This window comes from Aptenodytes patagonicus, chromosome 1 (assembly GCF_965638725.1).
Source record: "Aptenodytes patagonicus chromosome 1, bAptPat1.pri.cur, whole genome shotgun sequence".
Lineage (NCBI taxonomy): Eukaryota > Metazoa > Chordata > Aves > Sphenisciformes > Spheniscidae > Aptenodytes > Aptenodytes patagonicus.
In genome coordinates this window covers 208,676,775-208,965,132 of record NC_134949.1, presented here as the reverse complement: position 1 = coordinate 208,965,132, position 288,358 = coordinate 208,676,775, and the positions used below count along the sequence as shown (strand labels likewise).

The 288,358-nt window shown below is 44.2% G+C and overlaps 1 protein-coding gene across 1 annotated transcript; it reads left to right on the top strand.

The window, feature by feature from the left end:
- The first annotated feature begins 54,057 nt into the window (after positions 1–54,057).
- Positions 54,058–60,401, top strand: C1H11orf87 (chromosome 1 C11orf87 homolog). The gene is made up of 2 exons (XM_076328170.1): positions 54,058–54,125; positions 54,510–60,401. Exon 2 carries the CDS (start codon positions 54,658–54,660, stop codon positions 55,132–55,134), a length of 477 nt encoding a protein of 158 aa, XP_076184285.1. The 5' UTR covers positions 54,058–54,125; positions 54,510–54,657; the 3' UTR covers positions 55,135–60,401.
- The last annotated feature ends 227,957 nt before the right edge of the window (positions 60,402–288,358 follow it).

Genomic DNA, 288,358 nt, shown 5'->3' with positions numbered 1-288,358 from the left:
TGGTTTGGTTGGTTGGTTGCTGGTTTGTTTTGGTGGGTTTTTTTTGGTTTTTTGTTTTTTGTTTTTTTGTAGTAGGGATTATAGACTTGTTGATTGCAGCGTCCTGAAAGTATTTGGGAAATGATTTCTTCTTCTTTTTCTTTTTCCTCTCCTTCGTTAGAGAGGGTTGGCTCACCTGGTAAGAAATTCAAGAGAAGCTCATCTAAGGCCTGAGTAAATAGAAATTCCTTATATTCAGGTGTGTTCAAGTGTCTTTTTAGGCCTGAGAATGTTCCTCATTCACATATGTATTTATTGTAGTCTGTACAGATCATGCACATGTCACATGTTACAGATTTACAAATCATGTGTTGGACGTACGCTTGTAACACTTAATATATTTTTCTCCAGAAGATGCCCAGGTGTTTTCAAAGATATGGAGACAGCAGTGACACATAGCCAATTCTTGAATTAGGAACTGGGGTTGTACAAAAACACACAGCACAGTTAACAAAGCTCCGAAGGGAAAACTTTATTAGGCAGAATTCACATACTCCTTTTGGAGTCTGAGCAGTGCAACTATCACAGAGTGATGCAGCATCTTTAAGAAAGAGAAAAGTTTTGTTAGAACCTCATTTTTATCTCTCTTTTTGGAAAGAGGCACAGCTCATCTCACAATGTTAAAACTGCTGTACTTTTTAAAGAAACCGGGTTTTAATTGCAGGTCTCAACCTGAATACACCCAGTGCTACTTAGTTTATCACATGCAGCAAGAATACAGCCTGTGGAAGTAGAGCAGCAGGACTTGCATTGATTTCAAAGCTTCTCTGCAGTAGAGTTAAAAACTTTCTAGGACACTTTGGGCAGTCGCTTATCAAAATTCATGTTTAACATTTCTTCTCTCAGCAGCACAAGTAGAAGTCAAGGGGCAAAGAGGCTGTAATAGATCACTTTGTGCTAGGTTTTTGCCTGCTTGGTCTTTTATATGCTTTTTTTTGTGCAGAACATTTTATAAAGGAATAAGAAATTAGATAAATGTCACATGGCACTTCAGATCTGCATGTGGAGATTTGTATTCAAACTGTAGAAGCAATAGGTCAGAGACTGCTGTTTACAGCAGTGCTTGATTAGAGGGAAAGACTTTTTTTCAGAAATCATCCAACAAAATGGAGCTCTGTGGTACTGTCATCCTTTGAAGTGAGGACTCAGCCCTAATCCTTTCAGACCGAATGGACAGCAATTTACAAAATGCAGCCTTGTTAGTGTGATGCTTGCAAAGTTTTCTTCCTTTCATCTGTTCAGTAAGCTCCAGATTTTCATTTTTCTGTAACTGGCATTTGATTCTGGGGCTTCAGCTTACATCAGACACAGCCTTTCAAACAGTGCGTCTTTAGTCCCCTATTGATGACTTGTAGCTATTGGACATCACTTGAAAATGTGACAGGAACCAGTCCCTCTTCTCAGCTAGATGAGATAAATGAGGCAGTGTTAATTAGCTATAGGCCATACTCTGCAGCACTCTGTGAACGCTGCCTTTCTTCATATGCACAGAAGTGGCAGAATACAGCCCTGCCTTGAGGGCAGTTTTTGAAGCCTGGTATGGAGATTTAACCACACAGTTGCAGTTCAAGCCAGTGACAATTGTGTCCCTAAGCTTTCAAACCCTGCTCATTGCTCTGAAAAAAAAGTCTAGAAACATCTGACTCTGCAGTGAATAACAACAGAATGTTTGGCACTTCTGAAGCGGTTAACATCTGCTCATATGTTAGCTAATTAACAGAGCAATATTAATCTTTGGAGAAGCCTTATCTTTTGTCAGATGTAAAAAATAAAAGGAGATGGAACTGCTGACACAAGTATTTCCCAGGCTGCACATTGATCTTGTAATTTTAAATTAAAAATTTGTCCAGGAACAAAGAGCTGCATTTTGAAGCCTCCCATTGACTTCATTCTATGTTGGCTAAGGGCTCAAGTGTGACTTGTCCACATTAGTCACACCCTGTCTGGTTTTATATAAGATTCAGTTTCTCTTGACCCCTTCTAAATGACATTGTGGAGGTAGGATTACAACCTGTTCCATATCACACAAATACATATATATGTTGGCTTTGCATATGTATATTTGACAAGTTGTCCCCCCAAGTTGTTTAGAATTATTTAGAAATGATGGGACTTCATCAGCTATTAGTCATTGTAAGGTAAATGTCATGAACTCCTTTAGCAGTAGTATCTATACAACTCTTCCAATACTAAACATTTTTCTCTAACAACACTTCTGTCAGAAAGGGACAGTGTATTATCATCATCTTACTGACATGGAACTGAGATACATGAGGTGAATTTCAGCTCCAGATTCAAACACGCACATTCAGATGTTGGCATGTCTGCAAGGTATCTAAGCTCCTGTTATAGTTGATGGAGATCTAGTCCATAGAGCCTGGAGAGGGGTTGTCTTCACCCTAAGGTAGATACCTAGTGGCTCCTCATTGAATCACAGAATGGTTGAGGTTGAAGAGACCTCTGCAGATCATCTGGTACAACCCCCCTGCTCAAGCAGGGCCACGTAGAGCCAGTTGCCCAGGACCATGTCAGATGGCTTTTGAATATCTTCAAGGATGGAGACTCCACAACCTCCCTAGGCAACCTGTGCCAGCACTTGGTCATCCTCACAATAAAAATGTGTTTCCTTACTTGTGAATAAGGACCTGCGTGAATCTGGGGCTGACTCAGAGAAAGTGTGACAGGTCACACAGGACACTTCAACTGGCACCTTCAGCTGCTCAGCACAGCATGACACAGCAACGATGGTCTGCGAGTAGAGCACCATCATTGTTCTGGGCCAGCTCTGGAGGTTTGTTTTAGGAATTAGCTTGATCAAGGACCAGGAAATCAAGGACCTCTGCACCACGTGCTGTCGGGCAGGGCAGATAAAGCCACAGAATGGTTTTAGCAGGGCCAGGAATTGAACTCACTTCTCCAAAAGGCCACTTTTCTTACTGCTTTAGTCAGTGCACCATTCCTCCTCTTTATTCAACTAGAAATGAAATGCAAAAAGTATAACAAAAATATCACTGTACATGTTCATTCTGTAATCCAAAGGTTATGTCATTTGGTGGGAGATGGAGAATAAAACATTCATAAGGCACAGAGGCCTAACTTGTGCAATTGGTATCAGATTGTTCAGTAAAACACATGCACATAGAGCAGACTGCAAATATCACTGTATTGACATAACATGCCCACTGGGCCCAGCAATTGAAATGGCAACCAAGCTATGGAGAGCACACCAGCCCAGAATTTAGAGAGAGAAATTAAAAGAGAGTCAACCATGAGCAGCTAGTACTCAATAAAGACGAATGTTAGAGAGGCTATTTAGATAAGAGAAAAGGGAAAAGTGTCTCCTTTCCTGAAAGAGAGATGTCTTTATTACATTAGATCTGGAAGGGCACTTTATGATCATTAAGAAGTCTCTTGTTTTCATATAAGAGAGGAAAAACAGAAATAAGCAATAGATCTCTGAATCTTCCTGCAAAAATAAGCAGAGGTGTTATAGAGATTAAGGTAGTTTTAAACAAAATAGATCCCACCACCCCAGAATTCTGAAATCAGGCTGGACCTAGAAACAAATGAGAAAAATACAGACGTATATCTTCCTCAGTGGTTTTCATTTTTGCGTCTAGGCACAAACAGAATTTGATGTGTTAAAATAGAGAGGGAAAACATACGGTCAAGTTATTTCTGTCTCAGCTGGACTCAAGCGATGCTGAAAAGCCAATTGGCAAACCTTTTCTCCATTTTGTATCCTCTTGTTGAGACAGTGCAGAAAAGCACCTTGACATTTATCTAAATAAAAAAATGAACGTTTAACTTTTTCCTGCTGTTGCATAATACACTCGCTGTGCTTGAACGCACGTGTTGCTACCTAAATCCAGCTAAGAAGCTGGAACTTCTGTGCTAGGTTCCAGTTATAAGCTGTCCTAGTTTCAGCTGGGATAGAGTTAATTTCCTTCCTAGTAGCTGGTACAGTGCCGTGTTTTGGATTTAGGGTGAGAACAATGTTGATAACACACCGATGTTTTAGTTGTTGCTAGGTAGCGCTTACGCTAGTCAAGGACTTTGCAGCTTCCCATGCTCTACCAACTGAGAAGGCTGGAGGTGCACAAGGAGCTGGGAGGGGGCACAGCCAGGACAGCTGACCCAAACTAGCCAAGGGGATATTCCATACCATGTGACGTCATGCTCAGTACATAAACTGGGGGAAAGCTGGCCGGGGGGGCCGCTGCTCGGGGACTGGCTGGGCATCGGTCGGCGGGTGGTGAGCAATTGCATTGTGCATCACTTGCTTTGTATATTCTTATTCTTATTATTACTATTATTATTAGTAGTAGTAGTAGTATTTTATTTTATTTCAATTAGTAAACTGTTTTTATCTCAACCCACGAGTTTTCTCACTTTTACTCTTCCGTTTCTCTCCCCCATCCCACCAGGGGCAGGGGGAGTGAGCGAGCGGCTGTGTGGTGCTTAGTTGCCGACTGAGGTTAAACCACGACATAAGCACATAACTTACTGTAAACATGCTTCTGTGCAGTGTGTTGAAGGTTTTGCAAACAGATTTTTTTCTTTTTTTGCTGTGCTGGGGCAATATGAGTGAGTGAGCTCAGCAGAAAAATGCTCAGTTATTTTTACGCTTACTCTGTGATATTTCTCTGGAGCAGCAATTTATAGGTGTAGTGAGCTGGGACCCCTTCACTGGTACTTTGGCTGTTTATTGACTGATGATGTTTAGCTAATTTTGTTCTCTGCAATATGGGACGCTATAACTGCAGTGATCCAGGTGATTCATACACATTCCGTGGTTTTTTTTCTGGGTTATGGTGCTTTACGGTGTCTTGGTCTCTGAACAGCACAGGCAGTAGTGAAAATGCTATGTAAGAGCTTCTACTAATATGGAGCCATCTCCATTTTTTTTGTACAACTGGGCTGCTGAAGTTAATACTAAGGTAAGAGACTACAGATGCTTTAGGCCATCACACGGTCCCTTTGGTTTAATTTATTGGGAAGCTGAGTGAACCTCTGGCCTGTAACAGTAATATTTGTCTAGCAAGAGGCAAATACTTGACATCGTACTGCCTGTGCTGGTCAGTGCCTGACACACCTATTCCAGCTCTCTCCTTTTGTGCTGCAGAACCAGGCAATTCTCCCTCAGCTCATCCCAGAGTTGCAGTCTCATGCGTATTAATCCGTGATTACCTCAGTAGGTCAAACTTACATTCAAATACGCAATTCTTTTCCATCAAGCGCAACAATAGTAGTAATGTGACCAAATAACATATTTAAAACCTTGTATTTGTTGTTTAGGATCAGTGCACTTCCAGAAAAGAGTATCTTCAGGACAATAAAGCACGCTGAATGCATATCTAATCCCTCCTTAATGCCTCCTATTCCTTATATTGTGGAAAGTCCATTTTGCTCACTCCTGGATGTCTGTCTGACTCCCCAAGACAGCTGCTAGCTTTTGAACTTCTGTCTTCTTTTGATGTCCAGTTCCTGTCTGGGCCAGAACGAAGGATGGAGATCTATGGGGAAGGACAGAAAAGTCTGGTCTGGCCAAGTCTCACAGCCATTCAAAGTAGCTTTGCTATTTTAAAACAAAGATATTAAACTATATTTATATAGTATATTAACAGAATATATTAATATATTAACAGAACATATTAATTACAAGATAAAATGTTATTTCTGTGACACCAAAGAGCAGGGCCACAGGAATCTCTCCCTCTCGAAACCCGACATGCTCCCTCCCCTCTTTCTCCCTGGCCAGGCGTTCAGTCCCTGAGCATGAGCTGTCCCTGCCACCACCTGCACTTCTCCTGCCCCAGCAGGGCTGGGGAGATGCTGCTGGAACGGGTAACGTGCCTGCTGCCTCAGTGGGGCGGTGGGGAGGTGCCACATACAGCAAAGGAAATGGGGCGCCTTCGGTGCTGAAATGAGTCTGCCCAAGGAAACCTTTAGTTGACCCTTGTGGAGTGCAATGGAGAACATCTCTGAGTGACTGACACTTACAGAGTATGTCAAGGTGCCTGAATGTTTCCAGTTTTGCCTGAAATGAAGGCTTCTACCATATGTTCCATAATGCTACGCTGGCTCTTGATTAAGTTTGTTTGCCATTAGGTTTCCAATTGTTTTTTTTTTTCCCCTTTTTGTTTTGTCATTTGCAGCATGTACTTGTTTTTTTATGACCCTATTGCACATGTGCTCGAGTGTTCTGGCTTGTGCAGAGACTTTTTCTGCAATTGCTTATTCTGTGATTCTTCTTTACAGAGCTGCAAGCTCACATTAACATCAATGAGTATCCTGACATATTTGCATTTTGTGATTTAAACACAAATGAACAGATCCTTTTACTGATGTGCTCAGAGACAGTGGTGAGGGGTGCTGTATAGCAACCTGGATGATCCAGATTTGTTAAGACATTCTTCCTAAATTATTGAATCCATCTTGCTCTATGCTAATTAGATCTCTCTGGTGCTAAAACCAGACCTGGCAGAAAATGGGAACTTAATTAACTTTCATGAAACATTTAGACAATAATAGACCTATGAACAATTAGTAATCTGGATTTACAATGCACCAGTCTTACAATCTCATTTATTTTTAAGCAGATGTAAAATTAGTGAATAAATGAGCAATAAATGCAATATATTTGGATTTAAATAATTTAATGCAATGTGTTCTGGATTTTTGCAGTTAAAAAGTAGTTTGAGTTATCTTTATTATAAAGATTATGGCATAATATGAAAATAAACACATGTGCCCTAATGATTCAAAATGGATTAAGTTATTGAGAAGCTTGTATGGGGTTTTATTTGATCCAATTTCATTGAATATTTTCCTTAATGATCTTGAAGAGGAAGGAAGCCGCATGATAGTGAAAGTAGCAGTGTTACTGAGACCAGAGAATACATGCAGAAAATAAATGCTACAAAGGGATCTAGACCTGCTAGAAACTTGAGCAGAGAATAACAAATTAAAATAAAATTTAAGAGATGCTAAGTAGTAAATATAAGGGCCAGTGATCTGCAAGAGCAGAAGCTGTGTATAAATTGAAGAGAATTCAGAAAAGAAGGAAAAAAATTGCTTGATTGCTGTAGAGACGGGCACCAAGAAAAGATTAAAAGAGCAATTCACCTGCCCTGCTTTGTGATGGGAAGAGCCGTGGTCGAGGCTGTTATATTCTTATGTGGTGGTTCATGCAAAATCTGTGTCAGAGTTCAGAAAGGAGCTTTACCGGGATAATGCAAGAGCTTGTGCATCTTGCCTGCTGAGACATTTCTGCAAACTGGTTCTGCTCAAATGCTCCAGAGGAATTGCACTTCAGTACAAGCCTTGCATACAAGGTGTCTTGGGAGGGAGAGCAGGCATTTATTTGTCTGTGAAGGTCTGAAAGGTGTGAGCTGAAAGGATCAAATGCAACACCAGGAAGACCAAATTCCAGCCTGTCAGAATCAGCTCAGTTGTCTCCAGAGCAATGTAAGGAGCAAATGAAGAAGAGATCCAAACTAAAACCTCAAATCCAAATGCTCCACAACTGTTTGGATTCATGTCCAGACTTTGTGCCCACTTTCACTGTACTGAAAAAAACTACATGTTGGAAGTGAGCACCTCCTAAGTGGTGGTGAAGATCTCTTCTTGATTTCCCCCCCCACCTTATAGTCCCAGGTTCTCTAACTGAGTAGTGTTGGGTTTTACCCTTTTTTCTGCACTGTCTTCACAAGTCCAGTTCTTTTCCACCCCTCCAGTCGGCCAAGGTCAGCTCAGCAGGAAGACAAACCTGCTCTCCAGAGGAATTTGGTTGAGCACACTACTGATGTTGCATTGTAGTATATTAGATCTGCGCCTGACCTGGACCACAAATGAGCATTATCAGCAGACATAAACAGGAGAAAGCTCTTTTTGTACCCTGTATCAGCAGAGTGTCATTGCATGCTTTTTGACTTTGGTTCCAAAATCAGTGAAGTAGGACATTTCTCTCATTACGGCAGTCAAGATATGGTGGTACATTGGTATTGTTTGTTTGCATCTCCCTTTACCCATCACTGAAGACATGGTACCACAGCTACCCAGTCTCCACGTGCTGCAGTTCAGGTCCAGAAGGTACCAGGTGACTGCAGCTGGGGACAGCCTCAGAGCTGTTCCAACTTCCCACTAGTGCAGCGGGGATGTCTGTTAGCTGTGCACAGAAATGTAAGGTAGTAGAAGTAAATAGAAGTAAAAAAAGAATTACAACATGATTCACAGTAGCAGTTACCTATCTCATCTCTGGGTGGTCAAGGAGAAAAAAGGAGGAGAGAGGAGGAACAGGTGTCAGATTTTCAGTTCCTGACCCATTACCCATGTGTGGCAGGTACTGTGTGACCCTGTGTGAACCATTTTGGTGCCTGCTATGGGCTTGAAGTTCAAAACCAGAGACAAGTGCTTCAGCCTGCCTTGTAGGCAGGGCTGCCTTTGATAGCTGCTGGCAGCCTGTGGTTTGAGCATGGGCAGCGAGCATCCCCGCTGTCCCAAGGCAGAGCCGGGGCCTGGCCGTGCTGGCTGATGCACAGATGCAATTGCTCGTCACTCATTTGAACGCAGATGTCAGTGTCTATTTTAGGCTCTGTAATGGTTGGATCAAATGCAAACCTTTATTTCTGTGCCTCTGACAAATCAAGGCCATATTCTCGCTTGTCCCTAGGCTGGGGGTTGTCCTCTGCTGCTTCCCAGAGTGAGGCCCTGTACTCATTAGGAACAGTATATATAATAGTAATAAAAAGCCTAATATGAGAACTTGCAGCATGCCCTACATAAAAGACTTTTTTACAGTATTTTATTTCATCTCGGGAGAACTGTGTCTCCCAGAAAGTAGCTCAGAGATTGACTGTGCATTAAAGCCTCATGCCCTGCTGTCATTGCACGTAAATCTAATTAAATTAAAGGTTCAGATTAACCAACACAAAGGTCTCCTCTGTAGGACTCAGTCTCACGCTTTCTGTTGTATCTTGTTCCATCAATTTATTCAGTGTCACATCTCATTACTCTGCATCACTCACTACACTCTGAACAATGAGACGCAAATAGTTCCTGCAGTGCCCTGGCACTACCACAGCAAACAGCACTTGAGGGCATCAGCAGCTCACTCCCAGGACTGTAATGGCACCTCTGCAAAAAATTCAGATCAGAATTGTTTGCTGGGACTACGTGAGAGAATTTGCTAATACACTTCTCTAGGAAGACATTTACTGCAGGACAGAACTGGTAGTGTGAGAGCATTGTCAGATGCTTTTTTCTCTATAATAAGCTGACTGAGCTAAAACTTTACTACCCTGGAAAATGCTCTGGGCGTTCGTTTTGTGTTTTACCTTGTCTGAAAATTGCCATTTTGGGGAATGGACATTGAATAGGTATACTTTTTAACTTAAAATAATTACTGGTTATTTTTAAGTAACTCTCGGGGACCCTCCAATTTCTGCTATTTTTGAATTGGACTGAGGTGAGCTGAACATTCTTGCTCTTCCATCGGTTTACATGATTGCACCATCATATTTTCTGTATTTTTTTTGTTCCATTTTTTACTCACTAGTGTATTGTGGTGTCAGTTGCATGCCAGCCTGAACCTTCCATTCTTTAAGCGGACTTCCAGTTCTTTCAGTGGACAGTTTGTCAGTAACTCTTGTGTGCAAGGTTTATGCATGCAAACTCGATAACCTGAACGTTTCAGTTCTTCTGATTGCCTGCACTTTAAGAGTTCTTCTAATGATGTCTGTTGAGATGTATCTGATAAGAAAGTCCTACAATGTCACTTGTGTACATTGAGAGAGGGAGGCTAGGATTTATATTCTTAGGTGTATAGATATACATCTGAATTGCTATCCACAAACAGGGAAGAATGATCACATGTGCAAAAGCAAGCTGTGAAGAAAGTTGGTAAGCTTCATTCTTGCAATAAATAAATAAATAAATAAATAAATAAATAAATCTGCCCTAACTGCATCTTAATTTAAATATGAGTCAAAAATATTATATTGTTGTTGAAACTACAACAAAATAGCACACACCAAACTATGATATATGAACAGAATGCCATAGGGCATATGAAGCAAAACTTTGTTCAGCCTCACTCAGATGTCTGTTGCAGCATTGTGTCCTTTTTCAGGTACCATTCTACAAGTTCAAGGCAGACCAGCTGGAAAGAAGTCAAGGGAGAAGTACAAAAATGCCTGAAACCTAAAACCATGGACTCGGAGGGAAGGCTGAAAGAACTGGGTTGGATGGAAGGAACTAGAGAAGTTACTGAAGTGAGACACAATAATCTTCAAATATGTAAAACAGAACTGCACAGAAGGCAGTCAAATGTTCTCCATATCCATTACAAAGATGAAGTAATTGGCTTAAATTCCAACAAGGGAGATTCAACTTAAACATTAGGCTATATTTGCTACCAGTGTGGCTAGCTGAGCTCTGGAGCAGACTGCTGGGGAGCCTGGGGTTTCTTCGTCACTGGAGGCTTTTAAGAACAGACAAGCACCCAGGCCGGCACAGATAGAGCTGATCCTGCCTTGTGCATTGTGATGAGCTAGATGACCTCTAAACCTCTTCCAGCCTGGTTTTCTTTGGTCTCTGGGAAAATTCTGAAAATGTTTGCTGCTGTCTAATGAGGACAGCAGTGAAAACCCATTCCTCGGTGGTGATTTGTTTGGGATGCTTCTACTGCAAAAGCTAGCAACTTTTACTTGTACTTTCAGGTTTTTACTTGTACTTTTATGGGTGAAGAAGAAAGGGAGCGAAGGTAGAGGATGGACTATAGTTTATCTAGTTGTGTAGTCTCTTAGTTACCCTGTCTAGCTAAACACAGTAAAAATGTCAATACAGGTTCCAACTCTGTCATTTCTCTCAATCAGAAATTAAACTTGCTTCTGCCAGCTGGGTCCCTTCCTTTTGATTGATACAGCAGTGCTGAGGTGTTCATCATTTTTCTTTGCTGGTCAGCCCAGAGAAGCAGCTCATTAAAATTCTTTGGGGTGGTTATTTTGTGAGAAGTTCTATAGAATTGCAAATCATTGCTGCTGGCTAATGAAATACCTTTCAGCAAGTAACAATATCTTTTGGCTACCCAATATCTCTTTTGTTGCTTCATCTTATTTCCAGTGATACTTGAAAAAATTGAGGTTTTTACAGTTCTTTTTGCTTCTGATGACTTCTTAGTACTGTCTTCTGTTGTTTGCCAGGTGCTGGAGCTGACTAAATTATTTATTGGGAATATATAATCTGATGAATGTGCCAGCTTCTATTTGAAAATAGTTTTGAATCAGCAGGGGTTTCTGCAAATGTGGCTGGTATTCATAAGTGATTGCTAGACAGCTTGGAGGAACCTGCTGATGGCTAGTAAACCTCAACAATTCATTATACAGATGGTGTAACTGAGCTGTTAAGCTACTGTTTCTGTTCCCTGACTAGAGAATTGAAAGTTTTCAAACAGGTAAATGGTCAATAACAAATGAAGAGTAATAGTCTTGTGTGCAGGAGAACCGTTCTCCATAAAGTGAAACACAAACAGCTTTCATCCTATAAGCAAAATCCCATTTGTGTGCATGTTTGCAGGCATATGGGTACATGCATGCCTATAAAAGCTGTTTTGCATTCAGGTGCCGGCTGCTCTAGTTTTGAGCCAGAGGCAGTGGAGCAGGGCCGATCTCCCCCCTTCAGATTGCCTCCTATTCCCTCTTGGCCTCTGAGGGGCTGATGAAGCTGAGATGCAGATGGCAGAATGTGCTGGTTTTGGCTGGGATAGAGTTAATTTTCTTCATAGTAGTTAACACAGGGCTATGTTTTGGATTTGTGCTGAAAACAGTGGTGATAACAGGGATGTTTTAGTTACTGCTGAGCAGTGCTTACACAGAGTCAAGGCCTTTTCTGCATCTCACCCCACCCCACCAGCGAGTAGGCTGGGGGTGCACAAGAAGTTGGGAGGGGACACAGCTGGGACAGCTGACCCCAACTGACCAATGGGATATTCCACACCATATGACGTCATGCCCAGCATATAAAGCTGGGGGAAGAAGAAGGAAGCGGGGGATGTTCAGGGTGATGGCGTTTGTCTTCCCAAGTAACCGTTACGCGTGATGGAGCCCTGCTTTCCTGGAGATGGCTGAACACCTGCCTGCCCATGGGATGTAGTGAATGAATTCCTTGTTTTGCTTTGCTTGCGTGCGCGGCTTTTGCGTTACCTGTTAAACTGTCTTTATCTCAACCCATGAGTTTTCTTACTTTTACCCTTCTGATTCTCTCCCCCATCCCACCACGGGGGAGTGAGCAAGCAGCTGTGAGGTGCTTAGTTGCCGGCTAGGGTTAAACCATGACACAGGCTTTACAGCACATTAGCCCTTCTCCTACCATGGGCAAATGTATCAGCAGTACCAGGACTGCTTCAGAGCCTACAAAAAATGTTCATGATGGTTTAAGGGGTGGTTCCCAGCCATTTAGAGTAATTTTCCCCAGTGTGCTCAAAACGTCTGCATGGGTCAGCAGATATGACGTGGGGCCTAGGGTAGGGCCACAGCCTTCAGGAGCAACAGCTGGTCACCACTGGGACACCCTTCAGTACCTACAGTGGTGGGAAATGCTGGTGACCAGACTACTGAAGCCTGCTTTTGGTGGCTGGGGGACTGTAAGGGATGCATCCTACAGTGTATCTTGGCAATGCACAAGCTTAGAGCTTGCTTGAGTGATCCTTGACAGCTCCTGCAAGAAAGCAGCCAGCAAAACTTAGATCAGCACTTGCTAGTCAAAATCCATTTGCCCATGACTAAGCACCAGTGATATCTCAGCTAAAGTTTTCGAAAACTTCTCATCCCATTGCTAACCCTGTACACTGGATGCTGCTCCACTCAGCATCTATTACATCCTCCTGGCACTTCTGCTTTCTCAGCATCTTCTAGTTTCCTAGTGCTTAGACTTTGTCTTTGATTGATATTACCAAACACTGTGGATCTTATACTGATTTCAGACACAGTCTGCGTTTCTGCACTAGTATTTGTAATATTTCTATTACAAGCAATCATCGTCCTTTCTGTCTAGGAGATGCAGGAATCTTTGTCTTTATCACAGTGCAAAAACTTCAATTTTCTTACTTATTGATTTCCCACAATTCATATCCTCTTGTTGTTATGGAAAAAAATGAGGCTTTCAGTACCTTTGCATATTTTGAGATACTGCAAGTTTTTCTAGACTTTCATGAAGGAGGACGGCATTCCCTCATCTTTTCCTAGTTTCTCTGGGTCAGCTTCCTTGCTGAAAGAAATATAATTTCTGTTTCTGAATTATTGAATGAAACTATAGCCCTTACCTTTTGCCTATTATTATATTTGTTTGCATCTTGTTTTTAATTATTGAGTTATTTAGTATGCTACATTCGGAAATAGCCCATATTTCTCAGTAACATTTTGTACTGACTATACCGTTGCACTGTTTGAACAAGCAATCAGAGCGAAAAATAACCTGCTATCAGTGAACTGAAGGTCACTTAGGATGTTCTGCCACAGAAAATCAAATCCTCCCTTGGCAAGCTTTACAAAATTATGAGAATATTGGGAGATGTTTTGGTCTTTTTTTGTCCTAGGATTGGTGAAATGAAGAGTTGGCCATGTGCTAGCTTCCCCTGCCCATCAAAAAGTGCAAGCATCAGTGAGGCTGGCCCTAATTTTTAATCTTGGCTGTGTAAAAAATTCTTGATTTTTATTTTTGCAAACCTGCATATTTTCCAGCGTGACCAGAGATGTACCAGGCATGGAACAACAGCTCTCAGGCACCCCAGGTAACTTTTATGCCGTTGTGCTCCATCTGGGCTATCCCAGAGCAGTGGCTGGAGCTATCCCTATGAGGGGAACTAAGGGTTTGAATCTCTCAGACCAAAGAGGACATGGTCTCTGGTTTTCGGTGCCCTAATCACTGAGCTGTTTTCCCATAGGGAATGTCATGATTGCCTTGGTCTAGTTGGAGGCTGTAGGTTGTGATACCTGATCTCCCATACATACCTCAGTCAGGACGCAAGGATGGAGTCTCATCTCTGGAGAGAAGGGAAGAGAAATACCAGACCTGGTCCTCTACAGTATTCCCCTTTGGTGGATTTAGCCATCCCACATGTCAGGTGCTGGCTCATAGGAGTCCCTTGGAGTCTCCTCTACCTCCTCCGTTGGTGCTTGGGAGCTCAGGGCTGTGTTTGTCACCCCTGACTGCAGATGCCTCGTATTTAGGTGTGGCGAAGAGGAATGTGGCAGTGCCAAAGTCCTTCTGTAGATATAGCCCTTAGCACTTACGTGAGTTTAGTTAATTATTTAGTTCTTTTTCTTCCTATGCAGCTTAATTAAAATGTATTGTAGCTTTTATATTTGTGTCCATGTTAATCTGTGCATGTTCAGCTTCTATTTTGCATCCATTTCCCACAAACCCAGTAGGAAGTGTAGGCAGCTTTCTCCCAGCCACACTGAATTTCAAGTGTTTCCATATAATTTGTCACTGCTCATCAGAATGAATCAGATTTTTTAAAATTGTTGATTTATGGCTGGTTTCTGCAAGTGGCCTAGGTGAACTTGAATGGAAGGAAGCTCTTAAATCTTGTATTTGACTCTTGGAAATAAAATTGTAATTATCAAATCAGGAAAGAAATGGCAAATTGCTTAAATTACTCTTACTGATGACACACTCTCAGCATGAAATAACCTGCTCTGAGGGAACCTTCAGCCTTGCTGGAACACAGCTTCCCCGGTGAACTCAGCCACCAGCACCAAAAACGCATAATTAACAAATCAAAGTAACTGAACGTTAGCTGACCGTGGTTGCACATTTAGGTGCTGTCATATCATCTGACTTAGTTATGAAACAAATGGCCTTGAAATCAGATGTCCCAATCAAGGATCAACACTCACCACTGGCAAACCTTGATTTCCATCCATAGGCTTGCAGTTTCAGTACCCTGTTAGATTAAAAGCATTTTTTTTTAGGAAATGGAGGGGAAGAAGTTCATGTTATGACAAGATTTTAAGTGAGAAGGGAAAGGTGAGGTGACATCTGCAGGGGGAATGCTGTGTTTATTAACTCTGCCACTCTGATTGTAATCTATAAATACAAAATTGGGGCTGCAGTGACTAGACTGCTTTTTTTTCACTTTTTGATAGAAGATGTTGGTGAAAAAAGCAAGCAAACAGCTCAAATCATAGGAGCAGGCAGCTGAATACAAATGTTCTGGTTTCTGTTGGCGAATTGATAGGCTCTACTCAATACCTTCAGCTTGTCACTATTACCTGTGCTTTACAGACACGAGGCACAGTGCTGCCATTCCAGGATGATTTCTGCCTTTGGTAAGGAATTTGATTTATTTTACTTCTGCCAATTAGGATTTTGACTTTCATGTGCTGGGCAATTGTGTCTTCAAGTATTTCCTAGAAATGATTCTCTGCTTTGGGTTGTAACATAATTCTTAACACTTGGGGAAATTGTATCACTCTAAGATACTAGGCTTACATTTCCCCCTATAACATGCTAAACAATAGCCAAGAAAACAGAATCACTGTTTTTCCTTCATGCTTTTCGTTTCCTAGCTATCCAGGCTTTGCCAAGCTCAGTGCACATAGTTGTATTTAATTTAAATACAATGCAAATGCAGATGCACATAAAAGATCAGCAGAATTAATTAGGTTCGGAGTGCTGGGAGAGCCATTGGGAAGGTTCTCACTAGGCTGATACTCCCCGTCAGCATTTCCTACCCACTCTGCTGGGTCTGTAAGCTCTGGATGACATCTGACTCAAGCACTCCTTTAATTTATAGCACCGACAATTAAATGGCAGTTCTCCAGCCTCTGCCTGAGGGGATAGAGCTATAATGGGCTTTAGAGGTAAAGCTACTATATTGCAGGATGACTTTTGTATAAAACACTAATGTTAACATGTTGATGCCCTTCAGCAAATATAGTTATTCAATAAGTTAAAGCTTTTTATGATATTCTCCTTGACATTTAATAGCATACTTTAATAAGTTTATGCACCTATGCAGATTTTTTCTGCCAGCATCTAGCAATCTGAAGTAGCTCTAATTTGCAGATGTTATTTGCTGTGTTTGTGATGAACTAATAAAATTAATTGATCAAAGGCTCCAAACACATTGGAGGTTTGAATACTTCTGATTTCTGTAATCACTTATTTTAATGGCTGATAAACCAGAGCTGAAACAACATTTGGTTTTAGTGCAGAGAATAGTGATTATACAACTGTTTTGTTGGTGCTTTGAGCAGTGGTCGCTGTTGTTCTTTATGCATCTGTAGCTTAGCTAATTCACTGGGACCAATTCACCCATTACTCTGAAAGTCCTTTAAAATTTAGTAGACTGAAACAGTTTGGGGAGTACAGAACTGTTATGTGATTCTGTAGCTGATAGTGGAAGAAGAAGAATGTAAGACAGAGGGATATTCCTATGATAATATGGCAAGATCTGCCAAGGTGCTTAACAGAAAGGGAGCCTTGGTGCAAAATTTTATATATTTATTTGGGAGGAGGGTTGGAAGTGTGAAAGGAAAGCTGCAGCTGGGACCTTATTCTTTATTGCTTTATTCAGATAAGAACGTAGGCAAATAGTGGCGTTTGGTAAAAAGCTATCATCCCCCTTTTGTGTGGCAGACTGCAAGCTGTTGATGCTGCTGCCGCCCCACGGTTCTGTGCAGGAGAGGACAGCTTTAGGCTCTCCATGTGAGCCCCAGTGACAGTGTTTGCATCAGGCAAGCACTGCATATTACTTCACTGCTTTCTTTTAAGCTGTTTCTGCCTAGCAGTCAGATTGCAAGTTGCTTTTCTGAGTATAGTGGGTTGCTGGATTGCACTGCAGTGATGGAGTCTATGCTAATTTCTTTTGAAAGGTCCTTTGGTCTGCTGTCTCAGTGGATGTAGGGGTTGGAGATCTATGCAGCAGCAAAGATGCAAGGGTTATGGATGTGTTTGTTAGAAACCACAGAAGCACCTGAGAATGGCCACATAGGAATTAGGGTTTCTCCCCCCCAAAAAAGGTGGGGGGGATCAATAGCCCAACTGAAGTGCATCTACACCAATGCACGCAGCATGGGCAACAAACAGGAGGAGCTGGAAGCCATTGTGCAGCAGGAAAACTGTGATATAATTGCCATCAGGGAAACATGGTGGGATGACTCGTACAACAGGATTGCTGCAATGGATGGCTATAAACTCTTCAGAAGGGGTAGGCAAGGAAGGAGAGGTGGTGGGGTAGCCCTGATGTTAGGGAATGTTTTGATTGTCTAGAGCTTAATGATGGTGATGACAGGGTTGAGTGTTTATGGGTAAGAATCAGGGGGAAGGCCAACAAGGCAGCTATCATGGTGGGAGTCTGTTATAGACCACCCAACCAGGATGAAGAGGCAGATGAAATATTCTATAAGCAGCTGGGAGAAATCTCATGATCGCTAGCCCTTGTTCTTGTGGGGGACTTCAACTTATCAGATGTCTGCTGGAAATACAATACATCAGGGAGGAAACAGCCCAGGAGGTTCCTGGAGTGTGTGGAAGACAACTTCCTGACACAGCTGGTGAGTGAGCCAACTAAGGAAGGCGCCCTGCTGGACCTGTTGTTTGTAAACAGAGAAGGACTTGCGGGTGATGTGATGGTTGGAGGATACCTTGGGCATAGCGATCACAAAGTGATAGTTTTCAATTCTTGGAGACGTAAGGAGGGGAGAACTGCTACCTTGGACTTCCAGAGGGCAGACTTTGGCCTGTTTAGGGGCCTGGTTGACAGAGTCCCTTGGGAGGCAGTCCTGAAGGGCAAAGGAGTCCAGGAAGACTGGACATTCTTCAAGAAGGAAATCATAAAGGTGCAGGAGCAGGCCGTTCGCACGTGCCAAAAGACAAGTCAGCGGGGAAGAAGACTGGACTGGCCGAACAGAGAGCTTTGGCTGGAACTCAGGAAAAAAAGGAGAGTTTATGACCTTTGGAAGAAGGGGCAGGCCACTCAGGAGGACTCCAAGGATGTCGTGAGGTTATGCAGGGAGAAAATTAGAAGGGCCAAAACCCAACTAGACCTTAACCTGGCTACTGCCGTAAGAGACAATAAAAAATGTTTCTATAAATACATTAGCAACAAAAGGAGGGCTAAGGAGAATCTCCATCATCCTTTATTGGCTGTGTGAGGAAACAGAGTGACAAAGGATGAGGAAAAGGCTGAAGTAATTAATGCTTTCTTTGCCTCGGTCTTTAATAGTAAGGCCAGTTGTTCTCGGGGTACCCAGCCCCCCAAGCTGGAAGACAGGGACGGGGAGCAGAATGAAGCCCCCATCATCCAAGGGGAAATGGTTAGCGACCTGCTACACCACTTAGACACACACAAGTCTATGTGCCTGGATGGGATCCACCCAGGGGTACTGAGGGAGATGGTGGAAGTGCTCACCAAGCCACTTTCCATCATTTATCAGCAGTCGTGGCTAACCGGGGAGGTCCCAGTTGACTGGAGGTTAGTAAATGTGACGCCCATCTGCAAGAAGGGCCAGAAGGAGGATCCAGGGAACTACAGGCCTGTCAGCCTGACCTCAGTGCCGGGGCAGGTTATGGAGCAGATCATCTTGGGTGCCATCACATGGCACGTACAGGACAACCAGGTGATCAGGCCCAGTCAGCATGGATCTATGAAAGGCAGCTCCTGCTTGACTAACCTGATCTCCTTCTATGACAAGGTGACCTGCTTAGTGGATGAGGGAAAGGCTGTGGATGTTGTTCATCTGGACTTTAGTAAAGCCTTTGACACCGTTTCCCACCGCATTCTCCTGGAGAAACTGGCTGCTCATGGCTTGGATGGGCATACTCTTTGCTGGGTCAAAAACTGGCTGGACGGCCGGGCCCAGAGAGTTGTGGTGAATGGAGTTCAATCCAGTTGGCAGCCAGTCACAAGTGGTGTTCCCCAGGGCTCAGTACTGGGGCCGGTCTTGTTCAATATCTTTATCAATGATCTGGATGAGGGGATCGAGTGCACCCTCAGTAAATTTTGCGGACAACACCAAGTTGGGTGGGAGTGTTGATCCGCTTGAGGGTAGGAAGGCTCTGCAGAGGGACCTGGACAGGCTGGATTGATGGGCCGAGGCCAATTGTATGAGATTCAACAAGGCCAAGTACCGGGTCCTGCACTTCGGCCACAACAACCCCATGCAGCGCTACAGGCTTGGGGAAGAGTGGCTGGAAAGCTGCCCAACAGAAAAGGACCTGGAGGTGTTGGTGGACAGCCAGTTGAATATGAGCTGGCAGTGTGCCCAGGTGGCCAAAAAGGCCAACAGCATCCTGGCTTGTGTCAGAAATAGTGTGGCCAGCAGGAGTAGGGAAGTGATTGTGCCCCTGTACTCAGCACTGGTGAGGCCGGACCTCGAATACTGTGTTCAGTTTTGGGCCCCTCACTACAAGAAGGACATTGAGGTGCTGGAGTGTGTCCAGAGAAGGGCAATGAAGCTGGTGAAGGGTCTAGACAACAAGTCCGATGAGGAGCGGCTGAGGGAACTGGGGTTGTTCAGCCTGGAGAAAAGGAGGCTGAGGGGAGACCTCATCGCTCTCTACAACTCCCTGAAAGGAGGTTGTAGTGAGGTGGGTGTTGGTCTCTTTTCCCAAATAACAAGCGATAGGACAAGAGGAAATGGCCTCAAGTTGCGCCAGGGGAGGTTTAGATTGGACATGAGGAAAAATTTCTTCACTGAAAGGGTTGTCAAACATTGGAACAGGCTGCCCAGGGAAGCAGTTGAGTCACCATCCCTTGAGATGTTTCAAAGACATGTGGATGTGGTGCTTAGGGACATGGTTTAGCGGTGGACTTGGCAGTGTTAGGTTAACAGTTGGACTTGATGATCTTAAAGGTCTTTTACAACCTAAATGATGCTATGATTCTATGCAAGATACCAGCTCTAAAATGGGTATTTGTCACTTATCTCATGTAGCTCAGAAACACTGATCACCACATAACTATTGTGTGTCAACAGGTGGGGTAAGCTATCTCCAGGATGTTCTGTCTCCCAGCACTGGTGTGTTCTGTAATAGGGAATATTGATGAGATTGAATCATACTTTATAATGGCTGAAGGCAAGTATCAGAAGGAAGAGAGTTAAGGATTTTTCCTTTGTGATTTTCATGTCTTTTGATTTGGCAATAACTGACAGAAGGCTGTTGACAGGGTCAGAGGGGCTACTTTTAAGACACTGGATTCCTGCAGTCTGGATATATTTGCAGCTGGAATTGGCTAGTGTGTGGTCTGACTGACATTTCTTTGGCCTCTTTCTGTTTAATTCCCACACACTTTACTTTGATCACACTACCCTTTTCCTGTTCAAATTATAATGCGTTGAACACCTCTTGTGCCAGCCCTGAGCCACACCTGCATAAAACCACTGCTGTGGGAAGGGGCCAACACCTTTAATAAAAAGCTTTCCTGTTCTGGGGGTCTGAAGAGAAGTCTGCTTCATCCTGAGGTCCAGCTTTCCCTGCTAGATTTAAGCAGCAGTAACTCCTGTTTGAGCTATGCAACTGGAATCAGGGCCAAATGATCTTTCCCAGCATTTATTAATTTGTATTCTATTTTTAACTATTGATTTTTGCAAGCAAATCCCACATGTTGCCTTTTGTCCAGTCAGCACTGCCCCACAATCAGGTCTTTCATTAAAATTCATTGTTGTAGTGCCAAAAAATGAAATATGGTTCCTTATCTGAAGTCAAACATTTTGGCGATATAACCATCCTGGCCAAATTAATTCTTCCTGTTGGGGACAGCAGGAATGGGTGCCAACATTTTAAGTTTATTTCAATTTGCTTTAATTTGGTGTATAATTCTTTTTCTACAACTAATCAATTCCCATACTATAATTGCAATTATCAAATAATGAAAAGACTGTTTAGAAATTTTGAAAAGCAAGATCTTGTTAAAATTTTTTTACAGAAAAATCTCTAAACTATTTCAATTTATTTTCATTTTACCCCAGACGATTTTTGCTTTCCACCATCCTAAGTCAAAGGGCAAAATGCACAAAGGCAATTGGCAGGGTTAAATATCTTCAGGGTGATTCATAACATCCAGGGAAAGGCAAACGCTTGTCTGATTCAAAACATTCCCCAATGTCTTTTTGTTCTGGAGTAAATTCAGGCTTGTAGACTGTGACTGTAGCTGGCATAGCATAAGGAGGGAAAACTTGCTAACTCTATCAGCAGTGGATAGAGGAGGAGGTGCACAAGCCAGAGGGAAATGCCCGAGACCAGTTTCAGACAATGTGAGGACTTGCAAACATAAGTCATCTCCATGGGGACATAAAATCTGTTGGATCATATGAGAACAATGCGGTACTCTCATTCCTTGGACAATTGCTTTTGTGTCCAGACAGATTTGAGCACAGACCTCAGGCTTTAATGGCCTGACCAAGAAAAACATTGACAATAAAAACCTAAAGAGGTGGTGCTCAGCATTTTATGTGGTGCAGTAACATCCCACCCAGCTGAACAGGGAAACTGACACCTCTTGGGGCTGCTGTGGCAGAGGGGCTCAGACCAAAGACTTTGCATTCTTCGCATTTGCTTTGTGATCAAGGCTTGTCATATGTATATTTACATGACAGCAGAGCTTCTGGGCTGTCATGTCATAGAATCATAGAATAGTTTGGGTTGGAAGGGACCTCCAAAGGTCATCTAGTCTAACCCCCCTGCCATGGGCAGGGACATCTCCGACTAGATCAGGTTGCTCAGAGCCCCGTCCAACCTGACCTGGAATGTTTCCAGGGATGGGGCATCCACCACCTCTCTGGGCAACCTGTGCCAGTGTTTCACCACCCTCAGCGTAAAAAATTTCTTCCTTCTATCTAGTCTAAATCTACCCCCCTTTAGTTTGTCACCCTAAGAACTTCCTGGAGGTGAGTAAGACCAACCAGGGAATGGGAGTGGTGCAGAAGATATGGCAAGGGATAAGACAGCAGAGGATCAGCTGGGAATTTTCACATGCAGAAGAGCTGCAAAGAAGAGCTGATAACTTATTTGCAGCCTCAGACTGGCTATTGTGTGGCTCAGAGCTTCTACATATCCCTGGTGTGAAGTTGGGTTTGGGTAAGTCAGTGTATCAACTGATCCTCTTGTAAAATGAACCCAACTGATTGAATAGAAGGATGTTAAAAGCATTTGGTCTGTTGCTGTCGGAATATAAGGGAGGCCCAGTAAAGAAAATATCAGGTGATATGAAGTGCGATAATGCTGGTGTTTTCTGTGTGATAATAGTAACAACCCGGATCACAATCCTGCCAGCACCATCTCTATTTGACGCGGAATATTTAAGGCATAGACAGAGAAAAATCTTGTCCATACAGTTTGTTTCACAACCAGCAACTCAACTGTGTGAACACTGTGCTTCCAAATGTATCCCAACAAAACAGCAATTAACATCAGCACAGACTGACTAATACATGCCAAAAATTGCCAGAAGGATAACCTGCATCCAAATGGGTAGATAATAAACCTGTCACCATGGTAATCCTAAGCTCAAACAAGAGTTTTCTTATTCACAGTCATGAAGACTAGAAAGTCTTAAAAGACGTGTCATCCACATGGCAGAACGGAAAGAGAAAAGAGCAGTTAAATGAAGTTCTGTCTGTGGAGCAGAGAACCCAGTTATCCATAACAATCTCATTGCCTGCAAGATGCAAAAGCAGGATTTGTGATGGTGTGAAATAATAACGAACAAGCTGGGAGTGAAGGCAGAGTCTGGAGAAGACAAATCCTGTCATTAGACTGTGACTACAAAGTAGAACTGGGGAAAAAAATGAACAGGAGAGAAAAAAATTCATCTGTGAAGCCAGCAGCAAATAATAGCCACAAATAGCGGCAAATGCTGAAAATGAACTTCAAAGAAATTACTGAAGTAAATTAAATGACAGCCAACATTCATATCAATGGACTGAGAGCTTTTCCAGACAGGGAATGGGAGGAAAAATCTTAGAAATGAAGAAAGCTGAACTTCTCATTTGAATGCTTTCAAGTACAAGGCTGGGGTGTTTCTTCAGAGCTTTGTATCTGGATTTGACTGGATATGGCCCCTTCCCTGGGCACCAGCCAACCCTGCTGCTTGGTGAAGTGGTGGTGCATTTGGGCTGGGGAACTGTGTGTTTCACATCTCTATCAATTCTCTTCACACTGGGTTTAAACTGCAAATGTGAAAATGCAAGAGATGCTCATAAACAGTATGGCCTTGTGGCAGCGTGGTGCCCCAATGGCTACCTTCAAGCTCTGGTAACAGTGGAGACTCCAGCCATTTTGGCTGGCTAGCATGCCCTTGGGCCCCAGAAACCTCTGCTAGTAATCAGAAACCTCTGCTAGTAATCGTACATGTCAAAGCACCGTCACACGTTGCCAGTTCCTTCTGGTTTCAGCACAGATTGAAACAACATTAAAATAATTATTAAAATAAATGCTTCTTACTTTGGGTAGATGTCTACTATATCAAGGGAATTTGGTTTGTTGATTTAAACTGTTTTGTCCCCCATCAGAAAGTGTGCTTTAAACCTCCCTAGCCCAGGCTGTGGCTCGGCTTGCAGCATCCGCTGGGAAGTGTGGTGGGGGATCTCCCTCCAGCTGCATAGTGGGGAGCAGGACCCTGTTGGCTGTCAGCAGGGCTCCAGCTCTGGGACATGACATGGTCCCTTGCCTGGTCATACAGAAGGAACATCCTGGGAGGCTGCAGTCTCTATATCTGTGCTCTGCTCACACCTTATGACCACCTCTTTTGCTTTGGGACACGTGACTTTTCCCCGTGCCCAAACTTTTTTCTTCAGGTTTCCACCTGAAGGAAAAACTGGGCTCAAAACAGCAGCCCGCCTACTGAGGAATTAATCTAATCAAAACCAAGACACCAGTGCTGCACAGACCTATGCTGTCTACCTATTAATTTCCTGGTGTTTACAGTGTTTGGTTTGACCTATGCTATAAATCTTAAATGGCCTGGGGGGTGCCTACCAGCAGTGCCTCTTTCCGTGTGCCGCCTGTAGCAGAAGCACTCCCCAGAAGGTCCTGATACTATTAATCTCTCCTCAAGAGAAATTAAAAAGTCCTAAAGCCTTTCCTTGTCTCTAATCCTTTTGTTGTCTTTGTGTCATTCAATTCACTTTCTGTGTGATTTTTGAGCTAGAGCTGACCAGAGTTGAAAGTAGTATATAATGAAAAGATGCTCCGTTGGGTTTTTTTAATGCCATTAGGTTATGGAGGCTGTAGAGCATACATGTTATTTTCACTGATGGTCAAAACTGCAAAACCAAATAAAAAAAGTCTGCCTGAAGTAATTATAACATTTTTTTCCTGGTGTTGTAGCCGGGCTATTAACAACCCATGAATCTCTCCTGTCCTGTATCTCAGCTGATTTGAAATATGATAGAAAACAAGCTTCCAGTACTGCTAATAGTGCATAACATTTTAACAGCTGCTGTGTTTCATCATAAATCTATGTATTTGGGGGAACAAGATAAGAGTCAGTGTGTGCAGTGAAATCACATAAGCACTTTTTTTTAAAAATATTGTGAGGGTTAGAGAGGTGAAATGTGCTGAGGATTAAGAAAAAAGCTATTGTGGCTTAAAAAAGTTACTTTGCAAAGCAGTATTTCAGTTTTGCTTTCAAGAATTTGCTGTGCAGACTATGGAAAGGAAAGTCTGGCTCCTGCCAGCGAGCTGCGACCTGCTCATCCAAACCAAGCAACCATCTATCAATGTCAGAGCCAAGGAGGAATCGTGCAAACCCAGTGACAGAGGTCAGGAAAGTGAACGTGCTAGAGACAGTCTGGCTGTAGTGAGAGGGAGCATTGGTCCCCAGCACTGGGCACCGGTCCCTGGCTTGGCCAGACTCGAAAGGGTTTTGCTTTCCTTCTCTAGCCTTGCTGACTACAGTGGGACTATGCCAGCCTTTGCCTTGCTCATCTCCCATTCTGCTGAGCATGGACAGTGATATTTACCTGCTATGGATGTTTTATGGAAACAAAACACTGATCCTTGTCCTTCCCAAGTCAATCAGTAGACCTTCCATTGGTTTTGAAAGGAGTTGTGCTGAGTCCCGAGCAGCCAGTGTGTACGGTGCATGCTGAAGAGGAAAACCAGGATTCTTCAAGTTCATTTGCTTTTGTTGTATTACCCCAAGGCACTAGAGCGGAGAATCAGTCCCTTTCCAAACTGTGCTGGAGGTAGGAATGTAATTACTGTTGCCTTCAGTACAGAAAAGCTTCTAAAAGCTTTTCCATTTCTGGGAACAATGGTCTGTGTATCTCTCTAGGCTGATGATTAATGCATCTCCTTCTATGTCCCTGTCACTTGATTCAGTCATCTCTCTTTCCTGGAATGTGTTTGCATTTAGCCGTATGCATAAAAGTACATAAAGACTGGGCAGACCTCACCTGGCACAGACTGTAGGGGGCACCTCCAGGCTGTGTAAACACCTGAAAAGATCTTGCTCAAAACTGCTCACTTTTGGGATAAAGCTAAGATTTTTTTTCTTAGAGACCTTGACTGAGGGAGGGACATATATTATCCTTGTCTGAGGAAATCTCAGAGCCAAGTGGGGCTTGAGCTTTGCTGCACCTGAAAAAGTAGGGTTTTTAATGCATAAGAAAACAGATTTTCTTGATGACTGATTTTCTCAGAAAAATTCAAGGCAAAACCCGTAAAATCCTCAGTATTTTGTGTATTTAATCAGTGGCAAGAAGTTTCTCACATTACTCACGTACAAATCTCATTTTGATCAACTTTATGTTGTCTTTTCACTATCTTGCTGCCGATGTCTGCTCCATGTGGATTTGCTTGGGCTCTAGCAGCCTTCTTGTGTTGTCCTTCAGAGATTTTATTTCACAGAATGATCTTGGAATTAAATGCTGGTAACGATGCTTCTGAGGTCCTAATGGTACTGTGGGACATATGGAGATGTAGACAGAAGGTCAGTACTGATTTTTCCTATGTCGTGTATCTATTGAATATGTCCTAGGAGCAGATGTTAGCTACAGGTTTGCGTGAGGAGGTCATTTGTCGAGCTGTCGAGCCTTGTGAGCCTCTCCCAGGATTAACAACTTTATCACCATGACATTAGGTATGCCAAAAATGTTTATTAACACAATCACCTTCTGCCTGAGCAGTTATGTTTTATGAATAGAGAGAATAAAATTTATATTTTTGGTCTTAAAGCAGCTTTTGTTTTATATTAATGAAAGCTGCAACCAACCCTCTCCCCTCCCACGTGGGAGATGTGTCGTCTGCCTGACAAGCTGTGGTGATGTTTGAGAACAAAATGGCTGCAGCCTCTGTGCTTGGGTCAGAAACCTTGGGAACAGACAAGTAAGTATGCAGGTATCAAAAGCTTCACAGCATTCCTGGGCATCATCCACCATACAGGTCTTTGACATGTAAAACAGTGTAATTCTGTCCACAAGAGACAGAGGAAATTATGCTGCTACTAATTTTCTCTACACGAAGCCAGGTAATTGGCTGGGTGAAAAGAAAGTTGTGCACAATATAGTGAAGGCAATTTGCTGCGTAATTTGTAGCACAATGATTTGACTCTTAAAAATAAAACTGCTATTTGTTTTACTGGGCTTCTTGTACGTATGAGAGAAACTAGAGGGATTTGTGATCTGTTATATGTAGAAAATGGCCTCTTGGGAAGAGGCCCACAAAGTGAAATCTGTCTCAGAATTAAATGAAATATCTCACATGGAAAATCTGACCCTCTCACAGAAAGTGTTTCTTTCTGCCCCACTGTACTCTGTGATCTGCAGTGTCTTCAAAGGCAGTGCTTCCAGGGATGGAAACCTGCCCAGCAAAGTGTTAAATAAACAAGCTTTGAATTTTCAAAGATGACAACCTACTTTCAGCTGCTTGGCCTAGCACAGAGGAGGGAAAACAGAGAGTGCAAAATCCAGCATTCTAGAACCGCTTCTTACCTACTTTTTCTCTCTCTTTATCTGTGTGCAAATAAAACACTTGTCCTGCAAACAGCAGAAGTCTGCAGATACCAACCAGAGTGTTTCTGCTCAAGGCAGTAGACCTTATCACGAGCCATCTGTTCATTAGGTGGAATTTTCTCTCTCAACTGAATTAAGTATTGCACATAAGCACAGGCACAGAACGGTGTCACCTGGTGCTTGTGCTGGCGTGGGTGGTGTCCTGCTGGTTCTGGTGGTCACTGGGAGCACAAACAGTGATTTCTCTCCAGGCTGTTTCAGCATCCCAAGCTGAGAGGCTCACACAGATGTCCCATATGGGTCCTAAACTCATATGGCTCCTAGACTCCTAAACAGCACCTAAACTCATTTTCTCAGAAATATTTTTCCTTTTGCTTTGCCCACAGTCAACTGTTTTTCCAGGTCACAGGTAGCACCTGGAAGTTGTTGTTTTTGTGCAGGCTGCCTTGACCATAACATTTTTCTTACGAACTTCACTATGTTATCACTCTCTCTCTCATAATTTCTGCTAGTTTTTTCTTTTACCAGACATTAGCAATTGTTGTTTTATCACATGCTTCTGTTCCTCCAAGTCTTCCTTGAGAAAGGATCTGTTACAGGAATTTTCTCCCCTCAAAGAGTTGTACCTTTGTACCTTTAGGATCAAGCAGTGAAGTTTTCATGGCACAGAAGTTTGCCTAGGATATTCCCAAGAGGTTTGAGACCTGCTTTACTTGTTACCACGAGGTTGCATATGTGCTCATCAAACTCTCCCTCTTCATTTTCAAAGGAAAACATTTCATTTTTACTCCGAGTATGATTTTCCAGTGTATTGGTCTGTTCCACAGAGGATCTCCTTCCTACAGCAAGTTTGCTCCACATGCTGTGGAAGAAGCTTGTGGAAACATCTTTTGCTCTACTGTTTTCTTGATTTCATTGTAACCTTTTACTTCCATTTTGAGAGTGATGGTGTCCTTCACATTTTCAAAGTATTGATCCAGATCACAACCTTGGTACCAATCATAATGTTTTTGCTCAGTCCTTGGAGAGCTGCTGTGATTTTTGTGGTAATATGAGAATAAATCTTGACAGGCAGGTCACTGACCAATTTTTTCGGAGGTTTATACTTCTAACTATCTTATTAACTACACTTACAGTGAAAGTTTGGTCTGATGACTCCTTTTTCTGTGATGTGATTAAAACCAGTTGTTTTGCACTAATCTGTATTTTATGTTGCTCAGTTCTACATTTTACTCTCATTTCTTGTGAGAACTGACCTGACCTGAGAATAGCTTATGGACGGCCGTAAATTGCAATTCTTAGGAAATTTGCTATTTGACACAAAACTGCCTCCTCACTCTTCTGCAAATCACTTATTTGCCTCAGGTCTTGCAACAAATCAACTCTATTAACGTCCTCCACTTATCTGGTCTCTGCCTGCCTCTTGTTCCAAGTCATTGTATATCACTTGCTCCAATATCTGTATGTTTACAATGCCCACAGGAACGGAAAACCAGACAAGACATCATAAACTAAATAGTTTCCTAATTAACAGGTTTAATCTAAAACACCCCAGCATCTCAGCTTGAGGGGAGAAAGGGGAAGGAGAAATGTGTTATCCTTGAAAATGCTCTTCCTCTGTTTATCCGGAAGGCACAATTATTTGAAACTATGCAAAAATACAAGGGCATAATTGTATCAGAGTAGCTGGAAGGTTGCTCTAACTTCTACCTCTAGCCCTCTACAATAGTTTGAAGTGTGTCTTGCTGTACTTATATCCCTTTCAGTCACAGCTCCTTCCATTTTCCACTGCGCTTTGTTGCTTTCTTTTCAGCCATTTAAGAACAAGTACTATTGCCCTTTTTGCTGCTGCTGCTGCTGCTGAAGCACAGCAAGACTTTGAAACAGTCTCCATGACAATCAGAGATATGCAGCCTGGATCTTAATGGGGGCGATACATGATTGTGATTGCATCCTGCGGAGCAACGGTATGTATATGCTGGTGCCGGCGGATATGGGTTAAAACCTGCTGGTCCCTCCCTCCTTTTACAACTGTGCGTGGTGGTGCGGGGAACCCTCTTTGCTCTATGCATCCACCATACTCCCTTTTCTGGAGATGTTCCCCAGGGTCTGATTTTATCTGGTGTGAGGTTTAGGAAGGGATGAGAAATATTAATGGATGAATGATTATAATACCATAGAAAATGGAGCTGAAAGTGCAGTACATAGAGATCAAAATGAAACACAGCATCTGCCTCTGAGATTTTGAATTATATAAAAAATGGAATTTATTCCTGCTTTTTAATTTACTTCTTGTTACCTATGGAGTTGAATTCTGGAAACATTGGTTCCTGCTTATTATGGCAGTATGTTGTGTTTTGTACAGTGTTTTCATGTAAAATGAAGTTCTAAAATACAAGATGTGCTAGTTTTATGGACATCAATCATTCATACAGAACAACATATTCAAATGTTATGATTTACAAAGTACTGGATGACAGTAGACCATTTTTTTCTTGGCCGTAAGATGTACAAATAACGACAAATGCTACCGAATGAAAATGGACATGAATTCTCTCTGATTAGCAGGATGTGACTTTTTTTCAGATTGTCCATGCTAATGTCTTTGCCCATTGTATAAATGTGATAAAATAGCTTTAGGCTGATACTGGTTTAGTTATCATAAAAATTTCCTCTTCAAGACAAACTTCAGTCACATTAGTTTGAGATTCTTTTATTACCAGGTTCTTTGTATCACATTTGAGCCAACAAACATAATCAAAAGTATCCTGAATACTGAAATACCGGACAGTTTTTAATGGACCACATGCAAACAGCCATCTAAAGTTAGTGAAGGTGAGAACTGTATAGCATGACATATGGTGAATAAAATTGATAATATTGGAACAGTAATGAGAGCTATGTGATGCTCATGTATCTATTAATATCTGTATCCACATACACCCCCATGTATTCTAAATATATGTACAGTAGCTCTAACTTTCAGCAAGTAAAACGAGAATTCATAATGCCGTAGAATGGAAAGAACATGAAAATGAAAACAAAGGCAAAGCCATAATAAAACTGAAGCAATCAGGGTGAACAAAAGAAAAAAAAGATACTTATTAAAATTCATTCTATAAAAGGAGGATTGTGAATGTAGGGAGCTATTTCCAGTGAGAAAGTGTTTGAGGGAAGCTTTTTGGGTTTTCTGCAGCAGATGAAATATCTGACCCTTCCTGTGAGCTGTGACCATAAAGGCTGTCTCTCAAGAGAAAGTGAGTAAGATAGGATAATGTTTGAGCATTTTAGGATGAACAAAAAGCATTTTCTTCATCTTTCTTAACATGCCCTACCAATGTTAGTCCTAACCTTTTAGAAAATTCTCCATGTCTACTTTGACCTTGGCTCCATCTAGATGCTTTGGTCACCTTTTCTAGAGTGCCAGCCCTTATGTTTACTGACTTCTGCCAAAGACTCCATAGGCTTCCTTTTTATGTATAATTTCCCTTTTTCCCCAGCACATTCTCTGACAGGTTTTAATATCATTCTGATGTTTCATCCATTTCTTTTCCTTTTTTAGGAAATAAGGACTCCCATTCCTTATTTCATAAGAACTTTACCTGCAAATTCTGCATCTTCTTTCATGCTGGAAATAGGTTTGGAGAGAATCTTGATGAGGTCTATGTAAGAAATATCCAGAAAAATCTCTTGAGAGCTTGAAATAATTCCGATGCAGAAATTGCTGTAAGTACTGTGTTGCTAGGATGGGAATAGGTCCTGTGGAAATAGGTCCTGGTGGGAGTGAGATTTGACCTCCGCGTTATAGGATAGTATCTCAAACAAAGAATATGCACACCTGGCTCCAAGCCAAGAGAGCTGGTTGGGAACAAGGCCAGGGCAATCAGAGGAAGAGCAAGGACACTAAGAACTGAGCCCAAGGTACAACCAAAAGAGTGAGGGAAATAGGAAGACTCAGCAACCAGAGACCGGCATGGATCTCTAGCCAAGTCCACGCTGTGTAGCTATTATGCCTATTATACCTATTGTGATACTGCTACAGAGATAAAAGTCCTCTGGGTCCCTCTTGCAAACCTTTTTTTGATGGCTTTTTGTTCCTATTCCTACCTCTATTTCCATTCTTTTCTTGCTTGCTGACTGCACCTTTTCAATGTTTGCGTCACGTTCTTGGTCACTGCTCACCCTATGCATTTCTTATTTAATCACTCCTTGGGCACCAGCTCCTCTAATGTTCTTATTTGTGCTGTGGTTCTTTGAACTCCCCTGTGATCTGTGAAAATCTCACTAGAAATGAAGCAATATCCCCCACGCATTACACCTCAGTCTTGCAGAGAGCGATTCTTGCTGCTCTGTGTTGCTGCATGTCTGCACATACACATACAAATTACACCGACCTTTTCTACCACCATGTTTCTTAGAAGCTTGAAAGTAACTTGCTGGGTTTTATCCTCTTAGTCCTTATCAAATTTCTGTCATCCAGGAACCTCACTCTTATAGCAACCATCTTCCACGCTAATTTTCCTTTCTTTCTCTTGTGCTGATGTCCTTCACTGTGTTTTTCCAAGGCGATTCTTGTTTTGTTATTTTTGGCCCGTGTTACTTTAATACCTCTGTCCTATATACTATATGTATACTATATGTTACTTTAATACCTCTGTCCTATATCTCTGGCCTCCCTGTTTTTCTTGTCTCTTGTCAATTTAGTATCACCTGTGAATTTCATTAATATGTTGTTTACTCCTCTTTCTAACTCATTACTGCAAGTATCAAATAAGGCAAGACCCAAGACTGGACAAATATTTACCTGTCCTCCCTATAAACTGGTATTCTGCCATGTGTTTGTTAGCCTTGTTTTGGTCCTTCATTCCAGACTTCACACCAAATGAGATATTTTTTTGCACAAGCAGGTTCAGTTGAGCTTTTTAAGGATGTTTTTGTGAAACGTAGGAAGCAACCTTCTATTCTTATGCTCTCCAGTTTTATGTCAGTGTAGCTGCCTGGCTCTGAGGGAGAGGATGATCAGACCAATTGTTCAAAAAAAAAAAAAAAAAAAAGGCTTAAATCCAAGAACATTACATTTATTCTGTTCCATTCATCCATTAATTCAGTAATTCCATAAAAAAGCATTAGCTTTGTCAGGCAAGATCTATCCTGCCTCTGATTGTTCATCATTGCATTATTCTCTGCAAATGAAGTGACTATTTCTTAAGACTTTTTCTATTATTTTTGCCAGGGTTAGAAGCTCAATGTAAAGCATTGTAATTAGCAAGATCTTTCTTCTTCCTTTTATGAATGCTGAGACAGTGCCACATTTGCTTTTCTGTTCAGTGTTGGGAGAAGAAGGGCAGATAAGGGAGTGGTTGTCTCCTTCCCCTCTTTAGCACCTCCATGTGTGGTGTGTGATTCCAACAACATGATGGTGCAGGAGATGCGGTGCAACGTGGCCATCACTGCTGCTTCTAAATCTCAAGACTTTGCAAAATAATTTATGATGAATGTTATAGCAGCTTTCAGAGAATCCAGGAAGAATGAGTTGTATCATATGTTTGACTTCTTAGTGTCTTCGATTTCAGTTTGTCACGACCAATTGATTTTTGTCAGGTGAAGGTCCCCAAAAGATGTGCCAGAGCATGAATGTCTTATGCCTATGTGCCTACAGCAGAAGATGCAGAGGTAAATGATCAGGGTATGTTTAGTTTAAACACTGCTAGAATTGCCCCATAATTTCTTCCTGACATATTCTGCAGTGGTATCCAAGTTTGAAAGGTAAATTAAGCAATGCTTCTGATATTACTTTGAATCTTATTACCACATGAGCAATACAACTGATTTTTCAGTTCCTCTGCTACACTGTACATTTGGCCACTACCAGACATCAGCAAATACAACCTCATTTTCAGTGTAAGATCTTAGCCCAGCCATTTAGGAAGTAAAGTAAGGTTGCCTTGAGGTAAGGAGGTGAAGGTGTCTAAGAGGCACAGTTGACTCCCTGGACTGGTTTGGACTGGTATGTGCTTCAATGCATTTAGAAGAATACTTTTCTCCTCTCCTAAGAGAAATATTAAAAGGCTTGGAAAGCAAGTTCATCCAGAGCTACATGTCCTAGAATCCTAATCTGGGATGTTACGGACTCATTGAGTACTCATCTGAAAAAACAAGGTTTACTTTGGAAAACTAGGTTTATCTCCAAAAATAACTTCCAGCGTAAGTAGCTTAGCCATCTGTTTTGTTGTTATTCTTACTTGGTGGTGCTGAGGAGAGCTTTGCCCTGGTGTCCACAGCTGTGCAAGCTGCAGCTGGGAAAGGACAAGGGCTTAGGTTTTACTGAGGTTCTGTATCTGTGAATATGTCATGTTTTGTTTTGGGTTTGTGGGTTCTAGACATGACAGACATGTTCTCTGAATCATGGCTTCTCATTTACCACACCATCCAACCAGGAAAACCTGCTGCTGTTACTAAATTATTTTTCCTTTCTAGTGTCCCACAAAATGAGAACTGTAACAGCAAAAAATGCAGTTAGCCACTACTGAGCTCCCTAATAATCTCAGGGTGAGAAGCCACATTTAACAGTGGCTTTATCTAGGATGGAGAAGTCATGGCTTTACTTCGTGTTATAAAGTTTGTTCATTCAGAAGTGGATTTACATCTTGCCTAGTTGTACCCTGGGGTGGGAAGGACAGGGTATACAACTAAGGAAAGTACCCACTGCAACAATGTTATCTAAATATATCACTGACTCTGAACCAAGGCAGACTAGAACCTTGGCTTTCAAAAACATTAAAAAATACCCTTTTTTGAGTCCATGGTCTTTCAAATTACATATGCTTATTTCCATGTACACCTATGAATATATCTATACATATTTATCTGAATTGAACTGCTTATTAATTAGAATCAATACAATGTGTTGTCCACCTCTGGTTCATTGTGTTTGTTTCCTTGTTCTGCAGTCAAACCCTAAATACAAGTGAGTTCATTTTTCCTGGTAAGTGTATGATCAAAGGAAGATCAAAGCAGAATCTGAGTTCAGGCTGTGTAATTTTTGGCTGATCAGACCCAGATATTTTCCTCTGTGTTGAAACCACGCTCAAAGGAAGTTAACTAACTGGCTATAACGTTTCCTTTGCATTATCAATTGGCAGTTCAGAGGTCTCCTCCCAAATCCAGAAATAAACTCTCTTTGCTACCATAGGGTATATTAAACAAAGGCATCCTTGCAAAATAATCTCACAGCCAGAAATAGAGAGTCATACACAGACCCTACCTCAGTCTGATGGTCTGCTTGGGAGTTTTTTCTGGCCCATTTGTGTCAGCGAACTTCCAGCTAAGTGGATTGTACTGCAGGATAGGGGGCAAAGTGCAACAAGAGCAGGAGTTGCTGCTGCTTCTGTGTTTTTGCATGTATTGCTTTCTCTAAAGAGGTAGTTGGATCCTAACAAAAGCTAAGAACAGGGATCAGATCTATTGTCAGTCTCCTGCAGTCGGCGGTATGAGGTGATTCAGATGTAAGCGTTATGAACTATGCAGTAGGCAGATCATATGGCCCACACATTTGGTATTATTCTAATCTCTGAAAGCTAGATTGTTTTAAGACGTGACATTTAACATCCCCCCCTGCTAATGTTGTTAGTATTAACTGTTATAGCCCTGGATCTACTTCTTGTGCAAATAAAAACCTGATTCCTCCTTTAATCTTGCTAAGTTGCTTAGAGCCCAACAGATGTGAGTAATCCTAGCATCATAAAACAATATGTATTTTATAATCAGGAAGAAATGTATTTCGGTCTGCAAATATATTGACGTTTAAGCTTCCAAAGAGGTTATAAACAACAATGCAAAACAGTACATATCTTAAGATGAGTGTATAACAGCAACTTATAAAATGAACATGTGGAAGTAACTTCCAAATTATCTTCAGAAGTGGAAACAAAAGTGGTAAAAATATTTCAGGCTCCACAAATATGAACACTGACTCAACCAATTAAGAAAACAGCTAGAGGATTGTGAGTAAATGAAGAGCCTCCAGAAGCTGCTTTAAGTGCAGATAACTGAGATCACATGTGTACATGTGTAGGGGGAGACCCCAAAAATTCTTTAGGGAAAATCAACAGGCAGCATGGTCTCCTGACAGGATTATATTTCCCAGTAAATCCCATCAAACCTCTGAAAACTAATAGAGGCCAGTGACTAGAACAAGGACAAAATGTTTCAGGTAAAATGACTATCAGAAAGTGGACCGGAGCATTACCAGGAGAGTTAATGTTGCTGCCAGAACAAGGAAGGTGAAAATCCTGTAGCCTGGTATATAGTAAATGGTCCACAGCTTAAAATTCCTGGAAACACTAGTCTGAGCCGAGCAGGCTGTTGTTCAACCATTTGTCCCTCCGCTGTAGCTAGAGGCGGTGCCCAGGCTCTGCTCTGAGCAGCCGGGTCTCACACTGAGATGCCTGAAAACAAGTTTGTCTCCAGCAAGGTCAGACTTGGAGAGACCAAAAAAGTGTCCCTTCTCCCTCGCTGTGCCCATGGGGTATGGTCTGACTTGTGTTCCCATCATGAAGAAGATCCTGTTTACAGTATATTCTGTGGGCATCCAAAATATGATCGTGTATGTTTCCCAAGCAGTCTCCTTCAGACTGCACCTAGGAGGAGCAGGTACAGAGAAGAAGGGTTCCTGTATTATCTGGAGCATTCCTAAGATTTCCTGGGAGAAAAATAAGGCCCCAGCTACAACAGGAAAAAACCCATAATCTAAGTACGTGTGTTAATTGACACACAGTGAACACATTTTGTAATTTCATTATAGATAATCACCTGTAGAATTTTTGACATTTGCAGACAGAAAAGGCAACTAAAGCGCCTGTCCTGTTCCTGTTGCCTCTGCATCAGAGTCAAGCATAGACTTTGGTGCTTCAGAGAGAGTGTTCATTTGTATCTTCCAGTACCCAAAGGTAAAAGGTTTTTACTAAGAAAGTTGTATGAGAACAGTATATTAAAACCAAAGCAAAACAGAGGATTCATGCTGTCTGCCATGTTGTCGCAGAATGAGTAATCTAGGTCGTTTAAACAATCACCATCAAAGGTATTAGCAAAAGTGGCTGTCGTGGTTTAACCCCATCTGGCAACTAAGCCCCACACAGCCGCTCACTCTCTCCCCCCTGGTGGGATGGGAGAGAGAATTAGAAGGGTAAAAGTGAGAAAATTCATGGGATGAGATAAAGACAGTTTAATAGGTAATGCAAAAGCTGCACACACAAGCAAAGCAAAACAAGGAATTCATTCACTACTTCCCATTGGCAGGCAGGTGTTCAGCCATCTCCAGGAAAGCAGGGCTCCGTCACGCTTAACGGTTACTTGGGAAGACAAATGCCATAACTTCGAACGTCCCCCTGCTTCCTTCTTCTTCCCCCAGCTTTATATGCTGAGCATGACGTCATACGGTGTGGAATATCCCTGTGGTCAGTTGGGGTCAGCTGTCCCAGCTGTGTCCCCTCCCAACTTCTTGTGCACCCCCAGCCTACTCGCTGGTGGGGTGGGGTGAGATGCAGAAAAGGCCTTGACTCTGTGTAAGCACTGCTCAGCAGTAACTAAAACATCCCTGTTATCACCACTGTTTTCAGCACAAATCCAAAACATAGCCCTGTGTTAACTACTATGAAGAAAATTAACTCTATCCCAGGCAAAACCAGCACGTTCTCCACCCCTTATTCCATACCATTTACGTCATGCTCAGGTCTCACACCATCCAATACCTCCTCATTACCCACCACCCCCTTCCCATCCTTTGATGCAATACACACATATCATTCCCTTAGTCTGCAGACCACCCCTGTGCAATGTCTGTAATAAGCCCATGTTGAGGCTTAGTTGCTGGCTGGGGTTAAACCACTACAGTGGTTTTAATACGATGTTGTAAAAGTGTGACTTAACAAAGTTCGATGGCAAGGTTCACTCTATTAACTACTGCATGGAAGAAACATACAAAGGAAAATTGAGTTACACTCGAGTTAGAATGATTCACAGAGAGACCGGGGATGCAAAAGGGTAAGGAGGACCCTCCTGTTGAGGTTCAGAATGGACCCCCTTGCTTTCTAAGCTCCTCCTCAGAGTGGAGTCTAGGTGCGGCTAGGTCCAAACCTAGTCTCAGACTTGGTCAACGGTTTATGTCTAAGGAATTATATATGCAATGTTTCATTAGCATCAATTCAGCATGCAATCGAAGTTACCAAGACAAAATCAAAGTTACCATACTACAAGGTTATGTGCAATATCGGTTGCTTACCAAGATCTGTCGTTGGTAAAAGGTCTCTCTGCCTCAAGAAGCAACCTTGAGTGGTGTCTCAGCTCAAGGGGAGATCACTGCTATGCAGCCACACTACTTAGCAGGGAGAGCTCAAAGAAGGCTCACCTAGGTCATATTTATGGGATAAAGTGGTTGGCTTGTATTGAAATTACATGCGATGGAAAAGGTATGCATGAGACTCCTTGTACCCACAATTTTCTTCGGTCCTTGATAAATGAGTCTTGGAAAAGCCACCCGCTATTCCTGTGTCAATTGCATGATCAGTGTTCCAAGCTCATAAGCATTGATGCTCACCGTGTCACTCCACTCCTTTGTGGGTTTTCAGAGAACAGACTGAAACTAGGGGAGTTCATGCCTGGCTATGGCTCAGGCCTTTACCCCTTCCAGAACCTGCACCAAACCACCGCCAGTCTGGTCAGGGATTGAGCGCACCCGTCACACACGTGTGCTTCAAGAAGCCTGCAGTGGTTAAAATATATGAAGACTGAAGGATATGCAGCCAGAGCCAACCAAAACTCCAAAAGGGCACTTTAGTACAGGACTTAAATTTCCCAATGGAAACAGAAGAGACAGAGTACTTTGCTTATAAAATACAGGCACTAATTTAATGTGATTGGGTCCTGCCACTTAATAAATTACCATTCGTCTGCTGAGGCTTCATAAGTGTGTGTGTGCATGCTCTTAACCCTCCCTGTCTGTAAGATAAAAAAATGTGCTAACTTAAACCACCTTCACAGAACCGAAGTTGGTGCATGTTGGTTTTCAGCTCAGCAAGGAGCATGTGCACGCTCAGTAACAAGTGGTACCTTGTCAAAGTGCTATGAGCTGTTCACAGATCTCAGATTATACAGCGATAGGTATACTAGAAGCCGAAGACGCAGAAAACTTTCACTGGGCTAAAAACAGTGCAGCTCTATTGATCTGATGCCAGCTGAAGATTGAGCCTACTGCACTTAGAGAACAGAGATACCTACTTTGGCTTCTCAAAAAAAAAAAAAGTTCAAAATAAGTGATAACTATAGCCCCTTTTTCTGGTTTTCATTCTAAGACTCGGGAAAGCTGGTGAGGGACAAATAGCGAACACTGGGACAGACACAGATTAGTTAGAGACTCTCAGAACAGGCAGATAAAAGAAATTCAAACTTAGCCATCTTGATTAATCTCTCACAGGTGGAGAAAGTGAGAATGGAACAGGGTGAATGTGTGGGCATCCTTACAAGGACTTCTGGGTAGCTTTCAATGCCCACTGAGAGAGTAATCTGTAAGGTTAACAAATGAACACTGATGATGAAATGCTCAGTTGGTTTGCTAACAGAAACCAGAGATGGTAAATGGGACAGGGGGTTGGAGAGAGACAGTGGGATAAGAGTGACAGGTGGGAATATGTTGAGCCTGTTCTGTTTCTGCTATATATAGGAGATAGCAGTTATCTTTCTTACAGAAGGAAATGTAGAACAAGATGTGCGGATTTGGAGATGATGTGGAACTGACAACCTGAGAAATACCATCCGTAAAGGAAGTAAGTTGAAGATGCTGAGAAATCTGCCTTATGTTTAGGATATGAGGGATGAGCAGGCAGTGCAAAGCAAAGATGGAGAAACCAGAATATGGTGGTGCGAACTGTGTTCATTTGCTCATTTGAAATCTTGTTCTTGTTGCAGGGAAGCGGCTCGGAAATCAAAGGGGTCACTCGGTATGTACACTGAGGGAAGAAAGCCCAAGCCCAAATAAATCACCAGGACACATTTGCAAAGAGCTAAAAAGAGGAGAAATAAATAACTTCATTTTTAGACAATAAAGGAAGTTGTTAGAGTTGAAGGACAGGTGAGTGAAGATCCTCGGAGTCCTCAGTCACTTATGCAGAAATATGCCAAATGGCTTTTCCATAGTAGCGATGGTAATTAAAAGTACAAGAGCAGCACTGCACTGGAGGCTCAGCAGCCCCCCAGGCAGCTGACATCAATACCTGACAAGAAGCTAAGAATGCATTTCAGCTGGCCATGATGGGAATCTGAAATTACCTAGCTAATGCTTTCAATGCTTTTTCCCGGATATCAGCATTTTAGGACATTTTTCACCTACACCAGAACATATATAAAATACCATTGCATTGTTCAGCTGAAAAACCAGTTAATATTCCCTTGAGTTCATATATGCCATTTGCATGAATTGTGTGACCCAGTGAAATTTAATCTGACTCCACTGTCTTGAAATCACAGACCTTATTCCTCTACAGCTGAACAAATCTGAAGTGTATCCAAGGCTTCAGACACAAAATTTTCAGAGTGGAGAGATTATCACTGGAGCATGTATGAGATCCAGTGATGGGCACATGACACATCCAGCCTACACAGCTCTCCCATTCACACTGCAAGGATTTGGGCTCAGACACAGGACCTGGAAACTCCCGGAGAGACTCGGCAGTGGCACTGAAAAGGAGGATGGGAGCAGTCAGGCCAGCTGCCTGCTGAAGACATTAGGAAGAAGGTGAATGAGGCTTGCAGCAAGAAGAACAAAATGTCTTAGCTGTGATAAGGTAAAAGGAGAGCACCAGACTGGATAGAAGGAAGGGACAGTGAATCTTGTGTAAGGCTTTTTTCATAAACTATTGACTATGCTCATTTGGATGCTGCTCAGCCATCCTCACAAATGAACGTGCTCCATTGACACTGATACTTCTCTGCCTCCTACTCAGGTTTTCTCAGACAAGGAGAGTCATGGCAAAGTGAGGCTGAAAAAAAAGGAAATCTGCCATTTTCTGAGCTGAGAGGAGCAGTGCCAAGATCAATACAGCATGAAACAATCATCAGACATGGCCTAACAGCAGTGTCTGTAGCCTTCATTGCAAGCCTTCTCTGTGTTTCTGGATCCTCTCTGGCAGCAGAGGACTGACTTCCTTGTTGTTACAAGAAATACTCATCAAAGTGATCTTAATGCAGAAAAGCAAAAATGGCAAAGGGGTTCTAAGGAGCAATCAGCGTGAACTCTTACCTTGGGTACAAATAAGGGAATTGCTGCTCTTAACACTGTGGATTGGGAGTCCTCATGTGTTCTTGTAGTCGTCACTGATCCTCAGGCAAAAATTCTGGCAAACATTGTGTTTAGGACAACATCACGAATGGCTTTCTCTTTTATCCACAAAAGTTTTGTGGTTTTACATTTCATGTTTTACCTCAGTTCTGTCTGGATTTATCCCATTTGCTGTCCTCAGAAAGCTCTCCCAAGATCCTGCTGCCCAGTAATGTCGCTAACAAATCAGAGACATGCAGTACTTTCTGCTCAATTAAGAATAGAAAAACAACCCTCATCCATGCATTATCTAGCCTGATGCTACAACTGGTGGTGAGCAGTTCACACGGATGTTCAGGAAAGACTACAACAGGCAGATACAGAATAATATCTCCATAAAATACATTTCCTCCTGATCTTTGTTATTCAGTGACACACGGTCACTGCCCAATAGCATTTGGATTTATTCAATTTTTTTTTAAAAGAGGAAAGCTGCAGCAATCTGTGTGTGTTCTCTTCTACGCAAATGTGAGCTTTTTTTGGACTCTTTCTGTCACAAAATGAAATCTTTCAGCAGGAAGAAATCTTGCAACACCGAGTGCTGTGCTTGCTGCCCATCCTGTTCTTCCTTCCCTCTAACTCTCCTTGGGATTCTATGCGTTTATTCCCTGTCACAGCTAACTGTTCTCCATCTCTGAAATATTAAATAATGGCATGGAGATGTACTTTTGTGGGGTCTGCTCTGCCAACCAACCCACTCTTGTGAAATGAGGAGGATGCCACTCCAGCAACCTGACTATCCAGAGACGAGCGGGGCAATGAGAGCTAATATGGCAGGGTAGCTACTCCGGTTGCAAAATATTCACAGCTTTTAAGTTTGGGCTGGCCTACCAATCTAATCTATGCTGTAAATGTTGTCTTTATACTCCGTATTTACATCACAGATGCTGCAGTCCAGGGGCTGCTCTTCTTCTACCACTGACCTTTTCTGTGGCGTTAACTAAATTGCTTTACCCCTCTGGTTCTTTAATTGAATTGTGTTCTTGTAGAGTATGATCCTTCTTTAATGTTTCGGTATCATGACGTTGACTTGATGGGAACTTTTAACATCATAACATAATTAATAATAATGAAACGTAACTAGCTTAGAAGAATCAAGCAGTTTTCTTACGGCTCTGACTTAAAACTTTTTCCATTCCATGATGGTCTGAGAGTTTGCCATGTTTTTGAGGAAAATAGAAATGGATTTGTAATGTCATGCACTGGAAAAGCTTTCAGAATAATGTATACTTACACAAACACTTTTAATAACACTTCACTCTTCATGCTCCTGTAGTCTGCCAGTTCTACACAAATCTAGTCCTGTCTAATTTTTTCCTACAAAGCAAGCTATTAATAGAAGATGTTTTTGCTGCTCCTCTGCACTAATCATTTGTTTGCACACAAAGATTACTTACAGACTGTTCTTTTTTTTAGCTGATTTAATTTGTTTAAAAAATCTAGTTGACTATATAAAAGAAAGATGCTGTTGTACCTTTGCAGATGCCTTTGACCTGTTTTGCAGAGAGATATTGTGCTGTGGTCTCCAAGGGTCTGTAATCCGTACATTTGCTTTTCTTTCTTATTCTAACTTTGGTTGCTTATATTACCTTTCCAAAGCTACTGTTTCATTTGACTTTCAGCAAGGGAGATTTCACCTTTCCAAAGTATCTTATCCATATTTTTATGAGGTTTCTGTTCTAATGCAATCCATTATTTTCAAAGGCTTTCAACAACTAGAAGAATATCACTGTGCTCAGAGTAGACATCTGAACCGGTCAGGAAAATGATCGTTGGTGTTATATTTGACCATTGACCATATTCAGAGACTTTGGCAGGGTAGATTTATAGTATAAGAAAATCTCTAAGTTCACCCATGCCTCAGGAATTCAGCTTTCACTAAAGCACTGAACCTCTTCTCCTTGTTCACATGCTCATGTTCTCCTGCCTTTCATATAAATGCATTGTTACTCATATCTACAAAGAAGAGAATAAAACAAGACAAGCTGTAGCCCGTAGTCACCGTGACGAGATTATTTTGAACTGCCTTTAAAGTTTCTCATGTGACTGGCAAATAGTTAGGTCTTCTTAAAAACCTGGGTCCAATACAAAGTGATGGCAACTGTGAAACATAATGATTTCCCAAATAAGCTCTTAAAACAGAGGAGCTGCGGTCTCTCAGATATGCAGAGTTCATCTGTCTTCAATTTTAAAAACCCAAAGAATGTACAAATTGTGCAAGCGTGTAGTCCCTTCTTAATTATACCTTGTTTTTATATAGCAGCTCTATCTCAAAGTTCTCTCCAAACATTAAGACTCCTAGCACTTCTTTTATGTAGGTATTATTATCCCTGTCATTATCACTATCACATTTTCCATTTTATAGGTGATAAATGAGCAAAATCACACTGTGAGTCAGTAGCTGAATTGGGAATAGAATATTGTAGTCCTGACTTTGTTCCTTGCTTTAATTACTCAATAATTTGATTGTTATTTGTGGGTTGAAGTGATGCAGATTGTGTTCAGTGTAAAATCTCAGCAAATAAGCAGAATTCTTTTCATCTGCAAGATTTTTGTTTGTATAGCTTTCATACTAATATTTTTCAGCTGTTGGTATGGCTTTAAATAGCTAATAAGAGATGCTGTCATCTTCCAATTAAATATATATCAATAAAATCTGTTTAATATGATACAATCTGCATAATAGACTGGAACAGCTCAAATGAAGCCTAGTCTATCAAGTAATGAAGTATTTAGGTATTTAGGTTGTGTCCTATTCTAGTCATAGTAAAAATCATTACAGAAATCTATGGAGAAATGTACTTTTGTAAAGTAGCTGGTTTTTAAACAACAGCTGTAATTAATTAGTCTTTTTTTAATGTGAAAATACCGTATGTGATGACTAAATTAAGTTAAAGCCACTTGTCAAATTATTTTTTTTTAAAAATGAGAACAAATTTTGGCTGATGTGTTCAGTTGAAACACAATGACACCTTCATGAACTAGATGGTTAACCTCATTTTCTCCTTTTCCAGGACTGTTTTAATCTGAAAAGGCAATCTAATCACTTCATTGGCTCAAACATAGGTAGCTTAGCTTCAAAACATCCCACTACCAGCATCCCATTCCTTTGTTTCTCAGTCATCAAATGTCATAAGAAATCATAGAAAAAAAAATATCATGAGCAGTTACTCAGAAGACCACTAAGTACAGTCCTGTGAGAAACTGAAGATGCCCTGAGAACTGAAAGCATGGTCCTCCCATAAAGAACAGTAAGACACTCTGTAAGACATCATGATTGTATAGGACTCCAGTCAAGGCCACTACTAGCAAAGGACATCTAACATCACAAATTGGGTTGATACTAGGGAGCAACTAATGGCCTTGTATGACCAATCTCTTTCCTTTTGCTCCTCTCTAATGCACATTGTTCCTACCATCTGCTAGGAACAGTCCTTGGCCTCAACACTGTGATAGCACATTGTTTGTGAAGGTGCTCACAAACACAAGCCAAAACTGTGCCACAAACCAAAACTGTGCCACAAGGCACGCTAGCAGTGAAGCTGTATGGACACCCAAGCATATATCCTTGTCCCTGTCTACTGCTCTGGTGAGTAGATTCACATTCAGAGAGGATTCCATCTGACCTTTTCAAAGAGCACCGTGCTTCTCCCACTTCTGGATTCTGATGAACTTGCAAACTAAATTCTTATCTCCAATCTCTCTTCCCTCAACCATTGATCTCCTAAACAGGGCATTCAAGCAGGAGCAGAGTGTCCCATTTTTTTTGTCCAGTCCTCTTGGACTTTTCCTGTATTTTTCATCCAAGAACTATTTAACATGTAATATATAAATGGCCTTTTGAACGTGGATCAGAACCCAGGTTTTACATTCAGGGTGGGTCCCTAAACAGCCAGGCTAAAGAATGATATTTCTTGCCAAATTTCCTACACCGTGTGCTTGGCTTCTTTAGTCTTTTTGTGTTTCCCTAATCATTGTATGAAAGGTGCTAGCAGTTAATGTTGGCTTCTGCAGTTCTGATCACAGGGTTAAGTATCTGAAAGTTAGGAAGCTCAATCCTTTACAGAGCCAAGCTCTTTGCTTTGACAGCCATGTTGCCTGTTCTTAGGGCTGCAGAAATATTTGGTATCTATCCCAAGTATTACCATAAACATCCTTCCAGTATTTCTGATGAACAGTGGCCCTCATCCTCCTGCCAAATTGCTGTTGCACAGTGAGACATCCTGCTTTTAATCATATTCTTCATCCCTGTTGTGTAATTCCGTTGCCTACTCCTCTTCCACAGTGGCCCATTCCCAGCCTCTTGCTAGCTAAAGACTGTGGCCCCAGCTAGGCTCTCAAGGTCCACACACCTTCCCATTTGTTGGACCCTGAACTTGTGGATAGAATGAAACCCTATTAACATTTAAGTTAATATTTTGTTTAATAATTTTTAATAATTTCCTTGTCAATCATTAATATCTCATGTTTATGTACCAACACTATACAAACATGCATACAAGACTTGAGAGTAGTCACTCTGAAATACTGCTTTCTGTGAAGCCAAATAGTGCTATTCCAATCATGTTTAGAAATAGTGGATTCCCCTTTTCCTTCTCTTCTGCTTCTCTTTCTCTTTTTCCTCCTTCTTTTAAATAACAAGTTTCTGGATACCTTTGTCTTTCCTTTAGCTACACTGTAAAAATCCTATCCTCTGCCAGTGGTCTGCTTGCCTACAGGTGCAAAACTCAGTTCTTGGTGAATCATTGTAGAAATCCATACTTCCTTAAAAGTCTGTGTTTCCAAGGAAATAGATTCCCTGAATAAACACACAAAGCCCCCTTTCCTACCTTGTACTTGCCTCAATTATGAAATAAAAAATGCTCGATGGTTTCAACAAACAAGATCACTTTAAGGTGACTTCTCAGTGCTATGTTTTGTGGATACAGCAGTCACATACACAATCTTTATACATCTGACAACTATGGAGAAAAAATCCTAGTTGTGCTATTTGTCTCATTAGTTTTCTGTACTAACAAGGTTACAATTCACAACATTTGTTCTGTGCCATGTTGGCACTTTACAGGCTGATCTTTAATTCATTCTTCTTTAATGACCTACCCATTTGCTCATAAACCAGGCCTCCCTTCCCTTCCCTTCCCTTCCCTTCCCTTCCCTTCCCTTCCCTTCCCTTCCCTTCCCTTCCCTTCCCTTCCCTTCCCTTCCCTTCCCTTCCCTTCCCTTCCCTTCCCTTCCCTTCCCTTCCCTTCCCTTCCCTTCCCTTCCCTTCCCTTCCCTTCCCTTCCCTTCCCTTCCCTTCCCTTCCCTTCCCTTCCCTTCCCTTCCCTTCCCTTCCCTCTCTCTTTCCTGTCTTTTGTTTCTTTTCTTTCCTTTCCCTCTCTATTCTTCTCTTCATAGAAAAGACTAAATGCAATACAGCTTTTTATTCTATCTATCTCAGCTGTGTTTCTACATTTCCCCTCATTAGGAAGACATCCTATTCTAGTACCTGGCCCTGAGAGTTTATGACGTACTTTAACACACACTTCGTGGTAAATGTCCAACTCTTTCTCAAACTTGCAGAGTAAATATGACAGGCTGGAAAGGACTTCATAGGATTGAAAGTGGCAGGTGATATATATATCTCTATATATGAGAAATACTATAGCATTTCTCATTATTTCATACTATCACAGTTTACAGAATTTTTAAATGTGCGTTCTCATAAGGATTATTACATCTCTCTCTAACTAGAGCAGCTGAAACTGCATTTAGTATTAGGTCCTTATAGGCCTGTGAGTGAAATGACAAATGATGTTTTTATGTTGTATAATTTTCAGTTATGTAATTCCAATTTCTTGTAATCTCTCTTCTTACTGTTATGTGTTGCTCCCCAAATAATAGCTATCTACAATTGTCACCTCTACACTGTATCTCCTATGTTCCACCTGCTCTTCTTTATTCTATAAAATGCATTCTCATGTTCATTTTTTGCTTATTCTTTTGTTTTCTGTTCTACAGACTCAGTCCTCCCTCTGCTTTCCAAGCTTGTCTTTTTTGCATTGATGCTACTCTAGCATGACCCACAAAGGTGGTGAGAGGTGGGTTAGCTAAACTCTACTCCTGGGCCTCTCAAGGCACGCAAAAATATTTCTATCATAGCAATGATTTAGAGACCTAATTTTTACTTCTGAGCCATGAAGGTCAGAAGAAGTAGGAAGCAGTGCTGGCAGGAAAGAATGGCTATACGTAGGATTCCTCCCAGTTCTATATGCTACAGGCACGTCTTACCTAAGTACACAGAGAAAAGTTATGGTATCAATACTTTCTTTGAGTATGTGCAAAATAGCTAAAAAGCCTCCTGCTATCATGCAAGAACATTGCCACATGCAAACATGTTCTTGTAGGGCTTTAAAAAAACTGGTCACTCTTACTGAATGTTTATTGCATTGATATTTTCTCCTTATTTCCAGCTGCTGCTGCAGTTGTTTTTATTTTATTTTGGAGAGAGCTTTATGTTCTCTCAGAGCATCTCCTGATAAAAATCAGATAATTCGGTTGCTTTCCCAAAATGTTTTCAGTCTAATTTCAGACATGACATGGCGAAGAGCATAACAAAACTTAGCAGAAGGAAGCAGACAGAGAAAAACAAAGAGTTCAGTAATAAGAAATTACATGGTTCTCCAGTAGAGTCTAATACACTCTGTGGTGAAGCAAGCTTAAAATGAAAACACAGTAAACAACTTCTTTCTTGCTGATATCACTGGGAAAATAAGCACTTCTAAGATGAATGATGTTATTTTTGTACAAACGGATTATTCACAAGCACATCCTACATAATACCAGGTAAATGCCAGGAATAACGAAGTGAAAACCTTGAGCTCATCTGTCTGTCAGAGCCTTTTCCCTTTTAAAATCTGATCATATCATCACTCATAAGATGGAGACCTCTTGCCATGGAAGGGACCATTCCTTCTGCAGCTGGGGTAGCTCCATTTGCCACATGGATTTTTGGGAAAGAGGGGAAGAAATGCCTACAAGGGGCTGTTGCTGAAAGGTGCTTGATGCAATCCAACAAGCAATTAGTGACATATTTAGTTTTACCTTTCCTATGGGCAGGTGCTTGTATCCTGGGTTGGATTTGACTACAGGGCATGGCACCTTGCAGAATAAGACCTTCACATTTCTGATCCTAGTTTAGAAAATATGACCGTAAAGAAATTTTGCACTTAAGAAGTTTGGGGGTGATACTGTAATTAAAAATTAATATTCCTTCCCCCTTCCTTCAAATTACAGCCTCAGAAGAAAAAAGCTGCAGTGGTATAAATCTAGTAAAAATTAGTTTTATAATTAAATAAAATTTCTAAAATGAATTCAAATTTCTGTAAGAGGAGTGGAACAGAAGATGGTCACTTGACATCCTGGCTACAAGCAGGGTGACAGACAAGTTGAAAGAACAGGGCTGTCCACAAAGGCTTTCAGCTATGCAACAACATGAGAAAAAAGTATTTCCAGCAGTTGGTATCAGGATTTCCTTTACTATTGCGATAGTTCATGTACCAGGTGTCTCTTGGGTGCCCAGGGCCCAGGAGATAAGAGCAGAACAGAATAATAACGAGTGCTACTAACTTCCTTCTTCACACAGTAGTTGATAAAAAAAAGGATTATAAAAGGCCCTGGGCAAAATTTGAGCTATGTACTTTGCTGATGAACAGCACAGTGAGCCTGGAGTTGACTGAGCATGGATTTTTTTCTGGTAGAGCTAGAGGTAGATGGCTTTGTCATCCATTACACTTCCCCAGCTTTCTTAGATTTCCTCCCTGGAACAAAGCCAGGACGTTATGGGGAGCAGGAGGGTTGTTATGTGCGTGGAATGAACAAGAAAATCTGTCTCAGGCTGAGCCACACGCTGCCTGGAGATGAAGGACCCAAATTCAAGTCCCTTCTCCACCAGACTCCTGTCTGCAGACAACAGCCACCGGACTGTTATCCTGTCTGTCCCTTTCACATTGCTGCTGTTCCAGTTTGTCTAAATAGCCAGATGGATCATACAAGCATCTGTCAGGACCGCTCTCGTCCTGGCCCATGGGATAACCTATGGAAGGTGTGGTTGTTTCTTTTCCCCCCTTGGAAGCTTCCCCCTTATCACCCACTGGTGGGATGGGGAAGTGCCCTGGAACATGCAATGCGGATGCAGCCTTGGGGCTGCACAAACCCGCCATCCTCCGGGGCTGGATCTGACCCTGACACAAGCAGTATTTGACTGAACGAGCTCTTTATCCCATATTAAAAGCTGGAGTGAATGATATGTTGAATTACCTCTGAAATGCATTCAAACTGTGTTAGGGGAAGCAGGTGAGGGGCTGTTAACATGAAATCAGATTTAAATTGTGGAACTTTATGCTTAAACCTCTCTTCAGTCTAACTGAGCAATACAAGTTTCTTTTTTCTCCCTCAGTGATATCCACTGGTACAGTCAGTTTATGTTTTGCCAACCACTAGCCATGTTCTCCATTTAAAAAATATAATTAAAGTCTGCTCCTCTGAATTCTCTGAAAACTCTGTAAACTACTAAGAAGAGCAAAAAGATTAAATCTGAAAGGTCATTACCCTGATTCTGCCTTTCTAAAATGTATTGTCTAATGAAAAAATAAATAACATTTTTAATGTACAGTTACAGATAAAATCCTGCCCTTCTTTCCTCCCTTTGTATTAATTTTACCCAGATCTGCTACTCATTAGTAGATGTACATATGTTGCAGCTTTAGAATTCTGTTGTCATAATTAAACTGAAGATCTGTGTACTCGGTCAGGCATGCCCAATGTCGTCTATTTATTTCTTCATAGTCTGGACCCATATTCTACTCTTAGTGCCATTTAACACCCTGTTGAATTCAGCAAAAGCTTAGTAACCTTCCTCAGTTGGCATCACATGCACCCTTTTTTTTTTCTCACCATCCCATGTGGTAGGTTTCTCCTTTACCAGAACAAGAAAAGAATATTTTTCTAAAATAAGAATAGAAATTGAATATGTAAAATTGTCCTTAAGCTTCATAAGGAATCATCTGAGAATGAAGTAATTGTGAGCCCACATCACCCAGACTACCCTATTCTAGAAGGTGTGGGGGAAGGAAGGAAGGAAGGAAGGAAGGAAGGAAGGAAGGAAGGAAGGAAGGAAGGAAGGAAGGAAAGAAGGAAAGAAGGAAAGAAAGAAAGAAAGAAAGAAAGAAAGAAAGAAAGAAAGAAAGAAAGAAAGAAAGAAAGAAAGAAAGAAAGAAAGAAAGAAAGAAAGGAAGGAAGGAAGGAAGGAAGGAAGGAAGGAAGGAAGGAAGGAAGGAAGGAAGGAAGGAAGGAAGGAAGGAAGGAAGGAAGGAAGGAAGGAAGGAAGGAAGGAAGGAAGGAAGGAAGGAAGGAAGGAAGGAAGGAAGGAAGGAAGGAAGGAAGGAAGGAAGGAAGGAAGAAAGAAAGAGAGTATCTGCTTCTGAGCTGTCTAGCCTGGGAAGCAGCATTGTCAGCCATAGTCAAGCTATTTCCAATCAAATATGTCTCAAGGACACTTGTAGTATTTTTGCAAGACAAACGTTTACGCGTGCAGGATCTTAGTTGACCTACCAGCGCACATGAAACATAAATCTATTTTATTTTGTTTTTAAAATTCATTCTATTTACACTGCTAGGGTTTCAGACCATGTTTAAATCGCTGGGCTTCACCTATAGTAGTGGGAGTATATAAAGTCCTAAAAGACTTCTATACAGATGGCCTTAATCCCATGGGGAGACAGCAAATTAATATGAGGGTCATTGGCATTCATCGAGTACTTGGTCTGTCTGGCAAATGATGACATCAATCTTGGTGCAAAAGGGATCATGCATTATTCTATATGCAATCAACTGCTAAATTTAAACAGTGGTGGGACAATGAATTTTTTTCAGGAAGGGTCATTAATAGCCAAGGGCCTGAACCATCAAACCTTTACTTACATGAACAGCCTTTGCTCGTACAGGTTATCTCATTAGGCAACTGCCTTGGTGAACAAGGGCCTTGTAATACAGAGTTTGAGGAATTAGCATCTGAAGGAACAACTTCTCTAATTAACAGATTAAAAAAAACCCCATGTACAAAAGTCCATTTGGGGGATTTGCAAATATATATGCTGTCAGCTTCTTAACAATGTGAATCCAGAGAAAATTGGGAGTTATCAAGGTTGTAATGCGTACAAACATTGTTGTAAAATACTAAAACCATCCCCTTAATATGATATCCTCTATCACACAGCAGCCAATCCTAGTTGAACAAGGAACCTAACCTCCATAAATATCATACTGCATATATACTATGGGGAAATTCACTATAACTAATGATCAATTTATTCTTGAAAGAGGGCACTCTTGAAGATATCATATCCTTTATTTTCATGCTAAATACAGGAAGGACCACATTATCTCTTGAAGATATATTTTTTTCTTTTATTTTTATATTCAAGTCTAATTATATCAGTTAATCAGAGCAAAGGAATAATGCACAGCTACTGGTCCATAACAATGTAGATTTTTTCCCCCGATTTCTGAAACTCCCTGTATTCTGATCACGGGTATTTGAATCCATATACTTTGATTGGCTGGCAGCCAGTATGAACCAGAATGCCAAGGTATATATAATTACAGTACAGTTACTTCCCCCCTTCTCCACAATGCTTCTCTCCTGACTGTCTCTCTCATTAAAAATTGTAAAATTTGTTGCCAGCAAGAGCAAAAACCACCTATGCTTTTCATTTCTTTTAGCTGAAGCAGAAATGTTCCAAAATTATACATGAACACAGACAGAAGAGGGGCTGAGACAGTAGGGAAAGAATTAAACATTTGTTAAGGTCTCAATCCTATCTGCCCTCCTTCACTCCCTGGACCCATCTTTCACTCCCTACGGTTTAGGAAAAACCTTGTGCTTGGAATAATTACCATAGTGATACACAAGACACTTTTTCACTATTTGCTAATCCTAAAAGCGAGGCATAATGTGAGTAGCATTTTGAAAGTAATAAGTAAAACATATATGAATCATTCTGGGCATTTCAGCCCGCTGGTCTGGGTGAAAGTGGATGCGTAGGGACAGGGGCAGGAGAGACAGGAAGAGGCAGCTTGGGACACGAGGAAGGCAAATGGTCAGTTTTAAATTTATTTAAAGCGATTTAACTTTCAATAGTTTTGTGTTGCCTCTTTTGACAAGTAAAACCTGAAGACATAGTCAAATATTCTAGTGCAATAACTAAGCAGTCTTATCTATTAACTTTTGTAATAACCACGTCATGAATTAGTAAATTCTTTGGCTTTGAACTTTATTCAAGCCACAATTTGGCTATTTCTGCCACAAATAGGGCTAACATCCTAAGATAGCTTTATACCTTTATTACAGCCGCCAATGCTGTTTTCTGTAAAAAAGGCCATTCTTATGTTGTTTTTTTCCCTGGGGAAAAAAAAAATTCTAATCATCTAGTAACTTCTGAATGGTAGTCTCAGATCAGCTTCTACAACTTCACAAACTCACCCATGCTTTTGGGATTATCCTTGTCCCATCTTCAGTTTAGGCTAAAGGATTCAGAGGAGCTCGGTCAGGGAGTGCAGTGCTACTGGTTTATACCACACCCTTGGTTGCTTCTGAGTGGGATTAGAGGTGTTCACCAGTGGCACAGGACATGATGAGTGGCTCCCATGCCCCACACCCTGTTTTGCAGCCCTCCACCCAGCTGCTGCTTTGCACTGAATAGTCGGAGGAAAGAGGGAATGGCCTAAGGTTGCTTTGCTGTTTTAGCCTGTGGTGGTTGTTTTCTGTCCTAAGGCAGCGAGCCGAGAGGATAGAGCATACATTAATGCAGACCTCAGATGTGCATGTGGGAGAAAGGTATGGAGGAAGAAAGGGGTGCAGGCGCAATGTCAGCAAGGATATGGAGATGTGGCTGAGATGTTGTGCAAGAGGGGATGTGCATGTGTGCAAGGAATGCCGGGCTGAGAATGCATGGGGGAGGTGTGTTTCGGGCAATGACACTGGCTATGCACCTGAGGGAGCTGAATGAAAGGAGCAGCGGGCAAATGAGTAGGCAAGGGCTTGTCTTTCAGTTCTGGACTGAACTTCTTTCCTCTCCGTGCACCCTCTACAGCATCCCTCTAAAGCATCAGACCGTATCATTCTGGGGAGGGGAAGGAGTAATGGGAACCTCCATACCTCTGATTTTAGAGGAAGCCTTAAGTTGCAGTCCCTTTGCAAATGATTGGGACTATCCCAACTGGGTTGAATGTAGTTCATCCCCAGTGGTTGTAAGTCTTTCTCCGGAACAATCATAGAGTTAATAGTGACTGGCCAAATTTCACAAGCTGCAGTCCATTTATCAGAGACAAAAGCAGTGCAGAAGAAATCTGTCTTGAAACAATAAAGTGTTTAAATGCACAGCTTACCAGCTCCTACCCACCTCTGAGACAGGTTCTTGGCTATCAGGGTCAACAGATCTAACAGATCTTTGTTCTTGAATGAAGATTTTCCCAACTCATGTCAGAGCTCATCTTGTACAGATTTTCCTCCAGGCTTTTCAGGTGGCTTCAGGCCACCAGAGAAGACTGATACTTCCTATTTTTCCTTAATGTCCTGCTACTTGCATTAGGCTTTACGGTAACTCTGCTCCCAGCACCCATGGTTAGTCTAGAGCACACAGCTTGGGACTGAAGGAATCTCCTGGGCCGTCAGGTCTTGTCCCATGTTACCATACACAACCACATCACTGCTCCTTTTGGAAATGTGAGGAGCTCCATCCTAAAGGTAATTATTATTTTTGCCCCATTATCTCTACTGGAAGTATTTCTCAAATCGTAAGTTCTCTTATGTTTAGAAATCATCTGATTTTTAGCTTAAATGTATTAATGGGCAGTTCATATCCATTTGTTCTTGACGAAAACACCCGCGATGATACACTTAGCCTCGGTAAGGCAAGTTTTTACGAATATTCCCTGCGCCTGTGGTATCTGTTAAAATTTGGTGCAAGGGTCCTTGGCATTTCTTAGCTCCCACAGATTCACATCGGCCTCACGGGAAACGGACGGGTGTGCTGGCTGTGAGGAGAGACGGGCGCTCCGGTGGCCGTGGGGGATTTTGGCGCCGTATGGGAACCCGGCATTCAAGGTGTGGTACCGATGCGAATGTGGACTGGGGACGGGTGTACACAGCAGCCAGGAGGTGAAGGCGCTGGGGGTAGCTGTGGGTGACTAGATGTGGGTCCTCTGGCCATGGCGCGTCTGTGCGGACGGGGGTGCGGGGGAAGGGGCTGGCTGTGGCGGGTGGGGATGGCCGGTATGTTGGGATATTTCGGGGGAAGGGGGTATGCGCCGGTCTCGGCGTCTGGGGATGTGAAGAGCATGGGGGGGTGATGTGGGGAGGGATGGGGGGTGTTGGACGGCTGTGGGGACAGGGGCGATGCGCGGGGCCGGCCGCGCCGGCGGCAGCGCGGGGGGCGCCGAGGCTGCGGGCGGCGGCGGGGCCCCGCGGGGCGCCGGCGCCCGCGAGGCCCGGGCGGGGGCCGCCCCCGCCGCCCCCTCCGCCGCGGCGGGGCCGTGCGGGGCGGCGGCGAGCGGGCCCGTTCGCGCTGCCTGACGTCACCGGCCGGGGCGGCTATAGGCTGCGGGCGGCGCTCCCCGAAGCGGCGGCGGCTCCGCTCTGCGCGCTCACTCCGCGCTGCCGCAGCCCCCAGCGCCCGCGGCGCCCGGGCGCTCCCTCGCTGCCTCCGCCGGCGCAGGTAAGGGGCTCCGGGGCGGGCACCGGCACCGCGGGGCAGGTCCCCGCCCGGCTTCGGCAGCCTGCCCCCGCCGGGGTGCGGGGCTCTGGCAGCCGGGCCGCCGCTCCCTCCCTCCCTTCCCGCGGCAACTAGTTGGGGTGAGCGGCCGGGCGGTGCTGCCCGGGACGCCGAGTAATTTGCGAAGTCGGTGTGGCGGCGCGATGCCCCCTCCCTGTCCCGCCACTCCCCTGCCGCCCCCCGGTAGGGAGCCGGGGCGGCTCGGGGCGCTGCCGTGGCGGGGCGCAAGGAGGAGGCTGCCGCAGCCGCCGGCGCGGTGTTTTGGGGAGAGGGGAGCTGCGCAGGGTGGGTGCCTCGGAGCGCTGATGTGTCCGGCTCCCTTTGCAGGCTGCTCTGCCACTTTAGAGCGAGCGTGAGGCTGAGCCGGCAGCATCCCGGGCATTTCCAGCGAGCGCCTGCCAGCAGCCCGGCACCGATTGAAATTTAGGCGTCTTCAGAGAGAGGAGGAAGATCCTCATCTTCCGAAGCCTCCTCAATGAGTGCCAAGCTCTCCAAGGAGTTGAGGCTGTCCCTGCCACCTTGTCTTCTGAACAGGACATCTGCCACCTTAAACGCCAGCAGCACCTGCATCACGCAAGTGGGTCAACTCTTCCAGTCCTTCTCATCCACTCTGGTTTTAATTGTCCTGGTCACCCTCATCTTCTGCCTGATCCTCCTCTCCCTCACCACCTTCCACATCCACAAGAGGAAGATGAAGAAGCGGAAAATGCAAAAGGCTCAGGAGGAGTATGAACGGGACCACTGCACCCACAGCAGCAGTAGCGGCAGCCAGCACCCTGGGACGGGGGCACAGGGAGAGGCACCCCAAGGAAGAGACAGCCAGCTGGGAAGACACCCCCAGGACTCCGAGATCCAGCATCCCTCTCCCTCGGCAGCCCCGAGCTCTCAGCAAGCACGGGCTTGTTTGGACACAGCTGGTGCGGGGCTCTTGCAGACGGTGATTTTATCATGATGTTTTGGGGGAGACCTCGCAAAGGCGCTGGTTGGTGTTTGTAAATACCTGAGTGATTATTCTAGTCCCTGAAGAAGAAGAAAATATTGCTAATTCAAATGAACGAACAAGCCCACAATCCAAGCGCATGACAGATCACATTGTGTTTCTCATTGACTGTGAGAGGAAGGGATGCGTCTTTTTACTGGAGAAGGAGCTGCACACAGCTACCAAATACCAAGTCGTCCACCTGGAGGAGGGGGTCAGGGGTGGGAGATCCCTTTTCCTTGGACATCATTACTGCGAGGACCGGGACGATCCCACTCTTTTGGGATTCCCGCTGCACCCTGTGTCACCATTGCATGGCGTGGGCTGGGGCGTGAGTGAGTGGCATGGGGGGAGAGGCAGGTCTGGTGGGTGCCTTGGGACCCCCTGTCCCCTCAGAGCAGGGCGACAGCCCACCCTGGTCTCTCCTTTTGTGCTAGGACATATGCCCCTGTACCACCCCTCTCGCTCCTTTCCAGGACTGGATATTGTTTTGTGTAGAAATGGCCACCCCTAGCTGGGCTTAACTGCAAGTGCCCTCCGGCCCCATGGCCCCGTGCCCCCCAGCTGCAGTGCTGAGCATCCGACCATCCGGGGGGATGGAGCGAGCTGTCTGCGCAGAGTGATGCCCGAGCTTTCCTCTCCCCTAGCTCCCCTTGTCTTCACATGCCCCCCCATCCCCATCCCTGTGCCATGAAACCTGAAACCCACACCCAGTACCGTTTTGTGTGGCGGGGTGAGGTGATGTGCAGTAACTTGCCTGTCGTCTCCCAGGAAAGGGTATCCTTGTACCTCCTGTTAGTCCTGAAACAAATCCAGTTCTGCACCAGGCACCCCACACTGAACGCCTGCGTTCACAGCTTTGCCTCCCAGCAAGGAATCCTGCAGCAGTACAGAGCTGGCTTCTACTTTTTTAGGCTGATATATATTTTTAGCCCTCCTAATCTAGTAGACAGTTAGGGACAGACAACACTTAATTTTCTCCCCTTTCCCCTTTTGGGGAACAAACCACGCAGTTGTGCAAAATGTCCGCTCCTAAACCCTGGCAAATATTTATTTCAGAAGTGGCTGGTGTAGTTTCTCCTTAGCAAGCACCAGGAGTTTGTCTGTGGATGGCAGGTGTGAGTGGCTGCTAGTACTGTGTGTGTTGAAGGAAGCAGCATCGGGTACAGAAAATGCGGCTTTGCTTAGCGATTACATCAGTGACCATTACTTGAAGGTGCCTTAACTGAATGCTATATCCAAACTTTGAAACATCTTGTGTGGTATCGTAGCAGAGGCAGCCCTCTACTGTGCATATTAACATCTAAAAAATACAGCAAAGAAAAAGTGATCCTGAGGGATTTCTTCTTTTTTTTTTTCTTTCTATCCTGGCATTCAAAGTGATCTGAGGAGATAGTCATAGTCCACAGTTTTTAATATTCCGTATCCACTTATTCCCTCTCTGTTGTACTCTGCCTCCCAGTGTGGCTGTTAGGCTAGAAGAATGCCGGGCACACGCACCGGTGGAGGTCTGGGGCCCTGAGCCGGGAGTGAATGCCGTTAACCAATTTAAAACGGGGAAAGAGAGTGGCAGAAGTGCTCCATAATCCTCTAATAGCCCCAAAATGCAGAGGTTTCAGGGCAGTGTTTCTGTTACCCATTTTTACCCCTTTCCAATCCTGCCTGGTCTGACGGGAAATTGCTGTTGAGTTTGGATCCGTGCCTCCAACGTTTTAGGCAAGTACTGTGTCATCCAGCTCAAGGAGCTGCTCCACCAGCTGAGGTTAGTGTGGCAAGTGTACCTGTGACCGAATGGTGTTTTGCACATTGCAGTTTGCTGGGAGCGATGGCTGACTCTCACTGCCAGCCGGTATGATCAGATGCTAATGGCTACTTCGTTGTTGCTGGGCAAGGAAATTGGCTTTGTTTTGTTTCTCCTAATAAAGGATGCATGAACTTTTGTGTTTAACTTCCTTCTGCAACTGCAGCACTGTATTGCACCACAGGGAATAGATTTAGGACAATGAAGAGTGTTCAGTGAACAGTAATGGAGCTTCCTGATCCTTGATCTCCACTAAATAGAGAGATATTACTTTCCCCTTTATTTTGTGCCGTTAAAAAAGAAAACAACCCAGTGTATAATTTCAAGTTTTATAAAAGCAATAAGATGTTCCAAATCATGCCAGTGCATTTCTGGTTGACGGTTCCACTTCTTTAGTGTCTGAAGTCAGATACTCTTCCTTCTGCCTTATGCACTCAAGGCATGCAATAATTCCCCAGAAATGTACTGCTTGTCACATCTCGTTGCAGTTATAAAATTGCCCTGTTTTTGAAGAAAAAAAGAAGGATGGAGAGATACATATATATATCTTTATATATATTATGGATATATAGGTATATATATTATTTATATAATCTCATGACACTAAAAATAGTTGCAAAAATGTAACTAGAATTAAAATATGTTATCATGTAAAACTCTATCCTCTGTTAATTAGCTTTGATTTAATACTTTAATATCTCTGTATTTATGTAAATCTATGTAAATTATGTGGTCTATAAGTAAAATTTCATACTGACTTTAATTTTCTCAGAACTGTGAGCTTCTTGTGGTGTCATTTAAGGTTTTGCATTTCTAAAGTTAAATTATATGAGGTACGAGAAGTTACAAATTCTTATTATCACACAGAAATACTGCAATAAGGTTCATGCGTACTCCCAATACACAATCCTACCTTGAAGTACTGCAAGCTTATGAGGTTTAATTGAACAGTCTCAGGAGCTCTAGCTGATGCAAGCAGGACACGTAGGTTTTAATTTTCCTGAAACAATAAGCAATCTAGGGAATAGATGTGGATTTTTAAAACAGAGTTTATGCTTGGAGGTTCTGTCAAATCAATTGCTTCAAAACCCTACAGCTACAGCTAAACTTCTGCACTTAGCATTCAGTATTAATAAGGCTGATGCTTCTTTCCCCTCCCCCCTCCTACTTAAACTAGGAAAGTGTAGGAAATTGTTCATATTTCTAAAGCATACATTTTCAGCTAACTGTGAAACTGCCCAAAGGGTTTTGAATATACTTATTTTATGCAAGTGTAATATCTATGTATCTGTATCCATATATTTAAATATTTTTGTGTAACCTTTTCTACAATATTTGATAGAGATGCCGGGTAAATGCTTGTACCATTGTTGTACGTAAGGAAGGATTTATACCCTCTCGATGCAGACATTCTTTTTCCTGTGAATTTGCACTGGTTTCGGCGAGTTACGATGGAGACCGGGCAGCTGAGTGCTGACTGCTGGAAGAACAGACAGTCTTTCCTCTGTTAAGGGGCACATCCTCCAGCTGGATTTTCCTGGTTCTGAATAAGAAACTGGGGCCAGCTGCCCACTAGCATCCTGCAAGTGTCAGAATAAGAAGGGCTGTGGCGCTCAACAGTTCCCGTCTGGTCCAGCCATCGTCCCGTGGAAGAAGCATGACAGCAGTGACTTGTTTTGTAGATCCTAGTGAGAACTGAGAGCCCACTGGGCAATGCGGTGGCAGTGCTGGGGCTGGATCGGAGAGTCGGTGATGCCTCGTCCTGCACTCCCGTCCTCAGAGCCTGCTGCTGCCCTGGGGCTTCATCCAGTTCCCACTGGCATCAACAGGAGTGGCTTCTACTGGTTGCCAAGGGACTTGGATCCTGTCTGTAGTCCACATGGAGGGTGACAGCTTTCCACATCACCACCACTGGCCCTGCTCTGCACCCATCCTGGCAGCCTCTGTGGGGATGGAAACCACAAGGGCTGGGATGCTTCAGCCTAGCGGGACTGGGGAACTCACAATGCTGGTGTCAGCTCCGCTTCTATGGACTGAGGCGTTTAAGTTTCTACATGGATCCTATGTGGATCATGGACAGGGAATGTCATTTCATGAAAATGTGTCATTCCAGCGTTTTTTTCTGTGGGGGGTTGTCTACTGCAAATGTAGTCTCAGACAAAATTTGCAGGCTCTCTATCCAGACATGTTTTAGCTTTTGATACATCTCTCCCAGACACATATCTGTATATATAGATATATATCTCGAAAGAAATGCTGGACAAAAAGCAAACAGAGACTCCACATTAGAGGCAAAACTGTCCTATGACTAAAAACTGGGGTTTTTTTGCTTTTATTTTCAATTAATTTTAAAGGCTACTATCTTTAATGTAAATAGCAAGTTACTATGTGGTTAATGTTTTCCATAGCATTTCTGAGTAGTTGCTATCTTGTTTCTGGAAAGCTATGTCCAGTGTTCGAAGCAACTGTGCTTTTCCTCTTCTATTGTTATGAATATGAGTGCAACTTTTATGTAGGGAGGAAAAAGAATTTGACTCTTTAGACAGGATTGAATTATTTTAAATCTAGTTATAGGACTCAGTTGCTTTTTTTATTTCTAGTGGTCATTCTCTCTGCACGTTTGTGTTTTTTCTATGGGTACTTGAAACCCTACATTTTAATAAGTATGCAAGATAAGAAACATGAAAAATGAAGTGGGAAACATTCTTTTTCCTCTTTTGTGTAAACAGCAAAATTTATAATGACTTAGATACCATTTGATTACATTTCTCATCTACATAGAAGTTGGCATGACTCATATACAAACCTTTAATAATGCTTTCATTTATGTTAAAAATTAGAACTACTTTTATCCAGGACTGACTGACTGACTTTCCCTGAAGCCAAGTTTTCCATCTGATCGCTAAATAAATTTCTAGTAGAACAGAGCCTCCTTCTGTTTTTAGTCTTTTACATGTAGGTCTCTGGTCTGAATCCAGCCAAACTCAATAGTGTAGAAAGTGTGTTACGAACTTGCAAAAACTGGATGGTGTATGAGCCTTGAGGAGAGAGGTGACTGTCTGACAAGCAAACGAGTGAAATGCCTGGCAATGGTAATAGTTAGCTTTCCCGTTTGGAGTTGTGGCGGTGAAGCCTCCCCATCCACTGGATGGACGTGGGTGAAGGGTGACCCATTCCAGCCACAGCAGAGACAAATACCCATCTCCTGCCTGATACCGTTGCTCTAAAACATCATTTTCTATATGACACTAGATCTCATTTCTGTGAATTATATGTAATATATTTCTTATTCAAATCAAAGAAGTTTTCATTGCTTCATTGGTACTATATGTTCTCTGTGGATAACTAGAAGAATTCATTTTCCAACCCTTTTAACCCAATACCTCCACAAGCATCAATTTTGTATGAGTTAGGAAATAAATAAATATTTGGATCAGAACACTGTCAGTAAAAATTGTCTTTATTTATATAATGCCATGTTCCAGCTGGCTTTTGTTTGTTGTTTTCTTCCTTGAAATGGAGCAATATAATATGTTCATTATTTTACTTTTCTAAAGAGGACAAAGAATTTGAAGCAAGCACTGCAAAATACACATTTTTGTATTACAAACAGGAAAAGGTTTCACATTGTACAGCAGAACAAAATCCTGTAGGTTTTGCTGGTTTCACAGTAATTCTTTGTTCTCTGTTTTTCAGACACCCCCCTCCCCAATCAAGCACATTTTTAACCTAAAATCTGAAAGAACTCACATATTACAGGTAGATTAAGTAGATTGCCTTTCTTTTATAGGTTTAGCCTTGCAAAAAGCACTAACACATAGTCATTGACAAAGTACAGGTTAAAACTTTCCAAACATCTAGTAATCTAAAAATAATAAAGTATCCTAGGGAATTATGAGTACTGTAAATAAGAGGTAAGTATAGAAGGTTAGAAGGAGAAAATATTATCTCTATAATAAAATAAAAGCAATGTGTTCTGGAAGATGAATTCATGATTGTAAACGAGTGCCTTTACATTTTATTCCTGTCTCTGTCACTCACACGTTGTGAGGCCCTCAGCTTCCAAGCCATTTATGTAGTAACCAATATATAACTTATCTGTTAAATAAAGACATGGAACCTGCAAATGTACAGCCCTGAAATAAATAAATCAAGCCTCATATACATTAAGAAAATACTGATACCATAATACGAATTAAGAGAGTCTTTATGCTAATCACCTGGCTTGGATTATCCAAGTGCTTACATTTGGCAGCGAGGTCCAAGTGGTACACTGCACAGCTGGGAGACGGGTGGCTGGGCAAGATGCTTGAACAGTCACACCGAGAGGCTCAATCTAATTTTTAAGTTGAAGCGGAATACTTGTTATGAAGGAAAGCCAAGACGACTAATGTTTATTTTACCTTTCATCACTCATAACACTTTTTTTCAGTGCAGAAAACAGCCTTGTGTGGTTTTGAGCAGAGTGCTGACTAAGGTAATAAGAATATAGGAAAAGGCAATTCTTGGGTGTAATCCCATCACTGATGAAGTTCATGGCAAAACCTCCCCAAATTCAGTGGGACCTGGACTATGCCCAAGATGATACCACATCTCACTCCCTGCTGGCTGTCCATTCCTTGCCAGTGTCATCAGACTCTTGATTGCTGCAGTTAGTATTTCTAGGGCACATGGATTTCTCTTGTCTTTTGACTCACAGTCCATACTCAGCTCCTCTGGGGGACAATGGAGGATCACCTGGGGGTTACCTACATGTGACATGCTCATGCTTGCTTTTCTTTAGCTTTCTTTGTGTCCTGTTATTCTCCCTGGATCTGACTCCCCACTAGAGAGCCTGTCTGGTTAGTCTTTCCATAGGATGGGCTATGTTGACCAGGCTTGTTTCTTCCTTCCGATGGGTAAGCTCAGCCTATCTCTGACATTAGAAAATTTCTCTCTTTAAATGATCAGTTGATTTGATTTCTGCAAAGATACTGTAGGACTTTGCCCTCATCTTGATCCAGCATTGCCACGCATTTACCCATAGTCCAACCATATTGATATAGTATCAAAATCTCTGTGACAAGGCAGAAGCTTTTGAGAAAGCGCTGGACTTTAAACAGTCTGAGAAATCCCGGCACGCTTCCCAACATGGTCCATTGGCTCTGGAACAACATCACATTTCCTGATTAAGCTGCCAGCCCTAGACTACAGGCTTAAACTGCTGAGAAATCATCATTCTTTCCTATCAAGAACACCACTGTAAGGAAAAATATCAGTTAGTACAGAGGGGAGACTAAATAAATGAGAGGATGTGGTGATAATACGAGTATTAATATATATGTAAAACCTGTGAGACAGACAAAGTCAACTGAATGTCTAGTAATGGCTGACTACCCAGTCCACATTTTCTTCTTTTAAATCAGATTATCACAATCCATTCTTTTACTTGTGGTCCTGAATGCTATTAGACATATGCTTTTACTTCAGTGCTCAGCCAGAAAAAATCAGTAAGTGAGGCTCTGCTTCTCTATGAACTCCAGCTGAACTGTTTAAAGTCTATTTGTTTTCATTATAGAAGTACAGTTTCTATTAAACCATCCTTTTGGCAGACCTCAGCAATAGCAGGGGGGAGCCTTCACTTCCAGCACATGTGTTAGGGCTTGTTCAATCTGGCAATGGTGATGTGTAAAGGAGGACAACTGTCCAGATGATCATATGGGGTCACTGAAAACAAGAAACATGTAAACCCTGAGACAGTCATGGCTTTTTACCTATCTACAGTGAAGTAAGTTCAGAATATCTCTACTCACCACTTGAGTTATTCTGGATTTATATACCTCTAGAACTGAGCTGACTATATGGGCCATTACTTATCTGACAGAGCTTCTCTAAGTTCCTCCTGGGGTAAAGGGATGATGATGAACCTAGCAGAGGAGTGGAAAAGGTAGCTGAAATGTGACAGATGGGTTTTAGTATTACTGTTGGTATAGCGCTGCAGCCATACTGCAGAGATAAGGACAGATTCCTTAGGCCGGTATGCTTGCAAGTGGGAAAACATGACAGTACCACACAACTCCTTTGTTATCAGATCTGGGTGTAATGTCTTTTATGAATGAAAAGTTCAGCTATTACAGCTTCCAGAGAAACTCTCGAGATCACTATGCTCCAATTAGGCCTTCTTTGGTCCTTTCAGAAGATTTCTTCTAATGTTCTGGAAAGCAGAATCTCAAATTATGTCAAAATAAAGCAAGCAATGTGACCCCATAATCCATGTGAGAAAGTTGTGCTTCTGAAAGACATCAGGTTGACAAATCTCTATTTGTTCATAGCCTGGGCACTTCACCACCAGAGAGCTGTGCTGCTTCTCCGCTGATGTACACCAGTTGTTGCAGTGAGGGGCCAGGAGGAGGAATTCAGATTCCCTGAGCGTGCAGTCCTCATTCAGCTCCTTCAGACTGACGGAGGTGGTGAACTTGCAATGGCAATAGCTGTCAACAGGAAAATGGAGAGAAAACACTCGCCTCCCATCATGTAAGGCATGGAAAAAAACAACTTTTGGAAACACAAAGATCTTGCTGGGTTAGCACTGGTGATTTGGTAAGGAAAATTTCCAGGATTTACCTCACAGCACCTTGGCGTGAGTAACTTCTCAGCTTGAGGAGGTTTCTATTTGCCTTCCTGTCTCCTGTCCACTGCCAGGACCCTTCCAGACCACTTTACCTGAATTCAGTGTTAGGTCTTCACTAACTTATTTTGCTCTGAAGCAAGTTATGGTACATTTGCACAGATGGATAGTGAATGAGTTAGTGAGTCACAAGGGAGCAATAAACACTGGGAGGGCAATGGATTAGCATCCAGCAGCAAGGGGAAGGATGCAGGGGCACTAAACCCTTCAGCACGGTTTTGGGAGGAAGGGCTTATGAGTCCCATTTAGTCTATCTGGTGCTTAATATCCATGTCATGGATGTCTGGGATTAAAATACAGACAGCCTGCTGTCGCTGTGGAGCTTCACCTGGCTCTTGGGTACTGTCACACTCCACTGCCACAATGCCCAAAGCCTGCTTCCCACCCCATGGTGTCCAGCTGTCTTAGCCTGCTTTTCTCCCTCTACCCTTTGAATGAGTTCCTTCATGTTTCCCCAGATATCCCCCTGCTCCCTTGTGTGTCCAGCCGCATACAATGTCTGCAGCTCCCACTCCTGACCCGGTTTGCTTGCGCTTGGTATGAATTGATCAGTGCAGACAAGGTCCCAGTTATCCCTGCCTTCCTCCCTGTGCAGCCACCAGCATGGTCTTCAACCCCAACCCAGCCACCCACAGATCTCGTAAGGAGTCAACACCATTCAGCTCTCTGATCTTCTGTCAAACGTAGTTGGAATTAGCCAATGGATGCAAAAACTTTTGGGGGAGGACAACTGACAGGCAGTTGGGCAGCGAATGTGCCTGCACAATAATGCAGGCGTTACTGAAATAAGTTATTTTTCACATCTCATGAATTGTAAGTAAATTTCAAGACTTTTCTAGTGCTTGACTCATAGTTTTGAAATGTTTGGATTTGGCAATGCTACTCAACAATATCTTTGAAGCCCATCTGTGCTGTTTATATGCTCTTTCTTCAACCCCCAGGCATTGTCTGTTTCCTTTGGTTTTCCAGACTGTAATCTTTTGAAGCAAGAAATTAGGCGTTTGTTTGATAATTGTGATGGTTGTGTGAAGCTTGTTCAGAAGGTGAATCATAGATTTGTAAGACTAAAAGGGGATTTGGAGGCATATAGCTACAAAATGATCTATAGTCTGTCACAAACAGGATTTTAATCCAGTAATTCATGTCTCCTGCCTGGCAGGTCCAGTGGCACAGAAGCATTCATTTTTTAGAAAGAGAGTCGTAGCTGATTTCCAGCTTGTAAGTGCTGGTGAATCCAGTTCATACTTTCAGAAGTTGTTTCAGTGATTACAAAAGTAGCCTAAAAATAAAGGGTTTGTCCTTTCAAGGCAATACTTTTTAATATACAGAATGAAATTAGCATGTGCATTAGTTATTAGGACACTGTTAAAAACAGACTTTGGGCAAGGAAGATACAGTTCCTATTACATGTAATAACTCAAACATTGCCTCAGTTATAAATTCACAGCACTGGGAGTGTAAACAAAACTGTGTCCTGGGGGAAAAATATGGGAAAGTGTTATATATGCAACCATGTTCCTACCTGGAAGGTGTCAGCTGAAATAAATGAGATGTTTGTGGTTGCTGTGGAATTTAGCCTCACAAAATAAACTATTTTTATAGATTTACCCTTCCCTCCCTTCATTGTTTCCCCCTTATTCCAATGTCTCTTTAGCAAAAAAATCTTGTGCTGAACCTCCAAAAATGTCTCTATGCCTCACTAACAGCAAAGCAGGCTGAGGTTTTTTTGACCTGACACTGCATTGAATGGATCAAGGGCTGGACCAAAACCCTACTGAAGTTAATGGGAAGCTTACATCCATTCCAATGGGATTTGGATTATATCACAAATATTCCTGATGCATATCTCATAGTTTTTAGGGTCTAGTGTACAACAGGCATGCCATATTTGGAAGTTCAACTGGCTTTTTACAGTTAAATATCTGAAAACTGTTTTTCCTGTAGATTACACAAATTTATTTTCCAAAGAAGACTTAAGAACATAGAATTGTCTCATTAGATTTTTTTAAAATTAGAATTAAGCCTGCCATTTTATGACACTTTTTAGGCTAAAGTTACAGGCATCTGTAACTGAGAGGAGAAACAAATAAAATGTAGTAATATAACCTTCTAAAGTTACAGACAATTTCATTTTGTCTAAGAGTATCCAGGTTTCTTCTCATCCTTCCTCCTATGAACGGTGCAGTGGTTGTAGTGTTAGCAATTGCAATTTTTACCCATGGATTTAAGGGGTTTTGCAAAATAAAACCATTAGGCTCTAGGGCTTTGTTGCAAATCAATGTCCCCTCCCTCCTCACCTCTGAAGACAGTCACCTTGGTCTTGGTGACCAGGGAGAGGCCCAACAGCAGCCAGTTTGAAGGCCTGGGTAAAAAGCACAATGCAGAAACTCAGGGTTCTCCAGATTGACTGGATGTGGACTAGCAATTTTGGACTTGAATTGGCCCTTCTGAGAGCCAAGACACTCATGTTGGTCCTGGTGCAGCTGGAAAAAATTCAACAGTCTTGTTCTTTCAAGGATGACCACAGCTGAAAGTTCCTTAGTGGGCTGCATACAAAGACAGAGGCCACATATGGTCCACAGCCTTTTGCATTTATATAAATACAAATATATATATATAAAAAATATGTGTATGATATATATATGTGTATGTATGTGTATCATCTGCATACATATATATATATATAAAAATTCTCACACACAGATTTTGGTCTGATGACTCCTCTTCAAGCCCAAGATTCAACTTTCAAGTTAATGAGGTTACAAGAAAAGTTTGGGGTTATTTGTTCTTTTCTAGCTGCTTTCATCTGTGTCCTCAAAAAAAAGAATCATCAGTTATTGAAACTTCTGGTTATTTATAAGAGTATAAGCAAGTGGCATCAAAACAATTCTCTTCCAGCTTAAGCTGAGAAGTAATCTTTATTTTGGTTTCTCCTAAGAGAAAGAGAATAGCATTCATCAATTAATATTTCCTACGGTATCCAGATAGAAACAAGGCAATGTACTGAAGGAAGCTGGCATTTTTCTTTTAATTGATAAATAATTCAGAAAACAGTCACAGGGTAGTGCAGGAAACATGCATTCTAGTGAGAACCTAAAAAACTCAATCTGTTCTGCTTACCCAGGAAAAAGCTGAAAGGTGATTTGAGCACAGTCTATGTGGGAAAGATATTTTTCATGGGGATTAATTGGTTAGAATAGAATAAAATATCCTGATGTGACACAAAGTGCAGAAGCTGATGCTGTATAATATGGAGAATATTTTTGATAGTAGAGATAATGAATTGGGCTATGGTAGATTCTTATCATTTGAACTGTTTAAATCCACATGTTATTCTGAAATGTCATTACTTCTAAAGAAGTGACAAGGTTGATGCAAAGATTTTTGGTTAATGATATTCCTCAGATGGATTTCTATAGGAGATCGGACAAGATGTTTATATCACTTTCCTTCAGCCTTCAATCTATTGATCCACAAAATAGATTTTTCATCATAAAATAGACTTTTTGTGTAAAGGACTATTTTTTTTTTGCAGAAAATTGCACAAAACCTGACAATTAAAAAAAAGAATTTCTACATTTTTATGTCATGTATATTTTTGTTGCAAGGCTAGCCTTTCCCGGAGGCAAGGGTTTCTCTTTGCTTTCTCATAGCACATCTTCACTACTGCATGACACATTCAACTGATAAAGGACATTCAATATGCTTGACAAGCGCTGTTAGGTGCATAATGGTACAGGCTGCCTCAAACAATACTCCAGTCTCCTCTCCTACACACTTCATTTCAAGAGATGACCTGAAAAGTTAAAAAATGTGTAAAGAAGGCAATTTGGGGAAAGATAATATCACTGGATTGACTCAGGGTTTTCAACTATAATTAAGGTTGGTCATAAGCTGAAAATATTGTGGGATTCACAAACACCTGTTCTATAGATCAAAGACCAAACTTTACATTTTACCAGTGGGAACATGATAGTAACCCTCTAAAAAGTTAGATTCCTCTAGCAGCACTCTCTGTGTGCTCTGAAATCTCCCAGGGCAGTGGGATGTATATGTGTACAGCTAGGCTTGAAGTTTGTATGCAAAGTTGTTACCATGGTTGCTTGGGCCCAAGGAACCTGTGTTCTTCCTTTGCATGAGGTTTGTTGTACAGAGGGATAAGTTATTAGCCAACATCATACTGGAAGAAAATGGCCACCTGTCCTGTAAAAGTGGACTTGTTAGTACATATAAATTCGTGGGAACTAAATTCAGTAGTCTGAAGAAAGGCATTAAGTACTCTCGAGATTTTTGTTGCATCAGCTAACCTCGTGGACGGATGCAGAAATTGCTTGCTAACTCCTGAGTGATGCAGGTCAGGTTCAAAGAGCTAAAGTACTGTACATGCTGGAGGAAAGGAAGAAGTTACTAAAAGACTCAAAAGTCTTTCTGCAGTGAGGGTGTGGTGATACCCACATCCAGAGGGTAGCGGTCAACGGCTCCATGTCCAGATGGAGATTGGTGATGAGTGGTGTCCTGCAGGGGTCCATATTGGGACCGGTGCTGTTTAATATCTTCATCAATGACATAGACAGTGAGATCGAGTGCACCCTCAGCAAGTTTGCAGATGACAGTAAGCTGAGTGGTGTGGTCGACATGCCAGAGGGACGGGATGCCATCCAGAGGGACCTGGACAAGCTCAAGAAGTGGGCCCGTATGAACCTCATGAGGTTTAACAAGGCCAAGTGCAAGGTCCTGCACCTGGGTTGAGGCAGCCCCCGGTATCAATACAGGCTGGGGGATGAAGGGGTTGAGAGCAGCCCTGCCGAGAAGGACTTGGGGGTACTGGTGGATGAAAAGCTGCACATGAGCCAGCAATGTGCGCTCGCAGCCCAGAAGGCCAGTCGTATCCTGGGCTGCATCCAAAGAAGCGTGGCCAGCAGGTCAAGGGAGGTGATTCTGCCCCTCTGCTCTGCTCTGGTGAGACCCCATCTGGAGTACTGTGTCCAGCTCTGGAGCCCTCAGCATAAGAAAGACACGGACCTGTTGGAGCGGGTCTAGAGGCGGGCCACGAAAATGATCAGGGGGATGGAACACCTCTGCTGTGAAGAAAGGCTGAGAGAGTTGGGGTTGTTCAGCCTGAAGAGAAGGCAGCTTCGGGGAGACCTTATTGGGGGCCTTAAAGGGGGCTTATAAAAAAGATGGCGGCAAACTTTTTAGCAGGGCCTGTTGCGACAGGACAGGGGGGAATGGCTTTAAACTACAGGGGGGTAGATTTAGACTAGATATAAGGAAGAAATTTTTTACGCTGAGGGTGGTGAAACACTGGCACAGGTTGCCCAGAGAGGTGGTGGATGCCCCATCACTGGCAACATTCCAGGTCAGGTTGGACGGGGCTCTGAGCAACCTGATCTAGTTGAAGATGTCCCTGCCCATGGCAGGGGGGTTGGACTAGATGACCTTTAAAGGTCCCTTCCAACCCAAACTATTCTCTGATTCTATGATTCTGTAAGTGGAAAGGAAGCTATGGAACAAAGAACGAAAGAAAAAATGCGTGGGAAACAACTTTCAGGCTTTGGTTTTCCTGATGATCTCTCTGAGCCACTCACTGGTAATCTCTCATGGCTGTGGGCAGAAGGAGCAGCAAACTGGGTACTTGGGAAACAGCACATCGGCTTGATTCTTAATGCACTTGCAGGGTTAAGTAGCAACGAGGTGTGGGAATTTAGATATGCCTTTGGGACCATTGCCTGCTTTAGCCACATAAATCCTTTGTTGGATATAGCCCAATTAATACAGTAGGGGGTAAGACCCAAAAGTTGCAGTGCCCAGGTCTTTTATTGGATCTAGCTTTAAACATCTCCCCAGTGTTTGATCTACTGAAAACCCCCTCCAACCCCACCCAATTCTATATTATAGTGGATATACTTATTAAAAGAGTGGCTTATATCCTTGCATAACCTCATATCCTAGCTCAGATTCACTTGCAAAACAGATGCATTCACTCCCCACGGTTTTGTCTTGCTCTGCCTCCTTTCTAGATTCAAATCTATAACAAGTTTATAATGATGCGGTTAGCTATCTGTATAATTTAAACTATAAGCTCCTTGGGGTAGTGACTTTGTTGACATGTACCAGGCACACAAATGGTGCTGTGTAAACACAGAGGATATGCCACTAATTAATAACAGCTCAGTTCAGTTCCAAAGGTGACTTACACTAGTGGGGGTGTATTTTAATGCTAACTGTTTGCTCTGAGGACTGTCTTCTATGTAATGCAAAGTGAGAAGATCATTCTAAGTGTATGGAATTGTTTGTGACATTAATTCAGTCCCAGATGTGTTAAATTGTTCCAGTATGCTAGGCTGAGAAGCTGAAGCCATTGAAAATGAATATGGTGGGTTGTTAATGTGCTTGACTATAAGGAAATTAGAACACTTGTTGAAATGTTGTCAGCCGAGTTTAATTTTCAGTGGATTTATTGAGCATGAAACTCATGGATGAGGTTATATTGTCCTGGATTTTGCTTTTCCAGCAGCATTGTATTTCCACTACAGTATTACCACTAGAGGTGATATTTTTTGCTCACTGAAAACAGCAAAACATTTGTAAATGTCATTGTCCATGGGACAGTGATGTGCTCTTTTAAAGGTTCTTTTCTATAATGAGAGTGACCTCAATTTCTGTCACTGCTCATAAATGACACAGCTCACAAGCTGTCCGTTCTGCCGCAGAGTTGCCAGCAGTGGCAAAACTATCTGTACTCGGGTGTGTTGCCCTCCAAGGCACAGAGTAATGGTGACACTGGTCTGTAAATCACTTAATTAATGTAAAAAACACTGCACATTTTAGTGTGATCTGGAGGCAGATGATACATTCACTGCTCAGGAGACTGGAGTCTCCAGTCAGTTCACTTGGCTGCTGCAGCTTGTACCTGCTCTGTGGAAACCAGCTGCCAGCATATCTGGTGTCGTACAGGGACGCATATTTGTATGGGTGAAGAAGAAGTTCAGATCTTCTGCTTAAGGCCAGTTTGGGCTTACACTTTTCTCATTTATCTCTGAGACTCTCCTATCAACAAGTCATCTGCACCCACCCACAATTGACCGGATCTTGAATCAGCTGCAGAGGGCTAGCACCACTGAGCCCTTGAGCTCTGGCACTGTTGTGTTCAGCCTCATGTTTTTGCATTGGTCATCTGGCAGAATGGTGAGATGCATGACAGTGGGTGCTGTAAAAGCTGTCAGGCTGGATGAGATTTCCCAAGCTATCTAGCTGTAAATACTAAGAAGGGTTTAAAGTCAGGTAAAACTCTGGAGGGCAGACTTTGGCCTGTTTAGGGGCCTGGTTGACAGAGTCCCTTGGGAGGCAGTCCTGAAGGGCAAAGGAGTCCAGGAAGACTGGACATTCTTCAAGAAGGAAATCATAAAGGTGCAGGAGCAGGCCGTTTGCACGTGCCAAAAGACAAGTCAGCGGGGAAGAAGACTGGACTGGCTGAACAGAGGGCTTTGGCTGGAACTCAGGAAAAAAAGGAGAGTTTATGACCTTTGGAAGAAGGGGCAGGCCACTCAGGAGGATTCCAAGGATGTCGTGAGGTTATGCAGGGAGAAAATTAGAAGGGCCAAAACCCAACTAGACCTTAGAATCATAGAATCATAGAATCATTGAGGTTGGAAAAGACCTCTAAGATCATCGAGTCCAACCGTCAACCCAACACCACCATGTCCACTAAACCATGTCCCTAAGCGCCTCATCTACGCGTCTTTTAAATACCTCCAGGGATGGGGACTCAGCCACTCCCCTGGGCAGCCTGTTCCAATGTTTCACCACTCTTTCAGTAAAGAAATTTTTCCTTACATCCAATCTAAACCTCCCCTGCCGCAACTTGAGGCCATTTCCTCTCGTCCTATCGCTTGTTACTTCGGAGAAAAGACCAACACCCACCTCGCTACAACCTCCTTTCAGGTAGTTGTAGAGAGCGATGAGGTCTCCCCTCAGCCTCCTTTTCTCCAGGCTAAACAACCCCAGTTCCCTCAGCCGCTCCTCAGCAGACTTGTTCTCCAGACCCCTCACCAGCCTCGTTGCCCTTCTCTGGACACGCTCCAGCACCTCAACGTCCTTCTTGTAGTGAGGGGCCCAAAACTGAACACAGTATTCGAGGTGCGGCCTCACCAGTGCCGAGTACAGGGGCACGATCACTTCCCTACTCCTGCTGGCCACACTGTTTCTGATACAGGCCAGGATGCCATTGGCCTTCTTGGCCGCCTGGGCACACTGCCGGCTCATGTTCAGCCGGCTGTCGACCAACACCCCCAGGTCCTTTTCCGACAGGCAGCTTTCCAGCCACTCTTCCCCAAGCCTGTAACGCTGCATGGGGTTGTTGTGGCCGAAGTGCAGGACCCGGCACTTGTCCTTGTTGAACCTCATACAGTTGGCTTCGGCCCATCGATCCAGCCTGTCCAGGTCCCTCTGCAGAGCCTTCCTACCCTCGAGCAGATCAACACTCCCACCCAACTTGGGGTCGTCTGCAAACTTCCTGAGGGTGCACTCAATCCCCTCATCCAGATCATCAATAAAGATATTGAACAAGACCGTCCCCAGTACTGAGCCCTGGGGAACACCGCTCGTGACCGGCCGCCAACTGGATTGAACTCCATTCACCACAACTCTCTGGGCCCGGCCGTCCAGCCAGTTTTTGACCCAGCGCAGAGTACACCTGTCTAAGCCGTGAGCCGCCAGCTTCTCGAGGAGAATGCTGTGGGAGACGGTGTCAAAGGCCTTGCTGAAGTCCAGGTAGACCACATCCACAGCCTTTCCCTCATCCACTAGGCGGGTCACCTGGTCATACAAGGAGATCAGGTTGGTCAAGCAGGACCTGCCTTTCATGAATCCGTGCTGGCTAGGCCGGATCCCCTGGTTGTCCCGCTCATGCCTTGTGAGCACCCTCAAGATGAACCGCTCCATAATCTTCCCCGGCACCGAGGTCAGGCTGACAGGCCTGTAGTTCCCCGGATCCTCCTTCCGGCCCTTCTTGTAGATGGGCGTCACATTGGCAAGCCTCCAGTCGTCCGGGACCTCCCCCGTTAACCAGGACTGCTGATAAATGATGGAGAGCGGCTTGGCAAGCTCCTCTGCCAGCTCCCTCAGCACTCTCGGGTGGATCCCATCCGGCCCCATAGACTTGTGAGTGTCCAGGTGGCATAGCAGGTCATTGACTGCTTCCTCCTGGATTACCGGGGGTTCATCCTGCTCGCCGTCCCCGTCTTCCAGCTTGGGGGGCCGAGTACCCTGAGGATAACTGCTCTGCCTGTTAAAGACTGAGGCAAAGAAGGCATTGAGTACCTCAGCCTTTTCCTCATCCTCAGTGACAATGTTCCCCCTTGCATCCAATAAAGGATGGAGATTCTCCTTGGCTCTCTTCTTGTCATTAATATATTTGTAAAAACTTTTTTTGTTGTCTTTAACGACAGCGGCCAGATTGCGTTCTAGCCTTAACCTGGCTACTGCCGTAAGAGACAATAAAAAATGTTTCTATAAATACATTATCAACAAAAGGAGGGCTAAGGAGAATCTCCATCATCCTTTATTGGCTGCGTGAGGAAACAGAGTGACAAAGGATGAGGAAAAGGCTGAGGTAATTAATGCCTTCTTTGCCTCGGTCTTTAATAGTAAGGCCAGTTGTTCTCGGGGTACCCAGCCCCCCAAGCTGGAAGACAGGGACGGGGAGCAGAATGAAGCCCCCACCATCCAAGGGGAAATGGTTAGCGACCTGCTACACCACTTAGACACACACAAGTCTATGTGCCTGGATGGGATCCACCCAAGGGTACTGAGGGAGATGGTGGAAGTGCTCACCAAGCCACTTTCCATCATTTATCAGCAGTCGTGGCTAACCGGGGAGGTCCCAGTTGACTGGAGGTTAGTAAATGTGACGCCCATCTGCAAGAAGGGCCAGAAGGAGGATCCAGGGAACTACAGGCCTGTCAGCCTGACCTCAGTGCCGGGGCAGGTTATGGAGCAGATCATCTTGGGTGCCATCACATGGCACGTACAGGACAACCAGGTGATCAGGCCCAGTCAGCATGGATCTATGAAAGGCAGCTCCTGCTTGACTAACCTGATCTCCTTCTATGACAAGGTGACCTGCTTAGTGGATGAGGGAAAGGCTGTGGATGTTGTTCATCTGGACTTTAGTAAAGCCTTTGACACCGTTTCCCACCGCATTCTCCTGGAGAAACTGGCTGCTCATGGCTTGGATGGGCATACTCTTTGCTGGGTCAAAAACTGGCTGGACGGCCGGGCCCAGAGAGTTGTGGTGAATGGAGTTAAATCCAGTTGGCAGCCAGTCACAAGTGGTGTTCCCCAGGGCTCAGTACTGGGGCCAGTTCTGTTTAATATCTTTATCAATGACCTGGACAATACCATCAAGTGCACGCTCCTTAAGTTTGCAGACAACACTGAGTTGGGTGGGAGTTGATCCGCTTGAGGGTAGGAAGGCTCTGCAGAGGGACGTGGACAGGCTGGATTGATGGGCCAAGGCCAATTGTATGAGATTCAACAAGGCCAAGTACCGGGTCCTGCACTTCGGCCACAACAACCCCATGCAGCGCTACAGGCTTGGGGAAGAGTGGCTGGAAAGCTGCCTGTCGGAAAAGGACCTGGGGGTGTTGGTCGACAGCCAGCTGAACATGAGCCGGCAGTGTGCCCAGGTGGCCAAGAAGGCCAATGGCATCCTGGCCTGTATCAGAAATAGTGTGGCCAGCAGGAGTAGGGAAGTGATCGTGCTGGTGGGTGGGTGTCGGTCTCTTCTCCTGAGTAACTAGCGACAGGACGAGAGGAAATGGCCTCAAGTTGCGCCAGGGGAGGTTTAGATTGGACATGAGGAAAAATTTCTTTACTTGAAAGAGTGGTTAAACATTAGAACAGGCTGCCCAGGGAAGTGGTTGAGCCACCATCCCTGGAAGTATTTAAAAGACATGTAGATGAGGCGCTTAGGGACATGGTTTAGTGGGCATGGTGGTGTTGGGTTGACGGTTGGACTCGATGATCTTGGAGGTCTTTTCCAACCTTAATGATTCTATGATTCTATGATGAGAGGAAATGGCCTCAAGTTGCTCCAGGGGAGGTTTAGATTGGATATTAGGAAAAATTTCTTCACCGAAAGGGTTGTCAAGCATTGGAACAGGGTGCTCAGAGAAGTGGTTGAGTCATCATCCCTCGAGATGTTTAAAAGACGCGTAGATGTGGTGCTTAGGGACATGGCTTAGTGGTGGACTTGGCAGTGCTATGTTAATGGTTGGACTCGATGATCTTCAAGGTCTTTTACAACCTAAATGATTCTATGATTCTATGATTCTAAAATCAAGTATTTAATCCAATTAGGAATCCTCAGGCAGTTAAGAGGCTGATGACTCTCTGTGTCTGGGACCTGCAGGCACAGGCTTCTCCTCAGATGTTGGAGAGATGTTGGAAGAGATCCATCAACCCTGGATGCTGGAAGAGAATCCTCAGATGTTGGAGAGCTGAGTTAAAATCCTTCCTCAGTCTATTGTAATTTTAACCCTCCAGACGGAAAAATAACTATCATGCTTAAGAGTATGCTGCGATGGGTCTTGCTCAGCTTTTTTTGACTGATTATTCCTTATTTTGCATGGATTGATTTAATATTTTCTGACCTGGAATGGAAATTCAAACAGAGTATTTTATTGATTGCATAAGAGTCCTGCTCTCTTTTTAAGTGCTACTTCTGAGAGATAATGGATTATGTTAGATAGGTAGAATGCAAGGGGACTTTATCTACCTGTATGGAAGTGAAGCATTGGGTAGAGTGTCCCTTATGAAATGTCCGTTGGAAACATTAGGTGGAGATGACAAGTATTAGTACAGCTCCTGTAAGGCAGATATGAAGTAAAAATGAGGGAAGCTATCAGGTTTGGGAGAGGTTGCTGGAGGTATTCTGATACAGTGGTTCTCAAGTCATCCAGGGGATCTGAAACTGGCCTGATGGGCTCTGTGTTTGTGATACATTACTGCTGTACTAACCCATGTTAGGGCTTCTAATGCTTGTCTGCACTCTATAAGGACCACCGAGTTTCTCCTTTGATGAATATTGGCTTTTTTTTGGTCTTCTTGTCTCTCTCTAATGCATTTGACATTGATCATAGCTATAAACAGGATTTAAGACCAAGGGGAACTGATGTCCTGTGGAATACTTTAGGTATGCTGTGTCCTGCACTCATGAATAAACTGATTACCGGATTGGGGTTAGAGAGGAATTTTTCTCTAGGTGAGACCATCAGATTGTCAGATTTGTCCTTGCCCTATTCAACATAGCTGTTAAAGCCTGGCTGGCAGTTTTATTTAACCACTTTTAAGTCTTTTTTTTCCCATTATTCTAGATCACTGGTGATATACTTGCTCTCCTGTATAACTGTGGCTTAAGGTTGATTTAAGGTCATAGGGAGTACTCTGTGGCCTGTGGCATGGAGAGGAATTTGGCACACCCTTTTAACCTGAATAATTGCTGTATGGTTATCTGGGATTGCAGAGGATGGGACTCAATGAGCCAGACCCATATTCTTCTTTTTTACCTTGATCCAGAAATATGAATTCAGGTTCTTTAATTTACAAAAGGATATGGACCTGATTGTCTCCTTTGCCAGCTGAATGCCTGTGAGGTGAAACATATGTGTAAGGAGTGCAAGTGAGCAGGTACAGAAGGATGCCTCAACCTACTGGGCTTGTGAAATAAATGTCTTGCCAGATAAATCCATCTCAACTCCGATGGTTCAGTGCATGCCCTATGGGAGATGCTAAGGGAAACCTATACCACCTAATCCCACACCACTGCACTAAGAGGGAAATGTTTCGTTGAATCCAGTCAAAAAGGCATGATTTGGTGACCCTGGTACTCCCTTTCCATCTTTTCCATCTGCCCAGTCTAACAAAGACAGACCAGGCAGTCTCAATGAGAGGAGGGTACAGTACCTACCTCAGGAGACTGAGAAAGATGGTGGAACTACTGGAGTGCTTTGAAAAGAGATAGAAGAGGATCATGTCTCTCTTCTCCTGCTTCCCTCCCAAACAAAGCTCATGGATTGTTGGGGTTGGAGCTTCAGCTTTTTCCATGGCCAATCTAATACCCATGTAATACTTCAGCCCTTGAAGAAAGACACATCACTGGCCTAAGATTGGCTTTGTCCCTCCAGAGCAGTAGGCAGGACACTGTTGATCCTAGATGGGCAGAATAGCTCCTTGAGGGAGGCATAAAGTCCGTATGGTTGTTTTAGTATATGTCAATACTGTAAAAACCTTGGGTACCTCTGGAGAGAAAGCTGGTGCATCTCTCTCTCTTATTGTTTCCTTTGTTCCTTGCTACTTCACTTTGTCATTCACAGCAACTTCTGATTGGCGCAAAGATAAGAAAAAGAGTATAATTCCAGTTTTAGAGGAGACCCTGCTCTTTTCACAGGTGAAACTTCAACTTCATTCCTTGAGTTGCATCTGCATTGCATGCTGGACTCCTAGGACAAACTTCAGCCATGTGGCCACTCTCCCACCATTAAATCATGTCCCTGAAAGGAGAGGGAGAGAGGTGAAGGCAGTCACAGTGGACACAGGGGAGGGAAGAGATGGAGGCAGGATGAGTAAATGGCCAAAAAGCTTGTTCTCACAAACACATTCTCACTCACAGAAGCTGATGCAATAGTAATAGTTTCTTATGTAATGCTAAATACTACTATTTTACTCTAATTTTGATGACAATTTTTCTGTTTCACTGAACACTGAGCAGAAGGCTTCTTACAAATGAGCTCTTGAGTGCATCATGTAAAATTTGAGCATGCCAGAATAATCTGCTCATTTCAAAGGATCCGATGTACCGAGGCTTTTTCTTCCTAACTGCCCATGCGGTGCTTCAGATCACTTATTAGAGCAGTTAGACATATAGAATATTAATAAGAAATATCATGCTTTTCTATTAAATTAAACCGACAGCTTAAAATTCAAATACTTTGTATAATCTTCTTTTTTGAATTGTGGGCTGCTAATGGAGGAAACACATATTCAAGGTGATTTTTAGATCATTTTTACAGGAAAACTAATGCTAAAGGACAAGAACTTGAATCACTGCATTTCAGTACAATGTTAATGCAGATACTCTCCTGGATGGTCATAAAATGAGCATATTTACGATGACAAGCTGTAAGATTATGGCACTGTAACTGCCAAATTTAAAATCTGAATGGTAAACAAAGGAACTTGTTTTAGGCATTTTTAAAAAACTGTTTTAAAAAGACAACTGTAATGAGGGCAAGTGTTCCTAGATCTGCTCTGTACGCATGGATTTTCCATATGTGATAGAGGAGTATAACCACAGAATAACAGAAAGTAGGCCTGGAAGAAATAACATCAGGTCATCAAACCTGCGCCCCCCTCTCCTGCTATACCAGAATGAGGGACCTGTCTATCATTGGTGAGCAGTTCACTAATCACTGATCACATATCATCACACATCAACACACTTGGTCATTCTAACATCTTGTATAAATCCTTCAATAATTAACATGAGTAAACTGCAGGGCTTTATAAAAGTTTGAAGTGTATTTTTATGCGCCTTTTTCAAGGACAATGCAACAGTCCCTATTTGCAACTCAGCTTTGACAGAAATGTCCCTGGGGAACTGAAACCAATTTGAGAGGTAAAGTGTTACAGGTTCTTGTCAGAGCTGGTCAACACAGCTGTAAGACTTTCCTATTGTAGTTCTGAGGTCAGTGCAGCTTCCTGCCAGCCTGGGGGGGGGGTTAAAACTTATTTCTCATTTCAGTTCCTGAATATCTGAAGTCTGGACCACCTGAAAAGAGGTGTAGATTTTGCATAGCTTTGGAGGGGAAGGAAAACTGGTGGCATCATCTCATACTTGTAGATAATAAGGGATGGGGACTCACATGTGGGAGGAAGACCTGAGGTCTCCACAGCCATTTACACTAAGACTGTGCAGATTTCAGGGGACTGCAAATTAGATTTGTATTCCTTTAAAGGGTAATGCCAGAGGTGTAAAGACTCTTAATGTAAATGGAATTTCCCTGATCAGGTATGATGCCTCAGTCTGTACACGACACACACAGAGTGCATGTGTGGTTTCTTAATATGTCCCATGGCAGGCTCTAAAAGCATTAACTGAGTCTGAAGACTTAGTATAGCCACTCTTCAGCAGTCACTCATTTCTTGACTTTTTCTCTGCAAATCAGTGGATTTTGATCACTTCCTGATCATGCTGCATATGTTCCATTGGGACTACATGAGATCCTGCACAATGAAAGCCCCTAATCCTCTACAGTACCTTTACCTGAAGCTTGCCTTGCCTTCCCTCCAAGTCACCTTCAGGCCATGGAGAGCTTTCAATCCTGAGTTCCCTCTAACTCTTGCTCTGTTACTACCAAGAACTTTTCCAACCAGTCCTCTCTGCCTACATCCTCTAGGGGAAGAGCCTTGGGAAAGGGTTATTCTTCTGAAGAACCCTGGGCCTCAGGTCATGGATTCTAGCCTTGTCACATCTGGTTATTGTATAAAAACACAGTCTTTGTAGCAGAAAGTTCATAATCTAAGCAGACAGAAGAGTTAAAAGGTGGGGAGAGAGAGAGGAGATGGAACTGGGAAGTCATCTGTCCAAGGTCACACAAATGATCAGCGCTAGAAGTGCGAATAAAAGAATAACATCCTGGGCTCTCTGTCCCAGTGTGTAGGTGATGCTAACTACCTGCCAAGGTTTTTGCAGATGACTAAACATCCAGTACATTTTAAAATGGATTTTTCCCCCAGAAAATAGTTTCCCAGTCTCCTCAGGGTCTTATACTTCTCCCAACCCAGACTTTTCCTTTTTATCACCAAGTTGCAAGATCTAGTCTACCTAACACAAGAACATAAAAACAATAGCACGATGCCTAAAAAGAGTACCGACAGACATTGGTGCCTCCTCCCTAAGGAAGTGCTGCAGTGAGATGTCTGTTTGGATTGCTTTTGACCTAAGTTTTGTCTGTAGTCAATGGAAGGGCAATTCAGCCTCAAATTGGAGACAGCTTAGGTAAATGCCACAATTTAGGTGAGATGAGTTTGGGCCCTGCCGTAAGAAGGGTGCTTTGGATCTCTGCACAGTTAAGTGACAGGTAACCACTTCCAAAAAGTAGTAGTTGCTTATCAGAACACAGTGTAAATGACTGATAGATATGAAACATATTCATTGTCATTCTTTACAAGTAAAAGAGAAAAAATTGAAGACTGATGACACCTTTTTTTTTTTCTCAAGATTTTGTCCTTCCCTGGTGGTGTAAGACAAAAGGAAACAGCCATCCAGTTCAGATCCACTTGGCCATAAAAAAATTTGTGAACTGGTCGGAGCAGTTCATTGCATCTACTGCAGGGATCCTACATGGTTTCCCCTTTGTTTTCTTAAAATATTCAGCATTGTCAATTGATTTAAATGATGATAAAACTGTTCCTGAAACCTTCAACATATTGGCTGTAAACCAGACCCAGTGTTGTCTTTTTGTTTCATAAAATGGCTGTGTTTCAATGATAAACATAGCCAAAGGGGAACATTTTGGTTAAAGTATTTAAAAAAAAAAAGTGTATTGTTTCCAGTTAGTTGTAATCTGCTTTAATAGGACAAAGTGACTTTTTAAGCAAGGTTTTCTTCTAGTTGTCATCTTTCTTTGGGACTTATGCGGGTGGGCTGAAGGAGCCCCTCAATTCTTGGCTGACCAGTTAGAGTTAGAGTCAAAATACTGTCAAGTGTTTTGAGTATGTTCAAATCAACAGAGAGAGAAGGATTTGGGGTGTGCTCTGGATTTGTCCTGACTGAGTTTGACTGTTGGCCAGTGTGGTCTGAAGCTGGAGAATGCTGAGTAATCCCAGGCACAGGAACTTGTGGGGTCTAGGGAAGAAGGGGTGAGGACGTGGAAACCTTAGGGACATTTCTGTCAAAGGAGAACATCTTGTACAAGAGAAAGAAAGGTGGCAAGTGATAGGAAGTTTGGGATTATTTGAGAAGGGAGGACAGAGTGTGGCATAGTAGTGCTGCTGGACCAAAGCAGAGAGAGTGAGAAAATGGCACCATCCCACCTACGGGGGTAAGAGGGAGAGCAGAGCAGGCAAAAGGAGGTTTTTACCATTCCATCCAAGACAGAGGGCCACTAGCCCCCAAACCTCTCTCCCACTTCAGCATGCTAGCCGTGTCCCCCCTACTGGTGCTGTCACTCAAGCTCGAGCCTGTGCTCCTGCTGATTGTGCACAAGGGCACACTCCAGTGCGGACTGTGGGTGAGCTCTGGGCCGCTCTGGCAGGGGAGAGCCCAAGCCCTCCTTGCACAGTAAGGCCTTTGCTCAACCAGCCTGCATCGAACAGGCACAGCACAGCCAAGACTCCTTTCATTCATTTCTCCCCCAGCTACCTCAAGCGCAGCTCTTCCAAAGCGCAGTGCAGAGGTGTTGAACCTGAGGGTGCAGTTTCATGGTCCATTTGATGTGACTGAGGCATCTGCTCGGTTGTTTTTTTCAGGGTTTTCAGCTAGATCAGTTCCCTGATCTGACCCACTGTGCATCCACACAACACTTTGTGCTGGCACAAAGGAGGGAACATGGCTGGGGTCAGAGAGCAGGGGGTAGAAATATCCCTTTAGATAACAGCCCAGACTTAGGTCAGCTCAAATCAGTTATGAAGCCAGAGCTGGATCTTCAGGGATTCACGGTCAGCTCCAACACAATATGGGTGTTGACTTCCAAGTGTGAAAATATGTCCTCAACCACTCCATATTTCAGTTTTGTCACACACATCACGAGGTTACTAAAGCTTCCCTATATAAGGGAAATGTCAGGCATAGTTGACCAATGTTTGTGAAATGCCAGATGCTACAGAAATCTGGAGTAAGATGGATCATGTCAGCTTAGCATTGAATGAGACACCTAGCAAAGCATCAAATTCCTGTGTATTGTATCACTTAAGCTTTTCAAGCATCCCACTCATTGTGTGGCAGGTTATACTTTACAATGATACGAATGCCAGAAATATGCAGGCTTTCAAACTCCTTTGCAGTGACTTGACCACCCAAGTTTACAATCTGTTTTTTTTTTATTCCTGGAGTGCTGAGCACAATGGGTCTGTAATTGAACAGCATACCTTCTATGTAGAAGCTAGTGCAGTAACAGTCATAAATAATAGTAAAAATAAACTCAGGTTGCTAATGGCCTGAAGACAATGACACACTACAGTGCAGTAATATGTGAAGTAGGGAAATTAGAGCCCTTCCTTGTCCCTATCTTCCATTTTCCTCATGGGGAAAAAATGATACGGATTTTCACATCTTACATCTGAAACACTGGGCTCATATTTTTGTGGCAGCGGTTTAATTAAATTCCTCTTAGAGACGAGATCACACTGGTGGATATAGAAATCTCACCAGGTGAGGAGCTGCAGTTGTTGACTATGCTGTGAGAGAGGTATTGTGATGATGATTATATACTAAAAGTACGAGAGTGATTAGATTATGTGAAATACCATTTCTTTTTATATGAAATGCTAAAAATGAAAGGAAACCTCCGTTTGTTCCTGTTTAATTGTTTCTTCCTGTGTGTTGAACTTGGACTTTGGCTGACTCGGAGTGTGAAGGTAGAGTGATTATTGGCATGTAAAAGCCAATATGACAAACTGATGCTACCATAGAACAATAATAAAGTACATCTTGGTCTTCAAGTACAGATCCCTCCTATTGCAGGCAAACATGCCATTTTCTCTCTTTTGTGAACATATCAAGCTCAGTTGGTTTGTTGGTGAAAGCAAGGGGGAGAAACAGAAAAAACTGTAGCGTAGCTGAATGTTCCATTGTTCGTTAAACCATCATTCATAATTTAATGGTAATGATTAGAATGATTGGTAACAGAAGTTTGGGAAACGTCAAAACAGAAATGACAGATAAAAGAAAATCTAAACAAAAAGCAAAATCACAGGCTTATATTTTTTGCAATACCACAGAACGGCTGAGATTTTTATTCAACTTCTTTCTTGCAGGTAGAATTTCTTAGATCTAAGCACATGAAAAATTGAAAGAGCAATTTTATATTGTATTTACAAAGGAATAGATTTATTGAATACTTAGACCTGCTAAAGAAAATCACTTATCTGATCTAACCAATATACTGTATGATCCTTTTTCCATGGCTAAGACCTCCGGTGGAAAAATAGTTGAAATATAAATCCAGCAGCTCGGATTCAGGGAAGAAAATTAAGGAGTTGTTCTTGGCCTTCTGTTAGTCCCAACTGTTGCCTAGTAACTGTCTAAAAATTAACTGTGCATCACCTGGCTTCTAAGGACTGTGGCATCATGAGGAAACCTGGCATCTGCTATGTCTTACATTGAAAAGCAGAACTTCATGGCTTGGTTATTACTATTTTTTGTAATAACCAGGGAAGTTATTCAGCTACACAGCTGAGATGCTTATGGATGCTTATGATAAAGTCATTTAAAATATTGTATAAACTACAAAACAAACTTGTTTTAAAGCATGGAAATTTCAGATAATCAATTTCTGCTGTTACTATGTGGCATTCTTTCTTTGGGTCGTGTAGATATTGTCTTTAATTTCCTTCCTAATATCTGCACCTTCTGAGCTTCACCCAAACTTTGCATGAGACTAGAACCTGAAAACAAAATGCATTGACAGAAGCTGTAGTATGGATACTCCTGAAATGGAAACCTGGCAAGCATACCTAGATCACCAGATGAACCTTGACCAGATTCATAGAAGAAACTGGGTTCAAACAACTTCCCAGGCTGCCTGATGCTCCATTTTGAACAGATTTTAGGGACAGTTTGTCCCTGCTATTCTAATGGCAGTGCTGAGAAGACTGTGAAAATTTAAATGGATATAGGTGGGAATATATAGCATTGGTGTTTAACTGGCTGAAACCTGTGTTCTGCAAATCATAGAATCACAGAATCATTTAGGTTGGAAAAGACCCTTAAGATCAGCGAGTCCAACTGTAAACAATTCTACTGAATTGAGCAATTAACCTGGGACTGCAAGCTGCTCCCCTCTTTTATGCTACTGACCACTGAACACTGAATCTGAAGGCACTGCTGCAAAACTTAGAATCATAGAATCATAGAACCATTAAGGTTGGAAAAGACCTCTAAGATCATCGAGTCCAACCGTCAACCCAACACCACCATGCCCACTAAACCATGTCCCTAAGTGCCTCATCTACATGTCTTTTAAATACTTCCAGGGATGGTGACTCCACCACTTCCCTGGGCAGCCTGTTCTAATGTTTAACCACTCTTTCAAGTAAAGAAATTTTTCCTCACGTCCAATCTAAACCTCCCCTGGTGCAACTTGAGGCCATTTCCTCTCGTCCTATCGCTAGTTACTTGGGAGAAGAGACCAACACCCACCTCACTACAGCCTCATTTCAGGTAGTTGTAGAGAGCGATGAGGTCTCCCCTCAGCCTCCTTTTCTGCAGGCTAAACAGCCCTAGTTCCCTCAGCCGCTCCTCATAAGACTTGTTCTCCAGACCCCTCACCAGCCTCGTTGCCCTTCTCTGGACACGCTCCAGCACCTCGATGTCCTTCTTGTAGTGAGGGGCCCAAAACTGAACACAGTATTCGAGGTGTGGCCTCACCAGTGCCGAGTACAGGGGCACGATCACTTCCCTACTCCTGCTGGCCACACTATTTCTGATACAGGCCAGGATGCCATTGGCCTTCTTGGCCACCTGGGCACACTGCTGGCTCATGTTCAGCCGGCTGTCGACCAGCACCCCCAGGTCCTTCTCTGCTGGGCAGCTTTCCAGCCACTCTTCCCCAAGCCTGTAACGCTGCATGGGGTTGTTGTGGCCGAAGTGCAGGACCCGGTACTTGGCCTTGTTGAATCTCATACGGTTGGCTTCGGCCCATCAATCCAGCCTGTCCAGATCCCTCTGCAGAGCCTTCCTACCCTCGAGCAGATCAACACTCCCACCCAACTTGGTGTCGTCTGCAAACTTCCTGAGGGTGCACTCAATCCCCTCATCCAGATCATTGATAAAGATATTGAACAAGACCGTCCCCAAAACTGAGCCCTGGGGAACACCGCTCGTGACCGGCCGCCAACTGGATGTAACTCCATTCACCACAACTCTCTGGGCCCGGCCGTCCAGCCAGTTTTTGACCCAGCGCAGAGTACACCTGTCTAAGCCGTGAGCTGCCAGCTTCTCTAGAAGAATGCTGTGGGGGACAGTGTCAAAGGCCTTACTCAAGTCCAGGTAGACCACATCCACAGCCTTTCCCTCATCCACTAGGCGGGTCACCTGGTCGTAGAAGGAGATCAGGTTGGTCAAGCAGGACCTGCCTCTCATGAATCCGTGCTGGCTGGGCCTGATCCCCTGGTTGTCCCGCTCATGCCTTGTGAGCGCCCTCAAGATGAACTGCTCCATAATCTTCCCCGGCACCGAGGTCAGGCTGACAGGCCTGTAGTTCCCTGGATCCTCCTTCCGGCCCTTCTTGTAGATGGGCATCACATTGGCAAGCACTTATTTCAGAGCATTGGAAAATCTCGTCTGAGGTGAGGTTTTTTTCAAATTGTTGACTTAGAGATGCTGTGTCGAGTTATTGTGTAATATTCATCCTAACATTAATTTTCTATGCTTACAGTGTTCTCCTTTGCAGAAGCTCAGAGAGTCCTGCACACACCAGTTAATTAAGCTTCACAATACCCATGTGGATGCATTGTTTTATTGTCTTAATTGTACAAAAGGGAGAAGAGAATCACAGAGAGATTAAGCGACCTAGCCAAGGTCACTTTCTTAATTAACATCAAAAGTTTATTTTAAAAAAGAAGGTAAGCACATCACAAAGGTAAGTAAGTGAAGCAAAGCGAAGGTAGGCTTACCATTGCTTCGGTTTATCGACTATCACAGAACTACTTGCAAACTCTTAAAATTAGGGATTTGGTTTATGTAAGCTCCTGAAGGGGGAGCAGAATCAGAGTGCTGACTTCCTTCACTACAAATTTTACTCAGCTCCCCTGATACTAGAAAGATCCTGACTCTTCTCCTTGTACTGTCTGACTGGAGGCAGCAGCCTACATGAAGACCAGATAAACCTATGTGCACTATGTTAGAGTGTCATTGGACACAGTGGCAGGGGAGGGAGTCCCAGTAACCCACCGAGAAACATGAGCATCTCCCCAGCATCCCTGGACTGTCACAGGAGACCCTCAGCCCCAGGGGCTGGGGGACACTCAAGGGGAGAGGCTCTCCAGAGCACATTTCAGACTGAGGGCCTCACTGCCTACAGGGTAGGTATGAGACAATGTGGGATGCTGGGGAAGAACATTTTGGGATAGTACAAAACTTTCAATGGGATATTCTGGGGAGGAAGTCAAGGTGGGGAATGGGAGGGATCAAGGTGGTCTGGGGAGGAATGAACATGCAAAAATAAAGGGAAGGGGGATAAAAGGGGCCACTTGTGTGTGAACAATGTCTGGTCAGCACACTTGTCTGGCCATGCCCTGCACCTGGTCAGCACAGTCTGATCTGCCTTCTCATCAAACTCCATTTCTAACTATTTTGTTGATTGAGGGACTGTGTATTCTGTGTGCATGTGTGTGTATGGGGGTCTCAGTGCCAGCCATCAGAGTCAGACCATGGGTCAGAATGTCTATGTGTCTGTAATGCCATCAATGGGAGTGAGTGAGGATACGTTTGTCAGTGTGGGATCACTAGTGAATATCAAGTTGGACGAGCTGGTGAAGAGGTGACATGATCTGGGAGCCAGCGGTATGTGTGTCCAGGAATGATACAGCATGAGGAGTTGGCCACTGGAGGGACCAGGGGGTCTAGGCCAATCACCCAAGAGGCCATGGGGTATGGGTAAATTGAGACACCTGTTTGTGTGTGTGTGTGTTTCTGTGCAGGAGGCAATGGAGAGTGTGAGGATCTGGGGCCAGCTACGGAATAGTCTGTGTCTAAGCCCAGTTACAGGAAGGATCCATACTCTGTGTGTGTGCAAGGACGTCTGTACCAGTAGCTGGAGTGGGGATGCAGCCTCACTCATATGTCCAGGAGCGGGGGGGCTCATATGTCCAGGTGCCAGCAACTGGGGAGACTGGGATCCAGGGGCAGGTACTAGGCAGACTGAGTGCCTGAGCCCAGCTGATGGAGGGATGCACATCATATGTATTTATATGTTTTTCCTACTAACAAACCTCATCCTGACCGGCCAGAGAGGGCAACAGCATAAGGCCATGGTTGCTGAGTGTGTCTGTGTTGTTCTGTGTGGCTGGCAGTATATATACACATACGTGCTGTATACCTGCGTTTGTGTGTGCCTATGGGAATACATGCTCAGCCTTGCGACTGGCTGGACTTGGGGGAATGGAGCTGCAGCAGCCTCACCTCCATTGAGCTACTGATTCGGCAACCCCTGAAAATAAATATGTATATGTGTATACATATCTATATACTTATATGTGTATATATGTGTGCCTGTGTGTGTATGTATGAGCCACAGTCTTGCTTGTGAGTATTCCTGTCACTCAGTTGCATTTTTCAGATGGAAAGAGGGGAGAAAACTGCAAATTAGGGGCATATGGGAAAGCCAATCAGCCATCTCTGTTGACGCCAAAAACCTCTATACACAGCTGAGCTATCTTTTATCCAAAAAGGTGCCATCAAAGGACATAGATAGTAATCTGCTCCAGGAAGGTCAAACACTGGCATGTGTGGTCCTTCAGAAAGCTAAAAAACCCTCATTCTCCACCACTAGGAGCCAATCTTTTATATGGCTTATAAAGCTTTCCAAGCACTATTTTCTAGCATTGCAAGTGACACTCATCTAAAATGCTTGGAGAGGAAAAACTTTTGTCAGCAAGCTTTTTCTGACATCAGACCTTTAAAAGCAAGCAAACTGAACATTTTTACATTTTCAGTCTTGCTTTTCATGTGCAGGGCAGGGAGTATGTTGGAAACAAAATGAAGAGAACTTTTTTTTTTCTCAGAAGAAGAATGGAAATCCAAATTGTGCACATTCTTGCATCTTTCAAATTGCTAGCTGTGAGGTCAAAACCCAATAATCATTATTGTCTTGAAGTTTGGAATCCCGTGTGTATCAGTACAAGCTCTTTTTTTACATATTCTTTGTACAAAACCACCGATGACAATCTGTGTGATAAATAAACTGCATCCCACGCATTTTGATTACAGCTTTCCATTTCTCTTTTGGAATGACTGCCCCAGTACTTTCACATGAGTGAACTAAAGGGCTGGAAAAGACAAACAGCTAAGGGGAAAATAACAAAGCAACAGAAATGGTGACTGTAAATTGAGCAGTGAGTGGAGAAGGGTCATTCCCCATCACTGTGTTGGCTGCTGTGGAGACTGATTTGAAACAGTTCCAGAAGCAAAACGACCAGGCCATTTCATACTGGTTCTGTGCTATGGGCAAAGTTCTTGTTTACTAAGTAAAGTCCTAAATTTACACCTCCTTTTGGACTTCTGTGTGTTGCCACAGTCTATATAGTACATACAGTAAGGCCTTTGTAACACAAGATCTTCTGAAAATCAGAATGAGACTTGTTAGGAAACCGATTCAGATGAACTGGTTTCTGTTAGAAAGAAATCCCCCTAGAGGAGGGTATCCCAAGGTCGAACACCAAATCCTAGACTAAGCTGTTAGAAAATAGTTGATTAGTAATAAATTGAGTAGAGCAGAGGTACAACATAGGTCTGTGGGGCCACACAGTGCTGTCCTGGAGCACCTCATGCTGAGCATGCTGCAAAAGCTGCATGGTGGCTGCTTGGTCGTGCCATGCCAGGACACTGTCTCTGATTTTGAGCTGTGACTAGGCTGGGCTGCCCTTCAGGCCTGGCTCAGGTCCTTGGGAATATGCCCATGGCACAGCACAGGCATCGGTAGGAATATCCAGCATAGCTATAACCAGCCATGCCAAATTCTATCCTGGTCATCAGCCGGTGGAACTGTAATAAGCCAGGGGACCTGCAAAGTCAGAGCTTGCATTAGCATTATGGCAATGGGATGTCTTTGAACTTTAGGCTTATTTTTAAAATTTTGATGGTTCCCTCCTGCTCTGTCAACACTGGAATGAATTACTGATTTTACAAGTCCCAGTTTTCATTTTGCGGTATTAATATTACCCATCACTAACTCCTGGCAGATTCTTTTAGCACGCTGTTGAAATTTATCTGATATTAAATGAGTAGCAAAGTGACAAATCAAGACCTAACAAAGTTCCTGCACTGCCTTTCTTGCTTCTAGCTAGCATTTGTGGCCACCTGGCATGGAAAAGAATCCTCTGCTCCAATGCAGCAGAGTTTGAGACTGTTAATGACAAGTTTAAAAACATCTGATAAAAGTCTTTTTTGTCTGTTTGGTTTTTGAAACAGGAAAGATGCCATTTTCCCACATAGGCTTTTTGAAATACAAGTAAAAAATTTGGGCTCACTCAAGGCAAAGTTGTTGCGATACCATGTTTGCGTGGGATCATTTTCTTAGTCATTTACCTAAAAGCAGTATGCCACAGCTCGGGAGACACGAGGCAGGTGTACATTGGAAGTACCCGCTGTTCCACCTGCCAAGTTTATTTTAAATGTACATAGCATAAACAAGCTTGCAGTCCAGCTGGAGTGCCACAGTCAGCGTGGCAAAGCAGATGACTTTAATTTCTTAAAGAAGCAATGGATGGAAAATGACCCCAGCAGACTAAGGGAAATTGATCAGAACTTGGCCAAAAAAAGATAATGATTTTTGTTTAATACACTAAACTGTTAGCAATAAAAATGATCGCATTGGTTTGGTAGAAGCCCGTCTTGGGAAATGATCAAGGACATTTCTGCTCAGCGTAGGCTGGAAGCCACACTCTCAGGCTAAAGATCATTTCAGTTTCCTTGAACTTTTCCTCCAGTTCTCCTGCCAGGGAATGACCCATATTGGTGCATGTTTCCTCCCCAAAACCCATTTCTAGTATTTCAGTCATCTCTGAATGAATGCCCCTCTGAATGAAAAGCCCCTCTCTAGGGCCTTTTCTACAGTGAGAATTAATCCCACTTTCAAAACTAGATTTATGGACAGTAGACATCTAGACACCTAGGGGACACCTGGATTTAGGGCAACATCCTGTGTTCATGGCAGTATCTGAGAAAGCAGACGGGAGTGTGAGGTGATTTTGATAACAATGTGAGGAGAAAAAACATCTCCGTTTTCTCATTTGACATTTCTCAGTGCATCCTGTCTACTATCTGTCATTTAGGTTATACACTTTCTGTCACAGAGATTGTCTTTATTGTGGGTATAATACTGAGTCAAATACATCGCTGATGTTATAATTTCAACTATATATATTTAAATGTTCTGTGAGTGCCGTTCATGTGGGGGAATGTCAAGGCTCATTGTGGCTTTGATATATGCAAGTGAGTCAATTGTTGTTTGAAAAAATGAGCCTGTCAGCAATGAGCTATTCTTTGTCACAGCTCTGTCCTCTAGACCTTATGTTCATTTATGAAATAGAAGGCCTTGTGCTCAAGCCAGCCTATTAATGTGGGAGTCAATAGGGCTAAGACCAACAAGGAAATGGCCAGAATAGTGCCATAAACTGTGTGAAAATACAACTCTTCAGTAGGCCCTGTTGTTTTGGGTTGTGTGTAGTGTTACCCTCTTAAAAGAAGATAGCGTGGCCATGGAGATTCACAAAAATGAGACGTTTATTTCATGAACCTTTCCCCAGGGGCCTTGCCCTCAGCTTATATAAAAGAGAACAGCTACAGTGAGGGCTGAGCTACAGCAGGTTGCACTCAGACTGTAGCAATGGTTTACTGTCAAGATGGAAGCAGTATCTTTGGAGACTCTGAGGGTGCTGGCCCTGGGTTCTAGATCTATGTAAAATGGTAATAGGAAGATGAAGTGGAGAATGTGCTTATTAAATTCTCAGATGACAAAGATATGTCAGAAAGTGAAAGCGCACCGAGATTGGGAATGGAATTCGGGATTATATGGATAAATTGGAGAAAAGTTCTTAAAATAGATGGAGGTTCTGTATTCAGAAAGGACTAATCTGCTGCATAAAAACTGAATGGGGGAAACACAGGTTAAGTACCATTTCCACAGAAAGGGACTTAGGGTTTGCTATGGTTTATAAAATAACCACGAGTCAATGTTTTTAGGCTATGACAAAAAAACCCCAAGCATCAGATCGGGACATAAGAAGGGATGACTGGAAATAATCCTTCTATTCAGAATGGATGCAGTGTTTAGTTTGGGGCTCTGTATTTTGAGAAAGATGTGGAGAAATTGCAAAAGACTTCTGAATGATGTGGCCTAAGAGACACAGATGAAGGAATTGTGATTCTTTATTCCAGAGAAGAAAAGGCAAGGAGATGATATTACAGCAGTCTTCAGGTATGGAAAATGCAGCTGTAGAGGAGAAGACAAAGTGTTGTCTTTTATGTTCTCTCTATAGACAGAATAAGGAAGAGTGGGCTTTAATTTCAGTGAGGGGAATTCAAATTAAAGAAAGACTCTCTAGGGCCTTTTCTACAGTGAGAATTAATCCCATTTTCGGCAGCGGGTGGCCTGCTGATAATGTTGTCTGGTACAATCCCAGAGCAGAGACATGGAAAAGCCTAATTTCCGCCAGTGGCACTTACTCCTATTAGTAACTGTTGATGTCAGGGCTACATCCCAATACAGATAACTCATTTTGGCAACCTTGGACTTTTTTCTTTTCAATTTTAAGCCATTTCACTCTGTGAAAATGACCTATGAAACACTTGGCTAGGCTGACAATGACCACGGTAGCCTGATGTGATTCTAAATTACCATGAACACTAAAGCAGGGATTTCTCAGAGGACAGCCAACTCAACCTTAATTATAGTGAAGGTAACGGTGTCATTTTCATGCCAGTAGAACATACACTACATTCTCCACTGAAGTGATGGATCCAAGGCAGTGAATAGCTGGTCATGCCTGGTAGTTATGGTAGCCTCAGGCTACACTTGCTGTGCAGGGATGATGCAATCCAAAATGCTATGCTGTATGTGCAGCTGACGCTACACTAAGCTGTAACAAATAAGCCATCTTAAATGCCAATTCTCCATGGAAAGTAGATACATTTTTGTGAAATCATGTTGATCTAATTTTTATCTGCTAAGTTAGGGCAAATTCTGACTTCATTAGTTAACTATAGCTGATCTGTTCCTTTTTTAATGTACAAGTTAACTCAGCAAAGATAAATAACAGTTGCTAATCTCAGGAAGAGGGTATGTAACAACACAAGGGACTGTGGATAACTGGGGAGTTTGCAGTCAGCAGCTCTAGGATGGCTGGTACCAGCAATCTGGGCAAGTCAACCCCTCCTCTAAGTCCGGTCTTAAATATTCTGCAATTCCTTTTAGTTTTTTTTTTGCTTTCCCTGCTAGCAACTGTCATGTGATACTGCTGGGAAAATATGTCAGGGTAATCCATCCCTGAGGCAACTGCATTTTAGGGACAGCCTGAACATGGAGAAACAGCAAAAAGATTCCAAGTCTTTTATTTTATTTTTTTATACAACCAGGAGAACAATATCAATACATCCATTTTCTTCCCCTTACCTCACCTCTCCATTAATTTTAGGTCTGTTTCAAAGTCTGAACTTAAAATTAAGTTCAGCTTTAACTGATTTAATTGATAAAGATGAATAATGTGCATGATTAATGCTAAACATTTGCTCAGGTACTACTCTGAACATTGGCCTGAAATCCCAAGGCTTTGACCCACCAAAAATTTTAGCTTGTGCGTTGCTGTTAGAGGGCCTGTTAAATGCAGGACCACTATGATCAGTGTATCACAGCTACCTGTATATAGTGACTTCCAGAGACTTCACTAGGATTAGCCACATACTTGAATCACAGCTGAAGCATGTCACCGGATTCACAGCATCGTGGATGGTTTTTTCCTCTCTTCCCTAAAATCGACCTTGGAATCCTTATCTCTCAAAAACATTGCGCCAGAGTATCCATGCTGAGACATGGTAGGGATTGACACAGAGCCTCCCCTGAGAGGGAGGAGACAGGAATGGAGGAAGCCCCCCAGATTGTGCTTCTCACCCCCCAGCTTGACAAGTTTTTGCAAAGGTGCATTTTGTCTGCCTCAAAACACTGTCTGCAAAGGGAGCTAAACAAATTACAGTAATTCAACAGAAATTAAAATCTCTTTGCTATCACTGAGGTCACTTTATACATCTGGTAGTATAGCAAAGCTTGTGGAGTGGTGAAGTTAATTCAGTGAGAATCAGGCCCATGTATCAAAAAAGTAATTGCTCTGTGTGTTCATTCTTCCTTTGCTCTCACACTCTATTTTTTCTCTTATTAATATAAATGATCAGGATGATGGCTGCAGTATGTTTACACTGCCGTCCAGAAGTGTGGCTGTAGATCGTGGTTGCATATCAGAGATACCTTTACTCTCTTAAGCTGGATAACTCCACTCACATAGTTACAATAGACCTGTCCTCAGCCTCTAAATACGTATCAAGGGTCCTGGCTGCCCCTGCACTCTTGTTTTCATGTACGTGGCAAATGCTGCTGGCATGAAAAGATGAAGTAATTGATAATAAACTTGGAAATGGTAGGGAATAAATATGGCAATACTGTAGCTGTCATTAAACTGTTCCAGGCATGAAAAGTCCCATAAAATACCACTGACCCTACAAAGCTATGAAATTCTATTTTAAAACAGCAGCTGTTCTCTGTTATTCTTTCATTACCAAATGAGACTGTGAAATGCTCAGTATTGTCTTGGGATCAGTTAACTTCTTTTACAGATCTGAAAAGGGTGCCTGGGAGTAGCAATTAGCATAGGCATCAAATGGATGCTGTATCTTCCTAAAGAAGCTTTCTGGCACTCAGTGTCTCCATCTTGAAGTGCACTGTGTCTCTTAAAGAAAAGGTATAGAGTAGGAGGAGAATAAATGTGATAGAAAACATAACCAAGCCTCATGAAGGAGATATGCACAGGACCTCATGGGTCAGAAAGCCTTATCCCTCCCCAAACAGCATTTAATGACCTTTTCCAATGCTGGGCTCCCCACCAGACTGACCTAGCAGCACCAGTGACTTCACAGGTGCCTACATGCAAATTGCTCAATTGATATTCAGACATTCAAGTTCCTTATCTAACCTCTTTAGGAATTAAAAGAGATTCTGGCTTAATGTCTTTAGATGAACAGCTGCTGTCTTTAGAATCTCTCCTTAAAATGAATAAATGTCTCAAATGCTCCTTTCTTATTTCTGTGTCTAGAGTTCACTGTTTAATTCTAGATATAATTGCATATTTTTCTGAGGTTTTATTGGTTCCTTGCACTTTACTGAGCTCTGGATAACCACAGCTCGTTGAATTTAAATAGTCCCGTTAATTTTGCAAAGTAGCTGAGTGCAAGTGGAGGTCATCCCTGGAGCGTTGTTCTTAGCCTGCAGTAGGCCCAGGTATGTCAGGAGAGTGGTGCAGTGGCTCGAAGAAAATTCTTTCCCCTTTCTGGACAGTGCTGTTCATTGGCTTCTGGTTTCAGTTGGCAAAGCTCCTGGGATGCAGAGTGGTAGTGCCCGGCCCAGAGGGAGCTCAGCTTATTTCAGTCTCTGGCTGTTGGGTCATTTTGAAATGACCCAATGCTCACATTACATACAGCGCATTGCATACAGGATATTCTTACCTATGCATTTTTCTGGTTTCCAGAAGACTTCAATGGAGGCAGGAAACAAACAAAAAAATGAAGTCCGCAAAATGGAAACCTAAACGGTGGGGGTTGCATGTGCTTTTACACAAATGCCTGCAAAATGCTTCTGTTATTTCCCTTTAGTGGATATGTCTTTCTATGTCCTTACAGCTATTTGTTAGGGATGAAACGGTTCGTGGTTTGGTTGCAAGCAATATGGCCTCAGCAGCAGCTGCTTTGTGAACAACATCCAGCTGCTAATCAGGGACAGCAACACACATCTGTGAGGGAGCAACTCGTGTGGTGTGTCTCTAAACGTCTTGTGGCTGGGCAAAGCATGAGTCAGGTCACTGAGCTGGATGTACAAGAAAGTATGTTTCCTTCTGGACAATCTAGAATTGCTTGATTCATGCCAGGGCGCTGCAGAAACTTGGCTTTGAGTGGATGGTTCTCCTTCATCAGCTACTATTGCTCCTCTTTTTTAAGTCAAATTCTTGAAAATCCATGTCTGTTGTAATCCATAGTTAGCATTCATTTGCTTGGAACTGGAGGATGACCTGTATTACCTCCTGAAGTAATTTCCAACCCAGTCATCTGCGATCTATGCCATGAGACTGCCAAGACTACCTGCTTAAAACACCAAGGGTTTTGCCTGTAGCAAATACAAAGCCCAGTTCTGCTCCTATCCTGTAATCAGCCAAAAATCAGCAGTTGCTTTGCCACAAATAGGCTGTGCTTTGATTGTTTAATAAGCACTGTGAACATATCTTTTTCAACTTCATTAATCTACATCTGAAATTTATATTTTTACTGGTTGCTTCAAAACTTGAAACTACATTGGAATAAATCTGTTGTCTTGCACCTTGATGATTTTTATTACATGGACCTTTTATAGAGTGAAATAACTTTTTGTTTTCTTAAGGTTTTTACAAAGATAAGCAAATGTTTCCTTTAATAAACAGCAAGGTTCACATCACTTAGCTATTCTGCATGTGCTGTTTATTTTGTGTGTGTAGACATAACTGTGTATTCATTTTTTTTGGGATGTGTTAAGTCAGTCAAATGAGATGAAAAAATGTTTGGGTTTTCTTAATGGCAATAGACATATAAAAAGTTTATGTTAAAATGGAATCAGTATTCCTACAGTCTGTAAATCAACATTTAAGAAAATTTGTTCTGTAAATATTCCTCCTTCTGCTCACAGTTTGGAAATAACAAGTATTTTTGCCTTCCAGGTTGTTGTAGAAATTTTAACTAAAGGCTAAATAGTACTGTGGATTGTGTAGTTTAACTATTTATATAACACTGCAAGCACAACTCTGATCCCACTGGTGTCCATGGAATAAGAACCACTGACTTTGGTAGTAAATAATTTTAATCTTATGCAAGTACAACTAAAAAGGGGTGATCTTGTAAAGTGCTGACTACCTTAAAATCCTATTGAAAAAAGTCCCATACAAATTTATTTGAATTAATACTTCATAGAGTTTGGCTCTGATTTATTATCTAAAGATAGCTATCTTGAGATTGCTAGTATTTGTCACAATCGTTTTTAAATTTGGAACTATGGTAATACTCAGTGTTTTAGGCAGCCATGTAAACACCATCTGTGCAAAATATTTGTAATTATTTACAAACAAAAAAAAAAATCAGGGAAGTTTTTTCATAGCACCAAGCTGGCACACTAATCTAGCAGAATGTGTCCCCCAGTCCTGTCCATATGCTGGTTGCTCTTAGGTCAGTGACGTCCACTGCAGTTCCCAGCTGTTTTGTTTGCGCGTGTAATTATTTTGGTTTCATGAACAAATAAAGAAGGCTGAAGGACTGTGCCAATCTGTATGAAGGGAAATGCCTGGTCATCCCTAAATCAATGCTCTTCCTTGGTCCATGGAGAGGTCTAGGCAGCACACAGTTGAAGGATATGTTTACCCTTGAAGTGGCAAAGGGTCTCCATCTGAAGTGCTATCTGATTGCCTTTGGGTGACAGGGTGCAGAACTAAGCCAAATGCTGTGCGTGTAAAATCCCTGGAAGACCATGGGGCTATGTGTCACCAAAAGAGAAGTATTTATGTGCACCGCATATGCTGCCTAGAGCTTGTTCTCAAAAGTCAGTGGCAGGACAACCTCCCACCCACAGGCATCTTTAAATACATGTCACTGGATGACTGTGACAGCATACTCATAAAATCTTATCTGGCATAGTCCGGGCATCCCATTTGAAAGGCTGACTTGCGATTTGCAGTATTTTATAGGTGCTTAAAGAAAGTGACCTTCTCTTAGGGTTGTTAATAATACTGGTGAAAAGCATCCACATGCCAAGGCACAAATCTCAACCTGTGGTACAGGTAAATCATGAAGCTGCATCTGTCCAGGAACCCATTGCATTGAGCATTTCCAGATGCAGAAGGGCCAGCAACCTGGCTGCTGACCTGCTTCTGCATCCAGACTGGCCCTGGATCCAGTGGGATGTACCAGGTGCCAGCAGGACCACAGGCACCAGGAGGGCTGAGGGAGGGCTGCAGCAGTCCGCGTTGCTGATCCAGTGTGTAGCCCTTCACGCTGTGAGTTTTTTCTCTCCACTCTTGGTGTTGCCAGAGGTAAGGAGACATTTGAAGTCCTACCAGCCTGTGCCGGGCCCCTCGTTCCAAGCTGCCACTCAAGGAAGGGCAGCTGGAGCCTTTGGCTGCAAAATCATTACTGAATTATACAACTGTCTACGGTAATTTCCCAGAGCTGTGGGCCCAATCCAAAGCTAGCGGCAGTCAGTGATCAGAGCCCCGGAGTGAATCATGCACCATCTGTGCTTGTGGGCTGACTGTTTGTGTATGTAAAGTGTTGGGTAAATATGTAGCCACAGCACAGAAAGGCAAATCCCCCTCACTCATGTGTAGAGGGGCAAGTGTTTGTACCCTCTTCATGGGTCCGAACAGGTAGGGCAGGTTATGATGGGGTGTGTGTTGCTACCCTGAAAGCTCATAGGTGCTGCTGATTGTGCCGGGTGTGAAGGGATGTGTTTGTGGTGCTGGCAGCAGGTATTGCTGTTTCTCATTGAAAGCTTGTAACAAATGGGAGGGGGATTACACAGAGCCAAAGCTACGCTTGGGTCTACTCTCAGAGTAGGCTGGATGAAGCAGCCAGATAAGGAGGAAACTCTTGTTTCCTTCAGTACAGAATATGGAGCAAGAGTAGAGGAAGGCATGTCTGGTCTCTGTCCCCCACCTCTGATCTGCTTAGACCACTTTCCGAGCATGAGGATGGCTGTAAGGTGGTCCCATGGTGTTGGATCTTTGTTTTGACACAGGAGGCACTATGATGAGACAGAGTCCAGGGAAAAAAACAAGGGGGAAGGGGCCTGCAGCCATCTTTATGGCGAGTAGGCTGTGGCAGTCATGGCATGAGCCAGAGAAGTGCCAAGAAGCGGTGTGTACTGTCTGGGCCTGTACTGGATAGATGCAAAGGCATGGGGTGTGGTTTGCGTGGCCCCACTGTGCTTTTGCTGGGGCACAGCATAGAAATGACTTCTGTGCTCCAAAGAGGAACCCAAAGCCTCTATGGGGTGGAGGTGAGCAGGTACACCTGCAAATCCAGGTGGCCCTGCTAGACAGCATCGGCAAAGCTTCCCTAAGTACTTCACTGCTTTTAGCAGTATGTAATGGGCTCATCTCCACTGAACAGTAATAAAGGTTTCCTTTTATTTTCACTAAACCTCAGGTAGGTCACCAAATACCTGAACAATTTTGTGTGCTACTTCACAATAAGCATACAAGCAGCCAAACAGGGATACCAAAATAAGAGAGCTTTTTCAACACATAAAGGAGTTAAATGTATTATTTTTATTTCCATCTGGAGTCTTCTTTTATTTGTTGTACATGACATCATGAGGGAATGGATAGCTTTCAGGATGAATGATAGGATACGGGGTCTTCTATACCTAAGTCACAGGGCTAACTATGACTCTTAATACCCAGGTAAATAGGGATTACAAATGACTAACATATATCAATAACTTTGTGATCTGGTTAAAGTGAACTGATGGGATGGGTTCAGTCCATTTCCTAAAAGATGTATATATCTGTCCTGGTTTCGGCAGGGATAGAGTTAATTTCCTTCCTAGTAGCTGGTACAGTGCTGTGTTTTGGATTTAGGGTGAGAACAAGGTTGATAACACACCGATGTTTTAGTTGTTGCTAGGTAGTGTTTACACTAGTCAAGGACTTTTCAGTTTCCCATGCTCTACCAACTGAGAAGGCTGGAGGTGCACAAGAAGCTGGGAGGGGACACAGCCAGGACAGCTGACCAAAACTGGCCAAAGGGATATTCCATACCATGGGACATCATGCTCAGTATATAAAGCTGGGGGAAGCAGGAGGAAGGGGGGGACGTTTGGAGTGATGGCGTTTGTCTTCCCAAGTAACCGTTACGCGTGATGGAGCCCTGCTTTCCTGGAGATGGCTGAACACCTGCCTGCCAATGGGAAGTAGTGAATGAATTCCTTGTTTTGCTTTGCTTGCGTGCGCGGCTTTTGCGTTACCTGTTAAACTGTCTTTATCTCAACCCATGAGTTTCCTCACTTTTACCCTTCCAATTCTCTCCCCCATCCCACTTGGGGGGAGTGAGCCAGCGGCTGCGTGGTGCTCAGTTGCCGACTGAGGTTAAACCACGACAATATCACTGCCCCAAAACCTAAGTATGACTTGCATACAGACAGTCAGAGATGATATCTAGAAATGACACATTTGAGGTAACTATCATAGGTTGATCAAACTGACTATAAAAGGAGATGTACTGATTTTCTTAAAATGAGCTGTTTGAACTACTTGGCATTGGGTGTGGGGTGAGAAAATAGATATGAGTTTACATGCAATCAGAAAGGGCTTAGGCAAATTCTAAGTAGCTTATTGAAGCTTATTAAATATATAAAGTCCTCTCTGGCTGAGAAAATAACCCTCTGGAAAGACCACTGGACACACTGGGAAATTATTCTGGGAAAATACCTTTATATATGTTTATTGGTAATTACATCCAAGACAGGCTACTAGGCTAAACGTGTTGGTCTCACTCAGTACAACTAGTCTTACCTTCTTATGCTGTTAGATCTCCTGGAAACAGTGGCTCTAGGTTACGGTTAAGGCCAACTAGTGGTAGGCATCCAAGAGAGATAGCAAGTCCTGGTGTTGGCTCTGGTGCCCAGTGTGGTTCCTCAGGTGCCTGCAGGTTTTGATGCAGGAGTGGGTAAAGGGAGCTACCAAATGCAGACGAAAGGGGGAAGGAGGGAAGGAGCTGGTTTGGTTTTTTTTAAGGTGAGGACAAATCATGCAAATGGTGCTTCCCTGCAAGCAACTTGCCTGTCTGAGGAGGGAGTGGGACAAGTTATCTTCCCCTTCAAGTACTGCCATGGGATGCTGGGCACTTGGGACAAAATGTAATGTCAGCTGTGTAGCTCCTTTTGCTCTGCTGTCCCTGGCTGGATGCAGGGGTAGATCAAGTCCCTGTGCTACCAGAGACAGTGTATTCACCAGGGCAGCCATAACCCCTGCTACGGGAGACCTCTGGGCAGTCTGCTCCCAGCCCCTTTGGGCCCCTACCTTATCAAACCCTCCCACAGGTAGTCCAGGACCGTTTCTCCATCCTGCCTCTTCCCACTCCGGGCCAGACCCTGGACCTCCCCTATGCACTCCCAGCAGAGCCCCGTCCCACTGCCCCCCCGCCCAGACACCCCTGGGAAATCCCAGCAGCAGGGCTCTCCCAGGTGTGGGCCCCCTCTGGGGTCTTGTCAAGCGGCTCCGGCAGCCCCCTCCTGTGCACTGTGGCTACCCACAGGCCTGTGGATATACCCTGCGGCAGGCTTTGGGTGCTGAGAGCCACACCGCACTTCTCCCTGTTCACCCCAGAGGCAGAGAAGCAGGAGATGCTGTAGCCAGGGGTGGTGTATATATCTCCGGTGGTTTGGGGTAGTGGATCTGCTGGACCACGAAGGCTGCAGGATTTCCATGACCAAGAAGCCATCTCAAATCCTCCCCTACTTCAAGCCTGAGCATTTTCACAGCAGTACCCACGGCTGTGCTCCCAATCGGATCCCAGGTGCACACTAATCCAAACCCGGTCAGGGGTTAGGGATTAGGAGGGCAGGGACCAGAGCTGCGGTCTGCTGTGTCCCGTCATGAACAGAAGGACATGCTGCCTGGGAACAGCCTGTTTAAACTGAGGTGAAGCATGTTCCCGTCATCCTCTTGGGAGTTTCTCAGCTTCTAACTGAATGCACAATTCTTAACTTGTGAAGAAGGGAGAACTCCAGCCACTGGGCTTCTGTCACTAAACTATTAAAAATAAATATACTGTAGAGGAAACAAAGGAAAGAGCTGCTTGCTTATTCTTGCATCTGGATTCTTTCTCTTTTGCTAGGTTGATTTCTGTCTGGCTATAGGTGGTAATTGTGGAGCATAGGATAATGGAAACAATAATACAGAATAATAGAAATACAGTGTGAAAGACCAATTATGTCCTTATATAAAACTGCCTGTACTTCATTCAAGTTCAATTTCAAATCATTGGAACAGAGAGATTACAGATGTTCCTCTGGGAAATTATTCTTCAGTCGGAAAAATTTCATCATTAGGAATCTTTCCCCAATTTTCTTTCTAAAGTCTTGTTCGCTTAATATCCTCCCATTTCTTCAGATGCCTTCTCTAATCAATTTCTCATGCTTCTCTTTGTTCAAACCCTTTAGATACTTGCAAACACTGATAACGGTGGGGGCAGATTTGACAACTTGCAGCCCTTAAGCACTGCTTCACTGTTTCATTTACATTTAGTTTTGTTTGTGTATTTTTTTCCTCATTTATCTTAAAACTGTGACAAACCGACAAATTCAATAATGATAGATACCCCCCCTGCTTTGTCTTTAAATAACAAATTGCATGTTTAAAATGGAAATCTCTTGTGTCAAGTGTCATGGGAGAAACCAGTAGCTGTGCTTTGGAATATATGCATTGCTCAGCCATTCATAACAGCAGGTTTTGCATTAGAAACTTTAATCACTAGATTTAATCACGCCATAAACTCCCGGAGGTGTTCATAAATACAGTACTATTTTCAGAACTGTATCATCTATATCTTTTCATAATTTCATGAGTCAGCGTATACCTGCTACCGATAACAGATGTTTAAAGGTTACTCCTTTCTCATAGATTCAGTTCTCACCTGTCTTCTTTTCCTGGACTAAGTGAAAATAATTACAGGAATTAGGGCTGTAGAAATTCTGCTTAATGTGGAGATTGTAAAAAGAGTAAAAAAAGGTTAGACAGCGATTCCCAGTACCATTACGAGGACTGGGTTTGTAAATCAGCATTTGCACTTTTGATAATGTTTTACTTTGTTCTTAATTTTAATCCACAAATTGAAACTTACATTCCTGGTGTTTTTCAATGACTGCAACTTTCTACAACCTCGAAACTCCCCAGTCTAGGTGAAAAGGTCATTATTAGATGGGAAGAAACCACTGGCAACAGAAAGAGGGCTCTATCCTTCACTCCTCGCGTGACTTTCATCTCAGTGGACCTCCCTAGAAGTCTTAACGCATAATGCAAGATCTAGCAAGCAGACAATAATATTGCTCAGGCAGCAAACAAGCAAAGAAAAGACCAACCAAACAAAAATGGAGTGTTTTCTACATGGTACCTAATTCAGCTGTGGAACTCGTGGCTGCAATGAGTTCTGAAAGGGGTGGAGCAAACTCAAGGGGAAAGTCCATTAGGGCTATAAAACACAGCCCAACGGTAGTGTTCTCTGTTGAAAGCAGAGTACTAAGAGACTTGGAGAGAAAGGGAGATGTCTACTTTTTATTAATATTATTTGTTTCTGAATTCAGCTGCTTGGATTGTTCAAGCTGATTGCATGTGGGTGAATCAAAAAGAAGTGTGGGCTAAACTGAGTGCAGAATGAAGCAGTGGGCAGTGACACACCACCTCCAAAGTGAACAGCTTTAAGGTAGCAAGGTTACTGAGGCTGGGCCAGGTAGATTTGTACAACTGATTCACTTAAGACTGGAGACCTAAGGTCAAAGATACAAAATCAAAGATACAAAGTCAAAGATCTCATCCCTTCCCCCTTCTCCATTCCCCCTTCCTCTTTTCATGTTTCCTTATCTCATAATTAATTATTTGAACTAGATCCTTGCAAAGAACTATACTATTTGTGCTTCCCTCAAATCACACCAACGCTGGCTGCAACTATGTACAATCAACTGAGAGCACTGTATAATTTACCGTTTGAAAGCAGATTTTCTTGTAGTGGCTGTGGTACTGAGACTATCTTGCATTAGAGGCAGGAATCTGTCCTGCTCTTTTTTTTTCTTCTTTTTTTTTTTCACTATATAGACCAATCTCAAATTTACTGGAATTAAGTCCCAAGGTGCTGAATATCAACCTTTGATCACAGAAGCTGGCACAAGTTAAGTTTCTTGTCAAGTTTTTGTTTTCTTTCTTGGCTAGAGCAACTGCTTGGGAGATCGTTAATGAAACCTCCTTCTTCTGCATTGTTATTTCCGTATTCACCTGCTCACTCCAGCTAAAGGGATACACTAGTGTGGTCTGTACCATCCCTTCAGCTCCTGCTCCTCAGGGTTACAAACTCTGGGATGTTAGAGAGCTGTGTGGAGAACAGCACGATGCAGCAGCTCCTCCTCACTGCCTTTTCTTCTCCAGCTGTACTTGGCGTTTACACACTTTGGGAGCAGGCATGTTGCTGATGCCAGGAACAGGCACAGGAGACTCGCCAGGGTAGATGCTGTTCAGCGAATCCTACAACAACCAAGAGGCACCTACTTGCAATGGCAGAAGAGTGACACAGAGCTGCCTGTCAGAATCCAAATTCTGGCAGACCCACATTGCTGACAAGTCAGTCCTCTAGAGTAGCTTGAAGGGGTCTTCAGTCTCTGTATCCTTTCCCTACAAGCAGACCATGATAAAGATCTTGCTGCAGGACAGAGAAGCCAGGTCACTCACAAGCAGCAGTAGCATAATTTATTATTTATCGAGTGCAGGCATCACACCAACATGCAGCAGTGGAAATGAGACTAGAAAAATTCAGGCATTATTAAAGCTCCTATTCTTTCTATGATTGAGTAAAGCTGAAGCCTGTCTTTGACCCCCTTTTTTTTCTCCAAAATGTTTCTTTAGTCTAAGGTTTTTCAAGAGATCAGAAAAGGTTTTATTTTTTCCAGAGAAACATGAAATTAGACAAACAATTTTTGAGCATTTTTTTCACCTTCAGTAATTCTCATTGCAGAAATGCTGTGATCTGTGAAGCTCAGTACAGAAAGGCCAGAAGGAGAATTCATCCCTAGGGTGTTAATTGTCTCTGATCCCATCCAGCCATTTGTCCTATTGCTGGGACTGCCTACTGGCTTGCCAGTTAGTGCCTTTTCACATTGCAGGATCTTTCATGTAAACGTCTGTTTAGGGAAATTTGATAAAGGCTATCAACTCTTCCCATGGTTACTGAATACTGATGCATGAGGGACAAATTCTCCAAGGTGTGTAGGGACCCAGAGATGCAGACAGGCACCCCGTCCATTTTCAAGAGCATGTAGGTCTTTTTAAGTATCACTGTAAACCTGTAGCACATGAAATCGGTATATCGGAATCAAACAAATTACACTAAGAACTTCTCTCTGAGTTTTAGCTGTTAAACACCTTGAAAAATTTGGCTCCAAGTAGTTTCTTGGGGGGATTAAATCCAAATATGTAGATGTAGAAGATTCATTGCTTTCAAAATAAATCTCCTACAAACCTCAGAACTCTTCTTCACTCTGCTGTCTTGCCCGCCTCCAAAGTAATCTGTACAGAACTAATGACACTGTACTTCTTTCTATAGCAACAGCTGCTTCTAGAGAAAAATATAAGAAACAGAATAAATTCAATTACGTTCCATGGATGACCATTCATGTCATGTCAGGGAACTGAGTCTGCAAACAGGGTTGAATGAGGTTTCCTATCTTTATGGCAGAATACAGAAAGCATGAAGAACCTCCCTGCCAATTACAAATAAATATGGGAATATTGAAAGGAACACAAGATGAAATCTGATCTAGGCAATTACTTCCACATATCTTTATTGGTGTGCTATGACAATTCATGAACACCTATCTAAAAAGGCATTTCACAGCTGCTTCCAAATATGACCCAAGCTGTTACAGTGGTTTTATTCACAGTGTCTCCTTTTTCAGCAGTAAAAACTGAAAAAAACTCTCAGACAACATGAAGATTCTTTAGAAAAATCTGTGCTGGGATAGCTTCTCAGACTGCTTTCTCACTGAAGCAAGAAGTGCTTTTTGAAAGAGCTAGAAGGGGAAAGCACAGCCTTAGGATCAGCTTCTTGGGGGCTGGAGCCACAGTTGAAAATGAGGTGCTTTGAGCCAGAATTAGGGATTCTGTTTTAAAGATGCTCCTTTCCCTTATATTTCTATCAGTGTTTCTGATAGCCAGTGCTTCCTAGAGCAGTGGAACCTTTTCTCCTCTTTCCTGGCTTAATAACAAAACAGAGATTTCCACAATTCCTAAAGGTGTTTTTACTCCCATCCTTATCAACCGCAAAGTCAACAAAGCCCAAAGTAACAGGCGGCTTAGCTCTACAGCAAAAGGCTAAGCTCATTTTTTAACCTATAGAGACTTATGGTTTGTTTTGATGTTAGAATTTGGAACTTGTTTACGTGAGATGTGTGTAGCTGGGAATGGAAACAACTTCATTTCCTGATGTGGCTTAGAATTATCTCTGAAGCCAGCCTATATAGAAAAGCTCAGGTGAGCTTCATCCACTTGTAGAGAGCCAGCACAGGGAAATATAGCTACAGGAAGATATGATTGTATAAAAACATTATGGAAATCCCACTGATGTCACAAAAATAAGCCTCCTGAATATAATGCAAAGGGATTTACAGGTTGTCCTTTGCAATTCTGAGATCATCATATACTACTTTCAGTCTCCAAGAAAAGTTTTGCCACCAAGTGAGAAGCAGGATTCCTGGTCAAGTGCCATACCACTTGTGCAGGCACGTAGCATGTCTATGACTCCAGAAATGTCAAGTCACAAGAACTTTCCTTCCTTTCTCTTTGTATTGCGAAGGAAAACAAAATCAGATTTACTGTGGGTATTGTAGCTGCAAACTTAAACATAGAGGTGTTATTATTTCTCTACGGTAAATGTGAAATAAAAATCTCTGAGCTATTGGATGTTATTAAATTCTCTCATTCTATCTAACAAGTTATATGATGACATCCATTTATTTAGTAATTTAAAGACTTCTTTATTCCTTTTTCTACTACAAATGACTAATTCATCCCTCTGGCAATTAGAAACAGCCTGGTTTGGTTTTTTTTTTTTAAGCGCAAGGAAACTGATAGCAACAATTGTATTTGAGTGTTCTGCTCTGCATTTGGAAGGAAGAATCAGTCAACAAGTTTGCAAATGTTTTGTTTAAAAGGTTTCTTTTAATAATCATTGCCTGGGATTTTTAAATTATTCTTGAACCGTATAGCCTGGGTATTGTAATAAATTTGAACCCTGTTTGCCTCCAAGTTTTAATTCTGTCTAATCCTTGTTTCTTTGTTCAACTTTTGAGGGAGACGATAATAAAGAGTTTAAAGAAAAACAGCACACTAAGAAAACATGTCTTAAGCACTGATGGATGATTTACCAAGATTTTTGAGAGCTCATAGATTCAAAGCCAAGGCCTATCTCTGTTTTATAATCTCAGTACATTGCAAATTTTGCATATAACAGATAGCAGTGATGGCTATGAAAATCATTACACCTTAGTGAAGCAATCAAGAGCTCCACATATTCAGTCACAGAAGTGTGGCAAGTTAGTAAAAGTTGGGCTATAGCATGCTGTATGAAAAAGAGAAAATAGCTCTCCTTTCCTTTTTCCCTATTCTTCTCTTTTTTTTCTGAAGGTTTGTACACTGTTCATACCTGAGAGAAATATTCTGCATCTTAATATGTGAATGCAATAATTCAGTTCAGCAATTTCAAGTTTTCTCTGAAACATGCCAAATTGTGTTGCACCGTTAGTTTATTGAACAGGTTTAAAATCTTGGCTAATTTGCATTTTTGATAAAGAATTGAAGGCTTGCTCTTATAAATCATTGCCTTTAATACTAAGACCTATTTGAACTGTCTATGAAAATGCAGGAGATAAAGTATCTTCCAGCAAGAGTGAGGGGGAATATGATGGATGAACTAGCAGGAAGAAAGAAATAGAGGAACCAAGGGAGGGAGAACTGAGGGGGGGGAAAAGAACAACTTACTGCACTGATACTCCAAAACTTGATTAGGTCCGTGGTACATTAGGGCTGAGAACAGACCTCTGCTCTCTGGCATGGCAGAGGCTGAGTGAAAACACTGGTGGCAGGACCTCATGGTGCAGTTATCTTCTCCCAGGGGAGCAGGTCTAAAAAATGAGTGACCCTGGCTTCTTCAGAGTCTGGCTGGCTGGTGAATGGGAGGAAGCTCCTCTCCGTGAGCTGGGCATTGATCTCACCCGTGTGACAGTGGTGATTCCTTTACGCTCCAGTGTGTGTAACTGTTTCTCTATCATCAAGGACTGAAGGAGACCCTTACAGCATTTTTCTTTCTTCTTAGCATTCCCTACCACACGACTGTAGAGAAAACCAGTAATTTCAACCTTTTTGATCTGTGGACAACTTAACAATTTCCGGGGAAATGTGAGGACCCTGTTCAAGGACTCTGTGTGAGCTGACGGTAGGCTGCCTTTTCTTAGCTCCTTTCCTGGACCCCCTAGAAAGAGTCCCTGGACATCCAAAGGGGCAGCAGAACAAAGATTGTAAAGCCAAGATGTAGGTTTCTGAGGTGAAGATTTTTTGGTTTTTATAACCAAAAACTTAGCATAAAGTAGCCTGAATGTCTGATTGCAAGCGAGTCATCATTGTTGCACAGTCTGTAAATAATCACTGTTAAAGCAAGTAGGAGAAAGCACTGAAAAGAGAGAGGAAGCAGAGAGAAACAAACTGTTCTAACAAAAAGCAAAAGGCAGAATGCTGCTTTTTACACAGGGAGTCTCTGAGTTTATTATGCTCCCGGTTCAACTAACAATGATAGCTGCCAGCTCAATTGGCAACAGAAGAAATAAACTCTGCTGAGTAACATGGTAAAGGAGGAATCCCTCTGTGTCTTCCTGGTGTTTTAATTGCCATGGGAGAAGATTCACAGGGTTAGATTCAAGAAGCCTCTCTCAGGAAGGTGATGCTGGTTCCCAGTGCTCTTCCCAGGCTTGCTGGTAGGCTGCTTTTCTGCCATTTGACCCTAAGGTTCACCCACCGATGTTTCCAGTGGGCTGTCTGGCTAATCACCCAGGTTGTGTGCTCCCCTGAGACATCCACAGGGAAGCGTCCAGGGACCTTATTATTTTCTGGTGCTGATCTGAATTCTGATCAGATCCCAAAGCCAGAAAAAAAAAAATGCATCTCTAATTTGAATTCAAGACCAGCTGTGTGAGCAGCTAAATCTCTGAGAGCTGTGAGGAATCTGCTGTTGAAAAGTCCCACGTCCAAAGCTGGTAGTTAATAATGACACAGAACAATAATGAAAAGGGGGAAAAAAAATCAATGTTTACAGAGCTTAATTAGATGACAACAAAAAAGTATAGCTAGCCTATTTTCCCTTTCCCCTTCAGGTATTTTACCAAGTGGAAAGAAATCACTCATCTACAAATGTACAGGTTTAAGATCTGAATTCAATTTTTATTCTGAATAATAGAAGCAATTTTTTTTTTTAATGGCTGAAATTCCATTCTATGCTATTAGCAAGTCTTGGCTCAGGAGGGTCAGACCAAAGTCATGTCACTGTGTACCAGCCTTATTTCTTATATCCGTTCTTTGCCACTGGTCACTGTCACAGACAGGATACTGGGCTGTGTGGACTTTCAAGTCTGACACAGAAGGGCTCCTACGTTATGTTCTTGAGATCTATTTCCTCCTCATCTGTTGTCATACAAAATATGTCTGTTTGTTTCAAACAACCTAGCTATTGATCCCAGGAAAGAAAATGACAGTATGTTCTGGATTCTGGGAACACCATCACCCTTCACACAGGGGAGCAGTCCCTGCTGAAGCTAAACCCACATGTATTTCATAACTGGACCTTTTATATGAAGCATAAGTGGTTGCCCAGAAAGGCAAAACACTGCCTGCCAGATTGCACCATGTGCCCGCTCATGATAACCTGACCAACAGGATACTAAGCAGGATTAAATGTTTTCCTCTCCAGCAGAATACTTCCAAACTGAATAGGCAGTGCTCAGTAATTACAGGCTAGAGCGTATTAGCCCCCGTGGTAAGGACTGCAGTCAGGCAGTACTTCATAGTGTATTACTTGCTCAGAAACTCAACTATTTGCTGAAAGCACTGTACTACAACACTTTACACCAGCCTGAATCTGTCCCATAACCTCTTAACTCAGTGCAAGAACTTCATCCATAAATGGCATAAATTTGTTAAATATGCTGATTCTGTTTGTTCATTGAGAATCTGTCTGGGTCTGTAGCTGCTCTGCAAACAGATCATCATGAATGTTTGCACTCTGGGCTCCAGTTCCAGTTCCTCTGATTGGAAACACTGGTCTCCTGGGTTTTGAACACTGCTCCTTTCATAGCAATGTTCAATCACTGAAATCAAAACAGTAACACGGATATGAAACTGCTATAAATGAGAGGAGAATCCCATGAGTCAGAAAATCCTTTCTTTCTTCTGCCTGATTTGACTGGTTGGCCTATTCACTGAATGTCTTTTTTTTTTCCTAAGTGGAAATAGATTCATTTCTAAAAATAAAAAAAAAAAACAAAACACAAAACCTTGAACACATAAAGCCTGTAAATATATGAACTTAACCCCAAACTGAGTCACCTTGTGCAAGAAAATAAATAAAACTAAACACCAAGTTGGCACTTTTTGTTTAATGCCATCATGGTTGCTGGTAGGTGGTGTGGAGACAAAAATATCTAGGTATGTAATTATGTGAACGTCAGTTTGGTATGGACAGTCCCATTTCTATTCTATCAAATGAAGCCATCAAAGGGATGAAGAAAACAACCCACTTCAGTTCCCACCCATCTGCAGGCCTGTTAAAGCACAGTCCACAGGTGCTCCAGTGCTCAACTCTGCAGCCAGTCCCTTGCAAATATTATGTGAAATAAAGGTTATGTGAACAACATTAATCCATGGACTCATTTGCTACTGATGTGGGCAATAAATAACTGGCCAAGGTGGATCATGGGGAGCTGCATCCATCCTGACTTCCAGTTATACCAGAGAGGGGCTGACACTGCCCCCTTTCCCTAAGCACCAGCTGCAGTATCACTGGAAAGATGCAGCCCCAGTGAAGCAGAAGTGGAAGTTCCTTGGTGGGAGTTCTGCTACCTGTAGCTTTACTTTCTGATTTGCCCCATCTGCCTAGTGTTGGAGCTGGTTTCAGAGGTGCATGGAGAAAACAGTCAAACATTCTTTTTAATTTCCTGTAGCCTTCATCCTCTAGATACAGAACATGAACACATGGCACAGCTGCACTTTGAAAAATTATTTTCTGTTTTCGACAATGAGAACAGCAAAAAGACCCTATGTCATGGGCTTAACAGAGTTTCACTCTGGTCAAAATGGGGAGACTTGACACGTGTACATGTTTCGTATTGGGAACTACTCCAGCTTGCAAGTGATGCTTGAAATAGGTTGTACATATATCATTACCCGCATGTCCTGACTGGGCCAGATCACTTCAGCCCCTGCGTGTCTTTAGTCTGTCATCAGCATTATCTACCCCAGCCCAAGAGCTCTCAAATAAATAACAACACTCCTGTTACATGTCTGTCCAGCTAGGCCTAAGTTTTCATGGATGTGGCTTTATCTCCCTGTACTTCAGGGTGCTGTAGAAACGACCATGCAGTATTTGTAGATGAAACAGAGAGAGGCAATAACTTCCAGGGCATTAAACCTCCTTCTGTCCTTTGGACTGATGATTTGGAGGCCTCAGCACAAGAAAGACATGGACCTGTTGGAGTGGGTCCAGAAGAGGGCCATGAAAGTGACCAGGGGATGGAAGACCTCTGCTGTGAAGAAAGGCTGAGAGAGTTGGGGTTGTTCAGCCTGGAGAAGAGAAGGCTTCGGGGAGACCTTATTGCAGCCTATCAGTACTTAAAGGGGGCTTATCAAAAAGATGGTGGCAAGCTTTTTAGCAGGGCCTGTTGCGACAGGACAGGGGGGAATGGCTTTAAACTAAAGGGGGGTAGATGTAGACTAGATATAAGGAAGACATTTTTTACGCTGAGGGTGGTGAAACACTGGCACAGGTTGCCCAGAGAGGTGGTGGATGCCCCATCCCCTGGCAACATTCCAGGTCAGGTTGGACGGGGCTCTGAGCAACCTGATCTAGTTGAAAATGTCCCTGCTCATTGCAGGGGGGTTGGACTAGATGACCTTTAAAGGTCCCTTCCAACCCAAACTATTCTATGATTCTATGATTTCCTGAGGTTGGCCAGTTGCTGCAAATCACCACTCTCAGAAGAAGCAGGGGTTGTAAATAACCCTACTACCCTGGCTATGGTGGGGGGAATTGCTTTTGGTGCTAGTATGCAGGGCTGGGAGCATACTGCTAGAACAGGTAATGTGTTCAGTATTTTTGTGTTCAATACTTTGTCTTCCTAATGATCTGAATGCAATGGTTCCTTGTGTAAAACAATGTCATAAGCAGTGAATCTGGATCGTTACCTTAAAGAAAATCAATAGTGAATTTCAATGCAATTTCTTTCTATTTTTAATATTTTATGCATTTGAATCAGCTGTTTTTAAGGGATATACTCAAATACCAGGCAATGATATATTTTTCTCTGGCTATTTATTGTTCTTTTCAGTGCCACATAATTTTCAATATGCAGAGCAACAACATATTGAAAGTTGAGTCAGCTTTGTTTGAAGGCCAGATGAAATTGTCCAGGCTGAAACTTTGCTGTTTTTTACAACCAACAATAGTAATAACCATATTGGAAGTATTATAATACAAAATGGATTTGTTGTGAGAAATGAGGCCAGATGGGACTCCAGCTGTCACCTTAAAAAAGAAAACATTAGAATCCAATTAAAATGTATTTTGGGTTATATTTTGCTGAAATTTTGCAATAATTAATTTCAGAACTATACAACTACTATCACTTTTAATTTATAGCTTCACTTCGAAAGTTATCTTTGTGCTTGGTTTTAAGTAGCAGAAGTAAGAACATCTTACTGTATCTGGACTGCTCCTAATTGCATTCAACCACAACAGCAGGGTGAAAGTCCTTGTTAGTGTGTTGCTGGATTGTGACTATAGTTTTGAGTGTGTCCACTCAGTAGCACAGTGGAAGATACAACAGTCTTCACTTCACATGCTTTTGGGCATGAGGGCTTCGGTTTCCTACTTGGTATTGGATGACATGTAGTTCTGGTGAAACAATTTTTTGATGGATATTTTCCATTGGAAATTGCTGATTCAATAAAGTGAAAATTATCTGCAGGAACAGGTTGTTTTCAACATAATTTCCTGATTTCCAAATAGCTTAAAAATATTGTTCTTGTATTCTATTTTATGCACATACTAGGGTCAAAATTGAAATGATCCATTTTTAATTTGATCAAAGTTAATTGTTTTTCTTGATCCAAAGCTACATTTTTAGAAAATATTTAGCTTGAAGTTTTAGATCTCTAGACATCCTTCCAATTGAAACCTAAGATGGGCTTAGGCAATCTTAGAAAATTTTTACTTCCCCCACGGTAGTCCCAAGACAAACTGGTCATCTGAAGGCACATCTTTTATTTGCCCCATGGCAAATCTCTGTCAGGGTTTTCAGTTGTCTTTGTTCGTGTAACAGTGAAGCACAGATTCACCATCCAGTTTAATTTTCTGAGGATTTATGTACTGGGGTTAAAATGTTCAAGCCTGGCTGTTTATAGAAAAAGACGTGCATATCCACACTTAGCACTTAAGTAGGTGGCCTCATTTTCTGAAGTATCAACTATTTATCCAGAGGCCATGTTTATTTAATGTTAAGCACTCAAGTGCAGTGTTCCAGCCTTATCTCTTTGAATTTCATGATATCAGAAGAAACAACGTACCCTATTGTTTATGCTAAATGTACATGGAGATCACCCCGAGAGCTATACTGTACACAAAAGAGAGAGGACAGACACAAACCCATCACTCAGGTTTTTTTATGTGTTCATGCTGTTTGGGCTGTCCCCTTGTTCCTGGTAGCTATGTTGTAAGGCTTAATTCCTTAATGCCTCTGACACTTGACTGAAAGATGCCACACAACTGAATATTATGAGCAGTTCTTACACGACAGTCACAATCTGTTTTCTTTTCCTGTGGTTCTAAAGAAATGGGCTGCATTTTCTTCCCACAAAAAAATAGAAAAGCTTTCTTCAGTTTCATCATTGCTTAGTAGTTAAAATACAGCTAAAATTAGCAGTGCTTACAGTAGTAAAAAATACTGCTGTAGTGTGAAGCCATAGAAAACTTATATGGTGCAATGCACATTTAGGTGACTGTCTTTTGCAGCTGCCATCAACAGTTTTCCTGCAAAGGAAGAAGATGGAGAAAAGGCAAAAGGTGTTGGTGAAAGGGAAGTGTATCAACAGGGGAAGATGCAGGGCTTGATTTCAGAGAGCTGTCAAAGTCTCCTTGCCGTCTACCACAGCTTTTGTGGGTGAGCATGCTAACCATGCCACACAGATAGATCATTAGAAGCAAACATCTATTACCATACCATCACCTCTTGGCTCTTTGCTGCTTTATCTTTCAGCCTTAGTGTTGCTCCTTGGGAGGTTTTTCCTTCAGGCTCCTGGGCACACACTGGAACCAGCAGCTCTTCAGTTTCAGGAATTGTGTCTCGGGGGCTGCTCCGCACTGGAGCACCACTTCTGAAAGCCCTGCAGTGCTCCATGCACTTCTTGCCTTCCTCCTAAGAAAGGGAGCTGCTATGTTCAGTCCAATATTAAACTACTGACCTAGAAAGGTTTTGTTGTTTCGTTCTTGTTTCGTTCTTGATTCAGGGGGTTGGTATGGCTAATCTGTCACTGTTTCAAATGTGCTGTAAGTGTATGAAGTGGTAACACCAAAGCTTTAGTATTCAGGGCTGTTAGACAGATGAACCCTTGCAAAGTCCTGAATTAATCTGCTGAAGGGCTGATCACACACGTATTCATCTACACCTGATTCAGGCTACCAGGGTGATGGAGAAGGGGAACATTGTGCTGCAGCTGTTGGCAGGAGCTGAGAATAGCTTTGTTCCCTAAGATTCAGACACATGGAGTGTCACCATACGTGGGTTTTTCGAAGTTTGTTTTGGAGATGATGCAGGTGCCCCCTGCCACAGTGCTCTCCTGCTGCCCAACCTGGAGAGGTTTGTTAATGTCCCTGGCAAACGCATTTGCTCTTCTGCTTTCGCAGAGGAACTAAACTGGTAATATCAAATCACAGACACTTCTCCGGCAAATAGAGCAGCAGCTTGCTGAGGCAAGGCAGATGTGACTGAGACTCTACTTCAGACTTAATGATAATTTTTTTTTAAACAGAGAGAAAAATGTTTTTCTGATGATCTAGTACAGTGTGAGGAAAAAATACAAACATTTTCTCTTACAGTCATCTGTCAGGCAGGCAGATCCTGTTCCTATGTGGGCTGATCACCAGTGCCTTTAGGATCCAGTACTTTCAGAGACCTTGTGATGGACACAGGCCTCAACACCTTGTGTTGGACACAAGCCCTGCGTCCTTGGTGAAACAGTGACTCAGACTTGGGGGTTGCTAAATCCTCCTTCCCCCTTTCTCCTGCATGGAGTGCAGGAGAAGTGGAGGGTGTGGAGGGTCTACAGAGAGCCGAGCCGAGCCCTCTATAGTTGCCAGGACACATATGGGATCTTGCTGGGCAAGAGTGGACCACTTAAATAATGCCTGCAGTTTACAGATCATCTCCAAGGTGCTCATGTTTATGTGGTGTTAGAGGAGAGCTTATCTCTCCTAGAGAATGGAGATGGGAAAGTGTCTTAGACTGCAAAAAAATGGACCAAAGGAACTAGGAAAGGAAAGATTCAGGGGGAAAAAAAAAGAAAAAATGCTGTGGGAAGCGGGGAGAGAGTGAGAAGGTTAGTCAATCCCAGGAATGTGTTATCTCTTTATGTGAGATCACACATTTGGTGTGTTGCCTTCAAAACTGCTTTCTTAATTGTTCATTATACATACATATCATTTCAATCCTGGGAAAATACATGGTTCTCTTGCAGGAAAGCCTCAGCATGAAAGTCTGGTTCACTGTATGTTGTGTCATCTGTAAGTAGTACAACTGGGGAGGGTGCCAAGGGCTTCCCCTCAATTTCTGCTCAGGGTGATCCTCCTGGAGGCCTTGCGCCTTTGTAATCTCCCAGTTACATTCATGACATCCATAGCCTTGCATCTATGAAACTCTAGGTCCTGCCGTTATGAAGAAGCTTTCTGATGAGCTGCACAATTGTGTTGATTTCCCTTTGGCTCCTTCGAGGAGAGGGGGAAAGAGTAAGCAAAAAGAAAAGTCTTACAAGCATTGAGGAGTTCAGGCTGAGGCAGACCAGAGCACTTGCAGGGAGGTGAGCTAGGGCTTTGCTGCAGGGAGGGACATCCCAGCAGCACCCTGCTGTTGGCTGTTAGAGAATTGACAACCAGTGCCATTTACTATCTGGAGGCACATAGTGTCACATGAGTCTGCCACAGGTTGACATTTGTGCTTCTACTGGCATCTCCATGTCAGAAAACTCCCAAGGTGCAGAAGACACTGGCTTTGTGAATTGTGCCGATGTAGCTAGTCATGCCATCCAAGAGTGTCCCATGCTGACCTACGTTATGAGTGAATGGAAAGCCTTTCAATTGATGTAAATTGGCATTATCCTGAAAGAGGAGGAGAAACAATAAAAATTAATATGGGTACATTTCCTGGGAAGTCCAAAATGGAAAAACAACCTCATGCATGGTCTTCTGTGCAAAGTTTGATGCTCTGCATGATGGGATTGTGGATCTCCCCAGTCAGCTCATTTGCCCAGTCTGCCTAGCCCCAAACTCTTTGCCAGCTGGCTGGTGAGAGTCTACAAAGTGATGATGACTTCTGCTCCACTGTTACGGGTTCCTGGAAAGGAATCTGCTGGTGCTATAGGATGAGAGCTAGCTCCCTACAGAATGTTCCAAGTCTTGCTCTGCAAGTGTGGAAATTGTACATTTATTGCTGCTCATTTCAAGCATGTTATGTGCTGCGGTGCTACCAAAGGGTACTACACTTTTGGGACTAAGCTTCTTCTTCCTTTTGACAAGGGGGACAGCAGCTTGGCCATGGCTGTGGTCAGACTTGAGGTTCAGGAAAATATCCCAAGAAAGCATTTCCTCTGTGTTCTTCAGATTTTGTATCAGTATTACCTCCACGAAGTCTACATTTGTCTCTGTGTTGGTGGGTTACCTGAGCCCTTTTGGCAAGAAGGGCCTTGCTTGTAAAGCATCATGGTCACAACATCTGAGGAGGATAAACAGCAAAAGAAGGTCTCAGAATCTGCAGTAAGCAGTGTCTGAAGGTGTGTTTTCCATATGGTTGTTTTTTATAGAACATCATAGCAAAACATGATTTGGTCTGTGTGATGTAGATAAAAACTGAGTGTAGAGCATCCTATGTTGTATGTGCACAAAGGTTTGTGGGGTGGTTATTAATCTTGGTAATATACAGGATAAAGATGACCAGTCTGCTCCAGGAAATCCTAGACTTGACTAGTTTGGGCACAGACACTCTCTTTTTGATGTGGATCACAAAACAGAGTAAATATATACAGTGGAACCTGAACAGCAAATAGCCCTGTTTGTTAAAGAATATTGATTTTGGCAACTTAGGTACTGCTGGAGCTGAAAATTTCAGGAGTTCATTCAGAAAGGTATAAGAATATCACATAGATACCTTGGTATTTGCCCTGGCTATTCCTGTTGCTGTTGCTTTCCCATGTCTCACACTGGAGAAAGAAAAAAGGATGAAAAAGAAAGCAAAAAGAGACTTTTGAAGTCGATGTCACAGACAAGCAAAATATAATACATGAAAAGGCCAAATTTGCTAGGAGGTGCCAAGAACAAGGGCAAACAGACAAAGCTTTTATTACTGCAGATCACAGTTTTGCTGAACATTGCATATACAGAATGTTAAAAGAAGAATTAATAAGAGGCAGAATAATTTTTGGCAAAAGAGGCAACCAGTTCATCAGCACAACTTACGCTTAGGCCCAGGTTGCTCGCTAACAGCGGCTTGAGCAAAAGTGGTGCTGACCTACATACTGGCAGCACAGAAGAGATTGCAGCAGACCAGTGAAGAATAGGAACACAAACATAAAAGGAGCAGCTGCAAGCACTTTTAATATCAGAAGTAGTGCTCAGTGAGCGAGGAAAAAAGCCAAGAAACTTTAACAGGAGAGAAGATGGAAAAGTGGTGGGAGACATGGCAAAGAACTATGCCACACAGGCCATAAAGTCCCTCTGAAGAGCCAGAATGTAAGAGATGCCACAAGGGACATGTTGACAGAGCAGCTAGGGTAGCAGGGAAATGATCACTAAACCCATGTTTCTATTTCGCAACCTGAAAGGACAACACTCTCTTAGAAAGGCACATTAAATAACCAAAATCTTGCATTTAAAATGGGAATATTTGACAGCAGTCCCTACAGTTCCACTCAAAGATTAGAGCAACAGGGTTTGAGATGGATATATGGGAAGATCGAACAGAATGTCAAGTATGGCTTAGAACACTACAGAATATGTTTCCAGCCACTTCCCTGGGAGCCTCAGAAAAGGATGCAAAGCTCTTCAACAGATTATTTTGTGGTGCTGAATCTTGCATTGTGCCTATCAGAACATTCTCACTTGGCATCCATCTGGCATATTTTTAGCCCCTGGGCATCTAGAAATGAAGCTATGTTGAACTGTGACTACAAATCATAATTCAAAGACCCTTGACCTTCCCTTCTACCCTGCAAGTGCATAACTGAGTTCAGCAAAAACCTTAATCCTTTCCCCAGGTTTGCATATTGATAAGGAGTGATAACATATGGCTAGAAATGTGAAAGTCATCTGACCCTCTCAAAACATGTCCCGTTGCCCTCCACTAATGAGAATGGCTTTCAAGGAGGCGGGTACGTTTTGAATCAGTATGTGCCAGATTGCTGGGAAGGAATTAATTTGTCCAGATTCAGTAGACTGATTCTTTCTGCAATATATTTCACCACATTTTAGCAATCAAATTTGTCTCAGGGCTGAAGATCCTCTTTATGAGCTGAAAGGGAAACAAATTGGGCTGGTCAGAATAGGAGCAAAGATCAGAAATAGGCCTAACAACAACGTAAACACATCATTGAAAAATTCAGTGTGAACCATATTGCTGTGGGTTTCTAGTCTGTATATATATCTATATTCCATGCATTTATCACCTACTTGTCTGGTCCATGGCTTTGGTTAGTGTTGGGTTTAAGATTATGGTTTGGGGAAAGAAGCAATTAATAGCTTCATTTATTACTTTGACTGTCATTAATTACCAGTTACACTAATACTGGGTCCACTCATGTCACTTGGCAGACTCCAATTTCTAGTCATCCTGTGTCCAGAAGGATTGATGAGAATCCTGGGCCTGCAGTGTGGGTATGCTCCCATTGCCCATCCTTGGCAAATGGTCTGGACCACAGCAGCTGCTGAGCAGTGTGAGCGTGGGTTGTACACACTAAACTGTCTCGGAGGGTGTTCACCCAAAACCAGTCATGTAAAAGATGATGTCTTTTGTCATGTCATGTCATGACTTTACATGAAGTCATGTGAAGGAAGATGACCATCAGAGGGATTAAACCATTTACTCTTTCTGAGACTCAGAGACTGGCCTGTACATCTCTGGGAGCTATCCTGGATATGGTCAGCAAAACTTTTTTTCATATGTTCTTGGCGAATATCCTTCCTGGTAGCAAGACAAGTATTTTAATATAATGATACAACCAAGCCATGAACTCATGTACATTGTTGGACACAGCTACTGTAAGTTTAAGTCTTGTCTCCCAGTCTGTTTGCAGCGCCAAGTGTTGGCAATGGAGGTAGCTCACCCCCAACATCTAACGATATCTCTCTTCCCTTATCTTGACTCCTGGTTGAAAACAGAGTCTGCAAAGTACACTGTTCTGCAGAAATCTAGATCTACTAAATATCTAGACTCTAAACATCCATACCAGACTATAGGATTCATGAAGGTCCTGATGAGAGCTTCCTCGACAGCAGAGGCACCATTTGCTGATGACACAGATTTGCTACTTGCATCCTCCAACAATATTTAAGTGGGAAGGGATGCCTTTTCTTTCTAGATCACATGATGTCTTGCACATTCATCATACTTCATTACCAAACTTGATCTTCAGCTTCCTCTTCACGTTATGTACCACTTGTATGCCCTCCTGGTTGTCATTCCCAGGTTGTAGAAGATTTTTCTGGGTTAGCAAGACCACATCAAGGCAAGAAAATGTCATTTTAGCATATTTCACCTTCTAGCTGGTGATTTTAGATAGCTCAATTTGTGGAAGAAGAGTGCAATCAGCAAGGCTCCTTGCTGAAGGCTTGCAGTTTACAGGGAACAGGCTCTGCACAGCAGTGTGTTGGAATTTCAGGTGAACGGGAATGCAGGCAAGGCTCTTCAGGCCTTTCTTTGAGTGGCAGAGCCAATGTGGGCTCAAGCACAGGCACAAGCCTCAGTCACAATCATACTTGTGGGGAAAAAAAACATGCCCAGAATAAATGAGATCCTGTATCACCTCCTCATTCAAAATTAGTTTCAACGAGGTATAATGTATGCTGGAGAATAAAGTCTTGCAACTACCAATGCAAGTGAAAGAGATCTTCAGAGGCTGTGCAGAGGCTCTGTAAGGCACAGCAGGCTGTAATTTTTCTTCTCTGTACTGGGAATGTATTGGTATCCAGTCTGTCCCTCAAACTTCACCAAAGGGTGGGTAGGCAAGTCAAAGCACCTTCCATGTCAGTGCAGCAGGAGATCACCACTAGGTAAGCTTGCATGTGCCCCTTGCTGATCCAGGAGGGTTTCATGGGCCAAGGTAGCAGTGAGAAGGCAGTTAAGATCACTCTGACTGCTTGGATGTTGTGTCCTTGTTGTGGGGAGAACAGCGCGAGCCATCTCCTGTCAGTAGACCCCCAAGCTGTGGGAAATGCAATTTACCCAGTCATGATAACTGTGCACTCCCCACTGTAGTTACAAGGACTTGCATGTTGAGAGAGTAGAAACCATTCCTATTGACGTAGTACAGGAGCATTTAATTTGTCTTGCATATAATTTATTATATGTTGTAACTGAAGGGAATCAATTCTGTCAGTGATCATTAAATAAATCCTCTGGAAATGTGGCTGAGAAACCATTTCAGGCACCAAGCCTGTGTATGCTCACACTGCCACAGCACATAACAACTACTGGGAGCTCATTTTTTGTTTTCTGCAAAAATTTGGAATTAAAAAATGAGAAAAACAATGAGCTTTCTAAATGGAAAAAACCCGAACCCATTTTCCCAATGTTTGAATGTTGATGAAAATACTGCTTTTTGGTTTGGTTTTCTGAAGAAATGGGGTTTATTTGGCCACACTCTGTGCATCGTGTGTGCATTGAGGGCATGTGTGGAAAGCTTATTTCTAAAGTTTATTTCTAAAAATGTTGAGTGTGTTGGCCAAATTCAATTACACTGAGAAAGGGTTAGAAATCTCAAAGGTATTCAGTATTGGTGAATTAATACAAAACATATTTTTTAAAGTCATAGCTAGCCATTAAGTATGTTTGTACAAGTTTTTATGTCAGTGTTTGCAAATATTTTAATGTTGTCATTGTAGCATGGTGCTGCACAAACCATTAGCCCAATAAAGTCATAGGCCTAGCACAAAACTAGAGCTAAGATATACAGCAATGTGGTGAAACAGAATATCATAAACAAGCAAATGATGGCAAGAATGATACTAATAGAAAACAGCTGCATGAACATAGTCTGAAATAAAAATTAGTTTTAAGAAAAATAGAATGCATCCTAGAAGTGAAGGGATTTTATAGTTATCGTTGTTGCGGTTGGCAATGCTTTTTCAGAGTGTGCTCCTATAACTTTAGAAGATTCTGAAAGAATTAACTCTAAACATGATGTTAGAAGAATACAAAATGTACTATTTCCAAGCTTAGATAATGGTAACATAAAAAAATCCAAAATGGGAATTTGAAGGGATTATGTTTGTAAGTGAGTGAACTTCCCAGGAAGCTAACACTGGCACATTATTTATTCATAATGTTTTCTAACTGGATGACATTAGGTTTAGAATGAGCTTTCTGTTTTTCCCTCCAAAGAGGTTCATTATTTAATAAACCTCTTTTATTCCGTTTGTTTTCCAATTTTGACCCTTGCTACCCAACATAACAAGACTTCGATGGTTTGCATGGGGGTAAACCTAACTGCTAAGCTGCAATGCAAGTTTTTCATGCAGTGGAAACTCTTCAGGCAACAGACAATTTGTCAAAGTTAAAGAGCTCTGTAATGTGAATCTCACTTATGCGATTACTCTATTTTAAACAGAGTTGGGGCTCAGCAGGTCCTTTCCACAGAATTTTCCATTTCTAATTCTGCTAGTTGGAACATGCTATATAGAAACTCTCTTAAAATTGAAATAGACTGTTAGAGTGTTGAAGAACGCTTCAGTGCAACTAACAAATTTTCAAGATGGTCATAATGTTTATTATTTGTACTACAGCATTGCCTACAGATCCTGGCACAGTTTGGAGTGGGACTGCACAAAGACTTCTTCAAGGCCAAACTAAAAAGTTTGTTCTCTCAAAAATCTTATGGTCTAAAACATGGACAAATATGAGAGAAAATAAATACTTTCTCTTTTTTACTTATGGGAATCTGAGGCAAGCAAAGAAACAAGATAAATATATTTAAAAATACTGGACTTGCAGTGATCTGTGTAGTATTTATTTCATGTGTTTAAGGCCAAATATAAGGAGCAGTTGCAACTTAAACGAGGTGGAAGACATGACCTTTCTTAGCCTACTCTCTGCTGCCCCTGATTGCCTTCCCCAGCCTCCCAAACAGAGGGTTGCGATCCCTTCAGATCTGGTGGCGTCTTCTTGTTTTACTGCTCCTGAAATGGTTTCTGTCAAAAGAACCTGATTTACCTTAAACACTGCTGTGTAGGTTTATGAAACGCATCCTTCTGACAGGACGAGCAGAGGAAGTAATTGTACATGCGGTTATGTTGCTGTAAGGTAATTGTAACCTCCATGGAGAAAGCTGATGAACAGTTCCAGATTGGCTGAGAACAGTACTCTTTCCAGATACCTGCAGCCAAAACAGCATGTCTTGCCCATATGCCTAACATCCATGAACATGGGCTGCCCCCTGAAGCAGGCAGGAGCTAGAGGAGATATTAAAAAAATGGGAAGCCAGGTTGATGTGCCAGGAGTATGAGTATACAAGACTCCTGAACGGACTTAAAGAGCATTAATGTATTGTCAAGTAAGGTAGTGAGATGAAAAGCAAATAATAATGAAGGCAAAGACAGCAAAAGCACAAAGAAGGGTTTGAGAAGGGTCATTAGCAACAAAACCTCTGCTGGCAGCACCAGAGACCGAGTGGAATATGTATGAGCTGCAGATCTGGTATGCAGAGTCTGGAGTTCAAGTCCTGATTTGAAATTCTTTCCACCTCCTCAGATACAGGACGATTAGGATGCTTTTTCCATTCAAGATGGATGTAAGCATTGCTCTGGAAGCCAAATTCTGTCTCCAAAGCAGGGAACTATCTGTATTTAGTGCTTCCATGCTTAACTGTACTTGTCAGTCACTTAAAAGTTTGTATCTCTTTTTTAGACTACGGAGTCCAGTTTTGTAATCCACTTTGCACCTTCCTACCTCTCTGTGTGTCACTGTTCCTCTGTTTAAAGAGAAACACATAATGCCTTTGGTTTTCATGTTGTGAAATATTTTTAATGAGAAATATCTTGTCCCTCTTCTCACTCCCTCCTTCCCTGTGAGTTTACCCACTGATACTCTGTATTTGTTTCTCCAGATGTTTCAACCTGCAGATCAGGAGTTCTTGAAAGCAGGCTTCTTGAGTGATCAGTTACTGCAGTGTGAAAACATCTGCTGAGGTATTTGACACCCAGATACCATCTCCAGAGTGGCTAGCCAGTCCATTGGGGTGCTTTTAAAATGTGTGATAATGAATCAGATTCTCAGAGCCAGAGCGCTCTTCAAATCTTGCTTCTCTAAGTCTCTCAAGTTGAATGCTCCGAAGTCAGAGATATCTGCAGTCCGGAGTCATTTCTGTAAAGCTTCTCAACATCACAGTGTCCTCCACTGGGTTCCTAGATCAAATATTCTTATTTAACTAGTCAGAAGGAAGGATGATTAGTCAGGAATAATGCAAAGGAAAAAGTAAAAAAGAGGAATAACAGGCATAAACTGTTCTCCCATTAGTCTTCCTCCCAAAACACATGCACACAAGATGAATAGCAAAGATACCCAGAGGAGAACCACAAACTGCTTCCTTTTACAGCTCTTCCAGGGGAGAAATAAGGAAGCTCTTCGCTATCCCTGTCACCCAGCTCTTTAATATTCTGGTCCTGCCAGCACTTACAAATTTATTCATAGCCTAGAATATCTTGTCCAGAATTCAAACTCATAGTGAATGATTTACCTGAAAACCTCTATTTAACAATTTTTTCAAAAACAAAACAATTCTTAAGACATTAATTAAATAGAACTGAGATTAAATTAAAAAAGGAATCTCATTTCCCTTGCATGAAACATGGTGGCAGTTGGAAAGTGTAACCCAGCGTTGCTTCAAGTGAGCATTGCTCAGTGTACATGCAGAGTATTGGTGTGAGGATATTAAAACCAATCAGGAAGCCTCACAATATTTTATGGATACAGAATTAAATTTAAACATAAAAGTAGTAATTAAACTGGGATTTCAGCTGAGTGTTATGTATTATAGCAATCTGATAATTGCAAAAGTATTTAAGGAAATGAATATACTTTCAGCTTAACAAAAACCTCTTTCTGATGCATTGCAAAGTACTGTGTTATTCCCCCTTTTTATTTTCCATTCTTTGCAATACTCTTAGAAATGGAAAAATCTCACTAATAGGGTTTCTGAAATCAAATGCAGACAATAGTCTTGTGGGACACTAAGGGATATATTATGGGTGCCTACTATGGGTGAGTAATTTAATCATTAAAATTAGTTCTTCCCATGGTCTGTATCAAGATTTGGTACTCCTGGGTATAATTGGGTTAAAAGGTTGATTGACCTGTGAAAGTACGGTGCATATCTGGTCTCTAGCCTAGGCCCAGTTCATGGTCTGAACACCACTTTCTGTCCAGATTGATACTGCAGAGTTGGTCCTCCCTAATGTATTTTCCCATACAGTGTGTTATTCAAACTTGTATCTATTTACCAGTGTCTTGGGTCAAATCCGAGTGATTTTTTTTCTTCCTTTCTTTCCCTGCTGAAATTAAAAACTAAAGCAGGCAAATAATAACTTTAGTTTAACCAAATTACTTGTCTTTCCCTCAGTGAAATGTTTAATTTCATTTTAGATTTCCTTTGTTCCTTTATTTTACTATTCTGCCTGGGGCATTTTCAGACTTAATCATGAGACACTTACTTACATTTGGAATACCTGAGGAAAAAGCATTTCGCAAATTCATTTGTTTTGATTTTCTTAGTCACAGCCATCCACTAATAGATTTAGTTGTGCTCAGATTGCATTTATCCAGATCTAGTCTCAAGCGCATTGTCTACTCTAACTTTTAATGACTCAAGAGTCAGGATTTCCAGGGGTACCACTGGTATCTGTTATATCAAAAAACAAAGGCACATAAAATGAGAGTGGTTTCAGAAATGAGCTGAAGAGGAACCCTCTAGCCAAGCCTTGCCGATTTCAGTGACATCCAGGTTGTCCAAGTTGGTGGTCCACACAATGTTTTTCAAGAGCTGCACAGCGTGATCTTCTGGCAGTCACATGGCTGGATCTACGTGTACCAGACACAGGGTGTGCACAGACACTGTGGAACCTCCCATTCTTGGGAGATGAGTTGCTGCCAATGCATAGTCCCATGCATGGTCCCTGAATAAGGATACACCTTGTGAAAGAAAGGGAGGGGCGTCCTGGTCACCATTTAATAAAGCCTGCTCCTAGTGGTTCCTTTTCCAAAGGACAACATGGTACCTGTCAGGGAAATAGCTACGTATCAAGTAATGAAATGTTCTGGGGTGCCACATACCCAACTCTCATTTTTCCCAACAGCCTCTCTGTCCTTTTTCTCATCACATGTACAAGTGTGCTCTGAGCCAAGGGAATTGTCTGCCAGTTCTTTGCCCAGATCTGCAGGTGCCAGACTATATATGGTCTATGGGAGGAAGAGGGGGACTGCGCCTGAGCATCCCAAGCCCATGTCTAGGTGACCGAGCAAAAGTGTTGCTTCAGATCAGTAGGGAGAAAATATATGTATTGCATAACTGGGGAGAAAGACTGGTCCTACAAGAGAGGGTGGGGACTGGAGCCAGGGCCCCGGTACTCTCCCTCCCTGCATGAGCACCGCTCTTTTCAGAGACTTCTGATACGCCATTTGCAGCCTCTCTGCTTGGGTTCTTTCCAGTGTAAAATGCAGACACAACCATATTTAACTTCATAAATCTCATGTGTTCTGGATATAAAGCCAGGTTCAAAAGTTTCAATTTATTAAATTCACTAAAACCTCCTAAAACCTTTAGGCATAAGTTATCCTCTTAGTGCTGTGAAGAATTATTAGTTTTGATGCCTACAAATCTGCAAGATATTTAATCCAAGCCTTAAAGAGTGGGAAAAGAAAGCAAAAGAATTTTTCACTGAACCCCCATGAGCCTATTTGCCTGTTTGTGAAGGTCAGGTTAAAAATACCCAGCCTTTTCAGGCAGTACATACCCAGGGGAAAGCCTTTCATTCAGTACACTTTCAGAGACAAGGCCTTGCATTTAACCCTTAACCCTTCTCTTCTCTGAGTGCCTTCATTTTCTTTGTCCAGACTTCCATGGTTGCCCCTTAAGCACAACTCTACAGGAGATTTATTTTCCAGTCACTAGCCCTTGACATTCATACAGGGAAAGAGAATTCATCAAGCACAAACAGTGGTACGCAGAAGTCATGCTTAGGGATAAATTGCAGCTCCTGGACATGAGAGGACACACTGCTAGACTCAGCCAAAACCAGAGCGAGAAGGTGATAGCAGTGACAGTGTCAAGAGGGATGTCCAGGCCACACAGTGGGTGGGTATGTGAGAAACACCCAAACTCTGCAGGTCATTGGAGGGGTATTGAGGGCCTTTGGGGAGTAGAGTTAGTAGACCAACAGCAGTGACCATGTCAGCAATGCCATGCAAGGCGAAGATTACCCAGGTAAATGAATCAAAAATACCAAGTTTGGGTATGGATGCGGCAGAACTGGCACCAAGTGGGGAAAGGGCTTCAGAAGCAGGTTGTGAAACTGGGGGGAGGCTGGGGTTTGGGAAGGGAGGTATAAGCAGCAAAAGGAGGACCAAGAACCAGGAAGGGTCAGGTTGGACGGGGCTCTGAGCAACCTGATCTAGTTGAAGATGTCCCTGCTTATTGCAGGGAGGATTGGACTAAAAGACCTTTAAAGGTGCCTTCCAACCCAAATGATTCTATGATTCTGTGATTCTATGAAAGGGATGACGAGATGTGCAGATCCCATGATGGGTGCCATCTGGGGAGATGTGCTGGGCAGCCCTGTGTTTGCTGGTGGCGACTGGAGCAGTACAGCCACACGAACCTGCTGTCCTGACCATGCTGTGAGGGTTGGGCTGCAGCTGGGGTGAGAGCAGGTGGGTGCTTTCCCTGGCTGGTGAGGGGACAGACAGACATGGACAGAGGGAAACAGACATGGACAGACAGATCGAGCATCCTGGTGTCACCATGTTCGTGCTTGTTTCAGGCCTGACAGCATCGGGAACTGCCTGCCATTTAGTAGCACCTTCCCTTCAAAATTTCTCCTCACAGCCATGAAACTGGCTCTTCTTTCACAGCCGAATGTATCTCACTTAAACCTCATGGATGCTTTTCTACCTTTATCAAAGGGTTGAAAATTCCTTCTCCCTTTTCTTTGCCCCCCTTGCCTGGTAGCAGATGTTTTTGAATGTATAAGAAACTACCTGCAGGGATTGGGTTAGCTTTGTATTTAATGGAATAAAGAGGTGAAGGTACAAACACAGCCCTGTCGTTGTACTGCATTAAACAGTGAAACAAAGCTTGGAGTTTGAGTACAGGAAGCTCAGTCCTCAAACACCACTGAAGCACTGTAAATCTTTTATTACAGATACAGAAAAGAATAAAAAGAGATTAATTCCATCGATGCTTTATGTAGCTCTTTTTCAAACAGTGTTCCTTTTTTACCTTCAGCTCAAGGAAGTTTTTGTAAGAAAAAATGTCCTTATTTGACAGTCTTTTTGACAGCACTAAGGCTAGAAATTAATAGACTTTTTGGAGAAAAGTCCAAAGCCTAACTGAAATGGGCTGATTTTGCTGTAATATTCTGCTTCCTTCAAGACAAAAGGAGGCAAACATACACAAAAGGGCAGAGAAGAAGATAATCATGACATAAGGCAGCTTTCTTCTCTCATGCTGTTTCTTTATAATTTTGCTGTTGGAGAAATACAGGTTCTGCACCCTGTTTTACTTGTACCTCGTGCCAGCATCAAGTGTTGAACTGCTTAGCCACTGCTTTTAGCTTCCTCTCCAGTCCAAGGCTCACAACAGTTTTGCAAAAGGTGCAATGTTATCTGGCTAAAGCATAATTCTTCCTTTTTTTTCCAACAGAAAGCATCTGGAGAGAGAAGGAGGCAGGAAAAAGAAATAAAGTGAGGTGAAAAAAGCAATATACAGGTAGGAGAGACTTTAGATGGTCAGCTAATCCATCCAACTGTCCTGAGGTCACTCAAATACTCTTAAGCCATCTGTTATCTTTTATTAGATACTGAGCCCCCAGTAACTGCGATGCTTTTATTTAGCTCAGGTTTGCTGTGTTTAGCTTGCATTTTTCCAGACTGAATCTCACCTTAATTCCTATTTGTATTCCTAACCTCCTGAAATCCTGCTGGAATACTTATTACATTGCTCTTATATATTTATGATTATGGCTGTATAACCTCGCGGTTCAGACTCCTTTACATATGTGATTAAGGTATTTCCTACCTACACTGCCAGGTAGTCAAAGATGTTAAATTAAACTAAACAGAACACCCACTATTGTTGGAGCACTCTGGGCACCTGGGCTGGATCCCTTACAGTTTACTTTTGCATTTTGTTTTGGTCTTTTTGTTGGTTTTCACTTACTGTGACTAAGAGAAACCTCCTCCTCAGTGTATGGACTTGAGCAATCCAAACTTGAGCAATCCAGGCTGGAGCTTGTAAGCACCTTCCTAGACACAGAAGGGTGGTTGCTTTAACCTGATACATTGCTGAGGTCCATTGTGAAGGATAGATTCTCTGTCCCCCCATTCCAGCTCTCAGATTTGGTGTGGGCATGTCCCAGCACAAAGTGTAACCTTGGTCAGACTTCTGTGTAAAGGATAGTAAACAGTTGGTCAGTGTCCTTTTGGGAGCCAGTAACAAGTGGAGTAGCTGGGAGACTATTACCAAAGCCCATATTGATCAATAACTTCATCAGAGGTCCGGATGATAATGTAACATCATCTAATAATATAAGCTGGATGATGAAAAAATTGCACCCTTAGCAAATTTGCAGATGGTACTAAATTAGGTATGTGGTTGATGGGCTCAATGGCAGAGGTTCAGTCCACAAAAGTCTTGGTGATCAGGGCAAGCAAAACTTTACAAAATTCAGCAGAATTGTGAAGTTCTGCTGGTGGGCAAAATAACCCCATGTATCAGTACAGGCTGAGCACTGGTTGAGTTGCTCTCCTACTAAAATGGACTGGGGATTATGGTGGATGCCAAAGTGAGTATGAGCCAACAGTGTTAATCAGGCAGACTAAGCTACATTAACATGATCATGGTCAGTAGACTGTGGCAGTTTATCATTCCTTTCTATTTATTTAGCACTGGTGAGGCTCACCTGTGTCTAGTTCCAGGCACCCCACTTCAAGATGGTTGGGGAGAAATTTGAGAAGGTCCATAAAAGGGAAGACCAAAATAGGAACGGACCTAGAGTGTATGAACCCCAAGGAGAGGTTGCGGTATTTAGTCTGTACTACTGAACATACTGCAGTATAGTCAGATGCCCAGTTAAATGCTCAGGCCTCCCATACCCCATGTAGCCATGGTCATCATAGAACCACAGAATCACAGAGTAATTCAGGTTGGACGGGAGCTCAGGAGGTCTCTGGTCCAACCTCTTGCTCACAGCAGGGTCAGCTTGAGGTCAGACTATGCTGCCCAGGGCTTCATCCAGTTGGGTCTTGAAAACCCCCAAGGACAGAGAGCTCTGGAGCATTGTCAGGGCTCAGGCCTGTCTGCGTGAGTCTTCTCTCAAATCTTTGCTGCCTATGGGTTTAGAGGAGTAGTGATTTTGAAAACTCTGGTGATATGCAAAAGAGACTTTCAGCACATAAAAAGACCTTTGAGGATGTGGGCTATGGACTCCTGCCCGTGTCCCGTTCAAAAGAGTGTTCCTTCCACTCTTGTCTTCCATACGTACATCCCAAACAATGTTTGAATCATCAGCAAGGTTTTTGGGGGTTTCTTGAGTCCTGTAAAGCTAGACTGGAATATCCAGATCCTTAATGCTGTGTTACGGATCAGATGAGATCCATCTATCCCCACCTTCAGATGCGTTGCCCTACCTAAATACACCTTTTGTTTATTTGTTACTGTGTGTTTCAGAGACTGCAGGGAACTTTTTATTTTGCTCTCTTACCTTCAGTAATGTCCTGGTTTTGGCAGGGATAGAGTTAATTTCCTTTCTAGTAGCTGGTACAGTGCTGTGTTTTGGATTTAGGGTGAGAACAAGGTTGATAACACACCGACGTTTTAGTTGTTGCTAGGTAGTGTTTACACTAGTCAAGGACTTTTCAGCTTCCCATGCTCTACCGACTGAGAAGGCTGGAGGTGCACAAGAAGCTGGGAGGGGGCACAGCCAAACTGGCCAAAGGGACATTCCATACCATGTGACGTCATGCTCAGTACATAAACTGGGGAAAGCTGGCCGGGGGGGGCCGCTGCTCGGGGACTGGCTGGGCATCGGTCGGCGGGTGGTGAGCAATTGCATTGTGCATCACTTGCTTTGTGTATTATTATTATTATCATATTATTATTATTATAATTTTATTTCAATTACCAAACTGTTTTTATCTCAACCCACAAGTTTTTCTCACTTGTGCTCTTCCAATTCTCTCCCCCATCCCACCGGGTGGGGGGGAGTGAGCGAGCGGCTGCGTGGTGCTTAGTTGCCGACTGAGATTAAACCACGACAGTCCTTTTTGGCGCCAAACGTGGGGCTCGAAGGGTTTGAGATAATAACAGATTAACTGGAGTGTATTAAGGAACTTATATCTGTTAATAGTTGTGGGTCACAATGTTGGTTTCTCTGTTCTCGATATTGATTTGTATAATCTGCATCGTGCTCTTTTTCCTGCTGTACATGTTAAAGATTGGTGTTGGGTTTTGCAGTTTGCTGTGGTCTGCAGTGAATAGTGATGTCTCGCTTGTGAGGTTTGTTTTTAGAACATTGACCTTGACAGTGTGGTATGTAAATTTTGCAATGAAGCCGTTACTGTACCACGGAGACCATTTCGTGGAGACAACTAGCAATTGCAGTAACTTTTCTGGGAGGTTTTTTACGGAGGAAATGCAGAATGGCAGTGTCACTACCTTCTTCTATGATGTTTCCTCCTTCATTACAGTAATTTTTCAGTATTTTGAACATCCTTGGGCAGTTAAGATACTTCTATTAATACTTCTTGGGAATACTGTTTCGGTTTTGTCTAAAGTTGGTAAGCAATTTAAGAATATCATCCAGAGATCTGCCCCAAGGCTGAATAATTATGAGTGGCAGGGTGTGTGGGACAAGATGGGCAAGTACCTAGGCCAATGGGCACCCCCAGTGTTTTGGAACTTCACCCCTGAGCAAGTGCAGAATCCTGAAAAGTTAGTAGAATATTTGGAAAAAGTATGCTGTCACCCTGGCAACTCCAGAGAGATGCAGATCACTGCAACGTGCTGGGGCCTGGCCCATGCCTACCGAGCCCTGTTCAACACCATTCAGTACCCTCAAAGGGAAGAGAAGGTCTCTGGCTCTGACAGTAAAACGACACGCACTGTGGCCACTCAGACCCGAGCAACGCGCCCTGCGGCCACTCCGACCCCAGCGACAGGCCGTGCAGCCACTCAGACCCCAGCAACATGCACTGCAGCTACTCAGACGCTGGCAACAGGCCCTGCGGCCACTCAGACCCGGGCAACACGCACTGCAGCCACTCCAACCCCACAACAGAGCACACAGTCATGATTGGTATCTTCTTGAAACAAAAATGGCTTAAGGAAATGTGCATCAACTCTAATAACAGTAATTCAAAACTTTACTTTTTATATACTGCAATAACAAATTTTATTTACTTGTTTTGATAACATTATATGTCACACAAATGTCTATATTTTTATGTTTATAGACACATTTTTCCTCCTCATACCACCATCAGTTGTCTCTGTGCTCTGGAAGCGGTACACCTTTCAAACCCGATTGTTACCAGAATGTCCTGTTCCACTTGGAGAAAACAGAACCTTTCCAAGTATTTCCCACTGATGCTTAATTTAACAGGCGAGATGCAGATGTAGGTGGGAAAAGGAGAGGAAGGAACCCCTCATTCCTTCCATTTGAAATGCAGTCCTGCCACATGATGCCCCAGAAAGGAGGATCCATCACCATCCCTGATAATTCATGTACAGAGTGATAGGATGGAAGCAGAAAGTGCCTTTGCCTCTTGATCACTTGAATTATTTTCAAATTTCTTAATTATAGTGTTTCAGACATCCCAGGTCCAGCCCTAAAACATTTACTGACATAAAGAACAGTTTTGGCTTTTGTAATATTTCAAGACAGGGGCTAGTTTGGCAATGTACCTTTTTTGTGCTGAGTTCCTTGAAGCCAGATGGGAGTACTAGTTCCCATTTCGACATTTTTGCCTTTAATAAAGCTTTCCAAAGGGCATAGGCAGTTGAGTTATTACTGCCAAAACTTCACCTTGACACAGCCTTGACACAGCTTTAACTGAGAGCAAAAACCAAGCAAATCAACCAGGCTAACTGTCTTGATGCAAAACCTGTCTTGTGAGTGCTTTTCCCAGGTGCAAACAGGTTTTTACAGCCCCATAGTGCCAGTGCTGAGCAGAGCTCTGCTCCGCTCCTGCAAACTCACAGGCAGACTGGGCAGATGGTAAAAGGCAGTACATTTCTTTGCTGGTCTTTGATGAGGGTAAGATCTAAGTCTGTAAAATAAAGATTGTTCACTCGCAGCATTCCCTTTGCTTGGAATGACTGAATGGAAATGAAATGATTTATGCACTCATCAGCATTCTTCATGTCTTCACTTGTTGCAAACACTGTCAGCTGCATTTAAACACATTTACTTACTTGTGCATTTAGGAGTCCTCAGGCAGTAGAATAAGGTAAATGATTTTCTCCTGCCATTTAAGGTACTCCTCTAATTTTGCCTAATTGACTTAATTAAAATTATTACCATAAAATGATTATCACAGTATTTTGGAAAGCAAGACCAGAGCACAGCAGGATTGTCTAGAGAAGTGTATGTCACAGCCCTGAGTGTGCTAGTAGGTCTCGGTGGCCCTGATCCCCTCCCCAGGGCTCACCCCACCCTGCCCAGGGCCCAGGACCCCATGTCAGCTCCCCGGGGCCATCAGTCCCTGCCCCAGAGATGCCGCAGCAGGGCTGGTCTGCAGTTCCCACAGTCCTGCCTTGCCCAGCCATGGGTCCACCGAGTCTTGCCCATCCACACGCCCATGTCCTAGTCTGGTCTTAGCCTGTCCCTGTCCCCAGGGAGGTGCCTGGCAATCCCCGGACCTGATGGTGACCTGCAGATTGACTTCTCTGTTTGATCGTGGACCTCCTGCATCACCACAGACTGGCAACCTGACTTAAAGTAGTTTTTTGGTTTAGGGTCAGACTGGAATAGTGAGCAGGAGACTCCTAGATTACAGTGCCTGTTCTGATACTGATAACAACAAATGACAGGCGCGAAACTTTTGAGCCTACATATCCTTGTATGGTCTGTAAAGAAAGGCATAAGTGTAACTAAAACGGACGACATTTTGCGTGCAGTTTGGAAGTGAGGAAACAGTGAGGTTTCAGCAAGAGAAGCAGACTGGGTGCCAGAACAGCAGACGTGCAGCTGAGCATAGTGACCAGTTCAAGTGCTCTCATTTGTGCTCAGACCTCAGAGACCATCTGGAGGTTGATGCCAAAGGAAAAATCCTGGAGAAATCACTAAGCCTGTGAAATCTAAAGACTGAAGGAACCTTTCAAGCATTTGGGGAACTGCAACAATAAGAATTACAGTATCTTCTGATTGAACTACAGGGCATTAAAATCTGGGTCTATTTTGCAGTTGTACAGTGCTTCAAAGAGATGCACAAATATTAATCAGCGCACACATTTGTACCAGAGCAAAGGCAGGCTGGTATCATCTGCTGGTACCATCTAGAGAATTCATTATCTTGAAACTAAGGCTAATACACTCCAAGAAAAGACCAATAATATTGCAAATAGCAGCTCAGACTGGAAGCCTGTTTGATCCAAGATGCTGCTTGTGCAAAGCTGTTGCCAGTGATGTCAGAGTAAAACCTGTCCTGGAGAGCTAGCATCTCCCGTGTCTGGATCCTTCTACCTGCACTAGCCTTTGAGTCCAGCCCACGGTTCACATGTGGTGTCTCCTTTAGATAGGACACCTAGAATATGCTATTTTAGATGCTGGCATACTTTATAATTATCTAGACTCATTGGCTTGCCCAGTTTTTTTCCTCATGCTAATACCTTGTTGGCTAGTTTGTTTTATTGGGGTTTTTTTTAACTTACATTTTAGGGTAAGCAAATTTTCTTAAAGAATTTTCTGCAATGACGCCTAAGGCCTAGGCACTTTTGGATTATTTGGATCATGCATATGTGTGGAATAATTTGAATTGCTATGTTTAGTATAGATGTGTATATGTATATAGAATCATAGAATCATAGAATATTTTGGGTTGGAAGGAACCTCTAAAGGTCATCTAGTCCAACCCCCCTGCCATGGGCAGGGACATCTTCAACTAGATCAGGTTGCTCAGAGCCCCGTCCAACCTGACCTGGAATGTTGCCAGGGATGGGGCATCCACCACCTCTCTGGGCAACCTGTGCCAGTGCTTCATAACCCTCAGCGTAAAAAATTTCTTCCTTATATCTAGTCTAAATCTACCCCCCTGTAGTTTAAAGCCATTCCCCCTTGTCCGGTCGCAACAGGCCCTGCTAAAAAGTCTGCCCCATCTTTTTGATAAGCCCCCTTATAAGGGGCTACTGATAGGCTGCAATAAGGTCTCCCCGAAGCCTTCTCTTCTCCAGGCTGAACAACCCCAACTCTCTCAGCCTTTCTTCACAGCAGAGGTGTTCCATCCCCCTGATCATTTTCGTGGCCCTCCTCTGGACCCACTCCAACAGGTCCATGTCTTTCTTATGCTGAGGGCTCCAGAGCTGGACGCAGTACTCCAGGTGGGGTCTCACCAGAGCAGAGCAGAGGGGCAGAATCACCTCCCTCGACCTGCTGGCCACGCTTCTTTTGATGCAGCCCAGGATACGACTGGCCTTCTGGGCTGCGAGCGCACATTGCTGGCTCATGTGCAGCTTTTCATCCACCAGTACCCCCAAGTCCTTCTCGGCAGGGCTGCTCTCAATCCCTTCATCCCCCAGCCTGTATTGATACTGGGGGTTGCCCCGACTCAGGTGCAGGACCTTGCACTTGGCCTTGTTAAACCTCATGAGGTTCACACGGGCCCTCTTCTTGAGCTTGTCCAGGTCCCTCTGGATGGCATCCATCCCTCTGGCATGTTGACCACACCACTCAGCTTGGTGTCATCTGCAAACTTGCTGAGGGTGCACTCGATCCCACTGTCTATGTCATTGATGAAGATATTAAACAGTACCGGTCCCAATATGGACCCCTGCGGGGTGCCACTCATCACGAGTCTCCATCTGGACATGGAGCCATTGACCACTACCCTCTGGATGCGACCATCTAACCAATTCCTCACCCACCGGACAGTCCACCCATCAAATCCATACCTCTCCAGATTAGAGAGAAGGATGTTGTGGGGGACCGTGTCAAAGGCCTTACAGACGTCCAGATAGACGACATCTGTAGCCCTTCCCGTGTCCACTGCTGTAGTCACTCCATCATAGAAGGCCACTAGGTTAGTCAGGCAGGACTTGCCCTTGGTGAAGCCATGCTGGCTGTCTCGAATCAGCTCCCTGTCCTCCATGTGCCTTAGCATAGCTTCCAGGAGGATCTGTTCCATGATCTTCCCAGGCACAGAGGTGAGACTGACTGGCCTGTAGTTTCCCGGGTCTTCCTTTTTTCCCCTTTTTAAAAATGGGGGTTATGTTTCCCCTTTTCCAGTCAGTGGGAACTTCACCGGACTGCCACGACTTCTCAGATATGATGGATACTGGCTTAGCAACTTCACCTGCCAGTTCCCTCAGGACCCGCGGATGGATCTCATCGGGTCCCATGGACTTGTGCACCTTCAGGTGCCTTAGATGGTCTCAAACCTGATCTTCTCCCACAGTGGGCGGCTCTTCATTCTCCCAGTCCCCGCCTTTGCCTTCTGCGGCTTGGGCAGTGAGGCTCGAGCACTGGCTGGTGAAGACCGAGGCAAAAAAGTCATTGAGTACCTCCACCTTCTCCATGTCCCGGGTAACCAGGTCCCGTTTCGTTCTGGAGAGGGCCCACATTTTCCCTTGTCTTCCTTTCATCCCTGGAATACCTATAGAATCTTTTCTTGTTGCCCTTGATGTCCCTGGCCAGATTTAATTCTGTCAGGGCTTTAGCTTTCCTAACCTGATCCCTGGCTGCTTGAACAATTTCTCTGTATTCCTCTGAGGCTACCTGTCCTTGCTTCCACCCTCTGTAGGCTTCCTTTCTGTGTTTGAGTTTGTCCAGGAGCTCCTTGTTCATCCATGCAGGCCTCCTGGCGTTTTTGCCTGACTTCCTCTTTTTTGGGATGCATCGCTCCTGAGCTTGGAGGAGATGATCCTTGAATATTACCCAGCTTTCTTGGGCCCCTCTTCCCTCCAGGGCTTTGTCCCCTGTCACTCTACCATGCAGATCCCTGAGGAGGCCAAAGTCTGCTCTCCTGAAGTCCAGGGTAGTGAGCTTGCTGTGTGCCCTCCTCGGTGCCCTCAGCATCTTGAACTCCACCATTTCGTGGTCACTGCAGCCCAGGCTGCCCTTGAGCTTCACATTCTCCACCAGCCCCTCCTTGTTGGTGAGAACAAGGTATGTATATGGGTATATATGTATATGTGTGTGTGTGTGTGTGTATATATATATCAATGACAAGAAGGTGATTGGGGGTCGTCAGCATGGATTTACAAAGGGGAATTCGGGCTTGACTGGCCTGATAGCCTTCTACAGTGACATGACTTGCTCGGTGGATGAGGAGAGAGCAGTGGATGTTGTTTATTTTTACTTTAGCAAGAATTTTGACACTCTCTCCAATAACATCCTCATTGACAAACCGATGAAGCATGGACTAGATAAACGAACAGTGAAGGGCACTGAAAACTGGCTGAACTGCTGGTCTCAGAGTTGCAATCAGCAGCATTAAGTCCAGCTGGAGGCCAGTAACTAGCTGTGTATCCCAGGGGTCGATACTGGGGCCAGCATTGTTCAGCATCCTCATTAATGACCTGCACAATGAGACAGACCACAACCTCAGCAAATTTGCAGATGACACAAAACTGGGAGGACTGGTTGATAGACCAGATGGTTGGACTGCACCAAGAAGAATATCACCACCAAGTCAAGGAAGGTGATCCTTCCTCTCTACTCAGCTCTGGTGAAGCAAATCTGGAGTGCTGGGTTCAGTGCTGGGCTCCCCAGTACAAGAGAGACATGGACATACTGGAGAGAGTGCAGCGAAGCACCACGAAAATTAGTGAGCGATTGGTGTGCATAGAGTCTGAGAGAGCTGGGACTGTTCAACCTAGAGAAGAAAAAGCTCAGGGGGATCTTATCAATATGCATAAATACCTGATGGAAGGCAGTAAAGAAGATGGAGCCAAATTTCTCAGTGGTGCCCAGTGACAGGTCAAGAGGCACTGGGCACAAACTGAAATGCAAGAAATTCCATTTAAACATAATTTTTTTTCTTGTGATGGTGGTTGAACACATGAACACATGAACAGGTTACCTAGAGAGGTGGTAGAGTCTCCATCCTTGGAGATATTCAAAACCTGGATGGACAAGCTCCTGAGCAACCTGCTCTAGGTGACCATGCTGTGAGCAGGGGGGGTGGACTAGGCAAAATCCAAAGGTCCTTTCCAACCTCAATGATTCTGCAATTTTATATGTGTCCATTTATGTATGTGTGTGTGTATGTACACACTCACAGCATTTTATTACACCCATTTTATTTTACAGCAATTCAAATTATTCCTTTTAATGGACATTACTGTGCTTGTATAAACACTGTACTTTGCTGCCCTTTGTTTCCTTTGGTTCCATCCAGTCCTAGACAGAACCTCATAGGGAAGTGTCTCCTGGAGGAAAAAAGTGTTTCTCATAAAGGGATGTAGAAATAGCTGTACAATTCTTGTGAACACTATAGCAAATATCTGCCATTGAGGCTTGTGGGAACGGTAGCTTCTTTACCCTGGCCTAGGATAACACTGCGTGGAGAAGGGGAACACCAGGCAAAATTCAATTAACATCTGCTGACCTTCAGACAGACCAGTGACTGATAGGCTCAAAACTTTCTTGTGAGGTAGCATTTCCAGCATGCTGAGTTATACTGTCACACTAAGATTGGTAAGGAATGAATTAATTGCAAGGTCTGATGTGTGGTTAGGTGTGACTCATCCCTGCTCATGGACTTCACTGAAACTTGGTGGACAGCTTTAGAATAGCCATAGTGCTCCCATCGGCATGTCCTGGCACACTTGCTTCTCCAAGAGAGAAAAAAGGCCTCCCCCCTCCTCAGGTCTTCAGCAGCTACAGCTGGATGTGGAGACAAGACATACGGTATGAGAAATGTGCCCACAGGTCTTTCCATTCTTACACCAGAGCACTCAAAAAGAGGACTCCACTACCTGAGTCCTGAGGGATCACTAATCCTTGCAGTCCTGAAGACTGCCCCTGTCTCACAGGCCCTTGTACCAACAGGAGCTAGCACTGGTAGCTAGGTAGTGGGCTCCCCAGCACTGCACACCCCCAGCAGGAATATTATGAAGATATGGAAAAATCAGGAGGTTGCAAAGCATGGAAATACCCAAATTTAAAGTGTGCATCTTTATTTCGCTCCTGTTCTATATGGGCATTGTGATGCTTCATCTGATCACATACTTTTTTGCTGCAGGGTCCTGGCCTCATTCAGTAGACACAAATTATGTATGTAATTTATTATGTTGTGTTTTCTGAAGCTCCTTGAAAATTAAAATCACATTGTGCCACACTGTCTTGATCTCAATAGGTACCTTCATCATTGTCACTCCAACAAGTCTAGTGGGACCAAAGGCACTCAAGTTTTTCAAAGGTTTTAAACCCTACCCAATGTGGACCTGCTTTCATGGGGTTGGCAAAAGATGCAGTTCTGGCAGTGAGACAGGTGGCACCCCAGCCTTCATGGCTTGGAGGTGAAGCTCCAGAGACAATCTTATCTCAGCCATACCTTTGGGAGCCAGTTGTGCTTCTTCAATGAAGCACACAGATAAACCTGGTGGGATGCACACAGTCAAACACTGTGACACTTACCAGCTGTTCACTGTAACCATCCCTCTCCTCCTCTTGAAGTCCTTCCCTGGTCTGTGTTGTGGCTCATATCACAAAGCATTAAAATTTGCTCACTTGGCATTGACTGCCAAACCATGTTCATACTCTATAAACTGGGCCAGACTCTTTTCCACTGCAGTGTCACTGAAGTTTACAGTGCTAGTAGGGAATCTGACATTCTGTATTAAATAACAGAACTTTAAAACCAGAGAAGAAAGAGAGCAAGGAGGAGGGATAATGGCTTGGGTGTGATGAAAACATGGGTTGAGGATGCTCAAAACTTTGTCCATTAGCAGATCCTATTAACCTCCTTATGTCAGGATGTAAACAGTTATTTTCTAAAATAAAAACTAAGTATTGCTCTTTCATATGGAAGATCCACGCTTTGATTCAGCCACACGCTACTGTGTTCACTTCTTTATCTTTGGGGTTATTGCTGTGAATACAGTTTGCAAAACGGGGGATGTAAACCTCTGTCTGCAACCCCAGCTGTGTCCTCCTCACCCTCTGCCCCGGGGCCAACTACCTGCGCCCAAGATCCCCAAATCCCAGCACTTGGTACAGCCCTCTTGGTTGCATAGCCACAGCTCAGGCTGCTGTGGGCATTGCACAGTCATCAGGAAGAGCCGTGAGACATCTGTAGAGCAGAGCCAGGCAAGGACACAAGGTGACACCACAGGCAGAGGTAGGGCGGTTGAGATGGCATCACTACCAGCTCATGTTCATGAGAAAAACCCCATCGTGGGAAGATATAAAACCCTCAAGAAGCAAACAGGGAGGTGAAATAGGGCAACTCAGCACCATTGAGGATATGCCCCAGGGCTGCAGAGACCAACTCTTCTTCCCCCCCCCCCCCCCGAAATGGTGCCTATGCAGCAGCAAAGGCGCTGGGGTGCCGTATGGGGGGGATGAGCTCCCTGTGCTCAGCTGAGTAGCTCATTAACCACAGCTATCCTGTGTGTGGATGTGCTTTGATCTTTTAGCTGTTTGTATCCTCCTTGCAAAGTCTCTTTCACACAGTTAAAGATGCCCAACAGAGAGGGATGGAAAGAGGGGGAGAGGTGTTTTTGTTGCTATTATTTGTCCCTTTTTTCTTTCAAATCATGGTACTTACAAAGTTTTTAAAAGTCAGGAAGCTGATTTATCCTAATGTCTAATCCCTTGTGAGCAGGGCCAAATGTCTAACACAACTTCAACTAAACCAATAAAAGTGCCTGACAGTGCACACCCACTCCTGTCTTTCTGACCAGGAGTTCAAGAGCAAGACAGCAAAGCCCAGGTTGTCACTCAGTTAATGTGCTGGTGTGCTCCCATTGATGTGACTTCCCTACCATGAGGTCAGTCATTCTGGAGAGAGTATTTCCAACAGAAGGTCACAGGACTGTGGTGGGGACATTGCTGGCAGTAGCTCTGTCTCTTGGGAGAAGAACTCGAGCACAGAGGAAAGAGAGAAGGATATGTCTGGACAGGTTTCAGTATTTCATGTTTGGCTCAATGCCTTGAAATGGACAGAAAAAAGAACTCAGAACATTTTAATTTATGGGCCAAACAAAAGGTTCCTTTAATTAAAATTTAGGAGCCAATTTCAACAAGCGGTGTTTGGAAGGCAGCCCGGAAGAAAGAAGACATTATGCTATGACAAAATAAACTTGAGAAAGTCAAAATCCATTGGTAAAGTGAATCTAAAATAAAGTGAGGAGCAAACCAGGGAGCAATGGAGGAGACAGTAAGAAGCTATGCTGAATGCAAAAGATTTAATCCCAAGAGAAGTGTGTGAAATTGTACAAGTTGAGAGCAACAGGTCAGACCTTCAGTTGCTCTGGGACAGCTTTGGGAGGCAGAGGCAAGCCCTGCCTTCAGAGATCCTCTCATTCATGGCAAAGAATTAGCCCAGCCCTTAGCACATTTTTGCTCACAAATACACTCTTTGCTGTGATTCACCTCACTGGGAAGGGACAGGATACTTCACAGCAGGAGAGGGATCAAGAACAAGGTTGTTTCAGGCATAACTTCTCCCCCTTGTAAAACTTATGGGGCAGAGTAACGGGTGAGGGTTCAGCCTGTACCTGTGACACAGGGCTGCTTAAGATATTTTTGTGTGTGCCTGTTTTGCACTCCCAGCATAACTATACATAGAAGAAACAGAAGTGCCAGGATTTCAGAACAGATCAATGGAAAACAATCAATGTTTGGATGCAGCAACATTTCGTTTGGTTGTGTGAAGGTTTCTGGGTAACTGAAACTCTTCTTTGGGCAATTTCCATCTTTTTTCTCTACCATCATCCTGTGGTCTGCTAAATACTGTCTTGCCCTGCCAGCATCCAGTCACCATGGAGTTAAAAAAGAGATCATTTTCCTATCATTGGCCATGGCATTCTCCTTTTTAAATCCTTGACAGACTACAGCAAATCCAGCCTATCTACCTTCTTTTCTGACTTCTTTAATGGACTACTTTCACCCTTGCATTGAAAGATCAGTTCTGCATCCCATCTCAGTTACCACCAGACCCTCCCCTGCTGCAAGCATCCTTTCCTCGCATGGATACCTTTCAAGTATGTGTTTTCATACATTTGTCCCTGCTGTCCTCTGCTTTTGGGGGCAGTCATGGTGTAATGAAGTAGTGTGCTTCCAGCATCCCTCTCTTATGCCTTCATAATCTCTTCTTTCCCGTTAGGCCCACAATAACTTCACTGGCTTCTGATGTGCTCCAACCACCTGGCCACAGCCACGATGAATTCTTTCTATTTACCAATACTTTTTTCCATCCTCCATTGACTCTTGTTGCCAGTTGTGAGTGCCTTGGAGATATCTTTATGTCCTATGTTTGTACAGCACCTGGCACTGTGAGCTTCTGATTCATTACTAGGCTCTTAGGGACTGTAACAAAATGGGAATAATCATGAGGAGGAGGATTGGGTTATGTGGAAACCAGTTTGGCATATCAGTGTCATTTCATAGACTGACTCTTAAGAATACAATGCATTTCACGCCACTAATAACTTTCTCAGGAAAGATAAAACTTGAATACTTGGGGAAACATATGAACAGCTTCTCAGTGAGGGAGTTCTCTTTCAGCTGAGGCTGATACGTGAGCTGATGTGAGGTGACATTTCACTCAGTAGTTGAGTAAAATGTTGCCTCTGGGTAGATAGTATTGGATTCCAGTGCTCCCAGTTTCTCACCCGTAATGAAACAGGAACTAAGAAAGATGGAAGTAGTTTTTACATCTGCTGCAGTATATTTACTAGCAGACCTGGGCCAAAAAAAAAAAAAAGAAAAAAAAAAGCAGTTTCTGTTCTAGAGGGAAGCAGGCAATTTATGGCTTTTCTGCTGGTTTAATGAAGACATGGTGTCTTGTCCCACCCAAATCTTTTAGTCTTGTACTATGATGAATTTTGCCATAACTCTGATGCATGGCTCACAGAGCTGAAGGTCAGAGAGTAACTTCTGCTCACAGCCATGTGTATATTTTAACCTGATTCTTACCTATGAGCTGTTCATAGATTTCAGAGACTGTTAAGGTGAGATGGAGCCATTATGATTATCTAGTCTGACCTCCTGCATGACACACTGAATGCCACCTAGTAATTCCTGCATCAAGCCCTTCATGTCTTGTTGAGCTAGGCACATTTTTAAGAAAAAAGGTCACTTCAGCCTGTGCATAAAGAAATGACAGTGGATCACTGCATCTTTTAGGAAGCTGTTCAAATGTTTAATGACATCTCTGCTAAACACAGGTACCAGTCCTAACTGGGAGAGCAGCAGCTTCCTACTGTGCTTACTCAGAAGTGGTCAGCCAGTTACCAATGACTTGGTCCATCCTTACTGAAGCCATTAAATGTTGTTCCTGGTTTACTCCAGCCTGGGAAGAATTATGTGTGCACAAAGGCAGCATGAGGCCAGAGGAGGTAGAATGGATAAATGAAGCCTAAGCAGTGGATGATGCCTCCCTTTTGTGACAGCATTTAAACTTAAGACCTCAAAAGATCAAGAGAAAGTTAAACAACTGACATCATTCTCACAGATTAGTTATCATCCTGTACAGCATGTAGTTCAGTTGACCCTAGACATCTGAGCATGGGATTCATTTACTTAAACAGTAGCGGCTAATGCCACTTGTGATGCCCTAGGGTATCCAAGACATCTGCACAGGCTGGCAGATAAGCTACAGGAGATCAGGGAGGCCTCGCCTTTCAGGAGTGGAAGCTGGAGGTCAGATGGGTACTCCCCAGTGCTTACGAAGATGCTCAATACCTATGTGTAGGTGACCATTATACCTCTTCTTTCTAGGGGGTGACTGAGTCATTCTCTGGGCTCTGCTATTGACTAGATGTCTGTTGTCTATAACGGTGCATATGTAGTTATCTAAATTTGAGTGTCTCTCTATTGAACTGCATACCTAGCATGAATTCAGTCCAGGATTAGGAGTACTCAATGTCTAGCACTAACAGAACGGAAGAATTTCTGGGTATGGCAGTAACGGACTTTCAGGGGTTTAGAGAAATGAGGCACTTACAGATCTTACAGGAAGGATCTGTCTCACCAGACCTCAGGTGTCTCCATCTGAACTAGGTACCTGATGTCCACTTTATAGTCAATGAAGAGATATAGGACTCTCTGGAGCAACTCATGCTTAGATTTCTCCATGAAGAATTGTTCCTTCAAAGACTACAGAAAGAGTTCAGTATGACTAGCTGGGGTGGAGATTTCTACACTACAGCTATCTATGTATGACCAGATTAATTCCATCCTTTGTGCCCCCAGAATGACACACCAACTAAGTGGACTTTAAATTTTTTTTATTTTACGTAGAGAAATGCAGTTAGGCTCTCACTAGGTGTTCATATTCTCCTACGGACTTAAACCAATGTTGCTTACTTTTGGTGAGTGTAGCTTGAAACACCCTAAAATTACCTCATTTTCGGAAACTCACAAGCATCCACTAACAGGTCTCCTTTGGTCTCCTTAGAAGCATTAAAAAAAAATCTCAATTTTGGTTTTAGATCAGAACTGCAATCATTAGACTTCAGATTCTAACACTGAATTCTGAATCCCTTCGGAAATTCAGAGGGATCATCTTGATGAGCTAGGATAAGTACTGCCACTGGGTTGCAGTAGTTCTTATCAGAAAGGATATTGTTCACATTTGCTCAAGTTCCTCTTCTGGTTCATTTGGAGTACCTGCTGTTTCTTCAGTTTTAGTGTCCCTTGTAAATATCTGTAGTTTGGGAATAAAAATTCCAGAGATGTCCTTGATACAGGGCAGATAGGTTCATTGCTGACCCCCATGCTGTCAATATGTACTGCAGGGTAGCACAGCATGTTGCAGTGTGCATTTTTCAACCATAACACCACGACCAGAGTTATACTAAATGCAAGTTTTCATCATATCATTTTATTCTGTGCAAAACTTCACGTATTAATCATCCAGGAGTCCAGGAATTAATGGCATTTTCTCATTTCTTGTAATTCATAAAGCATCTAATAGATTTCTCCCTTGCATGATGGCAAACAGTAAAACTGCATATCTGTCATACTTAATCAAGGAGAAATATTAGAGCTAATTTGTGTTAAAGAAGAACTGCTTGTGTAGATTTTACTCAACTTTACTGATATATAGTACTAAATGACTGCTGAAATCAATTCCTAGGAATAAAACCTAAAATAGTATAAAAAAATCAATATGAATCCTGAGTCCCAGAACTTCCATGAATTTAGGAGATATGAGGTGGTCATTGCATACAAATTGATTTTTCCAGCTGCGAGGCTGCTAAATATAAGTATCTAGCTGGTGGAGGTACATGCTTATACATTCTCTCACATACACGCACTTGCGTACGGTGTTTTACAGAAGTAAAGGTATAATTGCTTTATGGATTAATTCAGGCTATATATTAGTATCTGCCTCATGGAAGATAAAATTCACAAACTCTCTAGTCATTACGTTTTTTTGAACTGGGAAAACCCAAAAGCAAAATTCAGAACTGGTGCAGATGAACACAACTTAGCTGATTTCCATTTTGTCTGCGTGACTTGTCTCTGTTTATAGCAGGGCTGAGTTCTACCTTTGTAACCAGAAGTGTTTGAAAATTAGATGGTGTGAAATTCTGGATATACTGATGTCAATTAAAAATCCCCCCTTCAACCTGCCAGTGAGTTCAGTGGAGCCAGGATTTACTCCTGCATTGCTGCCCAGCTGCATGATGAGAATGAGTCATTCACACTGGCTCTGCAGGACCATGGTGGGGTCGGGAAGCAGCACAGCTGGGGACTGTGGCCTTCTTCTCCGGGGAATAGATCTCTGCTCTCATCAGGGCCAGTTTGCTGCAACACTAGAAAAGCAAGACTGCTTCTGGTACCATATCTAAAAACAGCACCCAGTATTTTATCATGCCATGTATACTTGGATATTTACCCAGATACCAGGTTGGGAGTCCTGCCTCTTAGAAGGTGTTTTCCCAGTCATACTGGGATCTCTGTCTTATTCATGCTACTGTGCTGTCATAACGCAGCAACAAAACAAAACCAGAAAATATTTCTGATAATGAAGTTGTATGGCTCTGGTTTTCTACATGAACTGAAATAGTAGATGGCATCGCAATCTTGAGCATGGTAAACAGCATTTTTCCTTGTAAACATGGTGTTCCAAAATTGTGGCTCTGCTGATCACAATTCAGCCCATAAGAATTAAAGTAGACAGGGACTTTGGATGACAAATTAACTGCCCTGAGACTCAGTAAATCTTTTCACCAGAGGGACAGAATGGCAGGGTTAGAAAGATTTACTCCAGTCTCCATATTTTAGTTGAAACAAGCTGCAAATGGCCTTTTGGAAACTTGTTTCTGTTTCCACTTGTAGTTAGAGTCTCAAGATATTTGGGTTATGAATCCATCTCTCAAACTATGTCATTCTGCAGTGGTTTGTGCACCATATTCAAGGGTCCTTATTTTTTGCCACTCTGTGAGGCATTGTAGCCTTTCATGTGTCCACAAAGTATATATATAAAAAAAAGTATTCACTCATATTTCCCAAAAGCATGGCTCAAGTAAGCGTATGGGGACTGGTGGGAGTTGTGGAAGGGAAGGCTGCTTGCCTTCTGCTCCGGTGTGTGACTGCCAGAATGCTGCACAAAGCAGCATTCACTGGAATGGGGCTATAGACCCTAGAGATTCCCAGTGAATCCATTTCTGAGCATCCTATTTGTTTAATTCAAGTGAATTAGTAAAATTGTGGAAAACAGAGTCAAGGAGAAGAAGAACTGTAAGACAGTGGTATTACCTTTTGTGCTTAGTCTTTCCCGTCTCATGTGATTTCACTCCACCCACTGTTCTCTACCCAGCCTTTGCTACAGGGCTTGTTTTAGCTTGATCCTTCTCTTTCACAAAGACACCTTCTTTTAAAACATGAACAGAAAGCTCCAGAGCTCCTGCACTTCCAAAATTACCATGACCTCAGAGATGGAATAACTTTAAATGATGAGCACTAAAGCTATCCTCATGAGTAGAAATGAAATATTTAGGACCTGAGGAAGCTTCCATTTTAGCTGTTCATCTTCTTTTCAGTGTGATATTTCTATCCAGCTTCCATACACACACGTCATTTTGATTACTGACTTAAAAGAAGTCAGACTTTGCATAGCTACTCATGATAGTGAAGAGAAAGGTTTCAGATTTTTATATTTATTTAATCATTTGTAACAAAGCTTACAAGCTCAATCTTTGCAAATATATCCCCAGTGTTTGAAGACATTTTATTTCTGGAACTTGATCAGTTGAAAAAAGAATCTGGTTTTCACATTTCTCTGGTGGCAGCTCTAATGCATTTTGACTAGTGGGATTCTCAACATAAAATTTCACAGTAGGCTTTTATGTGTGTATGCATATGTGTAACACAAGGGAGGTTTAAGAAAACAATATAATGCAAAACAAGAATGGTGCAGGTTATTCATTATCACGTCAATACTAACAAGATTAAAATATTTAGTTATTATACTTCAGAAAGCAGAAAAATTACCATTACCTTGAAAATGACCTTTTAAGCTTTCTCCTACACATTACTTATCATGCTTAGTCCAAGCTAACACATGCCCATCTCCACAAGCTTGGGGACAGCCGGCAAAATCCCTACAGAGGTCCACCGTACAAGTGTGTGAATAGATAAGAACTACTTCCCACCTCTCAGTGTTAGTTAAAAAAAATCTATGGAAAGTTGTTACATGTTTTAACAAGTTTCCATACGGCAGCTCCACAAAAAGGGTTCCCGTAGCATTATGCTACCACTGCATACCACAGTTAAAATAGAAGGGTAAAGAAAGATGCCAGCGAGGTTTATAAAGTTCTGATGGGGAAGGGCCAAACTGTCCCTAAGGTAAGAGCCACCCCTGCATTTCTGGTCATTGCAAGAGACAAAACTGAATATCAATTTCTTGTAGGAATCTCTGTTTAGTTTCTTCACATCAGTCTCAAATCATTGGTGGGTTGAAAGAAGAATATTCCTCTGGGTGCAAGGGGATTAAAAAATGCAAATGATCAAGTGTGAATTGTCAAGAGTGAATAAAGACCTGGGGACAAAATTAGTATAAGCATTTGAGAAAAGTCGCAAACACCACCAAATTCAGACTGTTTCTCAGACTGACGTAGGGTAGGATTTTGTTCCCTTAGTCTTCTAAGAAGGGTATCTACTATAGAAATGTTGGTGGCAAGACCTGGAATTCTCTAAGCCAACCTTCCACCAAAGTGGGACTAACTCATCACCAGGCCAGGTTGGCCAGGGCTCTGTCTAACCAAGTCTTGAACACCTCCAAAAATGGAGATTTTTTATCACCCCTCTGGACACGTTGTTCCTCTGCTAAACAATCCCTCCACTGAAAAGTGTTTTGCTAAAGTCCAGTCTGAACCTCTCACAATGCAGTTTGTGGCTGTTGTCCCTTGTTATCTCATTAGCCACTAGAGACAAGAGTTTAGTGCTGTCATCTTTACAACTGCATTTTGAGTAGTTGTCAGGTGCCATGGTAACTCTCCTTAGCCTTCTCTTCCCCAGGCTAAATAAGGTCATCTCCCACAGCCTCCCCTTGGGATTCATCCACTCTAAGTCCTTGACCATTTTGGTAGCACCTTTCTGGACCCTCTCCAGTTTCTCCCCATCCCTCTTGAACTGGACTTGGTATTCCATTGTCAAGTAGAGGGGAATAATAATAATTTCCCCGGATCTGCTGGTTGTGCTTCTCCCGATGTTGTATCTTTAATCTAGACATCTACCTCTGAGCTGCTTCTCTTGATTTTGTTGGTAGAGAACTGGAGAGAAAGAAGCTCCTCTAAGCATGATTCACCTCATATTTAAGTAGATATCTAATACAGGTCAAATAAATTATGTCCTGCTAGTGTTTTTTACTTTCCATCGGAGTGGGCACTAACCCTGCTGATGAAACATACAGTGGAAATGTCTAACACCAAGTAAAATAAATCCCACCTGTCCAGTCCCTATGAGTAGTCCTTCATCAACTAGTCAATAGGGATGGCAGAGGACAGGCAATTATCAAAAGCTCCTAAGGAGAAAGTAACTGGTTTCTCATTCCAATGTACTGAAGTCTTGAAGTTTTCTATTTGTAGTGCCAGATTTTCAAAGATATTCAAGGATCTAAACATGCAGACAGTCACCTACTAGAGATCAACTAAATGGACAATTTGGCAAAGTATTGAAAAGCAACAGTGAACTGGTTTCCTAGCTCATCTCCAGGCTTTGTAAATCTCACTAGCTAACTCAGTTCCTTTGCAAATCTAAATCTCACTAGCTAACTCAGTTCCTTTGCAAATCTGTTTTTTAATGCCCTTTCGATTATAGATGTCTAAGTTGCTTAGTTACTTTTGGAAATCAGACCCAGCAACCCTACATTTCCTGAGTGTCAGCCAGAAAAGCATATGATTACATCCGGTACATCAATTTCCAAATTCTGCCTGGGCAATATCAGTTCATTGTGCATCCCCATAAAAACGACAGCACTGTGTTCTCTGCTCACCTATAAAATATGAAATCAGAATATATATCTAGATGCAAATAAGTCTCAATGCTAATGCATTTGCACTGCAATTCCTTTCACAGTTTCAATGCCTTTAATTACCTTTACCAGATGCAATTCCTGCAAAGAATTGGCAAAACTGTTGCAATTAAAAAGACACTCTCTAAGCTATTAGGATGAAAAATCAGTCTTCCCTGACTGTCATCTGTAATTCCCAGCTTGCAGATGGGCAGCCATGTAGTTATATATCCATACCACAGACACACACATGCACACATTCACACTTTTTCTATATCAGGATTGATTACTTATGATGACGAAAGCATCATTTTCAGAATGATATGAAACTCAACATTTGTTTCACAATAAACTAATGAACATGCCCTGTGATGCCTTAAAATACCTATTTGCTAGAGGAGGACTGTGTGTGTTTGAAAATAATTACAAGAATGAACTCCAGATGGTCCCGCTATCGAGGTACAGTAGGTCTTTGGCTTAGCTAGCATGAACTGTGGCAGAGAGAAATCAGATAATCACAAAGCTGAACAAAGCACATATTCAGTGACAGATCTTTTCTGGGCTATTCGAGTAGCATACTTTGAAATTGAGACAGAGAAAATAAACCTGTGCGAACAGGAAAGCAAGCAACAGAACACATAAATGCTGTGTTGGGTGTCATATCTTCCAGTTATGCATCTGTACAGTGTGGTTTAGCATTGAACATTTATATACACGATTCATGAGCATACTCATGAGTATATCCATTAATATATATATATATTCATGGAATACACAGCAACCTGGAAAAAAAAAGATAAAACTACAACATACAGGATGAGACTAAGAGCCAGGACAGTCTTTGTAAATCCAAACAGAGCTGTCTGCTGCTGCGGGAATTGTAATTTTCTCCCTGTTACTGCTGCCTCTGCTGACTCCTCACAAAGCTCAGCTGAAGGAGCTCCACAGCTAGGTGTGCCCAGCCCCAACAATGTGGTCCCTCTGTGAACAGCGTGCTGCTTCTCCTGCCCATTTCTCTGCCTCTTCCCTACAGCCAGCTGCCTCACTGCCTGCAGGACAGCAGCTTACTCAGGCAAGTCTGGCCCTGAACTAACCCACTGGGTGTGCTGGGGCACAAGATGTCTCACCAGTTCTGGAGGACCTTCCTGGGCACTGCCAAGACCACACTTTCAGACTGGATGGCTAAAAGGCAGGCAAGTCTGGAGCATGGACTCAGAAGTGTCCTTCCCATTCAGCATGGAGGTACCCATGGGGAAGGCAGCAGTTTTAATGGTGCACAGGGAACGCTGTAACAAGAGAGTCCTGAAACGCTCCTTGGTGTTGTCAGAAGGCTAGTGCAATGCATGCCATAATAATTATAAATCAGAGAGAAGTAAAAATATTTTTGGTGTTGATGAACCTACAATTAAGAATTGTAAATAAACCACCAACCTCAAAAGAGGAAAAATAAATCCTCGAATAAGATGCAGCTCTCCTCAATCCCTGGATATCATCATGAAGAAAAGCTCAGTTTAGTCTGGCATGTATTCCTCTTTTTTTTTTTTAATCCACCCTGTATTTCCATCATATATTTGTAATTCTGTTTGTGAGTCTGCATAGTTTCACAGATTTTTGGCCCATCATTTTTGAAAACATTAAAAAATTCTGGGAAGCCACCAACCATGGGCTTTTAGCTATCAGAAGCTGCAGCCATCCACTCACTTATCACATGACTGAGGGTCATCAAAACAACCCATGCAATGTTCAGCAACCCGTCTGTGTCATCTCTTCTCAGCTACCAGTCTGCAATGATGGTGGTCCCTGTTGTACCAGACCAAAGCTGCTGGGCATCTTTGGTTTGTTTAGCTGAAGTTTTTCTATGCCCCTACGATAGGTTTACAGCATGGTCCCTTATGAGCCCTTTTGGTCACCAATCCTGCAGGTGACAGGATTTGGCTTACGCTGCAGCCAACCTCTTCTGAGGTGTCACACCCAGGTTGGGCATCACACACCGAAATAAGGTCTGATGAACTGAAAACACAGCTTCCTAGGAGGGATCTACACCTTTTTTAGCTGCCCATCCCAGAAATCTGTGTGGGACCACAGGGGAGGGAGAGTGCCAGTCCAGTATGGGGATTTAAGAGATGAAACGTACAGAAAAGTGTTGGCCTATACGGAGAGTTGGGAGGATCATAGAATCATAAAATCATAGAATCATAGAATGGTTTGCATTGGAAGGAACCTTCAAAGGTCATCTAGTTCAATCTCTGGCTGCGGGCAGGGACATCTTTCACTAGATCAGGTTGATCAGAGCCCCATACAACCTGACTTTGAGCACTTCCAATGGATGGGGCATCCACAACTTCCCTGGGCAACCTGTTCCAGTGTCTCACCACGCTCATTATAAAAAATTTTCTTCCTTATGTCCAATCTTAATCTACCCTCTTTCAGCTTAAAACCATTGTCCCTAGTCCTGTCACTACAGGTCTCGGTAAAAAGTCTCTATCTCTCTTATAAGCCCCCTTTATGAATTGAAAGGCTTCAATAAAGTCTCCCTGGAGCCTTCTCTTCTCTAGGCTGAACAACCCCAACTCTCTCAGCTTTTCTTCATAGGAGAGGTATTCCATCCCTCTGATCATTTTTGTGGCCCTCCTCTGGACCTGCTCCAACAGGTCCATGTGTTTCTTGCACTGAGGACTCCAGAGCTAGATGCAGTACTCCAGGTAGAGTCTCACGAGAGCGGAGTAGGGGGAGGAGAATCACCTCCCTCAACCTGCTGGCCACGCTTCTTTTGACGGAGCCCAGGATATGATTTGCTTTCTGGGCTGCAAGTGCACGTTGCTAGTTCATGTCGAATTTTTTGTCCACCAGTACCCCCAGTGCTCTCAATCCATTCATCCTCCAATCTGTATTGATATTGGGGATTGCCCCAACCCATGTGCAGGACCTTGCACTTCACCTTGTTGAACTTCATGAGGTCTGCGTGGGCCCACTCCTCAAGCTTGTCAACCTCCCTCTGGATGACATCCCTTTCCTCTAGCATATCAACTGCACTACTCAACTTGGTGTCATCTGCAGAATTCCTGAGGGTGCACTCAATCCCACTGTCTATGTAGCTGGTGAAGATATTAAATAGTACTGGTCCCAGTATGGACCCTTGAGGGACACCACTCACTACTGGTTTCCACTTGGACATGGAGCCATTAACTATAACTCTTTGGACATGTCCACCCAGCCAATTCCTTATCCATCTAACAGTCCATCCATCAAACCCAGATCTTGCCAATTTAGAGGTAAGAATGTTGTGGCAGCCTGTATCAAAGGACTTACAGAAGTCCAGATAGACGACATCTGTAGCTCTTCCCTTGTTCACTGAAGCAGTCACACCATCATAGAAGGCCACTGGATTAGTCAGGATGCTAACTCTTGAGATAGATGCAACATTAATAACACCTGAGAACAAGTGCAAACTAAACATTTTCCTTGGTACCAACAAACCTTGAAAACTTAGAAAGGTGAGAACCTCTGAGTAGAGGTGAACACTTCATGAACAGTCAATAGCCTGAAAATAAGTCATCTGAACAATTCATAGGGACATTATTAAAGTCCTTATAAAGGAGGTGAAGAAGAGGTCAAAAAGAAAAAAAAAATGTGTAATGGGATCATTAATATTATAGAGAGAATAGGTTGGAAAAATGGGACTTTCAATAAAATTAAAATGTGGGAGCCTCAAGATCACTTAAAGGAAATACTTATTCACAGAATCAGTAAGTCAAATTTCTTGTCAAAGGAAGTTGTTGAGACCAAGAACTAACCAGGATGTTTTTGTGAGTGTCAGAATTACCATAATTAATTATGCACATTCTGGAGGGAACATTAGACCACATGCTTCGGAGCTGATTCTCAACTCTTGTACACCTCAAATGAGAAGAGGAAGGGGAGGAAAAACAGATTATCTGATACCTGACTACTGCAATATCTTAATGGATTACTCTAAAACTTCTTGTCTGTTGGAGGCAGAGTACAGCCCACAAACCCCAGGTTCAACCTTACAAGGCTCTGTTTTACACAGCAGTTGCCTGGCCGCAACTTTCTGAGAGACTGATTATTCAAGTGTCACTTGCATTGAATGTTAACGACATGAGAGGATTAGGAAGGTCTAGCAGCACTGGAGCATGAGTCAGCAGAATAGTGTCTTCTCCTCGGTGTACACAAAGAGCTTATTTTGTTTCTCATCAGCTGTGACTGGGTCATCTAAACATGTCCTAAGACATGTTTAAACATCCTAAGACAGCCCAACCTAATGTTTTAAGCCTTTAACGATCTACAAACTTCCCTGATCTTCAATGTCCCTTTTTCTGACGTTAGCAATATAGATATCCTGTCATTCCAATTATGATGCCTACCTTTCACTTCTCTCTTTTTTAAAGTTATATGGCGTGGTGCCCCACTTGTTGCCAGAAAGACCCTATTTATGAACATTATTGGGCATAAGCTTGAAAAGGCTACTGGTGCTCTTCAGTCCATGGGGGGTACCTTTGAAATCAATGTGCGACTGAGGTGGAACAAGCAAGGATAGATTCCTAGTTTTGTAAGGCTTTGCTTGTAGCAAAGTTAACTTTCTAGGACATGATAATAATCAAAGAAATATTGTGGGTTCTCTTCATTTTTATTTTCTGTTTATTCATATAATTACACACCCTCTCCTGGATTCAGATTCATTTATAAATTGCAACTGGGACAGACAGCAGTTAAAGGATAATTGGGTAGTTTACATAAATTAGATCCCTTAGGTATATCCAGGACAAAGTCAAGATATTAAAGCCGAAGAAGAGATGTAAAAAATACAGAAAAAGTTGGAATTAATTAAAAGAAAACACACTTAGTAACAGTCAGAGCATGTAGTTTACTAAAACATACAACAGACCTAAAGGGTAGTAATCTATTTTTGGTTCTTGATATTACTGCAATCAAAAGACTGTGGAATGTGTCTTCAGTGCATTCTCTCTATTATTTTTTTTAATAATAAGGTGGTGAATGATTGTAGGTGGGTTGTTATATTTTAGAAGAAAAATTCCTCCTGAATCCCACCTCCACCATACAATTTTCTTCTCAAGCTGGTTCTGCACTGAGCTATTTGAGTTTCACATGAAGTCTTCTTTAGTTTATTTATTATGTGTTTTCCATAACCCTTTTTGCATGCTGATTTCTAACAAGTTTTTTGAGATATGCATTGCCCTCCCACAGAATAAGCATGAGCAAAGGTTATGTCAGGTTATAAAGCTAGATATTGCCAAAGACTAGACAGGATATCCTTTCCTTGCCAAAGCTGATGATACAGGTTTGAGACATAACAGCTGGGAGTAGGAGACATACAAAATGTTATTTGATGTGGCTGCAAATAAATAACATATTAGGACAGAATAACTGTGTGTTCATTTATTTTACTGACTCCAGCCAGGGACAAATAGCAAATAAGAAATAAGAGATATCAAATCTATTAGCAAAAAGAGGGAGGTGCTCTGCTGCTATTTAGTATTTCCACTTAGCAAAGCAATTTATTTTTAAATTGTAAGACACATTTTTATTAGCAATGTTTGTCTTGTGCAGCTAGGGAGCTAGTAGTTAACAAGCCTGGATAGTGTGATTCTCTTCTCCATAGCAATGGGAAAAAAGTTTGCTTTCAGTTCCTTGGAGACAGAAGGAGGAGGATGAAAAAAGAATAGCTCCCTCTCCAGTCAGCAAGTATGAGGCTGTGGTGGAGAATAGATTTTCAGAGGGTTGTCTGCTTAAGTGACTGTGTAAGTGCTGAGATACCACAATGATGGATGTTTTATAAATGCCTAGGTAGGTAGATAGATATGACAACCAGAATAGTTCTAGGTTTAAACTGAAATGAGGCACTCCATCACCATGTCATCTCTGGAAAGTCACTTGACCTTCTTGTTTCTGAATCAGACCAGCTGTAAGAGCTGATAAAAAGCTGATTTTCTCTGAAACCAAGAGCTTAATCCAAACTTATGGCTTTTCAGGGAAGCCTTTTAGTTGATTCAAGTGGACCTGGGCTCAGGTCTTAAATACTTCACATTGACTGAACAAGTCTTCTTTGCTGTGCCTAATCTTGCTCTTCTCCCTTCCTCCTCCTCACTCCCTGCCGGGCAAGCACTGACCATTAGCTCCTAGAGAAGGCTGAAAGGCTTGAGAGCTTGCTAGTCTGGGCTCTTCCCTCCCCTCTCCTACTCTTCATTTTTTTCTTCTTGTACATGACTTTGTTTATAAGGAGTTTAAAATTTCAGTGTTTTAGAAGTATATTGTGGGACAATGCAATTTATCCTACAAGGACAAAGCTGTCCACATGGTAGTTAAGAAGAGAATAAATGCTAAGGGTGAGAGCAGATTGCAGTGAATGACTGATTATTTTTGATAAGGAAATTGCTTTGCTGGTAACAGGATCCATGGTATTTAAGAGCTGAATGGAAATGCCAGAGACAAATACAAACAATATCTTCATCAGTGTAAATATACTACTTGTGCTGTTCATCTGCAACATATAGTCTAGCTCTGCCAGTATCTTCCAACAAGTGGGTGACCATCAAAAGAAGCTTATTATTTGCACACAGATAAGTTGGTTGGTAAATTCAGAACCTGCATATTTATTATGTGACTGGAAAGTGAATTTCATTGTCATTGGCACTGCAGCAAGACAAAGCATGGACTCCCCCCGAATTAGAGATCTGACTCAAAACATTTTGGGTGAATAATGATGCCTGACATTTCTGTTTGGTAAGGATCCTGGAAAGCTTTAGAGGCATGAATGTGTGAATGCCCCGGAAGTCTTTGTCAAGTAAGTAATCGTTACTCCCATTTTACAAACAAGTGAACCACAGTAGAAAGCCAAGGAGATGGCATCTTTGTGACAGGGCTGAGAACAGCCTTCCAGAGCAGCAAGTTCTCACGTAGGGAAGGATGCGGACAAGGCAGGTGACAGAACCAGCATCTGGAACTGTTGTTCCAGCTAACTGATATCTAATTTATCCCAGCTGAGATCAGACTACACAAATTCATCCATCCATCTCTATTAGTCATGCAGACCTGTGAGAAAAGGGGCAATGTTATTCAGTTCAAACAGTAGCCCGTACAACACAGTTGCCAGCCTGTGTTCTTGAGCTGTATTTGGGCATCATGCCATTCAAGTGCAACTTGTATGCCAGGGCTGCCTCGCATGGCTGATAGCAGAGGTGTGTTTGTCAATAAGATGCTGTCATGCATCTTCAACAACAGCTGGCCCAGAGAGGTTGTAGATGCCCCATCCCTGGAAACATTCAAGGTCAGGCTGGACGGGCCTTTGAGCAACCTCATCTAGTTGAAGATGTCCCTGCTTATTGCAGGGGGGGTTGGACTAGATGACCTTTAAAGGTGCCTTACAACCCAAACCATTCTATGATTCTGTGCAGATCCCTGGCTTTTGGAGTATGCTGGGAGGTGTGAGCCATCAGAGAGTCCTGAGTCCAATGTCACTGAGTCCCCCTGCAACCCAGCAGCACACAGCCATCAACACCCAAAAACATCTTCTCCTTCTAAGGGAGACATTGTCAGCTCCCACCTGTGAACTGTTCCTCCTGCCCCAGCTCTTCAAAGTGTGTGATATGTCTTGTGGCTCTCAGCCAGGGAAGCTTTTAGGATGCAGCTTGTAGGATCAGGAAAGCTGACCAGTCTGCTTCTGGCACAGCCATTAACACCTCCTATCATCACTGAAGATTTTGTCTTTCATTTGATTAGCAGGAGGACTGTGAAGTAGATTCCCACAATCACTGGTAATTCTGGCTATATTATGTTATCTTGGTCAATCTCCCCTAAAATCTATCTATCTGTTCTATTTCTCTCTCCCTCTTAAAGGATGAGAAGAAAGAAAAATCGATCTGGTGAAAATACAGAGGGAAAACAGAACCCTTTTCTCCAACAAGTCACACATTCCTAGTAGCAGCATTGTGTGGCTTTTAATCTCACCAAAGGAGAGCCAGTAATTATTTATAGTTTATCACAACTCAGGAAAGGTTTCCTGAGGTACAAACTAATTATGTTTTTAAATAAACTCGTTGTCCACGTAATAAATGATCACATTTTCTAATCATTGGGAGATTTATGTTACTTTATTCAATCATCTGTGTGTAGAATTGAAACCTTAGTAAATCAACTGGAAAGAAAATGTCTAGGTTAAATTGAGAGCTCTGCAACTATGAGGCATTATGAAATGAGTCCAATAGGAGGGAATAGGCCGGGTGCACAAGCCCCCCGCTACATACGGTTTCATATATTAGAAGAATGGGTGTAATTGACAGCCAAGCCAAAATTTGTATTCATTTAAGGTCAAGTCTTAGCCTGTGCTGCACAGATTTGGCATGTATTAAAAGATAAAGGCAAAGACAGTCCTGTTGTCTGCAGGGTATCTCAGTCACAGTCATTTGTTTAAGGACAGTAATTAGAATGAATTCAAGAACGTAGAATAGGTGACTGCATATGACATTTCATTTATGACAGGCAGTAAGGGACATGATCTTATCGTGAAATTAGTCATCATCATAGACTTCTCTTGTCGATCTATAAAATGAAATGCCATGGAGAGCAGCATATTTTTCATTGTGATGCCAACATGGCTTTTTCATAATGTACATCATTAAGATAAGCCTGGGAACTGGAACATGCAATCATAGTAATAGCATTAATAATGTTTAATTTATGTGTTATGTGCACAAAAGCCTTCTGGTGCTTGAAATAAAAACGACCTGAAAACACAATTTATCCTTAGCAAGGCAGCATGCAGTGCTGCAAAGCATCTGTAGAGTTAGAAAAAAAATCAAGGTATGGACTGCTGAACAGCACTGGAGTGAAGCAGCACGGAGGTATGTTGTGAATGGCAGAACTGTGGGCAGAGACCTAGTGCAATAGGGGCAGATCCTCAACTGGTTCATGAACCCCTTTGCAGTCCTTAGCTAGGCAGTGCAGAGCAGAGGGAAGCTGGTAACATTTCCAGGAGGGCATGCCAGGTTTTATTTTTCTCTTCCACATTCAAATTGAACCATACTGGAAGAAAGTCAGTGGGAACCTGGGAGATTTTGTCAAAATCACCTCACATAGGTGATTAAACATAGAAAACACCAGTCAAGCTTTTCCTTAACCTGAATTATTTTGGGGAAAAAATGTAAGCATGGAGTCACCACACATGCAGGTGTGCTGGGAGACCTGAGAAGGGCAGGAAGCCCCAGCAGGGACTTGGTGATGAGCTGGGTCAGGAAATAGGACTGCAGTGCATGTGTTGTCATCCAGTATCTCTGCGCTTTGACCACAGGACCCTCCCCAATGTGTTACAACAGAGAGGAAGAGGCTGAATTCACTACTAAACTTCCAAGTCCCTGCAAGTATACCCCTCGTCAATCCTACATCCAGACATCAGTCTGTCTTTGATTATGTGAGCAGGACATGCTGGTCACATACCTGAGATATTTTAATTAGACTTGGAGCACTGGCACATTTCCAAATTTCTCATGGATCTGGATTGCCAGTTATTGCCAACAGCTATTTGAAGGTCTTGTTAAAGAGCTGATGGGCTAAACTTCCTCCTTGCACTGATTCAAAGTGAAGGACCAGTTGAAATCCCCTTGATGAGCCAAAGCTAAAACAATAAGTTCCCACCCAAGGCAGGGACCAATATGGCAGGGCACATGGGAAGAATTTGAGAGATTGAGTGAAAATGCAGGACTGGGGCATTATCTGAAGAAATTGTGTTTGTGGGGATCAGAAGTGAAGCGACTGAGGAGGTGAGAAGAGCCCTGGGTGACTGAGCCATGAAAGATGCTGCCGAGCAGAGCAATTCCCTGTTGAGGGAGGGAAGATGCCAGTTCACTTTCTGGGACTGATATCTCCATCATCCTCCCTCACATCCTGAACGTGACACAGAGCAGTGGGACTCTCTCAAAGACTGCTGCCACCTGCCAGCTCTGAGCTGCTCCTTAGCTTCCTGAGGAAGATGCTGGTAGGCAAGATGGGACCAGGTGGGAAAGTTCCTCAGCTCTAGGGTGTGTGATGTTAGCCTCATGGCTCTTGGCCATAAGCAGATTTTGCTCACAGGATTAGGATGAATGGCGAAAGGGTAACAACTCAATGAGAAGTCCTGGGTCCTCTCTGCTTTCAAGAGGCAGAGACAAAGGGCAGGTTCAAATGTAAGCGGATTATCACAAAAACCCCTCTCAAAACCCACAGCCAGGAACCTGGGAAAGTGATGTTAAGCTTTATTGCACTGAAGGAGCTACTCTTCCCACTCACAAACATGAATTAAATGGGTAATAAACAACAGCTTTATTAAAGATGAGAAATTAATTAGACTGATAAATAAGTCAACAGTAACTAATTCCTGGAGCATTAGCGCAACAGCAGCAGTTTTCTCTCTTTCTCTCCAGAGAGGTGCCTGCTACTTCTCATGGCTCTCCGCCAGCCCCATGTGGGGCTGCTGCTTGTGCTGGCTGTCATGGTCCTGCTTCCCACGGATGGGTTACTGCCACTCTCAGTAGAGGACAAGAGCATTTGGAGCTCGAAGGGGAGAGTGTGGGGACCAGCTTCCACATGGGGCCACCAGACTTGTGCAGGTGGATTGGTGGGACCCAACCCTTCACAGCCCATCCTGACTTCAGACCGGTCCTGCCAATGCTGAATTGAGAAGCAAAGGGGCTCCAGGAGTTCACCTTGAGCCCTGGGCACTCACCACACTGCTTAGCTGGTAATTCATTCCCTGGCTCTGTCCTCCATGCTCTCACCAGCTCTCCCCTAAGACAAATCTGCTATAGACAGGCCACTGGCTGGGTGCAGGATACCCCATGTTACCTGGCCTCCAGGTCCAGGGTTGGGCCTTGGCTCCGTGTTTAGCAGCAGAGACGTAAGTATAGAGTGCCATGAAAACCCACATGGAGGGCCAGGTGTCATTAAGAGGCTGCTTAGACTCAGACGAATCTGGGGTTCGTGCAAACCTGTGCAAGTTTCCAGCTCAGACTCCAGCCGAAGTAACATTTTTTAGGTAGAAGTTACAGTGCTAGCTATGTCTACCCTGATTATACTAAATAGCCAGACATATTGAAACCATCAGAAAGCAGAAGAAATTGCTCTGATGTGCACCACATTATTTGTATAATACAACATTTCCAAGGGGGGCACTTTCCAGGAGAGTGAGAAAATTAGCATAGTTTCAAAGCACGCACTTAATTTCTGGGAAGCTGGAAAAGGTTTTATATTAGTTGAAGTGTCACCTTTTAATCAGCGGAAGTTTGTGTTTCTTCTGTGCACAAGGACAATGTGAACAGGCAAAATGAAGTGTCTTTGGTCAATGTTTTCCATTGCAAGGAAATGTTTTGGGTAAGGATAGTGAGAAATATTTAAATGAGTTTGCTTGACAGTCACTGGGGGTACCAATTCATCTTGCTGTCTAAAAATTCAATGATACTGTACTCTGCAATGCTAACATACACAGCTGCAGTCTGACAGGCTTTTGTAGGTGTAGTTGTATAAAAATTTCTCTCATCTCTTCCCCCCTCCCATCTTGAGATGATGCTTCAGTAATTTAAGCTTTAAGAGCTAACTTTGCTAGAACAGACTAGAAGGGCACACGCTTCATGTGTGAAGGCAGTTGTGTCCAACTGTGGGGGAGAAAGAAGGCAAGGAGGGAGGGAGTAATAGCATTTGGAGGTTAGTAACTTCTTAAACCACTGCTGCTGGGTCCATGAGCCCATGGTCCCATGATGTCCCCGTCACTGAGGTAGGGGCAGGTTCTTGAAGTTTTGGGTTCCAGTTCTGATAGCAGCATGGGTTGACTGTGATGAGTATTTGGCAATCATCTGTTGATCCATAAATTATTTGTTAGGTTTAATGCATACTTTGCAATCTTTATTTTAAAATACGTTCTAGAAGAGCCTGACACTACTGTTATTCAAAAGCCAAACAATCTGGAAGCAAAAACTCATTTAAAATTAATTTAAACAGAAGACTCTTCTGATTAAACCCCTTCCCAATAACACCTGTTGTGGTTTAACCTCAGTCGGCAACTGAGCACCACGCAGCCGCTCACTCACTCCCCCCACACCCTGGTGGGATGGGGGAGAGAATTGGAAGAGCACAAGTGAGAAAAACTTGTGGGTTGAGATAAAAACAGTTTGATAATTGAAGTAAAATAATAATAATAATGTAATAAATAATATAATAATAATAATAATAATACACAAAGCAAGTGATGCACAATGCAATTGCTCACCACCCGCCGACCGATGCCCAGCCAGTCCCCGAGCAGCGGCCCCCCCGGCCAGCTTTCCCCAGTTTATGTACTGAGCATGACGTCACATGGTATGGAATGTCCCTTTGGCCAGTTTGGCTGTGCCCCCTCCCAGCTTCTTGTGCACCTCCAGCCTTCTCAGTCGGTAGAACATGGGAAGCTGAAAAGTCCTTGGCTAGTGTAAGCATTACCTAGCAACAACTAAAACATCAGTGCGTTATCAACTTTGTCCTCATCCTAAATCCAGAACACAGCACTGTACCAGCTACTGGGAAGGAAATGAACTCTATCCCTGCTGAAACCAGGACACACCTAACGTCTCAAATCAGTTAAGCTAGCTGTTGACTCATGTTGGTTCATATGTTGTTTATTTTGTCATACACAAAATCTATTTACTGTTCTCATGAGAGAGAATTTTTTAAACAAAAATGCAGACTTGTACCCATGGGGAACCAGGGAAGGAAGGATTGTATGTATGTATTTGAACGACTACAAATGGGTTCAGTTTCCTTCCCCAGGTGTATACTGCCAGTCGTCCTCGGCAGATGTAAATCAGTAGAGCTCCAATTACTCCAGAAGAGCTGAACTCAGATGATTTATACACATGGGGGATTTGGCCAGCTGAGTCTGTGGATAGAACAGCTCAGTGCTTGGCTTTACATTTTGAAGAGGGTTGTTGGCAAGAAAGCTTTGCAAGGCAGGGAAAGAACATTTTCCCAGCCCAGGACATTTCTGTAACGATATCTGTTATTTACTCGGTGCAGTCTGGTCTATTCCAAAAGCAATTGAATTGCTCTTTGGATCTATTTGAATAATTTATTTCAGCTGGACAAGAAGCAGAACTGTTCCAGGGAGAAAGAAACTGCCCAAACTGTCTGCAGAGCTGGGTGGCAAGTTCCTCTTGGTGGATCCCCAGGAACCTCCCAGGATCCCCAGCCTGCTGCAAAGGTTGAATTTACTCATCAAGCCCATTCTTGCCAGTTTTGTAGGCTAAGGTGATTTGAAGAAGGTTTGACACAAGAAGATAATTATTAAAGACTGAAGCGGGCGTAGCAAATCTTTTCTTCTTTTCCCTCAAGAACAGTATTAAACAGATCTGAGCAACAAGGTGCTACAAATACCTACTCCAGGTCAATTTAGTGAATGATGCAGTATCAGCAAATGTCAAATGCCCAGAGGAGAATATATGGCCCCAAATAAGCTTCTATTTTATCTAATGTCCATTAGCTGATCTCTGACCTTCTGACATTTCCTTGCATACTAAAACAAGCCTAGTATTTCTGCTAGCCCAGCTCCAATTCACCAAGTGCTCGCCCACTTCCTGGCAAAGCTGGGGACAGTCACTGCTTGTATTTGTTAAACCTGCAAGCTTATTGAAATGACTTCATTTTGACCAAGCGTTCAAGAAGGGGACAGGGGTGACTCTGTGTAGGGAAAGGTGAAGGAATAACCAGGAGTTATTCAGGAGATATGAATGAAATAGATCGGTAAGCTTTAAAAGGCCCTTTCTATGACTTCAGAATTTAAGATAAGATTAACTCACTTCTCTGGCACAGTGGAAATCTGCACTAGAAAAATATGTCAAAAATACACATGACAGTCTATTACAGAGAGACAGAGTCAGATACATGCTACAGAGATGGATGCTACGTACTACTTTACGGCATGACTAAAAGGCACCAAGATTTCTGTTTTAGGTATGGTGTGGGAATAGCCTACCAAAAACCATGAGAGCCTGAATGAATGTCTGGATTATTGTCTTTTATGGAAAGCATCTAGAACATGAAACAGACATCATGAGACACCTAAAGAAGTAAGTAACAAAGGTGTGGAATATCTGAGCACATACATTATAAATGTTTAAGGATGCAGTATTTCATATCAGTAGTGACTGACGTAATGCAGAAAAGCAATAGCCTTTATTGTCCACCAGCACAATGTGAACAGGTAAAACCAGATTTTTGTCTGATAAATATCTTCTGAAGGAAACACTTTGGGGAAGTACAGTGGGAAGTTCTTGAGTGGAATTACCCAACAGTCACTGACGGTGAAAATTAATTTTGCTGAACTTCAGCTATCTAAATGTTAGGAAAGGTAGTCTTGCTGAACTCTTCTGCAGTCAGTGGAGAAAGGTGGGCACCCCTAGAGGGTAAGTACTGCATATTAAGGAATTTACTAGTGCAGACTAAATTGGAAACACCATGTAATGAAAGCAGTCTGTTTTGTTTTGTGGGTTGATGCTGTGAAGGGTTCATGCTATCAACAGAGCAGCTTGGACGATCGCTCTTCTTCTTAGTAAGCATCTGCAGAATTGTTAGCTGAGATAGTCTCCACTGACAGCTCTGATGGGCAGCTGGTGACCAGACACACTTACTCAGGAGGGCTTCTGGTCTTGCACTGAAGACACTTCTTCAAACAGTAACAGGAGCAACACCTGTTGAGAAGAGAACAACAAATACCTTGCTCCTCAGCCAGTGAGGGCATTCGTATGCTCTCCAAAACATCAGAGCAGGCAAGAAGCAGCTGCCATGAACATCTCTGAATAGCACAATGTGCTTGGACTATAGTGAAGAAAATCTTCCTGAACTCTGTGGAGTGTTTTACCAGGTCCAAACACTGCTTGGTTCTTCAGAGCTGTGGCTTCCTCAGCCTCTGGGTAATCAATTGTATGCTACAGTGGCTCTTTCTTGTAGTCCTTCAGGTACTTTCCTCCAATCTTCTGTTGATTCAGGCATCTCAGTGCTTCACAAGAAGCTCTTCTACTTCAGTGCTATTATTGCTCTCCACAAAGAGAAACTTGGAATATTCTGGAAAGAAAGGAAGATGCTAAGAAATTCATTCAGATAAACACTTCGAGGAGTTGACAGAAAGTCATTATAAGAAAAGCAAAACAAACTGTGCAGTGACTTGTCCCCTGTTTGCTGGTGCGTGAAGAACCAGAATTTCCCTCCTTCTAGAACCACAGGCTTTTTATTTTTTTTTTAATTAGTGGCAAATATAGTATCTCTCATTATTAGACAAGCCTTAGGAAGCCTAGACCTGAGTCACCTGAGTGACCCTGAGAGTAGAGCTCCACAGCAGTGAGGGCTGCAGGAGCACAGAGCTGGAGGAGTGCTCCCAGAGCCTGCTCAGATTTGTTTGCCAGTGGTTCCCATTTCCCACATCTACTGAAGACCAAATGTTTTATTTTCTAGGCCAAGACACCAGGGCAGGATTATCAGGCAGATATTTGATTAACAATAAAAAATCAAACAGCTGCAGGCAAGTAGAAACAATCTGGGCTCTGCTGTACTCAGTTTGGAGTAAGCAGAGACAAGGGTTGTGCCAGAAAGCCAACACTTGGTGTTACCCTGTGGTACCTGATACACCACAACTGATACCATAAGTACTAGGAATAACTATGTGACACCTGCCAGAAAATGCTCATTTTCTTCAGTCCACCACTGGAAGTGATTTGCTGATTCATCATTTATTCATTTTCTATATGTATTCTTTTCCTGGAGTTGACAGTGTTAGCTGAGGAGGTTACCAGCCTCATGTGCTCATCCCCACTAACTCTTCAGGACCTCTACCTCCCTGTAGCCAACACCCACAAGACAGAGTCACTGCAGAAGCACCAAGCTGCCTCTTACAAGCCATACTCTTCCAGGCCCCGAGAGCATTGCAGTTATCACTAAAAGGTGCAGAGAACTCAAAAGTCCCATGCATATGTTGTTGTTATCATGAGATCCATCTCTGTTGTTTATATTGTCCTATGAGAAATAGTCTGGGCTTGACTTTGGGAATGTGTACCTGGGCAAGGATGTGTAAGAAATACATATGCTGGGAAAAATAAGTTCCCTAAAAGTGGAGCTGAAGACCAAGGAGGTCTGGCATTTGCTTTTGGCAGCCCTGCGTCTGCTGGCGTGTGCTGTCAGCAGACATGCTGCAGTGTTTCGGAAGTCATCACCACGCACTGATCAAAGCTCCTTTGCTCATTAAAATCCTTATGTTCCCTCCTATTTGTTGTGCAAGCTGAGTTTAAGTAAGCCATCTGATTCATACGTTTTCTTTTACCCTTTCATGTAACTAATAATCTTTGAAATGTAGAATATTAGTAGCAGGTGAGATCTTCTTTGTAATGGTACTGAGATCAAATCATCCTGTAAATTAAAATATGTATTTTCCTTCAAATTTCCTATAATTCAGCACTGACATTAATGACAGTTTTTCTTATCTATCTTAGTGTCTATCCGTTGCTGTCTTTTAATACCCTGTTTCTCATTTTTCCCTACTTTGTCCATCGCCTGACACAAATAAAGGATACGTGGGCAATTATTGGGATTTTCAAGGCAACTTTGGCAGCCTTTTTATTTACTTTGATTCAGATGACAGTCATATCTGACAGTTTTTTCAGGAACAGTGTTTATTAGCTGAATAAATGTAGGTTGGCAGTGTTAGCAGAGCATTTCCATTTTGGCTAAAACCCCTGAAAATCTACTTTGATTCAGTATTGAACATCATTTATCTGTACAAAAACACAGAGAACGAAACACACCTGGAATCCAAAGCATTTCTCTGTACACTGTGTTTTTGCGTGTGATCCATCAAGGCAGTGGGAGTTACCCTGCAGTTTGCTGCTGGCTGTGGTGATCAACTGACACATCTCAGGTAACCAGTGTCTTCGTGACCTACACTTTTCCTTACTTCATTGAAAAAAACCAACCAGATAGACAGTGAAATCACTATTTCCAAAGACAACTGCAATTGCTCAGTCTTCCAGGTCCATGGGCAATTAATAAACAGCAGAGTGGTGGTGGATCAAACGCTTCCATCACAAAAAGCATGCCAGAAATGATGATGTGGATGGGTTCCACTGTATATTTTGACTGTGTTGGTCCAGGTCCTTGCTGGCTGTTAGACGGGTAAGAGTTGAGACTGGGCTATGGGAGAGAGGATGTTTCATGTGTAATGGCCTGGCTGGTTTGTGGTCCTGTGCTATGCAGCTGTAGGGACTGTTCTCTTTCTACTTCACTCGGGCCATTAATGAGGACATCACAGGAACAAGCTGGGACTGGGAGGGTTAGCAGCAGAGGTGTAAGGAAGGCACATGCCTCAGAGTCTCTTCCACACCTGCCCTCTCCCTGCCTGAGTGTCAGCAGAGCGTGATGTTCCCTGGTCTCCCTCACCACTTCCTTCCTTTCTTCCCCCATGGTGTACGCACCCTGCTCCCGCACCCCTGGCACCAGCCAGCCTGGCTTGGGGTAGAGGCAGGACTTGTGTCTGTCTGTGTACAGACCCGACTACCCTCAGCCAGCCCTCTGCTACCACCCCACAGGCTGGTGGGGAAGGAACAAGGAGCTCCGCACCATTCCCCATTCTTCCATGTCCTCCCCGCTTCCACGTGCTCCCCCCAAACTGGTCCCAAGCCTCTGGAACTGGACTCAGTGGAGCAGGAGCAGGACAGCACCCCATCTCTGGGGCTCCATTTCTTTCCTCCTCCTGTGCTCCTTGCAGGCTAACAGGGCCAGGAGACGGACCTCAGCCCCAGCTCACAGCCACCCATACTGCTGAGCTGTCTCACGCTCCCTGGGGTGGTTTGACCCTGGGCACAGCCTAGGGTTAGCATGGGCCAGGAAGGGCTCTGGGTAAACAGTTTGGATGTGGCCACCACAGGTGGTGGTAGGAGAGGTCAGCTGCATGGACATCAGCCGTGCTGCGCCAGCTGGCCTCTGGGCCAGAGCTTGGTCCCTGACTCATCTAGTTTATTAGTAGAGGGAGAGCTGCCTAAAGTCAGGCACATTTGATAAGGTCAAGGAGAGCATTAAAGCTGGTAAAAGAGGGAAAGGGCTGGGTAAAAAGTTGCTAAGGGCTGTGTCTGTCCTTTCACTGGCCTCTGTATGTATGGCTCAGTGATTTTAGTGGGTGGCAATGAGGTAAAAAGGACGTCCAGTGGACCCACTTTGCAATTATCTTTCATAATCCCTTATAGAACTACCCTGGTGCAACCCACACAAGTCTGAGAGAGGACCACCCCTCAGCTCTGCATTTGAGACTTGTGCTGGATGTTTCTCCCCTGAGGCTGCCCATGCACTGTTCCCACTGCACAAGGCACAGCCTTGTACTCCTACAGGAGCACCTCTAGTGAATTCACTGCCCTGTGACAGGGGATGAGGCGTCCTAATGTAGATTGGATTAAACTGAAATGTCAAATGCTCACCTCATTCTATAACCGCATTTGATGGCATAAATCAGGAGTAACTTCATTGGTGCAAATGAGGTTACTCCACAACAAATCCTGTAGGGACATGACCGATGTTGTCCCTGATTCCAGTTTTTTAAAGTAGGATAAGAAGATGGTGTGCTGGGTGCCCATTGCATTGCAAGTTTGTTCGCTGCAAGAGCAAAGACGTCTGTGGAAGAGCTCTTGACACTTCTAAGCCTGTGCATGAATTGCTGCACACACCACAGATCAGCAGGAGAGAAAAAAAAAACAGGTTCTATTTCCCTCTGCAAGTTGTCAAGTCACATTTACATTTTTAAATACTACTCAGGATCTCCAAGGCAGGAAAAAACCTGAACCCTAGAAGTATTTTCTAAGCTTGATTAGTTTAATGTCTGTAGGTGACATCCACCCACAAACATCCAGAAGCTGCCTCCTGGAATTAGATGCTACACAATGATGGAGGGAGGTAGGGCAAAATTTCTAATTACTGCTTGCCATCACCTCTAACTATACATTTATCTGTCAAGGCTTTTTGACAAATTACAGGCAAGTGTGTGGCCTGTCCTATCAGCTGCAGAATAACAAATCCCATGATTCATCCCAATGAAGGGATGCTCTCAGTCCTGAGACCAGGCAGTACCCTGGCCTGACATTGGGTTTGTGCTCTATGTATCACACAGAATTGTGTCTTTTTAAATCGGTTCTTAGTATAAAGAGGTGCATTGGCACCGAAGGGAGGAAAGCCACACAGGTTCATTTTCATAACTCCTCCTTACCCAGCTATTGGAGATCCCTCAGAAAAAGAAGATAAGAAAATTGTTTTCTTCTACAAAGGACATGACAATGACTAGGTAGCTTTAACCATGTAGAAGTCCTTTTAAAAGGCTCATATCGCAGTCTTTTATATTAAAAGCTTAACAATGCTTTTCTGTCCTCTGATCCTCAGAAGCCTCCATCATGGATTCTCATACTATGACACAGAAAACCTTGTAATACTTTATTATTTGGCACAGCTGAACTCCCTTTCAAACAAGTTTTTAAAGCTATGTATTAGAGAGACGCCATTGCCTTGTCTCCATCGCATACATCAAGGGCAGAACTGTAGATGGAATCAACCGCCACTTTCCTGCTACAAGATTATGCCTCTTTTTTGATGCAACATCAAGAAAGTGCAATGCATGAAGAGATTAATAATTAAGCGGGATCAGACTTCATATGGTTGTGTTTTCTGAGGCCATCTGGTTAGCAGCTTGTATTAAGAGAGCAAGACAGCTGCTTTAAGTATAACAGAAAAGTTGATGAATGCGGATTAAAACCACCAAGAGTTTAGCATTTGATGATATCAGCCTGGGGAAACACTACACATGTCCTGGTAAACAACTTAATGTCATCACCTGAAATATTCTCCATGCATTGACTTATGGAATTGGATCTTTTATATAATATCTTATGGTTTTGTCCAGGCCATCTGGAATACAAGCTGCCAAAAGCCATAAGAAGTTTGCTGTTAGCTTGCTTCAGTACAGAGTTGTGGGGTTTTTTAAAGGACAAGAGAAATGCAAATAACAATGTGTCAGAATACTGGAGAATTTCACTAAAACCTCACCCTGGAAACAGGTGGCCTTTTTTTCCTAAACCTTAACAGATTGAAGTACACACATTGGAGCAAGAACACTGTCTTGCCTTTTCTCTTCAGTGTAAGCAAAATTATCTTTCTTTAAGCTACATTGTCATCCTTCTTCACCGTAAGCTTCTGGAGCACAACACACTTATATTTTGCCTGCTGAACACAAAAGTGCAATTCAGTCAAGGGAGTAAGCTCATGCTTTCCTGAAGCATACTGGGATAAGTTGTGCACTTCAATTTAGGTGTGTTCAGAAATGTTTCACTAAATTTTGGCCACAAAGCTGTTGGTTTTACTTTCTTCTTCTGAATTACAGACCTCACAAAGGCAAGAGACCAGATTGTGAGCACCTGATGCAGACTGAAAAGTCATTATTACCAGTTGTGTAGCACAGCTTTGTAACTGCTTACCTAGACCTAGCAAAAGAACAAAGATTTCAGTTGTCTGAGATTGGGACCCTGTTGGTCCGTCTGCCCACTCACCCAGCTGGAGCTGTGGGTCTGCATTTGGCTGACCTGGAGCTTGAGGGAATCCAGGACATGGAAGCCTGTGCCCATCAGTGTTGACACAGCTGAAGAGGTGTTAGAAGGCAAAGTGGATATTGCACCCTGTTTTGTTTATCTGTGATGTGTGGGAAGCTAAAAAGATTTTTTCTTTGTTTACTTTTTTTTGTTTTCTGCTCAGGTGACAATTTGAAATTTGCTTGCCCTACGCTTCATGAATGACTCCATAGATGGCTGGAAACAAACCAGAATTTATCACAAACAATACTCCATGAAATTAAACCTGATTCAGGCAGAAATAAGTTTCTATTATTTCTATTTGAGATGGTCTTTTGTTTTACCTTTGTTGATATACATTTAACTGGAATCATTAACTCTATCAAGGGAAGAATTCTTTGTTAACAACTCAGCATTTCCTCTGTTTCACTCAAGTTTGAAATGCCAGGTGGAGATATGTTGGCATCATTCAATAGATTAGATTGTTTCATTTTTGGATGCATTCAGAGTTGTTGCACCTTCCATACCTTCTCTGACAGGAAATGCAAAATATGTAAATTATCAAGACTGAAATCATCAGATGCCAATATTACACTTTTGGAGGTGTTTTCTTTACCATGGTTTTAGCCATGGAGGTTTTACTTGCTCTGACCAGAGCCAGTCCTGGAAGCAGTTACACTGCAGAGATGAGTGTAGGCTCTGGGCTTAATTCCTGGAAAAGCTGCTTCCTTGAATGCTTTCTGTTACAGAACTGGTGAATATTTGTAGATAAGATAAGATACACCAAACGTATTGCCAATCACTGTGTCATTGCTTTATTCTAGTCAAGGAAACAGGAACCCACCAAATCTGCTGGGATGTGGTAGGAAGCAAACAATGCTCAGGCTCTTTCCCCACCTGAATTGCATACGGGAGCAGTTGTCTGCTCACAGACAGCTCACTACAGGATTGGGACCACAGTCTGATTAAACATGAAAAAGAAAAACTATGGGAAATGCAAGGCAGGCAAGTACAAGGATTGCAGTGCTGGTTCACCCCTGAGAACTTAAAAGCCTTCAAACAAGCAAGGGCAGCCTCAGCTTGACATTTTTCATATTACTAAGTTAAAAACAAGCAACAGGAGAAAAAAAGACTCTTCTAGGTCTTGTCTGAGCAACATAAGGGAGCACAAATGACACCTTTTTGCCCATTTGTAGGTGACTTAAAAGAAACGAACTCTCTACAACAGCAAAAAAAGTTTTCTTCTATGTTTTTGAGCAGTAAGTCTTAATTTGCATTATTGTCACATACTGAGGAGAAGAAAGATGTATGTTGACTTTCTCATGGGTAAGAGCTGTGGTGCTTCCCACCAAAAGACAAGATAATGTGGGGGGCTCCCTTGACCTCCACATGCACTTTGTGCTTTGACAATTAGTGACAAATTCTGCCTGAGTGTAGCAAGACCAGGTAAGAATTTTGAACACAGACACAAGAAGATTGGCAGGAGCTCAGTGAGTCATAAAGAAAGCAAAAATAGAGCTTTCTGTATCAGAGAAACAGAATTTCTTAACACAGTGCTCTCCAACTGTCCATATGGAAATATCTCTATTCATGACCTGTTCAAGCAGCTACACCATTTGGGTGGTGTAATTCACCTTTGTAGACCACAGCCCCATGACTAATAAGAAGCTGGTGACAACACAGATTTCTATGGAGATTAGGTGAGATTTGTCTCTCTGACATTTGCTTCAACTCACTGAAGCTGGACACTAGATCTGTTCATGGATGCAAATAGACAATGTAAACAGTGTATTTAATGGGTGTGGGGAGAGCTGCGGATGGTGTGCATGAGAAGGGTCACTGGTTCATTGGCGTATAAGAAGGAAGTTATAGAATCATAGAATCATTAAGGTTGGAAAAGACCTCTAAGATCATCGAGTCCAACCAGCAACCCAACACCACCGTGCCCACTAAACCATGTCCCTAAGTGCCTCATCTACTCGTCTTTTAAATACTTCCAGGGATGGGGACTCAAACACTTCCCTGGGCAGCCTGTTACAATGTTTCACCACTCTTTCAGCAAAGAAATTTTTCCTCACGTCCAATCTAAACCTCCCCTGGCGCAACTTGAGGCCATTTCCTCTCATCCTATCGCTTGTTACTTGGGAGAAGAGACCGACACCCACCTCACTACAGCCTCCTTTCAGGTAGTTGTAGAGAGCGATGAGGTCTCCCCTCAGCCTCCTTTTCTGCAGGCTAAACAGTCCCAGTTCCCTCAGCCGCTCCTCATAAGACTTGTTCTCCAGACCCCTCACCAGCTTCGTTGCCCTTCTCTGGACACACTCCAGCACCTCAACGTCCTTCTTGTAGCGAGGGGCCCAAAACTGAACACAGTAGTCGAGGTGCGGCCTCACCAGGGCCGAGTACAGGGGCACGATCACTTCCCTACTCCTGCTGGCCACACTAGTTCTGATACAGGCCAGGATGCCATTGGCCTTCTTGGCCGCCTGGGCACACTGCTGGCTCCTGTTCAGCCGGCTGTCAACCAGCACCCCAAGGTCCTTTTCCGCCAGGCAGCTTTCCAGCCACTCTTCCCCAAGCCTGTAGCGCTGCATGGGGTTGTTGTGGCCGAAGTGCAGGACCCGGCACTTGGCCTTGTTGAATCTCATCCAGCCTGTCCAGGTCCCTCTGCAGAGCCTTCCTACCCTCGAGCAGATCAACACTCCCACCCAACCTGGTGTCGTCTGCAAACTTCCTGAGGGTGCACTCAATCCCCTCATCCAGATCATTGATAAAGATATTGAACAAGACTGTCCCCAAAACTGAGCCCTGGGGAACACCGCTCGTGACCAGCTGCCAACTGGATGTAACTCCATTCACCACAACTCTCTGGGCCCGGCCGTCCAGCCAGTTTTTGACCCAGCACAGAGTACACCTGTCTAAGCCGTGAGCCGCCAGCTTCTCGAGGAGAATGCTGTGGAGACGGTGTCAAAGGCCTTGCTGAAGTCCAGGTAGACCACATCCACAACCTTTCCCTCATCCACTAGGCGGGTCACCTGGTCGTAGAAGGAGATCAGGTTGGTCAAGCAGGACCTGCCTCTCATGAATCCGTGCTGGCTGGGCCTGATCCCCTGGTTGTCCCGCTCATGCCTTGTGAGCGCCCTCAAGATGAACCGCTCCATAATCTTCCCCGGCACCGAGGTCAGGCTGACAGGCCTGTAGTTCCCCAGATCCTCCTTCCGGCCCTTCTTGTAGATGGGCGTCACATTGGCAAGCCTCCAGTCGTCCGTAACAGGGACCTCCCCTGTTAACCAGGACTGCTGATAAATGATGGAGAGTGGCTTGGCGAGCTCCTCTGCCAGCTCCCTCAGCACTCTTGGGTGGATCCCATCCGGCCCCATAGACTTGTGAGTGTCCAGGTGGCGTAGCAGGTCGTTGACTGCTTCCTCTTGGATTATGGGGGGTTCATCCTGCTCGCCGTCCCTGTCTTCCAGCTCGGGGGGCCGAGTACCCTGAGGATAACTGGTCTGCCTGTTAAAGACTGAGGCAAAGAAGGCATTGAGTACCTCAGCCTTTTCCTCATCCTCGGTGACAATGTTCCCCCCCGCATCCAATAAAGGATTGAGATTCTCCTTGGCTCTCTTCTTGTCATTAATATATTTGTAAGGCCTTTTTTTGTTGTCTCTAATGACAGCAGCCAGATTGCGTTCTAGCTGGGCTTTTGCCTTTCTCATTTCCTCTCTGCATGACCTAACGAGATCCCTGTACTCTTCTTGAGTCACCTGCCCCTTCTTCCACAAGCGGTAAACTCTCCTTTTTTTCCTGAGTCCCAGCAAGAGCTCCCCATTCAGCCAGGCCGGTCATATTCCCCGCCCGTTCTTCTTACGGCGTATGGGGACAGCCTGCTCCTGCGCCTTTAAGACTTCCTTCTTGAAGATCGTCCAGCCTTCCTGGACCCCTTTGCCCTTCAGGACCGTCTCCCAAGGGACTCTCTCAACCAGCGTCCTGAACAGGCCAAAGTCTGCCCTCCGGAAGTCCATGGTTGTGGTTTGCTGGCCCCCCTCCTTACTTCACCAAGAATCAAGAATTCTACCATTTCATGGTCGCTAAACCCAAGACGGCCTCCAACCACCACATCTCCCACCAGTCCTTCTCTGTTTGCAAACAGCAGGTCGAGCAAGGCACCTCCCCTGGTAGGCTCACCTACCAGCTGTGTCAGGAAGTTGTCTTCCACACACTTTAGCAATTTTTAGCAATATTCAACAATGCATAATATGAGACACTTTCAGAGGCATTCGAGAGGAGTCAGTCATGCTCCTGGCTGTGCCTGTCCAAAATCCTTGTGACCCTTCGTGTAACAAAGCAGTCTCTCTAGGGAGAACGATGTCTCCACGTTCACATCTGCAGGACCCAGTGGGTGAGCTTTCCCTGAGCTGTGTGGTTTTTCTGGGGATGCTCCGCAGTCCTTGTCCTCTCTCTGGGGAATGACCTTTCCTTCAATGACTTCATTTATGACTATGGTATTTATTTATGGGTATTCAGCTTGCAGCTTCCTGACCAGTACCCGCCATAGTAACCCAGTGCTTCCTCACCAGGCCCCAGTAGGATCCTGGCTTCAGTATGCCTGTATCAGTCTAAACTACTGACCTGTCTTTCCCTGTTCCTTGTGGATCTGGAAAGAAGTTAATTCTGTGGTCAAACAACAGAAAGCATGACATTGAACAGGAAAACCACAGGGAGTAATTTATTTCACAAAATAGTACAGCTATTTATTTCCCATGTTTTCTACCTGGGGCATTTCTAGAAGCAGAAAACTGGTCTTTACCATTACCAAAGCCAAACACGTCATGTTTATTTGATAGCACTGGTAATTTTCCAGAAAATATAAAAATATTCTTAATCTAAGTTCCTTACATATGACAATTAGTGAGTAAACAAAGAAACAAAGGAAAATAATCTAATGCATAGCCTTCTGTTGCTCCTCAGGGACACTTCTCCAAACAAGTAAAGCTGTACAAATACAGGATCTTATCCCATGCTGTGTATAATCTGAGAGAAATTTGCTACTTCAATCATAATTGCCTGTGGCGACAAGTACCAGAGGAAGCTAGACTGGACATCACGGATGGCTCTTTGCGGCATTTAATGCTTCTTTGGCAGGGCTTGCTTCTGCTCTAATGGGTGCACTGGGGACCCATTTCCAGAGCAGAGACAAAATCCATTTGTTTTCACAGAATTTTCAGCAATTGTCTAGGGTTAGAGCTGTGTTTACTCTTGATTTTTCTGATACTGAACGAATTTACAATGCATTTCCACAATGTTAGCAGGCCCTTATGTTAATTATTAACTCAATAATATAATAATATAATAACCGATATAATTTGGAATCTCACTGTATCTGTGAATACATAAGTAGGATTTTAAGATATGTGATTGCTACTTTCAAAAACTAAATTGCAGCCTTGAAAAAAATGGTTATGAAGCATCAGCCAAAAAGCTATAGATGCATTTTTATAGTAGTGACTATTGGAAGATTTTTGACACATGGTCTGATCTGTCATTCTGTGTGCTGATCTTGCTCATTGATTTAACAAAATGTGCAAACCCATCTTCGAGGGATTAAGGTGAGGAGGGAGGAAATCTGTGACAAAACCAAAGAAGTTCCTAAGAAAAGAAAAGAGGGATAGTTTCCCTTAGTAAAAAGGATCTGGTCCAAAGCGAAATGTTTTAGATCTTCTGAAAAATGCAGCGGGCCTTCAACTCTAATTACCTTCAGTAGGATTTCAGCACTTGTAACGCTCGGCAGAACTATGCTGGCCCTTGGAGGGCTGCATATTTGCATTTGTGTCCCTATTAACCTTACTGATACCTGTTGATTGCACACCACATTCTATATGCTGCATATGTCCTGCTGACATGATGTCAACATCTGTTCTTCCAACAGTACAAATGTGCCTAATTTCAAAATGTTGGACTAGGAGTATCACATTGCCTCATATTATTTTTGTCTTGTTCATTAGAATTATGTCTCCTTGGAGGTCAGGTACTGCAGAAAGAAAATACATTGTCTCCTTTCAGTAGTTAGTAGCAGCTGAGGTCTGGGAAAGGGGGGACAGAGAAGCAGCTGATTCCGCCTTGTCTTCTGAGTTTGCCGCCTGGAGAAGTATGGGGCTCTCTGCATCAGAAATCTTCATGAGGCAACTGAGCTAAGCCTGGAAATTATGACATATTAATGACTTAGGATAATAGCAGCCATGTACATTACAGAGGGAAAAGGCTGCAGTTCTACATTTGCCAAGTCCCTTCTGTTTCCTCTGCTAAAGGAACAAATAATAAGCAGTGCCCTAAGAGAAGAAGGGAAAGAAGAATACCAGTGTAAGCTATATCTCACTCTGATTTTTCAGTCTGATTTAAAACGAAAGGTTCATATTGTCAGGCAGTCTAAGAGGGTCTGTAAATATATGAGTAGATTTAAAAAAAGCTTCCCATCCTGAAAGCTGTTCAGCAAAATTGAAGATGGCACCAAGTTAGTGATTAATGGAAATATTAAATGCATGAAAGGATAATGTATTCATATTCAGTACAGCATTACATTACCAGTTGTTTTGTTATAATGTGCCCCAATTATCCTGTGCTAATAATGCAAATACATTTTGATCAGTTGAATCAATAAGAGAATTTCATTATTACAGCTTCTTGTTCAGTTTTGGAGAGCCTGGAAACAATGGGGTCTTGATTATCCTTTGTGTAAATGTTGACAAATGTTACTCATTGCTTAATGCACTACTGGAAGACACTGAGATTTTACAGTGATGATTATGGGCCACTGTATAAGAGGAGAGGAAAGGAGAGGAGAGGAGAGGAGAGGAGAGGAGAGGAGAGGAGAGGAGAGGAGAGGAGAGGAGAGGAGAGGAGAGGAGAGGAGAGGAGAGGAGAGGAGAGGAGAGGAGAGGAGAGGAGAGGAGGGGAGGGGAGGGGAGGGGAGGGGAGGGGAGGGGAGGGGAGGGGAGGGGAGGGGAGGGGAGGGGAAGGGAGAATGCCTCACTGAATGTATCTGAGTTACGAACATTGCAGTGTTGGCTGATTTCAGCAAGTACTCTGTGACCTTTCTTTAGTCACAGGCTATGCCTGCACTGGGAAGCAGTGCAATGCCTTGGAGTGGGTCTGTGCAGAACAAGGATTGGTGCTGAGCAGCGGCACCCATGTTGCTCACATTTCAAGGCAGTTTCCCTCAGACTAGATCCAGTCTGGCCCCAAGGATGAACACTCATCAGAGACATGGATGAATTCATGGGAAATATCTCCTGGTCCTGTTTCATCCAGAAGGAATCTTGTTCGTGCACTCCAAGGCCTTTCCATAAGGTGACCCAAACACAGCAAAGGGGGACTATTGACTCAGGTTTAAAGAGCACTCCTAATTTGAACTGAAATGCCAGTGCCAGTGCAATAGCATCACAGTTCTGTTATAGCTGAAAGAAAGTATTGTTATAACTTTGAGGGGTTTCTTCCAAAGACAGCTACATTTAATATCCTTAATATTTCTTCTCACTCTTTTTCTCACTGTAATTGCTTGTTGCAGCAGGCATTCCAATTTTTTCTATATTCATCTAATAGTGAAAATCCTGCATTCTAATCAGTGAGTTCAGCTATGGTCAAAGAAACCCACTGAAAAAGGGAAGACGTGGCAGCTGATTATAAGTCTTCATACCCATAGTTCTTTTAATGTTTTGGAGAGCACGATAGAATTGGTCAACATTTCTTACCTACAAACACTTTTTGATGGAAAAATGAAAAGACACAGAGATGAATCAGTGCAGTAGGAAACTGTTGACAATCAGCTGGGTGTCTGCAACCACGGCTGATGGTAAAAAGGATGAACTTAAAAGAATACAGCTACTCAAAATAAAAGCTAAAAAAGTAAGACATTTTTCTTTGGGCACAATTTCTAACAGTAACCAAACAACTCCAGTCTAGAGCTTGTGCTTTAAAGCAAGGTGGCAGGAAAACCACAAAGAGGAAAACAGAGAGCTAGAGATGACGGCAGTGTTACAGATCACACTCAAAAAAGCCTGGCTGTTACACAATTCTCTCATGACCCCAGCCACAAAACCTTCCAGGAGCTGATCAACAGCTTCTGGCTCAGAGATGTTATCTGCAGGGAACCCCCCCACACACATTTTCTCTTAAATATTATCCTTTTTTTAAATTAGAAGCCAACACCATATTATTTTTCTTTTTCGTATTTCACTTCTTGTTTCTCTTCCCCCCTTGAATTTCACATTAAAAAAAAATTCATATTTTCCAGCAACTTTTATGCACAGTCTTAGGTATGTTAGGATATTTGAAAATAATGCTTGTATGATTAGCCCAGTGAATGCAGAGATTATTATCCGGACAGATGAAGCATGTTAGATTTGTGATTTTTTTAAAGAAGTCATCAGTGCCTTCATGCCCTGTCCACATGGGCTCAAACAGCAAAAGGAGGACACCACTGCCATGCCAGCCCTTAGGCTTTAGCAGGGATCAGTGTCTGTCCTTGAGCTTAGAAGGTGTTCTGGACACAGAGAGCACTCCCTACCACTGTGGATTCAAAATCTTGGCAATAAACTTGTGGCAATATATGAAGAAAGTCTGAAATGACACAAACCGTGTCCCTCTGGCAGTGAGGCTCACCCAGGTGGCCTCGTGTGTGCAGCTGTAACAGTGTCCGGCCCCAGCACAGAGTGTAAAAGCTAACGGCCAAGGGGGGCACCCCCTGCGACCAGGTTGCACATTCCTCCAAAGCTGTCCCTTACAGTCCATGCAAGGGCAAGGACTCTGAATTGCCCCCCGCAACCCCTACCCCCCACCTTGCAAGGCACTTAGTGCAAACGAAATGTTGGTGAAATACCAACAGAGCTGTTGTCAATGAGAGGCCACATGATGCTGAGCAGAGCCCTGAGCCAAGGATCATAACTTGAAGCACTGACAGGATACCAGCAAGAAGTGCTCAGCAGAGTGTTTCTGAAGAAACCAGTGTCTCCTGCTGTGATAAGGTTTCTGAAATATTTCAGAATGAATACAGGAAGCATATATCTGTATGTGCTTTCATCTAAGATGCTGCAAGCACTACAGCACCTGAGCTGCCCATGTATTTTATTGTATTATTTACAAGCAGGAATACATGCAAAGGCTCTCTCACAGTTAGACACAAATAACTGCTGAAGACAACTATCTTTTAGAGAGAAGAGAGATTCCCTGGAAGAGACTGATGTTGACTATATACTTAGGGAGGATTTTTACACCAGTTAAATTCTCACAGGTACGATTTACTTCCGAAGAAATGGGCAGATCTGCCGTCCTACGCTCTGTGAAGTCCAACCTCACTCCCCTTCTGCAATGGGAGTCACTCCAATTGAAAATTCCCCCCTCTATCTCCCAGGCTGAAAAGTACCAGTGAATCTAGTGGCGAGAGGCTTTCACTGCAAGTCTAGTTATGAAGTGCTGGAGAGCCTGTGAGAAATACATTACAGGCTGACCACAGTCTGTTGGCTCAAAACATTTGGAAACAGCTTCCCTGGCAGCTAGGCAGGGATATAAGGGGAATGTAAAGGAGGTATAGGATTTCCTTTCCCCAGTAGTACCACTCCATGTAGCGTTTGTGAGATGCAATAGCCCTATAGGACTTTGCAGCATCCTCCTCCATCTCATGGCTGCATCCCACCTAGGAAACACATGTTGGTGGTCAAAGGGAAATCGGATTCAGGCTGATTGGAGAAGACCAGCTGATTGGGAGGGACAGCTCTGGCAGATGGACAGCATGCCTTGATTGTCTCTTTATTATTTAAAACTTGAAGCTTTTTTTTTGTGCATTTGTAAATGTGCAGTTTAGAAAAAATCTGTAACTTAGCATGATAGGAGTGGGGGAAGCTGACTATGAAGTTCATGGTTATTCCTAGCAGGATATTTCTCCATCACTGATGCAGGTGGGAAATTGGAGATGCTGTGACTCATCAATTTTCCTGTTCATGGTGTCAGGTATGAGTGTCACTCTATATTCGGAGATATCCTTAGCAAGGATGATAAAAAATACATGAAGCACAAAAACAAGTCAAGCAAGAAGAAAGTCCTAAACCACTGAAATGCAAGAGAGGAGCTGCTAAAAAAATAAAAATTAACACTAAGCTTTCTGGAAGGAATTGCCACAGAGTTAATTTAGTGGTAGCAGTGCGGAAACTGGGAATTCAAGCCGAGTTTTTCGAGAGACCTCAGTCCGTTAGCAGTAGAAATCTTATTAAAATGTAATAGGATTTTGGAAACTCATATGCATAGGCTCCTTTTAAATCCCAACCATCGTGCACAAACTAGATGCATTTCAAGAGACAGGGCAAGATCTGCAGCAGGCAGATCTTAGAGTGGCTGGAAAGCTGTCCAGCAGAGAAGGACCTGGGGGTGTTGGTCGACAGCCGGCTGAACATGAGCCGGCAGTGTGCCCAGGTGGCCAAGAAGGCCAATGGCATCCTGGCCTGTATCAGAAATAGTGTGGCCAGCAGGAGTAGGGAAGTGATCGTGCCCCTGTACTCGGCACTGGTGAGGCCGCACCTCGAATACTGTGTTCAGTTTTGGGCCCCTCACTACAAGAAGGACGTTGAGGTGCTGGAGCGTGTCCAGAGAAAGGCAACGAGGCTGGTGAGGGGTCTGGAGAACAAGTCTTATGAGGAGCGGCTGAGGGAACTGGGGTTGTTTAGCCTGGAGAAAAGGAGGCTGAGGGGAGACCTCATCGCTCTCTGCAACTCCCTGAAAGGAGGTTGTAGCGAGGTGGGTGTTGGTCTCTTCTCCCAAGTAACTAGCGATAGGACAAGACGAAATGGCCTCAAGTTGCGGCAGGGGAGGTTTAGATTGGATGTAAGGAAAAATTTCTTTGCTGAAAGAGTGGTGAAACATTGGAAGAGGCTGCCCAGGGAAGTGGTTGAGTCCCCATCCCTGGAAGTATTTAAAAGACGAGTAGATGAGGCACTTAGGGACATGGTTTAGTGGACATGGTGGTGTTGGGTTGACGGTTGGACTCAATGATCTTAGAGGTCTTTTCCAACCTCAATGATTCTATGATTCTATGATTCTGTGACAACATATTCCCAGGCGTAAGTCAGAGAAAGTCTATTAGGAATGAATAGCTTTAAACTAAGGCAGTTGTCCACTGGGGTATATAAGTACCACCACATTTGCACTGGTTACTTGACCACGATTTCAGTCTGTGCAACAATTTTAAAGGTGTATCCTTTACTTGTTCCTTAAAATTCTTAATTAAAGTGATGCAAAAATGAAGAAGCAAAATCTGTGTGCCTGGGTGGTAAATATATCAAGGAAGATCATCTGGGTTTGCTCTGCATTTGTGAGGTACCTAGCACATAAGGACCTGTATTAGCCTAAGATTAAGAATCTGGGAATTGCCACAATACATAAAATATAGATGAAGACTTTTGAAGCCTATTTGTACATTCAACTTTGCCTAGAGTCCCGTCTCCAGAACTTTTTCCAAGCCATTTCTTCAGAAATTCTGCAAGGCACAAAAAGCCAGCAGACTTCAGGAGATGCTGCAGGTAGTAATTATCCACCATGGCAATAAAAATCACTAGTGAGACATCATTCCTTCCTGATTACACCAACAGCCTAAGGGCTTCAGCCTTCTAAAAACAATTATCAGCAGCTGAAGAGGAACAGAGTAGCATCGGTGTGAAATCAGGGAAACAAGAAAATGTGACCCATGAGAGATATCTTGTCCACTCTGCAAGTAGCCTGTGTTTATGTCTCTGTTCTGCCCTGGTGAGACAGCTGGCATATGAAAATACACCTGTATAGACAGCCCAAACAACAGAACAGCAAGTAGCCTCAAGAAGTCTGCAGTGCTGAGTTGCTTACTTTCTTGGACCCAGCAACATGATAATGGCTATGTTGATTTGCTTTGAACGCTGTATAACCCTGCAATCCCTACCACAGCTAGGGATGCTAGACCCATTCCCAGCACCCTAAGCACCCCTCCATACTGGATGCTGTTTTTTATCTTTGCAGCCTATGTATGTACATATCTATGTACAAAGATAAACAGCTGCTCCTTTGCACACCTCTGGTATGATCTGATTACACCTGGCACCAAATGGCAGGGTTACTCTTGGGGAATTCAGATGGAAAAATAAAAGTCATTCAGGTCAGAAGGTCATTATACATTGACTAATGATGCAGTGCCATAAGCCCTAGAGTGTGTAGATCCACCACTGAAGTTGCAGCGGGTCTGTCGGCTAAGCTAGAGAAGGCATCAGTAAAAATCTCTATTTTAATTTATTTAGATAGTTTCCTTAAAACATATTGCTTAAAAACACTTTTTAATGGGAATCGCCAATATAGCTTGTTTTTCTGCCTATTCCATATAGTCATTCTTTAAAAAGAAAAGACTGTAGATTTGCAAAAACTTAAATGCCTCTACAGACCAAGGGTAGCGTAGTTTACAGACTGTATTGGATAATTCAATTTCATTAGCAGATTTTTCATCCACACTGAAAACTAGAAGAGTGCATACTTCTGCATGCCCATCACTTCAGTGTATATTGTGTTTTATGAACTGCCAGTGTCAGATTTATAAAAAAAAAAATTAAAGTGCTAGATTCTATTGCAGCCCCTTATATGTTAATATGCTAGACCATGGTATTAATTCAGCCTTTGGAAGAGGACTGATCTGAGGGATGATGTGATAATGGCAGTAGAGGATTTCCATAGGAGTTGAGTATTGTTGACTGTTACTATTGTAGTTGCTATCTCTTTAGTTCTTGCAAGCACTTAAAGCTTCAGAAGGGCCCCCTTTTCTCACTTTTCTCACTTCTTTACATCAAAAAGTCTACAAATGGACAATTTGTAAAATTGTGCAGAGCAGGTCTGGAAAGGGGTCAGGTATACCACAGAGAGGGAACGTGGAGCGTACCTCTCAGAGATGCACAACCACATTTGGGCCCTGACACACCACCTCGTTCACTCAAGTCCAGGGGGCCAGGAGAGTCGTCTGCAGTAACCCTTTCAACTCAGGCACTTACATGTTGTAACATCAGGCACGTGCATCAATAGGTAACTATTGTACAGCTATACCTCTTTTTTGCTGCTGCCTTTCTCCCTCTCTGGTTGCACCACATGTTCTGGTTATAATCAAGATGAAACAGAACGATTACAGGAACATAAGTGCATTAAGACATGCAATCAGCTGGAATTGTTCTTTCATGCTCCTTTATGAATAGCTGCTGAGCGGTCAGGGGAAAGTGAATATAAGCCCTTGATACAGTTTGTTGCTTTCTGCATCAGTTGTGTGAAACTTATATTCTCAATGCAGTTATCTGACTGAGGCTTTTTACACCCCCTGTCCCTTTTTCAAGTGATGGACTGGCAAGCAAAGGCAGTGTCGTATATCAGGGTGGCCACAGAATGGGTACATGCATGATGTATTGCAGTGCTGTAGAGCAGCTAATGCTCCGCTGCACCTTGTACTACACAGCAGCTCTGCAATGAGCAGCGTAGATCACAGGAGAGTGCAAGATGGCTCTCTTCTTCCAGTGATATAATTAGATCCATTGCTCATCTGTCATACCAAAGTACTGTAGCAACAGACATTCAGCCATCTGTGACACCACTCTGCCTGCTTTTCCATCAGGAACACTGACATGTCTGCATGTTGCCATGTGCCCTGGTAGCAGGAGCTCAGACCTCTGGCTTAGGGCTACGTCACTTTGGCTCCTACCCACTCATCACCAGAGATGCTGTCTCCAATTCTGACAGCAATAAGGGGCAGAGACAGCAAGTATAAAGCTGTACAGAAGCATCTTCTTCTCTGGATATGTCATTCTTCTTCCTACATCTTTTGTGTCTTGCCATCTCTTTTAGCGTGCTTTTCTTACTCGGGATGCTCCCTGGGGGCATGGATCTGTCATAATTATTTAGCTTCCTTGTGCCATCTAGAGCTGTAATAAATCCTGAAGAAGGTCACTGTCATCAACATATTGCAGTACAAGCATCACAGAGAAATGGGGTCTGTCCCTATAGGGAGGAAACATCCTGAGCCTCAGAGACAAGAACTTATCCCTTCTCACGTGGCAAAAGCTTAATTTATCTCTAGTGGCAATCCTGTGAACTCCTGGGCCCAAGGCATTGCATTATCAGAGGTTATGTTTCACTTTGCTGTTTCACAGCAATCCTCCACAAGGACACAAGGCAGGGATGTTTGATCTGAACTTATGATGGCTAGGGTCCAAAAATGAAAGTGAGGTATTTTTCAATATTTGTAAATATTCCCGCCCAAGTGGGATGAAAAGTGGAACCGTAGGAAATGTTCGCAGGTAGATAATCTTAAGAAACAAAAATTAGATCCCCACACATCAGTTAAAATGTTTCATTTCTGTCACAGATTGTTTATTTATAGGTTTTATTTATAATTTATGGCTGTATCAAAAGTCTTTGTGACATTAGCGAAGGCACAGCGAGACTCCAGATCATGGTCATGACCTGCTTCCTGAAGCTGCTTGGTTAAAAATGTACCTGATGGCGGTGGAGAGGCTGAGGATGGCCGTTTCCCTTCCCTGCACAGAGCTGGAAAGCAATGCCTCCCTTTGCCTGGTGTCAGCTGGAGCGAGCTGAGATGAGTGCCAGGGGGTGTTTCCCATAAAGTCCTATCGTGAAAGGGCCTTAAGATTTTGTAGCTGCTTCCAGCCTTTCCAGCAGCTGATGCAGGCAGAGCAGCTGCAGCTGCAAGTCACAGCAATCACTGCTTGCAAAGGGGGAACTGGGGGCGTGTGACACCTCCATCCTCGTATCCTCCAGCACCATCCTTTCCCTTAGATGACCTGGACTATCATCAGTTCTCTCTTCAGAAACAGCAGCCTCTGTTACTCTTAATAATATTTCAGGCATCTCTGTATCCACACAAATTGTGCAGCAAACATTTTTCAGCTGCACTCTCTTGCAGTGCTCTAAAATCATTTGAGCAAGGTGTTTCCAGCAACAGCAAGCAGGGAGATCCCATGGTTATCAGGCCTTTTTGCAGGCAGATGGAAGACGGATGTACTGCTGAACTCCTGTGGGTTGTGTTCAGCCACATCAGCTGGAAAAGTTGAGGCACATCTGAGCTAGATGACGCTCTCCTGTCTGATATGTGTCATAGAAATCATGTCTTCAGCTGATGCCTTGCCACTGGAGACAAAATGAATAGTATCAAATGTCTCCAGAAAGGACGGTTCTTAAGGAAGAAACTCCATGTTTCCACTCTGTGTGATATGTACAAAGACCTCCTTTTCTCATATTAAGACCTCATTTTCACATGCCGGACTTGTGAGTGAAGAGGTTGTTAACATGCTCAGCCCCAGGCTCTAAGAAGAGATGCACTCTTCTTATTCCTTTGTATCTATGGGGGACTACTTTTAAGCTGGGTTAGTTAAATTGTCAACACTACTGGCCATAGCTAGTAAGAATAGGCCAGTGTTATCCAAAGATGTGGATGAGATAGGCTGCTAAGAGAATCACAGAGTAACTCAGACTGGGAGGGTCCTCAGGAGTCTCTGCTCCAACCTCCTGCTCACAGCAGGTCAGCTCTGAGGTCAGACCAGGCTGCTCAGGGCTTCATCCAGTCCAGTGTTGAAAACCTGCAAAGTCAGAGACTGCACAACCTCTCTGGGACACCTTCATCTCTGATTGTCCTCATGGAGAAAAAGTGTCTCCTTATACCCAGGCTGAAACTCTTGTGTTTCAACTTATGTATGTCCTTTGTGTCTTTCTTCCTGCCCAGCCCCACTTTGGAGACCCCATCTCGGTCTCCCCAATGACCTTCCCACAGGCACTGGGTGGTGGTGGGTGGGGTAGGGGGATGGTACTGCTAGGCCCCCCAAAGCCATCTTTGCTCCAGGCTGAACAAGCCCAGCTCCCCCAGCCTCTCCTCATGGGGCAGGTGCTCCAGCCTCACCATCTCCCCTGAACTCACTCCAGTTTATCAATGTCCTTTTTCTACTGGGGGGGGAACAAAACTGTTCGCAGTATCTAGCTGTGGTCTAACAAGTGCCAAGTAGAGGGTGATAACAACTCCCCTTGATCTCTATCTCTGTCCCTGTTCAGCTGTTGGCCGTCGTTACTGTCAGGGCTCACTGTTGGCCCATGTCCCATTTGCTGCCCACCAAGACCACCTGTGTTCTTGCAAAGGGTCCTTCCATCCCAGATGCAGGACTTTGCATTTGTCCTCGTCAAATTTCATGAGGTCCTTGTTGGCCCATTCCTCCAGCCTCCTCAGCTACCTGAATGGCAGCCCTGTCCTTGAGCATAACAACTGGTCTCCCCAGTTTGGTGTCATCTGGAAAACTGATGAGCAAGCCTTCTGTCACCTCCTCCAGAGCATTGGTAAAGGTATTAGACAGCACCAGTCCCAGGACAGACCTGTGCTGAGCTTGGCCTGAGACAAGGGTCCTGCTCTGCTGCTCCAGTTGGTATTGGGGACCATGTCTTGTGGTGTGTCACCACCGCTGCTGGGCATGTGTACTTTCCCCTCAGCAGAGTTTTCAGTCTGTTCCCATGCACCTTTCTGCAAAAACTTCAGTGTGCACTGGGCCTGGCAGCTATCTAGGTCTCTAGCACTTGTTGAACAGGTGGTTGGTACACCCTCATCGGCAGTCAGTTGGAGACAAGAGCACCTTAAGATGAGGAATAGCTGGAGTTTGCTAGATGCAAAAGTCTGCCTGGCCATCCTTACCCAACTGCAGCAGCTGGGACACTCCACACTCACTCAGAGAGTTCCCAGGAGTCTCCAAAGAGCCCATAAGACTGGGAGGATCTTGAAGCAAAGCCCAGAAACAGCTGTGCAAATTCTTGCCACTGTTGGCTGCTCCTGTTTGCTGTGCTCTGGGGAGTGCAGAGACCATGCTGTTAGTTGTTTTGTGCATCTGATTTCAATGTTTATGCATATATCTGTCATTAATAGCAGCTCATTACCTTATTTTATGGAGTGTCTATTTGCAGCAAAATGGCAGCCTTTGCTGTGATGTAGGAGAAGTGATGTAGGAGAGGACTTAACAGATCATTGTAAAGGTTGGGGGCATCCCCACTACTCTCCAGAGGTTTGCAACAAGCCACTGGTCAGTACTAGAATATCATCAGACAATGTTTAACCACACAGCTGTGAGGTTTCAGCAAAGTTGAAAGTTGGTGGCTTACGGCTTAGACAGGTGTACTCTTCGCTGGGTAAAAAACTGTCTGGACAGCCGGGCCCAGAGAGTTGTGGTGAATGGAGTTACATCCAGTTGGCGGCCGGTCACGAGCGGTGTTCCCCAGGGCTCAGTTTTGGGGCCGGTCTTGTTCAATATCTTTATCAATGATCTGGACGAGGGGATTGAGTGCACCCTCAGGAAGTTTGCAGACGACACCAAGTTGGGTGGGAGTGTTGATCTGCTCGAGGGTAGGAAGGCTCTGCAGAGGGACCTGGACAGGCTGGATCGATGGGCCCAGGCCAACTGTATGAGGTTCAACAAGGCCAAGTGCCGGGTCCTGCACTTCGGCCACAACAACCCCATGCAGCGCTACAGGCTTGGGGAAGAGTGGCTGGAAAGCTGCCTGGCGGAAAAGGACCTGGGGGTGTTGGTTGACAGCCGGCTGAACATGAGCCGGCAGTGTGCCCAGGCGGCCAAGAAGGCCAATGGCATCCTGGCCTGTATCAGAACTAGTGTGGCCAGTAGGAGTAGGGAAGTGATCGTGCCCCTGTACTCGGCACTGGTGAGGCCGCACCTCGAATACTGTGTTCAGTTTTGGGCCCCTCACTACAAGAAGGACATTGAGGTGCTGGAGTGTGTCCAGAGAAGGGCAACAAAGCTGGTGAGGGGTCTGGAGAACAAGTCTTATGAGGAGCGGCTGAGGGAACTGGGGTTGTTTAGCCTGGAGAAAAGGAGGCTGAGGGGAGACCTCATCGCTCTCTACAACTACCTGAAAGGAGGTTGTAGTGAGGTGGGTGTTGGTCTCTTCTCCCAAGTAACAAGTGATAGGATGAGAGGAAATGGCCTCAAGTTGCGCCAGGGGAGGTTTAGATTGGACGTGAGGAAAAATTTCTTTGCTGAAAGAGTGGTGAAACATTGGAACAGGCTGCCCAGGGAAGTGGTGGAGTCCCCATCCCTGGAAGTATTTAAAAGACGAGTAGATGAGGCACTTAGGGACATGGTTTAGTGGGCATGGTGGTGTTGGGTTGACGGTTGGACTCGATGATCTTAGAGGTCTTTTCCAACCTTAATGATTCTATGATTCTATGATTCTAAGTCTGTTCTTTTTTAAAAAAAAAATAATTATTCTGAGTACCCCTGTTTTCCATGGCCCATGTCTTCACCCTGCTACCTGGCAGGGACCCCTTGGACACAGGGCAGGATTGCAGGGGCCTCATTGCTGCCCCCATATCGTCTTCCCTGTGAATGGGGCAGCCTCTTCCGTCTGGTGTTCTCTGCCCCACAGCAGCTGAGGGCTTCATTGTTTGGAGAGAGGATCACAAGAAACCAGGACAGTTTAGGGACTTGATGCCATTGAGACCAGGCTTTGAGGGAAGAGGTGTGGACATGGTTGGTTTATGGGAGGAAAGGCTGGGGACCTGACTCTGATCCCATCCCTTCCACACCCAGGCACAGGCAGGCATGTTGCCTGCTGATAACCACAACCACTCTTCTCTGCACTGCTCATCCCTCTCACCACCCAGGAACAGTAGCAATGGGCAAAGAGGAAAACCATGTCCCTTGCCTATTGCTCGAGATAAAAAAAAATTACTTGGAATTTTCTTTTTTTATGATTTTCACTGTGTGATATGAAAGTGATGTGAATAAGGCTATTCTTTACTGATAATGCTGAGCTTTCAGTACAAAAAAAATATGTAATACCCATTCAAATATGGAAAATAAAGTCAACATTTTATCTGCAGCCCTCTGCAATTTTAGCTGAGGGAAGATAATGTGCTATAATTTTGAATCATTGATTGAAAACTTGTTTGCCACAAAGTATCATCGTTGAGCTCAATTTTTCCGCATTCACATTTGTGCTGACACAGCTCCAGTGAAATGTTAATCTTGTCTAATCGCTAGCAGAGTAGTTAGGAGGCCTGTGGTTTTTTTGAGTTTATATATTCAGTACACCAATATAGCTGCATCAGTGGATAGCCTCAGCAAATGTATTTCTTGATTGGTGTAATTCAGAAGGGTCTTGTTAGAGGTCGTAATTAACTACCACCCAGCACACAGACAAAAAGGTTTGTGAGGCTTCTGCTAGATTGGAGATAAATCATTTGTTTGGGAAAAGTAGGACTACAGTGGAGAAAAGGTGATATGGTGTGTAACTGAAATATTACTAGAAAAAAATGTTCTAGAGCTCATACAATAGCTTACTAAACAAAGTCCTGTAGACAGACAATAAAATGTATGTGCCAAAATCAATTAGGACCTTATGAAAATTTAATCAAAGTTTATGGTAAATAATTCCACCCTAGATAAAGCTACATTTCATTAATTTTTTATTGTTACTCATTCAACTTGAAGTGATTAATTACTGCACAGAGCAGAAACTTTGTTGTCATAAATTAATCTAAGCACAGTCCAGGGATCAGTTTGGGCTGAGCTCTTTGCTTCATGTTAGGATTCCTGGTCCTGCTCCAAGAAGCAGTTTAGCATTTTAACGAATCCCTTCCAGTCTAATGTGTGTATTGCTCTCAGAGTAGGGACTGGACCTCAGGTCTCTCCCTGTACAAGCAAGTGCCAAATCCCCAGCTAAAACATTAGATTTTGGATTAGCAAATCCTTTGTTCCTCTCTGAAGCACAGAATAAGTTTAGCTGAAGGACTGGAGGGTCGCCTCCCCCCTGGCTAGCCCATACTGTGGCAGCTCAGGCGCTCTCCATGCCAAGGATGAGGAAGGCTGCAGAGTCTTCCACATAAGCCCTTTTTTATGCATCAGTGACTGTTCTTTCTTCCTCAGACACCTGTGTGAAAACCTGAATGTATCCAGGTATGCTTTCTGCATAAATACAGCAAAACTTACAAGGGACTCAGGTTTCCAGATGGTGGAGTCCACACAAGTTCCTTAGGCTTTTTTGAAACCAAGAAGATGTTACCTTTGTATGAACAAGATAGTCATTGCATTGCTCATATCTGTCCATTCCTATGGACTGACATGTCTAAATTTATGTTTACCTGGAAGAATTCAAAGACCTGACATATGTGCAGGTGGCAGGTGTGGCATGTGTGTCTGTGCATAGTCTGAAATATTTGTTTTGTTTGAAAGCGTATTGGTTTTAACACCCAGATGGGGGTTGGAGGTCCTAGAAAGTAATTCTAGAAAGCATTCAGGGAACTCAGAATGCATGAACTGCTTAGCATTTTGTGGAAGAAAGGGTTAATGAAATTCTTGGCAGTGTAAAGAGGGAAGTAATGATTAAGGGTGAAAAGGCAGCTTTTACCTTTATGTACAAAATTGGCTAGACTAGGCCTAGGGTAATGTGCAGTTCTGGTATACTTATATTAAAAGAATCATGAAAAGTTGCTGAGAGTGCAAAAATACCCTAAAAAAATTGTGAAGATTGGAGGAAATATAATTCCTTGGGAGATGTAAAGAGCACTATCACTTTAGCTTAGCCAAGAAAAGATCAAGGTGATCTCAAGAGGAAAATTAACTGGGAATGGAAGATCTCTTTAATTCACTTTATAAATATGGACAAAGGCATAACAAGAAATGATGGTTCAAAGCAAGGCTAAACAAATTTAAATCAGAAATAAGGCGCAAATATGTTTTAGGGAGGTTATAAACTATTGAAGCAAACTACTGAAGAAAATGGTTGGTTCTGCATCTCCTGATGTGTCCAAATGCCTTTCTGAAGATTACCTAGGTCAAATGCAAATGATCAGACTCAGCACAGAGTTAACTGGGTGAAATTAAGTGGTCAGTGTTCTGGCTATTTCTAGTGCTGAGGCTCTAGATTTTATCTTTTTATTAGATATAGATGATGTCATTTTACTTTTTAAGCATGAAGTTTATTAGTATTCTTGCAAAGCCTTCATTGGGTCTGTAAACATAATCAGTCAATTGGGTATTGATATGCCAGGTAGCGGTTTCATTAGAAATGCAAAATATCAGAACATCCGTGTGATTAATGAAGCAGCTGAGACACAAGTGATTTCACATTAGCGGGGCAAGTGTTTGGTCTAAGAGAGCAAGTGGAGTGTTGTTTCAGAGAGAGTAAAATGAATGACATTGCTGGAGCTCCTCCCAGTACAAAGAGCTGCAGGAACATACTGTACCCACTGGTAAAGGGCAAAGAGCAAATAAAACACCTACTTACAAAAAATAAATACACAAGTACTAAATTTAATGCAGTACGAATGAATACTCCAACAAATATCAAGACCTCAGTTGTCTAGGCAGCTAACCAATTATACTTATGTTTATAAAAATGACTGCAAAAATCTGAGAAATCTTCACATTTCGCACTGATCTCCCTCCTTCCAGCCTCGTCATGTGCTTGGGACTTTTCAACTTGGACAGGGACAGCCATAACAGCTCCACAGCAGCTGTTCAGCACTAAATGATTCTAAATGTCTGAACCAGGGGACCTGTTTCTGCTTCCAGATGCCCTAGTGAGGGGGGCATCCTAGGTTACCCACAGTATAGAATCATACAAACAGAATAGTTTGGGTTGGAAGGGACCTCTAAAGGTCATCTAGTCCAACCCCCCTGCCATGGGCAGGGACATCTCCAACTAGATCAGGTTGCTCAGAGCCCCGTCCAACCTGACCTGGAATGTTGCCAGGGATGGGGCATCCACCACCTCTCTGGGCAACCTGTGCCAGTGCTTCATAACCCTCAGCGTAAAAAATGTCTTCCTTATATCTAGTCTAAATCTAACCCCCCCTTAGTTTAAAGCCATCCCCCCTTGTCCTGTCACAACAGGCCCTGCTAAAAAGTCTGCCCCATCTTTTTGATAAGCCCCCTTTAAGTACTGAGAGGCTGCAAGAAGGTCTCCCCGAAGCCTTCTCTTCTCCAGGCTGAACAACCCCAACTCTCTCAGCCTTTCTTCACAGCTGAGGTGTTCCATCCCCCTGATCATTTTCATGGCCCTCTTCTGGACCCGCTCCAACAGGTCCGTGTCTTTCTTATGCTGAGGGCTCCAAAGCTGGATGCAGTACTCCAGGTGGGGTCTCACCAGAACAGAGTAGAGGGGCAGAATCACCTCCCTCGATCTGCTGGCCACGCTTCTTTGGATGCAGCCCAGGATACGGTTGGCCTTCTGGGCTGCGAGCGCACACTGCTGACTCACGTGCAGCTTTTCATCCACCAGTACCCCCAAGTCCTTCTCGGCAGGGCTGCTCTCAACCCCTTCATCCCCCAGCCTGTATTGATACTGGGGGTTGCCCCGACTCAGGTGCAGGACCTTGCCCTTGGCCTTGTTAAACCTCATGAGGTTCACACTGGCCCTCTTCTCAAGCTTGTCCAGGTCCCTCTGGATGGCATCCCGTCCCTCTGGCATGTTGACCACACCACTCAGCTTGGTGTCATCTGCAAACATGCTGAGGGTGCACTCGATCCCACTGTCTATGTCATTGATGAAGATATTAAACAGTACCAGCCCCAATACGGACCCCTGCGGGGTGCCACTCATCACGAGTCTCCATCTGGACATGGAGCTGTTGACCACTACCCTCTGGATGCGACCATCTAACCAATTCCTCACCCACCGGACAGTCCACCCATCAAATCCATACCTCTCCAGATTAGAGAGAAGGATGTTGTGGGGGACCATGTCAAAGGCCTTACAGACGTCCAGATAGACGACATCTGTAGCCCTTCCCGTGTCCACTGCTGTAGTCACTCCATCATAGAAGGCCACTAGGTTAGTCAGGCAGGACTTGCCCTTGGTGAAGCCATGCTGGCTGTCTCGAATCACCTCCCTGTCCTCCATGTGCCTTAGCTTCCAGGAGGATCTGTTCCATGATCTTCCCAGGCACAGAGGTGAGACTGACTGGCCTGTAGTTCCCCGGGTCTTCCTTTTTTCCCCTTTTTAAAAATGGGGGTTATGTTTCCCCTTTTCCAGTCAGTGGGAACCTTCACTGGACTGCCACGACTTCTCAGATATGATGGATACTGGCTTAGCAACTTCACCTGCCAGTTCCCTCAGGACCCGCAGATGGATCTCATCGGGTCCCATGGACTTGTGCACCTTCAGGTGCCTTAGATGGTCTCGAACCTGATCTTCTCCCACAGTGGGCGGCTCTTCATTCTCCCAGTCCCCGCCTTTGCCTTCTGCGGCTTGGGCAGTGAGGCTCGAGCACTTGCCAGTGAAGACCGAGGCAAAAAAGTCATTGAGTACCTCTGCCTTCTCCATGTCCCAGGTAACCAGGTCCTGTTTCATTCCAGAGAGGGCCCACATTTTCCCTTGTCTTCCTTTCATCCCTGGAATACCTATAGAATCTTTTCTTGTTGCCCTTGATGTCCCTGGCCAGATTTAATTCTGTCAGGGCTTTAGCTTTCCTAACCTGATCCCTGGCTGCTTGAACAATTTCTCTGTATTCCTCTGAGGCTACCTGTCCTTGCTTCCACCCTCTGTAGGCTTCCTTTCTGTGTTTGAGTTTGTCCAGGAGCTCCTTGTTCAGCCATGCAGGCCTCCTGGTGTTTTTGCCTGACTTCCTCTTTGTTGGGATGCATGGCTCCTGAGCTTGGAGGAGGTGATCCTTGAATATTACCCAGCTTTCTTGGGCCCCTCTTCCCTCCAGGGCTTTGTCCCATGGCACTCTACCAAGCAGATCCCTGAAGAGGCCAAAGTCTGCTCTCCTGAAGTCCAGGGTAGTGAGCTTGCTGTGTGCCCTCAGCATCTTGAACTCCACCATTTCGTGGTCACTGCAGCCCAGGCTGCCCTTGAGCTTCACATTCCCCACCAGCCCCTCCTTGTTGGTGAGAACAAGGTCCAGCATAGCACCTCTCCTCGTTGGCTCCTCTACCACTTGGAGAAGGAAGTTATCATTCCAGGAACCTCCCAGATTGCTTATGCCCTGCTGTGCTGTCCCTCCAACAGATGTCGGGGTGGTTGAAGTCCCCCATGAGGACCAGGGCTTGTGAGCGTGAGGCTGCTCCTATCTGTCTGTAGAGGGCCTCATCAACTCAGTCTTCCTGGTCAGGTGGCCTGTAGCAGACCCCCACTATAAAGTCACCTGTCCCTGCCCTCCCTTTAATTCTGACCCATAAGCTCTCAGTCAGCTCCTCATCCATCCCCAGGCAGAGCTCCATGCACTCCAGCTGGTCATTGCAATAGAGGGCGACACCCCCTCCTCGTCTCCCCTGCCTGTCCTTCCTAAAGAACCTGTATCCCTCCATCCCAACACTCCAATCATAGGAGCCATCCACCACGTCTCCGTGATGCCAATAAGATAGTAACTCTGCAGGCGTGCGCACGGCTCTAAATTAAAGCAAGCCCTGGAAAAGTGACCACCAGTGAACACATTTGAGTTTCCCCAAAACCTATTTTTTGTGCAACTCAAGCTGCCCTACAAGAAGCACAGCATTCCAGCAAAATCTTCCAAACCCAAGATCCGTCCTTTCACCCAGGGACCAGAGGAAACAAGAAGCATGGGATGGGACTGGCCACCTTCTGCCCAGCCACCCCTGGGTGCCACAGCTCTGGCAGCAGGAAATGAAGATCCGTGTTAGTCTTAAATGGACTTGACAACCTGTCTTCAATGAGAGCTTTTGATCCACTGCTTCTTCGGGAGTGAACTAAATTATACCATCAAATGCAACTATAATTCTGCATGCATGTGTCCACGCCTCTCCCTCTCCATCTGCTGTTCAGCAGGGGAAGGCAGTGCCCCCTGAGAATTTTGTAATATTTGCAGAATGCTTTGGGAACCCTGAATGAGAGGATCCCTAAATACAGGCATAGGCTGATGTCAAGCCAAAGAGGATGAACTGAAAGAATCAAAGCCTGGAAATGGCTTGCCTGGACCTTTGTTTCCCTTCTGAAAGTTCAGGAACACTACAACATCCCAAAGCACTTCCGGGGCACTGTGAGGGAGGAAACCTGAAGCCTCAGAGATATGAATCTGGCAAAAAAAAGTCTTTTTTTTTTCTTTTTTTTTTTTCTTTTAGGTATAAGCAGATGAAAGGGACTCTGTGATTGCAAATAGGTGCAAACCATTGTTTGTGGATCTGTGTCCAATGTTGAAGTAGCAGTGGGATGTTAAAGCTTCTGCAAATACTGCTGCAGTATTATTACACCAATAATCGCCATTTTCATCTACATGAGGCCTGGAAAAACTTGTTTTCTGCTAAAATCACCATGTGGTATGTGGATTTATTTATGTGCTGTGCTTGTATTATCACAGGCTTACTAGGTTTAGTCCTGGAGTGACTGATGGGCCTGTTTGTAGAAGGACACTGAAGACATGGACAGTTGATCTGCCAGTAGAGAACAAGGAAAATCTGATTAAGCGAGTAAAATAAATGCATTGTGTCTGCAAAGGAGCTCTATTGGCACATTGGCTCTGCAGAGCCCTCTGGCAGCTCCCAGGTTGACTCGGTTTGACTGTCCAGCAGTGGGGCCAAATGGGTACGTGGTACTTGACCCACAGCTCTGGTCTCTTCTGCTCTGCAAACTTGAGGTCCTACAGCTCCCAAAGTTGGCAGACCCAATGCAGTTTGCAGCTCAGCCTCTGTCTGCTCTGCTACTTCGCCATGCAGGACAGGCTCTCAAGCCACAGCTGCACTGTGATGGGAAGGCCATCAGGTCAAGCCAGCCTTCCTAAGAGGAATTTCACAGAGTAATTTCCCTTCATCTCCCAGGGGTCAGGGCGGCATGGTGTGCAGCATTGGAATCGCCAAGGTTCATGCGGAGCTGAGCTGCAGCAGAGCCCTTGCATCAGCCAGGCAACAGCCCAAAGGCTGAGGTGGCTTAATCCAGCACTTGCTGGAGGAGGAGGAGGATAAAGGCTTCATCAGAAGCATTTGGGCTCCCTACGCAAGCAGCTTTCGCTAACAGTGCTGTTCGTTATCCTGAGAGTTGGAGGCCTTCTCCTCATAGCCCTATATGAACATACAGCAAAGTGTAAATTTTATAAGCAACTGAAAAACAATTCTTATAATGGAAAGTGTCTGGCAGCTTTATAAACAGCCACTCCTGTGCCCCCAGCAGTGCATGCACACAGCCTGCCATGTTAGGGACACTACAGCAGTATGTGAATTAGGAACAGAATTTCCCAGGAGCATTTAACCATGCAGGTATACAGTATACAGAAGAGGTAGTTATATTAGTTATGGGTATGAACATGCTTCTCAGAATGTGTAGAATAGCTGGGTTGAGTACAGCATATACACAGCATTCACTGAGAATGAAAGCTGTTGATATCCTTCCAAAATCTGAGCTAGATTTTGGCAAAAATTACAGATCCAGTGGGACGCCAGTATGAATCGTGGGTTTCCTTCAGCTTCTGGAAGATGTGGATGGTTTTTTTTTAAACTACAGTTTAAAAATTCCCTGAGATGGATTCAACACACTTCAAAAGCCTCAAGTCATTGTAGCAGGGATCACCGAAGCTTCCCCAGGCTTTGTCAGTATTAGCAATACGAGGACTCCAAGGGGATTTCTCCTGTATAGAGAAGTTTATCTTCTAGATAAATCTGGAAATTCATGCATGGTATTAATTGTCCAGAACACGTGTAGGTTGGGATGGGTATGAGCTTCATAAGAGGTAGCCATTGCTAGACTTTAGAAAGAAAACTGGTTTACCTATTGTATGAAATTAAATGTCAAGTTTAGACCTCTTCTTCCTATATCTCAATTATGCAGATTATCCATAATTTGAGAAAATGGTCTAGATCTCCAACTGAGCAGTCTTCATTGACTTTATTAGGAAGACTTGATGAGGAAGGTTACTTGTGCAAGGGGCTGGGGGATCTAGCAGATAGGGGTAGACAAGGTGGCAGCAAATGACTCTCAGCAGAAAGGCCCAGGAAACAAATAGGAATCAGTAGCTTGGATGCTGGACTCCATGAAATATGAGAGTGAGTGGAGCCATGTGCAATGGTAAGGATCTGAGCTGGAAAATAAATCAGTTACTGGAGTTAGCAAATGAAAAAAGAATGTCCGCAAGTCAAGGTAATAAAAGGGAGGAATAAGCTTCTTTCAACAAAACTCTTATTTTGAGAGGTGCGATGATGGGGCAGACAGGCAGTGAAAATATCTCAATGCCAATTAGGTTGAATGTCAATTGGAAAAAGACTTGTTGAGTGCATTAAAGACTGTTAATTTTTGTAAAGTTTCAGTAGGAAAACTAGACAGGAGGTGGACAGTAATTAATGTAAATTGCAAGGAAAAGCCCAGGAAATCTAATGTTAACAGCCTCCGCAATGAAACAAAATGAGTTAATCATAATTATCATTATTACGATGTGTATCAGGGGAATTAATAATTGCTAGTTAATTGTCATCAGTGCCACCCTAACTTTCTCCTAGTGCATTTGCATGTTTTCCACCTCTTATTTGGTCTCATTAGTTTAAAGAGATGCTGTCAACTTGAAATCCAAGCTTTTTAAAAAAATGAATTAAAAGCTGTTGCTCATCACCTTCTGCCAATTATGACTTTGCAGTTATGTACTGCTATTTTAAAAATGTTTTTTCTTCCTCATGCACAAAAGCTGCAAAAGGAAAAAAAACTGCTGTGGAACAATGATAATCATTAAGAAATATGCCACCAAAGATTCAAAGTAAACAAACTGAAAAATCTATTTCTTTCTGGTCTCTTCCAGGACTCAAAATGTAGAGACCCCAAATGAATACAGTACCTGATCAGAGCTGTTCTTTCAGATAAATGTCATGCAGAGTTACAGACAAGAATCAAAGCTGCAGCTATATCTCTCTCATGTTTTTTTAAGAGAGCTACACTTTACAGGAAATTTATCTCAGTCTCTTATCAGTGGGGAATAGACCCTGGATAAACGTAGGGATTGCTGTGGCAGACACCTTGAGTTGAATTGAAAGTGAAAATTAAACCTTCCTTAAGATTATGTTATGATTCTAGGGAATGATGCTGCCAGAGATCTTTGAACCATTGTTATTCCTCATGTTAGAGATGGGCCCATTACATACAATTTAACAACATCAGTACAATTACATACGTAATTGACTGATGCTCCACAATATGCAGTCTGTTATTTGTGTTTGTTATTCTTTACACCTGGTCACAGTTTTCATTATTTATACTGTTATAACATCCTTTTTATATATGTACTTTATTACCTTCTGGAGACAAAATAAACTTTTTTAAAGCTTTGTTCAATTTTCTAAGACCATTCTGCAATGGAGGAATAGTTGTGGGTAAGCCCACACTCCAAGTTGTCCAAGGTTGAAAAAAGCACCAAAAAAATTCAACCTGTATACTGCATAAATCCCATCAAAATACTGTTTATAAATCCCATCAAAAGTATTACAAGACTTGAGGCTAGAGGTCGTATCTTTTTGTTAAATGAGCTACTAGGCTTGGAAAAGTTATATTGGTCCACCTAATAAAAGATTTTTTTTTATTCATATAGTGTGGGGGTTTAAAGCAGCACAGACTCTGGCAGACACGGCAACCAAAGACATTTATTGCTCTTTGATCGCATCTTTCATAGCAAGCAGAAGTGTACACGCGCTACCTGCAGCTTGCAGAGAGGTTATAGCCTCGTATTCACGTGCATCTATGCTCTGGCAGACTGGCCCATTCTTCCTCCTCCTTCCTTCTCCTGCAAAATGCCTTCATGGCCTTTATCTTGTTTTCTCCTTCCAGCTGCAGCAACATTCCTTTTCCTCCTTTCAGCTGCAGCATATTTTCTGTTTACATGCCTTCTCATGCCAGGTAGTACAATGTTTACTCATTAAAGTCAAACTCAGGAGATTCCCATCCCCACATCTCCCCCTTTTTGTTTTACTAGAAACACTGCTGAAACTGATCGGGAATTATAGTAATTTCCTCATTAAGGGATAATAATTTGTGGGGTGGATAGTGAAATAGAATTTGTCCCCTAAAGTTTTCCAACACCATCTGTAGTTCTAGGCTATCAGCCTCACACCAATTAAGGTGGTCTTTAATCAGTGGGAGATAAATTAAGATCTGTACCCATTAATTCCAAACATTGCGCACGTCCCTTCCGCACAAGCATCGAAAACATTTCTACCCTTGTCACTATCATTTTTGGTGCTTGATGCAGCAGGAATACCCACTTAATGATGGCTAAGGGGTCCTGGATACCCTTGTGTCCTATTGGCCTAAGAGACCCACTGCTTGTCGGGACTGATTTAGGACATACAAGTTAACTCCCAATCCTTCAATTACTCATTGTGCCTGCCTTTTGGTAAGCACCGGTGATATTTTTCCTAGCACTTGTTTGGCCTCTGTCATTAATTCTCATAGAGATGTCAACTTGGGGTCACCCTTTAACAACCTAAACAGTGGGATTAACATATCATTATCTATCCCTAATAATGGGCACACCCAATTGATAATCCCCACTAGTTTTATAAGTCATTTAGTGTCTTAATGTTAGATTGCAAGGTTATGGGTTGAGGCTGTATCCTATGTTAGCAATGCTTGCAGCTGTCCCGTATAATCAGAGTCGATAACCCCAGGTAACACAAACAAACCCTACATAGTAGTACTGGACCTCCCCACCAATAGGGCACTCAGCCCCTGGCCAAGGGGGCCCCTCACATTGAGGGGTACCCTGTGCACGGTCTGATCGGTTATAGAGGGGTTGATCCTCCCTTTTGTACAGGATTCTCAGGACGTTACCATTTAAAATGCCCCAAGTTTCCACAGCAGAAACACGCTTTGTTACCGGGACACAAAGCAGCAGCTAAACAGGCTGCAAAAAACCTCATTCTTATGTGTAATTGAACCCACACGATTGCACGCATCACATAGTGATACTAGCCACAAGACGCCCCCCATACTGGCATACTTTCCCAGTCTGTTTCCCACACAGTCCACAGCTGGGGGACACAATGTGATCTCCCACACACTAGCTGTAGAACCTGTGGTTCGGTGCTCCTGGTAGTTTACCCTTTACACCTTGTGCACAATTGAGAGCAACATTACCAGTTTCTTTCACAACTATTTACATTTGATTTTGCACAAAGTCCATGCGTGATGTGTTGATCTGGGACATTGAAGGCAGGGAATTCCCATCACCTCTTGATTATTCCAAGGCTTGTTGTCAAATGGCCTACCCGTGAACAACCAGATCATAGTCTAAGGGTTCACTGTCGTGGCTTGAGACCTCTATTCTCTGTTGTTTAGGAGACTGTCCAAAATCACTTGATATCGTCAGGGCCGAAAGAGTTTTAGCCATGAAAGCAATAGGCAGAGGATATAGTCATCATACTTAATTCCACACTTTTCTAACAGTTTCTTAATAATACATAGTATAGATTCCTTCTGCTTAGTTAGTTACCATCCCATTTTAAGTTTTCCAGCTGCTCACCTCTACTCTGACGAGGCAATGATTCAAAGTTCCAGTTCCAGCTCTTTCCTGAGACTGCTCCGTCTCCCGCTGGCTGCGACTCATTCAGCTGGCTCCCCACTGGGGCTCTGCTCCAGCATTTTCACCCCACATTGGGCGCCATTTGTGAGGGTTTAAAGCGGCACGGACTCTGGCAGACATGACAACCAAAGACCTTTATTGCTTTTTGATCGCAACTTTCATAGCAAGCAGAAGTGTACACGCGCTACCTGCAGCTTGCAGAGAGGTTATAGCCTCATATTCACACACACCTATGCTCTGGCAAACTGGCCCATTCTTCCTCTTCCTGTGAGATGCCTTCATGGCCTTTATCTTGTTTTCTCCTTCCAGCTGCAGCACATTCCTTTTCCTCCTTTCAGCTGCAGCATATCTTCTGTTTACGTGCCTTCTCATGCCAGGTAGTACAATGTTTACTCATTAAAGTCAAACTCAGGAGATTCCCATCCCCACAATATAGTATTTTTTATTACAAAGCTGTGGGTAGCTGCCGATGCCGTCAGGCCTGAAATGAGCATTGACACGGTGATACCAGGATGCTTGACCCGTCTGTCCATGTCTGTTTGTCCCCTCACCAGCAAGGGAAAGCACCTGCCTGCTCCCACCCTGACTGCAGCCCAACCCTCATGGCATGGTCAGGACAGTGGTTTTGGGTGGCTGTCCAGCTCCAGCCGCCATCAGCAAACATGGGGCTGCCCAGCACGTCACCCAGGCAGCGCCTGTCATGGGATTTGCACACCTCGACATCCATCTCCTGGTTCTTGGCCCTCCTTTTGGCTGCTCATACCTCCCTTCCCTGACCCCAGCCTCCCCCCAGTTACACAACATGCTTCTGAAGCCCTTTCCCCACTAGGTGCCAGTTCTGCCGCATCTACACCTAAACTTGGTATTTTTGACTCATTTATCTAGGTAACCTTGGCCTTGCATGGCATTCTCTGCATCTTTAATGAAAGGTTTTTTGATGGTGTTTGACCTGGGATTAAGTATTTCCTTGGTGTCATATATTAACAGGGCTACTGGAACTCCTCATGTCTGGGTCTGCTCCTCCCATGACAGCACAGGGGAGTGATGTTGGGGTATGAGGGGCAGAAACAAGAACGGCATAACAGAGGAAAGAAGAAAAAAAAAAATCTCTGCAGGATAGTTTGGAAGGTGGGACAGCAGGTGAAGATGCTGGGAGCCTTTGGGAGGAGATCAGCAGTCCCACATCCAAAACTGGAGCTGGAAGAGGTTGGCTAGAATGGCTGGCTTGCTCCATACCAGGCCATCTCCCCTCTGCTTGCCTGGATCATATGGTATGAACATGTGCAGGCTGTGGCCCAGGGACCCTCAGGGGCAGTGCAACCCTTTCATTAGGGGTGCCACGCTTCCCATGGCCAATGTCTGTCAGGGGCTGTGGGAGGACACAGCCCTCTATGCCACACTTTGGATGTTGGGGTGAGTGAGAAGACTTAGAAGCCACCCATATTCTAATAGTCAAAAGGCCAGGGGCACCACAACCATATGCACATGAAGGATTAGCCACAAGCAGAGTGTCCTTCCTTCAAGAACTTCTCTGCTACCCCTCCATGATCAAGATCTCCCTCTCCCTTGGTGATAAACTGACTTACTCTCCAGAAACTGGTGATTTCTTGAGTCCTGCTCACACCTAGCCTCCTGTACAGCTGTGTCCTGAGCCAAACTTTGCAACCTGTACATGGATGCCTGGGCTGGTTCCCTGGAGGAGAGATGTGAGCGGGATGTAACAAGAGACACTGGTAAGTCTCCCCCAGTCTGGGCTCATCCTCAGTGACTTCTACAGACCTGTAGCAGCTCTAGGTTCAGCCTGCAGGAAAAGAAAGCTCTAACAATTGCAGACAGATGTCCCACAGCACGGTTGTGCCTCCTTTCTCTTCCCCCAACCTGCAGACCTGCATGAAGACCTGTCCCAGAGCTAGGCTTTGTGTCAGACCAGCTCTCACCAGCTGCTCTGTCCTGGGCTGCTTTTGAGGCAATGGAAAGAGCATTGAAGGGTCCAGGAGCAACCTGCTGGTTTAGTCCACCCCAGAGACAAGGTCAGGCATGAGTTAATCTAAATGTGGATGTAATGCACTAACAGGAGAAGAAACAACATCTCTGTTCAGATGCACCAAGAACACTTGACAGGACCCATGGGAAGCATCCTGGTCTTTCTTCTGGGAGACTTAAAAAGGTCAAATGTCCTGAAACTTTCGTGGCTTCTACCACAGCTGCATTGTATTTCAAGTGGTTGGGTAGGTGCTGCCCTTGGGACTATGACAAGGTCTGTGAGCACTGCAGGAGGAATAGGTCCTGCAAACCATGGAGGCGGTAGATTACAGTATGCCTGCAATCTGTAAAGCATCTGAGAGGGTAAAAATATATACATATTCTTAAAAACCACTTCTTTCACTGATGATGAAGTTCTATAATAATAAAAAGCACCAACAACAATCCCAAGGATCACAGAGATGTACTAAAGAGGTACATCTCTGAGATCAGATATGGTAGAAATCATTACACAGTTTAAATGAAAGTGTACGTGTAGAAAGAGAAAGTAAGCAGAGGTTATGTATTTGCAAACATATCATGTTTATACTCTGCCTTCTGAATAGGAGTGTCCTGAACTTCAGCATGCGCCAAACCTGTGGCTCTGTGAAAATCCTCTTTGTCGCTGAGTTTCATAGCACTGAGACTCTCTTGGAAGGACCCCAGGCTGCTTCATCAGCCCAAACTGGCCCCGTGGTGCAGCTGCAAAGGGACTGGGACACCTGGAAGGATTTAGGCAAAGCACAGAGTGCAGGATCCAACCAAACAGGACTACATCTGCCCTGTAGAGAGTTTAAAGATTTCCCCTGGCTGTACCAGCTGGTCATCCTAACCCCGGTCAAAAACAGCGTGGAAGGTCTGCAGCCCTGTGCTGAGCCCAGCCCTCGGGCCACTCTCAGACTAGCAGCGGCCGTCTGGAGAGGAGCAGCGTTCCCATCTCACCCCCAATTCCCGGCTCCAGCTGAAGCCTCTGGGCCTCTGATTCACTGGTGTCTTATAAACCACACCCCGAGTCTCAAGGGCTTTCGCATTTCTGAAGCCCTTGTATTCAAGAAGGATGCTCTTCATCTCCTCTGTGACTGGGAGGAGCAGATGGCTGTCCTCTAGGTCATGACGGACTGTCATTTCTACTTACATGCCACGGGAGAATGGCTGCTGGCTAGCAAGCGCCAGGCTGCAGAGCTGCAGCAAGTGCTGCTCCAGTGTCTCTTAGGCTTGTTAAGCAGCTGCCATAACCCACTGTGGTTCTGGAGAAATTAAACATTTACACAAGTTTGTTTTGTAAACTGAGTGCTTCAAAAGCATCAGGGTTTGATTCAGCTGTGAGAGTAGCCCCAAGGGCTGGATGTTTATCGGAGCTGCTCTTGGAGGTGTCGTGTCAAGCGCTGCTCCCAGGGTCACACCAGGCAGCGTGGGAGCCTGCCACACACCCACCACAGGAAACACTGACATGAGTAAACCCCCTGGCTGCCTGAGGAGTACTATCCGTTCTCAACATTTCCTCCTGATTACTGGTTCATTCATTTGCACTTGCAGACTTCCTTTAAATTTCTATGGAAGAGGGCATTGCATTAGGAAGGGGTAAAGCCTTTCAGAGAAAATAGGGTTTTTCTTTGTTTTCCACATGAGAACATTTCCTCTATTTTCAAAATGTTTTCCAGCTTTATCCAGGTTTTTGAGTTCTGGTCACCATTAGAAAAATGAAGTGCCAAAAAGCTATAACAGCAGCATTTTTGTCTACTGTTTCTACCCCATCCAACAGTGGCAATCCAAGGGAGGTAGGATCCAGGGGAGAGCTTGTTCTCACAGGCTTTCTAATGTTGTAAAGCCCCGAGTTCTGCAAAATGAACTGAGGATATTGAGTTTTATGAGCCCACACATTGAACCTTTTAGTTTTATCCATTGGTGTCCTCAAAAATGGCTTGCTTGGTCTAAGTCTACATTGTGTTTCTGATTCACCAGCTCCCCGAAATGACTCTGTCTTTGCTTCCATCTCCAGCTGAACATTATTCACATGAATGTAAAACTGCTGAATTTAATCTCAGCATGTATCAGCTTTCAAAAACAGGGACACTCGGGAAACTTTTTTTTTAATTAAAAAAATAACTTAGCAGTTTCTCCAGCTTTCCCAAGGACGTCTTGCTTCTGGAGGACTCACTGTCCCTGTTCTCTGCATCATGTAACCAGGCTCTGTCTAAGACGGACTAGACACGCATGAAAAGCAGAGCCTGTAGCCTTTCTGTATGGTCAAACCAGCATCATGACATGTTGGCTATGGGAAATGTGGGATGGGAAGGGACTTTCGGACTCATAGGGCTCCATCCCTTGATATCACAGGCCACCACATTATATAATCCCCTTCTTAAAAATACTGAAGTACATCTTAAAAGTAACTTCATTTTTTGCTCAGATTGTTCCTGTTGAAAAGCTCTTGCCAGGACATCATTCTTACAGGTAGAAACAGTTTAATTTTCTGCTGAAATCTCTTCATGGCTATACTCATTTGTTCTTCTGCTAGCACTGCTCTGCAGCTTTTCTCTTGGTAGATGTCTACCCCCTGATGTTACATATTAAAAGGATACTGTTTCTCTTCTCAGTCTTTACTTTCCTGGGTTAAACAAGCCAAATTCTTCGTGTCATCTCTTGTATGATCATCTCTCCATTCCCCACTTCTCCTAGGTGTATAACCTGGACTTGGGCCAGGCAGAATTTATCTTTCTTGAACATGAAAACCAATATGCACATAGGAAACAAAGTGCATATGGCTTTTACACTGCTGTAACTATTTGCCATTCGTAATTTTACTATATTGCCCCTCTAGACAACGTTTTAGGACTACAAAGGTGATCTTCGTGTACAGGAATAGCATCTGTTACTCCGACACAGTGTGTACATGGTGAGGAATCTAAAACTGCCACATGCCTGGTTTTACCTTTATTTCTTTGCTGTCAGAGCCTACTGTAGAGAGGCTGTGCACCAGGTTCACGTGTCCAGGTTTTCTAAATCCGCTTCTAAAAGCCAAAGGGGTTCAAGTGTCTGGGGGTCTTACCTACTGGGCCCCTGGTGAAAAGCACATTTATCTATCTGAAGAGGGGTGTTGAAGATAGGCAGTATGATTTCTCCTGAGGAAGGAATTGGCTCAGGGCAAAGCCTGGAGACTGGTGTAAATGATGTGCTTAACTGCGGAGGCACTGGCCAGATGTGTTCCACCTGCGGGGATGGGAAACAGAGCAGTCTGAGCAGGCAAGCTTGAATTTGCTTTCTTCTGTGGTCTGCCTTTATATTTTTAAGACAGTGATATGTAACTCGTTTTTGCAGTATGTATTTTCCTGGCCAACCTAAAACTATGGAGGAAGTTTTATTTCTGTTGTAGGCAGGGGGGCTAAATATTGCCACTGCAGGCAGCTATAAAGAGATATTTTGATTTTATACTTGCTGCATGCTCAGATGATATGGAAAGAGTACAGTAATATTTTACACGTAACTGAGATACCTCTTTCCCATTACTGCTGTCCACATCAAACCATTGCTGCCTATACTGTCCTGCTTCTCTGTTCCCGGTAGCCTTCCGAATTATAATCTGCTGTGTTCATTAAGAGTCCGTTAAAATCGATGGACCGTTAAAGCCTGCCCGGTAAATCTGGCAGCAGTCAACAGATTAAATCCAAGGTCCAGCCAAACATATTAGAAACAGTTTCTTGCTGACCACAGCCACTCCGAGACTTGTGTCTGAAAATAAAATACTATAATCTCTCTGGCTGTCAGCTAGCCTGCTGTTACTTGTGCTAAGGCTTCCCCTGCTGTGAAGATAGCTATATGTACAGTGGTTACTTATTCAGCACCATATTATATTTAGCTATTAATAGTATGGTGACATACTCTTTTTGATTTGGTTAACTGGAAGAGAACACCTCATGTATAAAGCACAACCTTCCGTTCACCTTTTTTTTCCAACTTGAATTGCCTGGTCTTGATACAATAAAATTAAGTTTTAGAGTTTTAAACAATTTCCTTATACCAAGGTCTCTTCTACGGAAAAGGCAAATGCAAAGAAAATTTCCTACTGTTTACTACATATACCCCATATAACCCTGCATACACTTACACTTGTACCTCTGTTCACAGGATCAGTTCTCCTGACATGAGTAGGACTGTTCCCAGAAGTTAAGTTATGCACCTTCAGAAGTATTTGTAAGATCTCAGCCATAGAAAATCGCTACTGCGTCATTCTCACATTTTATTAATGACACTTTACTCTTCTTATGACCTAAGCTTCCTGGGTGTAAGTAGAATTTCTTACATCCTCAAATGCAATTCAAGCTGTCCAGAAGTAAAGCATCCAGTTCAAGTGAGTTGACTAGGGTTTCCAGAAGTCAGAGAAGAGAAGCCTGTCTAAATGGCAACCTGTTCTGGGGTTTGGAGCAAAAGCTCCTTCTGGAAATGCTGTATGGCTTAGTCTAGGCAGCTAGCATTTTGAGGATGAAAGCAAGTGGAAGGAATTCCCTCTTGTCTCACGGATGAATATTATTTCAGAAAATAACAGCTTGCTACACAAGACAAAATAATAACACTGTAGAGGGCTTGTTTCATTTTTATAGGACAAACTAACTCTTCAGTAGATTTTTTCTTCCATTTTATGTGAGCCTATTTTTGGTTCCCTCAGCACTGGAGAAAACTGACTGGATGGGGATAGGGTCATAATGCTTTTTCAATTTTAACCAGAACTACTTATTCACCTGAAAAAGAAGAAAAATTATCTCAAACTGATCGTTATGCATTTCACTGAAAAGTAATACACATAAAAGTATGGGATAGAATGGAGATAAATATGAATGAGTAGCAGCATAGTAGAGCCATAGAATAGCTTATAGCATGACTAGAAGCAATATTTGATCATTTCCGAAAAGCTATTTCTTAAATTAATCACACAGGTTTTTGGGTACAAAATCTTCTTGCTGTTTGACAAAGATGTAGGTATAGCCTTATTTTATTACTCAGATCTCATCTAAAGTAATTAAAATAGACTATGAAATCAACTATCTGAACTCACGTTCAGTTAGATGGGAGCAAACAGATGAAATTGATAGTCATTTTTTCCACGCAATTTGCAGGCTGGAACTAAGTAATACAAAAATTATTACAAGAAATAAATATACTGTAGTATTAACGTCTAGCTTAGATTTGTTCAGGAGGCTAATAAGTTATTATTAGCTTCAGATAAGTTAACTTCTATTGCAATTTTTATAGTGACACAAATATAACACCTATTCTTAGTTTAATCATCTTCATTCCAATCTTTTATCCACACCCACCAGTGGATCTCAATTGAGCCACATGCATTTTGCATCTAACAATAGCTATTTAATAAAGCACTCATTAGCATGTAGCTGCTGGCTGTTCAAAGTCTGCACCCTGAGGTATGACAAAGGCCTTCATCTCTCTTTGGCTTCCGCAGGACATATAGATGTTTCATTACATGGCTGATTGATCTGTAAAAGGGATGGTATTTCACTTGCAGCGGTTATAGCATCCTGATCAGTCCTGTAATGTCAATCAAATTTTTGTCATTTGGTTTTGTGAGGGTTTGTGCATGGAGCCACGTATATTTCAATATATTCTCCAGGAATTCCAACATAATTTGTTCCAGGAGAAATTGCATAATATTATTTGATTTTTTTTTTCTTCCTAGAAGTGCACGAGGAGCTGCGCTTAATATTTGCATTTTGTTTTTTCAGTGTGAAGTTGTAAATTAGTCTCAGATGCCTTGCAGTTTGGGCATGCAGACTCATGAACTTCTGTAAACCTTTTATGTTCTCTGTCTGTGATTAAAAGACTATAATAAATCTACCCACAAAGAAGATGTTAAGCAGCTGAAGCTGCAACAGCTTCTTAAGAACAGCCTAATCTTCTCTCTAAAAATATGGACTTGCATCAAACAGACAAACATTTCTTTGCTCTAATTTCCCAGATTATCAGATTTTACACAGGGAGCTCTACACGGTGGTATACCAAACACCCTCATCTTCTCTCAAAACACCTGATGGAGATGGAAGAGAAAATGCTTTTTCACGTAAGCTGGAATTAATTGTTGTATCATGATGTTGTGGTCAAAACTGAGCAAACTCTCAAGCACTGTTGAATGGGTATCAGACATACCTGGGTGTAATGATGACTAATAATTTGGGAAACGATTTTTAACTCCATGTCTAGCTTTAGAGGCCTAAATAAACTCTTCCTTATTATCTTCTTCTGAAACAACTTCAAAACAACACCTTCAGAAAAGGCCAGAGGACAACCCAGGGAACTACAAGCCAGTCAGATTCTCTTTGGTCCCTGGAAATGTCATGTAGCAAGTCCTCTCAGAGCACATTTCTGGGTGCAGGAAGGAGAAGAAAGTGACTGGTAGCAGTCAGCATGGATTTACCAAGGGTCAGTCATGCCTGACCAACCTAATTGCCTCCTATGATAAAATGACTGCGATTCAGGATGAGGGGAGAGCAGTAGATGTAATTTTCATTGAGTTTAGCAAGGCATTCAAGGTTCTTTCCCATCATATTCTTGTATCCAAGATGGGATGCTATGGTAGGGATGGGAAAAAGTCAGATGGTTTTTAATCTGGATGGCTGGTTGGGTTTAGAGGGTAATGGGTAATAACTCATCTTTACCTGGAGACTGGCAACAACGGGAACACCACAGCGGTCTGTCCTGGGACCTGTCCCAGGGATCTGTTTAAAATCTTTACCAATAGGTAGGAGGAGGCAACAGAGTGCTTGGTCATCAGGTTTGCAATGACATCAAATTGAGCCACCACTTGATATGTTCAAGGGCAGGGCTGCCATCCCAAGGGACCTGGAGGAATGGGCTGACAGCGGCATCATGAAATTCAGCAATGACGAATGCAAAGTCCTTCACCTGGATGGAAGGACCCTTTGCAACAACACAGGCTTGAGTCTGCCCAAGGAGCTGCTCTGTGGGAAAGGCCCTGGAGGTCCTGGTGGGCAGCGAGCAGGACGTGGGCCAGGAGCAAGTCCCAGCAACAACGATGGCCAACGGCAGCCTGGGCTGTATGAACAGGGACAGAAACAGAGATCAAGGGAAGTCATTATTCCCCTCTATTCACATCTAGACCACATCTAGATATTGCATCCAGTTTTGTCCCCTCCAATAGAAAAAAGACATTGATAAATGAGTGAGTTCAGGTGAGGCCCCCAAGATGATGGGGAACCTGGACTTGTTCCACCTGGAGCCGAGACAGCTTTGGGGTCTGCTTGCTAACAGCAGCCCCCAGTGCCTATGGAGGGGTCCTTGAGGAGATGGAGATGTGCTTTTCACAGTCATGCAGGGAAGGAGGGTGAGAAACAAAAAGGAGAGGCTGAAACAGGAGAGTTTCAGCCTGGATATAAGGAGAAACTTTTTCCCTATGAGGACAGTCAGACAGATGTGCAGGTTGTGCAGTCTTTAGAGGTTTTCAGGCCCCTACTGGATGAAGCCCTGGGCAGCCTGGTCTGACCTCAGAGCTGAGCCTGCTGTGAGCAGGAGGTTGGAGCAGAGACCTCTTGAGGTCCCTTCTAGTCTGATCTATCCTCTGGTCCTGTTACTTCATACTGGTCTTCTATTGAGACAGAGCATTGGCCAATGTAGCCCCTGAACTGGTCTGTCAGTCTTTTCAGGCAGACCATCCTGCCATTGCCATGACTGTGATCTTGGGATGTGGATAACCTTTGGCTGTTTCTTTTCTGTGGGTCCACTTTTTTCATGCTGTGTAAGGCCAAAGCCCGAAGAGAAACATTGTCAGACGAAGAGCAGAAGGGCCATTGGGGAAAATTAATGACCCCAAAGTCACTCAGATGAGCTGCTGGGAATAGGCTAGGGTGGCGAGACGAATACCTGTCCCCCATGGCCAGGAAAATGTCCCCTGTGCATGTGCTGTCTGCGTTGGGCAGATTCCCTAAAGCCAGGTTCCCCCTGTCCCCACCCGGGAGCTGGGTTTTCATGGGAAACATTCCTGGGGTTTAGACTCAGGTTACTATGAATCTTTCACAATCCTCCCTAATACTTCCTTTCAATTTATACTGTCACATTCAGGTGACAGAAAATCCTCACTTAAGGCAAATATTAGAGAGCTCCCCAGAAATTCATCTCATATAGCTACTTTGGGGTTTTTCTCTTTTCCCTGTACATCCATTAGGTATTAACTGAAAAAGATTCCATCACCTCCATCAATTGAGGACGGAGTCCCCAGTACCACATGGAGAGCTCTGTAAGGATCAATTCCTGTTGTTCAGCTGTTATTTAATGTTTTCATTCTTTTTGTGAATGTAAAATATCCCACTCCATTTTCAAGGACCTTTTCTTATTATGATGGATCAAATCCTTGCTAAAGTCAAAAGACCCACAGCACACTCAGGGGCTTAGAAGGATAAAGGCAGATTACAGATTTTTTTTTTAACCCACATATTGTGACGGTGTGCTGCGCAAGGCAGTTCACAGTGTGCTGCCTACCCTGGCCTCTGCTTGCTCTAACTTTAGTTACTACTTCTTATTTCAATTAGGCAGGAGATTGGTGACCATCCATGCTCCTTTTCCTTCACCATTCTCTCTTTTCTATACATATGTCTCTCTGCAGCACCAACCTCTCAGAAAATATGCGATATGTGTGAATTTATCCCAGTTCTGCCACTCTGTGTGATCATGTTGCCATTGGGATGGTTGTGCTGGAGTGAGGTTGAAACAGGTCTGACTTTGCGAGCAGGCTGGCAGTGAAGTGCAAAGTGGCTGTGTCACACCTGAGCAGATAATCGGGTCATTCACGTGCACAAAATCTGCTGAACTGAATTGAAAACCTCAGTGACAGGAAGATACTTGCTTAGGTAAATATTTGCCAGTTATGGTCTTAAGTCAAGAAGTAAAGGCAGGAAGCCTCAGGGCACAACTTAATAAATTTAAGACACAGATTCTGAAAATGTCCTGGCTCTTTGGGAGCTGTGTTCTGATTCATCACCTCGTGGTTTTTATTTCATGTAAGAAGTGACAGCAATTTTGCACATTTATTTGCTAAAGAAATCTTTTTTCCAGTGACTTTTACTTGACTTCGTTGCTGCACTTTTTTTTCTTCTGAGTGTCATATAATTTCCCACCAGCTTTCTTTTCTGTTCATATCTAGTTCTTTCCATCTTTCTGAAGAGGATTTATCCCCTACTCTTTTTATCAGACCCTTTTTATTATTTTCTTTGCTCATAGTTGGAATCTCTCAAATTTCTTCTGGTTTATCAGTACCCTCCTGCAGTCAAGTGCCTAGAAGTGCATGCACGTAACCAGCTGCAATCTTTCCTAAAGACATATAAGGAAGAATAATTACTTCTCTGGCCTTATAAATGATACCCCATAGTACAATATGCCGAAAGACTTTGTCTTCAGCAGCAGAAATCACAGTGCATACTCATATTTAGCATGTTTAATTTGTTATCTACTATCAACTCCAAAATTAGTAAGTTATTAGTAACTTTGCAGCTCCCTGAACCCTCTGGGAGTTTTCCCTTTAGATATAACATCGGCCTCATTAATGCCGTTATAATTTATTCATCACTCTAATGTTCTGTTAAATTCCTCTCTACTTTCAAAGTTAGAATTAAATATGTGTATGAACCATGTTCATTTCTGATTGAGTAGAGGCCCTCCAGGAACTGATGAATTCGACATTTAGCTGACGAATGACAGTCAGTCCCTTGCAGCAAGCTCAGTTATCAGTTAGATTATGAATTTTGGAGGGTGGAAATTATTGGTTGTTTTTCTTTTTCTTTAGCGTGATCTTTCACCACTGATGTCAAAGGGTGTTGTGCATTTGGTGTCAGTGAACTGATACCAGGAATTCATGTCATCTTTTAGTTTCAGAAATGAACCTTATTCACAGTATAGCAGGAGATGCAGTACGTCCCATGTTGTTTGGAGTCATTAAATCTGCTCTGGCTCGTAATATAACAGACATGTTATTGTTCAGCCACAACTTCTTAGGCTGGATGGGAAATGTCCATTGACTCTCCAGCTCCTCTATCAAGCCAAAGAGGACATTATAATTCATTTAGGGCTAAAAGCTACCCAAATAATAAAGTCTTAGATTGTTTTGATTTTATTAGGAAGTACTTCTTCATGCAGTTTGGAAACAGACCCTCAGCTACTGCATGCTGAAGTCAGTGGCTCTGGCCTTCGACGGTCAGAGAACAGCAGCAGAAACCCTGTAGAAGCACATCTGACTGCAGCTTGGATTTCATGGCCAAACTTCACAAGGACCAGTTAATCCTCCTTTTGCCCTTGTGTCTAGAGTTCACATTTATCAGGCACCTCCAATGGTGAGGAGGTGTTGGGAGGGATGAGATATGGGAAGAGCCTGGCTGGCATCCCTCTACGATCTGTCTGCAACTGCTGCAAAGAGAGCTGCCGCAACGTTCGGGGCCGTCAGCACATGCTGCTGTGGGGCAGTAGCAGGTTGCAGTGCCCCTGATGAACGAGTTTCACCCCCGGACACAAGGACATGCCACCCTGTGGCAAGAGAGGACTGTAAAGATGAGAGGTCTGCCATCTCTAGGAACGTAATTTTTGAAGTGCTGAAAGAAAGCAATTGTTAGCAATTTTCTGGGAGAGAAACAGAATGTGAGTTATTGATTGATTCTTATTGTCAGGTAATCTGAGTGCAAACTTTCTGTGAGGAAAGGCCAAAGTGTCAAATACATATTTCACCATTTTTGAGAACGTCTACATCAAACTGGCAATGGGCAGAACTAGAGTCCCGTCACTTCATGTAATATATGCTTCCAAAGTTCAATAGCATTGTCATATAATTCAAGTGTTTGCTTCAATCATTATTCATATCTTCTGTTAGCGCTGGCATTGGGAAAATAATGAAAATATTATTCATAGAATGTATTAGTCCCCAAATTCCATGAATCTCATTGAATAAATTATTCAACTATTATTATCTCACTCTTCCCCCTCACACCTCCTCCCTGTCCCAAGGGATTTTCAGACAACTACCTGTAAGGAGGAACAGGCACAGCTGCAGGTGTTGGCCCAAGGTGGAGTTGCTGCAGCTGTCTTGTATGACTCAGGTAGATGGCATGAACATGCAATGCACAGTGTGCATGGCCCCTCCATTTCGTTTTTTGTATGGGATCCCAGAAGTTATTTCTGTACAGAAGCCCAGAATCACATCCTGAATAATATTTAAATAAATACACTTTCTTCAGAGGCATGTCATGTCTGAGGTGGCCCTGCTTGTCACTCCCCAGGGACGGACGGGGCAGCAGCAGCTTCTGCTTGGTGTCTGCAGCTGAACTGTGCTTTTGTTGCTTCTGGGAAGGCATCAGGCAGAAGAGGTACAGTGCTCTTCCAAATTTGTTGTGGCAGTACTGGAAGCTTGTGCTCTCTAATAAATGGTATTTATTCAGATAATTTTAGAAGCTCAGGGCTTAATTTTAGACTATTTGCAGTTATTGGTATTAAAGCTGAATTCTTCATCCCCTCCAATGAAGGAAGCTTTAGGACAGGGCTGCACCCTGCAGTCCCAGGTGGAAGTATCTTGGAGTTATGGGCTTCACGTGTTTGCAACCAGGAAGGTACTTGCAACATTGCATGCCCTCTCTGTACTTGCTGAAGTGCAGGAAAAGGCCTGAGAGCCACATGTACCTTATGCGGTAGAGTACAGGATATGATCAAGAAGGCACTGACCTGAAACCCCTAGTGTCAGTCTACCACAGGCCAGCTCTATGGGCAGGTTCTGGCACTCTTCGTCTTGCCTGTCTAGGTGTCAGGAGCTTTGGGTAGAGGCTTCTTCATAGCATCTTGTACAAGGTGACATGCTGACAGTTGCACTGAGTCCTGCTCCCTCTCACAGCTCAAAAGGAAGGCAAGACAGGAGGAAAAGATCATTTTCCCTAAGCCTGTATGTCTACAGGGCAGGCGACTGCAACCCAAGCTCCCTTTGGAGCTCAGTGGGGTTCTTACCTGATGAGAGAAACTGGAGAGCACAGGGCCTCGTCTTACCCTTTCTGAAAGGTACGGACAGGACAAATTGCATGCCTGTGGGCCCTGTTTCTCTCTATTTTCTGTATGGAAACCAGATCAGACACAGACACCCACACATGCTTTGTGGATATCAACTGTTGATCCCATAAAACCCACAGATGTATGGCCTCAGTGGTCCCAACACCACACTGAGCCCTGTGTGTTCATGGGAGTATCCCCACACCGCAGGGGAGCGGGGAGCTACAGGAGAGCCCATAGCATCTCTCTTGAGGGACTAACTCCATTTAGTCAGGGCTACTGTTGATCTACCCTGCAGGCTTTGCTGTTTGCAAATGAATCTTTTTACATATTTGCCACAGTCATTACCACTGAGATGGAACTGTCTTGGCAGAAAAAGTCCTTATTGCTCAGCTGATAGTTTCTGTGTTTCCTCCCCTCTGTCTGAAGCGTGTCAGAGATGACAGCTGCCCAAAAGCCTTCTCTATCTCTGTGTAATCATCACTAGGTTCCAGTGTCTGTTCAACACTGCAGGCGTCAGGCTTGCAGAAGCTAAGCCACGTTTGTGGACAGGAGTACCAACCTGCAGGAGTTACATGTTGCCTTTATTGCTCCCCCTGATCATTTACAATTTACTTTTCGAAGTCTGTCTATAACAAGTGATGTTCACCTCGTCTCAGCTCTCTGTAGCCTGATCCACTCCCCTGCCCCTCGCCCAGTGAGCAGGGCATCCTCCTTACGCCATTTCCCTTGGCGTGGTGAGAAGTGAACATAACTGCTGCTCACCCCAAGGCACTGAGCAATTTATCTGAGGGGAAAATATTGCTGAGGCCATTTTCACCATCCAACTTGTAAAAATGTTTTTTTTCCAAAGGCTTAGTTATTCATTATCCAACTGTCACAAATATTTCCATTACGCCCTTCTGCATGTGGCTGCTTTTAGGCTTTTGTCTGTCTGTTTCTCTTCCTTCCTCAACTCTTGCTTTGCATGGGATGCTTCGGAAACTCCTGTCCTTTATAATGCCAAGCACTGGTTCAGGTCAGTGGAGGGCTGGGGGAAGCAGTGTTTGCATTCAAAGACGCATAGGCATGTGTTTTACTTGTAGTCTTATAAATGTCAGCTTGTAATCTGCATGTAAGCGCTTTGCAGAAGTAAAGCTGTAGGACAAAAGCAAGGTGAAGTGTGAGTTATGAGGCTGTGGAGATGGTGCAGCAACCCAGGTCCTCTGTAATGTGGTGTAGCCCAGCTGTTTTGCCCTGAACGGAGATTCGTCCCAAGGAAAAAGTGAAGCCAGTCCTTCATGACATGCGAACCAAAGCACAGACTTTGCCTTTCAAGCTGTGATAGACTAAAATGAAATGGGCAGAAAACACTCAATAGACACAAACTCCTTTGAGTTTTCCCTCCCAGGCACTGCAAGTTTTCAAAGAGCTGTTGGTGGCTGCTCTGCTGTTTAGCTGTCTGTGTTCTTGCTGTCAGAGCAGTGCACGAGGACCCTACGGCCAGTGGTATCTTGTTTGCCAGCTGCACAGCGCTCCTAGCCCAAAGACTCAGGGAACCCGCAGAAATCAGGGGGAAATGTGTTTCTTACCTCCTTTTTAAATGACTGCTCACTTCATAGCAATCCCTGCAGCTGCTTGCAGAAGGTGCACAGGAGGAGCAGTGCCAGCTCACACAGTGGGCTCTTCAGTCATGTCCTGTCAGCACAGGGTAGAGTTTACTGAAATGCTTCTCTCAGGCACAGCGTGGGCAGAATTGCTCATCACGTTATTCATTTCAGCCAAAGAAAGGAGACAACTTGTATGGCAACACCTTTGGTGATGAGTGTCTGCAAAGGGGGCTGCAAGCACAACCCCTGGAACAGCACCCATCTTTTTATCTCATTGAAGCTCTGCATGCTTCAGTGCGTGCCTGCAAGCTTCCTTCATGCTCTGACTAAAACCTACCAGGAAGCCAGTTTGAGCACATTACAGGTGCCTCTTCCTTCATGAAGGGATTCATTAAGAGAATTCATTAAGGAAATTAGCTTTACTAGGGTTGCAGTCTGGACTAGAGGGCTGCATATGGGCCCAAGGAGGAGACAAAATCCCCTGGCTGACCTAAATGGACCACCATCTGGATCATGGGTGTGAATGCAAGTATATTCTCACCCATGTCATCCCATCACAGGATGAGGAGCAGAGCCCACCTGGACCAGGGGAGCTGCAATGGTCCATATTTGTCTTCACTAGAGCATGGCACAGTGCACACAGTGAAAGAAATGTTTCTCCCGGTGTGGCTGTCTGCTCTGCCCCGGTTCAGATCGAAAGCATGTTGCAAACTGCAGGTCTGAGAAACAGATTTCTGCATGCGTGCAAGAGCTGCGAGGTCCACACCATGCTCCTCCAAGAGGACTCCCAGAGCGGTTCCTGGGAGGGAGCTGCAGGTGTGTGGTTGGTCCCAGCCAGCCCCAGTGAGCCATGATGGCTCTCTCCGTCTCGCAGCCTCACCCCAACTCATCTAACATCGCCCCAGCCTAGGATCTGCCCTCATGCTGCTTGTGGATCACCTGTGGCTCAAGGAGCTCAGCGTTGCTGCCCCTGCCAAGTCCTGCGTGAGAGCTGGGGCAGCACTGAGGCAGCTTGTACCCTTTCTGTTTTCTGTAAGAGCTCCTCTATCCTCTTTCACAGGGAAAAACTGCTCAGCTCATGTGGTTTAAATCAATCAGGATCAAAGCAATTTTTAGATTTTTTAATGACATATAATTAACTGGTAATCAGTGAACTGCACATGCAGGATCAATATCAGTAATATGACAGACAAACCACAGCACTGGATGCTTATGAAATGTTAATAAACACCTACAAATTTCAAAATAGCCTTCATAACTAATCCCGCAAAGCTCTAATCCCACAGTGTGCACAGTTACTGCTCAGAGGCCACATGGGCCACCAGCACTCACCCCTCTCCTGGCAATGGGGGCTCCCCTACTCTCACACACCCCCTGTGAGATGTGGGTGCTCCCCATGCACACACCAGTGACAAAGGTCCCCCAGACTCACATACAGGCACCCTATCCTGCTTCTTCTCTTCCTCTTTGGGGAAGGATTCAGTCATAACCATATAAAGGTCTCTTGGGAAAGGCTGAGCTAAGTATGTCCCTCTCCTGGAAGATGCCCCAAAAATACTTTCCCCTTCCAGACTTACAGCCTTCCAGATTTCACAGAAAACAAGGTAGAGTTCTGTCCATTTTTGCCCAGAACATCCTCTTTAAAGTTGTGGAAGACATTGGAAACACTGTTGAAAAAGTAGTGTCATAGTCAGATAGAGACCAGAGACTTCTGGCCAGAAAAGCACCATCAAGATTTAGCAAGCTCAGTCAGTTCCTACAGTTTCTCTTCTCTTGGACTCCCCCCCTCTCTTTAGCTCCAGTTCCTTCAGACTGGGCTCATTTTCAGAGGGTGCTTTTGTAATGCGTGTGTGTGTGTGTGCGTGTTGTGTATGTTTGTGCATGTGTGCATGTGTTTGCTTTTCTGTAATGACTGCTGTAAATGCAGTCTTAAAGAAACCAGGACTACCATTCAGTTATATACTGCTAGGCATTTGACTGCAAAGACATATGTGGTCTGCATTTCTCATCAATACTTTTTATTATGTTTTCTTAGCCTTATTCCCAGCCATGTGCCTTAATATACTCTGTTCTTTTCCTGATATTTTTTAAGCAAATCCCCAAAAGCGAATGATAAGGATGAAATTGAGTTAGGTAGCAACAGTAAACTGAAGATATTAATAGTCCTCAGCTTGGCGTTTGTGAGAGATGAGGATTATTTTTTTAAGTGGTACCCATTGAAGTGAATGGTCAAAACAGCTGCTTAATTAACAATGTTAGGAGAAAATGCTGGGTATTGCCATGTGGTTTGATTTGTATAAATGGGTCACAGAATGGTTTTTCTGTAGGTCTCTGCAGCAAAAGGCATTTGCAGCACAGCCTACTGCTCCTCCCTCAGTTTCAAATCAAGCAGAAGACAATTCAAAAGACAGGTTTTGGGCTTATCCTATTTTTGGATGATATCCTACAGTTTCACACAATTTGTATTCAAAGGGGATGGATATCTCCTATTTGCATAAGTGAACACTGTCTAACGTACGTGGCCTTCTGCAGCAGACGTGTGACTAACTCCCATGTGCATCGCAACAGACTAGGTAGGCAGGCCAGCACTGGAGACTGCTGCTGCTGCCTGTTATTATCGGTTGCACTGGGTAAGTTTTGTGAAGCATGTTCACACTGCAGCTGAGCCATCCACCTACCTCTCCCTCCCTTTTCATTTCCATCTATTTTATTGTTCTGTCTGAAAGGCCTCTGGCCCTTGCCCCAGCCCCGCTCCTGGAAGACATCAATTGCCCAGGGACGGTCTGGAAGCAGCGCAGCAGAGGCTGAGCACGATGGCTGGCACAGGCAGGTGTCACCCACCGGTGGGTGGTGAAGGTGCCATGGCGTCACCCATCCTCAGTGGCGGTACCTGCCTGCATGGGCTCCCTCTGCCCGTAGCCGTCCTGCTGGGCACAGCCTCACACTTCACTGCCACTTCTGCCTCAGCGCCAAGGAGAAATAGTAAGCAGCAGGAAAACAGCCCAGCTCACCCCACAACCTCCTGTGCACGGAGCCTACGGCCCATTTACCTCCCCTTTCCTCCTCCTTTATAAAGGAAGGTCTTCTTCAGCTATGAGGATAGTCCGAGTGACATTCCCCTGCTGGAGTAAAGCCCATTATTTCATACAGTCAGGGACAGCTCGGGCAAGAAAGAGCGTTTCAGTTGTTAATTGTTTATCCTTTCTGCCACTGCAGCAGGAAAATCCTATCAAAAGGAAGTTAATTATTTAAATGCCTCCTCCATTTGAATTGCTCATTCAGAGCTGTTTCTTACACCTCAGTCACCCTGAGGCTTTTCCTGCTTTGAGCAAACCTGTCATGGGTTTATATTATTTACTAAATAGCGCGGCTGCTGACCGCAAATTTACTAAAGATCTACTGGAGACAAAGCAGCCACTGTATTACAACACAATTTTAGTCTGCACTGACTTAAAAAACATTGTATTGTGCTGAAGATAATCGCATAGAGGGCAATTATAGAAGCTGGAGAGGATCAAACACAGTAATAGGGATATAAAAGGAAACCTGCTTTCTTTATACGTTACTCCCCATGCATGTGAATGCTTCTCTTTTATCTTTCTTTTTACAGATGTTTCAAATTACATAGTAATTACAAATTCAAAAGGATTTTTTTTCACACAAAACCATCTGATCTTAGCCACTCTCCTGAGTAACATTGGAGCAGCTTCCCAAGGCTTGCAGTTAAGTTATCCATCACTGCAAACACAGGATGGCTTTGTACAAGATATGGTGTAGTTCTTTCAGGGCTCAGGTCTTGACCCAGAGCCTTCTGCAGGGGTCAGAATAGATGATCACAGTGGCTCCTTCTGGTTTTATTGTCTATGAAGAGATATAAATAATATCTTGGGCAGAAAGTTGATTGATCTGAATATTACTAAAGTATCATTATAATCTAAATCAGTAGTCAACTGACTAAGAGTGCAGTGAACTGTCAGGATAATAATGTAAGTTAGTTATCATTTATAGCTGCCCTAGAAAATTTGTCCTACTACCTAGGATAAAAAATCAGCACTAGTGATTATGGTGAGACTTTGGGAGGTGCGAAACGGTGGATCGGTGCCCAAGGAGTGTATGTGGTGGCAGCTGCAAAAACACTGCATGAGGAAAGGTGATTAACAGGCACAGGGAGAGCCCTCAGTTTAGATCTGAATCAATTCTGCTCAAAACCTGTAGGCAAGTAGGCAAGTCTGTGGAGCACACGGGACTGCATTTCCTTGTAAAACTTGCATATGGAGGCTTCCAAGGGTGCATGTCTACGCATTATTGGAATTTGGTTCAACAGACAGATAAGAGCAGAGAGGCAATGACAGATACCATTTCCTTGTGAGCCTCTTCAAGGAGAACTCTGTTGCAAAGGTAGTCAAGGGATTCAGTCCAAATCACCTTGAAATGAGAGTTTTTCCATTTCTTTCAATGGGCCAAAGCCCATTTATCATGTGCACTGAGAGCCACTGAAAGGGAGGGGGGCTGCCCATGTGCCCTGGTCCAGAGCAAGCTCACACAGGCAAGCAGTGCTATTGGAGAGAGGGAAGAGGAAGGTAGCAGGTGAGGTTTAAGACCCCTAAGTCACCCTACTAAATTTATCCCTGTGTACTGCATTTGTAATTAAATTCTTCCAAAACCAGCTGTTCTGAAAAACGCTGCCACATCTTTTCTTTGCAGCTTCTACAAGACTGCTATTCTTTCTTTGTGTGAGGAGTTATAGGAAGTATTTGCTCACTATTATGCTGCTATTTATCAGAATATTTCCCAGAATTGTTTTGTACCATACCAAATAGAAGTCATCATAACAAAATGCCAATCTTACACCTTGCAACTTTTACCTTGCTTGTTTGTCAGGAAGGTCAGCACATAACCAGAGCCTCTTCAAGCTTGCATCAAGTCGTGTTCTTGAGACTCACCTCCATGGCCTTTGAGATGCCTAAAAACTTGAATTTGCCTCTTTTTTTTTTTTTTTTTTTAGCATTCTTAATCAGGTTAAAGGTTCAGGTTTTTGGAGTATCATATTCCATGAAATAGGAATGGTCAAGAAGTTTCTGTTCAGGAAGTGTCTCCCTCTGCCTATCTCTGGAAGCACATTTATATGTCATATGTGACTTCTTCAAAAATATCATGGTCAGAAGATAATATCACAAGAGAGAAAACCCATTGTTTATCATACCTGTACACCATGTAACACAGGCAAATTAATCACCTAAACAAAAGAAAAATTTGAATGACATGCTAGCATTAATTTCACAAATAGGTGCCTCATGATCCATTTTGAATGATGTTTTTGTGCTTCTGATCACATGAAAAAAGGATGTGCTTTATGTCTTCTATGATAAAGGACAGTATCTCTTGAAAGATCATTGGGCATTATACAGAACATGATAATATGCCCATAGCAAACATGGTGTACAGCAGACATGAATACAGCATGAAGACCCTCCCCTGTGTTCAGCTACCCTTCCACATCCTGAAAGGGACAGCCCACCAGCTGCTGTGACCCATGGTGTCTTTGCAAGCACCAGAGATGTCTTCTGTTTGGCTGATGAAATCTTCTCTTTCTCACTTCCCTGAAATAAAGTGTGTGTAAGAAAAAAAGAGGAGAAAGATAAAGGGAAAACCCAAACTTCCCATCTTCATTTGCCTTCTAGTGATTTATGTTGCTTTGTTTCTATTATTTCTTCCATTGCTAGGAACTGTCTCTAACTGCTTGGCTGCTTCCTGAGGGTAATGATCAAACCAGCAGACACTCTTGTAGAAGAGAGAGATTTGGTGTCTTCACTCACTGTAAAGGTATGTGTTGGTCTGGATATGTACTCCCATGTATCAAAGCCTTCTGGGCAGAACTGAGTTTGAAGATATAGAAGTCTTTCATTATATTAATACCATTAGTCATTAATTAGGAACATATTTTTCTGTTTAAAGAAAGGGATCGGAATATATGGCATAAGCTTTTGCCAGCTTATGGTCTTCCTGGAGGGTCTTTTTCAGTGTGATTCAGTTTACAAGGTCTCTGGGGTTCTTTCATCATCACCAACTGCTTATATTTATGCTGTAAACAATAAATTGTATAAATGTCTCTTTTGCTGTCATGCCAGAGAAATCTTGACAATGAGCAGGCAGCCGTGCACCAAGACCCCTTCCTGACAGCCTGATATTGCCATTTTGCTCCACCATGTGTTGCCTCTTAATTTATAAATAGGTTGTTATTTGTTTGAGACAGAGGCTTTTCGTACTTGCTTTTATACAGTACCTAACACAACGAGGTGATGGTCACACTGAAGGAAGATGCACTACACCATGCTCCAACTGGAAAAAGAGGCAGGAAAATTAATTCGTACTGTTTTGCTGGGATTTCATCTGGCTCCCTAATGACTCACTTCATTAGGAAATAAGGCACTATGACTACACACACACACATGTGAACCCTTGGATTAATAGAGGATGGGTTGGCATCCAAGGTATGTACCAAGGATGCTCACTGGCTCTGGATCATAGCAGCTGTGGTGATTTATTATCACTAAGCAGGGTGCCAAGAAGTGATTCCGACATACTGGGAGCTGGGGACATACAGAAGAGTGAAGAAATTACTATTATGCATCTCAAGATATGTTGTGTGTAAATGCATTTGCGGGTTGTCTGATGTGCATTTTGGTTGCAGTAATGTATTTCTATTGATATAAAATACTCAGGGTAGAGTTGGACACTTACAAGATTAATCTAAATGTATTTTAAAAGAAAGCAGCAGCAGAATCAGCAGGGAAAGCACTTGGTTTCTTCCTTTCTCCCTCTCTGTACCACAGAAGAGTAACCTGTGCACAACTGTCCTAGCCTTTGCTCCCTTTGATGCCAGACTAGCAGCAGAGGAACTCCAGGGTCGTGTTTTTGGAGACCGTCAAAGGCCAGTCTGTGTTTAGCAATACTTACCATCAGTTCTCTCAGCCGTGCTTTAAAGGCCTGGGCTTTCTGGGTAGACACCAGCGTGATGCAGACGTGAGCACCCAACTCCACAGCTATGGCTCAATCAGGCTTTGAATGGAAACGTTAGGGCACAAGATATGGCCCAAAAACCAGTAGTGCTTGAGACACAATAATGTTTTTTTCTGTATTAGCCTCTAGCTGGAAAACAAGGCATGTGAATTGTCTTTGTGTTAGGAGAGACTTTTGCAAGATCACTTGGTTGACCAGTGGTTGACCACTGTCAGTGGTAACACTGTCGGTTGACAGTGGTTGACCACTGTCTTCATCCTTTCCTGGTGGATTTGCTTATATAGCGAGGCTCTTGGGATCCACTTCTTTTGAAAACGAGAGCTCTCAGCTAACTCAGGGCATACATTAACAGTCCAACTGATGTGCCTGTTCTGTGTTGTCTCCTATTCTGTGTTCTCTGCCCTGTGCTAAGAAAGAAATGCATTACAAAAATAAGCTGGGAAAAAGTCATGAAAACACCAGAAATTTCTTCTTTTCTCTACCACCTTGTCCTGAACTCAATGCAGGGGTGTTCACAACCTGCATCCTTCAGTTTGTGATGTCTGACACAGCCATTAATCACAACTCAAACGGAAAAAAAAAAACAGCCCAAAACACAAAGATCTGCAGGATTTTTCTCCTGTGCTTTCTAATCCCCCACCAGCATGCTGTGCAGTTCTGCCATCTGCCCTGTAGATTGTATCCACATGCATTGCTATGTCCACGCCGGGGGTAAATGCATCACCAGTGGTGTCACTGAAAAAGGAGGAATTAGTGCACACCTGCAACACATTCCAAGTTAGACAGGTAAACTCTGAACACAATAAAATGGTGGTGAAAGATGTTGATCAGTTTATTTGGTGGCAACGTGACTTATATGCCAAATCCATCTGGTGATTAGCATCACCCTTTCTCTCAGGAAGGAAGGCTCCACTTTATTTTTCAGGCTTCATTAATCATAGAATCATAGAATAGTTTGGGTTGGAAGGAACCTCTAAAGGTCATCTAGTCCAACAGCCCCCCTGCTGTGGGCAGGGACATCTTCAACTAGATCAGGTTGCTCAGAGCCCCGTCCAACCTGACCTGGAATGTTGCCAGGGATGGGGCATCCACCACCTCTCTGGGCAACTGTGCCAGTGTTTCATAACCCTCAGCGTAAAAAACTTCTTCCTTATATCTAGTCTAAATCTAACCCCCCCCTAGTTTAAAGCCCTTTAATTCCCCCTTGTCCTGTCGCAACAGGCCCTGCTAAAAAGTTTGCCACCATCTTTCTTATAAGCCCCCTTTCAGTACTGAAAGGCCGCAATAAGGTCTCCCCGAAGCCTTCTCTTCTCTAGGCTGAACAACCCCAACTCTCTCAGCCTTTCTTCACAGCTGAGGTGTTCCATCCCCCTGATCATTTTTGTGACCCTCTTCTGGACCCGCTCCAACAGGTCCGTGTCTTTCTTATGCTGAGGGCTCCAGAGCTGGATGCAGTACTCCAGGTGGGGTCTCACCAGAGCAGAGGAGAGGGGCAGAATCACCTCCCTCGATCTGCTGGCCACGCTTCTTTGGATGCAGCCCAGGATACGATTGGCCTTCTGGGCTGCGAGCGCACACTGCTGGCTCATGTGCAGCTTTTCATCCACCAGTACCCCCAAGTCCTTCTCGGCAGGGCTGCTCTCAATCCCTTCATCCCCCAGCCTGTATTGATACTGGGGGTTGCCCCGACTCAGGTGCAGGACCTTGCCCTTGGCCTTGTTAAACCTCATGAGGTTCACACGGGCCCTCTTCTCGAGCTTGTCCAGGTCCCTCTGGATGGCATCCCGTCCCTCTGGAGTGTCAACCACACCTCTCAGCTTACTGTCATCTGCAAACTTGCTGAGGGTGCACTCGATCCCACTGTCTATGTCATTGATGAAGATATTAAACAGTACCAGCCCCAATACAGACCCCTGCGGAACACCACTCGTCACCAGTCTCCATCTGGACATGGAGCCGTTGACCACTGCCCTCTGGATGCGACCATCTAACCAATTCCTCACCCACCGGACAGTCCACCCATCAAATCCATACCTCTCCAGTTTAGAGAGAAGGATGTTGTGGGGGACCGTGTCAAAGGCCTTAGAGACGTCCAGATAGACGACATCTGTAGCCCTTCCCGTGTCCACTGATATAGTCACTCCACCACAGAAGGCCACTAGGTTAGTCAGGCAGGACTTGCCCTTGGTGAAGCCATGCTGGCTGTCTCAAATCACCTCCCTGTCCTCCATGTGCCTTAGCTTCCAGGAGGATCTGTTCCATGATCTTCCCAGGCACAGACGTGAGACTGACTGGCCTGTAGTTCCCCGGGTCTTCCTTTTTTCCCTTTTTAAAAATGGGGGTTATGTTTCCCCTTTTCCAGTCAGTGGGAACTTCACCAGACTGCCACGACTTCTCAAACACGATGGATACTGGCTTAGCAACTTCATCCGCCAGTTCCCTCAGGACCCGCAGATGGATCTCATTGGGAACCATGGACTTGTGCACCTTCAGGTGCCTTAGATGGTCTCAAACCTGATCTTCTCCCACAGTGGGCGGCTCTTCATTCTCCCAGTCCCCGCCTTTGCGTTCTGCGGCTTGGGCGGTGAGGCTCGAGCACTGGCCGGTGAAGACCGAGGCAAAAAAGTCATTGAGTACCTCCACCTTCTCCATGTCCCAGGTAACCAGGTCCTGTTTCATTCCAGAGAGGGCCCACATTTCCCCTCGTCTTCCTTTTATCCCCGACATACATATGTCGTGGTGCCCACGTGAAACAGCAGCAGCAGATAATAGTCAGTGGTCTGTATGAGGCTTGGTAGCCTCTCGGTGACATCCCTGATGCAAGGCCCCAGTAAGCAGCACACCTCTAGAGAGTGTGTCTGGTCGGCAAATGGGTGCCTCCGTACCTCTCAGAAGAGAGTCGCCTACTACTATCACACGACGCCTTTTCTTAGTTGCGCTGGTTGTTATACGGGGGACAGATCGGGCTGCATTTCTCAGCTCCATCACTTCTCCTGGTGTGACAGGACTTTCCTCTTCAGCCTGCAGAGCAGTGAAGCGGTTCTGCAAGGGCACCTCAGGCTTTGGGGGAAGTCTCTTCCTCCTGCTGCTCCTTGCCTTTGCAACCATCCATTCTTCTGCATTATTGGTCCCCCCGCTCCCTTCTGTGTGTGCCGGTGGGGGAGTTTTTGGCTGTTTGGCTGTGGGCTGCGGGTCTGCTGCAGACTGTGCTTGGAACCAGCTATCTAGCTCCTTCTCTGCCTCCCTGATGTTGTGCAGCCTTCTCACTGCCTCCTGCAGCTCAGCCACCTGCTGCAGGAGGTCCTCCACCCGGGCACACCTTCTGCAGGCAGGTCTGCCGCCTGTCCCTACCTCAGGAGAGAGGTCCAGGCACTTCCTGCAGCCTGAGGTCTGCACCGCAGCCTCTCCCTTCAGCAGTTCCCTCTGGGTGGAGGCATCGGCTGCCGCTGGGGTAGATGGTGCAGACCCCCCAGCTGGAGCCGCGGCCTTTACCCTCAGATGAGTGCCCACCACTCTGCCTTGAGGGTCAGGTAGGATGAGTGCCCTTGACCTGTGCCCACTTGCTGGGTTATGTGTACGCCGAGTCCCCCACTCGGCCCGTGGAATTTATTTGGCATCTGGAAGTCACAGCAAAACAGCTCATATGGCAAGGGAGGGTGTAAATCGTCTGCCTCTCCCAGGCACTACCAGGTTATTATTCACAGCTAAAATACTATTTGTAAAATATTTGTGTATTTAATATTTTAAAGAGCAGCTCTGGCACTTGGGTTGATTTCAGCATTCTCGAGGCAGAGGGGGCTGTGTGTGTGCTACAGATACTGTCATCTGGAAGATGTGCTCTCATCACCAACTGAACCAGCCAAAAGAGGATTTTAGTATGCGAGAGAGCAGGCACTAGAATAAGGGGAGATTAATGTGAGCTTAGTGCCTTTTGAATGAAGGTTGTCATCCATGGAAGACAAGGGGAACCTTTCCAAGCTGGGACTCTGGTAACACACAAAGGGCACACTCTGCCTACCCAAAACAGGGCATTGCTGGAGCTCAGGTCAGAGCATATTAAATGCAAGAAAGTTGCTGACAGATTTTACAGCTGTACAGGTGATATATTACTGTCTTTCTGCAGGTATCACTCAGTGATGACCTCAATCAGGTTGTGACAGCTTCCCCGATCACCTTCTAGGAATTCACCTGCTAAAATACATAGTATTTTAACCTACTTCTACTGCCATGCCACTTACTCGCTGTATGATATCTGCAGTATTTCTTCTCAGAGTTGTAATTCTATTTACCAACCACAAATTCTCCCAAGTTGCTAATAGCTCTCATTGTCTTATCAAGAGGTTTCTAATAGAGGAGGCCACTTAATCAACTGAAAAGGGAAAGAAAACCACTAAATGCTGTGTCATAGTTAAGCTACAATTTTTCTTTTTCTTTTTTTTTTTTTCCTTTTTAAGAGATTGAAGCTGCAGTAGCTAAAAAGGGGTAGCTGCTGTGCTCATTCTTGGCTTTCACAACCGTGACATTCAAAGAGTGCCCAAGTTTATATACCTAAATCCACAACTTGATCTACAACAGTAACAGAAACCAAATATTCTCTTCTGTTTATTTGACCCTGGCATGTGGACTGTACGCTCGTTATTATTGCTTACTACTTCCAGGGGGCAGCAGCCATTGGGTCCAATCCAGACCAGCTTTCCCCTACGTTACACTCTGCACATACGTAGTCCAAGATATTGAAGAACAGTTTGGCTGGGATGGGAGGATGGACTAGATGACCTCTCAAGTTGCCTGTGAAGACTTGGTGTGCAAGGTTGGTGGCTGGGGACAGTGCTGACCTGAACAGCAGTGTGTCCAGATGCACGGCTATGTTGTGTGAAAAACTGTACCTTGCGGTGGCAATCATAAGGATGTGAATTACAGATGCCTAAACAAGCATCTGGACCCTAGGCAGTATCCCAGAAACAAAGATGACAAGATGGGAAAGAAAGCTGGTAGGAGATTGTTCAGTCTAGAGGAGAGAAGGCTTTGGGGAGACCTTATTGCGGCCTTTCAGTACTTAAAGGGGGCTTATAAAAAAGATGGTGGCAAACTTTTAGCAGGGCCTGTTGTGACAGGACAAGGGGGAATGGCTTTAAACTAAAGGGGGGTAGATTTAGACTAGATAGAAGGAAGACATTTTTTACGCTGAGGGTTATGAAACACTGGCACAGGTTGCCCAGAGAGGTGGTGGATGCCTCGTCCCTGGTAACATTCCAGGTCAGGTTGGACGGGGCTCTGAGTAACCTGATCTAGTTGAAGATGTCCCTGCCCACAGCAGGGGGGTTGGACTAGATTGACCTTTAGAGGTCCCTTCCAACCCAAACTATTCTATGATTCTATGAAATGAGCAGTGAGTTTGTGGCAGAGCCAAGACTTACCAAGCGGCCTGGTTGCTATTCATTTACCCACGCTGCCTCTCCTGCCAATTTGATGGCCTAAATGAAATTGTCGGTGAGGAAAGCAGCATGAGCACGCACAGTGTGCTGTGATTAGAAGGAGCACTGCTGGGCAGAGGAGCATCAGAGCAGCCAAGCAGAAGTTTTCTGTGTATTCCCTCTGCCTTTTCTCCTGAGAGGTACTTGCCTTTTATTCCCAGCTCCTTCACTTTCTTCTTCAGTTCTGTTGTTGCAGCTTGCACCTCTTCTCTAAAATGTAAAATGCAGTTGCTTTCAGTGCGATGGAGGCAAAGGGAGCTAAAGTTCCTTCTACTCCTGGGTGGATAAAAATGTCACAGCACTGATTCTGCATTGCAGGGAGGGGACAACCTAGCTCTCAATAACCAAAACAAGCCACACAGTTATTGAAATATTTGGGATCACTGGTTATCAAGATTTTTTTGCCAAATTCTCCCCATACAGAATATAAATGTCCCATAAAAAAATTACTGCTTGTTGACATTTGGCCACATAATTTTAAGTCAGTTGTCAGTAGCTAAATCAAACCAGTGTTGGAGTGATTTAACCCTGAATACAACAGAATGTACTGGCCTTTGGCTATTCCACCCTGCTTTAAGAAAAGAAGTAATCCAAAGGTTTTTCCTAGCAAATCGGAGATGATGTGGGCTTGTCCATCCCTTGCTGTAACTGCTTAGGAGCATGAATTAGAGCTGTTGTGTACTGGAAGAGGGAATGCAGTTTGAGCAGGGGCTCGCAGAGCCATTTCACTTTGGCAGGTCTGAGAGTTGCTGGGAAAATATGTCTGCCTTGCTGTGGAGGAAGCAAGCAGGGCTTGGTAGCAGATCCAGGACAGTTTGGTGGCATATTCATTCTCTGTCACTCCCAGGGTGCAACTGGGGATCCCAGTCAATGGCCAGGATTTGGTGTCCCTGACTCAAAGGGGTCCTATGTGCTGCCTAGGGTCAGCTCATCTCCCTGTCACATTCTTGGAGTGCTATCACCTTTTTTTGTTGTCCCCTCCTTAGTAACAATATGTGGGCTGGAAATAGAGGATTCCTGCACCTTGTCCCTCCCCATTGCACTGGCTGGGCACAGATGTGACTTAATCTCATGAAATCTCCTGCTGTATTTGAGGGGAAAAAAGGAACCAACCTTGAAGAATGGGTAACCTGCAAGGGTGCACAAATGCATTCAAGAGCTGCACACAGCACTCACCCGGCAGCGTCTGGATGGTCAGTGGGGAAACTAGGTGGAATTTATTTAGCTTAACACTAAAAAGCACAAGGTTGAAAAACCACATCCTGTCCCTGTTCTTTTAAGGATCCAAATTCCTTTTTTTGGTGGCAGGAGAGAAAGAATTTAGGAAAGAAGAACAAGATTTATATATTTAAACCCTTCAGCCTGGTGAAGGGATGAGCTATACTCCAAAGCAGACTTTCAGAAGCTGAAAGCACAACAGCGATTGACTGCATATTAATCCCCAATAAATACTTTCCAGGATGAATGGCACAGTTCAGAAGATATGAAGAGGGGCAACACCCTACAAAGCACTAAGAAGCAAGCAAGCAAGCAAGCAAGCAGATATGGCAGAAAATGCAATGATAGTAAAGCCAGCTTTGAAAAGAACACAGTCCTTACAAGCCAGGGTTACTTTAGCCTGCAGTAAGGGAAGATTAATAATGAACATAGATTGCTCAAATGAATTATATCATAATGGATGCCCTGAATGCCTTGTGATGGATGGCTAGACAGCATTTAGTGCCACCAACACTGGCGATTGAACTGGAATACAAAGCAGGTAGGAAGGAGGTTTGGGTCAGAGAAGGGCACAGGCAACATCTGTCAGTAGGAGGGCAAAACCCAACTCCTGGGGAATGGCCATATCCTCCAACCTATCATACGGGGGAGAAAACCAATGAAAAGGGAACATTGCTCAGACAAGCAATGTCAGGCAGTGCAGAAACTGATGGATGTGTTCAGGAGCAATCTTTATCACCTGGAGCTTCAGCATGGATAGCTGCAGAGTTACATTGCATTAGGAGCTTGCATGAAACCGGTTTTCTGCCCTGTGCTCTGCTCAACCCAAACAGCATTTTGAATTTGCAGTTTGGGTAGAAGCCTGAGCATTTCACACCAATTCACTGTAGACAGAGATAAGACTATTAATAGGTGCTCTGTATATAATATCTTTTTCCTAATACAGCAGTGGATCTTCAATTTACTGGCAAAGGTAGCAGAGTTTGCAAACTGGCATCTGATAAATGCCATGTCTGCCTCTCTGGGACACCCGCCAGTAAATTCAGTGCAAGCTATTGAAACATTGCTAGATGGTGAAGAAATGTCATGCAGGGCTGGCTGGCTGGACCAGAGGAGCCACAGAGTTTCAGAGACTGTCCCCCACTACACGCCACTATCAGCCCCACTGGGGCCAGTTGTGTTCTTCTCTCATATCTATCTTCCCCAGGCCATGAAAAGTGTAGCTGACCAACTGGAAAAAAGCCAGAGCCTGTGGAACTGGTAAGAGCTACAAAAATGAAGAAGAAGAAAAAAGAGCATAGCAAATTGTTTCCTGCACTGATGAGAGGCACAAGCTGAAAAAAAACCCAGAAAACCAAACAGAAAGAAAGAGGCTCTCATTACCTCCCTTGCTGGGGAGAAGCAAAACTAATTAAAAAAGCAGCGGGAGAAGGGGCGTGCCACAAAATCTCACTGCACAAGTATGGCCCCTTTCTTCTTTTTTTTGCCAAATTTTTTATACATTTTCAAGTCCTGCCCATCAGAAGTTGTAGGTGAGAAACTCAAATAATTTGCTAGACCCTGTCTTCTCTTCTGGGACCAAGGTTTCTGCAAGACAGAAGGAAGGGAGGGAGGGAGGGAGGGAGGGAGGGAGGAAGGAAGGAAGGAAGGAAGGAAGGAAGGAAGGAAGGAAGGAAGGAAGGAAGGAAGGAAGGGAGGGAGGGAGGGAGGGAGGAGAGGAAAGGAAGAAGGAATGTATTACTGTACTAAAGACATGGGAACTGTGTGTTATACAGTATCATAGATACATCAGTAAGCAGCATGATTATAAGCAACCTATTGCCCTAACAGACTCTATGATTAACAGCAAAAAATTACCAATTATATGTAACTGCCAAGCATCAATTCCCCTGTTAAAAACTGTCCAGGAAGTGTATGACCGAAGTCTCACTGTGGTCCTGTAATATGTGTGAAGTAAACACAGCCCTTCCAATGTATTGTTAGTCTGATGCAGTCTTTCCTTCTCCAGGCATTGACTCTTTGTAATATGAGCTGACCGCTCAAATACTCTCCCCTGAACAATCGAGGTCTGAGCCTGCACTCTCAGCTCGGGGAAGGGGCTGTGGTGCCTTGCTGCCCTGCAAGGTACCACTGTCACGTATCCTCTGGCTGAAGGGCCAGGCCAATGCATCCAAAACGTAGGGTCAAGAGAGGGAGAAAGGGTACAATAAATACCTGCGATTTGGGCTCGGATGTTGTAAACGTGGGCAAAGCAGTAAACACTGTGAGCATCTGGCCTGGTGCACGCAGTCTGGCCATTCTGAGCCCTGTATATAGTAAAAGGGCACCTTTTATTCCATATACATCAGGGCTACGCGGCAGCACAGGAGCTGCTTTCCAGGTAGCACTCCAGGCCACTATCTTTCCTACAGCAGCAAACAAGCCCATTTGCCTCAGGGGAACAGACAGCAGTGCTGGGAGGGACAAGCACACAGCAAACTGTCTCACCCAGATCATAAGTCTTTATTCATCTTCAGCTCTGCTTGACAGAGCAGGTGGGTTTCACATCCTTAAAAGCCCTTTGCTTCAGTTACCTTTTATGACTCTGGATATGTTTACGAGTTTCCTTGCTCCTTCTGTGCACACTTAAATTGAATTTATTCCTGTGCTTCCTCCCTTCTTTCCTTCCACTCCTCCCCACACCTTCCCCTTCAGCAAGCTTATCCTGAGGAGACACCCATTTGGGGGAAAAACCCTTGTCTGGTTTTATGAGGATGTTTGTACGTATACACAGTCTCTGCAAGTCTCGGTGTGTCGGTGTGTTCTATATGTCCTATTTTATTGATTTTTGAAGCTTAGATCTGGGTTTCCACATCCTCTTTTGGGATCCTAATATGCAGTCTGAATTTCAAGGTTGTAAAGCTCTCTATAGATCTCACTGAGATCTGAAATAAAGCCCCCAGGAGCATGGTCTAGGAGCAGAGGTGTAACAGATGAGATTTTACCTCGGACTCATTTCTAGGTTTGAATTGTTTAACTGTAGCTGCAAAACACTGCAGTAGGGCCTCTGTGAGCCTCCCAGCTATAAAAAAAACAGATGATGCCTGTTAGTGTTGCTATAGAGCCAGAGTGGCATTTTAGGATTTAAAGAGATATGTGATATCACAGACATTTTCTGTCTGCCCTAGAAAGAGATGTGGGCAGCGGGGCGCTGGAGCCCGTTGCCAGGGATGAGAAGGGTTAGGAGTACAAGGCTCAGGAACATGCTGATGCTCCTTTGCTGGCCTCGGGGTTTGACTTCAGCTATCTGGCAGCACCTCATACCGAGTAAAGATGAAAACCCCAAGGTTCAGGAGACAGGCTTCCCATGGAGAGAGGTCATGGAGGGTTGCTGAACACGTACACAAGTCCTGGCTTAATGAAGTGCTGCCTAGCTTTCAGTATCAGAAGAGACACCCTAGGGAGAGCTGCCCAACAAGTAATTGCCTGGGAACAGAGTCTCTGTAAGCACTTGGGGGTAGTCAGACAGAAAGGAAAGAAGGGATAGAAGAGATGAGAAAGGTCACTGAGTGTATGAAAACCAGTGCTTTTTGACACACAAGATTTGCATGTCCCAGAAACTGACAATGTCTAATGAGGCAACCCAAAGGTTGAACAGGGGACTGAAGGTCTCCTTGAACTATTAATTACCAGTCATTGGGGTAGACTCTTTCAGCTCCACTAAAAATATAACTGTCCTTTATTTCATATTGTAATAAGGCTGAGCTTAATACTCTTGTTCCTGAATTACTTTACTTGGCTTTGTTGCTTTTACATTGTCAAGACTTTATTTCTGTTCAGCAGCATGTACTCCTCACCTTGTTGCATGCTGTATTAATCATGCTTTTATTATATATTTTTAGGTTCTTCCCACAGTGTGCAGAGATCTGTGGGGCTTTTTTAGCCCAGAATATCAATAAAGCTTACTGCCAAAGCTCCTGGTAGAGGTACTACATCTACTTATTCTGATCGTCCCTTGAAAAAATTAAATTATTGCAATGTGAGTGCAGAGCAGGGTTCAAGGTCCACTGCATATGAAAATGGAATTGATTACTCCCAATGAACAGAGGCTTGCAGCTCTTAAGAACATTATATGATAAATATGTTGGCACATACTACTCATTTGGCATGCTAAGTAGTTTACTGAACTACTCCCTGCAGCATATTTTAATGAAATGCTGACAGTTTGGCATCTTATTGGATAACTGCATTCAGTGGCATTGGTCACAAATGACAGATGTTAAGGAAGGCATACAAAGTGCTCCGTAAGACAGCAGCTCCTCCATGACTTTCTGCTCTGTCTTGCTACACTCTTGGAATTTATCTTAGCCAGCAATAAGAAATCAATAACGAGCACATGGCTTTCCTCCAGTTTGGCATCTAGAAACTTCTGTCTCTAAGCTCCCACAAATTGCATGCAGAGTATTTTTCCTAAAGAAGTTGGCCTTATCTTCTAAAGGGATGCCATTAGCATCCCATGCTAGATGAGGCGTGAGAAAGAGCAACTTGTTGATGGAGGGGCTCTGCCTCTCATTCGGGTCCTGCTTTGGTGGCTTGTGCGCAGGGCAATGCGGCCGAAGATGGAGGGAGCAGGGGAGCTGCAAGGGCTAATACTAGCTCCAGCAATCTCTGAGACACGGACAACACTGGCACAGAGCCTGGGACCAGCCCTACCTCTCTACTGCTTTTCTGTCTATTTTTTTCTTCTGTGCCCGAGGAGAGGGTTTTTTCATGACAACAAGATTAAAAAAACTTTAATCACAGGTGGGGTTTTTTTTAGCTGAAATAGTTCCACAGTGGAAGTAGTCAAACTGTACAGACAATTCTTCCTATCTTATATCCATACCTGCTGCTAATCCTACCATTACCTGAGGTCTCTTGCTAGAATAATGTTTTTCTTACATTCACTGCGTCAAGACTATAAACAAATAAACTGATAGCACCTCACCTCTCCCAGGATCACAAACGCCCTTTGAACAGGAAAAGGCTAGAGACATGGCCTTGATTCTTTATATTGTTGGTGCCACCCAGTGTTGAAAGACTGGAAGTGGCACTGCAAAGGCACAAGCTTGAGACATCACAGGTGACTGATACCTCTGGTGCGCATTCTGCAGCCATGACCACAGTGCCAGACCTACTGTGACCATACATTTTCTGAAGACTGAAGTGCAAGGAAGAATCAGGAGATGAGGGGTTTTTTTTTATTTCAGATGCTGATTGAGATCAATTGGCATGAAAATGCATATGGGTGGGCATCTAGGTATTTAGTATCTACAGTATTTGGAGATCTCTCAAGTTATTCTCCTCTCAGTGTGAAACTTTATGCATTGGGATGCCTGGCTGGAGCACATCCACTACACACAGAAACATAGTGACACGTGATGAATTCACACGTGTGCCTGGTCCCACATCTTAGGTGAAGGTCTCCATTTTGAGGATGCCTTGTAATAGGGGCCTCCTGCGTGTAGGTCCCTGCCACCAGGTACAGTCCTTCACTGAGCTCTGTGGCCTCTCTCCGTAGGTCTTCCCATTTCCATGTAGCTGATGAGCTCATCACACTGTGGCCTACTGTGCCCAGCAATGAGGAAGAGGCTGTCCTGTCATGCTGCCAGTGTGAGAGATGCAGGCAACACGGTGAGGAAGGAAGGAAGGAACTGAGCATCTCAGGCAGAACCTGTGAGGTATTAACAGTCCATACTATCGTCGTCTATCTGGACGTCTGTAAGGCCTTTGACACGGTCCCCCACAACATCCTTCTCTCTAAACTGGAGAGGTATGGATTTGATGGGTGGACTGTCCGGTGGGTGAGGAATTGGTTAGATGGTCGCATCCAGAGGGTAGTGGTCAATGGCTCCATGTCCAGATGGAGATTGGTGATGAGTGGTGTCCCGCAGGGGTCCGTATTGGGACCGGTACTGTTTAATATCTTCATCAATGACATAGACAGTGGGATCGAGTGCACCCTCAGCAAGTTTGCAGATGACAGTAAGCTGAGAGGTGTGGTTGACACTCCAGAGGGACGGGATGCCATCCAGAGGGACCTGGACAAGCTCGAGAAGAGGGCCCGTGTGAACCTCATGAGGTTTAACAAGGCCAAGGGCAAGGTCCTGCACCTGAGTCGGGGCAACCCCCAGTATCAATACAGGCTGGGGGATGAAGGGATTGAGAGCAGCCCTGCCGAGAAGGACTTGGGGGTACTGGTGGATGAAAAGCTGCACATGAGCCAGCAATGTGCGCTCGCAGCCCAGAAGGCCAATCGTATCCTGGGCTGCATCAAAAGAAGCGTGGCCAGTAGGTCGAGGGAGGTGATTCTGCCCCTCTCCTCTGCTCTGGTGAGACCCCACCTGGAGCACTGCATCCAGCTTTGGAGCCCTCAGCATAAGAAAGACACGGACCTGTTGGAGCAGGTCCAGAGGCGGGCCATGAAAATGATCAGGGGGATGGAAGACCTCTGCTGTGAAGAAAGGCTGAGAGAGTTGGGGTTGTTCAGCCTGGAGAAGAGAAGGCTTCGGGGAGACCTTCTTGCGGCCTTTCAGTACTGAAAGGGGGCTTATAAAAAAGATGGGGCAGACTTTTTAGCAGGGCCTGTTGCGACCGGACAAGGGGGAATGGCTTTAAACTAAAGGGGGGTAGATGTAGACTAGATAGAAGGAAGACATTTTTTACGCTGAGGGTTATGAAGCACTGGCACAGGTTGCCCAGAGAGGTGGTGGATGCCCCATCCCTGGCAACATTCCAGGTCAGGTTGGACGGGGCTCTGAGTAACCTGATCTAGTTGAAGATGTCCCTGCCCACGGCAGGGGGGGTTGTTGGACTAGATGACCTTTAGAGGTCCCTTCCAACCCAAACTATTCTATGATTCTATGACTTATACAGGGCCAAACAATTAATGGTTAGGTCCCAATAACTGATGTACCTTTCAGATAGGCTAAAATCTTTTAGAAGGACATGGTGTCTTTCTATACCCTCGTTAGTGACCACCTTTCCCATGCATCAGCCAGAGATGTGCTTTAAGTAGGAGTCTTTTCCAGCCTACTTCCACCCACATCTCTTCATCAAAAGGCTCATCCTTTCCCTGATGCTTTCCTAGGTGTGAGGAGAGTAACTGTGGGGGACACCAGTTGGTGTTCCCATGTGCGTTGAATGGATTTTGAGACCCATATTGACAGGAAAGGCCAAAAGTTCAGAAGCCCGCGGAAATAGGCTCAGGACTTCTGGTATGTAAGTCATGCCCATTTTAATGATTTATCCCTAAATCCAGCCTGGCCTAACTCTGTGAACACTTCCATCACCTGCAGTGCGTGCACTGTCACAGATTCAGATTAAAGGAAAATGGAGAACATCACCTCGGCAATGCAGAGCAAGAGTGCTACCTTCATTCAAGCAGCGTATTTCACTTTTTAGGGGCGTTCAGTTCACTGAGCAGGGAGCGTGGGGCTGCAAATATGAAGTGTAATAGTACAAATACTGGTTGCAAAAAAACTGGTGCTAAAAATGTTATGACCTCTTTATACAAAAACTGTTTCTGGGTAGAGTCTAAGTCAGGCTATGAAAAAAAAAAAAGGGCATCTCCATGAGAAAAGAGAGGGAACGATGGCCTAGTGATAACCTGCAACTTGCCACTGAATCAGGTGTGGATGATATTGACAATGGTCCAAAACAGACCATTCCCCCATGAACACGAACCTGCCCCAGCACAACACGTGTTCCTATCTTTGATGGATCATATCTATTTTTGGTAGATACCTGAGGGTCTGTCTCCTTTCTGATGTTGGCAGCATTGTGCAGGTTGCTATGCCAATTCACTTCTCTCTGAATTGAACTGAGCTGCCCCCATGAGACATGCCCCTCAGACCATGTTGCACCTGGGAAGTTAGTTGGGCTTCAGATTTATATCCAGCTAGAAAGTGAGGCATTTCCTGCCTCAGTGTTGTTTTGACCTTGAAAGACAGCTGTAAAGCCACTCTCACAGGGATAAGTACACAAATGTCTTAGGGAAGAAGTGTCAAAGATTGTCAAAATTGAAAGACTGCGTCCTTTCCCAATGGAACTTTGTCTGATTTTGGTGCAACTGCTCTGCATTTCGTCCATCACAGAAAGGAGCCAAGACCACTGTCACCAGTACTGGAAACCAAAGCTGCTGAGTGGTGAAACATTGGAACAGGCTGCCCAGGGAAGTGGTTGAGTCACCATCCCTGGAAGTATTTAAAAGACATGTAGATGAGGCGCTTAGGGACATGGTTTAGTGGGCATGGTGGTGTTGGGTTGACGGTTGGACTCAATGATCTTAGAGGTCTTTTCCAACCTTAATGATTCTATGATTCTATGAAATAAGGCCACAGAGCAAATGCATTATACATCCCTGTTAAGAAGTGGTGTATATAGGAGAGCATGAGAAAATACCTGAGCAGTAGTGAAGGTGGAGATTCTTCTGAAACTCCAGCTAGAACTGGAACTGCAGCTCTCAATTAGGGTGGTTCCAATATTAAGGGCTATCATTCCCACCTTCTGAAGACCTCCTCATCCCCTTTTTCTTAGTTCTTTCATATTACTTCCTCAGTTCTGACAGATGGAGCCATCCACTGTGTTCACTGTCCAGACAGAAGATCCCTCTTCTCCACCTGAACATTCTGCTGCGCTTCCAGGTCTTCTGGATACAGATTGTCCATTTGTCACTAACTTTGCTAAACAATTTGCACCCTTAGCTCTACCCTAGGCCTCTTCCTTTTGATCAAGAAGCCATAACTTTCCTTGAGACCCACAAAATCACCCCAGTAGGTTTCTTCTCCATTTTCCAGAAGTCCTGTACTTGGATTGTCCTTGCTTGGATTCCACTGGTTGAACTGTGATCCTAAAGCAGCTTCTTCCACAGATGCCATGACTTCAACTTTCTCTGGTGGAACTAGGCACCTCCAGTAGGATATAATTCTTCCTCTGAGGTATTCTTCTCTTCTCCTGATTAACACTAAGAGGCAGACGAAAATTTTCCCTTGAGTGTTTCAAGGCTCCTGGTCCCAATCATTAAGAGGATGGTATCATCTGTCTCTTTAAGAATGATTTTGGGGATCGGTCATCCCGGATGCAATGTTACCCCACTGTGGTTAATTACCCTCATATATAGTTCCAGCCAAGAGGAGTAACACAGTACCTCCATGCACACCATCCAGAGCTTGGCATCGTTAGTGTTTATTGATAAGAGACAGAGAAGAGATGTGGGTCGGTGCACGTACATATGTTTCAGAGTATCATGGTGACTGAGTCACTAGAAGAAAGTTTATTCTTTCTTGAGTGGTCAGTTGATAACTTATTGCCTAAAAGTATGAGAAAAGACATCTGACCTGAGAGAGGAACATGAGCATCTCTAAGATTAGTACTGCCCACTCCCCAGGTCCCAAACCTAACTATTCCTCACCTTCCTTTTCCTTTGTTCCATATGGGTCTCTGCTCTTCCAGTGGCCATCATCTGCTCCTGAACGCCAGGGACTATGGAAGACCATGCTGTGTAACAGTGTTACATAGCAGTGACAGAAGTTAGAGTGGCTCTTTTACTATGTTTTACAATACATTTTCCCTGTTTCATTTGTACTGCTTTTGACACAAGCCTGTCTCAGCAGTAACTCGCTGCACTGCCAGCTGGCAGTCTTACAGCATGTATAAACCTAGATTTGTAATCACAAACCCTGGGCAAATGGACAGCCATGGCTTACAAGGGATGGTTTTGACTAAAATGCCTTACATGCAGTTTGTTAATGCATGGACACTGGCATAAGCTCTCAGCTGCAGAAAGTCCTTTTCCAGTCCTGTTGCCCAGAAGGACGCCGGCAGCAGTACAAAGCAGAACTGAATCAATCAGCCAGCCAGTCTATAAGTGCATTGCATAACCGGGTAAATAAACAAGTACTAGAAACAATGAAACACCGTAGCTATTTTTACCTTCTCAGGCTGAGCCATTCTAGACAATCAATAGGGGGTATAGGAAAGGTCACTGACTACCTGAATAAATCTCATCAAAAAACAACGGCTAAACAGCAGTAGCTCTCTCTGAGAAGAGAAGGGCATGGCCTTTAATGGAATAAACCCAAGATTACAAAGTGGCAGTGAACAAATACTAAAGCATAAACACTACAGACTATGGAAATGTTGTAGAAAAGTAGGATTGATTGATCTTTTTTCTCGGTTTCTTCTAGCTACAGAGGTCTCTTGACACATGGAAGAGGAGTTTTGGAAGAAAACACTTGCTGAGCTAACCTGATGGATCCACTTGTAAAGTAATAGCTTTACATATATTTTGATGTTCTGGAGAATTTTTTTAGTTAAAAAAAAATCTGAATACATTTAGAGCCCTAAATATATTGCCCAGAGTAACATATTTTTACTTAGGTCAAGTGCTGGTTTTAAGCCATTTCAGGACAGATTTTGAAGTCACCAAAGTCACCTTCACTGAAGCAAATCCCTCAGGAATCAAGTACTACTGAAGTCAGTCTCCTGCCCAGTACTTAGTACTTATCCCCTGCCCAGAGATGCTGACGCTGGCCACACAGTCACACACCTTGGTGGACACACTTGGGAAGGCTAACATTAATAATAATGCTAAGGAAGCTACTACTTTCCAGCCTGTGTTGGCTGAAAATGTACAAGCTTCAGCTGTGAACCATTCATTGCTGATCTTAACCTACTGTCTGGCACGGTTATCGTCTGCTGTTCCATGCCAGTCCAAAGCACTGAACACTTATTTCCCTGCTATGTGTTATGGTACAACCACAGTCCAGTAAATCTACAGCTTTATGGAAAACTTTGTGTCACTGTGGCTCTGCATGGGCCACACAAAGGCCTGCAACATGGCAGCAGATGCTGCTATATGACCATTTACATCTTCCAAGCATCTTCCAGCAGAGTCCACAATTCTACTTGGGTGTTTGGCAGTAGCCACCAGCTCTATGTCCATCTGTGCTGCTAAAAGCTAAAGTGGTTGTACATTACACTCAGAGGTTTGTTGATAGTTATAGACAGGGATTCCAGTTTCTTTATGTCCATAATTGTGCAGACACCAGGTCATCCATCAGTTCTGCCCACTCAGTGTGCCAAGCCAACAGTAGATTGGTATCTTTGAGTGCTTGGAATAAAACAATTATCACAGCTGCTTTGTCTCTCTCTGTTGACATCAGCAACAAACAATTACTCTCACAGGGTGAAGCCCTGATGAAAATCTAGAGGGGAAAGGGGAACCATACTATCCAAGCTAGGTGTCCAGGTGTTGTGTTTTAACCCCAGCCAGCAACTAAGCACCACACAGCCACTTGCTCACTCCCTTCCAGGCTGATGGGGGAGAGAATAGGAAGGGTCCATCACGCATAATGCCATAACTCCAAACGTTCCCCCCTTTCCTTCTTCTTCCCCCAGCTTTTTATTGCTGAGCATGACGTCGTATGGTGTGGAATATCCCTTTGGTCAGTTGGGGTCAGCTGTCCCACCTGTGTCCCCTCCCGACTCCTTCCACACCCCCAGCCTAATCGCTGGTGGGGCAGTGTGAGAAGCAGAAACGGCCTTGACTCTGTGTAAAGCACTGCTCAGCAATAACTAAAACACCCCTGTGTTATCAACACTGTTTTCACCACAAGTCCAAAACATAGCCCCATACAAGCTACTATTTAACTCTATCCCAGCCAAAACCAGCACATTCTCCAGCCCTTATTCTATACCATTTATATCATGCTCAGGTCCCACACTACCTGATACATCCTTATTAACCACCACCCTGCTTCCCATCCTTTGATACAATACACAGATATCATTCCCTTAGTCTATGGGCCACCCCTGTAAAATGTCCTTAAAATGTCCACAAAATGTCCACTGAGTTCATTTAGTCCATGACTTTGGGCTCCATCTGTGATGGTGGTCACGCAGGACAGGAGAGGTGGTGTGTTGCGTGGAGTTACTGGGCACCAAAGCCAGCTCAGGTCGGGTCACTGCTGCACTTGCACTGCTTCTTGTAAGGCTTGTCCTCCATTGGTTCAGGTGGTTCCTGCTACAGTAATTCCTATAACACACAACTCAAATCCCGGGTTACAACAATTTAAATGTATATCCATTACAATCTCCACCCCTGGTCCCTTTGGGCCAGATTATAGGGTTTAACATTGCAATGAACTCCTCCTCTTGCCCCTGCTCCAGGTTGGACTTATCCACAGACCACAGTCCTTTAGGGGAGTACATACTCCAGTGCAGCCTTATCTATGAGTACAGTCTCTTCAGACATATACCTGCTGTGGCACAGACATATCCACAGCACAGACGCTTTGAGGCATACCTGCTCTGGCATGGACTCATCCACAGCCACAGATGCTTCGGGGTGTCCTGCTCTCACGTGGACGCATCCACAGGTCACAGTCCCTTTGACTCGAGTTCACACTGGAGTTCCAGCCTGTCCAGTACAGCAGCACAGAAACAGCAGCGATGCCCTGGCCATCTGCCAGTCCAGGCGCATGGCCACTGCTATTATCAAACTGTTCCCAGGCACAGCAGAGTAAGATGATAAGCAGTACAGCAAGCAGTGAAAGCAAAAAGCAGTCATTAACAAGCACTAGACTAATATACTGTAAGGTAAGCAAGCCCCATGGCAAGCACAAGAGTCTGCCCATTAATAGCTGAACAGCTATAACAGTTACAAATTTAATCTAATCTAGCACACTCCAATCAAATCTGTCATTATCTTGAACCCCTCAAGCCCCACATTGGACACCAAAAAGGACCGTCGTGGTTTAACCCCAGTAGGCAGCTCAGTACCACACAGCTGCTTGCCCACTACCCCCTGGTGGGATAGGGGAGAGAATCAGAAGGGTAGAAGTGTGAAACAAACTCATGGGTTGAGATAAAAGCAGTTTAATAGGTAAAGCAAAAGCTGCACACACAAGCAAAGCAAAACAAGGAATTCATTCGCTACTTCCCATCGGCAGGCAGGTGTTCAGCCATCTCCAGGAAAGCAGGGCTCCATCACGCGTAATGGTTACTTGGGAAGACAAACGCCATCACTTCAAACGTCCCCCCTTCCTTCTTCTTCCCCCAGCTTTTTATTGCTGAGCATGATGTCGTATGGTATGGAATACCCCTTTGGTCAGTTGGGGTCAGCTGTCCCATCTGTGTCCCCTCCCGACTCCTTCTACACCCCCAGCCTAATCGCTGGCGGGGCAGCGTGAGAAGCAGAAACGGCCTTGACTCTGTGTAAAGCACTGCTCAGCAATAACTAAAACACCCCTGTGTTATCAACACTGTTTTCACCACAAGTCCAAAACATGGCCTCGTACAAGCTACTATGAAGAGATTTAACTCTACCCCAGCCAAAACAAGCACACCAGGAGGGCTCAGTACTTTTAGTTACCTCATTAAGTATCTGGGTTTTAGTAAGAAGCTTATGGTAGCAATAGCCAAAGCCTCTCTAGCTGTGAAAACAGGAGTTAGTGAGAGTAAATATGGCCAAACACCTTGGTTTTATTTAGGTACCTAAATGGGATTTCCTGCCCCCCCCCCCCCCCTTTATTAGCAACATTATATAAATAAACAAGTAATTAAGAGTAAACTACAGGAGTACACCTGCAAGGCACCTGAAGATAACATGCACTAAGTGAGAAATAACCTTCACAGAGACAAATTAAATTAATTGAGATGATCAGATATCCCAGGCACAAAAAAGGGATGGGCTGGACTGTAGTGGTTGCTTTGACAAAGAGGTTCTTACCCTGCTGTCCTGTGACTGTCCATTGGACTGAGGCACAGGCAGAAGAGGTGTTTTCAGCAATGCTCACTGAAGTGCTGATGATATTTAAATAAGGTGCCTGTATGAAACTTCTGAAGTCTTCATATGAGGAAAGCCTTGGTCCTTATTGAGTAACAGATAAGCTGCTTGCTGTCCTTTGTCAGCAAACGCTCACTTGTTCTTGATAACCTGCAGGAAGGAGACAGCGCTATCTATATCTGTGCAGGCTAATGCCTCCCTGCAGAAAAACTCACTGAGCCTTTGGGCTAACAAAATGTTCCACTTGCCCAGTCTGAAACCATTGGATGAAAATCACTAAGGGGATGTACCGTTATCTACCCAATCACACTAGAGGCCTAGTGGACTCTGGATGGGTCAGGGTCAGGATCAGGAGCGTCTTATGCCTCTCAGGAGAAGGGCACCGTGGGCTGGGAGGTTGCCATAGCAGGGTAAGTCATGTCACCTGCCCAGTCATGGTAGAAATGGTACTATCTGGCGAGTGAGCAATTTGCTGTGTGGGGGAATCTCTGTTAACATATAGAAAGTGCAACATCAGGCAACAGTCGGATTTGTTATTTGTACGTGAGCATGACTACAAACAAGGTGAGCAGGTCCTCAGCTACCTATGGACCAGCTGCGTAGCTCTGATTTACACCATCTGGAAGGACCTGAGCTGGGCAGCACCAGCAGTAACCATTCACTCTTTTCTTCAGGGAAAAGTGGTGCCAGGAATGTAGATTTGGGCAGTCACTTAAGATTAAACATGGAGAAATATTAACTGTGCTGTAAATCCCAATGACAAAAGGAAAACATGCCCAAGTATATTAACATAAACATAGCCCATGTGCCCTCCAAGTGACCTGCTCTTTGAAAAGGTATTTCTTTTTGCCATCAGAAAAAGATCATCACACAGAGACTACACCGAAAACACCCTAAGGGAAGGAAAAGGCACATTGGTCAACAGTACGTGCTGAGATAGAATAATTCAGGTAATAATAGAGGGGAAAAAGAGTTTCACTGTTCTCCTGATCTATTCTTAATATGCCAAAATGATTTAACAGAGACTTTAGTTACATGAAGGAGTGAAAAGCTTATTTCTCTTTCTTAAGAAAAAAAGATTACTGATGAGATGCAGCTGGGGGAGCATGCCACACAAAGAGTATAACCTTTGCTAAAATACTTGGCAGAACAGAACTACAGGTTGAACTCTGCCCATTGAAAATACAATTAAAGGTTATTGCTCATTATAACTGCATGGTAAGAAAACAGAAGAACTCATGTTGATATTCACAGGGCTAAAAAATGGTTTGCAGAATTAGAACTTGAGACTTCTGTAAGTTTTATGGCAGTGAGGAAAAATCTACCTGGCTATAGACCAAGCATAGCTCTTGGGTCTCTGTATGTGCAAACAAATAAGTTGCACCCACAATTTATCATATTAATCCCTAAATTTGGCATATTAATTTTGCTGATTTCATTCTGAATATTTTGCAAAACTTTAGGTAGTGTTGTAAAGCACAATGTCAGTGAAGAATTAGGAGAGAAAATACTGACAATTAAATAAGCTTCAGAACAAGCTATGAAAATTGCGTAGCACAGCCTGCACAAGATTTTTCAGAAATAGTGCCTAAGTCTCTCTGTTTGAGCTCTTGCAGTGCTTGAGAGGTGCCTTAGTGCACATGAATGTATGCGCTACTGCATTACCTGCATGTGCTGTCAGTCTCAAAAGTGAGGTGCCACAAACCAGCTACAGGGATGTTTAGCTCCATCCTCTAACCTTACCCAAAGGAGGCAAGAAGCTCTACAATTAAAATGTGTCCTCTGTGGCTACCACGTAACTCTCACACAACCTACTGGTACAGCTGTGCTGTGGGGCAATTGCAAATCTGTAATTTCCTCCTGCAGATGAAGCCCCTGGGACGATTTACAGAGCAAGCAACTGCAGTTGCTTTGGCTTGCTTTCAGCATTTTGAATCAGATCCTGTCATTGTTTAGCATACATCTGTTTCGTGCAGCACCAGGAGTACAGTGTCTGATGGCCTGAGGCAGAATTTCTAATTTGTCCAAATAACATTCAGCATAAGCTCCATATGATAATTAATCAGCGGTCATTAAAGCAAGAGATACCTATGATGTCTCTGATGTTTATTAAAGCCTTTTCATGGCATTTTAATTGCAGTATTGCCATGACAGGATTTCCTTTTATTTAAAACAAATGTTGTACCTTGCAAAATGTTTTAGGGTGGGTTTTTTTCCAGATTCCTGAAAGTCATTCCTAATGATTCTCTCTCTTAATGGCTTAGTAGAACTTGTGAAAGCAGCACTGTGATTAAAATAGTCCATAGATCAGGAGCCTCATACATCTCAGATGCAAATGTTTGGGTTTGCTTAAGCTTTGGTACAGACATTAGGCAGCATCACTACACCAGAACATTCACTCCCCAGAAAATGCAACAGGACTAAGGCTCTCTGAAATAAGAAGAGATAAAGTAAAATAAGACAAGAAAAGCAGGGGGATGATGAGGAGGAAGAAACAAAATCAACCAACTCGGGGAGAAAAGAAGGAACATCAGATTTTCCAGAAGTGCAAACTCATGATTTAAAGTACAATGATTTTGAAGTCTACACTTATATCGAATCAAGAAGGATTTGATTTTTTATGAGGAAAATGAAGGGTTATCCTGCTGCATGTTTCAATGTCTTGAACACCAGTTTCAAAAGTTCATTTTCAAGAGGCATCTGTGGATTTGGGACTAGATCCTCAATGATATTGAGGTATGAAACTTTGACTGAAATCACCAACAGTGAAGGGAAAGGGAAGGAAGCTGAGCAGTTGGCTGTAGTGACTCCTCAACCCTTTCAAAGACTGGTGGGACTAAGAGGGGCCTGAGAATTGTGTTTTCTAGACCCAACTCCTGCCTGGTGAGGACAGGGAATATTTAAGATGTCTGTGGCGCATGGGGCAAGACCTGGGCTATTCAAGAGAGCAGAGGGTAAACTTTGCAGAAAGTTTAAACATGGTATTTTGTGTTATTTCTGTCCTGTCAAACTCTCAGTTTTTCCTTCAGGAGGTCCTATGTTCACACAACAGAAAGTGAACACAGACATACAGGCTTGGGGAAGAGTGGCTGGAAAGCTGCCCAGCAGAGAAGGACCTGGGGGTGCTGGTCGACAGCCGGCTGAACATGAGCCGGCAGTGTGCCCAGGCGGCCAAGAAGGCCAATGGCATCCTGGCCTGTATCAGAAATAGTGTGGCCAGCAGGAGTAGGGAAGTGATCGTCCCCCTGTACTCAGCTCTGGTGAGGCCGCACCTCGACTACTGTGTTCAGTTTTGGGCCCCTCACTACAAGAAGGACGTTGAGGTGCTGGAGCGTGTCCAGAGAAGGGCAACGAGGCTGGTGAGGGGTCTGGAGAACAAGTCTTATGAGGAGCAGCTGAGGGAACTGGGGTTGTTTAGCCTGGAGAAAAGGAGGCTGAGGGGAGACCTTGTCGTGCTCTACAACTACCTGAAAGGAGGTTGTAGTGAGGTGGGTGTCGGTCTCTTCTCCGAAGTAACAAGCGATAGGACAAGAGGAAATGGCCTCAAGTTGCGCCAGGGGAGGTTTAGATTGGACGTGAGGAAAAATTTCTTTGCTGAAAGAGTGGTGAAACATTGGAACAGGCTGCCCAGGGAAGTGGTTGAGTCCCCATCCCTGGAGGTATTTAAAAGACGAGTAGATGAGGCACTAAGGGACATGGTTTAGTGGGCATGGTGGTGTTGGGTCGACGGTTGGACTCGATGATCTTAGAGGTCTTTTCCAACCTCAATGATTCTATGATTCTATGATTCTATGACATGAGTTAATACCCCTTCATTACTAAGTCAAAGCAGTTGCTCTCCATCAAGGGATAAAACATAGCCACAAGGCCAACTTTAGCTCATGACCTGCCATGGCATGATAGTACTCTTTAGCTTTCTAACATGGCATGGCAAAGTAAGATGTTAATTGCAGTGGCAAGCTAAGGGGAAAATTTAGGAACATATCAAAACATATATATACTTTCTACACATACATTTTCACCTTTACACATTCATTTTTTTCAAGCCTTTCCTGATCTAGTTTTTCCTTCTGCACTAAAGTATCTGAATTTTACAGGTTAGCCATGTCTCTCACATACATCATACCAGCTTCGGCACTTTTAGATCTTACAGTAGTATTACTTTACAGCTTAAAGCTTGCACTTGGTTGCTACCCAAAACCAATCCTCCTAAGTAAGCCCAAGCATTGTAACTTTACAGAAATGCCATGTCTTCAGGAGGGATATTTTTCTAACAAACAAAATCACTTTAATCTTTTCTTGGTAAAGAACTAGCTGCTGCATATATCATCCTATCTGCAATTCATAGAATCATAGAATCATAGAATCATTGAGGTTGGAAAAGACCTCCAAGATCATCGAGTCCAACCGTCGACCCAACACCACCATGCCCACTAAACCATGTCCCTAAGTGCCTCATCTACACGTCTTTTAAATATTTCCAGGGATGGGGACTCAACCACTTCCCTGGGCAGCCTGTTCCAATGTTTCACCACTCTTTCAGTAAAGAAATTTTTCCTCACGTCCAATCTAAACTTCCCCTGGCGCAACTTGAGGCCATTTCCTCTCGTCCTATCGCTTGTTACTTCGGAGAAAAGACCAACACCCACCTCGCTACAACCTCCTTTCAGGTAGCTGTAGAGAGCGATGAGGTCTCCCCTCAGCCTCCTCGTCTCCAGGCTAAACAGTCCCAGTTCCCTCAGCCGCTCCTCATAAGACTTGTTCTCCAGACCCCTCACCAGCCTCGTTGCCCTTCTCTGGACACGCTCCAGCACCTCGATGTCCTTCTTGTAGTGAGGGGCCCAAAACTGAACACAGTATTCGAGGTGCGGCCTCACCAGTGCCGAGTACAGGGGCACGATCACTTCCCTACTCCTGCTGGCCACACTATTTCTGATACAGACCAGGATGCCATTGGCCTTCTTGGCCGCCTGGGCACACTGCTGGCTCATGTTCAGCCGGCTGTCAACCAACACCCCCAGGTCCTTTTCCGACAGGTAGCTTTCCAGCCACTCTTCCCCAAGCCTGTAGCGCTGCATGGGGTTGTTGTGGCCGAAGTGCAGGACCCGGCACTTGGCCTTGTTGAACCTCATACAGTTGGCCTGGGCCCATCGATCCAGCCTGTCCAGGTCCCTCTGCAGAGCCTTCCTACCCTCGAGCAGATCAACACTCCCACCCAACCTGGTGTCGTCTGCAAACTTACTGAGGGTGCACTCGATCCCCTCATCCAGATCATTGATAAAGATATTGAACAAGACCGGCCCCAAAACTGAGCCCTGGGGAACACCGCTCGTGACCGGCCGCCAACTGGATTGAACTCCATTCACCACAACTCTCTGGGCCCGGCCGTCCAGCCAGTTTTTGACCCAGCACAGAGTACACCTGTCTAAGCCGTGAGCCGCCAGCTTCTCTAAGAGAATGCTGTGGGAGGCGGTGTCAAAGGCCTTGCTGAAGTCCAGGTAGACCACATCCACAGCCTTTCCCTCATCCACTAGGCGGGTCACCTGGTCATAGAAGGAGATCAGGTTGGTCAAGCAGGACCTGCCTCTCATGAATCTGTGCTGGCTGGGCCTGATCCCCTGGTTGTCCCGCACATGCCTTGTGAGCGCCCTCAAGATGAACCGCTCCATAATCTTCCCCGGCACCGAGGTCAGGCTGACAGGCCTGTAGTTCCCCGGATCCTCCTTCCGGCCCTTCTTGTAGATGGGCGTCACACTGGCAAGCCTTCAGTCATCTGTGACCTCCCCCATTAACCAGGACTGCTGATAAATGATGGAGAGTGGCTTGGCAAGCTCCTCTGCCAGCTCCCTCAGCACTCTCGGGTGGATCCCATCCGGCCCCATAGACTTGTGAGCGTCCAGTTGGCGTAGCAGGTCGTTGACTGCTTCCTCTTGGATTATGGGGGGTTCATCCTGCTCGCTGTCCCTGTCTTCCAGCTCAGGGGGCTGAGTACCCTGAGGATAACTGGTCTGCCTGTTAAAGACTGAGGCAAAGAAGGCATTGAGTACCTCAGCCTTTTCCTTATCCTCGGTGACAATGTTTCCCCCCGCATCCAATAAAGGATGGAGATTCTTCTTGGCTCTCTTCTTGTCATTAATATATTTGTAAAAACTTTTTTTGTTGTCTCTAACGACAGTGGCCAGATTGTGTTCTAGCTGGGCTTTTGCCTTTCTCATTTCCTCTCTGCATGACCTAACGAGATCCCTATACTCTTCTTGAGTTGCCTGCCCCTTCTTCCACAGAGGATTACACACCCACAGCCACAGCGGCCACAAGGTATCCCGTAACTAGTAAAACAACTAGTTTTGTTGTTTCAGTCTCTATCACTTTGTATAAAATACTGGAATAGCTACCATAGCAGAGGCTACACAAATGTCATTAACACGTGAGCTCCATGGAAATGTCAATATTTACCATGTGTAGCTAACCCTTGGTGGTGAAAGGATTCACGTGAAGTGATCTGGGGTCAGTTCCAGCCCTTTTACCTCCGTCTCAACAGGCAGTCTATCCAGGCATACATACTATATGAGAATCCATTTTTCTTTGTTCTCTAGCTCTCTTGAGTGGAGATAGGAGAGAGGGAGAGTACAGGGGAAGAAGAAAGTTTGTCCTCAGTATTCAAGAAAAAATGCTGTAGTGGGTTTTCTGGAAGTTAATTCCCCTCTCTATTTAAAAAGTGTATTTCTTCTCCACAGTCTAGGTGTGCCTGGTCTCCTGGTCACATTCAGAGAGGCAGAAAAGAGAAGCTGTTTCTTTGCTTCGTTGCATTTTGATGGTAGATCTTGGTTTTATTCCTCCCTACAGAGAAGCTGTTGCATGTCACAACAAATTCAGGAGGAAATGTAACTCCCTCTTTGTGAGTTTGTCACCACCTCTGTCTTGGCAGACAGAGGCACACCATCCCCAGAAGTCATCACTCAAGTGATCCAGTTTGTGGCCTGCAAGCCATCCAGCCCTGAGTACCAGGCAGTAAAAAGGGGTAAGAGCCTGACTTCACTGGGACCCTGAACTGATCTTGTACTGAAGAAAAATAATGAATGCCATCCTTCATTTTTAGTGTGCAAGTCAAAAAGTGAGCCGTCACCCTTTGAAGAGTGCATGAACACCAGTCCAACAATCAAGTCCTCCCTCTTGAAACTGCTCCTGCGACATGGGTTAGCATGAGCTAGCTCCCAGACTGATCACTGCAACACATGGGCTACATGGATGCTCACATCCCATGTCTTGTTTTATCATAGGTTCAACAACATAAAGGTTGACCTGGAAAAATACCTTTCTGAGATGGAGGAAAAGATAACCTTCCACAAAAGGAACTGGAACAATTTCTACTTCATGGTGATGCATTGTCTGGAGGTAAGTGCAAATATCCTGGAATCTGTACTCAAACTAACCATCATTTCCTTTCCTGCCCTTTGCAGATAACACTCTTCCTCTCTCTTTCCCCCCACTGGCTCCTGACACTGTCTGGAACAGGCTGCTGACCTCCCTTGGTTATGTGCCTAAGCATAGTCTGGAAGAACCCAGGCCTGAGTTAATAAGGTCCAATATATAGTCTGAATTTTGGAGCTGGAGCTCCTGGAGTCCAGGGGTGCCCATGGCCTGATTTGTAAGCCACAAGAGCTTCCCTTGAGTACAGCTGATACTCTGAGCGGAACTGTCCCTGGTCTATGCTCCACTTTGAACTGGTGCACTACAGTTACGCACAAGCACGTCTGTTCAACATGTGATTCTTCACCAAATGAATCAAGAAGGGAGGCAGTCCTCTCCTGCCAGAGAAGCAGAGTTGGGGCTACTCTCAAAGATGATGAAAAATAATCCACCTGCAGAGCAGGTCATTGCTGGGGACTTGAGATTCACAGGGTGCAGCATCACAGCAGAAATGAGCTCTGCACCCGGTGAAAAGGCTTAGGAAAGAAGGGACTACCCAGAACCTGGGGCAGCTTTGGACTCTTAACTTTCCCTCTCTCTCTTTTTCTGTTGAACAGGATTTTACGTATCCTTCTTCCCAAGACGATGTCAACCAGCTTGCTGAAAGCTGCCTCTCTACTGCAGACCTTTCTGCTTTCAGCTCATGCAAGGCCTCAAAAATTGACACCTTCCAGTTCATAGCCCGTCTCTGGTTCTCCATCAGCCACGTGGCCACTGTGCTTGGCAAATGAGTGCTCTGCGGTGAGTCCTTCTGCTAGCAGCAGAGAGCATGAGATTTTTGTTTTCTCATAAGCAGGTTTAGAACAAGCCAAACCTTTGCTAGTATAGGAGGTATCTTCGGGGGGGGGGGGGGAGGAAAAAGAAGAGAAAAAAAGACAAAGTTTTGTTTAAATTTAAGGGGTTTAACAGATGACTTTTCAAGAGGCGATTCAGGATCAAAAGGGCTAATTTATTTCTTTTAAATCTAGATCATTTTTTAACCCTCTTGTTCTCATACTATAAAACCATTTTTTGGCAATATTGAAACTGAATAGGGTTAAAGTTGCCAAATTTTGTACATAAATAGGTTGCATCCAAAGATGTGTATGTTGCACCCAAAATGTATATATTACCTAGAACTTGCTCTGAAACAATTTTCATTTTTCTGGATTATTTTCTCAGTATTGAAACATCTAATTTTTGTTCAGAGTTAAAAGAAACTTATCTGAATATTGGCATTACCCCTGAATAAATAGTTCACCAGACTTAAGGGGTAAGCAGCGTATCACAATAATCACTTAGGTGTCTACAGGTAGGTGCATGTGCTGGGACTCTGTTCTCCCATTAGTCTGTTGAGAATGACAGGTAGAGTCAATGGAGTTCACACTGAATGCATGTGAGTCTCTTGGTTTAGAAGAGGATGTATTGCACCTTAAACTCTGTTTACTCACTTCCTTACATCTTTGTCAGCTTTGAAGCATGTCCAAGTAAAGTCTGAGTAAAGAGACCAAGACAATCTTACCTCAACCCATATAATCAACAGAGATACAGGAGACCCTTTATAAGGCCGAGACGTAAAATAGGCCAGAGGATTCCCACTTCTCTCAGCTACCAAGAATGGAGCCATGAGATTGCTCTCTACCTTCTGGACAGCCTTTGAGAGCTTTCCTCTCTGACCTAAAATAGATGCTAGAGAAGATTACCTGACCAAGATCCTACAAGGGCCAAAAATGGGAAAACAGTAGGCCATTCAGTCCCCATATTCACTGCCTAGTATTCTACTTCCCTGGATGCTGTATGTATTAAGAAGCCCAGGATACTATGGTTGCAGGCCATATTTCTACTCTTGGGGAAAAAGTGTTGTTGCAACCTAAGCAGGTGGTGTGCTTGCAAAAAGGATCTATGATACATGACTGCATGGGAGTGAGCCTAATGAAAAATCTCACTGATATAGCTGCAGATCCAAACGTACCATCTCCTGGTGGGAACAAGAAAGAGGAGCAAGATCTGGTGAACGCAATGAAGAAGCTGGTGGCAAATGCACAGACACCATGGCCTCAAATATTCCTCATTAGAAATCTCTATAACAACTATGGGTTCATCCCAATGCAGAAGATCCTGCAAGCAGAAAAATGGATTTTACACAAAGGGGTTGAAATTTCACAGATGAGTGTCTTCCAAAAGACCATCTACAGGTCACTGAAGTTGTGCCACCCAAGCACACAGATGCACACAGGCTTTTCTTTGCAGCCAGCTCTGAGGGTGTACAGCTGGCTAACTTGAGCCCTGCCTGGTGAAATACGTCTTGTATTGTAGCCTGTGTGCCTTATCAGAGCAGATGGAATAGGAATCGCCCAACTTAAGTAATGAAAAATTTCTTCTTGGGGGCTTTCTTCCAGTCTGGGGAGAGATATAAGCTCCTGTAGAGAATGATTCATCCCTCCTTCATACCTGCTTAGCACGTGACTGTTCCCCTGGAGGTACCTATTCGTGTATTTGGAAGACTGCATAAATGAAACAATTGCACAGTAAAACTCAAGTAGAACAGATTTCAGACCCCATATCTCTACAGCACCCCAAGCTTGCCCCCATGATACAAATACAAATTTTAAAAGATGCAAAAACAGTTTGTAATATTCACAACTCAAAAATAACATGTTCATTTGTGAGAGGCCCATTTGAATGCTTCAGTGGGCTTAAGATAGCCTTCTACATCCTGGTGGCATCTTCATTATGATAACGTAACTTACATCTGTATTTCATATGGGTGCCTGGTCAAATATAACACTGATGTTTTCAGTGCTGGACAGAGCAGAAAATCAAATAAAAAACAAAGATCCCCAGGAAGTCCAGAGACTGATGGTGAGTATCCATTGTGTTTCCTACAGAAGATTTCTATGGGGTGTTTGTAGAAAGCTATAGGAATTTCCTCCTGAATTGGAGACAAAAGGATCATCACATTTATATAAAACACCACTTTTGAAGCCTACCAGCGGGCACCTCATCAAGAAGTGCTTTATGGGTCTCCTTAGATTCCATCTGGCTTGTTCAATTTCTTTTTTAGCCCATCATAAAACAAATGGAAAACATCCTCCAAACACCATTGCTCCCAGAAGAGCCTCTGGAAAACAAGATGAAGAAGAACATGGATGCTCTGTGCAGACACAAAAACAAGGTCTTGATGGAGGTGATGTTTCACACTGCATTTACTCTGGCCCTATCCCAAAGTCCCCTCACTCAGCTTTTCAGAAATACCTGCTTTAAGCCTCATGTGGTAAAGGTAAGTCAAGATGTAGGGATACAGATACTTCCCTTCATGATAACACTGTCAAGGGTGGGATCTGCTTTTACACAACCAGCTCTGTCAGCTTACAGCCAGATTTGGCTTGGGTCAGTTTGCAGCTTTCTGGGTTGTTGCAAACACCATATGGAGCCTTCTAGTTTTTCCGCTCCTTTCCAGACAGTCCACTGAGAGCAAACTGAGACTGTCCATCACTATCTGTATTGAAAGCGGGGGACACAGCCTGCTGGAGATGCCCATCTCTCTCCAGTGAGTCTAAGGGAGCCTGGGAGCCTGCCACATATTAGTTGTTGGCTGAGCCTATATGACTCAAATCCCAGTCCAAGTTCTTCATTCTGACCGCAAATATGCCAGCTGTCAGGTAAAGACAAACTTTTTACTAGACTAGGCCCCCCTTTGCATCTAATGATGCATAAATTGTTCCTGTTATTTGAGGAGTGCAGAAAGAAATTGAGACATGCATTGCCCATCTCTTGGCTGTGAAGACAATGGCAGTGTCCAGATCCTGCTCCTTCCCTCTGAATCCTCAGTTTGGTAGGCAGATACTGAAGAAGTGATGAAGATACTAACTTGGGCATCACTGTTCTTGTAAGCCCAGCCATCCCCGATGTATCCCCAGTTGATATAATGCTATGTGCTTTGGTCTATGTCTTAGTCAAGCTTTTTCATGTACCCATTTGCACCTGATGTGTTTATCTCCAGAACTGTTATTTCTTCAGTAGATGAGAAGCAAACTAGGAAAATGGTTACATGATTCCTCAAATCCTTCTTTACACCTGTGTTTCCTTTCTAAGGGGTCCTACCTTCCCACCATGCCTGGAGACCTGCTTTTTGATCAGAAGAACTGGAAAATTGGTCAATATGATACACCCTGGAGTAAGTGCTGGGGAAATTTTACTTCAGTCCAGACCAGCTGCTCCTATTTGGATGGCAGACACAGGGAACTTGCTAGAAATGTGCCCTGAGGCAGCCTGGCCAGGGGATGGAGGGAAAGGAGGAACAGGTGGATGGAGGGAAGGGTGACTTTATTTAAAGATACCTCTGTGCTTCTGTTGAGTACTTTACTGACCTCCTTTTGGCTGCAGCAACTCCAGGTCCATTTATGGCAAACTGTGAGAACCATGTTGTGAGACCAGATCCCAGTAGATGGGAAGAAGGTCTTACTTGGGAAGGGCCTGGGCTGTTGCCCTCCCAGTGAATTTCTGACCGTGCTTACACCATGGAGGATTTTGTAATTGGGAGATAATTGACTGATTAATCTAATTCCCTTTCATACACAGCTTGTCAGTGTGGATCATACTGGATCGCCACCAACATAAGTGTCTTTTGGCTTTTTGTGATGCTGAGGGTCTTCTCTCTGCTGTTAGGTTTTCTGCCCTACATCTTACACTGCTGTCATTTCTTTACCTACAGTGCGGGCATCCCGGGGAAGTCAAACAATGCCTATGTGGTGCCAAAGTTGGAGGAATTAATCACAAACCTGAGAGAGGTTTCGTGAGGAAGGAAATCTAAGTTGCTGCTCCCTGCCCTACAGCCCAAGAGAGATGAACAGATCTGTGGCCACTTGACCCTCTTTCCATTCTCCGAGCACAGGGGAAACACTGTAGCTGGGCAAAGCAAGGTCGTTGTGACCCACGGTCCAATCACAGGAGGAAATCTTGCATATACCTACTGAGGGGAATGGAGAGAAGAGAAAGCATGAATGGCATGAAACAGCTGGAAAGGGCATTTCTTCAGCAGCAGTTCTTCCCTTCCGAAAGTCTCATCCCACCCCAAGTTCACACTTGTTCTGACCCAGTGATGTCCAAGCCTCTCTCAATGTTAACTTACATGAGATGAGCCCAGTCATTGAGAGTGTAAGTTGAATTACGTTTCCTTGTCACAGCACAGAGAATAAAACAGGAAAAGGATACATCCTTGGGAGCCCTTCAATATGGAGAATTGAATTAGAGAGGGACCTGTCACCTGCCTCTGTCTGTCTTGCAAGACCTCTGCTGCATTCATCCATGCTGCTGGGGATCTATACAGATAAACAGGTGAGACAGCCCCTGCTTCTTTTCTCTCCCTTACCTCCTGTCTGCCTGTCCACCCCACTTAGCCTGCAGCTTCCACATGATGAATAGCTTCTGCCCTACTCTGGGAGGAAGCTTTCTTGAGAGCTAAATTAAGAAACCACCCTGTCTTCCAGGTGATTCTGAGTCTGATGACAAAGAAGCCAAAGGATGTGGCAAAATTCTTCTGGGACCACCTTGAAAAAGATATTGAATGCCTGGCAGAGGGACTTCGCAGAAACACGGAGGATGCCACAGTGACTGTCCATCTGTTTCTCCAGCACTTGAGCAACAGTACAACAGGTAAAGGTACATTCCACACATTGGGAGGGTACCAGCAGGCTTACATCAGGTTGGTTTTCGCACAGTCACTGGAACTGGTGGCTCTCACACCATGACTGCAGCTGTTCTGCACAGACTCCAGTGTCTACTGGGAGAGGGTCCTTATTTTGCTTTACATTTCCTACAGGACAAAACATGGCCTTGAATATTTTGCTTAGGCAAGAAGACCAAAGGCAGTGGGAAACCTACTTTAAAACCCGGACTCAGCCATTCTTCCAGGTATGCGAGGGACTGGTTGCTGTGTTTCCAGGTATCCCATATACAAACTACCACTTTGCTAGGGATCAAGTGCAGAGCCCACATGGGCTCTGGTGAATACCCAGCCACATCCAATGAGCTGGGACATTCCCACATGCAATAAACAGGTTTATAACCTCTTTTTTAAGATGTTTTTTACATGCTGATTCAAATCCCCTTTAGAAAAAAATTGGCTCTATGCCTCAGAGGGCAAGAAAACTCCCTTGGGCAATTTTGTTCTAGTCCCTGCTTCGTTCTTCAACAGGAAGTTTTTGCTGTCTCTTCCCTTTCTTCAGAGCCACCATTGTCTTCCCTCATGAGAAGACTTGTAAGTCTTCCCAAACCCTTTTGTTACAAACCGCAGCTCCTAACAACCCTTCAAATTCCACAGGCCTTGGAGCAGAGCCTTACTTCTGTCAAGCAGCAGAGGATGAGAGATCCTCAGGGCTCCAACCTGCTCCTACAAATAGCTTATGGCCAGATTACTCCTTTCAAATACCAGCCAAACCTTGGACTGATTGGCCTGTCCTACACGTGGAGATTTGAACAGAAGATGTCCATCCAGGCCCTGATGCATCTCCTTCAGCAAGAACACAGAGAAGTTGACAGAAACCGCTACCCTGTTCTTCTGGAGCTCATGTCTAAGGTTTGCTGTAGAAACATTCCTTCTCCTTCAAAGCAGAGACAGGCACCATGTGGATTCACCATTGTTGGTGTCAGTGGGGCATTAAGATGACTCATTTCCCTGTGTTTCCCAGTACAGTGCCCTTCTCCTGAATACCACACAATGCCAGACACAATCCTGGTTCCTCAGATAAGTGCATGGATAGCAAAGTCATGCTGAATTTTCCCTTCCAGACCCAAAACATCCAGCATGCCCAACACCTGCCTGACATTTTCAGTCTGCAGAAAGCCCTGATCCACTTCTTCCAGAACAGCCATGGAGGGGAAATATACTCAGTACAACAGTTCCTAGACCAACATGAACTTTCAGGTATGACATGGACCTATTCTGATCCCAGTAAACTGGCCTCTACTACTCCTCAACACCCACATGCTCTGCTCTGATGTTATAGCAGGACCTGTGATTTCTGTTGCAAGCTGTGAGGGAGCAGCAAACACAAGACTGTTCCCTAAGGGAAGATGAGCCAGGAGCCAAGGGTGACCACAGCACAGACCAGGCAGCAACCAGGGTGCAGTCCCACAGCATCAGGGCAAGGCCAGGGTAGTGATAGAGCCACGTTCTGTCAACAGCTCAGTGATTATAACACAAGGCAAGGTAATAAGTCCAGGAGGAGTCTAGGAAGTCCAGTCAATAAGTTAGGAGAGCAGGAGACAGGGCTGCTTACAACTCAGGCACTGTCCTAAGCTTACATGTGGCTCCTGGGCCCATGGGGAAGAGGTGAGGTGGAGTCCACAGGTCAGGCTGCTCAGGGCTATTAAGGTCTATTAGTGCCCTCAGGGCCCTGACACAAGCTCACAGTGGTGACTCTCGGTCATCTCCATCTTCATGGCCATCTTTGGGGTTTGGGGGAGAAGGTAGAGGGAGATGGTCTTGGGCACATTGCCTCCCACCCTCAGAGTAGGTATAGCCAGCAGGACTTGAGAAACTTGTAGAGACTTTTCCTGCTATTTTACCCATGAATGGGCAACATAAATGAAACAGGTTTTTAAGACTGTAAACAGGTGTATTAGCATGGTGCATGTGAGCTGGGAATCAGCACCCCTTAATGCCAGATATGGTATAATATGGGCTAGAAAAAAATTAGCTCTGGTTAAGCTTGGAGCCATAGCTGTGAAAGGCAACCAAGGCCCAGCCTAACACAATTTACTGAGCAGTTGCACAACTTAAGTTATATCTTTCAAGGAGACAAAAATAAATCTTTTTCAATTGTTTTCTCTCAGGAGCATGCATTGACACTGCTGTTTTTCTCCCCTCTCTGTGCCTGAAGAGGACCAGCGTTCAGCTTTCTGCCAAGCTATAGGGACCATCCAGAAAGTCTGGAGCAATATCAGAATGAAACCACTGTACTCAGGTATTTTGACTTCCAAAGTATTGTTACTTCCCTTTCCTAAGCCATTGATGAAGGCTGGAACCCATGCCAGTTGCTGAGCTTGCTTTGTTTTGACCCTCTAGCTGAAAACAAATTAAAAACCCTTCCAAAAATACAAAACCTAATATAAAAAAACCTCCAAAAAGATTTTAACAAAAGCTAGCCTGAGTTTCCCCCTTGGGATAATTCTTCCTAACACCACATGAGGCAGAAGAGAAACCTTTAATTTTGTTACAGATGTCAGAGTCCCTACAGACCTGTTGCCAAAGGACATCAATGTCAACACTGCTGTCCTGAAACTCCTCCCAGCTCCACTTTCTATTGGATACCTTGTGACGAGGCTCCTCATACAGCTCCAGAACAGTTATGTGGACCCAGCTACACAGATCACAAAGGAAAGGCAATGGTACGTTTCAAACCATCCCTCTGGAGCAAATCAGGACTTCTCTAGAGCTGCATGTGTCACTGATTGCAAGTGCGATGAGGTAAGAAGCAAGCTGCTATCCTTAACAGCAAAGGGTAACTTCTTCTCTCCCAGGATCATCTCTGCAGAAGTGAAACCATCTTCGGTGCTGAAGATAACTGAGAATGATCTGATCACTGTGACGCTGGCCAACTCCCAGTATGAGGAAGACGGCACCAAGACAACCCATTTTGACTTCCAGACACTGTAGCGGCAAGTGATACAATGTTTTATTAGTGGGAAACCTATCATCAAAGCTTAGGTGAGCTTAGCACAACACACTTTCAGCACAAGCCAAGTTGTGCTTCAGGCCAGCAGAGGGTGAAGGATTTTATTTCCAGCACCTGGTACCCACCTCTCCAGAGCTGGAGCAAACACACATGAAGGTGCTTGTACGTTTGTCAGCCCAACACTCTGCATCTGTCTGCATTCCTTGGATGGTAACAGTTGTGTGGTCAAAAACCACACTGTGCTCAGCAAACCTGTGTTTGTTGACCTGTGTTGTGAAAGGCAATGTGAGCCTTTCTGTTCAAAGCCTGAAGGGGAGGTTGGCCTGGATTTTCTTATAACCAAGGAGTCAGACACCATCTAAAAAGACTCAAGAGAGTTGAGTTCCTGGGCATAGTACAGGCCTGGAGTCTAATGTGGGTCTCTGAACCACGTTGGAGAAGCTGGTCTTCTGCTGTGGTATTCATCTTCACTTACTCACATTAGCCTTTGGTTTTCCTCCAGAAGCTCTCAGGGGACCAGATTTGCAAATGGCTATTCCCATCTGAAAAGGAGATACATACCTCAAAAATTGTCTTGCGGGACAGCAATGAATTTAGGTACCTAAGTCCCTTCAGCCCCTTTAAAACTTCCCATAACCCTCAGGTGGTTATGTAGACTTCTCCTGGGGCACTCCTATGACCACTGGTTGCCCCAGCTATTTCCTGAGTCAGAGAAAGGGCCTACTGGGTGTTTGGATTTGTGAAATGTGAAAATCCGGCCACGAGGGAGTGGGAAAAAGGGGTTCAAGGGCATTATAACTTGGCTGTCACGTAGTGATTCAGGTCCACATGCTTGTCCAGTAGTAGAGTAGGATAAGCAGAGAAACTGACACACAGTCACAGAGAAACTGAAAGAGTTTGGCTGGAGGGACCTCTGGATGTTTCTAGTCCAACCATTTTCTCCAAGTAAGGCTAATTTCAAAGCAAGAGCAGATTGCTCAGGGTGTTGTACAGTTGAATTCTGGAAATTTCCAAGGATAGAAATTCACCACCTTTCTGTCCCTCTGTTCTGATGTTTTAGCACCCTCACCATGAAAATGTTTTCTGCATGCTTAGGTAGGAAATCTGTGGTTGCCCCTTGTCCTTATTGCCTTCACTGTGATCCCGCTTTTAGTAGTGTAAGAGCAATTAGATTCTCCCTATAGAGTTCTCTTTTACAGGGTGAACAATCCCCTGCATCCTGTTCTGCAGCCCCTCAATCATCTTGTTGGCTCTGCTGGACTCACTTCAGTTTGTCAATGTCTCTTGTACTGAGGAACCCCAAATTTGACACAGTACTCAAATGTAATCTCATAAATGATGAATAGGTGGAAAGAATCACTTCCCTCGTCCTGCTGGCTATACTTCTGCTAATATAGCCTGGTGTGCACATGGCCTTTTTCACCACAAGAGCACACTGCTGACTCCTGTTCAAGCTGTCCACCAGGACACACAGGTCTTTTCTGCTCCAGAGCTGGTCTGCTCTCAGCCTATGCTGTTGCATATGATTATTCCATCCCAGATGCAGGATTTTGCATTTGCCTTTGTTGAACTTCATGAGGTTCCTGTTGGCCCATTTCTCCAGCATGTTGAGACCCCTCTGAATGGCAGCCATGCCCTCCAGTGTATCAGCTCCTTTCCCCAATTTAGTATCATCCACAAACTTGCTGAGATGTCATGTCAGTTGTTGCTGAAGTATCTTAACAACATCAGCCAGCTCCCTCAGCACCATCATGGAGACTTAGGTTGGGAGGGCCCTCTGGAGGAGGTCTCTAGTCCACCCCTTTGGTTCAAGCAGGTCTGACTTCAAAGCTACACCAGACTGTTCAAGGTCTTGTTCAGTTGTGTTCTGACTATCTCCAAGGATAGTTCCACCACCACTCTGCATTGTCCCAGGGCTGCACCACCCATGTGGAGAATATTTTTTTCTTTATGTTTAGTCAGGATTTCCACTGTTGCATCTTGTGCTTGTTAATTCTTGTCTTTTCACTGGGCACTCCAAGAAGAGTCTGGCTTCATCTTCTTGACAACCTCCCACTACGCAGTTAAAGACCTTCTCTGCTGAAGGCTGAATAACCCAGTTCTCTACCTTGTCTTCATATGTCCTGTGCTCCAGATCTCTAATCATACTGGTTGTGCTCCACTGAACTCACTCCAAAAGGTCAATGTTTTTCTTGTACTGGGAGCACAAAATCAGACACAATCCCCCAGATGTGATTTCACAACTACAGAAAAATCACTTTCCTTAACCAGCTGGCTACATGCTTATTAATACAGTTCAGTATGTGTCTGGCCTTGGGGGAAAAAAAAAGGGATCATGTAAAGGAACAAAAAAGGTGCCCCCTATATAGGACCAATGAGAAACCCCAATGTGAGAATATGGCCACACCACCTCCCTTTCCCTGTTTCTTGCATGAGAAAGGTCTCCTAATGCCACAGTGACAGCATGAGAGACCCCATGAAGGAGGGAGCTGGGGATATACCGAGTTGAGTGCAGAAAGGTTCGGCATGCTGTCTTATACCTGAGATGGGACAGGCAGTCAGTGAAGCTGAGAGAGTTCAGCTGTGAGGACCCCACAACCTCTATTTGGGTGCTGTTGACAATATTGACCAACACTTGCCCACATTGTTGTCTGATACCACCAGAGATACCCCAGAGAATACTGCCTGGCTTCCAGCTGCAAGGCCATCTCAGGGGTACCAGCACGGAGTGTCATTGGCTGCCAGCATTGCCTGCCAAAGGTCAGGGCATTTGGAAACCCAGCAGTCCTCCAGACACTTAAAATTATGATCTGTCTCACCCACAGGCTAAGGGAAACTTTCAGATCCTTCCTGGAAGATAGGCAAGATGATGCCTCCATTGCAAACCTGACAGGCACTTTGAGTCCGGACCTACTACTGAAGGATGTTGTTTCCATCTGGAAGATAGCTGTGAGGACCAGCAAACTTCATAGCCCTACCTACATCCAGGAGAGACCAACCTAACTCCTGCTAAGTCCCCCAGGAATTAACTCACCTGCAGCTTCTCCAACCCAGTTGCCAGTGCCCTGAGTGCCTTAATTGTCCTGACTGACCTCACCCAGGATTTCCACCCACGCACCCACTGTCCACTGGTCCAGGAGCTCCACTTAAGCTCAGCCCTGTGCCTTCTGTCCCCGCCTGAGCTATGGTGTAGATGCATTGGTGTCCAGCCCTGTGCTCTGACAATCCTGATTTGCTCACTAGTCTTCCTGCATTACCTTGGACCTCTCTCATCACCTCACCTTGTTTGATGATCACTGGGCAGTCAGTAGAATCTGGCTCTGCCCAGGTTCTGTGGGACTGTGCCTGGTCAGTTGGGGACACTGTCCTGCCTCTGCTGGGGTCACCCTCTGCTCCCAACTCATTTTCCTGTGTGGAACAGCCCCACGCCTGCTGCTCCCTGACAAAAATCTCCCCACCAACCATTCAGTTTGTTGCCGATTTATTGCATCTAAGTTTCAGAGCAGGTTATAGAATCATAGAATCATAGAATCACTGAGGTTGGAAAAGACCTCTAAGATCATCAAGTCCAACCGTCAACCCAACACCACCATGCCCACTAAACCATGTCCCTAAGTGCCTCATCTACTCGTCTTTTAAATACCTCCAGGGATGGGGACTCCACCACTTCCCTGGGCAGCCTGTTCCAATGTTTCACCACTCTTTCAGTAAAGAAATTTTTCCTTACATCCAATCTAAACCTCCCCTGGCGCAACTTGAGGCCATTTCCTCTCGTCCTATCGCTTGTTACTTGGGAGAAGAGACCGACACCCACCTCGCTACAACCTCCTTTCAGGGAGTTGTAGAGAGCGATGAGGTCTCCCCTCAGCCTCCTTTTCTGCAGGCTAAACAGTCCCAGCTCCCTCAGCCGCTCCTCATAAGACTTGTTCTCCAGACCCCTCACCAGCCTCGTTGCCCTTCTCTGGACACGCTCCAGCACCGTCCTTCTTGTAGTGAGGGGCCCAAAACTGAACACAGTATTCGAGGTGCGGCCTCACCAGTGCCGAGTACAGGGGCAGATCAGGTTACCAAAAAACAATCAACTGGAAAGGGAGAGGGAAAGGGAATCTCATTTTAATGCTTAGTACTGTATTTGTGCTTTTTTCTGATAGCTGTGATAGCATATTCAAGGCAGCAAAAGCAATGTAAGCAAAAATACACCAAGAAATAAAAGCAAAAGCAAAATCAAGAAACTTACAGGAGCTGCAGCACTGCAGCATGGATCACCAGTGGTACTTCCACAATAAAGATACACTTCACAACTGCAGTGAAGACCCATTTTATACCCGTATTTGGGGACCCTGCACCTTGAAAGAGATGATAAGTCACCCCTTCAGTTGGCCCAGATCAGGTCTTCAGTTTTGGTCATCCTGTCCTAGAAGTACATGCTGTGCTTCCTTATTGGTCCTAACTTTGTTTTCTTTGGTATCCCCAAAATTGATCCCAGTTCCCAAGATTGAATTCCTCTGGTGATAAGTGATTGATGATTGGTGAGTAGTTTATAGCTCTGGGGTTTCGAATATCATCTTGTGCCTATATTTTCAAGGCCTCCACTCTCATCCCATGCCTGTACTCCTCTTTGCATTTTTATTCTAGGGTCATACATACTTTATTCTGCATATAGTAACTACTCATTACTAGCGTTAGTCACTATATATGTGTGTATGTGTATATATACAAAAACATAGATGTATATGTACATATGTGTATATGTACATGTGTATATGTGTGCATGTATTTATATATACACACACATACATGCACATGTATAGAGATATATATACACACACATGCACACACAAAAACTATTGTAATGGTAGAACACAGAGTTGTACAGCACTAAAGCCCAGACAAGTTTAGGTGCTATAAGCTCATGGAGAAAGGAAGGAAGAGATGGGTCTTCCTGGCCCTCGTGCAAAGCGAAACCTGGGCTTCCCCCTCTCCCCCCAGTCTTGCAGTTGAGCAGCAAGAAATAGAACAATGGCTCATCTCCTTCCACCAATCCAGTGGACGACGACACAGGGAGGTGAGCCAGGCCTCTGTGGGAATAAACAAGCTGGGCTCACCCACAGTGATGTCTTCTTGGAGCAGCTCTGTGGAGACTTGTATGTGGGGTCTGCCATGGGGCTGGGGGTTGAGACCCAGGGGCCCTACTGGGACACCAGGCTCCAAAACTGGCCAAGACCTCTGATGGGAACCAGGAGCGTACTGAAAACAGTTCCAGTACAGAGATATGATGTGAGAACAAAATGCACAAATATTGTTGCTGTGGTATGCAAGCTCTGCGCCTGAGATGAGAAACTGCTTTTGCTTAATTAACTTAGGTAGGTGAGTAAGGCTTAAGTAAGGTAATTCTGCCCGAAAAAGTATAAAATGTAAATCAAATGTACCAGTGTGGACCATACAGTCAGGAGGGAGTCTTGCAATGTAAGACATCCTTCATCTAAATAATTGTATCAGTAATACCATAATAGGCCTAAAATACCCAAGTAACAGCGTCAGAAACACTGAATTTGGGTATGAATGTAACAGAGTTGAGATCAATGAGTAATTAAGGATTGTTTACGTGGGAGAAGTCCGAAGGGCAAAGAAGAGATGCAAGGGAGGCAAAAATGTGGACTCAGGAAAAGGAAAAAAATGGGCAATGAGGTATAAGATCAGGTGGAGAACAAAGAAGGGTGGGAAGCTTCTGATGGAAGGAGTGCAGATGCCGAAGCTGAGCTGTGGACCCAACACCACCAATGATGCTGGAGGGAACCCCCCTTGGAGAACATGCTGGTCTCTCCACCAGACTTGGTGTGGGAGGGTGCAGTAAAGATGCATAAACTTATAAGGAAGGATTGACTTCGTACCTTAATACTAAGTGCAGGAAGAAAGGCAATAGAATTGCAGCTTAATAAATGCTTGATTTATAAGAAGATTTCTTTGTAGTAATATAATTATGTATCAGTACTAATACTAGTAATAAGCAATAGAATTGTCACTCCGTATTACTTGCAGTGACATAATTGTGAATTATGCTACTAAAAAGTGATGTGTTTATAAAGCAGTTAGGGTGTTATGAGCTTTTAAGAGGTGTGTTTTGCTTAATTAATAAACAACATTACCATCTCAGTCCGCTACCTCTCAAGTCTCCAATCGAAAGGAGAAGAGCTGGACTCGGGGAGTAGCTGCTTTCCACCCTTGGGAAGAACAGGAGACAAGGAGAGGCAATTTAGCCACACAGTGGACCTTCCCTCACGGAAAAGAGTTTTTAATAGGTCTAGGGAAGTGTAAACCCTTCACATGGGACTTCTGATAGCCTGTGGCCACACATACCCCATGGCATAGCGGAGAGAGCAGGGATGATAGGAGCTGCTCAGCACAGTTAAAGGCATGTGATGGGAAGAGACGATGTCTCAATTTCTGAAAGAGGGAACAGTGCCCTGGTAGGGCCATACCTGCCCCTCTGCCTTTTCCTCCAACACAAAAGTAAAACTCTATGTCTAGGTTCGCAGTGGAGAGTACATGGGGTGGTGGGTAAGCCAGCACGTTTGGACTGCAGTGCTCCCCAGGCTGTGGCCTTGGTATTTGACCAGTCATTTCCCTCTCCACTTGAATAAGAAACTCTTTTTCCATTCCCTCCCAGCAGAAGGTCTCCCACATTGGTCAGATTCTCCTTGGATGAACCTTGGTGAAGACAAAAACTGACCATATCATGTATGTTGCCCAGACAGCTAGCTGATGGCATCTCCATCCTTGGAGTCATTGAACCCTCAGTTGGCCACGGCCGATGCCAGCCACACCCAGCTGTTGGAGGCCATCAGGGCAACAAGGGATGGGGTTGAGTTCTTCAGCCCCATCCATCCATCCATCCATCCATGGCTTTATGCAGAGCTGCCACAGAGCCCTAAAGTGCCACAGGTATTGCAGGGTGCAGGTCAAGGTGTGACAGGACAGACTGACAGGTTGGGAAATGGCTGAGCCTTGGCCACCACCTACTTCAAGGCCTTTCTCTGCAGCGAGGTGTGGGTTGAGGAGGAGGAGGAAGAAGAGGGAAGGATAGAAATTTATATCATCTGTCAGAATTCACCCAAGAGGAAACTAAATTCTTCCAATCTCACCCTAGGCAGACAAGTTTGGGTTTACTAATACATCAAAACTTCCGCTTTTCACTTTGTGACACGTTCCCAGCAAAACATAAAGCCATAAATCACAGAGCAGTGGGATGATTGATTTAACTTAATAAAGGGAGATGGTAGGAGGAGAAAGTAAATCATACAGATGGGCTTGATTTGTGGCTACAAAAGCGACGTGCCAGCCTGCGTACACAGACAAAACATACAACTTCCAGTTCTCTCCGCACCACTGCAACTCAGCCCTGTTATTTACCACACTCCTATAATCACTGCTGCTCAAACATCCTGCTGATACATCCCAATTACTGCCAGTTCTTTTGCTCTGAAGAAACCTTCTTGTTCTGTGCAGGAGTGAAAATTCTTAACGACATTCCTAGTGTTCACCAGTGTAGGTCTCTGCTCGGTGTATTACAGCTTGCATGGTGGACCACAGCACCCATCCTAAAACTGATGTTGGTGGAATCAGGAAGGAGACGTTGCAGTCCTGGAGACCTGGTACCAGCAGTCCATTTGTTCACATGAGCTGAGCAGGGGATCACCAGAGTTCCCCGACCTGTGGCTGCTGCACTGGCTCCAGCAGCAGCTGGGGATGTAAACCGTTGTCTGCAATCCCAGTTGTCACCTCCTTATCCCCCACGGGGCCAATGGCCTGTGCCTGAGGCCCCAAAGCCCTGCTCTGATACAACCCTCATGGCTGCGTGGCTGCGGCTTAGGCTGCTGCAGGTGGTGCACAGTCGTCAGGAGGAGCCATGAGATGTCTGTAGAGCAGAGCCAGGCAAGGACACAAGGTGACACCACAGGCAGAGGTAGGGTGGTTGAGATGGCACCACTACCAGCTTAAGGATTCATCAGAAAAAAAAAATTTTGGGAAGGTGTAAAACCCTCAAGAAGCAAACAGGGAGGTGAAATAGGGCAACTCTGCACCATCAAGGATGTGACCAACTCTTCTCCCCCTGAGGTGGTGCCTGTGCAGCCAGCAAAGGTGCTGGGGTGCCGTATGGGGGTGGTGAGCTCCCTGTACTCAGCTGGTGTCACGCCCCACCTGCGGGAAGGGGAGAGTGACTAAGATCCGCAAATGCCCTCGGTGTGGATTAAGGTGAAATAGCACTCAAGGTCCAAAAACAAACTCCAACTTTAATGGCACAAACACTTCTATAAGCATCAACCCTCTATGTCTTAATATATATCACAAGCTAAGCGGCTTTGTGGTGAGTTGAGGTAGGCCTTGTATTACTTAACAACATCAAAAACGGAGAGCAAGAAGGAGAAGGAAAAAGAGAGAGAGCTGAGCAGCAGGAAAGAGGTAGAGAGAGAGAGACAAAGAAATCACCAGTCCTGGATCCAGCATCGGACCTGCCAACGGGGGGGGTCAGTGCGGAGAGAGAGTGCCCCCGGGGGCTCACGTGCGCCCTTATTTATTGGCTCCAGCCCAAGGTTTCTAGAGTCTTCTCTCACCCCAGCTCCAGGAGTGGTTGAGACATTAGTCAGTCAAGGAGAGTGACACCGGGCCCCTCCCCATGGCTGGTTTCTGGAGCTTTCCCTGGGGCATTGTCTGTGCTTACAGCACAGACACATGGGCCTCGTCCCTTACAGCTGGGTAGCTCATTAAGCCCCAGCTATCCTGTGTGTGTTATCCAAAACAATAGTAGTAGACTCCACAAGACTCCCACACTGTGACAGAGCATCAAACCTTATCTACAGTCGTACCTAAAATTCAAAAGATAATGTGGTTGATTCCAGCAAGAAATCCAAGCAGACCCAGTAACTCAGTGGGTACCAACAAACTACTTTGCAAAATATCAAGTAAAAATTATCTGCAAAGAATGCAAATTCTTCATCTATATGCATTCAGAAGAATGCAATTTGTGCGCTCTCAAATGCATTTGGCCAGTGATCTGTGATTTTCTCCACCAGAAGCTAGCTTGCAGTAACCACCTCTCCTGACACCTTGCTGCCCTCCGGAGACGAGTGCAGACCTGCACCTGCCCCGTCACTGAGTGCACCTCGGTGCCAGGCAGGCAGGGGTAGCAATGCTCGGGAATTTCCCAGGAGTTGGTAGACTTCTGCCTGAAATTTGCCATAACTGTGCTAATATATTAAGTCCTAAAAGGCTTGCAAACCTTTTTTTTTTCTTTGGAGCTGTGTGTGTCCTGCTTCCAGCACCTTCTTACATGTGCTGAAGGGTACCCAAAAAGAGTGACCCTGCGGGGAGGCTCAGATCTCACTGGGGCTCCTGTACTAAGCACCACAACCCAGATACAAACAAGACTGCTCGCAGGGGGAAAGACAGACTTCCCCATCCACAGCAAAGTTTAGGATCTGGGCCATGCAGTGTGAGCCCAGCCATGGCAGCTGGTGAACTGCATGGGCGAAAGTGCTCCAGTGAAGGCAGGGAAAGCATTTACAGTCTGCCAGGAGAGCACTAAAGTCAGGACTTGTTAAGGTTGCTGGCTATGGGCTTTGTGGAAAGTTGCAGCTATGTTGGCTAGTCTACTAAAAGTGGTAAAGGGAGGGCTTGGAGAGAAAATTGCAGGTCTAGAAAAGGGAAAGATGGATTTAAAATAAGAGACCGAATTGCTGAAGGAACTGAACCAGAAACGTGTGTGCCTCTGCAGCAGAGAGCCTGCCATCCACACCAGTGGTGGGGCGAGCCCAGGCGTGATGCGATGGATGGCTTACAAGAGCTAATACAGCAGAAACTTGAGATCAGGATCCAGATTGGCAAAGGGCACCTGTGAGGACAATGGCAAAAGAGACTCAACATTATGGATCTGATGCTACAACTGAGTCTTTGGAAGAGCCATGCAGCAGCAGGCTGTGGCTGCAGCCATCCAAGAGGGGTTCCTGGGGGGATATATTGACCCCTGGGCTGGGGAGGGGGCTGGCTGGTCTGATCCCGGGCTGGCTCATGCGGTTACTCACCAGGTTACTTGATCAACACCTGCCCCTCCCCTCTGACCGCTCCTCAGCAAAGCGCTGGACCCCCGACCCTCCTCACTGCTGGCACACAACTGCTGATGAAAGGATGCAAGAGCGGGTTTGAGCCAGACCAGAATCAGAGCCTGGAACAAGCCGGAACTGTATGACAGCTGCTAGTACCCTGCATGGATACTGCTGTACAGGGGTGGTGGGACTCACAGGAGCCCCAGGAATGGCCATGACTGATCATAACCCCACCGCAGCACTGTCCAACATCATCCCAGTGTCAGCAGCACCAGGGGAAGAAGCTGGGGGAGAATGCCAGGGCCTGCTGCAGAGGTCTGCGGAGGCACTGCTGCTCTCCCTAACCATGGTGCGGTTGCTTGGTTTGGAAGAAGAGAAAGCTGAGGAAGGAACAGAGAGGAGGGGTTTAATCAAGGAAGCAGGTACTGAATACAAGATCAGATTTCATGCAGCAGGGACCAAGACAGCAACCTAACGCTGAGATTCAAAATTAAACCTGCAGTGATGGATGGATTGGTACCAGCTGCTAGGGCAATTACTGAACCTGTAAATCAACAGCATTTGACTCAGCTCTAGCTTAAGAAGAAAGTCATTCAGGCAGAACAATTTTACCGGGCACAGATAGATAGAAAATGTAAAGAGAAAGAAGAAGAGGGTCTGTGAAACAGTCCAAGCAGTAACATTTGCCACTATTTGTTTGCTCCACAGAAAACAAGGTTAACAGAGAAAAGCCAGTATTTCAAAGTCGAGGCAAAGGCCAGTGATTTTGCTGGAGTACCAGAGACAGAAATGGAAGAGGGAACTTCAGCAGGTCACGGGGCTGAGGACCGAAGGAGAAAACATAAATGCTGGGAGAGGGGCACCCTTTAGCACCTTTTAAGAACAACAACCCAAATTAACTAAATCACAAGAGCTGGAAAAGGAACAAGCGGTAAAGCCTGACCCAGACAGACCTGATTCTGCACAGTAGGGATGCCCACCTCCTCAAAACCTCCAGCTGCTTCTGCCCAGACCTGTCCATACTTTACGGGGGCAACCAGCAACTAGAGCCCTGATCACAATGAGTGAATACACATGGTCCCAAAATGATAACAGCTGCGGGAGCCTCAGTTGGCTCAATGCAAGAGACCCTTGGGGACCCCAGAGAGCCACCAAGGAAAGCAACCATGACCTATACTGGGCATGAAGTAGAAACGCAGATTTTAGGATTGTTTCATACTCAGATGGGGCAGACAGTGCTTTAGGGATCCTAATGCTCCGGCAACCTGCCCTGTGTGTGTTATGGAAATGTGCAGAAGTTCTTGAAAACAGCCAAGCTTCAGTTACGCCTTCTGTAGATGGTATTTTGATCCATGGACCCTCTTGTGTGGCCATGAGAGCAAATAAAGAGATAGTGCTGCAGGTAACAGAAGAAACTGGGTTTCAGTTTAGGTGACCAAAGACCCAACTGGTACAGTGGGAACTTAAAGAGCTGGGCATAGTTTTGGCTCAAGAGGACAGGTTGCTGATAAACAACAGGTAGAGCTCACTGAAACACACACACACGCCCAATCATATCAGGATTATGGGCCTTGCAAAGAATATTTAACTTTCCAGAAGTTTTATTCCAACGTTAGCAGGCAAAAGCTGGATGCTGACCATGTCCCTCAAAGAGAAGAGATGGTGGCCGTGGGGCCCGGAGCAGGCAGGGACACCAAGGCAGCTGAAGGAAGATTTTGCTCAGACTCCTGCACTGGCATGCCCCAGCGTAGGAGATCCGTTGCATATTCAGTGAACCATCACCGACAAGGTGGGGGTAGTCTTGACACAAAAGGAAAAATTATGTGCGGGGCAAGAGCTCTGACAGCCCCGCAGCGAGCTCTCACACTGCACGGAGGAGCACGCATGGGCCAGGGAACACGGGGAAGTCACCCCCGGCACAGACCTAGCAAACGCACAGCACTGGGAAAGCTCGAAACGGCAGGGAGTAAACCACAGCTTAGTGCTGCAGATGCCAGCCTTAACAAGTCAGGGGAAAACACTGCGAAGAGGAAAGGTTTTTGCACTTCCACCAAATATGAGGATCTGAACATGAGAATATCAGGAAGCAAATTTCGCTGTTAAATCCAGACTTGGACTTTAAAAAAAGGAGGGAAGAAAAATGGCTAATACTGTTTACTGATGGATCCAGTTACTGTAAATATGGGGAAACTGAAAGAGGATTTGCAGCTATTTGGATAAGCACAAAAACATACACAAAAATGAAAGTACTCCTCCATTCAGCTCAAGCAGCTGAAACTTGGGCTGCTAAAGAAATACTATAAAATGGGGACTGGGAGAAACTACTTGCTATTTTCATAAATTTGCCAAGCTATTGCTGTCTGGCTGCCAACATGGGAAAATGAATGGACATGTTCAGGAGACGGCAAGCAAATAGTACATGTTGCCCTCTGGGAACAAGTGTTCCTAAGGAAAAGAAATTATGATAAACAAGTAATGTATGTGAAAGCCCACCAAAAATCAGATAAAAAGAGGGGACTGAGGTAACAAAGTGGATGTACTAGCAAAGGCTACAGCCCTAAGAGCCATGGAGTACACAGAGACACAGAGATAGAGCAGCTGCTCCAAAATGGAACGATGTTTTAGGAGTCAAGCAATGATTTCACATAAAAGGACATTCCCAAAGCTCCCACTCAGTGGGCAGAGCAAACTGAACATTAAAGGAAGCCTTGGGAAAGACAGTCAAGAACACAGGAAGAGACTGGGATGAAAAACTTTCAGTCACTCTAATGGTTTATGTTCTGTTCCTGTCATACATGGATCCTCTTCTCACATGGCAATGACTGGCCAAGAAATAAGACACTTCATTCATAGTGCATTGATAATGAAGTACCAAATGAATATCAGCTAAAAATACTAAGTATTCAATAGCCACCTATTCAATTAAAACAAATTGTAAAAAAAAAAAACCAAAACCCAAAAGATAGCTATCCAGCTAGGCTGCAACTTAAAAAAAAAAAAAAAAGGAAAAAGAAAAAAAGGCAGGGGACTTGGAAAGCCCCAAAACTACAAACAGTGCAATGCAGGAGGGCAGGCTGTGTGCCAGTGCTTCAAGTGAAACCCCACAGGAGCTTTCTAGGAAAGGGCAAGATCCAGTTGTAACCATGGAAATTGTCAGTCCTACAGTGTAGCACACAAACATACCAAAACAAAGAGCAAACCCATCTTGGAAGATGAGATTTCATCAATCTTAGTTCAAGCTTTGGGAAAATGCACTCAAAAATATAGTAACCATTTTGATGGGTTTTGCTGGGTTGTGTTACAGGGTGGTCCACCACAGGACAAGAACTTGAAGGGAAGCAGCTCAACTTACTGACATTACTCTTGACTCCAGTAAGTCCTGTCAAGCAGGTGTGTAAGTATGGAAAGAATCTAGGACAGGTGAGTAATAAATAATAAAATACTGTGATTGAATTGGGACAGAAGTAACACTCTCAGATTGTACAGATAGCTATTAGAGGAAATTTATACCTGTCTAGTAACCGGGGCTTAACCAAGGCAATTTACGTAATGGTTCAAATGCAGATGGTTAACTGAAAAACTTAATTGGTAAATGATAAACTTAATCCTTAATTTTAAATCAACATCTCTTTTAGAGGGAAAGAAAGAAAGGTAAAGACACTGAATTTCAATAGTATTGAACACGCTGGCCATTAAAAATCTCTTTTTCCATCCAAGCTGCAATAAAGCATTAAGGAGCAATGTTAAAAGATCTCTGCAGTAAGACTGACTATGCCTAGAAAACACAAGTATTTCAGTAGCTGTCATTCTGCTGCACTAGAATGTCACCCTGGTGTTACTGCTTGCTTATTTATGCCAAATGTAAACAAAATTTGTTTACTAGTGGAAAAAGATGGAACTGATGGATATCAAGCAAATAAAGAAGAAAAGCAATCAAAAGATCACAGAGAAATAGTGCCTTGATGGCTGGAATATTAGCTAATATATTAAACTAAGATATTTGCTTTGCTGCATGAATCAACTTACAATAGAATAACTCGCTCTATGGATGATCAGTTCTGGTGCCATCCCCTGTCATTACAAGCTACTGGAGTTTATATAGATTACTGATGTTTGCATAGATTATAACAGGGTGAGACAAATATATTTTATATATCAACTAGAAAATACACAAATGTGAACATTGCTGTCACTGAAGGACAAGTATTAAACATCAGTAAAACCCACTTTTATATGTCTGAAGTTGTTATGCGGTATAATGCTTTGCAATATGCATACTTTGGTTTGTATATGTTCAAGCTGGAGAGAAAGATTAACAGTTGATGTCTTCACATTGCTAGCACTAAGGTTGCACTGTCAGGTAAAGAAACACTGTCAGGTTTTGTAAACACCCCCCAAAGAGCTAACGCGACTTTCAGCACCATCATCCACCATGTCACAGTTCCTTGAACATCGCAGCAGCTGCTCGTACTGCTGGCTGGCTGCGGAGAGCACAACATAACAGCGCAGCTCCAGGCCTGGGAGCAGAGCAGCATCACACCCCGCATGGACGAGGGAGCGGGGCAAGGCTGGCTCCTGTGGAGACCCTTATCCCAGCTGGTGGCTGCAGCCCATTAGGCAGAAGTGCAAGCGGAGGCTCAGCCTGGTACCAAGCCCTAATACCACACATGGGGATGGCATCCGTGATAAAATGACACCAGGTGCTGATGACATCCACAATCAAATGCTATCAGGCCACCGATGATGGGAGCTGGGAGCTCTGTCCACAACCCTGGCTGTTACCTCCTGACACCTGGCCAGGGCCAACCGCCTGCACCCGAGGCCACAAAGCCCAGCTCTGATACAGCCCTTGTGGTTGCACAGCCACAGCTCAGGCTGCCGTGGCCGTTGCACAGTCATCAGGAGAAGCCATGAGACATCCGCAGAGCAGAGCCTGGCAAGGACACAAAGGTGACACCACAGGCAGAGGTAAGGTGGTTGAGATGGCATCACTACCAGCTCAAAGGTTAGGGGGAAAACCCCAACATGGAAAGGTACGGAGCTGCATATGTCCTGCTTGCAGCTTCTCTTTGCGTGTGCCAAGTGCTGCCCGAACAGGGTGAGTCGGATGGATAGTAACAGAAGCAGGCAGAAGCAGCAGCTGGGCTGAGGTCGCTCTCATTGAAGCCCAGGTCCCCTGTCCTTCATGGCACAGTAGATCCGGTCTTGAGAGTGTGTTGCTGGGGGAAACACTGACACTTCAATTCAGCCTTGACTTGCACTGGCCTTTGAACCTGCAGAGAAAAGGAGAGGTTACAGATTTTGTTTGAATTGGGAGATAATTCTGGATTTTTTTTTTGAGAATACAGAAGTTTCCATTTCTGCCTCTACACACCATGTTCGCTTTGCCTCTGTCCAACATAACCTCTTTTGAACATGTATATGGGCATATATCTTGGGCATATACAAAGGTGCCATATGTATCCCACTGCAGCATGAAGAAGAGACACTATCCAGTTAGCTGTGGTGTTCATTTACACAATAGTGGCCAGAAGCCAATATTTTAGCAGGTTACGACAGCCCTTTCCCGTGTCTGGGAACTATCCACAGAAGTAATTTTAATCTGTTGCTTAATGGGAATGGTTCAAAACACTCAAGACTATCCCTGGCCATCTCTGCACTGTTGGTGAACTGTTCACAGTCACTCTCATCCTGCCAAAGGCTGTCTTGTCTTAAGCCTGGTCTTGTACTTTCCTCTTCAATATAGTATGTGAGCTTCTTGTATCTAAGTGCGGTAAAAAACTGCTGTGCCAGGTGCTTTGATCTTCTTGACCTCCAAGATTTCAGACCTTCTAGCCATGGTGGATTCATACCCTGGAGATGGTGCCTGAGATGTCACAGCCCAGGAGGAGCCAACACAGACCTGGCAGGGCACACTCCCATGCTCTCTGCTCCCTGCCCAGGATGACACACAGCTGGAAGGAAATCAAAGCAGTTTGAAGATGGCCATTTCAGGAACCTTGGAAAGGTTTTTCACTCTGCACGAAATGATTTCTGCAGTGGTGGCTCCAGAGGTCTCAGAGTTGCTCTGTGAGCCCCAGAAGCTCACAGGTAGAGACAACCCCTGCCTGCAACAGTCTATGGTGTAAGTAAACAAGACAAATTACAGATGACAAGAAGGAAATATAATTATCCAAATTTTGCACAAGGGGAATTGAAGCTATTTCGATACATATAGGGCAAAATTTTTCAAAGGCACAAGGTAGGATCCAGCACCCAAATTCTGATGGCCAAGTGCCTGATCCAGTACGTGCTCTAAAACGCTTCCCCTAAATGACTTGCTCAAGGTCACAAAGAAAGTTTGCAACAACACTAAGTACCTGTCCCCGAGGTCCTGAGACACGGCACTTAATCACAAGGCCACCCTCCCTTCTGAAGAATGGCCTCTCTGCACCACACTTGCATTCAGCTGAGCACAAATCATTTATATGCACATTCTCAGAACACCATTAAAAAGGAGAGTGAATACCAAAGCAAAAGCACAATTTTTGTTTGAGCTAACGTTGATGAATACTTCTTTGCAGAATTTGCCAAGCTCTACTATTGATTAAAAATAATTAAATGATAACATTCATTTCACATTTATTCTGCTACAGTTGCTGGAGTGTTTCTAAGTGGGCAAACTTCCCTGTGATCGTGTCATTTGGTTCTCATAGTGCTGCAGGCTGAACAAGGGTATAAATATGCAAAAGCTGCTCCATTTCACTGTTGCATGGATACGAAGCAGATGGATAGATGAACAAAACTCCTTCTTAGAAAGCAAGTGCCCTTGTCAATACAGACTGCACCCATCTGGCTCAGCACTGCACCCGGCTTGATGAAAAAGAAGATGAACATCACATTTAAACCCTACCCCATTTTTCTGAACATGGTGATAGTATTAAGAGCTTGGTGCACTATTTCTGTTTCTGTAATAGCACACACTGCATCCCACTGGACAATCCCCCTCTGGAGCACAGAAAGACACTCTCCCACCACTTGCCTCCATCCCCCTTCTAAGAAAACTGGGTACAGCCAACCCGTGCACCATGTCACCACCACAGACCACATCTGTGGTGGGGTGGCTGGGCCACGACTGCACCGTCCAGCCACCTTGGTGCTGAAGGCATTGCTGGCCCAGGCATCGACCATCCCTGTTCAAGCAGTGGGACCAGACCTTCCTCTAAATCCCTACTGCCCAAAGCACCCATCCACAAACCGCAGCAGAGACCAGGAGTCAGTGCTCAGACCAGTGCCCCGCTGGCAAGTGACTGGAGGTGGTCTGGGCTGTGTCTCCCCACTGCTGAACTGACTCAATGCCTGTGAGCAGCAGAACCAGCGCGTCCCAGTATCTAGCATTTCCCTCTCAATCCTAGCCACTGGGCTGTGTTCTCTGGTGTCTGATAAGGTGGGACCTCCTTGTTTTTCCCTCCATAAGAAACCAAGCTTCTCCAGCTATTTTCACTCAACACATGCTAACATTTTGTATTATTTGATACATCTACCCTCCTGTCCAGCTTGGTTCAAACTGGATCCAGAAGTTACTATGGGGAGATGAACAGAGGGAGAGAGTAATGGCATGATCCCGTAAACCTCACTTCCTGAGGAAATTAAGCCAAGAAACAGTGATTCATAGTCTCAGTGTGGATCCACTGGCCTTGTCTCCTACACCAATCCTCCCACCATCCCATGTGAAAATAAAACAACAGCAAACACAGTAAAATGACCCCAAAAGAAAAACCAAATGCATTCTGAGAAGACAGAAACTCTGCCAGGATGGATGGAGAAGAATTTGTCTGATTACAGACCCTGCTTTAATGCAGGTCACAGCTCTGAAGGAGTGATCAGGATGAGCATCCTGTGGGAGCTGTGCCAGCAGGAACCAGAGCAGGCAGTGCTCCCATGGCCAGCTCGGCTCAGGATTCAGGTGCTGCCTCCCCAGGAATCAGCGGGAACTCAGGGCAGGTATCCAGCTCAGTTTCAGGTTTAAGTACACACTCCACAGTCTGGGTATCTTCATCGGCATCCTCCATCCCACAGATCTGACCAAGAAGGACTTGATGCACGTTCACAAAACTGTGAAGCTCAAGCAAAGGAGTGAGCATGAAGTTATTTTTCCATCAAGGCCAACTGCCATTTTTGGGGGGAGGGGGGGAAAATCAACCTTTTTGTTCAGTTCTCACTTCCAATGAAAAATGAAAAAAAAAAAAAGCTTCGGCTTTGAATGTTTATTTACTATTTTTTCTATCCACTCATTTGGTTTCTTTCCTTGACTACATGCAAACATGTAAAATCCTTGTTCTTAACTTGCAGAGCACTTGCTGACGCCTTACAGACTGGCAGAGCTCCAGGACCCCCAGCTGTGAAATGCTGTGTTTGACTATGCAGATGCTTCTCCTCTTACAAGGAAAAGGAGATCTGCACCTGGGAGCTGGCTTGTCTGGAACCCGCCAGCAACAATCAAATCACTCCAAGGCAGGTAATTAATTGTAGCTCATTCCCAAAGGCAGGGCATCATTATCATGTTCTAGAGCCCCTGAGTTACAGTTGTCCCTTAATCACCTTTTCTGCGGAAGATATGGGGAACTTGTGTGGAATAAGCACTTTATTTCAGTAACTATTGGCTTCAGTTTAAAGCAATGAATGCTCAAATCACTGGTATTGAGCTGTTTATGAGCAGACAGAAAGGCACAAGAGATATTACAGTAATAAATATTCAGCAGGTGCCTGGAGAATGAGAGTATAAATACTCAAAATTGCTCTGCTTCATGGTTATGTTAGAAGGCATGGGGGAGTGGAAATCCTTTTCTTTATATTGCTTCCGAGGGGATTTCTTTCTTTTATTTCAGTAATTTTGTTTCTTCTCAAGCTTTCAGTTCAGCAGCGCACAGAGGATAAGGGACTGTGGCTTGTGCAGCAGCAGGTCCAGCGCCTCCGCTGGAGCTGGGAACCAGGTACCGGCTGCCATCTCATGCCAGCCCCTTCCCTGACGCCCTTCTTGGGGGGCTGCTCTGCCCTGGGGGGCACACAGGGGGATGCTGTGGGGGGCATGTCACCTCAAGGAAAAGCTGGCTGCTGGAGATGGGACAGAGCCAGCAGGTCTGAGGGGTCCGGTGTGGTCCTGCCTTGATACTTACTGTGGTCTCACGTCTGGGCACCTGCTGTGCCCCAAATCTCATGAATCTCTGCAAAGCTCATCCTTTTCTTCCTAAGCATTTATAATGCAGAAACTACTGAAGGGCAAATGTGCTTTTAGTGAGCAGGGAGTGCCACAGCTGTGTAATGCTGCAGACAGCTGCAGACGTGGTCTTCCTCTAGGGATTTCTTTACCCTCTCCCTGCCCCATATATCTTGGTTATGCAGAATAAGCACAATGGTGCCTTTTTCTGATGTGTCTATAAACCTAAGCATATGCAGCTATTCCAAATCATGCCTGTGAAATGGGGGGAAGCAGTAAACCCCATACCTGCTGCGGGCACGGGGGAGGACAGCGGGACTGAGCAGGGCATCCTGACCTGTGCAACATGGCCCAGCTCTATTGCCATTTGATCTCATCTGCTTGCACTGATAGCTATTGGGTCACTGCACCTTCAAAAAACCATGTGTAACCCTGAACCCCTGCCAGGGGACAAAATCACCAGCAGGATCACTTCTTCAGCAGGGAGGGGAGACAAACAATGTCACCCCAAATTTGTGCTCTCAAGTCCAGCTGATTTCAAAAGTTAACTAAGATTTTCCTCTACACACTGCTTGTGCTAATAGAGGGCACTAACTGACCTCCAGTTTTTCTTTGGAAATTCAACTATTACTCACTTTAAGTGTTCCTGGAACATGCACTTGCTGTCTTTCTGGAAATCTGTAGGTCTTCTTCCTGCTTGTATGGAATAGCGTTGCTGCTACAAACTCTGCAGAGCTGGGAAATATCCATTGGGTCCTTCTCCCTCAAATCTAAAACGTTTCATTTCTGCCCTGCGTAGGGTCAGTTTTGTGATCAGCAAATAGGTTTCTCTACTTAAAATACAGTTTCAAGAATGCAGTCAGTGTACAAAGCCCTAATTTGACAGCTGGACCCTGCAGTGTAGTCTTTCTTTTCTTTTCCAAAGCTGTCAGAAAACGTCCTGTAATTCCAAGGAAGGGAGATGACCCCAGTAACATTTGAAACGTGCCCATGTTGCAGACAGATGTGTCAGTACTTTAGACAAGTAACTGGTCAGTTTTATGAGGCTAATGCCAGTAATATGATTCCCAAAAGACCATACATCATCAAAGAACTTTGTTGTTTTAAAATGCAAACATAGAGCAAAATTTTAGAATCACAGAATAATTTAGACTGCAACGGACCTATACTGGTCATGTAGTCCAGTGTTCACTCAAAGCAGAGACAACTTCAAAATAATATTAGGTGGCTCAGGGCTTTCAGAGTTTGCTTTTTTCACTGAGGCTGGGGTGAGTAGAGAGGAGCACTAGAAAGCCACCAGGACCAAAAAAAAAACAAACAAAAAACCCAAAAGCATGACTGGGGAGAATTATTAATATTGCCCTATGCCAGTTTGAATGATAGATTAAAATCCCCATCCTTTCCCTGAGGATATGGGATACAGGGAGCAGTGAGCCCTGCAGCAGGCTGGGGAACAGTGCTTGCACTGCGGCCATTAGCTGGGTTTGAGGCCACAAAGCCCCCGGGCCGGACCGCAGCGTCCCGGGGGCCGGACCGCAGCACCCCCGGGACGGACCGCAGCACTCCCGGGCCGGACCGCAGCACCCCCGGGCCGGACCGCAGCACTCCCGGGCCGGACCGCAGCGCCCCCAGTCCGGACCGCAGCGTCCCGGGGGCCGGACCGCAGCACCCCCGGGCCGGCGGCGGGTGCGGGCGATGCTGCAGCGCTGCCCGTCCTCCACCACCGCCTGTGAGAAAGGATGCGCTGGGAGGGGACCTCCTCCGGCAGCCAGTAATACTCACAAAGCCCGCCAGACGGTGCCGTCCTAAAAGCTGAAGAAAAAACCCTGCTAGACACCAAATCTGCTTTTTCTGCGAGATGCCATGTGCGTGCACAGCAGACCCGCCGCTGAGCAGCGGGAACAACGCCCGGGGCCGCAGGAGGACCCGCCTTGCCGCCCCCTTGGCCGGAGATCCCCAGAGATGCAACCCGAGCACCCACCCATGAGACCTTCCCAGCTGCAGAAATTCCCCTGCTCCCACCCCAGCAGGCCCAGGGATCCCGCGGTGCGCCCAGGAGCAATGCTGGTCCCGTGCAACAGCATATGGGTGCAGCTGGGTTCATGCTTTCTTACTGTCGTGGTTTAACCCCAGCCAGCAACTAAGCACCACACAGCCACTCGCTCACTCCCCGCCCCCCCCCCCCCCGGTGGGATGGGGGAGAGAATCGGAAGAGTAAAAGTAAGAAAACTCATGGGTTGAGATAAAGAGAGTTTAGTAACTAAAGCAAAAGCCACACACGCAAGCAAAGCAAAACAAGGAATTCATTCACTCCTTCCCATGGGCAGGCAGGTGTTCAGCCATCTCCAGGAAAGCAGGGCTCCGTCACGCGTAACAGTTACTTGGGAAGACAAACACCATCACTCCAAGCGTCCTCCCTTCCTTCTTCTTCCCCCAGCTTTATATGCTGAGCATGATGTCATATGGTGTGGAATATCCCTTTGGTCGGTTGGGGTCAGCTGTCCCAGCTGTGTCCCCTCCCAACTTCTTGTGCACCCCCAGCCTACTCGCTGGTGGGGTGGTGTGAGATGCAGAAAAGGCCTTGACTCTGTGTAAGCACTGCTCAGCAGTAACTAAAACATCCCTGTATTATCAACGCTGTTTCCAGCACAAATCCAAAACATAGCCCCATACTAGCTACTGTGAAGAAAATTAACTCTATCCCAGCCAAAACCAGCACACTTACAGAGTGCCACATACAAGCAAAAAGGAATAATCTGATGAGTAAACTGCAAAATTTCCAACGTAGTGCTGCTGTATTTTCTCACCTGACTGCACCTGCATACCACAGCTGTGAGCACATCCCATGCCAAAGCCGGCAGAGCGCAAGCCCCTTGGAGGGTGCGGAGCTCAGCCCCGCATGCAGCCCAGCCCTTGATGCAGGGGAAGCCAGCCAGCACCAGCAGTGTGAGGAGATACCCAACCTGCCTGTCTGCTACACACCTCCTGGCATCTTATGCCATCTCCCCTTCAACCGGGGAAATGAAGGGCTTTCCCTCCTCACGCAGGGTCTGGCTCCAGGGCAGGGAAAGGGTCTCACCTCCTCCTGGCAGCACCTCAGAGCTGCAAGCACATGAAACATGGTTATCAACCGCTCCACACCAACTATTTCCTACTTTGCACCAAACAGACACACCAAGATTTAACGTGACCTTGCCCCAGATGAAGGCCCTCTGCTCCCTTCTTCCTGAGCCCCAGGCTGTTCAGAGAGGCTGTGTTTCCCGGGATGTATCACGTCTCTTTCTCGATGGCAAGTGGCCGTGCCACTGCCGCAAGGCCTCCCAGGAGATGTGCTGCCCTGGGAAGACGACACTTAGCCAGAGAGCACCACCTGAGAAGGAAAATGGAAGGGTTAGTCACCCAAATTGCTACTCCCATGAGGCACAGGTAGTGTGCCTCAGGCAATGTTTTGGAACAAATACGTTCAGGGTGGGGAGGGAGGGATGAAATAAACAAAAACAAACCCCAAAAGAAATGGTTGTTCAGCTGTATTTCTAGACCCTCAGAAGATGCGCCATCATCACTGCCAGCAAAACCTACCTGAGCAGGAATTAGGGAGCTAGCACACTCATCGGGTTATTTATTTTCACTCATATTTGGCACTGTAAATATGGCATACAAATATGTACCATTCACACAAAGCTTAATCAAGTTACATTAAATTTATATGCTTTTACGTGGTGTAAAGGTCCTTTCTTGCATTTTTATAAGTATGTAATTCACAGAAATAACTGCTGTGCTCTGTACCACACACCCATCGCAGTTACAGCAACTTACCCTGTTGTCCAGAACTCCTAGGTTTTTGTTTGTTTGTTTGTTTGTTTGTTTGTTTTTAACACAGCACAAGCAAACAGTGGCAGAAACATACTGACCCAATGAGTCAGAACATGAGGTTTTCTCTCCATACCAGATCTTCACATTAGTTTCTAGAAAAAAATCACCCTTTTATGGCTCTTCCAGTCCACATTACAGCATCACCCCATGTCTAAGGAGGAGCCAGCATAGCCCGCAGCTTTTGCTCAGACAAGGCACAGACACTTAACAAACACAGTCTCCAGGAGGGGCACTGACAAAGCTGTGTTTCCTCACTTCGGCCAATATTTTCCTCTTGCTTTCCCACTCTTTCCCTCTAATATTCCTTGGTCTCAGAGCAGCCACAAGCAGGATACTCCAAGTTGCTGCATGAACCAACCCTACAAGAAAAGGCATTGCTGCCGTGAGCACAGGGCACACAGCTCTTGAGGTGGAGGAGGAAGAAAACCTTTTTGCTCGGCCAAGGACCTATCAGTTCACATCCCCTAAGACAGAGGATTCAAAGTGCACTTGGGTCTTACACAACCTGAGTTGTGCCGTAGCTAGTGAGCTCAGAGATCGTAAATAGGAAACCGCCTCATCATCAGGCCCCGAAATTGCTTTTCAGGGAAAGCATTTGGCAAATTGGGTCATACTCACTAATAGTCTGGCGATGACCAACACTGTACTGTTGCAAATGAAGCATTCACCAAAAGCAGTTCAACCAGCGCTACTGACAGGTCCGAACGGAAGATCAGGGCCTGAGGCTTTGTCTAAAATAAAAACTTTCTGTAATTTAATGGAATTCAATTAACAAACCAAATTAATTAAACCAGTGCAAATCCCTGAGCAGGCCATCTTAATCTGCTGTGCCTTAAGGCTTGTTTACAGACAGTTTTATGCTGCATTGACCATTCCTGTATAGCTTCTTTATATCAGTGTAACTCATCTGAGGAGAGACCTCATTATATCACACCAGGGGATGCCCTGATTTAGCTAGAGTGATTTCCAAACAGAGTTAATGAAAACAACACAAGCATTGTGTGTGTGAATTCAAATAACTACCCATTTGATTTAAGCTAAACTAGGTTTAGACAAAGTTAAGCTGTCCCTACAATATTGTGCTAGTCTTAAATCACTGCATATGCTTTCGCGTTCTCCAGCTGAGAAACAAATGGTCTCATTAGTAAGTGAGACCGTAGGACGAGAAGTGCGTTAGCTCTAAGCTGCCATGAGTAGGCTCTGAAGGCAGCTAACACGTTAGCTTAAGCTGAGTGTCATCAGCACAGCGCGATTACAGCACAAATGTACTGAGAACAGGGCCAATTCTGCATGTCTCCGTATTTTAAATCATCCACATACTCGCCTCAAACCACTTGCAGTTCATTGCTGAAAGGCATTATCATCAAGCAGCAGCACCTCTTATCTTTCCTCCCCTGGGGCATCACTCCACCACCCTGTGCTAACAGCCATAAGCCACTCCATCCAGCACAAGCAGGTAGGACGATTAATGCAGAACCATGTCTGCTTTAATGGATTCAGCTTCTCCCAGCACAGACACAAGCTAAATGTGCCTGAGTGGTCTTGGCACCAAAGCTATGAGATGGTCTTCTTAACTGTCGCATGACTGCCTGCCCCGATGATAGACACCACCCCAGAGACAGGCCTGCCTACAGTGAAGGGCTGCACAGCTGTGTTGCTTCTGGAGAAACTGGAAACTACATAAAATCAGTGTCTATAGAACAGTTTGTTGACTTCTCTTGACTTGAGTACCACAGATCAGGCCTTTGCTCCTGGCTCTGCCACCAGCTCTCTGTATGGCCCTAATCCCCTCCTGTGACTTGGCTCCTCTTCTGCCTTTTTGTCTCTCCTGTACGTGGAAGTCACAAGTGTTTTGGGGCAGGAACCAACACTTCATCCTCGGAGGTTTTCAAGCCGCAGTTGGATGAAGCCCTGAGCAGCCTGGTCTGACCTCAGAGCTGATCTGCTGTGAGCAGGAGGTTGGACCAGAGGCCTCCTGAGGTTCCTTCCAGCCTGAGCTATCCTGTGGTGCTGTGATTCACAGCAAATAGCACATGGAGTCAGTGTGGGGTTGGGAGAAAGGGGATGGAGAAAGGCTTCAAAGAACAAGTATTTTTGGTTGTAAGATCATCCTTACCACAAAAAATACCTTCTGCATTCTTAAATATATGGAATTCATCAAATTAAATGGGAAAGTCTACCAGGAAATTCAACAAGGTATTTATCTCACGGAGTGCTTTGGGGAGCAATAGTAAATGAACAACAAATTCTGTCTTCTGGGAGTTCAGGCCAAAACTTTCAATCTTGTCTGTTAGATGCAGCATGGGCAGCAAACAGGAGGAGCTGGAAGCCATTGTGCAGCGGGAGAGATATGACTTAGTTGCCATCACAGAAACATGGTGGGGCGACTCTCATGATTGGAGTGCTGCAATGGATGGCTATAGACTCTTCAGAAGGGACAGGCGAGGAAGGAGAGGTGGTGGGGTGGCCCTGTATGTTAGGGAGTGTTTCGATTGTATAGAGCTCAACGATTGTGATGATGATACGGTTGAGTGTTTATGCGTAAGGATGAGGGGGAAGGCCAACGAGGCAGATATCCTGCTGGGAGTCTGTTATAGACCACCCAACCAGGATGAAGGGGCGGATGAAGCATTCTACAAGCAGCTGGCAGAAGTCTCACAATCGCTAGCCCTTGTTCTCGTGGGGGACTTCAACTTCCCGGACGTCTGCTGGAAATACAACACGGCAGAGAGGAAGCAGCCTAGGAAGTTCCTGGAGTGTGTGGAAGACAACTTCCTGACACAGCTGGTAGGTGAGCCTACCAGGGGAGGTGCCTCGCTCGACCTGCTGTTTACAAACAGAAAAGGGCTGGTGGGAGATGTGGTGGTCGGAGGCCATCTTGGGCTTAGTGACCATGAAATGGTAGAGTTCTCCATTCTTGGTGAAGTAAGGAGGGGGGGCAGCAAAACCACAACCATGGACTTCTGGAGGGTAGACTTTGGCCTGTTCAGGACGTTGGTTGAGAGAGTCCCTTGGGAGACAGTCCTGAAGGGCAAAGGGGTCCAGGAAGGCTGGACGTTCTTCAAGAAGGAAGTCTTAAAGGCGCAGGAGCAGGCTGTCCCCATACGCCATAAGAAGAACGGGCGGGGAAGATGACCGGCCTGGCTGAATGGGGAGCTCTTGCTGGGACTCAGGAAAAAAAGGAGAGTTTACCATTTGCGGAAGAAGGGGCAGGCGACTCAAGAAGAGTACAGGGATCTCATTAGGTCATGCAGAGAGGAAATGAGAAAGGCAAAAGCCCAGCTAGAACGCAATCTGGCCGCTGTCCTTAAAGACAACAAAAAATGTTTTTACACATATATTAATGACAAGAAGAGAGCCAAGGAGAATCTCCATCCTTCATTGGATGCAGGGGGAAACATTGTCACCGAGGATAAGGAAAAGGCTGAGGTACTCAATGCCTTCTTTGCCTCAGTCTTTAACAGGCAGACCAGTTCTCCTCAGGGTACTCGGCCCCCCGAGCTGGAAGACAGGGACGGCGAGCAGGATGAACCCCCCGTAATCCAAGAGGAAGCAGTCAACGACCTGCTACGCCACCTGGACGCTCACAAGCTTATGGGGCCAGATGGGATCCACCCGAGAGTGCTGAGGGAGCTGGCGGAGGAGCTCGCCAAGCCACTCTCCATCATTTATCAGCAGTCCTGGTTAATGGGGGAGGTCCCGGACGACTGGAGGCTTGCCAATGTGACGCCCATCTACAAGAAGGGCCGGAAGGAGGATCTGGGGAACTACAGGCCTGTCAGCCTGACCTCGGTGCCGGGGAAGATGATGGAGCGGTTCATCTTGAGGGCGCTCACAAGGCATGAGCGGGACAACCAGGGGATCAGGCCCAGCCAGCACGGATTCATGAGAGGCAGGTCCTGCTTGACCAACCTGATCTCCTTCTACGACCAGGTGACCCGCCTAGTGGATGAGGGAAAGGCTGTGGATGTGGTCTACCTGGACTTCAGCAAGGCCTTTGACACCGCCTCCCACAGCATTCTCCTCGAGAAGCTGGCGGCTCATGGCTTAGACAGGTGGACTCTGCGCTGGGTCAAAAACTGGCTGGACGGCCGGGCCCAGAGAGTTGTGGTGAATGGAGTTCAATCCAGTTGGCGGCCGGTCATGAGCGGTGTTCCCCAGGGCTCAGCATTGGGGCCGGTCTTGTTTAATATCTTTATCAATGATCTGGATGAGGGGATCGAGTGCACCCTCAGTAAGTTTGCAGACGACACCAAGTTGGGCGGGAGTGTTGATCTTCTCGAGGGTAGGAAGGCTCTGCAGAGGGACCTGGACAGGCTGGATCGATGGGCCCAGGCCAACTGTATGAGATTCAACAAGGCCAAGTGCCGGGTCCTGCACTTGGGTCACAACAACCCCATGCAGCGCTACAGGCTTGGGGAAGAGTGGCTGGAAAGCTGCCTGGCAGAAAAGGACCTGGGGGTGCTGGTTGACAGCCGGCTGAACATGAGCCGGCGGTGTGCCCAGGCGGCCAAGAAGGCCAATGGCATCCTGGCCTGTATCAGAAATAGTGTGGCCAGCAGGAGTAGGGAAGTGATTGTGCCCCTGTACTCGGCACTGGTGAGGCCGCACCTCGAATACTGTGTTCAGTTTTGGGCCCCTCACTACAAGAAGGACGTTGAGGTGCTGGAGCGTGTCCAGAGAAGGGCAACGAGGCTGGTGAGGGGTCTGGAGAACAAGTCTTATGAGGAGCGGCTGAGGGAACTGGGGTTGTTTAGCCTGGAGAAAAGGAGGCTCAGGGGAGACCTCATCGTGCTCTACAACTCCCTGAAAGGAGGTTGTAGCGAGGTGGGTGTCGGTCTCTTCTCCCAAGTAACTAGCGATAGGACGAGAGGAAATGGCCTCAAGTTGTGCCAGGGGAGGTTTAGATTGGACGTGAGGAAAAATTTCCTTACTGAAAGAGTGGTTAAACATTGGAACAGGCTGCCCAGGGAAGTGGTTGAGTCCCCATCCCTGGAAGTATTTAAAAGATGTGTAGATGAGGCACTAAGGGACATCGTTTAGTGGGCATGGTGGTGTTGGGTTGACGGTTGGACTCGATGATCTTAGAGGTCTCTTCCAACCTTAATGATCCTATGATTCTATGATTAGAGTTTAAACTTCTCTGTACAAAGACAGAAAAATGAAACTACAGCTACTTCGGCTAAGTGCAGATTAGGCCATTAAAGTTTGAAGTTAGACCAATATAGATGAAACCATCATGAAGGTCAGAGGTTATCTCCTGTATACAGTCTCCTCAACACAATCAATTCATTTCCTCTGAAGACTCAGAAGAATAGTATCAGTAACCATAGCAACACTGAAATATAAGTGTAATTTTTAGCTTCATGATGTAGACTGCACAAAATAAGAGAACACATTCTGAAAGTTTTTGTCACAACCTACTTTAATTTTTCATGGGGTTATTTTAATAACAAAACACGTATCTGGGTTTTTTTTAATAATTCTTAAAATTTTCATTGAGAGATGATTTGTTTGCATTCGTCTGTAGCTTGCAGTGAGGAATTCAGTAGAGCTTGAGCTCTTCTGCCTCCCACTGCAGCCTCCTCAGCGCCAAGGAGATAACTTCGGTCCCCTGCCCTCATCTTTTCTGGACCCGAAGCAGAGTTTGAAACCCCTGTTTCAGCCTGTGGAAAAGGCCTAAATGGTATTTCTGAGCACTGCACCACCAGCCAGCCCAACACATCCCGAATACCCAAATCAGTGGCTTCCTGCCATTCCTCCCACAGCCGGAGGACAGCTTGGGTCCATGCATGAGCACTTGTCCTGTGGGCCCTGAGGCATCAGGATGTGGCCAATCAGACCTCAGTGCCGGGGGCCTCTGTACCATGTCCCCATAGTGACTGGGGCACAATTGGCCCTGCCCAGCACAGCACCAACCTGAGAGGAGCCCCCACAGTGGGATGCCCATCACAGCAACCTCTAAACTCCATGTACACCAACATGTTGGACACGGTCTCCAGGAGATCAACGTGGGCCCTGGGAGACATCAGGGCCCAAGAACCCTTCACGCCAAGGGGTGGAGGCCACCAGAGAAGGTTGCAGCAGAGACCTCCATCTCGAGTGGAGCTGCAGAGGCGATGGTGCTCTACAGCTTCAAGGGCTGTCCTGCAGGGTGCTTTCCTGTCCTGACATATGGGACATATCAATGCATGCTTGTTATTGCAATCCCCAAC

Excerpts from the sequence above, each read along its gene's own strand:
- C1H11orf87 (XM_076328170.1), top strand. The coding sequence starts at position 54,658 with ATGAGTGCCAAGCTCTCCAAGGAGTTGAGGCTGTCCCTGCCACCTTGT.